The following is a 288,358-nucleotide window of genomic DNA, read 5'->3' on the forward strand; positions in this document are numbered from 1 at the left end:
CCTGCAAACAGCCTTAGCTGAGATCCCAGCCAATAGCATCTACCACCAAATTTGTGAAAACATCTTGATATCACTATCAACCAATTAAAAATATTATGTGAACCCCAAATGTGGGTCACAGATGTAACTTTAAATTTTCTAGCAGCCACATTAAAATCAATTTATGTAAATATATTTAACCCAACATATCCAAAATATAAATATATACATTTATATAAATAAATTTGACATGTAATCAATCATTTAAAAATTGAGATATCAGTTTCTCTTTGTCATACTAAGTCTTTGAAATCTGGTATATGTTTTACAGTTACAGCACTTCTCAATTCAGACTAGCCTCTTTTCAGCTGCTCAATAGCCACTTCAGGCTACTGTGCTGTGGCTGCTTCAGATTATTCCACCAACTGTCAATTCCCAGCAGAGACACAATCATAGGGTTATAAAGTTGTTCCTGCTATACTCTTTCTAAATTCTTTCCCCTGCACACATACACACACACACCATGCAGAATGTGGGATCTTAATTCCCCAACCAGGGATAAAATCGTACATTGGAAGGCAGAGTCTTAATCACTGGACCACTGGGAAACGACCTTTCTGAGTTCTTGATCCACAAAATCTATGGGCCTAACAAAATGATAACTAAGTTTGGGGTTGTTTATTATGCATCAATAGTAACTAGGATACCAGGCTATGAAAATCCTATAAACATTTCCCTACTTGGCTGTTTTTTCCATCTCTTTCCAGGATTTTATTACAAACAATGCTATGATGAGCAATACAATCTCTTTAAGCTAATTTAATTATTTCCTTAAATAGTTTGAGAGTGGTTTTTCTGGGTCAATGAGAATATATATTTAGTAGACTTTCATTCATATTATGAAACTGGTATCCAAAGATTAACCAGTTTTCACACTAACAATAATGCACATATGCCCAACTGTGCTGCTTCTGATTTATTTTGGCCCTTTTCTAGGTTCTTGAGTTGAATGTTTAGTTCCTTTCTTTTCTATTCCTCTATAATATTGCTTTATTTTACATTTTAAACTACCAGTGATATATTTTTATTGTAAAAGATCCAAGTAATGTGTAAACTATATAAAAGGGGTACCATTATTGAACGATTTGGCTTTTTTTTCCCCACTTAATGTCTTAGACGTCTTTCCCTGTCGGTTCATAAAGTTTTACTCATTAAATGTTAATTGATTAATTAAACGACTGCATGACAGCCCAAAGAATGTATGTGCTGTATTTCAAACATTGCCCTGGTGATAAGATACTTCAGTGACTTCAACTTTTCATTACTATAATTATCTAAAGACCATTTTACTATTTATAGAATTTTAGAAATAGAAATGTTAGGTCAAAGAGTAAAAGCTTTTTAAAAGTTGGTGGATATAGCAAAATCTATGCTTCTCACCATCACACTGTTAATTCAGAATTCTTTCGACATGTTAAGTGTGCCTGTTTTCTTGCACCTTCAAAAGCACCAAAGGGACTTCCCTGGTGGAGAATCTGCCTTCCAATGAGGGTTCAATCCCTGGCTGGGAAACTGAGTCCACATGCCATGGGGCTACTGAGGCCATGCCTCAACTAGAGAGCCCACGTGCTGCAAATTACAGAGCCCATGCACTCTGGAGCCCGTGGGCCACAACTAGAGAGAGAAAACCTGCACTCCACAACTAGAGAGAAGCCCACACGCCACAATGGAAGATCCCACATGCTACAACAAAGACCCGACACAGCCAAAAAAAAAATTTTTTTAAAGAAGCACCAAATATCTTATTAATTTTTGCCCAAAAGGCAAAAAAAAATGTGATCATTTTAATTCACATCTCTCTAAAGCTGGTCATCTCTTTTTAAATTTGACCATTTGGGGACTGTTTTTGACAACTGTACAATCATACCCCACACAACTTCTCCCCTGAGGTTTTTATATTTTTCTTATGGATTTTTAAGAACTCTTTAGATATTCTAAGTATTATTTGTTACATACAATGGTAGTAATATTGTCTCCAAGTCTGGTTCTTTGCATTTTAACACTGTGAAGCCACTGGTCATACAAAATTTTTTAATATTTATGTGTTTTTTATGGCTTCTGAAGTTTCTAATTTAGAAAGACAACTATGTTAAATGATAGAAGACACATGAATGTATGCTTGATTAAATATTTCAAACAACACAGCCAAAGTCAAAATTTCACTTCATCAAATCAATATCACAGTCTTCTCAAAGATAACAACTGTTTTGGCCTTTATTTTTCCAGATCTCTTTCTCTATATATATATGTGTGTGTGTGTGTGTGTGCACGTGCGTGAGCGCACGCATGTGCATGCATGTATATATTAACAAGAAATAGCTTCATTTTTTAAAATATAAATAAGACCATAATATATAAAAGCAACTTCTTTTTAAAGTTTATTTACAACATTTTGTTACTTTCAGGTGTACAACAATGTGATTCAGTCATCATATAAATACATGTTCTTCTTCAGATTCTTTTCCATTATAAGTTATTACAAGATATTGAATATAGTTCACTGTGCTGTACAGTAGGTCCTTGTTGTTTATCTATTTTATATATAGTAGTGTGTACCTGCTAATCCCAAATTCCCAATTTATTTCCCCCCCATCCCCACCTCAGCTATCCCCTTTGGTAACCATAGGTTTGTTTTCTATGCCTGTGAGTCTGTTTCTGTTTTGCAAATAAGTTCATTTGTATCATTCTTTTAGATTCCACAAATAAGTGATATCATATATTTGTCTTTCTCTTACTTCACTAAATATGATAATCTCTAGGTCCATCCATGTTGCTGTAAATGGTATTATTTCATTCTTTTTTATGGCTGGGTAATATTCCATCATATATATGTGTATCTATATACCACCTCTTCTTTATCCATTCATCTGTCAGTGGACACAAGTGGCTTCCATGTCTTGGCTATTGTAAATAATGCTGCAATGAACATTAGGGTGCATGTATCTTTTTAAATTAGGGACTGCTGGATCATATGGTATCTGTTTTTAGTTTTTAAGGAGCCTCCATACTGCTCTCCATAGTGACTGTATCAATTTACCTTCCCACCAACAGTGTAGGAGGGTTCCCTTTTCTCCACACCCTCTCTAGCATTTATTGTAGACTTCTTGATCATGGCCACTCTGACCGGTGTGAGGAGATACCTCATTGCAGTTTTGATTTGCATTTCTCTAATAATTAGCAATCCTGAGCATCTTTTCATGTGCCTATTGGACATCTGAATGTCTTCTCTGGAGAAATGTCTATTTAGGTTTTCTGCCCATTTTTTGATTGGGATTTCATTTTTATTCTTTTTAATTGAGCTGTATGAGCTGTTTGTATATTATGGAAATTAAGCCCTTCTCAGTCACATTGTTTGCAAATATTTTCTCCTGGTCCACAGGTTGTCTTTTTGTTTCATTTATGGTTTCCTTTGCTATGCAAAGTTTGATTAGGTCCCATTTGTTTGTTTTTGCTTTTATTTCTTTTTCCTCAGGAGACTGACCTAAGAAAACACTGCTATGACTTATGTCAGAGAATGTTTTGCCTATGCTCTCTTCTAGGAGTTATATGGTGCCTTACATTTAAGTCTTTAAGCCATTTTGAATTTATTTTTGTGTATGGTGTGAGGGCATGTTCTAACTTCATTGATTTATTACATGCAGCTGTCCAGCTTTCCCAACACCACTTGCTGAAGAGACTGTCTTTTCTCCATTGTATATTCTCACCTCCTTTGTCGAAGATTAATTGCCCATAGGTGTTTGGGTTTATTTCTGGACTCTCTATTCTGTTCCATTGAGCTATGTGTCTGTTTTTGTACCAATACAATGCTGTTTTGATTACTGTAGCTTTGTAGTATTGTCTGAAGTCTGGGAGGGTTAGGCCTCTAGCTTTGTTCTTTTTTCTCAGGATTGCTTTCACAATTCTGGGTCTTTTGTGGTTCCCTGTAAATTTTAGGATTATCTGTTCTAGCTCTGTGAAAAATGTCATGGGTAATTTGATAGAGATCACATTAAATCTGTAGATTGCTTTGGGTAGTATGGCCATTTTTACAATATTAATTCTTTGTAATTTGCCTTTTTACCTTATCAAGGTATCAAGGAGATATATCTATGGTTGTATATAGAGCTCTACCTCATTCTTTTCACTTGCTACATAGTAGCATTTAGGTTCTTGCTACATTTAAGTTCTTCAAATATATCGCTAGTACAAACCATACTACAATGAACATCCTCACAAATGAGAAGTTTTCCAGAATAGAGGATCACAGAATATATTCATTAGGTTTATAATTTATTGAATGTCTCCTCCTTGATGGTCAAAAAGGAATAAACTATCTCTGCATGATTTACCAAACTAACTACATTTGATGGCTCTTTCTTTGTTATGAATTTTCTTATGTTGTTTGAGGCTTGAATTCTGAGGAAAAGCCTTCCCACATTCATTACATTCATAAGGTTTTTCTCCTGTATGGATTTTCTGATGTTCAGCAAGGCCAGAGCTATGCCTGAAGGATTTCCCACATTTCTTACAGCAATAGGGCATTTCTCCAGTAAGAATTCTCTGATGTTCAGTAAGGGCTGAGCTCTTGCTAAAGGCTTTCCCACGGTCATTACATTGATGTAATGGGGTTTATTGATGGGGTTTATTTCCACTATGAGTTTTCTGATGTCCAGCAAAGGATGAGCTATACCTGAAAGATTTTCCACATTTACTACAGAGATAAGGTTTCTCTCCAAGGTTTCTCTCCTGTATGCATTCTTTGATGACTAACATGACTTGAGCTTTTCCTAAATAAAGCATTTTCCACATTCATTACACTGATACTGTTTCTCACCAGTATGTATTCTCTGATGTTACAAGACAGCTGAGTTATCCCTGAAAGTTTTCCCACATTCATTACATTTAAATGGCTTCTCTCCACTATGTATTTTCACATAATGAGCAAGGCCTGAATTCTGAGCAAAGGCTTTCCCACAATCATTATATTTGTAGGGTTTCTAACCAGTATGAAGCCTCTGGTGACTTAAAAGAATAGAATTATTTCTGAAAATTTTCCACATTCATTGCGTTTATGGAGTTTCTCTCTAGAATGAATTTTCTGATGATTAACAAATGTTCACTGCTTCTTGAGGAAATTTCCCACATTTAACACATTTGAAACATTTCTTGCCTATGTAAATTTTATGATGATTTAAAAGAGATGAGCTGCTCGTAAAGGCTATCCCACATTCTTTACATTTATGGGGTTTCTCAGCAGTACGATTTCTCTGGTGGCTAATACAGGAGGAATTATATTTGAAGACTGTCCCACATTCCTTGCATTTATAGTGTGTCTTCTCTATGCAACTTCTGCCTTCCCAATCCAGGCCTCTTTCCATCATGACACTTTTTGTTTGTTCTCCCAATCAGATCTCTCAGAAGTATTTTGCTGTAGGGCTGACATCTTTGTTTCAAATATGTACTCCTGAACTGAAAAAAAATTTTTTAATTCAAATGTTCTCTATGTTGAAATACTGAAAATGAGAGCTGCACATGGATAAGAATAACATTCTATTCTATACAACTAAAGGTTATATAAAATTAATTCATACCACTTGTGATTCTTGCTAAGAAAAGATGGCAAGACTAAAGATGGGAGAAGTAAATAGGATCTAAGGAAACAGAAGTTATAAATATTGTGTTTAAAGAATGCAAGGAGCATCTAATAAGTTGGTAAGTTAGGAAGGTAACACAGGCAACACCAAAAAAGAAAAAAAGATAAAAATTTGAGGATAAACACAACTTTGGGGAGAAAACCAAGTATCACAAAGCAAGCCAGGATTACTAGGACAGACTCCTATAGGGAGGTACATTTGAGAACATTGTAATATAACACTGTACATCTCCAAGAATTTGAGAATAGCATTCCTCTGTGAGAATTTAGCACAGAACCAACATTTAATGGCTCAGAGATAAAGATATATACATACACACACATACACATATATTTATATTTTTATTTTTATATACATTTATATTTATTAGCCTGAAGAGAAATTCCATTCATCAGATACTAGAGCTAAGACTTATTTTTTAAATGCAAAATTGGAGGTGAAGTCTGGTAATAAACAGCCCAGATCCTTCAAATGGCCTTTGATGGGATATGTATTTAATGTGTAATGATTAAGCTAGAGAAAATTTCAAGGTTCTGATTGTAAAGGTAAATGGAAGCAAATCAGTCATATGAAGAGAAAGGCACTCTTATGGATTCATATTCTGTGACAAAGGTAACTTTGCAGAGCAGCGGTGAAAAGGAGACTACACTGGCATATTGGGGGGAGGGAGGAGTAAACATGAACCCTATCTCATACCATGCACAAAAATCAATTCTAACAGGATGGCAAATCTAAATGTAAAAGACAATCAATAAAGCTTCTAAAAGTTAACACAGAAGAGTATCTTTATAAACTGGAGGAAAGATTTATTAAACAGTACACAAAACACAATGACAAGAAAGGAAAAGATTAATAAAATAGAGCTCATTAAAATTAAAACCCCTATTCATCAAAAGGCCACTGTTAGTGAAAAGCAAACCACAGAGAGAAGGGCAATACAACACATATAATCAACAAAGAGGGTTTTTTTTAGTAGACACTCCATAAAAGATGACATATAATGGCCAATAAACATTTGAAATGTCCTCCTCCTCATTAGATATCAGGGATATGGATATTAAGACAAAATGAGGGACTTCCCTGGTAGCACAGTGGTTAAGAATCTGCCTGTCAATGCAGGGGACACGGGTTCAAGCCCGGGTCTGGGAAGATCTCACATGCTGTGAAGCAACTAAGCCCGTGCACCACAACTACTAAGCCTGCACTCTAGAGCCTGCGAGCCACAACTACTGAAGCCTGCACACCTAGAGCCCATACTCTGCAACAAGAGAAGCCACCGCAATGAGAAGCCCACACACCACAACAAAAAGTAGCCCCCGCTCTCTGCAACTAGAGAAAGCCCACACGCAGCAACAAAGACCCAACACAGCCATAAATAAATAAATAAATAAAAGTAAAATAAAATTCTAAAAAAAAAAGAAAGACACTATGAGATACACGATACACCCGAAGAACAATTAACTTCAAAGGACTGACAATATTAAGTGTTGACAAGGATACGGAACAATGAGTACTCTCACACACTGATGATGGAAATATAAATAGGTACAAAACTTTGAAAAACTATTTGGCATTATGTACTAAAGCTGAATATATGCATATACTATAAACTAGAAATCCCACCCCAAAAGAAATGTATCCACGTATGAACCAAGCAATAACATATATGAAACGTTCATACCATTTGTAATTCTCAAAAGCTAGAAACATCCCAAATATCCATCCAAAATATGAGATAATGAAATACTCTATTGCAGTAGTTTTAAAAGCCTGGTCTCCAGATCAGTAACAACAGCATCAACATCACCTAAGAACTTGTAGAGATTTTCAGTCCACATTTCAGACCTAATGAATAAAAAGTGCTGAGGGTGGGGCCTAGCAATTATGTTTAAACATGCATTCTAATGATCCACAGGAAGGACAATGCATGAAAATGAATGAATCTCACAAAATGTTATGCATAAAAAGCCACATCAAAAAAATATATAGTTCCATTCATATAAAGTTAAAAAAACAGGCCAAAATAAATACAGTGTTAGTTCAGGAGGAGGAGGAGAGTGTGGCTAATGATTGGAAGGGATCAGGTATGATTTAGTAGAGTACTGCCAGTGTTCTCTTTCTTGAGCTGAGTGCAGGTTACATGAATATTCATTTCAAAAATACCAATTTAGACCATATATATATAAAATCTACTCTTCTATATATGTGTTAAATTTTAAAAAGGTTTTAAGAAAGAAAAAGGAAGGTTAGCTTACGACTCTCTTAATATTTTGATCAGAGAAATCAAAATGCTAACTGCAAAATATCTAAAAAATTATGACAATAAAAACTACAATACAACCAAAACACTGCACAAACAGAAATTTACAGCTTTAAATATTTATATTACATAAATAAGAAGAAAAATCAATGAATTAATTAATTAATCAACTATAAAAGGTTAGAAAAAGTAAATAAGCCTAAGGGAAAAAAAAGAAAAAGGAGTTAAAGATTAAAAAACAGAAAACAGTAACACTAGTAAATACATCTAAGAGTCTATAAAAAGTAAAACAAGCTAATGAAGGAAGGAAAATGGAAAAAAAACAAATAAATGATGTAAATCATAAGAAAGTAACCATGAATATATAGGATAAAAGTAACCGTAAATGTAAAGGATATATGTAGAATCATAAAAGTCTACTTTGTTCAATACTATGCAGATAAATTTGAGAACTTTAATTACTGGATATTTTTTAGGAAAATGTAAATTACCAAAACTGTTTCAAGAGAGAGCAAAAATCTAGTTGGCCAAGTTACCATATAAGAGAGAATACTGCTAAAGAATTACCCCCCAATTCCTCTCCCCTGCTCTCTACCACAAAAAACAAGTTAAAAAAAAAAAAAAGAAAAACAAAAAAAACACCCAAACCTTCAGGGAACCAGTTATCATGTGAATTAAATTATAACAAAGAATGAAAATAGGAAGGATCAAAAATTTTCACAAAAATTATTACAAAATTTAAATCAAAACTCAATGAAAATGGCCCAATGAAAAAGAAAAATATAAACAAATTTCTTGTAAGTACCAATGCAAAAACTTAAATAAAACATTAGCAAAGAGTATCATCTACTGACATGTTAAAAGAATAATGTAATATGCCATGACCAAGTGGGGCTCTACTAAGAATGCCAAGTCATTAAGAGAATTAAGAATAAAATGTACCATATTAACAACGAAAAGGGAAAAGACAGATGTCATCTCCATATATGTTGAAAAGGCATTTGATAAAATTCAATACCTATGCTGAATTTAAAAGAACAAAAATTTCTTAATAAAAGACATGGATTAAATACTTCCTTGTATAATAACATATATCTATCCCAACCCAATACCAAAATTTAAACAGAAAAATTAAAGAATAAGGAAGACTGAGTTACTACTGTTACTCTGTAAAGAATCTACACAAGCATTTAGGGGGGAAATGTTCAACATAGTAAAAACAAATGGAATTACTGAAAAGCATTAAAACACACACACACACACACACACACACACACACACACAATTCCAGTTATAAAATAAGTCATGGCAATGTAATGTACAGCATGGCAACTCTAGTTAATAACACTGTGGTGCATATCTGTAAGTTGCTAAGACAGTAAACCTAACAACTTCTCATCACAAGAAAAATAATTTTTGTAACTATGTATGGTGACAGACGTTAACTAGACATATTATGGTGATCCTTTCCCAATATATACAAATATTAAATCATTACATTGTACACCTGAAACTAATATAATGTTATATGTCTATTATATTTCAATTTTAAAAAAGAATAGCTTAGAGGTCTTAAGGAAAAAAAAAAACAGTTTAAGCAAGATTATGCATCACTGGTATTTTCCATGAAACACAATTATAAAAGTTTCCCTGAAGATGATATAGGAAAAATGACAATTCACGTTTTAAAAGAAGGATACACATTTTAGGTGAGAGAAATATCCATGTTTAAAGATTCAGAAATGAACGATGACATGGAGAAAGTGACACACATAAATTTATGCAAAGTATACACAGAAAAAAATGAGAACCAAGAGCAAATGATAACAGAGAAAAGAAATAAAAGAAGACCAGAGGGAAAGGGAAGAAAGTGCTTCCCTATCAGTTTCTTTGCCAAAAATAGTAATCACCTGATAGTCAGGAAAATATGCTTATAACTGGAATCTGCCACTGCCCCACTGTATGATCAGGGATATGGATATTAAAACTAGAAAGGGTTAAATAGCCATTCGTCTAGCTAACCATAGGAGAATTTGGAAGACAGTGAGAATGGACAGAAGGTAGAAAAAGTGTAGCCTGACAAGTGCCTGAAAATGGGGAGGGAAACAACACATAAAGAGACTGATTTCAGGGTGTGAAGTCAGAGGCCGGAGGCCCTTGTGAAAGGAGCAGGAGTAGAAAGAATGAGAAAAATGGCAAGTCATTTGACATGAGGATGACACTAAAAAGAGGCAACTAGTGTCAACTGCCACAGCCCTTCTGCATGGACGTGGACTCTCTAAGATGAGCCTTCTGACCAAGAACTCCCTCCTCACTGTTCTGTGTGCTGAGCTCCAGACTCACTCACCTGTATAGGTACCTGATGGAACCCCTTATACTTCCATCCGTGGCTCTTCCATCCAACTGGGTTATTAGCTTGGGTTTGGAAGAGAGAAGCCCTGTTCACAGAGAAAGAAAAGGAACATGACTGTGGTTATGAGCACAAGGAGTTATCCCAAATCTCAGTCTCAACTTGGGGGTCTACACAGAGCATGGATATGTCAGGAAGGCCTAGAGGGTGGTATCAAGGACATCCAAATCACAGTCACAGAAATGAAGGAGTGGAAGTCAATTAGAAAACCAGGCCTCTTTGAGGACAGGAAACTCCTGTTGTTGGTGGCAGATGAATGGTGACATGCAAAATTTAGAGAACTGGGCTAGACTGCACACAAAGCTGCCCATCTTAAACTCTGTATGGCTCTGACCTTTCTGAGTGAAAGGAGCATGAACTCCAGCCTCTAAGCCCATGGTAAAAACAAACAAACAAACAAAAACCTCCCATTTTAAGAGTTTAAATACCCCCAAATCATTAACCCTGTGAAAATGCACAGTTGCCCAGCAGACCAATTTTGAGTTAAAGAGAAAAAAATCCTTACCCACAAACACCAGATTCCCATAGTTCTCCAGTATCACATCCCTGTACAGGGCCCGCTGAGCAGCATCCGGGTGTCTCCCTTCAATCTGGGTAAAGGCCACAGCCACATCCCCAAATGTCAGTGATCCCTGCAAAATCAAACCCAATTCCGTTCACCCAGGAACCGTTGACTCCCTTGCCCCTGAGGTAGGGAGCCAGGAAGGCCTCACTGGAGAAGGAAGGCAAGACATTCAAAGTCAGCTTCTGATAGCTCAGATTGTTTATGAGGAGAAAAGTGGGACACAGTTAACGAAAGGACCAACGAGGAACGTATATGACATCCTTGGAAAGCAGACTTGTTTCAGAGGAACGAAATATTAAAAGATAAGAGGCTGCAAAGTGAAGTGATTCGTGACCCCTCATACTTCAATCACACTGCCCTCCTCGTGTTCTTCCAATATGCCTACCATGCTCGTTCCTCCAGGCCTGGTGTTTGCTCATCCCTCACTTAGTAGGGATGAAGTGAAATTGCTTAAATGTCACTTCGTCAGAAAGTTCTTCTTTAATCTTCTCCCATCTTCTACTACTTTCTATCCCATGATCCACTTTATTTTTTTTTTTCCACAGGGTTTCTCACTGCCAGGCAGGAGAGGTTTAGATTTATGGTCAGTACACTCTATAATGAGAGCTCCAGGAGGGCAGGGACCACTTGGGTCACTGCTATCTCCCCAGCCTAAAACACTGCCTGACACATGGGCATGTTCAAGGATGTGTCATTCAACAAATGAATAGAAACACTGAAAGACATGCAAAATGATACCGGCTTTATCCCAGAATTTACAGCGATAAATATGTATCTGTTAATTGCCATTCATAGCAATAACAACCTAATATGTACCAGGCACAGTGCTGAGCCCTAAAACATACAACATCTCTGTATTTCCACTAGAAGTGTATAAAGTGTAAGGAACGGCACCAAGAAACGGAGGAGAGCTTAAGCAAGCTTAATTTGGGACCGCTCCCGGGCGAGGCTCACTGGTCCGAGAGAAAGAGGCCAGAGAAGTCATGCCCGGGCGAGGGTTTGGGCAGAATTTATAGAGGAAGAAGGGAAAGGGGTGTGGTGAATCCGGGAGGGCACAGGTTATTCCTTATTTGGTGGTCTCTTCAGGTATCGTGGCAATATCTGGTGCCGGTTGCATCAGTCTTGGGACCGTTAGTTCCGCCTCGAAAGGCGGGAAGACTGGGCTGGGTGGAAAGTTCCCAGGTCAGTTCCTGGAACTGGGTGGTCCGGGAAGTTTCGGTCTGATGCAACCTGTGAGTCTGATTGCGTTCCCCTGCCTCAGGCCACTTGGCCTTACATAAAGTATATCTATTTTACAGCTAAGAATACTAAGGCTCAGAGAGTTGAAAGAACTTGCTCAAGGTCACAGGCTGGTTGAGTACACAATATTAAAAAGGAGCTATAAAAAGTGGTAATGAAACTATGGAGCAAACTAGAAGAAACAGCTACGGCATATTAAAAGGAAAAAATGGGTAAGCCTAAAAAATACACATGCAAAGGTGTTTCAAATGAAATAATTTGATTCACTAGGGTGATAGGAATATGGGTAATCTTTAATTTTTAAAAATTTTTGTTACTCTTAGTTTGCATAATAAATACTCAACTATTTACTACTTCCTTCAAAATGTTCATTACCTCCTGTCAACTTCTCAAAGTCCTTCAAAACCCAGTTTTCTCCAGGATTAAGGCAAATTCCAACCTGGCATTCTAGACACTGAACGTTTCCAACTTTCTCTGGGGCTAGCTCATTCATGGTTCAGAGGTAACAGCTTCACTCATGTTGCAGCGCCTTCCCCTAGTCACCCCAAACTCTCCAAATATGCAAATTTCATTTATTCTTCAGTAAGAACCGTAATGGTCACCACCACTACCACCATCCCACCCTAAAGACTCCTCTGACCCCTGAAGGTCAAGAGAGCACTACCATGGCTGTGTCATGTGTATCATTCATGATTAACGTAAAGCCTGTTACGTCTTTTTATGCTACGTGTCTGTTTTTCCATTATCTCTGAGTTAGCAATGTCTTTGAGGTAACAGCTGTACCTTATTACAAAGTATGTTTCACTTTCTAGCACTCTAGAAAGCATGGGTACCAACAATCTATTTGGTGAATGACTCTGTAATGGGTAGAGAGAAGGACATGAAGGGATGACAGTGGGGAGAGGGGCCCCGTCTCTGTAGAGCTACACCACTCCAGGATTGGCTCAGGCGGCTTGGTCCATACACTGGTCAGAGCATTTTCCAAGCAAGAGGCATAAACCCAACTTCATTTTGAAACAACAGAGATTTCTCAGGAAAAGGAAAAATCAAACTTACCTGGATCTGGGTTCTTGGTAGTCTTGCGGCCGTCTGTCCCCTGAACTGTTCTCCCAGGCAAGGACAAAGAATCTTCACAACGCCAACCTGGGAAAAAGAAAGGAAATATGAGGAAGTCCCTCCATGTTTGGTACTAGCTAGAACTCGCTCTCTGCACACTGAACGAGAACAGTCCGCCACCCTCCCTAGTCCCCACAAAGGTCGAGAGGTGAAGATGCTTAAGCTCAGGAAGAAAGGGCACGGAACGCCTGCCTGGAGTCCGGCCTTGCAGCAAGCTCTAGGCCAAGCTCTGACTGTGAGTCAGTCAGGCACCTTCGCCAAAACATGCGGAAAGTCTCGTCGGAGACTCAATCCCTGGGTCTCAGCGCAAGCCTTTAAACCTTCTGGGACAGCACGGCTCCTGGGGTTGGGGCCCCGCTCACATCTGCCCGCCCCTCCTAGCCCGCTCTTTCCTCAACTTGCCCCTCGGGGAAAGGAGGAGCTCACCAGGTCTTTGTGCCCCAGTCCGGCGGCAGCCGTTCACGACCTATCTGGGAGGGTTGGGCCAGAAAGCTGCGCACGCTGAGGAGCCGTGACCACCCTCACTGTAGTCACTGAAGAGACACAGGTGCAAGCCGAGCACGCCGGTGCCGCGCTCTACTCAAACGGAGGCGGGCGGGACCGGAAACGGAAGTGACCGCGGAGGCCTCTGGGAAATGTAGTCTTGGATCCAGTCCGGTGTCTTAGGTTCTTCATTCTATATGCGCACGTTGGCATCACCTGGAGAGACCGAAAAATTAATTGCGCCTTGGTCCCAACTCCACAGAATTTGCGTTAATGCTCTGGGTGTGGTCCTGGCATCGGACCACACCCAGAGCTCCCAAACGATTTTAATATTCAGCCAAGATTGGCACCCACTGCTAGAAACTGATTTGGATCTGAAAAACATGTTTTAGGTTACTTTGGGGAGCTATTTATGGTTTGTTCATTTGTTTGTTTCCAAGTAATCCTGTTTTACAAAGAAAAAGCATGTTAGAAAAGTATAGCACCCAGAACATGAAAAATTAGTTTCTCACCATTAACTGACACAGAAGATGGAACAAGATTGAATCAGTTTTAACAAATGTATTATTAAAAAATTCTACTTATGGGCTTCCCTGGTGGCGCAGTGGTTGAGAGTCTGCCTGCCGATGCAGGGTACACGGGTTCGTGCCCCGGTCCGCGAAGATCCCATATGCCGCAGAGCGGCTGGGCCCGTGAGCCATGGCCGCTGAGCCTGCGCGTCCGGAGCCTGTGCTCCGCAACGGGAGAGGCAACAACAGTGAGAGGCCCGCGTACCGCAAAAAAAAAAAAAAAAAAAAAAAAAAATTCTACTTATAAAATCCAGCAGTTTGACAGCTTAGGAAGGAAAAATATATCTTTCATTCAATTAGGACTTTTCATTTAAAAGAAAATTCCTCTGAATGGAGCATTTATTCACCAACATAACAATGATTAACCAATGCCCCAGTATGTGCCACTCACTTTTCTAGATGCTAAGGATAAAGCAGTTGTCAAGGACTCCCTCCTTCACCAAACTTTAGTCAGGATCCTGCGAATCCTCTTCTCCTCTAGACCTTGTCTTTGGCCTGCTGAATCCAATTTTAGTAAAGAATCCTGTGAAGCCAGTTCATCAAGAATTCTCCCACCCTTGGTATCTAATCAAGTTCCTTTCTACCTCCCCTTGATACCTAACCAATTTCTTAGTAATTTTCCATTTACTCCCTCACCCTGCCAGTTGGCTATAAATCCCCACTTGTCCCTGTTGTACTGGGGTAAGTTCAAGCTCTCTCTCTACTGCAGTAGGCTTGAATAAAGTCTTCTTTGCAGGTTTCAACAAGTGTCAGAATAATTTCTCTTTAACACAGTGAAAAAATAATGTTCCTCCCCTCAAAGACCTTACATTCAAATAGGGGGCAGGAAGAGAGAGATTAAACAAAAGTAAGGTAAGGAGATGGGAGGAGGATTCTTATTCAATACAGAGCTGTATGAACTGCCCTCTTTGATAAGAGATCATACAAGCAGAGTCCGAAGGAAGTAAGGTAACAAGAAGGAGTGTATCTGTGGGAAGTCTGGTCCAGGCAGAGGAAACAGTAGATGCAAAGCCACTACAGAGAGCGTGCTTGGTTTATCTGAGGAACAGAAACAGGTCAATGAGGTTGGAATACTAAAGACAGAAGAAAAAACCAGATCATGTTTGTGATGACTAATTTCATGTGTCACCTTGACTGAGCTAAGGGATGCCCAGATAGCTTATAAAATATTATTTCTGGGCCCACCTATGAGGGTGTTTCTAGAAGAGATTAATATATGAATGGTGAACTGAGTAAAGCAGACTGCTCTCCTCAATGTGGGTGGGCAACATCCAATCTACTGAGAGTCTGAATAGAATTTAAAAAGCAGAAGAAGGGAGATTGGTCTCTCCACTTGAGCTAAGACATCTATCTTCTCCTGCCCTCAGACCTTCAAATTTGGTCTCTCCACTTGAGCTAAGACATCCATCTTCTCCTGCCCTCAGACCTTCAGATGCTGGGACTTACATCAGCATATCATTCCTCCCTTCTCAGGCCTTCGGCCTCCAACTGGGAGTTATGCCATTGGCTCCCCTAATTCTCAGGCCATCAGATACAGACTGAACCACACCACTGGCTTTCCTAGTTCTCCAGCCTGCAGACATCAGATCATTGGACTTCTAAGTCTCCATAACCACAGGAGCCAATTAATTAATTAAATACACACAGTATTCATTCTGTTTCTCTAGAGAACTCTGCTTAATACAATGTTGGTCCTTTCAGTCCGCTATAAAGACACTGGCTCTTATTTCAACTGAAATAAGAAGCCATCAGAATGTGGAGAAATCAGAATCCTCACTGGTTGTTAGTAGGATCATAAAATAGTGCAGTCACTTTGGAAAATGCCTGGCAGTTCCTCAAAATGATAAATATGGAGTTACCATATCACTCCACGATTCCATTCCTAGATACCTAACAAAGAACAATGAAAATATACATCCACACAAAAATTTGTATATAAGTGTACATAGCAGTGTTATTCATTAGAGCTAAAACTGGAAACAACACAAATGTACAACAACCGGTGAATGGATAAATAAAATATGGTATATCCAAACAATGGAATAATATTTGGCAATAAAGTTAATGAAGTACCGATACATGCTACATAATCAATGAACTTTGAAAATATAATCCTAAGTGAAAGAAGACAGTCACAAAATATAACATACTGTATGATTTGACTTATCTGAAATGTCCAAAATGTCAAATTCCATAGAGACAAAAATAGATAAATGGTTGCTAGCAGATGGAGGAAAGGAGGAATGGAGAGATACTATTGCTGGGTATGGAGCTTCTTTGGGGAGTAATGAAATGTTGTAAAATTAGATAGTAATTATATTAGTTTCCTAGGGCTGCTGTAACAAAGTGCCACAAACTTAAACAATGGAAATTAATTTTGTCACACTTTTGGAGGCCAGAAGTACAAAACCAACGTGTCAGCAGGGTTGGTTCCTCCTCAGACTTTGGGTAGAAGCCTTCCTTGACTCTTCCTAGGTTCTGGCGGTTGCCATCAATCCTTGGCTTACATTCTCCCTGTGTGTCTCTGTCTTTATGTGGTACTTCCTCTTATAAGGACAGCTAGTTATATTGGATTAGAGCCCAACCTAACAACCTCATCTTAACTTGATTACATCTGCAACAACCCGATTTCAAATAAGGTCACATTTTGGAGTACTGGGGGTTAGAACATCAAGGTATGAAGGCGGGTGGGAACACAATTCAACTCATAAAATTTAGCTTTGTGTTTTGTTCCTTAATGTTTTGCCTTTAATACTCTGTAATGTATTCTTTACAGTTCACATCTTATGAGATAGTATCTAAGTTTGTCTCAAATGGATAGATAACTTTTCAGCACCATTCATTGAAAAGTCTTTTTGTTCCTCCACTAAATTGAAATGCCATCATTATCTTATGTCACACTGTACAGTCTCCTAAACAAAAGTTGTGGGGATTTCTTAACCTATGCTGTTTTCTAGAAGCAAAGGGCTCAGATAAAGTTCAACACTCTTACTATTAATAAGGAGTGGTTAAATATATTATAGTAAATCCATATGACAAAATACTAGGCAACCATTAAAAATATCAACATAGGGCTTCCCTGGTGGTGCAGCGGTTGAGAGTCCGCCTGCCGATGCAGGGGACGCGGGTTCGTGCCCCGGTCCGGGAAGATCCCACGTGCCGCGGAGCGGCTGGGCCCGTGAGCCATGGCCTGCGCACAGCAACGAAGACCCAATGCAGCCAAAAATAAATAAATAAATTTATATATTTTTTAAAAATCTACAAACAATAAATGCTGGAGAGGGTGTGGAGCAAAGGGAACCCTCCTGCACTGTTGGTGAGAATGTAAATTGATACAGCCACTATGGGAAACAGTATGGATGTTCCTTAAAAAACTAAAAATACAACTACCATATAACCCAACAATCCCACTACTGGGCATATACCCAGAGAAAACCATAATTCAAAAAACCACATGCACCCCAATATGCATAGCAACACTATTTATAGTAGCCAGGACATGGAAGCAACCTAAATGTCCGTCAACAGAGGAATGGATAAAGATGTGGTACATATATATGATGGAATATTACTCAGCCATAAAAAGGAATGAAATTGGGTCATTTGTAAAGACATGGATGGACCTAGAGAGTATCATACAGAGTGAAGTCAGAAAGAGAAAAGCAAATATCATATAATAACGCATATACTGGACTCTAGAAAAATGGTATAGATGATCTTATCTGCAAAGCAGAAATAGAGACACAGACATAGAGAACAAATGTATGGATACCAAGGGGAAAGGGGTGGGGCAGGAGGAATTGGGAGACTGGGATTGACACATATACATTATTGATACTATGTATAAAATAGACAACTGATGGGAACATACTATATAGCACAGGGAGCTCTACCTAATGCACTGTGGTGACCTAAATGGGAGGCAAGTCCAAAAGGGAGGGGATTTCTGTATGTGTATGGCTGATTCATTTTGTTGTGCAGTGGAGGCTAACACAACATTGTAAAGCAACCATACTCCAACAGAAATTAATTTTAAAAAGTTTAAAATCTTTTTTAATTTAAAAATTAAATAAAAATAAATTTCAAAATATACACAACATAGAATAATACAACAAGCTTCTAGGTATCCATAACCCAGATTCAACAAATATCAAGATTATGCCCATTTTCTTCTTTTTTTATTTTTTTAAAATTTTATTTATTTTATTTTTGGCTGCTTTGGGTCTTTGTTGCTGCACACGGGCTTTCTCTAGTTGCAGCAAGCGGGGGCTACTCTTTGTTGTGGTGTGAGGGCTTCTCATTGCGGCGGCTTCTCTTGTTGCAGAACACGGCTCTAGGTGCATGGGCTTCAGTAGTTGTGGCATGCGGGCTCAGTAGTTGTGGCTCACAGGCTCTAGAGTGCAGGCTCAGTAGTTGTGGCACACGGGCTTAGCTGCTCTGCAGCATGTGGGATCTTCCCAGACCAGGGATCTAACCCGTTCCCCTGCATTTGCAGGCGGATTCTTAACCACTGAGCCACCAGGGAAGTCCCGTGCCCATTTTCTTTTATCTATCAATCTCCCCTCCCTTTTGGTATTCTGGATTTTTTTTTTTTTTTTGGACATGCCACGCAGCACATGGGATCTTAGTTCCCCAACTAGGGATCGAAGCCGCACCCCCTGCAGTGGAAGTGCAGAGTCTTAACCACTGGACCGCTGGTGAAGTCCTGGTTTTCTGGCTTATTTAATAATGAGGTATATACCTGACTCGGGGCATTTTATTTTATTTTATTTTTTACATTGTACCATTGTCACACTGTAAAAAAATAAATACTTTGAGAGACTGAATATGCAAATGGACAACAGCAAGACCACATAAAAAACAATCTGCAGGGCTTCCCTGGTGGCGCAGTGGTTGAGAGTCCGCCTGCCGACGCAGGGGACGCGGGTTCGTGCCCCGGTCCAGGAGGATCCCACATGCCACGGAGCGGCTGGGCCTGTGAGCCATGGCCGCTGAGCCTGTGCTCCGCAACGGGAGAGGCCACAACAGTGAGAGGCCCGCGTACCGGAAGAAAAAAAAAAAAAAAAAACAATCTGCAGCAACCAGCCCAGAAAACCAACCCATTACGTACAGTAACTAGCCCACGAAATCAGCCTGCTGTAAGTCAGACTTGTAAGAAGTCAGGTCACCATCTCTAGCACAATCAGTCCAGGAAACCAAACTATCCATCACCCCCCAAAATGTCTGGTCTTGATTAATAACTTTGAGTATCCCTAATTTTTGTGCCCACTTCCAACTTAGGACCAACCAGAGAAAAGCAAATATACCCCCCAACCAATCACATAAGACGCCCTCTTGTAGTCAGCCCCCTCTAGTTTCCTTTCGCCAACAACCTGCAAACAGGGTGTACCTGAAGCCATTTCCCTCTTTTCCACTCTAAAGCCTTCCGACTCAGCTGCCTGCCTTTGAGTCTCTGCCAAAATGCAAATCATGGTGGCTGACTCCCTTGCCATTAGCTCCCTTGCCATTAGCAAGCTCTGAATAAACAGCCTTTGTTTATTCTCATTTGGTTGGTCATTTTCCCCACAAATTCTTTAATATCTAATATCCAGCCCATATTCAAATCTCCCTAAGTGCCTCACACATTTTTCTACCTGGTTTGTTTGAATCAGATAGGGGAGCACTTCAGGTTGGCCCTGGGTCCTTATGACATGATAGTAGTCATCTTTCACACTTCCTCACTCTCTGGAAGACAAGCTGTCTCAGGATAAAGCTATGCTTTGCCATGAAACAGCCATTTCTCCAGAGAGCCCTGGCTTCTTCAGTTTCCTGCAGTTTTGTGGATTCGTCCACAAACCGGAGCTTGTGGAGGAGCTTGTGGAACCTTAGCCATGTTTCAACAGTGTTCTCAGCTTCTTGCTGATGGTTCCACGCAGAATGGGAAGCTAGGCTATTTGTTGGCAGTTTTGAGGTTCTGGGTTCCACGACCCTCACTATCTCAGCACAGCTGCTGAAGCCTAGTGGTGGTTTGACCTGACCCATTCTGGAATTTGAGGGGAGACCCTGACTCTGGCTTTGTTAAAGATATTGTCCAGTGGGATGTTTCTCTGCTATACTGGTGACTCAGCCCATTTTTATGAGTGACTTGAGGAGATTCAAAAACTCTGCTGCCAGCAACATGGATGAACCCAGAGATTATCATACTAGGTGAAGTAAGTCAGAAAGACAAATACCATACGGTATCACTTACATGTGGAATCTAAAATATAACACACATGAACATATCTACAAAGCAAAAACAGACTCACAGACATAGAGAACAGATTCGTGTTTGCCAAGGGGGATGCAGGGTGGGGGAGGGATGGATTGGGAGTTTGGGGTTAGCAGATGCAAACTATTATATATAGAATGGAAAAACAACAAGGCCCTACTGTATAGCACAGGGAACTATATTCAGTATCCTGTGATAAACCATAATAGAAAAGAATATGAAAAAGAATATATATATATATGTTTACATATGTATAACTGAATCACTTTGCTGTACAGCAGAAATTAACAAAACTTTGTAAATTAACTATACTTCAATAAAATAAGATTTTAAAAAACTCTGCTGCCATAAGGATCTTTCCCTACTCCCCATTTTTTGTTGTTGTTGTTTTTGTTTGTTTGTTTTAGCAGATGAGGAAGGTTTAGAGAGGCTAAAAAATGTAGCCTCAGTTTGCTCACATGCAAAACAGTTAATAATCTCTGCTTGCTTACTTCCCAGGGCTGTTGTGAGAATTAACCGAGATAACGGAAATGAAAAGTCAGAGATTCGAGGAGAGGGACGCCGCAGACAGCAAGCGCAAGGGCAGACACACCTGGAGCAGGTGCAAAACATCCTCCGTGGTGCCTCGGTCTCCAAGGGCATGCCCCTGATGACCGCTGCCACCCGAACGTCAATAATGAGAATGGTACAGCTAACTTATACTGCCCAGCACGGTGATAAGCACCATTCACACATTATTCTATGCAGTCCTCACCACAGCCTGAAAGGGGAGAGTATCGTAAGCCTCAAAGGGGAAAGGATTGTAAGCCTCATTTTATGGAGGAGGAATTCAGGGCTTAGTGACTGAAACACTTGTTCACAAGGGTGCAGTTTTCTGTTGGCAGAACCTGTATTTAAACCCAGACTGTCTCATCCACAGCCCCTGCCTTTAGCTGCTCTGCTTTGGCTTCTGAAATGGAGAAGGTGGGAGTTTTCACTGAAGATGATGGAAAGACAGAGGACAGAGGACAGGATGAGCCAGAAGGGGCTGGTTAGGACTCTCCCTGTTGAAAGGTTTTGGGCAGCTAGCTGCAGAGCCTCTTTCTCTGAGGCAGGTGACTGAGTTGAAGGCAGGGCTTAGCACATCTTTTGGGTTAGCCTACAAGAGATCAATTACCCACTTAGAGTCTTTCAAGGAGTTCTTGGAAGCATACCCCTCCTCTAGGGTTGCCAGATAAAATGCAGCATGCCCAGTAACATCTGAATTTCAGAGAAACATTGCAGGGGACACATATTTTCTTAAAAACTATTCATTGTTTATCTGAAATTCAAATTTAGCTGGGCATACTGTATTTTCATTTGCTCAATCTGGCAACCCAACCCTCTTCACTCCATACAGATCTTTGTTTTAAAGCATCTCTATTATCCTAATACAACATCTAAAAAGCCACAATTTTTTGGTTTAAAGATTTCTAGATCTTTAGGGATATCCTACGATACATTTAACCTTGGATTGAGGGGACAACCTTTAAGTTGTTATCTACTCATTAGAGTGCTTAGTTGGCTATACCCAACATCTTTCAGAAAGTCAACATGTGGAGTGTGGATAAAGGTGAGAAGCGCAGCAACAGCACACAATAAGGGAGAAGGGGATGGGGGAGAAGAGAGGATTCATAACACTGAAAACCACTGAAACCCTCCTCATCCCCAGTGCTAGTGGAGCCCTGCAGAGAAACATCATTTCATGTGACAAGGTAGAAAGAATATACTCGCTGAGTGGTTTTGAATGAGTAAGTGCAGGAATGATGCTGAGTTGCTCCTAGCAGCATGTGAACTATAATGATGAGTTTCTACAGCCCTGAGGCCATCTTTCCTGAAGTCCTAGCAGGGCAGCACCAAGAGCCCTTCATTACTGGGCAAGATTAACTTCCCTCCTCCCTCCCCTCCTGCTTGCCTGGGTGCACCTGAACAATTCTCTTCTTTTCTCTGGGCCTCAATCCTCCGTCTGAAAAGTGAAGACAACTGGATGAGACCCTGCTTATCACCCTCTCCATTTCCATGGCTTTTGAGGACATTTTGGCAACAGTATGGGTAATAGAGCTGGAGACATTCTTAGAACTCACAGAGATCTGGAAGGAGGGAGCTGTGTGCCCCTGCTCCAGTCAGAAGCCAGCCTGGTTGCAGAAAGGGCTCAGATCTACATAGGAGCCCTGGACTCCCTTTTCCAGCTCCAACTATGGTTTCTCCAGCTTTCCTAGAAGTCCACTATGGCCAGAATTGCATCTGCCACCAACCAGCTTGGTCAGGTGCATTTCTGTGTCAGAGTGATCCCTAGTAGGCTGGACTGGGAGGCAGCGCCCAAGGGGGCCAACAGAAACTCCTTTCCTCATCTCTAACCTGACCTGTTCCAATTGTGATTACCTTGAAAAGATGAAGAGACAGATGTGCTATAGTGAAAGTGACCCCAGTTCAATGCCCAAGGTGCTGAGTTTGGATCCTGGCTCTGCCATTTACCAGAAGCAGGATCTTAGGCAAGTCACTGCCTCTCTCTCTCATTTTAAGAATAGTGAGGAAGAACCCTACTCCACAGTACTGTGGCAAGGATGAACTTTGGGCCATGAGCCCAGAGCAGGTCATCCAGGAGGAAATGGAAGTGCTTCCACCTTTCTTTCTGTGTGTCTCCCAAGGGCTCCCCAGATAAGACCTAAAGACTCAGGTGCTCCCTGACTAGTGTGCCACCAGATCCCAAGACCTTAACATGTAGAAGATGTAGGCCCCAAACGAAGACCTCCCAGGTTTTTATAGAATGAAAATTGATAATAGAGAAGAGAGATAGGAATGCCCTGATGTGTGAGAAAGGGGATAAGATTCAGGGTACAAATGGAGAGTTTTCTTAAATAGAAACTGGGGCTGTTCATTCAGAATAGAAAGTAGAGCATACAGACTCCATTGGAGAGAGGTGGGCAGATGAGCTTGTGTAAAGGTATAAAAGCTCTCTTTTCTCATAGAAAGCAAAAGTCATCAGCTGTGAGCGAGATGGAAGGAGTTGCTGGAGGCTTGAAGAAACAGGAGAAACTGTGAGATAGTCATTTAGGAGAATGGATGGACTAAGAAAATGTAATAGGGTAGTTGGGCAGCATTAAGGGCCCACTTGACCTTAGCAGTCATAAATTGAAAGTGAGACCAATCATCAGAGCCATGCGTTTTTCTCAGGCCACATCTGCTACACAGGTACAGGTGTGGAACAGGCAGGGAGTTGGATTCAACTAGATTTGGTGTGTGATCAGGAGAATAAAACCAAGTAAGTTAGGGTCAAGAGACTGATCATAATGATAGGCCACTACCTCTAAACTGGGTGAGGTGGGAAGCGAGAACATGAAGGGGTGAGAGTCAGAGCAAGAGTGATAGAATCAATGGATGGAGAAGCAGTAGGTCCTGGCGAGACAGTTTGTGTTCCCCAGACAAAAGGCAGAGGAGCCTCAGAGATATGTCTTAAGCCCCCCAAAAATGTCCATGTCCCAATCCCCAGAAACTGAATATTACCTTATAGGGCAAAAGGAACTTTGCAAATGTGATTAAAATAAAGGTCATGATGTTGAGAGATTATCTTGGATTAACCAGGTGGGCCTGATGTAATTGCATTAGTCCTTAATAGAGGGACACAGGAAAAGTCAGTGCCAGAAAAGGTAATGTGATGAGGGAAGCAGAGATTGGAGTCATGGGCTTTGAAGATGGAGGAAGAGGCCACAAGCCAAGGAATACAGGTTGTGAACGTACCTTGGAAAAGGCAAGGAAACAAATCCTCCTCTAGAGCCTCAAAAAGGAACCAGCGGTGCCCACATCTTGACTTTAGCCCAGTGAAACTGATTTCAGACTTCTGATCTCCAGAACTGTAAGGGAATAAATTTGTGTTTGTTGTATGTCACTAAGTTTGTGGTAATTTATTACAGTAGCAGTTGGAAACTAATACACCAAGAAGGGGAAAGATACAGAGGAGAGGTCTAGGTAACAGCTCTTTCACCCCCAGGATAAATCTGCAGGGAAAGTATTCTGGAAAGACCTAGTGGCCCTGTGTTACTCAGTGAAGGGTGAATGCAAAAGCCACTGGGGAGAATTTTGGTGCCACTCCCTTAAGGGCATTAGCAACTAAAAGGGTTTCGGTGAGCAAGGTTTCTATGTAAATCAGTGATACACAGTACTATCAAATTTTAAAAAGCAAACTGCAGGCCTGTATACACACAGCATGACCCCGTTTTTGTTTAAAAAGTGTATCCGTTTGTATAAACAGTTATGTCTGTGTATGTTTAAGAAACAGTTCTGACTGCTGAGTGTCACAGGACTGAGTCCCTCATCTCCTCAGTCTTTGTTTCAATATCCCCTGTTTAAAACTGCAAGGCAACGACTTCCCTCGCGGCGCAGTGGTTAAGAATCCACCTGCCAATGCAGGGGACACGGGTTCCAGCCCTGGTCCAGGAAGATCCCACATGCTGTGGAGCAACTAGCCCATGTGCCACAACTACTGAGCCAGCGAGCCACAACTACTAAGCCTGCGTGCCACAACTACTGAAGCTCGCGTGCCTAGAGCCCGTGTTCTGCAACAAGAGAAGCCACCGCAATGAGAAGCCCACGCACCACAACAAAGAGTAGCCCCTGCTCACGGGAACTACAGAAAGCCCGCGGGCAGCAACGAAGACCCAACACAGCCAAAAAGAAATAAAAATAAAATTGCAAAGCATATCCCAACCTACACACCCCAGCACCATCACCCTCAATGCCCTGACCCAACTCCACTTTTTCCATAACACATAACCTTATAACACACTATACCTTTTATCATAATTACGTATTGCTCTAGTGGGAAATGCCACTAGAATTTAACATCCACAGTGATTTTTTTTGTTTAAGTGTCTTGAACAGTTCTTGGAACATAGCAGGACCTCAAATAATGTTTGCCAAATGAACTTCAGAGGTGAGAAGGGGACACTCATTCCAGAATATTTTTTAAGGTAATGCGAAATTACGCGTGATATTTACGTTTTTTTCCCCCAGGAGCACTTTACCTAAACGAAAAACATTTTAATAGGCATTTCTAATATAATTCTTACGCGTTTGCAATAAAAACCAGGAGAACAACCTGACGGACCTAGTCGCAGGCCTCACAAACTGTGAAAAGCACTCGGCGTTGGACGGAACCCTACCCTTGGGCTCAGCGCCTCGCGAAGCCTCAGGGTCAACGCCGGAAGTGGGCGCGGCCCACCCGCTGCTTTCTGGGACTTGTAGTTCGGGGCTGTAGGCGGCGGAGCGGGGCCGTATAGCGAATCCTGTGCTTCCAGGTGTCGGATTCCACGTGGGAGGTGAGGGCTGTATGGCCGCTCGCGCAATCCGCGCGGCCTGCAGAGAAGCGTCTGGCTGTCGAGTTGTGGGAGTGCCGCGAGGGAGGCGCTGGGCCAAAGGGGCCCGGAAGCCTGGCGGGCGGCCGGGGGAGGGCGCGCATCTTGGCGGAGGTGCGAGCACGGGTGGCACGTGTGTCCGCTTGCCGCGGCCGCCGCAGCGTTCGCCAGTTCTGGCCGCGGTCACCTGAGACCAGGCGGCCCCTAGCGCTAAGCCGGCCGCGGCTCCGAGAGGCTCTCCTCTCGCCTGCCTGAGCTCCGGCCTTGGCCGGCCTGGGAGCTTCGCAGTTGGCCACACCGGCCTTTTCCGCGCTGGTGACTGGCCTTATTCGAAGGAGGATTTCGGTGGACGTTAGGGGACCGAGAGGGGCTCCTGTGAGAGACCGAAGTTTCCGTCCCCACAGGCCTGTCCTCGCTGAAAAGAGATTGCGTCAGAGCCCCCGCACCCCAGAAACGAGTCAGGCCTTCAGGCGTCTCGGGCAGCCGAAATCTCTGCCGAGAGGCGACACACACATCCTACCGGAGAGCTCCTACTGCCCTAACTAGAGCGTTAGGGCAAAAATCGCAAAGCCTGGGGAAACGGGCACATCTTAGAGCTGCTGGGGCCAGTGGGATTTTCTTGCCCCCATGGGTTTGCGGGGGAGGCTTGGCCTGTTTGGTCCAAAGCCTAGTGGAGAGATGCGAGGGAGGCGCAGCTTGGAAAGACAGGAAAGGCACCCCAGGAGAGGGTGTGTGAAGGTAGCAGGAGCTGATTAACTTTTTTCCTACAGTCTTGCTGGACTGCTTAGTCTATGTCCTGCAAGGTGGACTTGATTTTCATGGTTTTTTCGCTTTCTCTAACTCTATTTTTCCAGGAATCTATCCTTCTTGAGAGGAGGAAATGACCAAGTTCCAGGTGAGTTGGGGTTTCTCTTTTATGAGAATGTAAATAACCTTTCTTGGGAAGGACATCAGCATTAATTGAGTGCGTATCTGGCGTCAGGTCCTGTCTTGGTTGTGTGGTTTTTTTATTTATTGTCGGACTTCAGCGTGAGACTTACATTATTTTATAAATATGGGTGTAGGAACATTAAGATACTAAGAGCATATAGCTATCATATGATGTCACTAGAGTCTGCACAGATAATCTGCTGACTTTAAATTCCACCTCAGTTTTCAGTGTACCACTCTGCTTCCATGAATTTGGCCCACTCCCCAGAGCACTGGGCTATGCTCTTTTATTGAAAGACTCCACACAGCATCTTTGTCTGGTCCTGTCTCTCAAAGCATGCCTTTTCCTGCCAGGCATTTCACGCACATTGAAAGTCATTCAAAGCTGTTACATGCTCAGTCCGGTGCCAAGTGGTCTCAGGAAAACAAATAGAATTATAAACTACGGTGCTGGGCTTCCCTGGTGGCGCAGTGGTTGAGAGTCCGCCTGCCGATGCAGGGGACACGGGTTCGTGCCCCGGTCCAGGAAGATCCCACATGCCGCGGAGCCTGTGCGTCCGGAGCCTGTGCTCCGCAACGGGAGAGGCCACAACAGTGAGAGGCCCGCGTACCGATAAAAAAAAAAACAAAAAACTACGGTGCTTTTCTTCATGAGCAGGTGATGTATATGAAAAAAGGTATGCACATTACCAATAATCATTTATTAAACCTGAATGAGTTAAAGACATGAGAAAATTTGTTACGTAACAACACCGTAATTACCATATCACTCCCAGAAATGCTCCTCAACCAGGCTGTGCATCAGAATTATCTGTGTTCTTTTAAGAATTAAAGGTTCCTAGGCACCATTCCCCTAGACCTACTAAAAGGAGAATTTCACTTTTTTATCCCTTTGACCTTTTGTACATCCAAAGATTTATTGCATTTATTGTGAAATACTTCTCTACATGCTTGGCAAAAACAATCCTCACATCCATAGGAAAACAGCATGAGCTCTTATAAAAACTGGTTTGTTTAGAGGACAGTAAGCTGCTTCAAGGTACTGAAAGCGTGACATCTCTGTGCCTTGAAAATAACTGAGAACGTCAGCAAAGATTGACATAAGTAAAACCCTGTGCTCTTTTTATTTTCCTTCTCTTCTTTCTCTTCCCTAATGAAGATTATTCATGGTGATGAAGTTGGGGATTGCTAGTATAGTGAAATTTTGAGATTCTGGCATATGTTAATAATTTTTTGAATTTAAAGAAAGGACTTCATTTCCACCAGTACTTACTGTTTTCTGTGTACCAGGAGTTGTCTTTGAGTCTGCTGAAAGGCAGGACTCCCATTTAACGCCCCCTCTCCCTCTGTGACCTTGGATAAGTCACTTCACAGTTATGAACCTTAGTTTTCTCATCTTTAAAATGAGAGTGCTGAGTTTGATGATCTCAAGTTTTATTTCATTATTTAAATTGAATGTGAATTTATAAATATTTACCATTTAGATTTTGAGTCAGTTGTGCTAGTTGCTGAGGATTTAAAGGTTAGTTGAGTGTTGCCTCTATCCCTGAGAATCTATCTTATAGCCAATTTGGGAGACATTTAATAGCTATAGTAGAGGTATATGCAAGATACTGTGAGATCTTTGAGAAGGAGACATTTAACATATCCTTATGCTTCAGAAAGGAGGTTGTTGATTGTCCTGAAACTGAAATGGATGGGACTATGGGAGAAATATAAGTCAGGGCAGGAGCAACATGTAAAGGGCTCTTCTAGACTAGAGCATGACATTCGGATGACTACAGGTAATCCAGGGTGATGACAGCTCCTGCCCATCACTGCCTTCTGGATCACTGTTTCCTGCCCCTAAGTAAATTGTTGGATCTAGCAGGGGTGGGCTCTGGAAAGGAAGTGCTAAGCTATGTGATACATGCAGTTTCGAGGAGTTTGACATTTACATTAGTACAGAAACTACTATCCTGTAGCCTTATACTTTGGTTGGCCTTCAGGATACTGAGTCCATTCTCCCACAGGAAGCACAAGTTCCACCTTGGAGTGACTGAATAGCTCCACTGGTACCTGGGGAGATTATTCATTATTCAGATTCTTTCATTTTCAACTTTGTCTTGCTTTAGCAAGACCACTGTTTCCTCTTTTTCCTTTCCCCTGACACACTGAGTCCTCTAATTTGGTCCACTTTCATACCATTTCTCATCTTGGAATTTTCAGCCTACTACAAAGTTGGTAGTCCATCAACATATCCTTTCTGTTTTCAACATGGAATTCTCCCTACCACTTTATCTGTGGGATCTTAAAAAATTAATAACTCTTGACTGTCCGATCCTTGGATTGAAACATGACAAAACTTGTATTTTGAAGATTTGGTAAAGAGTTATTGTGGCCTAGCTAAGAAATGAGGGCCTTTCCTAGAATAGTAGGAGCAGAGATAAGAAGAAGTAACATGCTGGAGGGAGATTTAGGAGATAGAATTGACAAGAAGTGGTTTGATTATGGTCAAGGTAGGAAGGGAGTCTTAGACATCTCAGATGACAAGGCGGAAGATGGATTAAAAAATAGAAGAAAGATCATTGATGGACTTGAATCTCAGAAGGGAAGGAAGGATTCCATCTAGAATGTGTAAGGAGAGGTTAGCCATGGACAGAAAGAAACCTGTTGTCTCTGAAAAGAAAAAGTCCAAAAGAGGGGTAGCTAATCTGCTGATACCCCCCAGCCGTGTTTTCCTAACAGGTGTGTTTACGCCTCTAAGGCCACAGCCTCTGCTTCTGCTGCTTCTTTGTCCCACCTTTGCACAGGGCCTTGCAGCCTTCTCTAGTCCAACCTCATCCCTCTTCCTCAGACACAGTGGAGACTGTGACCTTTAGAGGAGAGCCTGGGAGGAAACAGCTGCTTCTCCTTTGTTGACTAGTGGGGTAGAGTCGCTCCTGCCGGGGGACCTGGTTGTCCTCAGTTTCCTGAGGAGGGTGTGGGTGGTGCCCCTTCAGGCTGAGGCTTATGGTGTCAGCACTTCTGAAGGTTACTGGGTACTCCCCTGGCCCCAAGTTGAACCGCTGCTTTCGGCTTCACTGGCTCTCAGTTGTTTTGTGTATATTCCATCCTCTGCTTTTCAGAGTGTGGCCTGCAGACTGGTGCCAGGCAACAAACTTGTTACCAGTCTATAAAGATATAAGGACAGGGCTTCCCTGGTGGCGCAGTGGTTGAGGGCCGATGCAGGGGACATGGGTTCGTGCCCCAGTCCGGGAAGATCCCACATGCCGCGGAGCGGCTGGGCCCGTGAGCCATGGCCGCTGAGCTTGCGCGTCCGGAGCCTGTGCTCCGCAACGCGAGAGGCCACAACAGTGAGAGGCCCACATACTGCAAAAAAAAAAAAAAAGATATAAGGACAGAAATTGAGAGTTTTTTTAAATTTTATATCTGTTGAATCTAATTTTAAAAATTGGCATTGGTATTTTATATGTCTGCATTATTTTCTAGTAACTTTTTAGAAAATGTATTTTAAAAAATATGTCTGTGACATGTTAGAAAAATCTGAAAAGAAACTGGTCCTTCACCAGAGGTAGTTCAAGAAGTGTTGCTCCATCAATAGAACTTTGGAGGGAACCAGACTCACTGTGAGGTTAACTAAATAAGTACTTGGACTCTTTTTACATGCCAGGCCCTGCTTGAGGCCTTGGGGATGCAGCCATGAACAAATCAGGCAGCCTCTGTTCTTGGGGAACTTAGTAGGGAGAGACAGACTGTAAACAAGAAAGAAAATGTATAGATTAGAAAATGAGATAAGGCATAAGTACAAAGATAATAAAACAGGGAGAAGTGATGGTTACTGGATGCTCCCATGGATTAGTCAGTCAAGGAAATGCTTCTCTGAGGTGGCAGCGGTTCGACTGAGATCTGAATGATGTAGAGAAAGAACATTCTGGGCAGAGGGGATAGCCAGTGCAAAGGCCATAAGTGGGATGAGTTTGATGTGGTCACAGGGGCCAGGTGACTTGTGAGGGAGGAGGGACTCAGGCTGAGATTGGAGAATTGACAGGACCCCAGTCTGCAAGGCCTTGCAGGCCAAGATGAAGAGCCTGGATTTTACTTGGTGTCCATGGAAACGCCTTTGGGGAGTTTCATGCCTTGAGTGGTATGTGTTTTGAAAGATCACCCAGGCTGCTGTGTGGAAAATCCGTCACATGGGGGAGCAAGAGATACAAATTTAGGAGGTTAGTGCAGGTGGAGAGTTAATGAAGGCTGGGACTTGTAATGATAACAGTGCAAGGTGAAAAGAAATGGGTAGCTTCAGATATGTTTCAGAGGCAGAGTTGAGAGGACTTGGTGATGGATAAAATATGAGGAAGTGAGAAGAGAATCAAAATGACTTCCAGGATTTTGGCTTGAGCAATTGGGTGTGTCGTGTGGCTCTTTACTAAAATGGGGACAACAAGGGAAGACCAGATACTGATGGAGATTGTTGGGAGCAAGAATTCTATTTGGGGCTTGGTGAGTCTTAAGTGCCTTTTAGCCATCCAAGTGTAGATGTAGGTGGGAAATTGGAGCCTGGAGTTGAGGAGAAAGGTTAGGGCTAGAGGTATATGGGAATACCTAAGGAGAATATTTTTTGGTTGTGTGTAAATGTGCTATTTTTATTTCTTCCAGGAATGGTCAACCACTTAGTTTAGAAGAAGAAAGGACATATGATTTATATGACTAGGGAAAAAATTGAGATCAGAAGTGTACTTTGGCTGAGAGGAAAAAAGAGGAAGGATCAAAGGATGGTGATCTTGATGAAGCAGATGTCATGGAGGAGGAAAAGGAGAAAAAATAGGAAGATGTTTTTAAGGTGTGAATTTTGAGATATTAATATTTCAAAAGAACAGTGGTCCAACTAGTGAAATGGCCCTAATTATGGTTGTTGAGGCAGAGATCATTGGCATTAAAGAGATTAAGAGGGACTTCCCTGGTGGCACCGTGGTTAAGAATCTGCCTGCCGATGCAGGGCACATGGGTTCGAGCCCTGGTCCGGGAAGATCCCACATGCCACGGAGCAGCTGGGCCTGTGAGCCATGGCCACTGAGCCTGCGCTCTAGAGCCTGTGAGCCACAACTACTGAAGCCTGCGTGCCTAGAGCCCATGCTCTGCAACAAGAGAAGCCACCGCAGTGAGAAGCCCGCACACTGCAATGAAGAGAAGCCCCCGCTCGTTGCAACTAGAGAAAGCCTGCCTGCAGCAACGAAGACCCAATGCAGCCAAAAAAAAAAAAAGAGAGAGAGAGAGATTAAGAAATGTGAGGTTAGCGTGTTGGGTAATTTGTTCTCATGAGTGTTGAGGTTGTCAGGATAACAGTAGGAATGGGGCAGAAAGGCCAACTCAGCAGTGACCATGATATGACACTGATAAGGAGAGATTCAGTAGTTGGATAGCTTGAGCTTGGGTGAGTTGTGGGCAGGAGGGGAAGTATTGGGAAGGAAGTAGCAAAGAAGATGAGAAAGGAAAGGTTTTCCATCCAAACTTGGATCACCCCAATCCTTGAACTGCACACTTCCTCTGTACCCTTCTCCCCTCTTCCAGTGCTCCCAGCCTCACCTTCCTTCTGGGGCATTTGTGCAGATGGTTGTCAGTTGAGGAGGAATGTGCTTAATCTTTTAGGAACCAGTAACCTTCAAGGATGTCTCTGTGGATTTCACCGAGGAGGAGTGGGGTTGCTGGACCCTGCTCAGAGGAAGCTGCACACAGCTGTGATGCTGGAAAACTACAGTCACTTGGTCTCAGTGGGTAAGAACATGAACCTGGACACCAGTGCACTGCAGTCTCTGTTTCTTCAATTTCAAATATCATTTGGGCTTGGGCCCCGGGAGCTGTAATTCAGGAATCAGTTTCCTAATTTCTTTTTGGCAGAAAAGGATGTTTCTGATTATTCTAAGCAGCTAAAGAACTTTACTTGGTAAGAATTGGAGAACGGTAACCTTACTGAGTTGTCCAAGAAACCATACCTGGTGCATCACTTATAAGCCAGAGTTTGGGACTGAATTTTTTTTTTTTTTTTTTCCCCACACAGTCACCCAATCCCTGTGTGTTTCTCAGATGTGCTCTCTCAGTTGGAGCAAGTTGAAGATCATCATACAATGGAGAATTCTCCATGCCCATTACCTTTAGTTCCTGGTGTAAAGCCTCTAAACTCCCCACCTGGCTTTCAAGGCCCTTCATGCCCTACTTTTACCTATAGAGGATTATTCTCTGCTGCCCCAATGTCACCCTCCTTTCCAGCTAAGCCTGTTTCCCTGAGGTCCTCTATGCTTCCTTGTTCTGGGACCTTTGATTACCATGCTCTGGTTTCTGGTTACTTTTGTCCATTAAGATTTTATTTGAACTCCATTACCTGTGTGAAATCTTTGACTACCCCTCCCTTTCGACCTCCTTCTTTTCTCAGAACTTTCAATTTATATCTCACACAGCCTCAGACCTGATTATTTTATATGCTTTTATTTTAACCATTGGATCTGCAAGTCTGATTTATTTTCTTGTTTCCAGCCAGGTTTCTGGAGGGAAAGCAACGTATCTAATACTTCTGCTGCTTTATGTACATAGTCAAGATTTAAAAATTGACTGCTGTAGAGCTTAGCAGCAAAGAAATATGTCTTACAGTCTTGTAAAAGAGACATTATGGTAAACACAGTATGTTACTATAAATAAATTCAATAAGTCCTATGAAGCACAGAGAATTATGCTCTGAGAGAATGAAGGCATGGGATGGGGCAAGGGTGAAGTATGTATTGTTGAGAGTTTCAAGGCAAGCTTCTGAAGTGATATTTAAACTGAGTTCCAAAGGATTAATGGGCATTAAACAGGTGACTGGGTAGGGGAAGAATATTCCAGGCAAGAGAATAGTGTGAGGGAAGACCCGAAGACCTAAAAGAAGGAGTGTGGCTAGAATACGGGGAGCATCTGGGAAGAATAGAGTGTGGCCTGGCTCATTCATGGCATTAAAGGCATGGGTAAAAAATGTGAATTTGTGTTGAGTTCAGTGAGAAGCCATTAGAACAATGAAATGGTATGAACTGATTTACCCAGGATCACTGGGACTGCTTTATAGACTGGTTTGCAGAGAGGCAAAAGTGAAGTAGGATCTATGCTTACAGTTTCAAGCTCTGCTCTAGGTTTTCCTTTTTCTTTGATATAAAATTGAACATAGTTTTCCAACATTTTTTTATGCAAGTAAGATATAAAAATCACAAAATTCAAAGAACACAGATGAAGATTATGAAGTAAAATCACTAATAATAGCTTGTGTATCCACTTTTTCTGTGTTCTCCATGTATGCATTTTACAAATACGTGTTAAAATTTTATGAGGTTATACTGTATGTATTTTTCAACTGGGCGTTTTACATCATATGTCTTAGAGATCTTTGTTACATCATATTAACTCCCTGTAAAAGGACCCCTTTTCTCATTACATCAGCATTGTCTTCTACTATTACATACTCATTCTTGATAATATTTAAATATTTTAAAAAACAGTTATCACAAGATTTCACTACTGCTTATAAAACCTACCATTAATACAGTTCCTCCTCCACTGATTTTCATAGACCTGTCATTTCTGCAGCTGTTCCCAAGTATTGTACAGCAGGGATGTTGAAGCAGTGTCCTTTGGCCATTTAATAACTTCAGCCCACTCCCTGATTTAACTGCTCCAAACTGCACAGCTTTTCTCAGTGTTATTTTTTTCCTTTTTCTTTTTGCCACTACTTTTAAACTTTGCAAACTGTGCACAAAAAGTAATACATTCACCTAGGTAAAACAAATCCTATTGAAAGGCTTATAATACAAACCAGTCTCCCTGCTCTGCTGCTCTTCATGCCACAGAATGGCTTCTCAAAGCACTCAGTTTGAATCCTTTCACTTGTTCTTTATGGTGTTTGCCTTCATATTTACAAATATGCTCATGCAGCTACTTATTTTCCTTTTTTTAAAGAATAAATGCATTCACATGGTTAAGAAAAGAAGCACTAAAATATGCACAATGTTACTTGCAGTTATGCCTAAAAAAGCCAGGAAAAAATGTACACTGAGGATTTTGGACAAGCTGGAGAAGGGCAGAAAACAAATTATACATGAGTAGCAAAGAAAAGATTTGCAAATGTACTAAATGTTTTTAAATGATTAAAGTTATACTATAAAAACAAATTAAAGGGTGCACAGTGAAAACTTTCTTTCATGTCCCTGACTCCACTCTACCCAGGTTCTGGTCATTTGCTGTCACAAACTGTCTGCAGTGACTAAATCTTGAGCAAGTATCACTTCACAGCTGTGCCAGGAAATCTGAAGAATAAAACCCCCAAGCTGGACTGCTGAGTGCATGCATTTGTGACTTTGATACATAACTGTTAAAATGTCCTTCTGGGGGGGAGGGTGATACCAATTTACACTTACAAGCTGTGTCACCACGCTTTGGGTTTTTTCCAGTGTTAACAGGTAGAAAATGGCACCTCATTATAGTTTTAATTTGAGTTTATTATATTATGGTATACTGCAATTTTTTTCAGTTTATCAATATTTGATATTTTGCATTGACTTCTTTATGTCATAGATGAAGATTTAGCTCTTTTACATTATTTCTCCCAACATGCCCATCTTTCCAACAATTTGTCAGTCGCATCAGTGATTAATGCTTAGTTGCTTTGACTTCATAATTCTTGTTCCTGCAGAGTCAAATAGTATAATATGATTACAGTTCCTTTTTGTTTGTTTGTTTTTTCCCTTTCCTAAAACTAATACTTGCTTTTTAAAATATATTTTATTTGGGGTTTTTTCCTTTCCATTCTGTTTTACAGAGTTTTGGTTGATTTGGTTAAGTATTGTTTTCTTTTATATATCAACGATTGATTCATCTTGTCTGTTTTCTTGACTTCTTTGCTCACTGCTATTTATTGTATATCATCTTATTGTTAAAGTAATTTAAAAATTTTTTGCTACAGTACATTGCTGAATAATTGTTTCAGTAATTGTTTAAATCCTTTCTTATCTGACAAAGTGTCTATTCCTCCCACTGAAATGTTTGATTGGCTGGGTATAGAATGGAATGCTAATTTCACAATCACTTTACCTCAAAATTAGAAGATATTGCTCAGTTGACTTGAGGTATACAATATTGCTGTTTAGTAGTTCATTGTCAATATAATTCTCATTTATATTTGCACATAACCTGGCTTTTCTGTCTGGATGCTTTTAGCATTTTCTGGGTTTGTTTGGGGTTTTTTTCCTTGACGTCCTGAGGTTTCACATTTAGTGACCTCTGAATCTTGAATTCTAGAAAACATTTTTTTCCTGTTCTTTGATCATTTCTTTCCCTTCATTCTACCTCCACTATATTCATCGAACTCCTACAAGATGGGCTTTTAACTTTTATCTTTGCATCTGTCTACCCTTTACTCTTCATTCCAGGAGTACCCCTCAATCTTCCACCTTAGCCAGATGTTCATTTTGCTCTTCAGCCCATCTAGATTGCAGGCCTTAGAATCAGACTGCCTGACACCTGGTAGCTATGACACAAGTTACTTGATCATTTCAACCTTGGTTTCTTCTGGTGTAGAATGGGTGTCCTAATAGTTCCTCTCACATAAGATCATGCAACCAGTATCTGAGTGCTTCAAATGAGCATAGTAGATCTTAAATATTATGATTATCATCTTTTTCAATCCTTTCATTAATTTAGAAGAATTCTGATTATTCTTCATAGCAATGTGTTTATATTTTATTTTATTAGATTGTCCCTTTTTTTTTTTCATGTTTTTTTGCAGTACGCGGGCCTCTCACTGTTGTGGCCTCTCCCGTTGTGGAGCACAGGCTCCAGACGTGCAGGCTCAGCAGCCATGGCCTACAGGCCCAGCCGCTCTGCAGCATTCCCAGACCGGGGCACGAACCCGTGTCCCCTGCATCGGCAGGCGGACTCTCAACCACTGCGCCACCAGGGAAGCCCGATTGTCCCATTTTTTTTAGATGTGATATCCCCTCAGATTTCTCTGGGATTTTAATGATGAACCTTTTAAATTCTATTTCCTCTGTTTGTTGAGTTTGTGTCTCTCTTTATTGATGTTAGTTTTCTACATTTTTTTTTTGTCTCCTTGTTTTCTCAATTGTCTTTTTCCCCCCCTCCCCAAAAGCCTTATGTTCGCAGTATGATACTGGAGTGTACATCCTCAGCTGATGCTCAACCCTTTTTGATGCATGCGTGTTCTACTTACAGGGGACACCTCTGCTGACTGGGCTTGGGATGGATCTAATAAGAATCCAGATGGTGAGTGATGTAGACCCTTTTTTTTTGAGGTTACCTGTTCAGGCCAGTAAGTTATCTGGGACGTGCCCTGCTTCAGTCTCCAGCTCTGGGGTGTCCTCCTTGTCGGAAATTTCACTTCACAGGTTTTCTTGAGGCTTTATCCTGGGTACATGTGGAGTCAGTTGTTTCTTTTTGTACCTCAATCCTGTCATTGTACAGGTTTGGCATTACTTCTGCTTCCCTCTTCAGCCCAAATAATACTATTAGGAGTCCTTGTTTGGCGGACAATTTATTTTGTTTTTGAAGCTTTATACGAGGCCGCTACCCTTAGCCTCCCAGTATTTCATTTCTTGTGGGGAAGAGGGTCATTGGGAGAGTGGTGCTGCAGCAACTAGTTGAGCCATTAGAAGTGCTTAACATGATTTGATAAACCTCTTTCCAGAATAAACCTCTCTTACTTCATAATTGTTGATTCTGAGCTTGGAATTTCTAGGACTTCTTGAGAATTTCGCCTACTTCTTTAGGAGGCTTTTTCTGTACATAATTTGAGCTGTGCATTTGTTTTTTTCCTACTTTCTCCATTAGACCTCATCCATCTGCTCTTTATCACTAGGAGGTCCCCAGCATTCTAGTGATGACAACCTTTCTTTTTTTCCCAAGACTATTGTGGTTTTGTTTTTGGTTTTTTGTCATTTCAGTGTAATGTGAGGATCTTCACGCTAATTGTTTTGAGTAACATACATACCACAGATCTTCCTTGACTTACAATGGGGTTACATTCCCATAATCCCATTGTAAATTGCAAATAGTGTTAAGTCAAAAATGCATTTAATACACCTAATCTACCAAACACCATAGCTTAGCCTAACCTACCTTAATCATGCTCAGAACACTTAAATTAGCCTACAGTTGGGCAAAATCATCTAACACAAAGCCTATTTTATAATAGTGTTGAATATCTCCTGAAGTTTATTGCATACTATACTGAAAATGAAAAACAGAATGGTTATAGGCATATTACTTGGAGCTGTGGCTGCTGCCATTGCCCAGCATCATGAGAGAGTATTGTCCAGCATATTGCTAGCCCAGGAAAAGATCAAAATTCAAAGTACTGTTTCTACTAAATGCACATCGCTTTCACACCACCATAAAGTCGAAAAATCCTAAGTCAAGCCATCGTAAGTCAGGGACCATCTACAGTAAGTCTAAAATCTGTATTCCTAGCACAGTTCTCTCCCAGGAGTTCCAGACCCATGTATCTCACTGCTTACTGAACAGTGCAAGAATGTTCCACCAACACCACAAATTAAACAAGTCAGGTTCTGAGTTTGTTATCTGTCACCCTTCCCCACTCCAGCCTTGGAGATTGATTCCCTATGTTATGGTATAGTACCCCCATACCTAAGTCACTCAAGGAACTTGAGGATCATGCTTGGTGCCTCCTTTCCCTTTTGAGTTTAATCAGTCATCATGTGATTTAGAATGAATCTCTCCCTTTCTCTCCGTAACTATCCTCCTTATCACTTTTCTTCTGATTCACTACAGCAGCGCTCTCTCTCTCTCTCTCTCTCTCTGCCTTAAAGTCTTGCTCATTTTTGATGGTGTTTATAATCAAAGTCAGTCGTTTCATTCCCAGTTGTAATCCTTTAATAGCTTTACATCTCGGAGGAGTCTCTGAGTACACACCAAGCCCTTTGAACATGTCATATTGTCTCTCCGCATTTCACTTTATTTTTTTCCTTACATTTGCTCCCAGAAATCTTCCCCAAGGTTTGAGCTGAATGCCCCTACTCTGTGCTCCCGTGACTGGCTGCGCATGCATCTATGGTAGCACTTACATGTTATTATTGTTGACCTATTTGTTCTTCTTCCCAGTAGGCTCTAGTGTGTCAAGCAAAAGGATTTCTATTTTATTCTTTGTATCCCCAGCACCTATTAGATTACCAATTAAATGCAAATTTAATTAAAATAAAATGAAGTAAAGTGAAATGAAATGTGGCAAGGATGTGGGATCCATAGCCATCTGCAGGGCTGGGGTATGAATACTTTCATTGGCTTTACTTAAAAGCAGAGACAAGATTTCTGTCTTGTGTACCCACGCCCTCTCCCTTCCTGACATTAACCCAAAGGGCATGACTATACGGACAAGACTGAACTTTTTGCTAGCTACCTTAGGCACTGCAGTTCTGAAATCTTGAAATCTACCCTTTGTCTGTTATCATTGAATTCTCTTTGTTCCCTAGGAGACTTGAATGAAAATTCTGTGGAGAATCAACAGAAAGGACTTAGGTTATCTCTTGCCTGAATAGCTTTCCTCCTGGCAAATATTGGAAGAGATGTCCAGTACAATAACTGGGAGTCAGGATTAAATTGTGAATCTTCAGTGTACAGGAACCCTGAACTAGATGTTCCCCCTTGTCAAAAGTGGGGAGAAGCATCTTCTCATATTTCCAAAAACAAAAGCAGTTTGGTGACTCTTCAGAGTGATGATTTAAAAAACATGGAAAGTGAAGAATATTTGTCTTTGAAAGTCCCAAGCCAAATGGCCACACAGGACTCAGCGACGTTCTGTAAGAATGAGCCCCAAGATCCTCAGGAAAGCAAAAGTCTGTTTGTAACTGAAGAAAGCACTGAGAGGAAAATCTCAGAGAGCAAAAGTCCTCCCATCGACCATTGTTCAGAGAACCTTCAAAATAAACTTGTGTCTGATGTAAAAGAAGTGGTCTCGCCCTCATTCAGAGGTGAGACAATATGCCACATTGGCCAGTCAAAAGAATCCTTGGATCCCTTTGACTGTAAACACAAGGACATTTGTGGTTGGAAGTCATGGGTGATCAGTCGTAGTCATCAGAGAGCTCATACAGAGGAGAAGCCCTGCACCCATTATGACTGTGGGAAAATACGTACCACCAGCCCAGGTGGTCACCCAGGTGAGAAAATCCACACTGCTGAGAAACTATACAGATGTAGTCAGTGTGGTAGGGACTTCAGTGAGCGCTCAGAGCTAGTCCTTCATCAGAGGGACCACACAGAAGAAAAGCCCTACAGATGTGATCAGTGCGGGAAGGGCTTCACAAGAAGCTCAAGTCTCCTTATCCACCGCGAAGTCCATGCAGATGAGAAGCCTTATAAGTGCGACAAGTGTGGGAAGGGCTTCACGAGGAGTTCAAGTCTGCTCATTCATCACTCAGTCCACACAGGCGAGAAGCCTTACAAATGTGACAAGTGCGGGAAGGGCTTTACTCAGAGCTCCAAACTGCACATCCACCAGCGAGTGCACACTGGAGAGAAGCCCTATGAGTGCGGGGAGTGTGGTATGAGCTTCAGTCAGCGCTCCAACCTGCACATCCACCAGCGCATCCATACGGGGGAGAGGCCCTACAAGTGTGGAGAGTGTGGGAAGGGCTTCAGTCAGAGTTCAAACCTTCACATCCACCGATGCTCACACACGGGGGAGAAGCCTTACCAGTGCTATGAGTGTGGGAAGGGCTTCAGCCAGAGCTCAGACCTCCGCATCCACCTCAGAGTCCACACGGGGGAGAAGCCCTATCACTGCGGCAAGTGTGGGAAGGGATTCAGCCAGAGCTCCAAACTCCTCATCCACCAGAGAGTCCACACTGGAGAGAAGCCCTACGAGTGCAGCAAGTGTGGGAAGGGCTTCAGCCAGAGCTCCAACCTCCACATCCACCAGCGGGTCCACAGGAAAGATCCCCATTAAATGAGGTCTTCAATCGCATGCTTGTACTCTAAAGACTTAAATATTTTTAACATCACTCTTAGTTTTATATTCTCAGGATATAGTAAGAGTTATTCCGATAACTTCCCTCACTGGAAAATCATTTAAAGTATTTAACTACCAAGCACTTTGTTATGCTACACAGTGAATTGATTGCCCTTGTTCCTCAGATGGGTAGAGTGAAAATGTCTATACTGTGCTGTTCAGTCAGTGTTACTAGAACTACATACCCTACCCAGCATTTTTAAGTGCAAGAACCTTATATTTCTCCAAGCAGAACATGTTTCCTTTGTTCACATTCTCTGAGAAATTGGAACTTTGGCTTCTCTTCAAATCACATGCCTTGTGTTTTCCTATTTCCTTCCAGCCCTGAGTAGCCCTCTCTAAATTCTGGTTATACAATGTTAGTTTTAGGTTGAGGGGGTGGTTGGAGGTATAATGGGCATGGAAATCTGTTATTGCACACACGTACTACAGCCTGTGGCCTCACAAGAACGTGGAGAAGAGCTACTCGTGCAGTACACCCCACACACTACAGGATGTGGGAGCCCTCCCCCTCCTCCCCATAAGGCAACTGCTCAGGAACGTAAGTAGTTCTTTTTCCTGGGTGCAGCTAGTCTGTTGGGGTGCTTCCAGGTCTTGCCATCTCAAATGACACCCCCACCAAATTAAAGCCAAGTAGGGTACCTACACCATGTTGAAACATGTTAAATGAAGTTGAAATATATTTAAATGTATTTAATTTGTCTCTCAACACTGAACCTCTCTTATTTCCTTAAATTTCTTCACCATCCATGTTCTGAACCAAACAAAGGAGTCAGGAGAGAGAGTTCTGATATTTTTCTCTTCAGACTCAACTTGTTTTAATATTTGATATACCCCCAAAAAGTCATTTGTTTTTGCAGCATTGTTATTGAACCAGACTGGGGTTTGCTTGCCCATGCACAATAAAGCCAATCTACTTACACTGGGTTGTGAAGGAAGTGCACCATTTACTACAGGGCACCAAACAAGGGGTCCAAGCAGCTAGTGCTCAAAAGGCCTAAACTCCCTGATGGCTTTCAGGGAAAGATTTTAAAAGGGTGAGGAAGGGGGGACTGGGGTGCATGATCAGCTCGTGGACATTCTTCTGATTGGTTGGTGGTGAGTTAATCGAGAGTCAACATTGTCAACCTTCTGTTTCCATCCTGTCTGGGGTCTAATTGCTTGTGGGCAGCATACAGTTAACTTCTTCCACCTGGTGGCAGATTCAGTATCTGCAAAACAGCTCAAAGGACATTGCGCAGAATATTATCTATAGCCCTCCAGGAGGAACTATAGGTCCTTGACTTTATTTAATGGCTATTGTTATTTTGTCTTGCTTGACTGTTTTCCTTTCTTTCTGCATTTTCTCACTTCTCTGATTAAATTTACTCTTTGGAACTCTGGGAAGGCTTGGAGAGTATGTTTGGGATGACCAGGCTTAAAATATGCACAACTAATTCACTTGGGGTGTGGAGCTAGGACACCGCAAAGGGTTAAGCTAAAACAAGAAGTTAAGAAGCTTGTGCAACAGTTGAGAGAAACGTGATTGGAAATACATAACTAGAGTGGAAGTTACTATACAATGGACTCCTAATTGCAGCCCTGATTTTCTAAACAATGACTGATGATTCCCCAAGCAGTGCTCAGGAGGCTGCCCAGTCACCTATATTTCAGTTATCCACCAATGACTAATATCCATACATGAAAAATGGTGGGGGGGATATGGATGCAATATTTATTACCTTGAGAAGGTGGGGTTGTAACTGGTTTATCCTCATCAAAGGCAACCTGAAGCAGTTAACTGGACATAGATAACAGGGAAGTGACATGTTAACTTAGGGGAAATGTAGTTAATCTCAAAGAAGGAATGGAGGAGGGCCACAGATTGAGACTTGCCTTCCTTCAAGAGACAGTCCCAGAATATTTGACTCCAACTCAGAGCAGCCCACATGGAATGGTTAGGGTGGTGACCCAGCATCTGCCCTTTGGCATTGTGTAATACACTCACTTGTTTGGATACCGTAAGATGGCATCACAAGTGATGTGATTCTGCTTCAGTGACCTCTAGAATGATGAATGCCTCCCAGTTTCTCCTGCCCTCATAAGATTATATCTGAGCATCTATTCTGGATTTGACTCGTTTATCATATATGTCTTCTAATTGGCTGATGTATATAATCTATCTGGGACTTGGAGTCAAATAAGATCACAAGAATCCATGTGCACTGAGACCAGAGGGTAGATTTGAAGTCCAAGTTTCAAACGCGTATAAATTAGCCTGTTTTTCCAAGTCTCCTTTTATACGTACCTTAAGTTATCAATGTTTTTAATTATGGTTAGCTTTTACTGTTCTCTTTTAAGCATTACCTTCCTTAATACAACTGAAGTGTGATCAGAGTCCTTGGGAAGCATTTCACTGATTGTAGTAAGGCAGTCTGGGGGAAAAAATTAGTTAGAAAAAGAGACTTTTGCATGAAAATGCAGGAAGAACAACAGGGGATGTGTCACATTTCATCAGATCTTAAAGATGCCAATGGATTGACAAGAGAAAACAGTTTGTTAATTTTTAAGACACACACACCCCAGTTGCAGAGATGTGAACATGAAAAAAAAAGGATATGTTGCAAAATGGTTCCTTTTCAGAATTCAAGGGTTGCCCTAGGATTGATCCTTTACCAGTACTTGACTTGAACAAAGAGCTTTGGAAATTCAGTAATTGTATTCAATTGATAATTCTAACACTAACTTAGCAAAGAATCTAGGTTACAGATTACTTGTTGAGTACTTGAGACAAGATTTTACAATTCTTAAAATTCTTACCGGGCTTCCCTGGTGGCGCAGTGGTTGAGAGTCCGCCTGCCAATGCAGGGGACATGGGTTCGTGCCCCAGTCCGGGGGGATCCCACATGCCATGGAGCGGCTGGGCCCGTGTGAGCCATGGCCGCTAAGCCTGTGCGTCCGGAGCCTGTGCTATGCAACGGGAGAGGCCACAACAGTGAGAGGCCCACGTACCGCAAAAAAACATGAAAAAATAAAAATTCTTACCTATTCGGTAGGTGCTATTTACTTTCTGTGTGGATCATTTAAGATCTTAAGGTCAAAATACTGGTGAATATGTGATCACTACTTGTAGTCACACTTCTAAATTATAACCTTTTAAATTCTTCCTGTCTCATCCCCCACCATGATAGCCAGAGTTAGGGGATAAAATATGGACGTTCACTTTTGCAGCTCCACGACCTTTCTCACTGTACTTTCATTGAAAAGAAAGGCACATAACAGCATGGAGGGCAAGGCTGAACCATAGGTAATGAGGACCAGGAAAAGTCCAAAGCAACATGCCCGAAGTAGTTGCAAGAGTAAAACTGACATTGAGTTGGTACCTGAGAGCAGGTGATACCAACAAGTAGGTTCAAGAGGTAGAGCTGGGAAAAGCTAAGACATAGGGAGTGTGTTGCAACTGATCGGCAGGGGCTATGAAAATCATTCAGGGTTTAGTCAGTTAAGCAAAATGCTTAAGGGGAAAGGACTAGAAAGTGTGCTTTTGTTAAACATCTCTCTGGACAGCATTAAAATCCTAGAAAGTTTTTACGTTTATAATACCACAGCAATAAAGGGAACAAATGAAAAACCACCAGTAAATAGGAGGTCTCAATAAAAATTTGAAATATGGAAGGAGGACAGCTACTGTATCAGAGCAGAAGCAGAGACCATTTATACTACCTGCATTAAGGACAAGAAGGAACCAGCTTGGCTCCAGACTCAGAAATGCTTAATACTGTGGAGGACAGGAGTGAGACATGAAGGGAAAGCAGTGAAATTAGTGGCCAGTCGTATACAGGACATTCCCCTCATTCCATACACACTTGCCCTCCTCCACAACCCCTGTGCATTGTCAACCAGGGACTTACCCTCCAGCAAGAGATGGGAAATTTCTTCTCTGTAGAAATGGCCCTGTTGAATGACCCCTAGAGACCTGTATTTTGACTTTTGTGAATCCAACAGCAAAGCAGTTATCTTCTAGCTCCAATACATTTATAACAGGGCTTCAAAATTCATGAAATAAAAACATGAAATAGCTGTAGGCAGTTTATCAATTATAGTTAGATATTTCAACACTCTCAGGTAATTGATAGCACAAATGGACAGAAAATGACTATCAACTAACTCAACATTTATAGAATACTCCAACAATACTCCAATAATACACATTCTTTTCAAGTGCACATAATACAGGCTATAAAACAAGTTTCAAACGATTTAAAAGAATGGAAATCATACAAGGTATATTCTAGCACTAGAACAGAATTAAATTAGAAATCGCTAACATAAAGATACCTGAAGAGTCACCAAACATTTGGAAATTAATGGCTCCTAAATGTGCCATGGGGTAAAGAGGAGGTAACAGTGAAAATCTGAAAATATTTTGAACTGAATGAATATATAAAACTTTGTGGGATGCAGCTAAAGCAGCATGGAATTTTATTAATAATTATGTCAATAAATTCAGCAACTTAGTTGAAATAGAAAAAGTCCTTGAAAGGTACAACTACCCAAGTTCACTCAAGAAGAAAGAGAAAACCTGAATAGCCCTATTTAAACGATTTGTAGCTGACCACTTTCCCACAAAAACAAGTACAGGCCAGATGGCACAAGTGAATTCTACCAAACATTTACGGAAGACCTAGTAACAACTGTACACCAACTCTTCTAGGAATAAACATTTTCCAACTTATTTTACGAGTCAACATTACCCACATACCAAAGCCAGACAAAGACATCACAAGAAAAGAAAATCATAGATCAATAACTCTCATGAACATAGATGCAAAAATTCTTTTAAAAAATAGCAAATTGAAACTTCTAATCTATAAAAGATGGTAATGCATCGTGCCCAAATAGGATTTATCCTAGAAATGCAAGGTTGCCTTAGCATTCAAAATCAATGTATTTCATTATATTAATATACTAAAAAAGAAAAACCATATCTTTATAATGTAGAAAAAGCATTTGAAAAAATTCAACACATTCATGATTTAAAACTGTCAATTAGGAATTAAAGGAATCACCCTCAATCTAATAAAGGGCATTTATGGAAGAACATATATCTGACATCATATTTTATGGTGAAATAAAGAGCGGTTTCCTCCTAAGACTGGGAACAAGGCAAAGATGTCTACTCACCACTTGTAGTCAACGTTGTCCCAGATGTTTAGCCTGTGCAACAAGGCAATAAAAAGAAAAGACCCCCACCCTCCGCGCACCTTGTGCTGCCGTCCCAGTGTTACCAAATCAGGTCTGGATGCTTGCTGCTCAGAAATCAATACTCAAGAGACAAATGTTGGTAGAAAGGAAAGTTGCTTTTAATCAGAATGCTGGGGAGATGGTGGACTCCCCAAAAACCACCTCCCAAGATTCTGCTCAGCCATGAGAAGTTCTTAAAGGGAAAAGGTAAGTAATCTCAGTTAATCCTTGAGATAGGAGGTCAGAGGCATCGCCATCCCCCACTGCATGCAGGCTTGTCATGCAGGCTTGTTGACTTCTTATGATCTTTCTTTCAGTACTGTCTTGTTCACACAGTTCGTTCGCAAGATTACTGAAGGGGAAGCTAGGGAAGAGATCGGGTCATGTGTTAATTACTTATTCATTTCTACTTCTTTGATCTATGGAAAGAACCAACAGATTAGGCAAGGTATTATGTGATCAATAGGGCCAGAGATGAGTAGAGCATGGGGGCACCTGGTTTAAGGTTAGTGACAAGACAAAAGCGGCCTCCGGCAGAGAGCTCTCTCCAGCAAAGAGCTTTTTCCTGCCAAAAGCTGCTTACAAACCCCCACTTGTCAGAACATCATTCCATTTTTATTGGATTATGGTCGAAGGTCTGTCTTCTGTAACTTCATGCTGACATAGGGCACCATATTCTTAGAGTGGAAGATGTCGACATGGGTCTGTAGTATGTCTTTACTGACAATTGTAGTTGACCATTTACATATACGGGCAGAACAAGCTACAATTATTTTGATGCCCACAAAGATACAGATTATTATGAGCAACAGTGTTAATCCCGTTCTCTTAAGGCCAAGTTCTTGAAATTGTGCTAGCCATAGATCTAGTACTTTTTTGTAAATAAGAGGCAGGGGATATGGAGGGGCCTTTGTCCTTGGCAGGGGGATAGGGGTGGGTGCAGGGTTCTGCTCAGTTCCACCAGTGCGTGCTGCACACCGGCAGGAGCTAGGTTTGAGGCAACTAGGCTGCGCCTGAGGTTCTGGGCAAGCAGACAGGGCCATGGCCTTGCTGGCTCCAAAAGGGGCACAGAGACCTAGACACAGGAAGGGAGAATGCATGAGTCAGTGGAGACAGAGATTGGAGTTATGCAGCTGTAAGCCAAGGAACACCAAGGATGGAGAGCCACCACCAGAAGCTGAGAGAAAGGCATGGAAGAGATTCTCCCCGTGAGCCTTCAGAGACTGCATGGCCCTGCTGACATCTTGATTTCAGACTTCTAATCACCAAAACTGGAAGAATAATTCCTATTATTTTAACCCACCCAGTTCGTGGTACTTTGTTACTGCAGCCCTGGAAAACGAATATACAGACCTTCAAAAGTGGCCCTGAGACAACTGACTTTTCCATTTGCAAAAAAAAAATGAAAGTAGATCACTAATTTATACCATTAAAAAAAAATTCCAGGGTTTCCCTGGTGACGCAGTGGTTGAGAGTCCACCTGCCGATGCAGGGGACATGGGTTCGTGCCCCGATTCAGGAAGATCCCACATGCCGCGGAGCGGCTGGGCCCGTGAGCCATGGCCGATGAGCCTGCGCGTCCGGAGCCTGTGCTCTGCAACGGGAGAGGCCACAACAGTGAGAGGCCCGCGTACCGCCAAAAAAAAAAAAAAAAAAAATCCAGACAGATTTAAAAATATAAACATGAAAAGCAAAACTTCAGTCTTTTGGAAGAATATCTTTGCAACCTCAGTCTAGAAAAGAATTTCTTAAACAAAGAGCAAAAAGACCTAAGAAAAGATTGTTATATTTGCATCAAAACTTAAAACTTCTATACAGTATAATATAGCATAAATAAAATTAAAAGATAAGCCACAGTCTAGGAGAAAGTATCTGTAACCTAATGTAGTCAACAAATAAATATACAAGTTATATAAACAAATCCTGGAAATGAAAGAACAGATGATCCAATTAAATACATATATATCTCCAAGCTCATGGTATTGTTGCCTGTATTTCAATTATCTGAATGCTGCAGCATATGTTATTTTTCTATCTCTAAAATATAGAGACTCTTTTGAAAAACATAATTATAATACCAGAGAAACTAATAACCCCTGAATATCATGAAATATCTGTGGTCATAGATAACACAGTCAACAGATGCCACAGCCAATGGTGGATACATAAACCTACACATGTGATAAAATTGCACAGAACTAAATATACCTACACATAAATGAGTACAAATAAAATTGAGAAATTCTGAACTAATTGGTGGATTATATCAATAATGTAATTATCCTGGCTGATATTTGTACTATATTTTTACAAGATGTTACCATTGGGGGAAACTGGGTACAGGGTACATGAGGTCTCTCTGTATTACTTCTTACAACTGCATCTTACAATCTACAATTATCTCAATAAAAATTTCAATTAAAACAAAAAATTACATAGGTATTAAGTATGGGACAACTTATACACTTCATATTCATATTAAAATTATGAAATAAAAACTTTATGAGTTATTAAGCAAATATACATATACTTCCTACTACAATGCTGCATTCCAATAAGCAAACCTATCATGAAAAGTTTCTCTACATAGCATACTTATATTCTGCAAAAGGCCTCCTTTTTAAACTTTTTTTGACACTGTAACATCTTCAAAATATTAATAAAGTTATCAAATATTAATTATTTGTTACTCAATGAAATGTCACTTCTAGGCAAAAGATTTCTCATATATCCTGGGTCCCCCACCTCAGTCCCAGGTTGTTTCTGCTATGCAATGAGTCCAACAAGAGGGTGAAGGTTTCAGGATGTTGACAGGGGTTTCTTCTTAGTGCTCTCTGCTGTTTACTGAAATCGAGATGCAGGTGAAATGTTCCATTACACCTGTACTGTTTCTCCCTAGTGTGTTCTCTGATGTGTTGTGAGGAATGACTCTGGTAGAAGGTTTTCCCACATTGGTTACATTCATAGGGTTTCTGCCCTGTGTGGGTTCTGTGATGTACTGTGAGGGATGACTTACGGTAGAAAGTTTTCCCACACTCATTACATTTATAAGGCTTCTCTCCTGTGTGTGTTCTCTGATGTTCCCTCAGTTTCGACTTCACAGAGAAGAATTTTCCACATTTGTGACATCCATAGGGTTTCTCTCCTGTGTGAGTCCTCTGATGATTAATGAAGTTTGGCTTCTGGGAGAAATTCCTTACATTCATAGGGTTTCTCCCCGGTATGTATTCCCTTAGGTACTGTGAGGGCTGACCTATCACTGAAGGCTTCCTGACATTCATTACACTCATAGGGTTTCTCCCCTCTGTGTGTTCGCCGATGTACATGGAGATTTGACTTCTCACAGAAATTTTTTCCACATTCATTACATTCATAGGGTTTCTCCCCTGTGTGTGTTTTCTGATGTACTGCGAGGCCTGACCTATACCCAAAGGTTTTCCCACATTTGGTGCATTCATAGCATTTCTCCCCTCTGTGTATCCTCTGATGTAGGATGAGAAATGACTTATGGCTGAAGGTTTTCCCACATTCACTACATTCATAGAGTTCTTCTCTTACATCTGTTTTCTGATATGTAGGAAGCTTTGGCTTCTTGTAAAATGCAGTACCACACTGATTAATTTTATAGACTTCTTTCCCTATATGTGTTTCTTGATGCTGCAAGAAATTTGGGTTCTTGCAGAATACTTCCCAATCTTCATAACAGTTAAAGGTTTTCTCTCCTTTATAAATTCGCTGAAGGAGTGACTTCTTTCTGAAACTATTCACTTTCAATACACTCACAGTATCTCTTCCCCATGATAACTCCATAGTGCTTATTTAAAGTTGACTTCTCACCAACAGACCACCTCCCACAATCATTCAATTCATAGTGATTCTCCCTTGTATGAGTTCCCTGATGAACAGTGAATGTTGGTCTATCAGAAAAGGCTTTGACATGTTCATTACCTCCATAGGGCTTCTTCCATGAGCTTGCTCTCTTATGGGTAATGAAAGTTGCCCCCTCATTGAAGGCTTTCCCACATTCACTATATTCAGAAGAAAGCTTCAGAGTTTGAGTATCTTGATGCTGAAATATGTCCTTATTTTGACTAATGGCTTTTCCAGTTCTATCATATTCTAAAGATTTCTCTCTAGAATGACCTGTGCTTTGTACAGAGGAGTAATTTCCCATGTGTATTAAACTCATAAGGCTGCCTTACAAAGGAGTGTCTATTACTAATGATTAATTCTGAAAGAGAATACAAATTCATTCCCTATGAGTCATATTTACCAGGTATTTTTCTTGATAAAATAGAGTTTGTACACAGAGAAAATGCTTTTCCTAATACACTATTTCTCTCTTTAGTCAGTGTTTTGTTGTTGACAAAATCAACTTTCCACCAATGCTGGTCTTCCTTTTCCTGGCTCTTCTCCATCAGGTCAACTATGCAGAAGTATAGAAATGAAAATAATTTGCCATAGTTTATACATGTTAATATATTTCTTATGAAGAGAAGACATATTCATATGTCTTATTCTAGCCCAGTCATTTGCTATGAAAGTAATCTCAAGGGCATACTGCCTTGCTCCTCTAGGTTTGAAAAATAAATAAATAACTTGCAGTAGTGAAAAATGGGGAATCTGGCAACAAAATGCAATAATTTGACACTTCAAAAACGTTTATTGTGGTGATCATTTTGCAATATATACAAATATCAAATCATTACATTGTACACTTGACACTAAAATGTTGTATGCCAATTATACCTCAATTTGTTTTAACTGTGACATTCAAAAATAGAGAATTTGAAATAAACACAAACAATAAATTTAAAATGTTTGAATGACTGCTTAATCTTGGGGTGGGGAACTTCACAGGTTAATAGAATCAGCCCAACAACTCAACAAATATTAAGTAGAATCACAAGGAAAATTAATAGACAATGATGGTAAGGGGAGATATCAAGGAACAATTAGACTCGGAACAATTAAATCAGGGCCTAGTCATTATCAAAGCAAGAGCCTCACTAATGTACATGCTTACAACCTCATCCTCCTCTTTTCTATTCCACATAACACCACCAAATTAAATTTCAGAAAGTACTCATTTTCATTAGAGTTAAAAGGAAAGCTATTGCCTAGGCTATATTTGCATTCTCATGGGGATTCACAATGAATAGTAGTGCCTAAATGAAGTATACATTCAGGCTATTCTTACAACAGGATCAGAGGCACATCTTTATTCATCTAGCATATCATCTAAAACTTACAGTCTGGGGACTTCCCTGGTGGTGCAGTGGCTAAGAATCTGCCTGCCAATGCAGGGGACACAGGTTTCAGCCCTGGTCCTGGAAGATACCACATGCTGCAGAGCAACTAAGCCTGTGCGCCACAACTACTGAGCCTACGCTCTAGAGCCTGCAAGCCACAACTACTGAAGCCTGTGTGCCGCAACTACTGAAGCCCACGTGCCTAGAGCCTGTGCTCCGCAACAAGAGAAGCCACCACAATGAGAAGGCCGTGTGCCACAACGAAGAGTAGCCCCCACTCACCACACCTAGAGAAAGCCCGCGTGCAGCAACGAAGACCCAATGCAGCCAAAAATAAATTAAATAAATAAATAAAATTTATTTTTAAAAAAACTTACAGTCTGAATTTCACTTATACAATCAATTATCCACTGTTATTAGAGTCTAGAGTACTTTTCCCTATCTCTTTACACTCATCTTCTGATTTGTCTAATAATTGTGGAAAGTATTCTTATGTCAATTTTCTGCCCTTTGCAATTAAAGGCAGAAAATAAAAATTCTAAATTCTCAACTATATTCAATGAAATCTAAAGAAAGAAGGAAAGAACAAATAAGGGGCACTTCCCTGGCGGTGCAGCGGTTAAGAATCCACCTGTCAATGCAGGGGACATGGGTTCGATCCCTGGTCCGGGAAGATCCCACGTGCCATGGAGCAACTAAGCCCATGCGCCACAACTACTGAGCCCACAAGCCACAACTACTGAAGCCTGCATGCCTAGAGCCCATGCTCTGCAACAAGAGAAGCCCGCGCACCTGCTAGCTGCGACTAGAGAAAGCCCACATGTAGCAACAAAGACCCAACGCAGCCAAAAAATAAATAAACAAAAATTTAAAAAGAAACAACAAATAAGGTCTCCAGATTTCTTTCATCCCTTCATTACAGCTGAAGCAATACTTCAGAGAACTGAATAAGAAAATTGAAGGATGATATAATGGTGAGGATTTACTTCACTATTGCATTATCCTTCCAAGAATTTCCATCATTCATTTTCTTATATTTTAGTGTATTTTAGCACTATTGAACATAACTGATGAGCAATGTTGGAATAATTGCTAGGGGGATGAAGTAGCAAAACATTTCAAAATACTTTAAAATAAGATCACAACAATCCCATATTTCTTAGATTTATAAATGGGACCAAGTCACCCATGTGGAAACTGCAAGATAAAATGAGTTTTATTCCATTTAAAAATATAAGTAAATTTTCTCTTTGTTCATTCAAGTTAAAATTTTATTTTAATTCATAAGAAATTATGAAAGTCATAAAACAACAACCCTTGCAAATAATTAGAACTGCTTCAAAAAGAAATTCAAAAAAAAAATTGGGTACACTGGATCCCTAATGGTATACCAAGGGTTAATATTCTATTTTGTTTAATATTTGAAGTATATCACTATTCCTTTCTACATTCCAATAATGGAATACAGTCCATTATTTCTTTTTATATTTCATATGTACTTTTCAAACACCATATACCTGTATTTGTAAAAAATCCAAATTGACAATATCTGTCTTTTAACAAGAGGGTTTAGTCCTTTTGAATGTATTGTAATTACTAAAATATCTAGGTTGGTTTCCTTCATTTCACTTACAGTTTCCACTTATTCTAATTTTTATTTGCTTTTCCCCTCTCTTTCATTGTTCTTTTTTGGTCTGATCTAATATATATATTTTTTTTCTTTTCTATTTTCTTACCTTCAAAAGTTTAGAAGTTATACATTACTTTCTTCTAGCATTTACTCATTAAATTTTACCATTCATATTTAACTCAACAACACTTCTAAAAAATAAAAGGATTTTAGAACACCAATCTGGTCAACTGATAAATTATTTACATGCTACTGTTTTTCAATATTTTATTTTTGTTGTTTTTATACTCAACAGAACATTGCTACTACAGATCTTCCTTGCCTTACAATGAGGTTATGTCCCCATAAACCTATTGTAACTTGGCAATATCAAAAGTCAAAAATGCATATAATACCCCTAATCTACTGAACATCATAGCTTAGATTAGCCTACGTTAAACGTGCCCAGAACATTTACATTAGCCTAGAGTTGGGCAAAATCATCTAATGCAAAGCCTATTTTATAATACCGTTGAATATCTCATGCAGTTCACTGAATACTGTACTAACAGTTGTATGGGTACAGGATGGTTGTAAGGTTGTTAATCCTCGTGGTCATGTGGCTGACTGGAAGCTACGGCTCACTGCTGCTACCCAGCATCACAAGAGAGTATCTTACCACCACATATCGCTGGCCCAGGGAAAAGATCAAAATTCAAAGTACAATTTCCAGTGAATGGGTATTGCTTTTGAACCAATGAAGTCAAAAATTCATGAGTTGAATCACTGTAATTTGGGGATCATCTGTAATTTATACAGATAATATTTGTATAAACGTACCCATATCTTTACTTGTTTCCTCCCAGAACTGCTTCTCTTCAAGTTCCCCTGTCTGAGTTAAAGGTACTACCAGACATCTAGTGCCTCAGGAAAAAAAACCTTTCAGTTTTTCTCTTGATTATTCTTTTTCTCATACCCATAATCCAATCTAACAACAAATCCTGTTTTGGCTACAACTTCAAAATACATCAAGAATCCAATCATGTCACTTTACTTTCTATTTCCAAGCCGGTATTAAGGCACCACAATCCCTCACATGGAGAACTGCTAACTGCTCTCCTTGACTTTACTCATCCCTCCTCCCCACCCCCTCTGTCAACATTTCCACTGTAGAGCAGCCAGGGGTATACATGAAGCAAATCAGAACATGTGCTCCTTTGCTCAAAACCTTCCAATGACTCCATCTCAATTAGAATTAAGGAGCTTTCGGGACTTCCCTGGTGGTCCAGTGGTAAAGAATCCACCTTCCAATGCAGGGGATGCGGGTTCAATCCCTGGTCAGGGAACTAAGATCCCACATGCCGTGGGGCAACATGCCACAATGTGCCCACGTACCACAACTACTGAGCTCACGCACCTCAACTAGAGCCTGCGTGCTGCAAACTACAGAGCCCATGCACTCTGGAACCTGCGCGCCACAACTACAGAGGCCATGCGTCCTGGAGCCTGCAAGCCACAACTAGAGAAGAGAAAACCCACCGCCACAACTAGAGAGAGGCCTGTGCACAACAACAAAGAGCCCACACACCACAATGAAAGATCCCACGCGCCTCAATGAAGATCCTGCGTGCCACAAATAAGACCTGATGCAGCAAAAAAATAATAATAATTAAATAAATAAATAATAAATAAATCTTTAAAAAAAAAGAATTAAGGAGCTTTTGATAGCCAGTAAAGCCAAATACTGGCACCAACTACCTCTCTGATATCATCTCTAACTCTCTGATCTCTCTTCATCCTGGCAAATGCTATCCTGTTCTGCAGACACTAAACACTCTGGCCTCAAGTTCATGGCACAGGGTATACCATCTGGCTGGAATATTCAAAATCCACTGGCCCCCTCCATTCAGATCTGTGTTCATTGTAATATTGATCTTAAAGAGGCTCTTCCCTGATCACTTTCATAAAGAGCACCACATTTCATTCTCTTTTGCCACTAAAATGCAGTCATTATATTGTTAGCAGTTGCAACCCCAGCACACAGACAAACCTGGCATATGGTAGATGTCAAATTAATACTTAGTGAATTAATACATAATATATGATTAAAAGACGACAAATGAAATTGATGTAGAAAGAACAACAAATATTTAAAATGAGAGAGGCAAGGATTGGATTTTTGGAAGAAAACCCAAAAAGAAACCATTTAGCTCTTATCCGCCAGGGTGATATATGCATCTGAGGCACGAAGGCCAATTATTCTTGGTCACTTCCAAAGTTCTATTAACTCTAAAAAAAATTTCCTAAAAAATCTCAAACATGCCAACATCTGAACTAACTCCTTGGGATCCAGTTTCTCCCAGGTTACAGTAACGTCTATGCTAACTCACCTGGGTGGCTCTGACTTTGGGACTCTTCCTCTAACATCCATGGCTCTTCTCCTTGCTCCAATTTGAAAATCACCTCTGGTTTGGTAACACAATACCTTGTGAATGGAAAATGACACAGGACTTGGACCAGGTGGCCTGAGGTTCAGGACCTTTAAAGGAGGACAAAGTTAGCCTGCACGAAAATAAATCCACTGGAACATTTCACTGGGGAAGAGAACACAAGTGTTCTTTGTAGTGCCCAAAAGGGATCATCTTTGACTCCTGAATTTCAAATCTATAAATTATTAATCTCTACAAAGAAACCACCTATATCAGCAGCTAAAAAGGAAACAAATATTGTTTGGAGTTACAAATTATACAATCCCTACCCACTGAGATGAGGTGGCTATAGTTCTCCAGCATCATGTCCCTGTCCAGGGTCCTCTGAGCAGGGTCCAGGTGCTGCCACTCCTCCTGAGTGAAGCCCATAGTCACATCCTCAAATGACACTGGCCCCTGAAACAGCACATCTGTGTTCAATCTACAGTGACCAGAACTGGATAGCATGCAATATGTTGGGGATCTAACACCTGGTCATGTTCACAATTAATAGTTCAAGAGAAAATGCAATGTAGGATCCCTTCTCTCAGTACTATATGTTGTGGGAAAATGAGGAATCATGGTATAAGGTCTTGCCAGTGTATTAATTTCTTAATTCATACAAAGAGCATAGGAGTTCCTGCCAGTGTTCCAGGAACTGTCCCAATTTCTGGGAATACAAAGAAAAATAAAAGGTTAATCCTGCTCTCAAGGAGTTTATAATCAGGTCAGAAAACATATTTAAACATAAATATCTGCAACAAATTTTACAGAAGCAACGATAAAAAGTCTCTGAAAGGTAAATGGGCAGTTGCAAAGGGGGAAGAAATGTTAAGTTTTATTTTGTATTATCAGGTTGAGTTTTATTGAGGAGTAAAGTATTAAGTCTTGACACATGAATCACATATTCTTTATAAATATGGGCCAACGACACAAAAAAAGGCATGGAAGCATTAAAAAATACTTGATAAATTTGAAAACACATGGCTCAAAAAAGAAAAAGAATACTTGATAAGTTAATGGAACTATACAGTAGGAGAAAAGGGTTTGAGATGTATTAAGATAAAGCCTCACAGACATAATTAGGAGCAAGATTATAAGCAAGATTACAAGTTATTGTGGATATGTCCTCCAGCCTAAGGGTTTCAAAACATTTGATCATTTACCCCTTAATTAAAGTTTGAGCACTCATCCAGCATGGCTGTTTATATCTTTATATGTACATGAAATCTCATTCTTATTTTTAAAACACAAATATCTGAACATCAATATGCTAATAATTCCTTCCCACATTCCAATAGCTTTTCTTGGGTACTCCCTGGGGCAGTGTTCTCAAAGTGTGGTCCATAAGTCAACAACATCAGCATCAGCTGGGAACTTGTTAGAAATGCAAAATTCTCAAGCCCCATTCCAGACCTACTATGATAGCCAGTGTCCAAGATGGTCATCACCTCCTCCCTCAATGCCCTTGTACAATCCTCTCCCACATTAAATAGGGCTGACCTTTGTAACCAATAGAATGTTGCAGAAATAACAGAGTATGACCAATGAGGCCAAGTCACAGAAGGACACTGCTGCTTCCACTTTGTTCCTTCATGGATCACTTTCTCTGGGTAAAGCCAGTGGCCATATCATGAGGACACTCAAGCAGCCCTATGGAGAAGTCTACATGGGGAAAAAATGAGGCCTCCTGTCAAACATCAATACTAATTTGCTAGCCATGTGAGTGAGCCATCACAGAAGCAAATCCTCCAGCCCCAGTCAAGACTTCAGATGGCTGCAGCCTCATGAGACCCCTACGTGAGACAATAAGTGTTTCTTGTTGCCTTTAAGCTGCGAAATATTGCGGTGCTTTCTTATGCAGCATTAGATTAAGGCATCTACAGAAACAGATACTCTGGGCATGGGACTTAGTGAACAGTGTTTTAATAAGCCCTCTAGGTATGAGACACCAAAGCTGAAAAACCAGTGATCTAGGGAAGTCAAAAACAAGGACACTAAAGGAATTTGAAGGCTCTGGCGCCTACAGCTACAACAAACATTAAAAACAGCCCAACTCCTAGCCAGACTAACACAAATCCTCAGACTAAAAATTTATTTACCTCAGTTCTATCACCAGATACATGTCCAGCTCTCAAAAAACAATTGCAATACATACCAAAAAGTAATAAAAAACATACGAAGAAGAGACAAAGTAATAATCAGAACCAGACTCAGATACAACCCAAATGTTGGAATTATCAGACAGGGAGTGTAAAATAATGATAATTAACATGTTAAAGAGTTGAATGAAAAAAATTAGACAACATTCAAGTATAAATGAGTCATATAAACAGAGAAATAGAAATTCTAGAAAAAAATCTAAAGTAAATGCTCCAAGTCAAAACCACAGTAATAGAAACAAGGAATGCCTCTGATGGACTCATCACACAACAGGCCAAGGAAAGAACCAGTGAACTTGAAAATAGGTCAACAAAAACTTCACAGACTGAAATGTGAAAAGAAAACGAATGAAAAAAACAGAACATCCAAGAACTGTGGCACAACATTAAAAGGCATAATATATGCATAATTAGAATACCAGAAGAAGAAGGAACAGAGCACAAGAAATACCTGAGTAGTAATAACCAAACATTCCAAAATTAATGACAAATCCAGGAAACTCAGAGAATATCAAGCAAGATAAATGTCCCCAAAACCACATCTCAACCTGTCTTACTCAAACTGCAGAAAACCAAATACAAAAGATCTTGAAAAAAGCAAAGAAGGGGTGGGGGTGGTATTGGGCCCCAGGGGTTGGTGGAATGTGAACCTTACCTACAAAGGAACAACGGTAAGAATTACAACCGACTTCTCAGAATCCAAGCCAGAATCCAATGCAAGCAAGGAGAGAATGGAGTGAAATATCTAAAGTGTTGAAGGAAGAAAACCACCAACCCAGAATTAATGAAAAGACACACTGAGGCATACATTTATATAATTCTGAATGACAAGGATAAACTCTTAAGAGCTTCTAGATGAAAGAACAGCTGACTCGCAAAGTAAAGAAAAGCATCCTAGCTTCGGACTTCTCCTCTGCAGGGGTGAAAGCAAAAAGACAATGAGATTATGAGAAAAGAATTTCAATCCAGGAATATTATACATAAATAAATAGTCTTTCATATGACAGGCCCAAAACCAGATGTGTTCAAATGAGCAGGCCCTCGAGGAATAAATCACCCCTGTAATCTCTGCAGAGAAAACACTAAGGAGGTACTAACAAGCTGCCAAGCAAGTCTCAAGCAAGGGGAAGGAGTGAGAAACAATAGACCTTGTTATTGAAACATGGTTACAACTAGATGGATAATATTAACATGATTTGAAATGTATAACATAATATTAAAGAAGACCTCCTGAAACAGAAGAGACTCTCCGTAAGAACAGAGCCAGTAATATACTGATAAATTATTAAAATGGGGCTTCCCTGGTGGCGCAGTGGTTGAGAGTCCGCCTGCCAATGCAGGGGACACGGGTTCATGCCCCAGTCCGGGAGGATCCCACATGCCGCGGAGCGGCTAGGCCCATGAGCCATGGCCCCTGAGCCTGCGCGTCCGGAGCGTGTGCTCCGCAACAGGAGAGGCCACAACAGTGAGAGGCCCGTGTACCGTAAAAAAAAAAAAAAAATTATTAAAATGGAGCCTGGGTGTGGGGAGGAGTAATGGGTGGATTAAAACTTTCGAAGGTCATCTAAGAGGGGCTGGAGGAAGAGAAGTAGCAATCATTACACCATGGAGCAGCAGAAGAGCAACAAAGTAATCTTATATGTTAGTAGATATGGCTCAGTTATAATATTTAGGTGTGGGTTAGTAGCTATGAGAACTAAAAATCAGAAAACTACCAAATTAACAGAGAAGAAAAATGAAGCAATGACAAATTTGAATATACCAGAAAAAGTAAAGATTCTAAAGAAGTATAATAGTATAAATTATGATATATATTGCATTATGTTATACTCAAAAATAATATGTAGTAAACTAAGACAGATATATAAAACCAAATATACGAATTATCACAGAAAATGGGAATGGATATATTTCTTATGCAAGACTAACATGCCATATTAGTCTTAAAAAAAAACCCAAATGTTGCCATTTGTTGTTTACAAAAAATAACTCTAAAACAAAGTGATAAAGAATGGTTAGAAAAGAAGGAATGGACAAAATACTACAAGAAAATGCAAATAAAAGGAAGCAAGCATGGTCTTATTCATATCAGATTAAGCAGAATTTGCAGCCTTAAACTTCAGTGGGGCAAAGGCAGATACGATGTAATGATAAATGGTAAAAATTAATCAAGGTTTAAGTCAAATCTGTATATGTCCAAATAGATAAAAGAAAAACTGCTACAGTTACAAGATAATTTGGTTAAAGAAAACAAACCACAATCACGGTAAGAGGCAATATATCTCTATCAACAAGAAAGGACTATCAAATGGAGTTTGTTGAACTCACATGTTCAGGTAATTACTAATGATAGTTAAAATTCAGTTACTTAGAAAAATGTCTTTCATACAATATTTTAAATACATACTATCTCATACTCAGGACAAACCTATAACATAGATACTATTTTTCCCATTTAACAGATAAGAAAATTGAGGCAGAAAGAGGTTACCCAACTTCCCAAGGTCACCCTAAATTTGAACTAGGTCATCTGAAAATAAAGCACCACTTATAATCGTTATGTTATGCTGTGCTTTCAGAGACAATATTGCTAAACCCTACAAATCAGAGGTTTTACAAGCTACTTTGTCTGATTATGACCTATAAAACCAAAATTTTAAAAACTCACTAAAAAGTCATTAACTCATAAAATAAGACATTCTCCAAATTAAAAACTTTAGATCAAAGAAAAGTAACCAACATCCAAATTACTACTGTCCTAGAAAGAAACAAAGGGGGAAATTCATTACATGAAAACTTAAGACCTAAAACTAAAGCTGTCACAGAGAAAAATTGTCTTTAACTTATTTTTTAAATAAAGACTGAAAATAATTATGAACTTTGTTTAGCTAAAAGAAATATGAAAAATAAAAAACAAATCAAAAAAGTATGAAAAAATAAGGATAAAATCTTAAGTGAATAAAATTAAAATAAAGCCAAAATAAATGAGGAAGACTAAATTAAACCAAAAGCATTTTTTTTCAGTATGTCTCATACATAAAATGGGCAAAACTGGGGTTGGGGGGGAAGAAAACTAACATAAAACTTTAAGACAATTTAATTTAGCAAACAATTTTTTTGGTTGTTGTGCCTAAAAATTTTTACAAGGGGGGAGGAAATATACCTGATATAATGTTTTGGGGGTTTTGTTTGTTTGTTTGTTTTTTAGAAGATGTTGGGGGTAGGAGTTTATTAATTAATTTATTTATTTTTGCTGTGTTGGGTCTTCGTTTCTGTGCGAGGGCTTTCTCTAGTTGTGGCAAGCGGGGGCCACTCTTCATCGCGGTGCGCGGGCCTCTCACTATCGCGGCCTCTTGTTGCGGAGCACAGGCTCCAGACGCGCAGGCTCAGTAATTGTGGCTCACGGGCCCAGTTGCTCTGCGGCATGTGGGATCTTCCCAGACCAGGGCTCGAACCCGTGTCCCCTGCATTAGCAGGCAGATTCTCAACCACTGTGCCACCAGGGAAGCCCCGGATATAATGTTTTTAATTCAAAAGGGGAAAAAGGTATGTTCAAAATAAAAACTATAAAGGGATATTACTTTTTATTACAAACCTCCTCTAATCAAAAGAAAAATACATCAGTGACAAGAAAAAGTCCCAGAATTGAGTCAAATATATGTACAATGCCTACTTGTAAAAAAAAAAATTACACCTCACACTATATAAAAATATATATTTGAATGAATAAGTATAAAACACAAAACAAAAGACAAGGAAGCACCCAAGTAATAACATATTAAGTCTGTTACAAAAAGGCAGAAAATCTTAGATTGGATTAAAAAGATTGAGCTACATGGTGCTTACAAAGGAAACACCTAAAACAAAACGGCACATGAAAGTTCATTCATTCATTCACTTAGCAACTTTTCAATACTTATTATGCACTTAGACTACAACAGTGAAAAACAATGATGTCCCCCTCCAGTCTTCAGGAGAGTTATATTCGTTCAGGAAGGCAAAAACAGACAATAAACAGCATAGTAATAATGAAACTATAGTGTTGGATGAGAAGTGTTTTGGAAGAGTGTGTTGGAGCAGTGCCTTAATACACAATACATAGTGTATTAAGGTAAGGGGGATGGGAACGCTGGGGGTTAGTGTAGCAATTTTAAGGTGGAAGTTTGTGTAGAGTAAAGCAAAATGTGAGAAACCCTTGGTGTGATTGTGCTTTGCCCTGGGACAAAAAGCACCTGCTCCCAGCTGGGGATAACAGATGACAAACTGGGAAGAAGCAAATACAACTTACATCATGTAATAAAAAATAATTTCCCTAATATAAAGAAATTAAATCTATAATTTAAAAACTTTCCATAAAGAAAATCCAGGCTCTATATAAATTCACTGGTGAATTTTTACAAACAACTAAGTAATAAATAATACCAATCTTCAACAAACACTTCCAGGGAATAAACAATGAGGAAATACTTAACATGTTTCTTTGAGGCCATATACAATTGATACAAAACATGACAAAAACATTATAAAAAAGGTAAATAAAAGTCTCTCTCATGAAGAAAGACAAAAATCCTAAACAACTTATCATGAAATACATTCAAAGATGACAGAATATCAAGACCAAGTGGGAATTTTTCCTGGAAAAATAGGCTGGTTTAACACTTGAAAATCGAAACATTAATAGAATTACATCAATCAATATGTTAATATCAATCCATTAAAAGAATAAAGGAAAAAACCATACAATCAACTCAATAATTAAATTCAACACCATTGGATGATAAAAACTTTCAGCAAACTACGAGTAGAATGAAACTTCTACCAAAAATGTTACAGCAAGTATCATCCTAAATGATAAAATATCGAAACGCTTCCCTTGAGACTGGGATGAAAACAAGTATGTACTATTCTATTCCATGGTAGCTCCTAGCCACAGCAATAAAGAAAAAGAAATTAAAGTTTTTAAATGGGACAAAAAGTAAGAAATATCCATATAACATAATTGTGTGGAAGGAAACTTCAAAATAATCTACAGATAAAATATTAGAGTTAATAAATGGTAAGGTCACTGAAAACAAGATCAATATACAAAAATTGACTATATATACTAGCAACGCCAAAATAGGGAGAAAAATTTTCAACTACCTAAGAATAAATCTAACAAAAGAAGTAAAACATGTACACATGGAAATTATCAAACATTCCTGAGAAAAGTTAAAGGAGACCTAAGTAAATGAAGAGAAATGCCATGTTCATGAGTTGAAAATTCAAGTCAATATTAATATAACCTAACTCCCAAATCAATCTATAGATCCAATGCAATACCAAATTCCAGCAGATTCCCAGGGAAGGGTGGGAAGGGGGGCAGGGCGTTGACAAGATGATTTTAAAGTTTATACAGAAATACAAAGAACTGGGACCTCCCTGGGGGCGCAGTGGATAAGACTCTGTGCTCCCAGTGCCAGGGGCTTGGGTTCATTCCCTGGTCAGGGAACTAGATCCCACATGCATGCTGCAACTAAGAGTTCGCATGCCACAACTAAGGAGCCCATGTGCCACAATTAAGGAGGTGGCGAGCCGCAACTAAGGAGCCCGCCTGCCACAACTAAGACCCAGTGCAACCAAATTAATTAATTAATTAATTAAAGAAAAAAAAAGAAATACAAAGGACTTAAAGTAGTTATGGTAAATCTTGAAGAACAAGAGTGGACAACTTATATCCACAGATATGAATACTTTTTATAACGCTAAAATAATAAGGCAGGGCAGTACTGGCATAGGGTAGACAAAGAGGCAACTGCAACAGAAATAAGAATCCAAAAAGAGATACACACATATGGTCACCTGATTTCTAACAGACACCACTGCAATTCTGTGGGGAAAGGAAGGTCTTTTCAATAAATGGTACTGTGGGAACTGACTAGCCATAGCTCAAAAAAAGACATGTATATGTATCTAACAATTCAAAATAGATCATAGGCTTAAATGTGAAAGCTAAAACAATTCTAATTTTTAGATGAGAATATAAGAGAATTCCTTTATGACTTCGGGATGGGCAAAAATTTTTTTAAACAGGACACAAAGAGCACTAACCATTAAAGAAAATATTGATAAACTGGACTTAATTAAAATTCAGAACAAGTCTCAAACTTAAAGAAGATATCTGTAGTACACATATCTGACAAAGGACTCATATCTAGAAATATAAACATCCAAGTTAATACAGCACAGAAAAACTATCAAAACAAATACACGCTTTAAAGAAAAAGATATCAAAATGGTTAGAAAACATGAAAAGATCCTCAGCATGATCAGCAATCTGAGAAATGCAAATTAAAACCACAATGAGATACCATTACACTCACCCACCAAATACTAAAAAAGAAAAAAGAAAAAGAAAACCTCACAAACAATACCAAATGCTAACAAGGCGATGGCACAAGAGAACCTCTCACATACCGCTGGCGGGAGTATCAAGCAGTACAACTACTTTGTAAAATCCGTTTGGCTGAATCTATCAAGGTTAAACATACGTATGCATGCTATGACCCATCAATTCCACTCCTAGGTTTCTATCCCTCAGATTCAAGTGCACATGTGTACAAAAGCCAGAACTGTAAACAACCCAAATATCCTTTCAGAACACAATAGATAAACTGGTACATTCATACCATGGGAAAAAAACCAAACTACTGCTACACATGGATGACCTCAAACATAATGTTGAGTAAAAGTCAGACGTAACAGATTATATATTACATGACTCTATTTGTATGAAGTTTAAAATGAGACAAAACTAATATATGATAACAGAAGTCAAAATAATAATTACCTTTGAATGAGTGGGCAAGTACAGTCTTGGAAAGAAAAGAAGACTTCTGCGGTACAGAAAATGGCCTTTATCTTGAGCTGGGTGATAGCTATCCAGCTGTAGCACGTATGAAAAATTCATCAAGTTGTACCCCGAGGATTTGTGTGCACTTTATTTCAATTTCAAAAAAAGAAAGAAATATTAACAACTTGAATGTAACAAGATTTGATCACTGACTGGATATGCGGGTAGCAGGTAAAGGACAGCACTTAGAAATAGATACTGGGTTTTTCACCGGGATGATGGACTGGCTGGTGATAACATTTGATGGGAAATAAAGGAGAAAGTTGGGGGAGCTGTTAATAACAACTTTCCTTTTGGATTGTAGAGTATGACGGGCCTTTAGAAGAGCTATACAGAGATGTCCAGCAGAGAGTTGGCCATTTGGGTCTAAGGTAGGGGAGAGGTCTGGGCTGGAGAGCCAGAAAAGCATCCCAGCAAATGATGCATCCCCAGACAGGAAAACAGATCACTCAGCAAGACCAGGAGAGTGAGGACAATAAGGGACCAATAATGGACACCTTGGGAGAAGCAGTAATAAGAGGCAAGAAGAGGAAGAAGACTCCATTGAGAAAAGAAATCACCACAGAGGAAGAGACCAGAAACCAATCAACACTTTCTAGAAGGGACTGAACATGAGTGTCAACTGGATAGAATGCTCAATTAAGGCAAATACTATAAGATCAACGACATTTGTCATAATAAGGTCACCGGTGTTCCTTACCAGACAGATCCAACAAGTGATGCAGTTTGAAACGTAAAAGGGCACTGGGAAAGCGTGTGCCAGAAAATACAACTTTAATCTATCTGCTGCACAATCTATACATAATATTACAGAGATTATCTGAAGGTGACATAATCCATTCTTTCTTGCAGATATCCCTGGTTCTATGCCCGGATCAAGCGGGACCATGAGGAAGAGGTCTACAAGACCACGGTGAGAAGCCCCTGGAAACCTCAATTGACTGAGTTCTCCTTTGGCACAAAGTGTCCTGCTTCCCCTGAGGAGCAATTACAAGCAGCTGGCTGCACCCATTTCCCATAGTCACTGAAAGATTACTTACTATGATACCTACAGTAAGACTAGGAAAGGAACATTTTCTTTAGAATTCTTAATGCCTCATGAGGAATTCACATGATGATTTCTTTAAGGGCCAATGCAAATCATGTAACAAAGAACATCTGCATTTTTTCTATGACTATCAGAAAAATCAGACAAATTCGGTCAATGATAGCACAGAATAGTCTAGTAATAGCATATAACCTGCATATAACTGCATAGTACTTCATCCTGATACTGATGTGTTCCTATTATCCCTGAAGTTGACTTTCATCTATTTCTATATTTCCATTCTAACCTACTAACCCTAAAAAGTCTCATGTAAGACACTGTAAACAAAGGAGGGAAAAAATAAACAAACCACCTGAGATCTGTTCATTTTCTGTGGATCGAGGAAACACGTAGTGAACTACAAAGTTGGGCTGGAGGAAGAAAGAATAGATCACAAGAGATCTGATCTGCCTTGCATCTCCTGGATTCTCCTACCTATAAGCTCCACACACTAGCAGGATAAAATGTCCTCCTGTAGAACGTCTTTTGGTCCTGAACTACCTTGGCAGTAGATTCTCAGTCTTTTAATAGAAACTGGGTTTGACTTAACTATGTAGGAAAATCTGACTATTGGCTAGGTTGCTACGAATGGGATGACCTGGTCATTCATCCTCTTGGGCTCAGTGGTTTTCATCTTTCATCCTAGGCAGAAGCAAGTAGTCCAGGAAGCTCTTTCCTTCACTACTTCCTGTGTCTGTGAAGTCAGGATGGAGGAAGCATCCACGTCTCTCAATGTCACGGGTGATAAAGGGCATAGGGTGAGGCCCCCTCAGGCACTGGAAAGAATAGAGAATCTGAAAGAAGTCAAAGGCTGTTAGGAAGGTCTGAGATAAGTTTTCTTAGTGGTAGGTGGTATTTCTCTCCCCCAGACTATATAATTTACTGGGCAGACTTGCCCCTTGCCTTAGCCCAGCTCCCTCTCCTGAAACCTGGCTCACACCTCAGGTTCTCACAGTCTGACGGGTGGCTTGCAGAGCACAAGGATCACATGGTGCATGGTGCAAGCGGCTGTGCAAATCTAGGGTCTGCTCTTTCTTGGCCTTGATCCTCCTCTGTTCTGCAGCCCTGGTGGAAGGTCTCCACTCATATGAGCCATCTTCCAGGTGGGATTCCTCTTTACCTCACAAGATCGGCTTTGTTCCTAGGAATCAGGACCTGAGCCTAAGGGACAAAATCATTTTAGTTGGAACCTATATGAGCGCCCCAAATCTTGGAACACCCTGTGCCCCCAAATCTTGGGTAGGTCCTTCAGTAAACTCAAATCAGAACCATTGAAAACACACAGGCTGGACAGTTCATACCAGCCCCAGAACTAACCACTATGAACTATGATCCCAGACCCCCGAAGAGACACCAAGAATCCCAGAAATACAAGTGCCCCATGAGAAAAGAGTCCACGTTATACTTGACAGCGATGTCCTTTGGCTCAGTGCAGGGACGGGCACAACGTTTAGGCAGAATTGTTTTTTTAGCGAGGAAGCAGATGTGGATGTGCCTCCTCCGCCGGCTCTGCGGTCTTGAGGCACTCGCTAGCCACTCTGAGTCAGTTTCCGGGCCTAATACAGTGGGAGGGCGAGGAGTCCCTGCCGTCCTCACCCAGTGCGCTGCGGCCTCAGAACAGTGGCTGCCAACACTACGGCGCCCTCTCTGGGGACCCGCAGGCACGGGTAAGCGTACAAGGACCGGACGCGAACAAGCCACTGCAGCAGCTGCCGCTGGCCGGGATAGGGGCCTGAACCCCGCCCCTCCCTCAAGCTCTGCCGCCTTTTGCACCGGCCAAGCGCCAACCGCGCTCCAGTGCCCGCCGCACCCCGACTGAAGCTGCGCGCAGGGCGGCGCATGCGCCAGAGGGCCTGTCGACCCCGAAGGTGTTACCCCCGACAGGCCTCGCGGCTGGAGCCCCGCCCCGGAGCTGGGGGTGGGACCTGAGCCACTTTGATCGCAGCCTGGGAGCCGGTGTGAGGCTGTTGCTGTGCTAGCCCAGACGCTGACGCGGGTGGAAGAGAAGACCAGAGAAGAGACCCGCAGTGCAAACTTTGAAAACAAACCTGGTGGTAGCAGGGCTTCTCCCAGGAAGGCACAGCAGCCCAGTGCTGGTGGCATTGGCGGTAGTAGTAATCATGATAAAGTGTGATGATGCCAGCTTCTCAAAATTACTTGTGAGAAATGGAATATTGCCTGCCATGTCAGTAAACAAAGGATGTCATAGTCATCAACGGTCATAGTCATCAACGATTGCAGCCACCTCCGAGGGTGAGCCGGTGAGCCCTGAGGGAACTTAGAAAGGAAACAATACCTGCCATCTACCAGCCATCGGATTGCAGCCACTCCCCACAGTGAGACCTGAGGAAACTCGAAAACACAGGATACTGGCCCCAGATCGCTGAGGTGCGTATCAAAGGAATGGTTTCAGTGAGCCCAGACTCTTGCATCTTCCCATACGTAGAAAAGCGCTAAATTCCTTGAGATACCTAGTTTTTTAAATTATTACTATTATTAACGATAATCTTTTGTTCCGACTACCTGCCCTTTGTTGCAAAACTCCTATATATCCTGGCTTGCCCCTCGCCTCCTCAGAGCAGTTTTCTCAGGGTTACTTGAGATGCTGCCTCTCCGGCTTGAAGTCCTAAGAATGTCAGCCTCATAAAACATAACTCTCAACTTTTAGGTTGTGCATTCTTTTTCAGTTGACACTTGCAATACACAAAATTGTTAGATGAGTAAAAATACAAACTGAAAAAAACAGGTTATCACACACAGCCTCATCTACCTTAGATAACATACACAACTATTTAACGTTTTACACAAATGGGATATTCAAGCAATATTTCAGTAAACGATATAAACATTTTCTTGGTCAATATATTTCCCAGTTCTTCCTTATCAAAAATTTGAAACAAATAGAAAATTTGAAAGATTCAGTGAGCAGACATATCTAGAGTCAATAGCTGATTCTGCCATATTTGCTTTATCTAGATGTCTTTACTTGTGATGAAACTTCAGCCCTGAGTGTGTCATCATGTATCTTCTAAGAGTAAGGACATTCTCCTATGTAATCACAATACCATTATCACACCTATAAAATTTAACCATAAAAAGCATCTAATATTCAAGTCCATGGACTTCCCTGGTGGCACAGTGGTTAAGAATCTGCCTGCCAATGCAAGGGACACGAGCCCTGGTTTGGGAAGATCCACATGCCGTGGAGCAACTAAGCCCGTGAGCCACAACTACTGAAGCCTGCGCACCCTAGAGCCTGTGCACCACAACTACTGAGCCCATGTGCTGCAACTACTGAGCAAACATGCCACAACTACTGAAGGCCACGCACCTAGAGCCCGTGCTCTGCAACAAGAGAAGCCACCACAACGAGAAGCCCGTGCACCACAATGAAGAGTAGACCCTGCTCGCCACAACTAGAGAAAGCCTGCACGCAGCAATAAAGACCCAATGCAGGAAAAAAAAAAAAAAGCATCTTTGTTTTACTCTCGCTGTCTTTAGGATTCTCTAACTTTCAACATTTCAATTATGATGTCTTGGTGTGGATCTCTTTGGATTCATCTTGTTTGGGACTCTGTAATTCCTGTACCTGGACATTTTTTCCTTCTTCAGGTTTGGGAAGTTTTCAGCCATAATTTCATCAAATATATTTTCAACCTCTTTCTCTTCTCCTTCTGCAACCCCTATAATGTGAATGTTTGTATTCTTGATGTCCCAGAGGTCTCTTGAAATATCATTTTAAAAAGTTTTTCTTTTTGCTGTTCTGATTTGATTTCCCGTATTCTATCTTCCAGATTGCTTATGCATTATTCTTTATCACTTAATCTGCTGTTAATTCCTTCTAATGTATTTTTGTTTCAGTTATTCTTCAGTTCTGACTGGTTCTTTTTCATGTTTCATAGTTCTTTGAATTTCTCACTGTGTTCCTCTATTCTTTTCCCAAGTTTTTTTTGTGTGTGTTTTCTGTTTCGTGTGTGTGTGTTTTATTGTTGTTTTTTGTTTTACTATTGCTTTGAACTCTTTATCAGGTAAATTATGTTTCATTCCCCCCCCCGGGGGTTTCTTCCCCCCCTGTTCATTTGAAATATATAACTCTGTCTTCTCATTTTGACTTTCCCTATTTGTCTCTATGAAATTAGGTGAAACTGTTACCTATTATGGTCTTGTAGGCATGTCCTGTGGGAGCCTCCTTATGCAGTCTGTGTTAGCCCAGTGGCTTTGGTGGGAGCAGTCTTCTCCTGGGGTGTGCTGATGGCAGCTGCTTTGATGGGAGGTATGGCTAGTGTCCAAGGGAACAGAGCTGGAGTCAGATGTGAGCTGGGACTTGTCCCAGGCTCAGTGGTGGTTGTCACCCTATTGGGAAGTGGGACCAAGTCCACGGGGCTTGAGCAGGAGCCCTAAGGAAGTTAAGTTTCTTCCTGGCATGATGGCAGTCTCTGCCTTGGTTATGGGTGGTGTTGGGGCTGAGGGGTTGGAACAGCACTTCTGAGCTGGCTTTGCTTTTTCTCCAGTGCACGCACACACACGTGATGGCAATGGCAGGCTCCACCTTGGTCAGAGGTGGGGTCAGGGCCCAAGGGGTTGGAACCCCACCTCTAGGCTGGCTTGCTCTTTCCCTAGTACATTCGCACACGTGCAATTGTGGTGGCAGTCTTTGCTTTGGTCAGAGGTGAGGTTGCGGCCAAGGTGCTGTAGTTTCACTTCTGAGCTGGCTATCCTTTTTTCCCAGTGCATACATGTGTGTTGGCAATGGCAGTCTCCACCTTAATGGGGAATGGTGCCAGTTCAGGCAGGACTGGAGTGGCATCCTGGTGCAGAATGGAGTGTACCCTGGGGTGTCCTGGCAGGCTGGCCAGAGCACCAGACAGTTTTCAATCTGCTGGTCTGTGCTGGGACTGGGAGCAAATCTGTGTGTGCTCTTCAAGAGTGGAGTCTCAGTTTCTTACAGCCCTCCAGTAAGCCCCAGTGGTTTTCAAACCAACTAAGAGGGCTGTCTTCCTAGTGCCAGACCCCAGGACTGGGATGCTTCATATGGGGTGTGAATTCCTTGCTCCTTAGAAACGATCCCAAGCCTGTGACATCCCAATCTTCTGGATCACCAGCTACGGATGCGGATCCTGGCTAGGATGCTTCTCCTCCCTACCAGACTCTGTGTACAACAGCCTTGGTTGTACAAGAGCTGTTCTGCTAGTCTTCAGGTCTCCTTCGCGAAGAATTGCTCTATACATAGTTGTATTTTTGATGTGTTCATTGGGCTAGGTGAGTTCAAGGTCTTCCTACTCCATCTTGATCCCACCCTGTCTCCAGATCAAACAGATAATTTAAATAGAATCTTAGAGTTGGGTATAACCAATCAACTTTTTAATGTGAAGGCTGATGGTTGGTAGTCTCTATAGTAAAAAGTCACTGTGTCAGAACTGTATAATTGACCCTGAACATAATGGATTTGAACTCTGTGAGTCTAACTTATATGCAGATTTTTTTCAACAGTAAATACTACAGTACTACATAATCAATGGTTGGTTGAATCCACAGATGCAGAACTGCGTATGTAGAGGAACCGTGTATACAGAGGGCCAACTATAAGTTATACATGGATTTTTGACCACATCCCTAACTCCTGCACTGTTCAAAGGTCAACTATACTGCCTTCCTTATTCTCCTCTTATACATGACTTGTGGGGGTGGAGAAATGAAATTGGATAAATCTTAAATTAATACGGGCAAAAAAGTAAATTCAATTATTTTCTTGCACATCACATGTAAATCAGACACCATTATGTAACGATGATTTAAATGACATTAGGGTGTTTTGGGGTTTTTTTGGCAGTACGCAGGCCTCTCACTGTTGTGGCCTCTCCCGTTGCGGAGCACAGGCTCTGGACACGCAGGCTCAGCAGCCATGGCTCATGGGCCCAGCCACTCCGCAGCATGTGGGATCTTACCGGACCGGGGCACGAACCCGCGTCCCCTGCGTCGGCAGGCGGACTCTCAACCACTGTGCCACCAGGGAAGCCCTAGGGTGATTTTTAAATGTTTAGCTTATTTAAAATTCTTGTTTAGGGTCAATTTTAAGTATGTAGCTTCTTAGCCAGTAAAAAAAAAATTTTTTTAAGTATTTTTTAATGTGCTAGAAAATAGTTTCATGTTTCATGTATTTTCCATTAAATATAATCAATGATTTAATCAATTACCAAAAGTACTTTATTTGTGAACAATGTGAGAGACTGATACTAGCTTTGTATAGTTTTACTTTCTGTTTGGAAAGTTTTACAAATTCAAAGTAATAAATATGTTCATTTCTTATTCTTCCCAAAGGTTCAATTTTTTAAAAAGTATTTAAAAAAAAAAGTATTACTGCTTTAAAATTTCAAAACATACAGTCTGTGCTTATAACATTTTCAAATTTGTCTGTAAGAGGTTGGAGCTTTGAAAAGAAGGGAGAGGGGCTGTGAGGAGAGGAAAGTTAAGAGAGTATTCTTGAGAGAATTCTTATAGTAAAAAGATTGATAAAATTAAGAGAAATAATGGACACTTATTACTTAACTATATAAGAACTTCTTGCTGCTTTAGCACAAGCTGGTGGTGATTAATTTTAGGTACAGTAAATGTCAGAAAAATCAATAAAGTTTTCTAGTTACTTTAACTCTACTTGTAGTAATATCATTTTAATTCAGAATTTTAAATATACACATTCATAGCCAACTATTTAAAAAAAGAAAGTGGGATTTCCAAAAAAGGAGTTAGCCAAAAGCAACAGCAAAATTACATGATTACAGTAGGCTGAATCTGCACATAATATCCCTTAAACATCAGAAAGTAAAATAATTACACACATACCCATCATCAATTTATTTCAAAAAATTTAATACTGGTACTCTAATGAACAAAAGTATAAACATCTCTTTATGACCAACTGCTCAGAAAAGCATAAACACTGCTTTCATTTCCTCAGCATCTTTTCCCTGGCACTATTCTTTAGCTCTTACAGCACTTACTTTGTTGGGTCAATTTAAGAAAAGTCTAAAAAGTAAGGTGTTATATGACTGGTCACTGGTTATTGATATAAGCTCTTATTCTTTATAACAATAGAATATTTGTGTATATTGTTAAACTGGATGGCATTTGATATATGGCATGCCAGTCTTCAACAGGTACTGAAGTTTATTAAGAAAGGTGTGAAATCAGATTATTCTAATATTTAAAGTATTAATGATGACATTCTTTTAGAAACAAAAACAAATAAAATGATATCATAAAATGGTTTTGCTCTAGCTCCTTTCACCGTTTCATAATTTTCTTCCCTATATTAAGATGTAAATATTTAAGAACTTACCAGACACTGAACTTCCCAGTATATGCGGGAAGGTAAGATTTGAATGTGTTTGGTATAAAATGTTACAGGTAAATGCTAAAAGAGCTCAGAAAGTAATTGCAAAGATGTGTTTTATACTACACTTGTCCTGCAGGTGTTTACATAACTAATTTCTCTACCTCACCCATTCTATAATATTCATTACAAACACTGACTCCTATCTGCTCCCTAGGCTCATCTGACGCACAGAACACAGTAAATTATTTGAGTGATTATTTTCTCCATTCTCCTGAGGATGATACAAAATCAGTACCATTCTAGATGCCATAGGGAATTAGGGCTTAATTCTCTCCTGGAAACCTAATTGAGAAAAGCCTGTGATAGACACTAGCACACGTCCTTTTCTTCCCTAACCCTTACTCCCCAAAATACTCTAGCCTCAGACCCAAGGTGCCTATCTACCTAATGGCAGACTTTGTCCTGTATTCCTATCCACAGGGGAAAGTTGTCTGAATACACTCAGCTTCATATATTTAAATCTTAGGCTTCTCTTAAGCTATATTTTTCTCTACAGTCCCTACCTTTGCCAAATTCGGTATGTAAAAAGTCATTTTTTCATGACTTTTAACTTATTTTCTATCCACAAACTACAAAAATCTTCATTTGTTTCTGGAGATCTAGAATACACAATTTTTTGGCATAATATTTTGTATAATATAAATTTTGAATTATCTTATTCTTGTGAACTGATGATGACAGAATATTTTGCTCAAAAAGCTGGTGAGGATTTTGAAAACCTTTGCTTGACTCTCCTAAGAGGATAAACAAATGCTAAAGGATGGTAAGGTTTATATGCTAACTGGAAAATTCTTAAGGATTATTTTACTGAGCCATAGCAAATAATTTAAGAGCATCTCATTCCACACTGTACGGGTCAGTCTTTGCAGGCTATCCATCTCTGTAACAACTAGTCAACTCTGTCACTGTTGCACAAAAGCAGCCATAAACAATGAGTATGGCTGTGTTCCAATAAAACATTATTTATGGACACTGAACTTCATATTAATTTTCATGTGCCTTGAAATATTCTTTTTTTTTAACCATTTAAAATTGTAAACACAATTCTTACCTCACAAGGCCATGAAAAGCAGGCAGTGGGCTGGATTTCACCAACAGGCCAGAGCTGGGTCCCGTACATAGGTTTTTGTATGTTATGCAAAATGTTTAAAAATTACAGGCTCCAAATCTAGAGACAGGAGACTTATGTTTTTTAGATCTCTCATTTTAAAACTTATACCAAATAAGTTCTCTACTTTCTGGATAAATATAATCATATAAGAGAAAAAATAATTCAGAATACAAATTCCTACTTTAAAAAAACAAAGAAAAAAAAAAACCCCAGAAAGCTGTAAAATGAATGTCTCACCTTAAAACATATAATTAGGAAACACTTAAATTTTTACTCTATGCAATATAAAACAATATGCATAGATATGGTATATAATTTTTTAGTTTTTAATTTAGGAAAAAAGATAATGAGGAAAAGGTTTATAAATTTCTCTATCCCTTTTATAAAAGTTGCAACTGACACCAGAAATCTCTTGCATGTACAACCATCAACTCTGACTACAATATGAATTATACCTAGGATTTGGAATTTGCCAACATGAGTTCTGGATGCTCTATTAAAAACGAACAATTATATCACAGAACATTATGGGTTCTACAAACGTTGAGACACTTTTGAAAAGGAAACTCCTGCCTCCATAATATAAGGAAACAAGAATATTCTTTCCATAGTCATAGAGTATAAAAAAACTTCACAGTCTGATTTACCTTTATCAAAGGTAAAATGATTCACGGTTACATTTCATGGATTATTTTGATGCTCAGTGGTTCCTAAACACAAAATACATTCCGCATGAACTCTTATCTGTTTGGGTTTTCCAAAGCAAGACACCAATACAAAATGTATTGAATTGGCTGGCAGAAGTCAACGGGCTAAAGAAAAGAAATTAAATATAAATGTTTACCAACTTTTATCCATTTTAATTTTACAACAGCTTTGGGTATTGAGACCTAATTGGTTTCTTGTGTCTATCCATTATGAACATAATTCAATCTTCTATTTTAATACTTCTCAGGGTCACTATTTTGCTGTGTATTTCACTGACCGTCGTACAAGATCATCTCGTCCAACTTCAACCATTTGTTCTTCCCAAGATTTCATTTCGTTATAATAACGAACTTTATCATCTTTAGCAAGTTGAATATATACCTGAGAAAAAGTATAATCGTTAAAATGATTTCTTTAGAGGAATCTTTGCAATTAATTTCTGGAATGCCTTCCTATATATACTCTAGAAATTACCTTACTATTCTACATGTATAAGGGGGGATTGGAAACGAATGTTTTCATGAGATAAAAATTAGATGAAAAAGGTAAGAGATAAAGATTTTAAATATTAATGAAGTTGTTACAATTTCAGGGCTTGGAGTATGGAAAAGGAACAGGGGCCAGGTGTGACCACCACTGGATACAGTGACACTAAGTTATGAGTGACACTGTTTTAAATACCAATTTTATTTGCAGTAAAAAACTACGAGGGGGCTTCCCTGGTGGCACAGTGGTTAAGAATCCACCTGCCAATGCAGGGGACAAGGGTTCGATCCCTGGTCCGGGAAGATCCCACATGCTGCGGAGCAACTAAGCCTGTGTGCCACAACTACTGAGCCTGCACTCTAAAGCCCACGAGCCACAACTACTGAGCCCATGGGCCACAACTACTGAAGCCCATGCCCTAGAGCCCCTGCTCTGCAACGAGAGGCCACCGCAATGAGACACCCGCGCACTGCAACAGAGAGTAGCCCCTACTCGCCGCAACTAGAGAAAGCCTGCACAGCAACGAAGACCCAACACAGCCAAAAATAAATAAATTTAAAAAAAAAAAAAACCTACCAGGGACTTCCCTGGTGGCGCAGTGGTTAAGAACCCGCCTGCCAATGCAGGGGACACAGGTTTGAGCCGTGGGCCAGGAAGATCCCACATGCCATGGAGCAACTAAGCCCATGCGCCACAACTACTGAGTCTGTGCTCTAGAGCCCATGAGCCGTAACTACTGAGCCTATGCACCACAACTACTGAAGCCCACGTGCCTAGAGCCCGTGCTCTGCAACGAGAAGCCACCGCAATGAGACACCTGCGCACTGCAACAGAGAGTAGCCCCTGCTCGCCACAACTAGTGAAAGCCCACGAGCAGCAACGAAGACCCAATGCAGCCTCAATTTATGTATGTATGTATGTGTGTATTTATTTATTTATTTCTATATAAATAAATAAAAGAATCTGCCTTCCAATGCAGGGGACATGGGTTCAATCCGTGGTCAGGGAACTAAGATCCCACATGCCTACGTGCCACAACTAGAGAGAAGCCAGCGCGCCACAAGTAGAGAGAAGCCTGTGCACTGCAATGAAGAGCCCATGCTGCAACAAAAGGTCCTGTGTGCCACAACGCAGCCAAAAATAACAAATAAATATTTTTAAAAATAAAATAAAATGAAGCCAATTAAAAAAAAATCTACCAAAAGAGAAAAGCCAAATTGGTTCCAAGAATATGAAAATAATTTAAAAATACTTTGTGTAATATAACATTGTTTTCACATGAATCAAGCCTTGCTCTAACATATTCTCATAGATATTCTAACTAGACACTTGAGACTAAAACCATACTACTTACTTGCTTTTGAGAACTAGAGAGATTTTTCCAGCTTTCATTTATAGTTTTCAGCTTTACCTGTAAAACAACATATTTTTAAGTACCAGATATAGGGATTTCAATGATTAAAGAAAAATGTTTTTTTATTATTCATTCCAATAACAAACACTCAGATATCAAGAATCACAAAGATTCATCAATTCTTAACATTTTTTCTAAGTAAAAATTATTAAACTGTTAAAATGTACAAATATTAATGGTATGAAGGTATTTAAAAAGGTATCTTTTTAAAATCTGAGATATAATTGACATATAACATTAGTTTCAGGTGTACAACATAACGATTAGGTTTTTGTGTATATTGCAGAATGATCAGAGTAAGTCTAGTTAACATCCATCACCTTACATGGTTACAAATTTTTGTGTGTGATGAGAACTTTTAGGATCTACTCTCTTAGCAACTTTTAAATATGCAGTACAGTATTTACTACAGTCACCATACTGTACCTTACATTGCCAGGACTTATTTATTTATAACTGGAAGTTTGTACCTTTTGATCTCCTTCACCCATTTTGACCCCCATCCCCACCTGCCAACTCTAGCAAACACCAATCTGTTATCTGTGTCTATGAGCTCTTTTTATAAGATTCCACATATAAATGAGATTATACGTTGTCTTTCTCTGATTTTTTTTCACTTAGCATAATACTCTCAAGGACCATTCATGTTTTCACAGATGGCAAGACTCCCTTATTTATGATGGCTGAATAATATTCTACTGCATATACACATTTTCTTTATCCATTCATCCATCAATGGACACTTAGATTGCTTCCATGTCTTGGCTACTGTAAATAACACTTCAGTGAACATGGGGGTGTATGTATCTTTTTGAGTTACTGTTTTAGCACAAGGGTTCCCGTTTTACCGCATCCTTATCAACACTTGTTATTTCCTGGGTTTTTTTGATAATAGCCATTCTAACAGCTATGAGCTGATATCTCATTGTAGTTCTGATTTACATTTCCCTGTTAGTGATGTTGAGCACCTTTTCAGGTACTGTTAGCCATCTCTATGTCTTTCTTTGGAAAAATATCTATTCAGATCCTTTGCCCTTTTTTTTTTTTTTTGGTACACGGGCCTCTCACTGCTGTGGCCTCTCCCGTTGAGGAGCACAGGCTCTGGACACGCAGGCTCAGCGGCCATGGCTCACGGGCCCAGCTGCTCCGCAGCATGTGGGATCCTCCCAGACCAGGGCACGAACCCGTGTCCCCTGCATCGGCAGGCGGACTCTCAACCACTGCGCTACCCGGGAAGCCCCTTTGCCCATTTTTAATCAGTTTTTTGTTGTTTTTTTTTTTTTGCTGAGTTGTATGAATTCTTTAAATCATTTGCAAATATCTTCTCCCATTTGGTAGGATGACTTTTCATTTTGTTGATGGTTGCTTTTCCTGTGCAGATATTTATCTTTTTGGATTCAGAAACATTAATATTCAAGTATAAACTACATTCTGTCATAGACTAACTTCAAAGACTAAGTGTTTTATTTCCTCTCTGTAGCTTAAAGTTTTCTTCTAAAATTTGTGCCAACATGTTTAGGTGTAGTCATAGGAAAAATACAACACCAGTTCTTATTCTACTTAGTTGAACTTAACTATGTGACTTGGAAAGTCATATTACCTCCCTTAGGCTTGGTTCTTCATCTATAAAATTAAAGGGATGCAGGGATCCCATAGCGGGAGGAGAGGCAGAGAGGAGAGTGAGTATGCTTCACACAGCTTGTGCTGCTGCTACCAGAGAGCAAAGACTGAAGGGAAAAATGGGTGGGTGGAGAATAAGAGGCAGAGAAGAGACAGAGGGATAGGAGAAGGAGAATGTGAGGGAAAGAGGGATATGGTTTGAAAAGTACCTGTTTAAAGCTAGGAGAATATCATTAGTGATTTTAAGGAGAAGTAGAGTTAAAACAATGAACTTTACTATTCTGACCAGAACTTTGACTGAATTTTATTTTCCTATTAAGAAAAAATGAGGTACCAGATAGTATCCGAGCCTATGTTTTGAATATTTTAAACTTACCTTTATAAACACATTTAGTATATTCAGGGACGGTTACTAAATAACTGTTCTCTTAGCTTTGGAAAGAATTGCTTTAATGTTCTCAATTCTTTCATAACATATCTTTTTCCTTATATTTAATCCATAGGGACTTCCCTGGTGACACAGTGGTTAAGAATCCGCCTGCCAATGCAGGAGACACGGGTTTGATCCCTGCTCCGGGAAGATCCCAAATGCCGCAGAGCAACTAAGCCCATGCTCCACTACTGAAGCCCGTGCGCCTAGAGCCTGTGCTCACAAGAGAAGTCACTGCAATGAGAAACCAGCACACTGCAACAAAGAGTAACCCCCACTCGCCACATCTAGAGAAAGCCCGTGTGCAGCAACGAAGACCCAACATAGCCAAAAATAAATAATAAATAAATTCAAAAAATATATTTAATCCATAAAGTTTCACACTCAATGCATTAAACAATAATTTATGAAGTTGCATGAATAATCTTTCACCTAAAAAAATAAATCATGAAAAAAATTAAAGGGATGGAAAGACATTTACTTTTGTTGCTTCCTAAAACCCCATTAAATGAGCCCTTCCACCATGTGAGGACACAGTGAGAGGTGCCAGCTATGAACCAGAAAAGGGCCCTCACCGTGATGGTGCCTTGATCTTGGATTTCCTAACCTCCAGAACTGTAAGCAATAAATTTCTGTGGTTTATTTAGTTTTTAAAATTAAACTAAAATTTCTTAAGGCATAAAAGCCACATGGACAAAGACAACAGGAGAGGGCAGTACCAACACAGCATTTTGGAAGATGAAAAGCAGGTGGAGAAATGATACCTAAACCCAAAAAAGTAAAAGGCAAATTGATTTACAATGCAGAATTCTCAAGTAGCTCAGGAATTTGGCAGCACCAGACAGGTATAAAATAGAGGTGAAGGTCAGGCTAAAACATGAGATCGACTGAAAGTCTGTTTAAAAAAGAGGTTAAATCCCCACCATGGGCAGATTCTATGATATTCATCCTCTTAAAAGGGTAAAATAGTTACTCTGTGGATGCCCAGTACAGTTGGGGCAATGGTAACATGCTGAAAACAGGGAGATTAAGTGAAAATGTATATCCCAGAAAGAAATGCAAAAAAGGCCAAGAGAAAACAATACAGAAAAGCTAAGAAAACTAGAGGACCAGTTCAGAAGATGCATAAACAAATAATAAGAGTTCCAGAGAGTCAGAACAAAGAAAAAAGAGAAGGGGAGAAAAAAGAAAACAGATCACAGTCAAAAGACCAACAGTCAAAACGGCTTTATACTTCTCGAAAGCAATTTAAAAAGCTACCAGAGAAAGGAGCAATATTTTTAAATTTTTCAAAGAACATGATTTCCTAGAATTCTATGTCAAGTCAAACTATCAAACAAATGTAGACATTTTTAGACATGCAAGAACTCAAAAAATTAATCTCCCATGTACTCTTACTGGGGGAGATGCTGTAATAGAATCAGTAAACCAAGAAAGACAACAGAAGAAGCAAAAGCACCACAAGGATGATGATGAAGATCCAGGATGTCAGCTATGCACTAAGCATAGAAGGCAACAACCAAACTGGAACAAATCAGAGGTTCTGGATTGAAACTGACAGAATATTTAATGCATCTAAATGTACTCAAAGCTAGTGAATATTGAAGAATTTGGGTGGAATTATGGATAGTACATAAAAAACTAAGCAAATACAAAAACAGGACACGGGGCTTCCTTGGTGGCACAGTGGTTGAGAGTCCGCCTGCCAATGCAGGGGACACGGATTCGTGCCCCGGTCTGGGAAGATCCCACATGCCACGGAGCGGCTGGGCCCGTGAGCCATGGCTGCTGAGCCTGCACGTCCGGAGCCTGTGCTCCGCAACGGGAGAGCCCACAACAGTGAGAGGCCCGCGTACCACCAAAAAAAGACAATCAATTTCAGGGAAAGTTTTGCAAGAAAGGAAAAATAATCATAGCAAATGGAACACCTCAGCTATGAATATGGTTTACATTATCATAATAATGTTAAGTACTCTATATTGATCTAAACAAAATTATGGTAACTATATTGGGGGTAGGATGATGGAAATGTGAACAGCGGAATAAGAAAGAGTTAAATGTTCATCAAATAGTGAGAGGTAATGCCTAAAATATATGTAATGCTTAGAATTTTTTTAAAAAATCAGGAAGTAACAATACAGAACATTATTTAGAGATATGGAGGTAAATACCACAAGAATCGACTAAAACAGAATGTATTAGTCGTAAGGAGTAAGGAATAGACATAGTAGAGTAAGGAATACGACAGCACGGTAAAACTAGTATCTTTCATAACAAGTCTTATTTTGATTCTTTAAACTATATGGATGTATTTTTTACATGAATAAAAATGATATAATTGAGTTAATTTTAATTTCCAGGGATAAGGCCCAGCCATGAAGCTTCTGAAGTGATTCCAAGATGCAGTCAGAGTTGAGAACCACTGATTCAGGATTCTCAAGCATATAACCTTCTTATACTAATAAGAAGACTATCAATAAATCCAAGGTAAGTTAGTGACTGAGCAAATTTCAACTAAAAAAATAAATAGACTTGCTTTTTTAGTAATGCATGGCCATGGAAACTAAATTTAAAATTCCAAGGGGAGTAAATCAGTAAAAGTATATAGCCAGGAAAAAGTACATCACATATATACATTATTTAATCATATGTTCAACAGGATTTGTAAAATGATCTAAGTAACCCAAAGAGGCAGAGTGGCAAAAAACCTTCATCTCAGATTGACAAGAATTAGGAATCTGAACCGACTTCTCTTACCATGGCTTATTATAAAAGGAAAAATACAATTGTCAATTTGGAGCCTCTAAGAAGGAAATAAATGCAACACTAAGCCACAGCAGGAACGACAAGCTTTTTTTTTTCCTGCACATTCATATGACATTCACATGTGTAATACATTCCTGTGGGCAAAACTAAAATTTTATTAAAGGATGTAACATGAAGCCATAGGTTACACTCAAATCCCAGTACAAAATATTACACCTCAACCCTACTTTCCCAGTGACTGTAACACAGTTAAGAACTGCTGGATAAGAAGTCTCCAGAACTTTAACAACCCTATAAAGCTGAAAATTTTATGTTTTTTGAATTTTAAAAGTTGACTCTCTCTATATATATATATATACAGGCAACTACATATTCAAATTACTTGTATGTGGTAATAAAAAGGATTCTTCTTTAAAAGAGATACAAGAAAGAGGGCCTTATTTGTATATAGTATTTGTTTATAGTAATTTACCACTTTTCTTCACCATTTGACATGTGGCACCCCTAAAATTTCCTGTCTAGGTATTTTAAAAATTAGAATAAACAAAAATTTTTAAAATAAACACAGTTCTGTTTTACCTGTGATGTACCATCCTTAGTTTCCTGAAAACGTTCAGCTATAAAAATATTATAAGCTGAGCGAGGTCTTTTCGGTTTTCCAAGCATCGTTAACTCCTAAGTAATAAAAATGGAAGAGTGAGATAGTTTTAACCTCTGTGAGACTTAATTTCACCTACAGAAAAACTTTATTCACTACTATGCATTACAGAATGTTCTATAAAGTGAACATTATGATTCTTATATAAAGTATGTGATTGTTCCCTCTTGGGGTCAGAATTTTTATAGTAATGTTTTGAAAATTCTAATAGATTTTGTGAGTTATGTTTCATACAAAAACATTTCCTTTACGTATTATTTTCATGGTCTCCATGAACTGAATAACTGAGCACATATGTACAAAATCTTTTTGTACACCACCATCTCCTTGGCCAAAGCACTACATGTCTCCACCACAACTCAAGAACATTAGAGTATCTGTTTAATAATCTCTCATTTCATTTCCTTCCCTGCATGTCTCTCAACCTTTAACCCTCAACAGATATGTTAATTTCAATTCTTTTTACTAGGTATCAAAAGGGGTCAGGGGGATGCATTATCTAATGAAAGATATTGCATCATCTTAACTTATTTAGTTGCTGAATTTGATAGTAATTTGTACAATGATGGAGCTTTTAATGGCAATTTGGTTACAGTCAATAACAAACCCAACTTTCATTCATAAGTAAAAGTAGGGCTTCTCTGATTTACATGTAGAGATCACTTTCTTGGCCCTGAACCTCTCAGTCAGAAAACTAGGCATTTTACAACTTAACTATGCATTTCCCCTTTTGTTTCTAGAGCTACTGCTAGGGATTTCTCTCCTAGGTGCTTCACCTGCAACTTCCTGATTCCCACACGTCTCACCTACTCTCTAACTAGTTGGAACTGGGAATCTAATGGAAAGAAAAATTCCAACAGAGAGAAAGAAAACACTCAGACTTCAGGTTTCCAATTCCACACGTAAGGAGTTTGGAAGTCACCACTCCATCCTAGCAAGTATAAAGCTGAACAGACTGGAAAATCAACAACTCCTCTTGGATGCACAGAAGAGAGGACACATGGCAAACTGCTGCCCCCAAGATTGAAGAGACAGACAGAGGGGTGAACACAGGGAGTCGAGGCTTACCGAAGCAGAGACTCAGGAATGGAAACCAGTGCCGGGGAGGAAACTGAACTGCAGTTAACAAACTGCTGGAGGCTCCATGCGGACAACTCTGAGAGTTACCCAGTCATAGGAAGGACCTCACATTGTGAGGTTTATCCCCAGGAACTTGACCAGATTCCAACAGTAAATATCAAGAAAAATCCCCTCTTGCTTTCAGCAGGATGAGAGGAAAAGGAAACATTTTGAAATGCCTGAGCATTTTATTATTCTTAAAAAGGCCTGCCCTCAGGGGAAACTAGTTAATCAGAACCTAACCTGCTGGTATACTATCAGAGCCTAACTGACTTCAATGAAAGGAAATACCTGACTACAGCTTATTCTAGCCATCCTGCACCACCTACAAAGGGGAGAAAAAACTGAGAAACACTTGTGAACTTCACAGTGCCAAGGCATAGGCTCATTAAAAGACCAAGACCTAATCACAGGACTGTAGAATGCTTCCCTTGTCCCCATGCCTCACCACAGTACTAAGGCCTATATACAGCATTTCTTTTTACCCAGCACATCATGTCCAGCTATCAAGAAAAAATTTCAAGGCATACTAAAAGGCAAAAAACCTAATTTGAGGAGACAAAGCAATCCTCAGAACTAGACATGGCAGGGATGCCGTAATTATCAGACCAGAATTTTAAAACAACTGTGATTAATATGCTAAGGATTCTATTCAGCTTGCAAGAACAGATGGGCATTGTAAGCAGAGATGGAAATCATAAGAACCAAAAAGAAGTGCTAGAGGGACTTCCCTGGTGGCGCAGTGGTTAAGAATCCACCTGCCAATGCAGGAGACACGGGTTCGATCCCTGGTCCGGGAAGATCCCAAATGCTGCGGAGCAACTAAGCCCGTGAGCCACAACTACTGAGCCTGCGCTCTAGAGCCGCGTGCCACAACTACTGAAGCCCACGCACCTAGAGCCTGTGCTCTGCAACAAGAGAAGCCACCACAGCGAGAAGCCCACGCACCACAACGAAGAGTAGCCCCCCACTCGCCACAACTAGAGAAAGCCTGTGCACAGCAACGAAGACCCAACCCAACCAAAACTAAATAAATAAATAAATAAAATAAGTGCACAATCATTTAAAAAAAAAAAAAAGAAGTGCCAGAGATAAAAAACACTAACAGAGGGAATTCCCTGGCAGTCCAGTGGTTAGGACTCTGAGCTTCCAATTCAGGGGGCACGGGTTTGATCCCTGGTCAGGGGGCAAGCTGCATGGCGCAGCCAAAAAAAAAAAAAAAGGATCCTTGAAAACCCAAAAGCAAAGAGAACAAAGACTGAAAAGAAAACATAACAGAATATCCAACAACCATGGGACAACTACAATAGGTATAACACACATGTAATGGGAATATGAGGAGAACAGAGAAAGGAACAGAAGAAATATTTGACTAGGAAACCCCTTATATCTGCCCAATCCTCATTTCTGGTCCTCCCCACTCTAAATACTGGTTTGGGTGCATTAAGGAGAAAGGGAGAACAAAAAAGGGAGAGTAAACCCTAGTTCTCAATCCTCCAAATACCATCCCTATGCGGAGGCTGTTATTTCTCACTCTTAGTATCTTTTCTGGCTTCCTTTTACTAATTGGATCAGCAGTCTCAGATTACTATCATTGACATGAAATTGGGTGAGTCCTCAACCCGAGTGCTAGGAGGGCTTAAGACATTAGGGTTAGGGAGAAAGATCCTAGCACCTCACATTAAAGGCTAGAATCTACTTTTCCAGAGAAATAGTTTTAACTCTGATGACCCTTTTCTATTGTATATGTACTGGACCAGCAAGTTCTCCACCTCACACCTAATACTACAGAAAGATGTAGTCTAACTATCAAACAGTGGAATTTATAATGGGTTAATACCTTAAGCTGGAAACCACTAATTTTGAAACATGTGGGGGTTTTTTTAATGAGGAAAAACAGGATTTCATCCTAAAGGTACTTCTTATTTGATTAGATACAATAGGCACTTTTTAAAAATTGTTGAGTTAATTCAGTCTATTCAGCAATATTCAGAATAAAATTCACCATTACCTATAGAACAATTCAAATCAGTAGGTTATTCTAGACAAGACCCAGAAGCAAGATTCTTGCTATTCCTGATTTGGCTGTTTCACAACTCTGTTCCTACAGCTTTCATGCCAGTCCTAACTATATATCTTAAATTCAGATGCATCCAGAAGTAGCAAAAAGGGTTTCCAAAACAGACTCAAAGGCAAGTGGTTCTAGTGGCAGAAGGGAACTATCCTATTTTTTCCTAACTAGAGTACACTTGATGACATTCTACCATATCATCAAAATAAGACAAAAACACCTATACTCATAGATATATATATTTGTTATTTGCCAAAGGAAAAGAATATTTCAATGATACTCACTCTCTTTTTTATTAACGCTTTCTTTTTTAAACGTTTCTGCATGATTTCTTTTTCCAAAGATACCAGCTGACTTGGAGTTAGTTGTTCTTTAATTCTGTTTATCTCTTCTTTGTATGCCTGCCAGTCTGTTCTGTAAGCATCTTCGTACATCTATAAATAGAAAGCTCATATAAGAAGTCAATAGTTGACTAATTAAACATAGCACACCTGTCAGAGAAAGACAACTGCATGACTTCAGGTAAAGACAGACTTAACCACCAAGTGAAAAATGTGCTCTTGGATCACATTTATAAGTCACGTATTTTTCACATACATGATTACTGAGGTGAGAGTCCAGTAATTAGCCTTCAACTTCAAATTGCTGCCAACCCTTCATTGCCACTCCCATACATCCATATTCTCATCATTTATGTGGATCAGAACGTATAAAGTTCCTTTGTAGATAATGGATGTTAAAAAAAAAAACTCTGGGTCATCTGGTTCCTTAAAGGACATGACAGTTGTTCTTCACTACAGAATAACTGGTCAGCAATGTTGAAAACTTATATGCTTACCTTTTTCTCTGCCTCAGGAAGTTCCCTCCATAGCTCAGCGATTTTTTTAATTAGTTCTGAATTTTTCGCATCTATGAAATGAAATAAAGTAAAACTTGATGTCACAATTCTATGTCTCAGGATCAATTTCTAAAGACTTCCAGGAAAGCATAATCCATTAGCTCTAAAATTAAGTATTTTTACAGATACCTCTATACCACACAACTTAATACAATGATTTAGCTTTTTTCTAACCAACTAATTTAAATACGATAAATAATTTAATATTTTCTAACATTGTTAAAGTCTGTTATCTAATAATTAGGGATTATCACTTACCACCAAAATGGTCTTCAGAAATTGATTACTAGTTTAAGTCATTGCATAATCAGTGTCTACAAGCTTTTTACTTCACATTTCAATCAAAACATTTTTCATTTTTTCCAAGTCTTTCAGGAATTATCAAGTTCATTAAACCTGACTAAACAACAAAATATAGTCTTGATTCATGTAACACCACCTTGTATATCAATTACAGAAATACCATTTGCAAACAAACTAAATTATACTAAAACCAATTCATTATTCCCCATTGCCTTCCTCATCTTAACTGGAATGACAGGGTAAAAATGATTTAACAAACCACTTGTTAGTTTCAACTCCTACATTTTAAAAGATGTGAGTACTGAAGCATGTCTCTTAAACCAGTTCTTTACAAGGTAAGACTATTAACAGCTCATTTGATTTTCACAAGTGCCCTGTGATGTACTGCATGTGAAAAGGCTTTAGAAATCATAAGCAAAGGTCAGCAATTACTAATTTAGTCATTATCTTTACACTGTAGCCTAAATAAAGACCCACACCCTTTCTAGGGAGTCAACAAACCTCCTAACTGGAAATCTTTCAGGAACTCAAGAACTGACTTTCAGTGAAAAAGCTCCTGAAATTAACAATAATTTGTGTAGAGCTTTAAAGTTTACATAACATGTCCACATAAGTTATTTCATTGCAACTTTATAAATAATTCCCAGTGGCAGAAGCAGGAGCTAAGCAAAAGGTAAAATGATTCATCAATGGTCCTCTGGGCCAATGGCAAAAAGGCCCAAAATTCAGCTTTTTCATCCTCTTCCCTGGGTGCTTTCCACTCTGCATGCTATTTTAAAAATAACTTTCACTAGTTCTCAATTACATTTAAAGCATTTTTATTTGGTAAAAAATATGTTATACCTCCTATTTTACAGAACATCAAACAGAATGGTTATGTTTCTGCATTCACTGGATGCTTTGGTAGAGAAATTCAAGTTTCCAATTTAACTGCTTAGTGGCCTTTTTATTACATCAAAGAAGAGTATATAGCCCAAACTCCTCACCTGGGTTCTGAGCTTTAAATATGGGTAGCTGTTCTTTAGAAAATCGAACGTATGAAGTCATAGGTTTCTTTGGATAACCAATGAAGTTAGATGAAAACCATCTTGGTACATTCGCAAAACTACATACAAATAAAAAGAAAATAACCATTGTTAAGCATTTAAGTGCCCATATTCGTAAGGATCTGAACACAGATGCCAAACAAGATGTCATCAAGATGCTATATATCTGACACCTTCGACAAGAAATATAATGACATTTAAAATCCTGTCCTATCCAGAGGCAAAAGCTTGCAAAACTTAAATCTCAAAGCCCTTACCTCCTAGGAAGGTAAGACAGTGGAGGAAAGCGTGTACACTCCAGCTCCTGGGCCCCGCCTCCTTAATGCCTAGATGAAGGCAGCAGACTCTTGGAGCGACTTCATAGGAGACGCCGAACCGGGTGCTCCAAGGTTAGACAATAAAAAGGGGCGGGGAGGAGGGGAAAGGTAGCCGGAAGCAAGGCACGGGGTACTGATGCAGTAAGGCCTGGTCTCAAAGCCACCATCCCCGTGGCAAGGTCGAGGTCTGAATCACAGGGCCAACTCGGCCCTGACTTTTTAGGAGGGGCAGAAGGCGGAGAAAAGCGTCTACATTCCAACCCCAGGGGGTCCTGAGCCCTGCCGCCTCCGGAGGCGCAGGCGAGCAGTCCTACCTGAGAGGAGAGCGCAGTCGACTGCCACATCCCGCGCAGAGGTCCGCTCCTGACTTTCCCAGAGCACTCAGCACGCCCCACACGCCCCGGAGAAGCGCCATTGCATCCGCAGACGAAGCACTGACCAGGCCCCAGTCTCGAACAGCGCCCGGGCACAATAAAACAACTCCAACAAGGACGACTTGAAACCGCGAGCGAACCCCTAAACTTGCTATCACGCCCGCCACTCGCAAGGCACTATGGGACGTCGGTTAACATCCGGTTTCGATGGGGGCGGGGCAAGGAAGAAGGCGCGGGCGCCGTAGTGTGTTCCTTGGTGGGCGGGACTACGAAGAAGTAGGAGGAACTCGGGGGCGGAGAAGGGAAACCGGCGCACGGCTCAGCAGTTCCACTAGGGGACACTGCTGAGTCGCCTCTGCCCCCATCCGCAGCCCGCCCTCCACAGCCAGTTCAGCCGCTGGCCCAGGAGGCTGATGGAGGCACGGTGGTGGCCTCACCCGGACACTTGTACTGGCTGGCCTGTGACGACGGGAAGGACTAGTACGTAACAGACAATTTTACCACAGTGTAGCTGTGCCGCCCACGCTTCTTTGAGGTCAGGTTGCTGGGTGCTACGCGCCCAGCAGAGTCCCTCATTTCAAGCAGGAGCTGGAGCTCAGAGTCCAAAATTACTGCCGAGGAGGGGGGTGGGGCATGGTTGCAAACCTTAAAATGCAGATTCCCAGGCCTTGCAGCAGAGCCAGATTCATTATGTCTGTGTGGGTCCCAGGTTCCTCAAGGTTTAACAAGTTCTAATGCCAGTGGTAATGGGACCACATTAAAGCAATACCGATCCGGACCATCACCCCATCCAGTGTCACTACCGCTGTCGCCGTCTTCAAGCTTGACATCCAACCCCTGCTTAATTTGTGTGGAGGAGACTTTGGCTAGTTAGTTGTCCGGAGACTAGAGTTCTAGCCTCAGCATTAACGTCTTGATCCGGGAATGTCGCATCCCCTCTCTAGGATTTAATTCCCCCACTGCAGCTGAGGACGCTGGACTACGTCAGCGTTTTCCCACCCAAAGCCCTAAGAACGTGTGACAAGTATGCCTTGCGATTTTTTTCTTTTTTTTATACATTTATTTATTTTATTTATTTACTTTTGGCTGTGTTGGGTCTTCTTTGCTGCATGTGGGCTTTCTCTAGTGGTGAGCGGGGGTTACTCTTCGTTGCGGTGCGCGTGCTTCTCATTGCGGTGGCTTCTCGTTGCGAAGCACAGGCCCTAGAGCGCGTGGGCTTCAGTAGTTGTGGCACGCGGGCTCAGTGGTTGTGGCTCATGGCCTCTGGAGAGCAGGCTCAGTAGTTGTGACTCACGGGCTTAGTTGCTCCACGGCATGTGGGGTCTTCCTGGACCAGGGCTCGAACCTGTGTCCCCTGAATTGGCAGGCAGATTCTTAACCACTGTGCCACCAGGGAAGTCCTGCCTTGAGATATTGATAGATGTGCTGTACAACCATTTTCCATGTGGACAATGGCATGAAGAAGATTGGGAAGACCTAAACTAAAGCTATGGAAGGGTCCTTCTAGCTCTCACGTTCCATTTATTTCAAAGATAGCCACCTCCTGAAACAGCCTTTCCTCTGTTGGATAGCTTTGTTAGAAAATTCTTACCAGTGTAATATTGAGCTGAGAGTCTGTAGCTTTGAAACATTGATCCTTCGGTGCCATAGAAAATTAAGCCCACTTCTTCTTTTAAGTGGTAAGCAACTATCACCACTTCCTTTTCACAGATTCTCAGGATTGAAAGGGACCTTCCAGGTCATCTGTTCAAACCTCTCACCCTGTCATGGAAGAAACAGGGCTGGGTTTTATTGTTTGTTTTTTTCTGAGTACATACTATGTACAAGGCACCAAACAAAAATAGACACAGCATTCTCCCCACCTGCAGTGAAAACTAGTGGCAGAGGCAAAGAAAGGAAGAGTTGCAGTACAGTGTCAAGATAGAGGTAAGTATAGGCTAGAATTCCTTATAATTACATTTTAGCTAATTTCTGAAATAATTTTTCTTTATATTTTTCTAGAGTGTTTTTATTCTTTCAGATGTTTGATATAAAGTTAAACTTCTTTTGGATATTTAAAAAGCTTTTTGTTGTTTTAAAGTGTCATTTTCATAAATCTTGCTATAAAGTTCTTATAAATCTGATCTATAACATTTCTGTTTTCATCAGATTCCAATATTCTTTAAAACTCATATACATTGCAGTGATAATTTTATTCCAAACTCAGCATTTACACAGAAAATATAATTCTACCTACTTACTCACACTGTCTTTGAACAAAAAGGCATATGGCTTCATGTATATTTACTTTATAAAACTTGAAGACTTTTCCAGGGCTCTGTCCCTTTATTTTGTTTTAAAATTTCATCTGCTCCCAGTGTTTCAGTCCCAACTGACTTCAACTATCAGTTACATCCTCATAGTTCCCGATTTCATATTGAATCCAGATCTCTCCTTTTACTCTCACATCTATTGGGTTGGCCAAACAGTTCATTCGAGGTTTTCTGTAGCCGTAAAATTTTACAGCAAACCCGAACGAACTTTTTGGCCAACCCCAATATATAGCCACTGGCATCTTTACCATCATGTTTCACAGATACCTCAGTTTTCCCTGAACAGAATTCACTATCTGTCCCCTATCTTGAACTCCTTCTCTTGGTAAGAGGCACCAGTATCCCATTGGAATCATGGAAGCCGATAACTTGATAAACTATTATATAATCTCCCTCATTCACACTCCTCACCCATCAACCAACTAATGATAAGTATTGCTGATTCTATTTCATTAGCCCCTCTAGTAAGTATTTCCTCCTCGTCCATCACATTGCTATAGCTTTTGATCAGGCCAGTAGTGTGTTGGTAAATCAGCTTTCTGAAAAGAGAGCCCTAATTTGTAGTTTTTGCTGAGATCTATGGTGTAAATAAATACTCGCATGGCTGATTTCAAACCACCAACTGAATGTCACTGAACCTGAAGTTGGGAAGAGATATATATAATTGGCTTTTTAAGCCAGTACCAGTCAGCTCCTGTATGCCACTGGTTCACAACGGCTCTGCTATCTTTTCCCAAAATCTTACAGTAGTTTTCCTACTTTCTTTCTCTCTTTTTGTTTTTTTGGCTGCGTTGTGCAGCCTGTGGGATCTTAGTTCCCAGACCAGGGATTCAACCCATGGCCCCTGCAGTGGAAGCACGGACTCTTAACCAGTGGACTGCCAGGAAAGTCCCCAGTTTGCCGACTTTCAGTCTTACTTCCCTCCAAACCATATTTCACACTGTCACCAGGTCAGTCCTTCTAAAAGGCAAATCCCATTCATTCATTTGTTCATGGAGTATGAATGGAGCAGCAGCTCTGTGCCAGGCAGGCAATGATCACATTTCTGTACTTGAAATCTTCAATGGCTCATGATTACCCACAGAATCAAGTTTAAATTCTCATATATGGCATGCAAGTCCTCCATGAACTGGCCTCTCTCCTCCCTCTAAAGCTTCATTCCTCCCTTCACCTTTGCTTGAAATAGTTTATTATTTAAATATCCATTTCTTGTCTGTTAATAAATACATCAAAGCACTTCAATTTGGCTCTGAGTTTACCATTGCATTTTGTGTGATATGCCAAAGTTATGGAAATTACTGGATAAGCATACAGACTTAGAAGTTAGACAGATCTAAGTTCAAATCCTGTGCTTGTTATTACCTGTGTGACCTTGCTAAATGACAATCTCACTGTCCCAGAGTTTTCCCCTCTGTGAAATGGGAACAGTGATAGTTGATTCTTAGGATTGTTATGAAGATTAAATTAGAGAGTGTATAAAAAGTTCTTACTACAGTCCCTGGCACAGAGTAAAAGCTCAATAAATAATAGCTATCTTTTTTTTTTGGCCATGCCACGTGGCGTGTGGGATCTAGTTCCCTGACCAGGGATGGAACCTGTGCCTCCTGCATTGGGAGCACAGAGTCTTAACCACTAGACTGCCAGGGAAGTCCCAACAGTGGTTATCATTATCCTTACATTATTCATAACACTTATTATTAGCTTCTAAATAATTATAGATGTAGTATGGATTGTATCCAAACAAAAAAGTCATATTTGCATCACAGCCCTGTCTTTTATTTTGTCATTTCCTCTCCCGATTAAATAACATATGAATTATATACCAGCATTGCTCCTCTCTTCCTATTGAACTTTTAACATTTCTTAATTATTAGTGGTGTTTTGAGCATAAATACTATGGTAGGTGATGAAAAATTAAAACAACACACACTTAGGTTGGAATTGTTCTTTAATGTTTTCAGAACATCTTTATATAACTGTATTTGATTATATGATTCACAAATTGAAGAAGTAGACAGAGCAAGTATTATCATGATCATGGTTCCCAATTTACAAATGAGAGAAATTAAGTTCAGAAAGCCCATGTCACAATGTTACAACAGTTAATAAGATGTGGAAATGAACACCTGGTCTTCCAATTCATTGTCTTGCACTTTTCCCATTATATCAGACTATCCTTCAGACTCAGTCAACACATCACATCATTCCAGCCCCAAATATCTTCCTTGGATCTTCTAGACTATGTGAACTCATATTATTTATTTGTGACATATCATATAGCCCTCTGGTTGTTAATCTTTTATTATGTGTACATATTTTTTTCCTCAATAGATGGTAAGCTATACTTGAGGACAAGACTAAGTCTTATGCTTCTTTCTGTCCCCTATAATACTAGCATAGTACATAGAGCATGACAAATGGATGGAGGGAGGGAGAGAAAGAGAGAGAGGGAGATTAAAAAATGTAAAAAGATTAGTTTTGCACAAATAAGTTATATACAAATTTGGCACCACAGAATACAGCAGCTAGCTGTTAGAAGTGTCATTTGCCAATAGGAGGGACAGTTATGTGTGTAGATGGGAGCAATGTAAAATTTGGGAACATATGTATGAAAGCAATGATCATGGTTTATTGATATTGCACACTAGTAAAGCTGAAAGTAGCACCAATAAATAGCAGCAGCAGCAGTCAGAGACCACGATAATTCCCTGGTGAATAAGAGTTAGATCCATAGTTATCACTTGAAGAAAAAAATATTCCTAAGAGAAAGCAGTCTTGCTTTTGTAATTATAGTGGACAAATAATCCAGCTACAATAGGAACAATCACCTAGTAGGTTTAGCATGAGGAATAGACGTAATTCTGAACTCATAAGTAAAATATATTTCTGGAAATAAGGTTATACTATAAACACCACATCTAAAGACAGAGTACTCATCAGCAATTGAACAGCACTGGGATAGGCTTTGGAAATGGCACAAAAAGGGTAAGACATCGCTCCTGTTTCAACAAGTTTACACTTTGGGGAAATACAGTATAAACACACACAAGTTATAAAAGTATAACAATTCTTTGCAGCAATATAAGAAAAAATTATAATCTGAATATCTCCTAGCTTTCCTGTAAATCAAGATTTTAATAAAGTATGTGAAGAAAACTACATGGATAATTTTTTCCTTCAAACCATTTTCATTCACTTAGGGTCTATTATCCCCTCACAGCAGTTTGCCTTTTAAAACAGTACACATGCCGTGCAGTGCAGCCAAAACATAAAAAACAAAACAAAAACAAACAAACCCCAACAGTGTACAAAATGATGGAAAGGAGAGAAAAATTCTAAAGAAAGATCTATTGCATGTTAATAGTTCCCAGATATCTAAATTAGTTTATGAATTACTTCTCAATTAGAACAAGGTATGCAACCTTAATTATTAAGAGGGTATCAGAGGGGCTTCCCTGGTGGCACAGTGGTTGAGAGTCCGCCTGCCGATGCAGGGGACACAGGTTCGTGCCCCGGTTCGGGAAGATCACACATGCCGCGGAGCGGCTGGGCCCATGAGCCATGGCTGCTGAGCCTGCGCGTCCGCAGCCCGTGCTCCACAACGCGAGAGGCCACAACAGTGAGAGGGCCGCATACCGCGAAAAAAAAAAAAAGAGGGTATCAGAGTTATTTTTAGCCATTGTTATAGCAGTATTATGCAAAATAAATATAGGTTTTCTATTTTAAAGCTGATTCTATGAGTCAGCAGGAGGAAGGACAAGTAAAATGGATAACTATAATTTTATGCAAATTATAAAACCCAAATTCATATTGCTGGATATTCCTGAAAGCCAAATTAAAGAGTGGAAGAAATTCAGAATGATTATATTGAGGGAATAATGCTATTAATAAACAAGATAACCTACATTGTCTGCCCTCACATTGTAAAACACTGGATCAATACAAATGGTAATAATTATAATTTATCACTCAACTACATGGCAAGCATGTTAATATATTTTGCTTCTAATCCTTTCATAAATCCTACAAAGTGGAATTATTTGTATTGTACAGGTATGAAAACTGGTATTCAGAGAGAGATATATAGGAAGGATTATCTTCCTTGTTGCATCTTGTTAAAAATTTCCACCTATGAATCCACAGTTTGCAGCTCTGAAATTATATTTGACTCTATGTAAGTGTAATATAGGCAATTCAGTCATGAAGTTGCCATAGTTTTTTTGTTTTTGTTTCTGCCTGCACTGTTCAGCTTGCAGGATCTTAATTCCCTGACCAGGGATCGAACCTGTGCGGCCCTGCAGCATAAGCGTGGAGTCCTAACCACTGGACCGCCAGGGAATTCCCAGTTTGTTTTTTTTAATATTCCCTTACATTTTATTGTTTCTTTTCTATCCTTGTAACGACTCCTTCTTGGGACTTCCCTCATGGTCCAGTGGTTAAGAAAGACTCCACACTACCGATGCAGGGGGCCTAGGTTCGATGCCTGGTCGGGGAACTACATCCCACATGCCGCAACTTAAGAGTTCAAATGCCACAACTGAAAGATCCCACATGCCGCAATGAAGATCCCACATGCTGCAACAAAGACCCGGCGCAGCCAAATAAATAAATATTTTTTAAAAAACAGTTAAAAAAGACTCTTTCTTGACTTAACTAATTTGTGGGTTGCTAAAAATAACATCTGAAGTTCCTTTATTTCCTCATTCATTCAGTCATTCAGGCTTGAATTTTTTAAAACTATACACACACATATGCATGTGTGTGCATGCATAAAAAGTGTGCAAAATAATACACACAAAATTGGGTTTAATGGTGATTATACCTTAGTATTGCAGGAATGAGTAGATGGTACTCAATTTTTACTTTATATAGACCTGTATTGTTTTACATTTTTTTCCAAAATACAACGGTAATATTTATCATTTTAAATATATTTAAAAAAAGACTCCATTCCTAGTAGAAGCCAGTACTATGCTAGATACTGCAATAAGTTCTAAAAATACAAAGGTGACTAAGGCATGATCCATCTGTTTAAATCTGCTGGGAGAGTAGGGAATGGTTTCATAGAGTAGGTGACATTTGAACTGTTTTTTTCAAGTGAGGAAGGGTGGAGGTGCTTTCCAGAAAAGGGAAACAGTATGTGCAAGTCACAGATATGCATGAGGGCATGGTGTCCTTAAGAAGACAAAATATATGTGAAAAGGAGTAGTATGAGACAAGTCTAAAGAAGTTGGGTGGCATTAGGTTGTGAAGGGCTGTGTGTAATATGCTAAGGAGTTTGTTAGCAAAAGATGGACAAATAACTTTTTAGGCAGCTTAAACTCATTTTTAGAAAAACCTCTTTGGTAGGAGCACTGAGAGTGATGGAAGTGAGGAGACTGTAAAGAAGGAGGTAAATTAGGAGGTTATTGCTATGATTCAGGAAAGAGGTTGAGATTCTGAACTAAGATTCTGCCATGGCTCATATGCCAAAGGCATTTCTAGTACAATCAGCAGGATTTCATTCACAGGTGGAAGCCAATAATGATTCCGAGGATTCTAGTATGAGAAATTATTCCAATTCCAATTCTACACTCTGCTAAATAAATAGCCCCAAACGCATGCTTTTATTACATCATTTTGTTGATTAAAAACTTACACTGATCTGGAACCTAGAAAAATGGTACAGATGAACCGGTTTGCAGGGCAGAAATAGAGACACAGATGTAGAGAACAAACGTATGGACACCAAGGGGGGAAAGTGGCGGGGGCTGGTGGTGTGATGAATTGGGAGATTGGGATTGACACACATACACTAATATTTATAAAATAGATAACTAATAAGAACCTGCTGTATAAAATAATAAAATAGAATTTTTAAAAAAAACACTGATTTCTTACAGGCCATCAAATCAAGTTTTCACATCTAATTAATCTGCCTTCTCCACCTAATCTTTTCTCTCAATTGCACATAGACCAAGGCCATTTTCACTTATTTTTACTTTATTATCTTTGGTTTCTCTTACTTGAATGATTTTTACTTTATTATCTTTGGTTTCTCTTACTTCCCCACTTAAATATGCCATTTAAAATCCTAAGTATCATCTGAGGCCCAGTTCATTCATTTATTTATTCAATAAATATTTGAGCTCTTGTGGACCAGATACTGTACTAGGTCCCAGGGAGTCAAAAATAATAAACACTAAGGATCTCATGGTTAGTGATACTGATAATACAGCATGGTAAGGGCACTTATAAAGGGTGAGGACACTCCACACTGGGGTAAAGTGATGTCAGCACTATGGCTGAATAAGTTGACCCTTGCTTGTGCCCTACCCCCAACAAAAATTTGGCATCTATCCATGGACAGAAGTGCCTTTGTGAGAGCTGTGAGCATCTCTGCCAAGGGATCTGGGAGGAATCTTGCCCACCTGTGCGTTGGGTAACACATACAGAACGTGGTCCTGGTCCTGGCTGTGGACCGTGCAGTGGCCCATGAACTGGCTCCAGCCCCTCATAGCCACAGCCCAGGAACTCCTGCAAAACACTGTCTTAGACAATCACTTATGGATGAAAGAGCCATTGTGGAAGTCCAGGTTTCCAGCAGCGAACTTCCTGGACAATGTTGAAGAAAAAAAAAAAAAAAAAAAAAAATACAAGTTTGGATACATCGGAGAAGGTAAAAGAAATAGTTTGACTTTACTGCATCAACCCTCTCCCAAAGACAGCACAGCTTAGGGCCAAAAGAGATCCTCTGAGCCTGTGATATCTCTAACAAGGGCAAGTGAGAGTGTGTGAGTGACCACCTGGCCTCCGCAACTGTGGGGAACACAGAAAGGAGCTCATTTCTCTCTCAGCGCATCCATAATACTGAATCATGAACTTCAGGACTGGGGAGTGGGAAGAGGCTGGGATAGAATTCTTGAAGGGCATTAATGGGACACGGCTCACACTATGTTGTGGACTCCATCAAGAAACCAGAGCTGCTGGGGACACATCACCCATGGTCCCCCCATCTGGTCCATCTCAGAAGAAATGGAAAAGCTGATCCTAAAATGCGTTTTGAATCACGAGGGATGTGAATAGTCAGAACAATATTGTAAAAGAACAAAGTTGGAAAATCCACACTTCTTGATTTCGAAAGTTACTATGCAGCTACAGTCATCAATGTAGTGTGGTGTTAGCATAAGGCATACAGGTCATTAGAACAGAATTCAGAGACCATAAAAAACCTCTAGGGTCAGTTGATTTTCGACAAGGGCACAGAGACCTTTTCAAGGGGAAAGAACAGTCTTTTCAACGAATAGTGCAGGCCTGATTTTTAGAAGGGCTTACCAGGTTGGCCTTCAGCTGGCATCAAGGAATACGGCTTTTAAAACTTTCCCTATGTGATATAAGGTTCTATCTGCTATGCTAGCCTGACTAGACTTTTTAAATAAACAATGTGATTTCAGTGAACACCTGCTTACCTTCTGGGAGCCTGGAGTTTTGGTGGGCAAAGGGTGCCTACATGGTTTAGCCCCTATTAAAACCCCTGAACTTTGCATTTCAAACAGGCTTCCCTGGGCAGAAACACTGTGCCTGTGTTACTGCATTTCACTGTTGGAGGGAGAGTGAGCTCTGTGTGGCCCCTTCAGAGAAAGCTTCATGGTTTCCTTCATGATCTGTCTTTTCCCCTTACTGAGGGAGCTGTATATCTTTGCTGTGTCGCTATAATAAATCTTAGCTGTGAGTGTGAACATATGCTTAGTCTGGTGACTTCTATTGACACACTGAATGTGTGGGTGGTCACTGGACCACCTAAACGGGTGTATCAGGAGTGCTTACACAAGTGGTGTCACAACTGTTCCCCACAATATGTATATTAAGTTTACAATAAAATCTTACATGCAACTCAGTGATCTTTTGCACTAAAAAGATTTTAACAAAAGCAAGCAAATGATATGAGGAAGCATAGCTCAGAACATGTGCCATCATAATAAAAGCAACTTCCTCCTGGGGTAAGAAAGGCACATTCCTCCCTCTACAACAGTAGAACCTAAGAGAGCGCTAAGTTTTTTAAAAAAATGTATCTTATAAAAATGCCTCCAAGTGCTAGAACTTTTAGGTGAATATTCCCTCTTCCTATTAGTTCAGTTCATTTACAATTTAAAACCACATTCTAACATATATAACAGGATAATGAGAGCAGAAATTTAAATGTAACATGATACAAATAAGTGATAAAACACTATTGTGTTACAAATTATTTCTATTACCCAAAATGTCAGCTGTCTACAAATTTTCAGTTATCACTACTACTGAAAAAACTCCTGGTCAAAGTGTATCAATATACAGTTTAGGAGTTTGCAGATGTCAGTACAAAAAAAAAAATTTTTTTTAGAAATGACTAGTTATCTATACAGATGAATTTTTACAAGTGAAATTAGATGAATCTCTACCTGCTGCCCTGTTTGTAAAACACAACTGTCAGAACAGGCAAAGAGAAGCACTGTAAAAAATTAGAACTTTCACAAATAATATGCATTACATTTTAGGGCTATTAAACTGCAATTAAACTTCTGCTTTAAAGAAAATTTTTGGCATAGTTTACATTGATAGAGTGCTAGAAGTAAACTTTTAAAATTCATGTTTGTTATTTTATTATATTAATAACCACAAAAGATTTAAACAAACTAAAAAGATAAGTGCTGTATCTTAACAGACCAAAGTCAACAATTTGAATACACTGAAGCTATATGGCCGTGGCTAGAGTATTAATCACATTTTCCATGGCTAGTCCTAATAAAAATGAGTAACAGGACCAATGATTCTACTACAGAACTCAAATTTTAAAACATAGGACTGGACTCTGAATCCAGTTCAAAATGACTACCAACAAAGAGACAGGATATAAATAGCTTCACCAAGAATCTCTCTTAATCCGAGAGGAAAATTCATTTCCCCAATCTTTCCACCTTAAAAATACAGAACTGAGAGAGCAGGATTCTGTGAAACATCAATGACTGGAATCATGTACAAAGAAGATAAACATATCATTGTGATAAAATAATGAGAAATGAAAAACTACATGTGGTATTGTTTTCATTAAGTTTTAAAAAAAATTACTCTTTTTATTTTGGGCTGCATTGGGTCTTCGTTGCTGCGCATGGACTTTCCCTAGTTGCAGCGAGCAGGGGCTACTCTTCATTGCGGTGCGCGGGCTTCTCATTGCGGTGGCTTCTCTTGTTGCGAAGCATGGGCTCTAGGCGCGCGGGCTTCAGTAGTTGTAGCACGTGGGCTCAGTAGTTGTGGCTTGCAGGCTCTAGAGCGCAGGCTCAGTAGTTGTGGTGCACGGGCTTAGTTGCTCCACGGCATGTGGGATCTTCCCGGACCAGGGCTTGAACCCGTGTCCCCTGCATTGGCAGGTGGATGCTTAACCACTGCACCACCAGGGAAGCCCCAAAAGTTACTCTGAATATTAACTCTTAGGGTTGCCCTGGTGCTTTGTGTTTGTGTTTCTCACCTAATACCTTTTGATCCTTTGAAATTGCTTAACTGACAAAGTAAATTTAAAATTTTCCCTAACAGAGTTCATGGAGGGGTGGGGGTATAACGTAAAGCAAAAATGAATAATTGTATATGATTTACATATGCATGTGTAAAGCTTGTTCAGGAATTAGAGATAGTTGGGGGGATGAGCGTGAGGTTACCCCTTACAGCCTGTATCATGGATTTATTGTATGTGGCAGTTACAAGTGCTCAGAATCCAAGACTACAAGAGGTAGGATCGTAAAACTCCAAAAGACTTTCCATTTTCCTCACTCCCAGGAGGTCCTTAAATTAATGGTTGATCTATGGAGGAAGGTCCTTGGCTTCGGATTTACAGTTAGGTAACTGATGTACCCTTTGTTGGAATTAAACAAAACAACAAACCCAAAATACTGATCTGGCTGATCATTATGCCATTGCTGAACTTCTAAGATTTTTAAATTAATTATGAGAACTTGTGCTCACTCCTCAAGAGAGTGGTTGTACAATTCAGATGTAAGCAAAGGCAAACAGAGTTAGAGTGTTAGGCAAGTTTCAAAACTTTAATACAGAAAAAAAAAAGACATTTCCAAAAATAAATGCCACACAAAAGTTTTTTAAAAAGTGAAAGATATTCAAGAAACAAAACCCTTTATTATCAAAATATACTAAATACTTAAATCTAATGATGTTGAGTGTTCAAATTCTGGGCCAATGTAGCTTATAATAACATAGTAGTATTCTTCATGATATGGCTGTTTCAAGACATCACTTAATATAGTTACTTTTTAAACCTATATTTTCTTAAACATCCATTTCACAATTCATTTATTTTACATTCATTTATAAAAACACATTTTTTAACAATGGGTTATTTTGTGCTTTATAATAATGAACCATGGTAAAATACTTAAGTGATTTACATTGTTTGCTAATGACTACACCCATCACAGATTTTTGTACACTTATACAGCTACTGAAATAATCAGAAGAGCTACAACTCTTCTTAAAAATGACACTCAAGTTTGGTAAGCATGCTAATAATTAGAGACATTTTTTTTCCAAGTTAAAACATTAGAACTTTCTAGCTTTCTTTAAAATCTGCAAAGATAACCTGCTCATTTAAATCATTTTAACTGACAATTTATAAAACAGAGGGAAAGTGTCATTTTAGAATTTTCTGTATAACTTCTACGGTAAAAAATGGATGTCCTCTTTCAAACTGTGATGGCATTAAAATTCTATTTTAGAAATTCTAGATTTTAAAGTGTTAAGAAATACAACGTCAGTTATATCTAGAGGGGCATTTTAATGAATTAACCTAATTATTCTTCAGGTCTATAAAGACTTTTCTTCAATGTAGGTGACACTGTCTTACATTCATCTCAGTACCTTAGAAAATAATTCATTTTAGATGTGATCCAAGACAAATGCCAACATATCCTAAATTCTTTTCAATAACAAGGGACCAGTGTATATCATCCTCTAGATTGACAATTTAGTAAACAGATATCTATACAAACCTAAAGCAATAAAATTTATATAATTAATGGTGATTAGTGCCAAGTACAACAGACTTCATTCTTACAATTTGGAATTAATTTCCATGCAAAATTTTATATAGAGTATTGATCCTTACTTATAAAGTAATTTTTTATCTTTTTAAGTAATCAAGACAAATAGTAGAAAAAGCATTTTATTTAAATGGAAAAAGCTACATTAAGATCTGTAAAAGGTGTCAATATAATATTGCCTATACAGAAAAAAATTCTGATGTGAATAGCAACAAATAAAAGTTACACGTCTTCCTACTTAGCAGTGCAATTAATTCACATTGTAATAAAGTTAAGTCAAGTATAACAAAATCAAAACAAGTGTTTCTCCATAATCAGTATACTGAGAATTACAGTGTAAAGATCATTTCAGGTTTAAGGAATCTGCAATCAATCTACAGAATACCCTAAGACAAGGGAGACGGACAGTTAATTCATTTCATTATCAGCTGTTGGGTTTTTTCAATACTGTTCACAGGAAAAAAGTAACGAGTTGACATACATGTAAATAGAATATATTTAGTCTATACAGTAAAAAAATACAAATTATAAAGTGAGCTAACGAAGAATGAAATCTGAATACAGATTTATATAACTGACGACATCTTAGACAACACATACAGTATTCTTCATGTAAAAACATCTAGTTTCAGCAAAAAATAATTTGGTTGCTTTTCAGATGCATTGTAGATCTTGTAAGCTGAAGATGCAGATGTCCAAGTATCTTAAAAACCATAATAAATGTCTTTCTCAATGCATACAAAATGATAAATGCTCTCATCACAGTCTCAAGAATATTTTTGGAAGTTTGTTTTGTCTTGCTTCAGAAATACATTTAAAATGGGTAAAAATCAAAGGATTTCATGGTACAATGAAACAGTAAACGGTGCTCGATTTACTGCTAATGTTGAAAAAAACCTAGATTTTACAGTACTCTGGTATATATGAAAATTTTTTTGATTTTACATTGCATATTTCTGAGTCCATTCTCTTGCGTGTCTGTTGTATCTGTAGACATACAAAAGGGATATAGTAAAAACATACAAATTAAATCTTTTAGAAGATCTGTCTATGTAAAACTGTATACCTTTTTTATGCTTAACTGCAATAATCATACATACACCAATTATTGGGTCAATGTGACTTAGGTTCATGCATAAATAAAACAGAAAACATGAGCGATTTTTTAAACTAATGGATCTCTTTACAACCTATATGAAAACGTACCTAAGTTATACACAACGAAATAAAGAAATCAATTTCTAATACAAATCTGTAAATGACAACCCTGAATGGTCATTATCTGTAAAATGCAAATGAATCAATGGTGCCAGCAAGATGTAGCACCTTGAAAATTAGGTCAGTTTAGGGGTAGTTAAGGATAACTTTTCCTGGGAGAAGGTAAGGAATATGATATTCAGTAATTTCCAATTATCAACTTTTTAAATTGTAAATTTACTGCTTAGAATTATAGATAGTTTGATAGTTACTATCAAAAAACATGCATACTATGTAAATGCAGAACAAGTACTATTAAATAGTAAAGGATGAAACAACAAGTGGGAAGGGATGAGATTTTTTTGTAAAAGGAATTAATAGAATTTAAAATTAATAGAATTTAAAATAAATTTAATTTAATTTTTAAATTAATAGAATTTAAAAAGAAAGGTTTACTCCACTGGATAAACAAACTTAACATAAACACAATAAGCATAACTAAATGTACTTCAATACATTGATAATACTTATGTTTTGGCAGACTACATAGAAATGCACCCAAATAGAAACTAATATAAGCAAACACTTACTTTTCTTTGTCTGATTTATAGATTTGTGCAATATCTGGTACTAAGGGGTCATCTGGATTAGGGTCACAAAGCAGAGAACATATGGACAATAAAACTAGATTTAAAAGAGAACATCATATTAAGTAATGATCTTTCTACTTTATATGAATTACACATGTGAAAATAATTTTACTGAACAGACAATAAACTTACAAAGAAAAAACAAAATGAACACATTAAATTACATTTGAGATTAATTTTGGTTGGCAGCAAATATCTTTAATTTTTTAAATTACAAAATTACCATACAGTGTATATAATACAAAATTATTATCACTTTTGCAATTTTAAATTCTATTTGAATTTCTGTTTATTTTAAAAATGTGAACCTCCAAAGTAGCTATTAACTTTTAAACTCAAGAGTTCTCTACAAAAATATTTTTTAGGTAACACACATATACCCCGGATGGTACATAGTTGGAAAAATATTAGAATAGCATCCTAACTTTAGATGTTTCTTAGAGATATTTTTTTACTTTAATAAGAAAACTGTCCACTTTTATTCTACTTTAATGCAGAAAATCTGTGTCCTAAACAGTTCAAGGTAAAGCAATCAAATTACAGTTAACAGTTCAAACCGCTTTGGGAGGTGAAGCTCATGCACTGTTTTACTTGGGCTTAGAGCTAAAGAAGGAATATCTGTAAGATTATTTTCAGTGAATTTTTTTAATTCCATGTACATTATTTGTGGCAAATGCATTTAAAAATAATAGGCATGGGCTTCCCTGGTGGTGCAGTGGTTGGGAGTCCGCCTGCCGATGCAGGGGACGCGGGTTCGTGCCCCGGTCCGGGAGGATCCCACATGCTGCGGAGCGGCTGGGCCCGTGAGCCATGGCCGCTGGGCCTGCATGTCCGGAGCCTGTGCTCCGCGGCGGTAGAGGCCGCAACAGTGAGGGGCTCTCGTACCGCAAAAAAAAAAAAAAAAAAAAAAAAAAAAGGCACAGCTATCATTACATAACTTGTATATTTTTAAATATAAATGAAAATTGATAAATTATAGTAGTTGTTTCTTGCATGTTGTATCAAAATACTAATGCAAATAGCTACACTTAAAAAAATAAACAACTAAGTGTCTGAAAAAGAAGGAAACAAGGACTCTGGTTCCTCATTTGTCTGCTTCCATGCCACCACTTCTGAGGGGATACATGGTATCTTTGGAACAACATTCCATCTTCACCTTCCTCTACTATGTTCCTTTATCTTTTCCTACTCTTACAAATCCAAAGGTGAATTTATAAGGAAGGCAGAGTTGATTTTTTTTTGTTTGTTTTAAAGAAGACGTTGGGGGTCGGAGTTTATTAATTAATTAATTAATTTTTGCTGTGTTGGGCTTTCGTTTCTGTGCGAGGACTTTCTCTAGTTGTGGCAAGCGGGGGCCACTTGTCATCGCGGTGCGCGGGCCTCTCACTATCGCGGCCTCTCTTGTTGCGGAGCACAGGCTCCAGACGCGCAGGCTCAGTAGTTGTGGCTCACGGGCCTAGTTGCTCCGCGGCATGTGGGATCCTCCCAGACCAGGGCTCGAACCCGTGTCCAGGCAGATTCTCAACCACTGCGCCACCAGGGAAGCCCCAGAGTTGATTTTTAATGACTTGGAAAGGGGGTGCTACGGGCTAACAAAAACTAATATTTCATTCATCTTTTTAATCTTTCATCTGCCCAATGGAATTTCAAGCCTGTATATTAAACCAACTGGGTAAGCTACCTGGGCTCACACCTCCAGAAAGTTTCCAAACTAAACTCATGATAAAAAGCGAAATAAGACATTTAAAATATTAAAAAGTGAAAAATGTACAAATAAAGAAAATATAAGCTACTTTATAAAATAGGCAAGAGGGAAGTTCCTCATCTCCCCACTCCTGCTGCCAAGAGCCCTGTGCCCTGATTTCACTATTATGCACACAAATCAAATGTTTTCAGATAAGGAAAATGATAACAATATATAACATTCATTTGAATGCTTACTATGTGCTAGTTGCATAGTAACCATATGTGGTAATACTATTATAATCCCCATTTGACATATAAGGAAACTGAGGCTGTTTGAAACTGTTCTTAAAGGACAGTTTCTAGAAGCTAACAAAACTATTTTTTATAAAAAGCAACCAATGGCAGAAGGTAAGTATTCAACATCTGGCAGTCTGCGCTCTCTAAGTATTTAGCTGCATATGCTAAATGAATTTCATTTTGTGATCCTATTCCAGGAAACAGAATATTAATTTGAAAAACCCTATGACACAATATCTTTCCTATATCTAGTGTGTAACAGTTATAGTATGTGAAAGGTTTTTAAAAGAACACTAGAATCTACATGAACATTTTACAGGGATATGTTAGATCAGAAAAATTGCCATTCATGAATAACTAACCGATCTGAAGGGCTGTTACTTATCTAATACTTGAAATAATCATGGCTATGGACACTGCTTCCTCTAAACCTTATCAATTTTTAAAACAAGCTATATATTCAGGTAGCATTTATTAAAAAAATTTTTTTTAATGACCATGGATTCCTCCCCCAAATCCTTCAAAAGAAACAGTTTTCTTAAATTTTATAAAAAGGGAAAACTACCAAGTTACTTTCAGGGGTAGATGGTTCTAACTCAAAACAATAACTCAGGCTCTTTTCTGTTAGAGAAACAAGACAAAATTAAGAGGCTGGCAAAGCAAATAACATTAGCTAATGAAACAAACGGCTTCAGATGCCCTATATACACATCTCATAATTTAGCAAAGAATAATGCTATGCAACTGTGAAAGTTGAGAATCTGCGTGGATTATGTATCAGTCCTTACAATGATGCTACTATTTGAAGTTTAGACTAACATGCTATATATACTACATTACTCTAAAGTGTGAAATATGTCTTTCCTTTTTTTGGCCACACCATGCAGCTTGTGGGATCTTAGTTCCCCGACAAGGGATTGAAGCTGGGCCCTCGGCAGGGAAAGCGTGGAGTCCTAATTACTGGACTTTCAGGGAATTCCTGTCTTTCATTTTAAATAATTTACTTTATCTGCCAATCTGACATTTCCTCTGAGATGAAGTAAAGGAGATGTAAAGCTTTACTCATCATGTCAACAAATAATTCCATTTAATGAATGGGACATCTGGTCCTAAAATCTTATTTTTACTTCTGTGTCTCTCTCTCTGTCCCTGTCTCTTTCTTTTTAAAGATAAAGCCCAAACTAAAGGGGTGAAATGTCAACAGTCTTATCCCCAAATTCCTAGTTCTAACATTTTAAATTTCTCTCATTTCATCATTTAGATCTGTCCATCAACCCCCCCAAGCAAGAGTAATATAAAAGCTACGAAAGCAAAGCAAAAGCAAAGCAGAAGAAAACACAATAGATTGGTTTTTTTAAACTTTGGTCCCTAAGATATTTCTGCTGTATTTTTCCTGTCTCACTGTTATCAACTGTTGTAAATCTGATAAATGAAATTACCTTTTGATACAGTCAGAGCTGGTGACCATTGTGACCTCAGGATATCAAGACAAATACTTCCATTACTGTTTATGTTTGGATGGTAAATTTTTGTTGTGAAAGCAATCTAAACATAAAACAAAACAAAACAAAACTGTGACAATCCATGAACTATGAAAGCAAACAGAACCAATTTGCTCTAGGGTAAAATGTCCTCAATTTTATGTGATCTTAGAGGAGAGATGTATTCAACACAAATTGGATGAGCATCTACTTTATGTGCACGTGGCTTTAGCTACTGATAATGTGAAAGCAAAGTCAGTTTTCTGCTCTCCCCAACCCCAAGGAATTGAGGAGTATTTTGGAAAGTGTGATAAATAATATAATATAATAGGTGATATGACTGGTTGAGTAGCACCTGAAGTAATTAACCATGGCTTTCATCAACCCTCAAAGCAATCCTTTTCTTAATTTGATTATCAATTGATACCTGGATCTAGAAATAGGCTGCTGACCTTACTCCAGAGGAAAGTTGAGGGGCCCCAGCTTATTACCTGCCCTAACAAATCCACCAAGAATTCTAATCTTCCATGAGAGTTGTTACATCGTTTCATATGTAATGTTAATTAGGTGTTTTTAAAAATCTAAAGTAAATATTTCCTCAGTGACAGAATTTGTTAATGATTTTCTCCCTCATTGACACCCCCATCATTTGTTGGCTTCCTCTTTAGATTTAAGCTAAATTTAATAAGAATGTGTTTTAATCTTTCCTACACTAAACAAAAGGACTATGTCTTTTTACTTTTGTATTCCCCAATGCAACAGAACATGGTAGGTGCTCAATAAATGTTTGTTGAATACTTAAAAACTGAGAAAGAAGGGTCAACCTAGGAAAGATAATCCCCTGAATGGAAGAGTCTAACTCTTGACCATAAAAACTTCCCAAACTACACATATCTAATGCAGAGGGAAAGACAGGTAGGGAAGCTAATTTCTAGCCTAACAGATACTGCCTTCTGTTTACAGACATAATACAATATTTGAGTAAGAAAGCATTTTAGATTCATTGATTTTACCGAACAGTTTGAACATGCTAACCTACCCACAGTCTTTTCATGAAAATATCTCTGGATAGAGAGTAAAACCCCTGACACAGGAGTCACGTCAATCATAAAAATAAAAATACCTTTGGTGGTTTAAAAGGATAGTCTGTCGGAAAATGTACAGTGAGAAAGAAGACTCCACCTTGATATGCGCTATCAGGCTGAAATTACAAAATCATCACATCAGTGTTTTGATTACTATATTTATTATTAGTAACCCAAGATGATTCCCTCCAAATATACCAGTTTGAAAAAAATACCATCATTTTGTCATAAGTTCAAATCATTTACCTTAAAAACAGGTTTCTCTTTGCAGGCATGAAGGAGGACTTTCCAACAATCATGCCAACATCATAGTTTAAAACAAAACAAAAATAGGACACACACAGTGGAGTGGTGTGACTTGCCCAAACAAATCTGTTCATGAGTATAGACTGTTAAAGATCAGTAAACAGTAAACACACAAGACTGCTGTGAGAAAAGAATAATTTTCTGTAGCAGTAATCAGTATAAAAGAAAAGGGTTGAGGCTAGTGTTTTTCTTCTTAATTATAAAACTTAAGTTCTCACGATCCTTTAAGGGGCAAGAATAGAGATGAACTGAAAGGACCAACTTATGAAAAGAAAAGGCTAAGTGACACTGTTACATAATTTAGACCTCAAATCTTCACTTAGTAGCAGTTTACAAAACAACGTGGGAAATGCAAAAAAGCCCCAAACAAAACTAGATAAATTCAGTTTCATAGAATTATCTAATTAGGAATGAACTTTACAAGAGGAATTTAAGTTTGGCCATATCTCTTTATAGCAATTAGGAAATACTTATAATGTTACAAGCAAGAAAAAAAAAAGGATGATTAAAAAAAAGGAAAAGGGGGAAAAAAGTAGCAAAAATACCTGAAATTCTATTTTAATTCATTTATATTTAATTAAAAGTATCATGTATATTAACATTTTGGTAATAATAGCAAGGCTATCATTACTTCCTCCTTAAGTTTCTACATATACATTAGAGGACTGTACCGTATAATTATTCTTACTATACACATAGTTTAATTCCAGTTCATCAAAAATTATAAGGAATGTAGAAAATGTAAGTTAATTACAATCAACAGATATGGTCTTCTTAGATGTTCAAATTATATTATTGAGTGGCATATTTACATTACTACAATAAAGAGGGTATGAATAACATAATTGTAACCATTTGCTACATGTGATTCACCTGAGAAATATTTGTGATGGGCTATAATTCAAATGGTAAGGGTAAGACTCGATATTATTTTGAAGGTTCTTGGTAAGCAATGAAAATCAAATAACTAGATTCTTATTAAAAGTTGTTAAATAAATATGTTGCACTTCACCCTTTAAAAAACTAACTTAATAAAACAATTTAGTAATTTAAGACACTTACTCAGGACTCCTGCTCTGAAAATTCAATAACTGTTTTATTTTTTAAAAGCTAAGCATGAGGCCATATGATTAAAAACACTATGGCTGGGCTTCCCTGGTGGTACAGTGGTTGAGAGTCCACCTGCTGATGCAGGGGACACGGGTTCGTGCCCTGGTCCGGGAAGATCCCACATGCCGCGGAGCGGCTGGGCCCGTGAGCCATGGCTGCTGAGCCTGCGCGTCTGGAGCCTGTGCTCCGCAATGGGAGAGGCCACAACAGTGAGAGGCCCGCGTACCGCAAAAAACAAAACAAAACAAAAAACAACACTATGGCTTACTAGATAAAGATCTTTCAAGGGAGGGAGGAGAGAATGATGTCAACGGAAACATGTTACTAATGCAGTCTTTACTCAGAAAGTAGATTTGAGCTATCAGTGCCCATTCTTATGCAATCAGATTTTTGCCCACAGAAAGAAAAGTCATAACTGCTTCTCAGGTGTAGAAAGAAATAATCTTAACAAAGGTAATAAGTATGAAGAGAAGCCAGTCATAGAATAGCAGGTAATTCTGAGTTCAGGACAATGCAACAAAAGAGGCAAATTCATGATGTGGCAACAATAGAGCCATTGCAATATTTTATCTGTTCCTCTCACACACAGGAACAGTGATGAAACTTATTGCAAATTGATACTTGTTACTTGTAGGAATTCCATTATTGGGTTAATTAGACTTATTTCTAACCTACTAAAATGTTGATGTGAGAGTAATTACACTTAGTTCTGAACAACTGACTTTCTGTGTTTAAAAAAAGATAAACACGCAGCCTGGTTGCAAATTGTGGGTGATTCATTATTATGCATAATGATCAAGGATTTGGCAAAGTGTTGTAAATGTGTTCCTAGCAAGTATTTGCCACCAGGGCTCTAGAAAATCATCATAAATCCTTTACTCATATTTTGCTTTCTGAGAGATTCAGAGTACAAGAAAGTTCAACCCTAGCCAAAAACATCTGATAAAAGGTGAAATGCCAAGAATGAAGGATGGCTGAGGGGATTAATTTCACACAAATGAATCATACTTACAGGCCCCATAATAGTTGCTTGCCAGTGGAACACTGAAACAAACAAAGGAGTTTTGGAGTCATTAACAAGTGTTCAAACCTGTATTATTAATGGTAGCAAAATCCTAGCAAGAGAGCAAAGCTTACAGTCATCTCCCACAGGTCCAGCGGAACAGTGAGCAGGTGGGTCGCGCTGTAGATCACTCAATTCCTGAAACAAAGCAAAAATACTTAAGGTTAATTCTTTTCCAGTGAAACAAGCATAATAATCCATGAAGACACAAACTACTCATTTAAAAATCATTTTAGGCAGTTCTATTCACAATATGGACACGTAAAATATATTGTCACTGATGGGTAGAAGAATATGGAATGAGGCAGTAAATTCCTTCATGAGATAGCTCCAAACCCTGAAAAAATTAAATGGATTAAAAAATTGTTTTTCTTTAGCATCTCTAAGACAAACTATTTTTGAGTATCTATTATATGCAGGGTAACTTATGTAAATGCTAGGTGTATAATATATAAAAAACAGATCCTACTTCAACCAGTTTATAATCTAATTTGGGAGAGTGAAGGCTCACAGAGAGATGGATATTTAAGGAACAACATGAAGGTTAAATGGAAAGAAAGGAGAGCAGTTGGGCCATATTTTTAAAGGCTAGCACATTGATTCATATGCTCTTTTCTGCTCTCAAGGAAGCAAAGGAAGGATCATGGAAATGGCACAGCTTTAGTTGGCCAGTCCTAGGCTGGCATTCCAATCCTACCATAACTAGCTCTATGACTTTGGGGAAATAATTTACCTTCAGTTGGGAAGGAAATGATCACCACCAACTATGAAAGGTGTAAATTCAATATAAAAGACTATATATTAGAACTGAAGAACCTAATTTAGTTATGAAGATAAGGGAATGTCTTTGAGAAAGTGACATTTCAGCTGAAATCAAAAGGATGAGTGGGAGTCAGTTTTGGGAAAAATGAGTAACGTGAGGCAGAGTGGCATAAGATGAGGATGAAAGAGTAGGCAGAGGCCAGGCAGAAAAGTGAGAACAATACACACCATATTAAGGATCGGGGGTTTTATACCAAGTGCATTGGGAGGGGTTTTAAGACGTAGCATAATCTGATTTAAAAGATGGCTCTGACTGGTCTATGTATTGAATGGATCAAAGATGGGAAAGAGGAGAAGCTACCAGATTAGTTATTACAGGCTATAACAGGCGCTTGGACTGGAGAAGCAGCAGATAAAAGAGGATGGATCTGGGATATTGTGAAAGGCCTACTTATCACAGGATTGACGATGAATTACATGTACAGAGGAAGGAGAAAGGTCACGAATATATATGTTGAAGACTAGCAGCAGCTAATATTTACTCGATGTTTTACCATCTTAATAATCCTGAGAGGTAGGTGTTATTATGCTTCCCATTTTACAAATGAAGAATAAAGGTGACACGCTTCACTGTGTACTCACGGAACTAGTATAGGGTGGAACTGGTATTCAAACCCTGGCAGTGGAACTTCTAGCTTTTTAGCTTCTACAGGTGTAGATACCATTTACTGAGATGTGGGAATATACTAGAAGACATGTTGATTTGGAAAGTAGATACACTGAATCTGTGATCCTTGTGAAATCAAAGGAAAATTTATTCAACATACAGGGCTAGAGCTTAAAAGAGGATTAGAACAGAAATCAGAAAAATCACTGTATATACCTGTTATTTAAAAACTGTGGGACTGATGTAAACATTTTCATGGGAACACATGTAAACAAATATTGCACTCATCAAATCTAAGATGCCATCAATGGTAAATCACATCCTTATTTTATGTACCAATAATTAAGGAGAAACACTGTCAATTAATTTTAAGACACCAACAATTATAAGACGCGTCCAGATTTTAGAAATGTTAAAATGAAAAAGATGTACACCTTAAAATCATTGCAATCAGTTCAGTGTCCTAATAGAGACAAACAAGGAGTAGGGAAAGGCTTTCCTAAGAAAGTGATATATGAGCTAAGTAACCAAGCCAAGTGCAAACTCAAGTCTCCTTCCAAGTCTTCTGGCCTTTTCCAGTATACCTCAGTACTTTCATTTTTGTTTTTGTTGATTTTTCCCCACAGTTCTTGCTGTCCTTCTCTTCCTGACAAGAATTAACTAAACAGTTAGCAGCTTCTTTGGTCCTGGTATAGTTAAACAATAAAGAGGAAGATTTCAGTGACAGTGGTTAAAAAGCAGGGCTTTGGGGCTTCCCTGGTGGCACAGTGGTTGAGAGTCCGCCTGCCGATGCAGGGGACATGGGTTCGTGCCCCGGTCCGGGAAGATCCCACATGCCGCGGAGCGGCTGGGCCCGTGAGCCATGGCCGCTGAGCCTGCGCATCTGGAGCCTGTGCTCCGCAACGGGAGACGCCACAACAGTGAGAGGCCCGCGTACCACAAAAAACAAACAAACAAACAAAAAAAGCAAGGCTTTGAAGCTCAAGTCCAGGTGCCATCACTCATCTGCCTGATGATCTTGGGCAAAACTCTTTTTTTCTTCCTCTATAAGCCTTAGTTTTCTTTAATGCAAAGTGATATTATGACTTGCATCCACAGTTTCTATGACAAACAAGTAAAATGATACATATGAAGCATACAGCAGTCTCTGGCACATAGTAGGCATTCAAATAAATGTAAAGTTAATACAGGATTCATAACAACTATCCAATTCTCTAGTAGCTGAATACAATTACTGAACCAGTTTAAATGACTGGGGGAAGAGCAGTTCCCAAGTCATAGCCCCATTTTTATTTATTTATTTATTTGTTTGTTTGTTTATTTATTTCCTCACCAGGTGGCTTGTGGGGTCTTAGTTCCCCCACCAAGGATCGAACCTGGGTCCCCTGCAGTGGAAGCACAGAGTCCTAACCACTGGACCACCAGGGAATTCCCCATAGCCCCATTTTAGAATAACTGTGCTTTACTTAACTGTTTTCTAATTCGGTCTTTTAGGAGATTGCTTTTGAAAAGATTCATCATGTTGAGTTTTCCAAAGATTAGTGTAAATGGGTAAATTGAACTTCTTGGCCCTTATTTTATTTTATTTTTATTTTTTTAAGAGATAATTTTTAAAAATTTTTATTTATTTATTTTGGCTGTGCTGGGTCTTCGTTGTGGCATATGGGCTTTTCTAGTTGTGGCGTGTGGACCTCTCTAGTTGCAGCATGCAGGCTTAGTCGTGGTATGTGGGATCTTAGTTCCCCGACCAGGAATCGAACCCGGGTCCCCTGCATTGGGAGCACGGAGTCTTAACCACTGGACTACCAGGGAAGTCCCTCTTGGCCCTTACTTTAACTAGAGAACTAGTTAATAAGAAAATGATAGTCTCCTATGAAACAGAAACAGAATCACGGACATAGAGAACAGATTGGTGGTTGCCAAGGGGGAGGGAGTTGGGGGAGGGGTGGAGTGAGAGGTTGGGGTTAGCAGATGCAAGCATTTTTAAAAAAAATTTATTTAATTAATTTATTTATTTTTGGCTGCATTGGGTCTTCGTTGCTGTGCGCAGGCTTTCTTTAGTTGCAGAGAGCGGGGGCTACTCTTCATTGCAGTGCACGGGCTTCTCATTGCAGTGGCTTCTCTTGTTGTGCAGCATGGGCTCTAGGCACGCAGGCTTCAGTAGTTGTAGCGTGCAGGCTCAGTAGCTGTGGTTCGTGGGCTCTAGAGCGCAGGCTCCGTAGTTGTGGCGCACGGGCTTAGTTGCTCCACGGCACATGGGATCTTCCCGGACCAGGGCTCAAACCCATGTCCCCTGCATTGGCAGGTGGATTCTTAACCACTGCACCACCAGGGAAGCCCCAGGTGTAAGCTTTTATATATAGAATGGATAAACAACAAGGTCCTACTGTATAGCACTGAGAACTATATTCAGGATCCTATGATAAACCATAATGGAAAAGAATATATAAGAATGTGTGTGTAGGGACTTCCCTGGTGGCACAGTGGTTGGGAATCCACCTGCCAGTGCAGGGGACATGGGTTCGATCCCTTGTCGGGAGGATCCCACATGCCACGGAGCAACTAAGCCCGTGCACCACAACTACTGAGCCTGCGCTCTTGAGCCCATGAGCTCCAACTACTGAGCCCACGTGCTGCAGCTACTGAAGCCCACCCGCCTAGAGCCTGTGCTCCACAACAGGAGAGGCCACCGCAGTGAGAAGCCCACGCATAGCAACGAAGAGTAGCCCCCACTCACCACAACTAGAGAAAGCCCGTGCGCAGCAATGAAGACCCAACACAGCCATAAATAAATAAATTTTTAAAAATGTGTGTATATATATCTATATATACATATATATATGTATAACTGAATCACTTTGTTGTATAGCAGTAATTAACACAACATTGTAAATCAACTACACTTCAATTAAATATAATTTAAGAAAAAGAAAATAATCTCTAATTGTGGTTAAAAAACTGTAATGATTTGCATGTATATATTTTACGGAGTAATGTATATGCGAGTAAATCATACATAAATACATACAAATGTATTTTGTTTACTAATAAAAAAAACCCAAACCATGTTTTACATGGAATAGCCCTGAATTGTGTTCAAATTTCAAATGTCAGACTGTTCTTTCAAATCCCTTCAAAATAGTATAGAAAAATATTCACTATCATGTTCTTATATTTCTGCGCCCTGATTTTACCTCTTGATAGAAGTTAGACCTAAGGATGAGAAAGATAAAATCTAACAACTGAACTGCAAAGGCCAGGTTCTTTTTTAAAAATTAATTAATTAATTTTATTATTATTATTTTTTTGGCTGCGTGGGTCTTAGCTGTGGTATGCAGGATCTTTGTTGCAGTATGCGAGATCTTTCGTTGTGGCACGCGGGGCTTCTCTCTAGTTTTCACGTGTGGGTTTTCTCTCTCTAGTTGTGGTGCGTGGGCTCCAGATCATGTGGGCTCTGTAGTTTTGTGGCACACAGGCTCTCAAGTTGAAGCACACGGGCTCAGTAGTTGTGGCGCATGGGCTTAGTTGCCCCGCGGCATGTGGGATCTTAGTTCCCCCACCAGGGATCGAACTCATGTTCCCTACATTGGAAGGGAGATTCCTTTTTTTTTTTTTTTTTTAATTAATTATTTTTTAATTTTTTGCTGCACTGGGTCTTCGTTGCTGCTCAAGGGCTTTCTCTAGTTGCAGCAAGCGGGGGCTACTCTTTGTTGCAGTGCACAGGCTTCTCATTGGCGTGGCTTCTCTGGTTGCAGAGCACAGGCTCTAGGAGCGGGGGCTTCAGTAGTTGTGGCACGCGGGCTCAGCAGTTGTGGCTCGCGGGCTCTAGAGCGCAGGCTCAGTAGTTGTGGCGCACAGGCTTAGTTGCTCCGCGGCATGCGGGATCTTCCTGGACCAGGGCTCGAACCCATGTCCCCTGTATTGGCAGGTGGATTCTTAACCACAGTGCCACCAAGGAAGCCCGGAAGGTGGATTCTTTACCACTGGACCACCAGGGAAGTCCCAAGGCCAGGTTCTTTTTTTTTTTTTTCTGAGGATTACAGTTGCCTTTACTTTGCCATTTATCACTTTCAATACTTTATTACTTGTTTTAGAGTGAACATACATTATATATTATACATTATACATATACATCATAATCAGAATTCAAAAGCTTTAATTTTTAAAAGGAAGGCAGGTGGGTAGAAAAAGTGAAGAGCTGGGAGCACAGAGCTGGACGTGCTAGGCTCCGTGCCTGGGTCCTGGGCAGTGAACTCACGCAGCCTTTCTCCTTTTCTCAGGACCATGTTCTCTGTGAAGCCAAGGCCACGTTCTTGTCTATTTAAAGCTCACTTATAGGAAAGAGGCAGCTGATGGTACATCAAACATTCTTAATAGTCACATCAATCATTAAATTACTACTAATACTGACACAGGTGCTTTGGTGAGGAAACTTACGCCTCCTAGACTTTTTTAGGAGGGTCTAAATTTCTAATGTTATTTTTATCAAAATATGTGTCTGCTGCTATATTTAAGATGGATAACCAACAAGGACCTACTGTATAGCACAGGGAACTCTGCTCAATGTTATGTGGCAGCCTGCATGGCAGTTTGGTGGAGAAATGTATACATGTATATGTATGGCTGAGTCGCTTTGCTGTGTACCTGAAACTATCACAACATTGATAATCGCCAAACCCCAATATAAAATAAAAAGTAAAAAAAAATATGTCTGGAAATATGCCCTATTACACTGTTTGGAAATACGCAACTGAAACTATGGTGCATATGCACAGACAGAATGACCAACAGAAAACAAAAGGCACAATACACACCCTCCCCTGCCTACAAAAATAGAGACTTTAAATTTGAAAAATGAAAAATTCTGAGTTGTGCTAAGGAGGTGAAAATATAAAACAAACAAAAACTATAACCAAACAAATCAAAACCCCACCTTTTTGCTCTTAGTCTATTCAGAAGCCAATATGCTTTTAGACAAACACAAGAAATCAAAGACCACTTATACTTTTCCCTTTTGATTTAATTTACACAAAGTTTTTCAGAAATCACCCAATTACCTGATTTATGCTTTCTCTACCATAACTGGCATTCTTATTTATCTACTTCTAGCATCACAGCCACATATGGAGTACTAAAAATAATTTAATGATTCTTATGTTATTTCAAAAGGAAATGCTAGGATCAGTAATCTCTTCCTTTGCTCTTCTCTCCACTCTTTAAGAATTAACACTGAATTATACAAGTTGCTCAAGTCCATAGGATCCTCATAAGATCCAATTTATCCCATGCTGATTAACAGTTAAAGGTCTCAAAGACAAAGCATTTAAAACCATTCATTTTTTTCCACATCTTTATTGGAGTATAATTGCTTCACAATGTTGTGTTAGTTTCTGTTGTACAAAAAAGTGAATCAGCTATATGGATACATATATCCCCATATCCCCTCCCTCTTGAGCCTCCCTCCCACCCTCCCTATCCCACCCCTCTAGGTTATCACAAGGCATCAAATTGATCTCCCTGTGCTCTGCAGCAGCTTCCCGCTAGCATTCCATTTTACATTTGGTAGTGTATGTATGTCAATGCTACTCTCTCTCTTCGTCCCAGGCTTCCCCTTCCCCCTGTGTGTCCTCAAGTCCATTCTCTTTGTCTGCGTCTTTATTCCTGCGCTGCCACTAGGTTCATCAGTACCGTTTTTTTAGATTCCATATATATGCGTTAGCATATGGTATTTGTTTTTCTCTTTCTAAAACCATTCATTTTTAATTATTGTGTGTGTGTGTGTTACAAAAGCAAAACAAAGCAAAACAGTGCTTTGTAGGGAAAAACAAGAGAGAGCAATGAATAAATAGTCAAACATCCATAAGGCGATTACCCAAACCAAACCACTGTCACCGTATTAGAATACCTCCATCCATGGCTTTGGCGGGAAATAAGCATGTCACTTGCTGTTGGAGGGAGTGTTAGTTGAGACAGAACCTTTTGGAGGGAAATTTGGCAATAATTGTGAAAGTGGAAAATGCATATGATCTCTGATGCAGGAATTTCACCTCCTAGTAATAATCATCCAAACAGACAAAGATATATATATATATATATATATATATATATATAAGGATGTTTAGTGAGGCATTCTGTGTAATTATGAAAGACTGAGGATAACCTAAAGGCCCATCAATAAGGGAATGGTTCTATGACATAACCATACTATGATACTACAGCCACTAAAAAGAATGAGATATGTATATGTTGACATCAAAGAACGTTGTATAAAAATAATATAGTTTTTGGGCTTCCCTGGTGGCGCAGTGGTTGAGGGTCTGCCTGCCGATGCAGGGGACACAGGTTCGTGCCCCGGTCTGGGGGGATCCCATGTGCCGCGGAGCGGCTGGGCCCGTGGGCCATGGCCGCTGGGCCTGCGCGTCCGGAGCCTGTGCTCCGCGATGGGAGAGGCCACAGCAGTGAGAGGCCCACGTACCGCAAAAAAAAAAAAAAATAATATATATATATATATATATATATATAGTTTTTGAGTGAAAAATATATGTGGCAAAAGTATGCTCAAGAGATCCCATAATACTATACATGCATAGAAAATAAAAAGAATACACACCAAACTATTAACAGTAGTTATATCTGGCAGTGGGCCGTCACTTTTTATTTATGTCTTTTACATTGTTTCAATTTTTTTGTTTTTTTTTTTGCGGTACGCGGGCCTCTCACTGTTGTGGCCTCTCCAGTTGCGGAGCACAGGCTCCGGACGCGCAGGCTCACCGGCCATGGCTCACGGGCCCAGCTGCTCCGCGGCATGTGGGATCTTCCCGGACCGGGGCACGAACCCATGTCCCCTGCATCGGCAGGCGGACTCTCAACCACTGCGCCACCAGGGAAGCCCTGTTTCAATTTTTTACAATAATTTTTTCAACTTTTTAAAGAAAAAATAATGGTTTTACTCAGGTTCTTATGCATTTTAAGAGAGATGAAATGACACTGTTTTTTCCCCACTACATATATTATAAGCATCTTCTCTCTTTTTTATTAAAAATTTTTGCAAGACAAGGAAAGACTGAGAAACTGTCACAGATTAGAGGATATATATATACATATATACACTAAGGAGACACAACAACTAAATCCAATGTGGGATCCCAGATTGGATCCCTGGACAGCAAAAGAACAGTGGAAAAACTGGTAAAATCTGAATTAGGTCTGTAGTTTAGCTTACAGTACTGTATCACTGTTACTTTCCTCATTTTGATAACTGTACAATGGTTATATATATTGTAAAAATTAGGGGAAATTAGGTGAAGGATATATGAGACCTTTCTGTACTATTTTTTGCAAATTTTCTGTAAGACTAAAATTATTTCAGAATAAAAAATAATGTAGAACTTTTTTTTACATATTCCAAAACTTAATTCACTATTTTCCTTCCCAAGCTTGCTTCTTTTTCTGTGTTCCCTATATTTATTAATGGGATTATTAGTCTCCTAGTCACCACGCTCATTTTGACTCCCGTTTCTCTAGTTCATCTTGTCAGAGGAAGAGTATAATATATTCTACCTTAATACCTATTACATTACCTCAAAAATCTATTACAGTTCAACTATAATTGCTTCCCAATACTCTATGAATTACTTGCATAACAATCTTCTAAAAGCACAGCTCGGTTTATTTCATTTTTCTGCTTAGAAGATGTCAGTGACTCCCCATTGCTTATTAAAGACCAAACTCAACCAACTCTTTTCATTATCTAGTCCTAACCCTACACTTTCAATTGGGTTCCCCTTCACAAACATCCCCAGTAATTCTCCAAAGAATGCCCTTGGGTTTTCTAAAACACTTTCAGGAGGTCTGTGAGGTCAAAATTAATTTCGTAATAAAACTAAGATATTTGCCTTTTTCACTCTCAATTATCTCATGGGTATACAGTGTTTTCCAGTTTAAGAATATTTGATACTGTAACAGATTGAATGCATGAGCAGATGTGAGAATTCAACTGTCATTTATAAGCCTGACTATAATGAGATCTGAACACGTATAAAGCAATGACACTCTACTTTTGTTTTGGAATATACAGTTATCTTTAATAAAAATTTTATTATTTTAATATGCAATGGGTTTATTGTTATTTTTAAATTACTAAATAATTTTAAATTTCTGTTTTAAGTTCTCATATGGTAAATATTAATACATATAGCCTATACAAACAAAAGCTCTTTGAGGCACTCAATACTTTTAATATAAGGGGGTCCCGAGACCAAAAAGTTTGAGAACCACTTAGTCAGGTCTAGCCTGCATACTTGTTCCCTGTATATGACTAAAGTTTTCTGACCTTCATAATTTTCCTTCTCTAAAAACAACCTTCCTTCTAACTCCCTGTGCCCAAATTTTATCCATTCTCCTTAACAGTGGCTGTCTTCTCAATGACCACTTTAAAAATATGAGTTTTGGAGTCAGACCTGGCCTTGCTACTGACCCTTACTAGCTATGTGACCTTGGGCAACTCACTTAACCTCTTGCTCAAATGCCTCATATGGGGACATCACTGGAAGAGCTATACTGAGAATTAAATGAAAACACATAAGTGAAGTAACTAGCTTAATACCTGGCCTATAAAATAGATGCTCAAGAAATTCTAATTTCCTCCTTCCCTTTCCTCTTCTCCCAGAATATTATTTTAAAACTAAGACTTTTTTGCATTTTATTCATGAATTCCTCCACAATACTTAGAACAATGCCTTTCATATAAGGTGCTTGATATTGTTTGAGTTAAACAATATAATTTAAGGAATCGCTTGATACAACCCCTATGGAGAAGAGTACGGAGGTTCCTTAAAAAACTAAAAATAGAACTACCATATGATCCAGCAATCCCATTCCTGGGCATACATCCACAGAAAACCATAATTCAAAAAGAGTCATGTACCACAATGTTCATTGCAGCTCTATTTACAATAGCCAGGACATGGAAGCAACCTAAATGTCCATGAACAGACAAATGGATAAAGATGTGGTATATATATACAATGGAATATTACTCGGCCATAAGAAGGGATGAAATTGTGCCATTTGCAGAGATGTGGATGGACCTAGAGACTGTCATACAGAGTGAAGTAAGTCAGAAAGAGAAAAACAAATATCCTATATTAATGCACATATGTGGAATCTAGAAAAATGGTACAGATGAACTTACTTGCAAAACAGAGACAAAGGTGTAGAGAACAAACATATGAATACCAAGGGGAGAAGGCAGGGTGGGATGGATTGGGAGATTGGGATTGACATATATACACTACTATGTATGAAATAGATAACTAATAAGAACCAACTATACAGCACAGGGAACTCTACTCAGTGCTCTATGGTGACCTAAATGGGAAGGAAATCCAACAAAGAGGGGATATATGTATACGTATAGCTGATTCACTTTGCTGTACAGCAGAAACTAACACAACATTGTAAAGCAACTGTATTCCAATTAAAAAAAAAAAAAGGAAGAGCGTGATCAGCAGAGCATAGATACCTCAAATTTCTATTTTTTAGAAATGCAGGGGCTTCCCTGGTGGCACAGTGGTTGAGAATCCGCCTGCCCATGCGGGGGACACGGGTTCGAGCTCTGGTCTGGGAAGATCCCACATGCCGCGGAGCAACTAAGCCCGTGCGCCACAACTACTGAGTCTGCGCTCTAGAGCTTGCGAGCCACAACTACTGAGCCTGTGCACCATAACTAATGAAGCCCATACACCACAACGAACAGTAGCTCTGGCTCGCCGCAACTAGAGAAAGCCCACGCGCAGCAATGAAGACCAGTGCAGCCAAAAATAAATAAATAAAATAAATTTATTTTTAAAAATGTAAATGATTAGATTTGGCAATAGAATCAGAATTAATCACTCCCCTATGTAGATATGCGGACTGCATATAATAAAAAAAATCTTAATAACAAGTGTTGAGAGAATAGTGCAGGTCACTTAAAAAAGACTGGGGTGGCCTTTTAAATAACATATAATAACATCTAGAAATGAACCTCAAAAGAATATTAATCATTAAGGTATCAAAAACGCATGCCACTGCCACAACTATTTTCAATTTACAGAATGTATGATATTCTAGCAAAGTGTCCAAAGCCACACAAAATTCTTGTGAGTCTTTTTTGTTTTGGTTCTTCTGATTTAGAAGACCGCAAAACTCTAAATATGCCATCCTTATTGTTTATTTAAGATGCTGCTGACCTACTTTCAGAACGTAGCTTTGGGCTGCTTTTCCAAGAGGAGTTAGGGGTTTGTGCTGAGCTGACCTAGTCTCAAAGTTAAGCTGTCTTCCAAACACTGGCAATCCTTGGTGACAGAGCTACGCATACTCAGAGCTGCACTCTGTGGCATGGACTGAGTTTTTTTTTCTTACTTGTTCCAAGCTCAATTTAACCAGCTGAACTAATTATAGCAGGAGTTTGTTTATTAAGCACTTCCACATCCTTTCTAATAGGGATCATGACTCTGATTTTATACTCTCGTCCCAACTCCAATGTTTTAAACATTTATTTTTAATGGTATAAGATTATGATAGTAATAAAAATCCTCACAAGTCACTAGTCAGGCACATTTGTTGATGATTGAACTGGGGCATGAAATTCAAGGAGAACTCATTTGTGGAAAAAAGTAACTTTATAAGATATATTGGGTTGGCCAAAAAGTTCGTTCGGTTAGTGAATACATTGTTCAATGAAGTTCTTCATGAAAATGAAAAACGTGCCTTTTATTTTTACTTAAAACTGAATGGACTTTTTGGCCAACCCAACAGTTTAGAAGATATAGGTTACAAGTAGTTGTGCCTCCAAGAAAATACATATAAGAGTAGCTACGAGCCTCAAGGGTCACCTTCTGAATGTGTTCATTAAAGTTTAGATCACTCAAGGGAGCCCTAGAAAGAAAGTTTCTCCTAGGACAGAAGTATGATCTAGGAAGGAACTGGTATAAAATATCTTGACTGACACAAACTACTTTCTTTCTTTTTTGTTAAATTAATAAACTACTTTCTAAATAAAAAATAAACTCAAATATGAAACATTAAAAGGTTGTAAGAGCTGGGAAATTCTGAAAAGCCGCATGGATTGCCTCAGAGTTTCTTTCTTACTCCACCCCTTTAAACTTGTGGCGCACCACAGTAATCGAACACAAATAACCCTCATTTTACAAACGAGGATTGCTGGAGCATAGTAAAAGATCATGTTTTATTTACTTATTTTAATTAATGAATTTATTCATTTATTTTTAGCTGCATCAGGTCTTCATTGCTGGGCGCATGTGGGCTTTCTCTAGGTGCGGAGAGTGGGGGCTACTCTTCATTGGGGTGCGCGGGCTTCTCATTGCAGTGGCTTCTCTTGTTGTGGAGCACGAGCTCTAGGCACGCGGGCTTCAGTAGTTGTGGCACACGGGCTCATTAGTTGTGGCTTGCAGGCTCTAGAGCGCACGCTCAGTAGTTGTGGCGCACGGGCTTAGCTGCTCCACGGCATGTGGGATCTTCCCGGACCAGGGCTCGAACCCGTGTCCCCTGCATTGGCAGGCTGATTCTTAACCACTGTGCTACCAGGGAAGTCCCAAGATCATGTTTTTGTTTTTGTTATAATTTGCCAGTTATTACAAGCAGCACTCAGGGCTGCTGCATTTGCCCCACAGGCCATGTGTGCCAACTCCAAGGGGCGCCATTCACATAGATTTCAATGTGAGTGGTGCTCCCTGGGGCTCTACAAAGCTCCATTACAGAAAGCTGCACATTTTAAAAATGGACAGCATATCCTTTAAACCCAATTTAGGATATTATCACTGTTTTGAATAAACAAATAGCACTTCTGATGTAGAAGCAAAAGTGATGGTGTTTGACATCTGAGTGGTACCATGAGCACTTATTTTAACTTCATCAATGTGCTGAAAATGGAAAGAAAATGGCAAACTTGGAATTCAAAAATTAAAAGTGAACACAGTGACATTCTAGTGGAGGGAAAAGGAAAAATTTTTTCAATAGGTGGTGCTAGGTCAACTGGGTATCCATATAGAAAAAGAAAAAAAAGGGACTTCCCTGGTGGTGCAGGGTATCCAAATGGCCAACAAGCACATGGGAAGGGCCGCAGCTTCATTAGTCATCAAGGAAATGCAAATTAAAACCAAAATACAATGTCATTACAACCTCCAAAGGTGAAAATTAAAAAAGAAGAAAAGTACAAATGTTGACAAAGATGTGAAGCTACTGGAACTCTCATATGTCACTGGTGGAAGGGGAAAAATCTGACAGTAATCATTAAAGGTGAACATGACCCGGCAATTCAACTGCCAGTTACACAGAGAGAAATCATATAATGTAAAAGATGGCTATCAAATAATGAGACTAGTTATAACTCCATATATGAAAAGAACTCGTTATAGTAAACACGCTGTGTGTATACATGTATTTTGTGTATCTTTCAATTTCATTTCCAGTGGCTTTTTAAATTGAAAATTGAAATACACAGTTTTAACTTCTGTCTTCTTTTAAACAAAGTAAGCTTAAAACAAACCAATCTTATACTTAAACATAGACCATGCAATAAATATCATCAATATGGTGAAAGTATGCCCCCAGATAGTCTGTATCAATGAAGCAGTTTTCTATTCCAATCTGACACTCATAAAAATACTAATTAAATTTCAAAATAAAAATACAGGATACAATAATGAAAGGCAGATTATAAGATATTGTCCCTATCTAGATAGTGTCCCTAGACTGGCACTATGAGTCCACAAAAACATGTACTTAAGGAATTTATATAGCCTTACATGGCTAAGCACCTCTAGTCTTGTTCAGATTTCTATATCGAACTAGACACAAAGAAAAGTACTGAGAGGCCTGAAACTGAATTTTAAACTGGCACAGATGGCATGTTTATAACATCCCCACAATATGCTGAGTGTTCTCCATAAAACCAAGCTAGACAGTCCCTGCCTCTAGGGGACTTAAAATCTAAAAGTAGATGAGGCAGCCTAATTCAAAGAAAGTAAACAAATAAAAGGAAACAAAGAAGGGAATGTAAGAGCAGAGAGGCCTGCATTAATCTCTCAGCTCCCCGAAGGGTAACAGGCCAATCTGAACAGCGGAGAAGGAAAGCTAACAAGTCAGTTTCCTTATTTACCATCATACTTAATATGACACTATGCAGTAAATATTCTCTAAAAAATTGTGCTGACCAGACTGAAAATGCTTTGTTGTTCTCTAGTTTCAACATTCAGAAAGTCTAAATCTCCATAATAGATGTAATATATACCCCACTGGGTATGTGCAAAGGACATTAAACAGCCCATGCATAGTGACTGATTTACAGTCCAAAATCGAAATTACTGAATCCAAAGCACATGAAAGCATTATTTCAAAAATCCTGGCTCAACAGGCAATTAATTAATGTGACACAACCATCTTTATATCAACACTTCTAAAACAAGACAGTGATTCTTACTGGATTGCATTTTTTACGTTGTCTCTAAAGGGATATATGAGCTATAATTGGTTTGTCTGTAAATAAACACTTCATGGGCTTGTAATTCAGACTCTGATCTCCTTATCCAGTTGACTAGAGCTATTTCAATAGGGAGATGTCAAACAATTCTCAGAAATGTCTCTGAATACAGAACCCCTCTAAACCCTTGAATTAAAATATCTTTATTTTAAACTGTGAAGATTCTTTCCTGAAGACTTCAAAATGCTGATGACATCCAATTAATTAAGTTATAGGAACCAAATTCACTTCAATAAACTGGTCCTGGCTGCTTCGCTGTCTCTTTGGATCAGGTATCTCTGGCAAAGGCTGTTTATTAAAAATAATGATGATAATGCAGCCAAATTCCACACAGAAGGAAGATGATGAAGAAAGCAATGACACTATTGACTTTGCCACATCAAAGTAATATTTATTAAATTTGAACTATAAAGAGCACAATTTAGAATAAATGTTTGAGGTCAGGTTAGGGACATTATCTACCCAATATCTCAGATCTGAAACCACTTTCCCCCATGCTCTCTAGAGCAGCCATAATATGACTTTCAATTTCCCAAAATGCTACCTTGCCTGTAATTTAAAACATGGCTTCCTTTTAAAGGGAAGACTCAACAACCTCCCTTTATATGTAATATTTCCATCATAGGAATTACATAAATAAAAATATATTTTAGACAAATCCAAGGTATCTCAGTAAAAAATTGTATTTGAATCTACTTTATGAAGTATTATGGTAAAAATGCACTTATTCCAGGAACCCAAACTCTAAACCTTGAGATCACCATGATTCCTTCTTCCCTTCATGCCCCATCGTCTATACGAATCAGTACCAAGTTGTTTAGATTCTCCTTTAGTCCAGATCCTCCCACTGAAAGGGTTCTAGAAGGAGGCCCATCCTATAGAAAAACTGAGGTCCAAAGGGCAGAAGAGTTGGAGAAAAGCCAGAGGAGAGACATTTCAGGATAAGAAGCCAAAGGTTTGAACCAGGGAGACACTATTAAAGAACTGGTCAGTAGATGGAGGGGTCTGAAGAGACTGCCCAGATTACTGAGCCTTAGAGATTTGACTTGAAAGGCCAATCAGGGGGAGGTACAGTGGGTCAGACCAATTCAAGAAGGCCAGGTGGTACAAACACCCACAATTTTCCTCACATACCCCCTTTTCCAAATGCCCTCTGCCACCAGGCTGGCTCAGACCCTCCTGGACCTCATTTGAACAAGTGTAATGCTGTCTTAACTAACCTGCTGTCCTCCTACTTCTCTACCAACACACTTTGGTCAAAATCATCTTCTTGAAGTACCATGTCAAACCCTTTCAATGTTTTTCCATTAGCCTTAATAGAAGATTTATAAATCCTTAAAATGGTTTCCAGGATCTGACTGCTCTCTAGCCCCACACTTTCCCCCAACATTCTCTGCACCAGTCACAGTGACTTTCAATTCCCCAAAATGCTGTCTTGTCTCTAGTTTCAAACATGACTTCCTTTTAGATAGAAGACTCCTAATCACCACCCCCCTCAACTTTCACTTTCATGTCTCATCTTAAACATCATTTCCTTAGGGCGGCTTTCCTTGAACCCTCCAAAGGGTCCCTGCTATATTCCCATGGCACTCTTGTACTTCCCTTTTCGTGATGTACTACAAATCTATAACTACAAACAGTAAAGAATCTTGTGTTCTATGAGGGCAAGAATGTATACCTAGCAATAGGATTAAGAATGTTTCTTCTTTACTCAAAAATCTTCAATGGCATCCCCCAACTCCTGCATTAACTACACATTTGTCAGCATGAGTCTTCAAGGCCCTCCACAGTATGAACCTTTATGGTCTAATATTTTCTGAATGCTTCCCAAAAGCATGATTATCTGTTCCCTTCCAAATAAGCCATGTACTTTCCAGTGCCTTCATTTCTGTAGCTTCCTCTATGGACCTAGCTTCCCTGTCTTAAAAAATGCTATTCTTCCAAATATGCCATTCTTCCAAACCTATATCCAATTCCACCTTTTCCGTACAATTTTTCCTAATTTCCCCCAAATAAATTTGGCCTCTCCCACCTTTGACTCCCCTCCTGCTCAAATGTTGTATTTTCCTTATGGTACTTTCCTAAGTCTACCTAGTTGTTATGGTACATCTCATATCCTTACTAGTTTAAAATTTCTTAGATAATGTTGGTTATACCTTGCTTTTCCATATATCTCCTTATCACATTTTGTATATGCCTTATATACATAAGGTGCTCTATAAGTGCATTAACTTGAATCTAAGAAATCTACTACATGTAAAGCAGTTGTGTAAGGCAGCTGTCTAAATATGTGGATAAAATAATCTTTTAAGCACAAAAGATACCTTTGAAACAGATGGATGCTAAATGGAATTAGAAAAGCACATTATGTTACCCATACAAAAAAAGAAATACATCTTATTTGCATCTCAAATAAATGCTCTTTAATCAAAAAGTAATATATCTTTAGAGACTCATTCATCTTATATTATACATTAAGATGCCCACATTTATTTCAATTCTGACAATTTAAAATAAATATAATTTTAGCTCAAGTTTCATGCAGCAGTAGAGCACAGTGTCACTGCTCAATATTTATTTTTGTGACCATTTTTGCTGTTTGCTGGACAAAAGGAAAACAGCAAATAACATTATTTAGATGTGCTTAAAATTGTAAGTCAGAAAAGACCACAGAAGTTATCTAGTTCAACTAATTATATTTCTAGATAAAGAAAATAAAGACTATGAGTTTCTTGGCCAAGGTCACAAAGCCAAAGCCAGGACACAGGCTCAGACCATCTGACTTCCACTCCAGCACTCCTCCCACTCCAAAACAATACTCACCTCAAGGCTGTAATAACTAGAGCACATTATTTTCAGTTGACATTGGAGCCAACAATACTCCAGTACTGAATGAAGGACATTTGCACATTTTCAGTCATGCTCAAGAGAAACAAAAGTGTGACAAATGAAGAAATGAAAAGGAATTCTTATTATCTTTTCCCAGGAGCCTTCTTTCTTATAAATGGTTAGAAATGAACACTACTTCACAAGCTTTGAGAGGGTCTGTGTTCAAAGACACTCTGAAAGGCGAGAAAAACATGATAGGACATTACATACATAATAGAGTTTTGACACACGATGGAACATGCAACACAACATTTTAAATGCTACATTATCAAAAGTTACTATTTATTTCATAGTAACCAAGAAAGATGGTGCTTCAGGGAAAAAGAAAAAAGGTAGCAGCCTATTTCTCAAAACCCACTTAAAACACAAACCTATCTACCAATATGTACCAAATATTTACCTTCTTACAGTTCTATCCCTAATAACTGGCACATAGTAGGTACTTAATAAGTATCTTCATAATAAAGTAATTAATCTCTCTTAGTATCACCCGGTACTATTCTTGAATACTGCAGTTGTACATCAGTGACTATAAAATGCTGCTACTTGTAGCAGAAAACAATGAGCACTGACAGTTTGTATCAAACAGAAACGTTTTAAGACTAGAACATTTTACAATGTGTGTGAATCTATATCTGTGTATGTGTGCTTGTATGTATGTATATAGGTTCATTTGTTTTCTCTCTATATACATATGTACACATATATGTATATGACATGTATTTTTGACAATAGTGATTTTACCTAAAGATCTTATGCTATGGGACAGTGATTTTCAAACTTTCCTTACAGCAAGTCATAATAAGAAAAACAATATATACCACAACCTAGTACACATAACACATACACGCACAGGAATACATATACATAACTAAAACAAAGATTTCATGAAACAACACCATTACTATACCCAAAGCACTAATGTTTTCTATTCCATTTTTTAAAATGCAGTTTGTGTCCCCCTAAACTGATTTTGTCACCCCTGCTCTGAAAGCTCATAAAAGTGCGAGAAGACACTAAAACATTGGCAAGGTGTAAATGTCTTAGTTTGGCATTCATTACTTAAACATAGCCTAGGCTGTACAGACACCAAACGGACACTGGCAAAATGAAGACTAGAAATTATTGAACACTGTTCATTGAAAAACTATGCTGAAAACCGGAAGGACGTTATCATTGTGTAAGTAAAACATAGAGACCACATTCTGGGCCATAAAACAAGCCTCAAAAATTTTAAAGGAGTCAATAACAGATATTCTGATCACAATGGAATTAAATTAGAAATCAATAACAGAAAGCTCTGTAAAATCCCAATTATTTAGGAAATAAATAATATATTTTTAAATAACTCAAGAATCGAAAAAGAAAACAAAAGGGAAATTAGAAAATCTTTTTAACTAAATGAAGATGAAAATACAACACATCAAAACTTGGGGGAAGCAAAAACACCAGCAAGAGTTTTACTAGTTTATGGGACTTCCCTGGTGGCGCAGTGGTTAAGAATCCACCTACCAATGTAGGGAACACAGGTTCAAGCCCTGGTCCAGGAAGATACCACATGCCGCGGAGCAACTAAGCCCGTGTGCCACAACTACTGAGCCCGTGTGCTGCAACTACTGAAGCCCGCGTGCTCTAGGGTCCGGTGCCGCAACAAGAGAAGCCACCGCAATAAGAAGCCTGTGCACCGCAATGAAGAGTAGTCCCAGCTCGCCGCAACTAGAAAAAGCCCACACACAGCAATGAAGACCCAACTCAGCCAATAATTAATTTATTTATTCAAAAAAATAGTTCAATCAACATACATTAAAAAAAATAAATTAAAAAAAAGAGTTTTACTGGTTTAGAGAAGAACAATGAGCCCAGGCCACCAAGTCTGCTGGGTTACCTCTAGAGCAATCCAAACTACTCACAAAAGGAGGGTGGCCACCTGGAGTGAGAACCATCAGGTTAATTTTACTGCGAATGAAGTTTAAGGTAAACAAACCCCCCACCTCACCCCAGTTAGAAAGGCTTTCCTAAATCTGAAAGAAGACTAGGAATCTAATGCTGTCAGTGAAGGAGAAGAGCCATGCAAACAGGATAATATGAATACAGAACAGTGGGGGAAATATCCAGAAAGAGGAAAGACAGGAAGCTGCAGAGCATGGTGTGATCCAACGGGCAGTGCTAGATGGAGTTTTTCAGGATGGTTTCCTCCCCATACTACGGATAACTCCTGGAACATAGGAGCCTCTTACTACTGTCTAATGTATGTAACTGAACCTTCACAGATTCATCCCAAGACCAAATTAAATGCAGAAAAAACCCCTCAGCTTCTCAGAGGCCATCTAGATCAAAGCAGGCCAGAATCAGAACCTGTTTGGCCTTCATTTGTTCTGAGGTGGTCTGCGGACCCCTCCAATCCTGAAACCCTGCAAATCTGGGTTATATTATATATTCCAGTATTTTTTAATCCAGCACACAGGGTTAAGAGGAGAGAGAACAAGTATCTCAATACTTAATTTTTTAATTACACATAGCATCAGTTTACCCACTTTTTAAAAAAGGGGTGCGGGGAGCTAATACATTACAGAGAACCATTAACTCAGTTTGATGCAAAGTATTAGGCTGATCATTTTGATTAGCGGTGCTCATTAAATACATTTCCTACATGTATTTCAGGGAACTAAAATGAATAAGGATGCTATTCTGCTTTGCTGGAAGCGATCCCACATCCTGCTAGGTTTGGTTTTTATAACATGTGCCTGGCTTCCTAAAGCAGGCATAAACAGCCTTATTAGATCTATGCTATTTATTTCCACAGAGGAGAAACCTCAGAACTTTTAAACTAGGATAGGTTATCTAATCTTTTTACACCTTTGTTGTGATAAAGGAAGAAAAATATATGATCTTGGTGGCAAAAGGAAGATTGAATTTAATTACAAAGATTTAAAAGCAGAAAAATGCATACAGTGGCTTTTTAGAAAAAGAACACTTTCTTCCTTTCATCTCAAGGCAAACCATTTATCTACCAAGAAGCATGAATAGTGTGTTCTTTTTAAAATGTTTTTAGAAGTCATATCCTTTTTTACTGAAGGAACCTGGAGTCTTAGACTTAATCTTGTAATCTGAAAGTCTTTCTAATATATCTGTGTAATCTGAACTGTTGACTACTATTCAAAGCCATTATAGGAACTAAATAGCTAGATCAATTCGTAAACCATTTTCTCAAATGAAAACCTCACAATGAAATGATACTTTTGACAGAACATTTATGAATTACACCAATTTTTCTAAATCCTTTTGGAGGAGAAACATTTTAAGTGATGGAATAAAGATGAACAAAGTTACATTATTCTTTTACCATGTTAACCGGTCTAGTGCACATTACCTCAGAGCAAAAACTTACAATGCATAATCAACAAGCTGAGTGATGGATCAGTGAAAATGATTAAATATGCCAAGGTCTTAATTATAATACATTACATTTGTACAGAATATTCCAGTTTGCAAAACACTTACATCCATAAACTCATTTGACTCTATGTCCTTCAGTTTAAGTACAACAGATAGAAGATGTGAGTCTACCTGGATATACTGAAATAGTTAAAAGCAGGGACTCTGGAGCCAACTGTCTGGTTTGGACTCTTAGTGCTGCCACTTACAATTACAAAATGTGATTCTGAGTACATTACTCAACATCTTTATGCCTTAGTTTTATCATCTGTAAAATGGGGATAATAATCGTTTCTACCTCTTGGGCCCACTAATGATTAAATCAATTAATATATGTCAAGCACTTAATACAGTATCTAGCACAGAGGAACCATTATATATTATACATGCTGGTTGTACTTATCAGCAGCTGTATGGATAGGGAAACAAGCTGGTAAGTCACAGAGCCAGGAACAGAAACCAGAGCTTCTTCTCCCATCTGATGCTCCATCCACAAAGGGCTGCGTTTTTTTTTCTGTTTGTTTTTTTGAAGTATCCTAAGGTTTTCTACACTGACATAAAATAGTTTAATGCGGAAGTGTACAAAACAAAAAATTCAACAGTTCAGAATACTTATAAAGTATTTTAATTTATATATACATTTTAAGTTAAATTGACTATTAAAAATACAAATATTCCATTTTGGCAGCAGAACTATATACTGAGGAATAGTCATCTGTGTTGCTATATTTGCAAAACAAAACTCAAATCTAGAGGGAAATATACTAAGATGATAACTGTTAGAATTTCCTTTCTTTTTTTTTCCCTTTCTGGTTTTCAAGACATTCAGTATTGTGATATAACATTTATAATTAAAAAAAATTATTTCCAGGGACTTCCCTGATGGCGCAGTGGTTAAGAATCTGTCTGCCAACACAGGGGACATGGGTTCGAGCCCTGGTCCGGGAAGATCCCACATGCCACGGAGCAACTAAGCCCGTGCACCACAACTATTGAGCCTGCACTCTAGAGCCTGCGAGCCACGACTACTTAAGCCCATGCGCCTAGAGCCTGTGCTCCACAACAAGAGAAGCCACCACAATGAGAAGGCCACGCGCCCAACAAAGAGTAGCCCCCGCTCGCCGCAACTAGAGAAAGCCCACGCGCAGCAATGAAGACCCAATGCAGCCAAAAAATAATTATTTTAAAAAATGATTTCCAAAAAAAGTTTACCAAGGTATGAAAATAGTATTCATAGAATAAACACTTCAAAATTAATTCTAGAAAATAATAAATGTCCAGCTGAAAAACTGCCCTCTTTTTTCAGACATGTTTTAGGGGATCCTTCCTCAGACTTTGTTCAAATTTTTTCCCTTTAGTGATTCAGGTGACTGTGACAACATCTTCCATTGTGTCTAAAAATAAGGCATGGGTGTGTAAATTTATGAGCCGAAATGCAAAACTGGCACTGGATGTCTAAATCAGAGTATTAAATCATTTAGCATACTCTAGCATAAAAATATATTTTGAGCACTCATATCCACATGCTTTGTATATTCATACAATTTTAATTCAACTATCTTTAATCTTTTCAGATGAAGTGAAGTTATGAACTTTTAAAAACATGCCAAATCACTTCTTAAGATATTAACCTGGACAAAGCACTCCACTCCAAACCTCAAGCTCCTTCTCTAATAAGGAGAGTAGACTAGAATGTCAGTCAGTGGTTCACAACCTTCTTTCCACCCCAGCGCATCTGTGGGATTCAACATCTCTCCATTTACAGCAGTGGGGACAGTCTGAAAATGTCCCACAGGTGATTCTGATACACTACCTTATAACAGGAGTCCCCAGCCCCCAGGGGCTGGATACCGGTCCATGGCCTGTTAGGAACCGGGCCGCACAGCAGGAGGTGAGCAGTGGGCCAGCGAGCGAAGCTTCATCTGCGGCTCCCCATCGCTCGCATTACAGCCTGAACCATCCCCCCCATCGCTCGCATTACCACCCCCATGGAAAAAATGTCTTCCACGAAACCGGTCCCTGGTGCCAAAAAAGTTGGGGACCACTGCCTGTAAGCTATTCCCCTGCCCTCCACCCCACTCCACTCCTGCAGAGTTCTTTAAGGTTCTGCACAGTTCTAAAGCTTGCCACTGTGGGTACACGAAAATCACAACCCAATGACCTGGAAGGTACCTGACAGTGTTACTTTATTACATTTTAAAAGAAAGGCCGAAAGTTAATTATGCGTATTCTTTTGTTGAAGCATGCAAGATTCAAAAAGAATCTGTAAACTGATGATATCAAAGACAGCTTTGTAACTTAACTGAATATGGCAAACAGCACAGCTCCCCTGGAATTTGCTTCTAGTCAAGGAGGTAGGTAAAGAAAGAGGAAAAGTGGGGAATCAAATTAAATGCCTCTTGAAGTTGAAAGAATGGCTGGAAAAGAGATTTGTACAAGTTAACTTTTCTGATAACAGAGAAGAAAAGCCAAAGACTGATATGCAGAGATGAGATATTATGTGATCCCAAATTTTTCTTTTTTTTTTTTTACAGACAACTCTGTTATAAACTAATAATAACCAATAGCTACTAAAAATATGATTTTCATATATGCCATATTATAAATATAAGCCAAATATATTGGCTTAGCATGGTGATTGATAATTGCCCAGTATATTTACAAAGAGTGTCAATTTTCTTTGAATGCTTACTTACTGTGGACAAATTCTACGCTATTTAAAAGCTACTGGATGTGCGAAGCCTTGTGAAAAATTCTCACAACTAGGGAAGAAGGAAATGGAATCTTAAGACTTCCTTGCAAAAATGTGTTTACCTCAAATGTGAGCCAACATTACATCATCATTAATAAGTACACAAGACATGGCAAAGATGCTGAGTGTGGCTTCAAAATGAGAATTATCTACATGAAAAAAATTTGTAATTGCATTATCTTCAAATCAGAAAACACATTAATCAATAAATGCTGATGATTAGCTATGTGTTTTGTAGTGAGAGGAACCTTAAAAGGCACAAAAAAATAACAGTATTTCACAGATTTAGTATTTGACCTCTCCCCCACCCCCGGCAAACTGGCTGGGTCTGAAAGTTGCTGTCCTCTGTACCAGAAGATGACACCAAGGGTAACTGAGAATACAATGTATACATCTCTATCACTGCTCTGTGGATTCATGCCTGAAAAAGTTGACACAAATTTTTGGCAGGATTTCTTTTGAAATTCTTTGTAAAACATGCTGTCCACTGTTGGCTTAACTTGCTGAACGCACTACCCATTAAAAAAAACAAATTCTCAGTGTTCTCCACATGAACCATAACAGTAAAAACCTAAAACTTGTGTCAGTGAACAGACGTGATAACCCAAAAAGAAATAAAAGTGAAGAGAAAGAAAATGCCCCAACCTCAGTTTTGTAAGATGTTCACATTAGAGACTGTAGCAATAAACATTATGCAAGAGAAGATAATTCCTAACACTGAGTTGGGATGGATAAATATTTGTTTAATGAACATACACATTTCTTCCTCATTCTATAGCCATGTGTCAAAGCATCAAACAATTTAATTTGTGGCAGTTTCTGTTGTGTCACAAACTTTACATATAAGTTTATCACGAGGGGAAAAAAAACCTGCTTGGCTTGACTCACGATGAATCACAGCCAAGAGGTCATCTTGTTGTGTATCAGCAACTATGTTTTCACTACAGCTATGTGACCTAAAGTGGCAGCAGGAGAGGCACCAAAATAGAAGAGGCAGGAGGTTTCTCCTGGTTTCTCGGCCCCAAAAGAGCTTTTCCACCCCATTCGGGCATCTGAGCAACAGCCAACCGCAGAGGAGAGAAAGAACAAACCCAACAGCTCCGCGGAGGAAGGCTGCAGGCCCAGGCCCTCCCGGGAACCCGGGGAGGCAAGCACATAAAGAGGACGGGCTTAAGAAACAGCGTGGAGAAAGCAGCATGACAAGGGCCAAAACTAGCCGGGTGTAGGGCAAAATCCAGCAGTGACCGAGCAGCACAGACTGCGGGAAGGTCTGGAGACCAAGGAGGCTCTCCAGCCCGGGCTCGGGGCTCAGCTCCGGCGCGAGCGCACAGCGGGCCCCCTGCCTCCAACAAACCTCCAGCACACGGGACCTACCGCGGCTCCCACCTCACCTGTCGGGTGCCCGCTGGCCCCGCCGGCGTCTCTGGCCCCCGGTCCCCGCCCCGGCCCATCCTCCCTTCACGTTCCCTCGCGGCGCGTCTCTAGGGGCCACCGCCGGGGTCAGCGTGGGCAGGGGGCCGAAGCCCGCCCCGCCGCCCCAGGCCTGGCCCCGGCACTCACTTTCTGAATCCGCTTCAGCGCCATGGGTCAGGGAGGGCGGCTGGGATACCGGCCGGCTGGGGGCGGCTGCGGGGCTCGGGGGCGTGGGGTCGTCGCGGGCCCGGCTCGCCGGCTCCTCAGCTGGCTCAGCCGGGTGAATCCCCAGCTCGCCGCTCTCTGGCTCGCTCCGGGTGCCGGTGCCTGTTCGTAGTGCGCCCGCGAGCGAGTGTGCGCGAGTATGCGGGCGGGGACGCCGGCGAGACTCTTTTGTTTCCGCTTTTGCTTCTGGGAAGGAGCCTGCGCCCGCCCCGCCCCGCCGGGCACACTGGGAAGTGTAGTTTCTGCGCCCTGCTCGGCCGCCGCCCCGGGCCGGGCTGGTTACTCACCGCTGACCTCGACACACAGCGTGGGCTCAGAGCTGCCGGCTCTGGAGTTGGTCCCTGCAATTGGATTTTGATCAAGGTACTGAACCTGGAGTTCCCAGTCTGTAAAATGAGGATAACAAATTAGCTCGAAAAACACGTACCGGATGCGAATATGTGCTACAGCTCGTCTTGTTATTTTTACCTTTACAGATTTCACTGTTCTCAAATATATAAATTGCCTAAATTTCTCACACATGCACAGACTCATTCCAGTTATGACGCCTTACTTACCTCCTTAGTTTCTGTTTCAAAAGGCGCCTCTTCTGTCCGACGCTGATCTCGCATGCCTGCTCCTCCTTGGAACTGTGAATTCTGAGCTTCGTCCTCACTCTTGTCTCCTTTTCCGTTGGCAGTACAATACCTGCTCAATCCACATAGTCTACTCGCACTCCTCACTCCCCCAATTCTTATGAACTTGTGTCCCCTTAAAACTTGCCTTCTGCTTTCAGCAGCAGAATTCGGTTTTCACCAAAGTTGAGCTTCTAATTCCCGAATCCAATTCATTCCTTTTCCTCTGTGATGTTTTTGACCCATTTGATTGCTGGCTACCCTTTCGCTTTTCAAAACGCTCACCGCCTCCCGCTTCCGGAGCAGCAGGGTGGTTGGCTCTTCTACTTCTCTGACTTACTCTTTTCTGTTACCAGCTCCTCTTCTCAAGAGTTAGAGTGCCCTGGAGTTCCAACCCCTGATCTCTCACCATCACTATCTTCCTAGAAAATAGACTTCGTGTCCTCCCATGTCCTGGGAGGCCACCCAGCATGGCTGGAGGAGCTTGGGCTTCGTAGATTGACCCCCTATCCTGGAGTGGAATCCCAACTCTGACCCCTACCACTGTGTGACCGTGTAGCTACATAAACTCTCTAAGCCTCAGTTTCCTCATGTCCAAAGCGATAATAATCTCTAGATATGTTATTGTAAGAATTCACTGATATTAATGTAATGTGCCAAACACAGTACCTAATATGCTAAAAGTGCTGTATAACAATTATTTCCTTATTTGTTTTTATCTATATGATGATGCCTTTAAAATCTGTCTTTCCAACCAAACCGTCACCCCAGTTTCAGCCTTTTATGTCCAAAAGTCTACTGGACATGTGCACCTTCCTCCCCTGTGGCCAGGAATCAGAATGTGTTACCAGGTGAGGGCTGGAGGAAAGCTTTTCAGGAAGTCCAGAACAATAGCTACCATAGCATTCTAAAGGCTTACAAAGAGCAAGGAGCAAAAATCCATTCATGTAACTTAAAAGAAAATGTCTAGGGAAATAGGATGGTGAAAGAATGGTAGAAATAATTAATGGAATCTGAAACTTAATTTAGAAGCCTGTCATTCCCCCTCCCCGCCCTCCCACCCAAAATAAACATAAAAACTAAAACTGGTCTGGAGCCTGGCTACTCTCTTACTTTCCTTTCCCTGAGGTCTCGCTTCTCTCTGCACGCTGGCCTGCCCTCCTTTTTCCAGCTCCCGCCTTAACTTCTCTTGTACAAGGCATGAGCTCCCACCACCCTTAGCCCACTTTTTGACACTCTTCAAGCAACTGCTCCTGCTGCTAAATGGCCAAGCCTTTTGGTACTCCCTATTTATCTCCCTAAAAGGAAGAATTCCATTGACACAACTCATCTTTTTACTCCAGGCTATACATTTTCAGCTAGTGAGCAAAGTATATGTAGATTGACTTGGGTTAGTTGGCCACCCATGGTCAAATCAGCTGTGGGAAGTTTGAAGTACTGTGGGGCAAAGAGGTTTCTGAAACACACCAGCAAGGTCATATCATCCTGTAGAGAGGTGTATTGGGGCTAGCTTGATGCACCATCTTTGTGCTCCAGAAAGTTGGGCCCTACCCCAAACATTGCTCTTCCTTTTTATAGGGCAAGCATGAGAGTGTCCTTGTAAATAGGGGAGAAATAGTCTGAGCTTGGGCATCAGCTGTTTTGGGGAGTTGCATTCCCAAGCTGATAGCATTTGGATAGTATCATGTAGGAAGTGAGGCCATGCTCAGCTGCTCCCACTACGGGGAAGCACTAGTTGCAGGTAGCTCATTACTAGCTCATTACCAGGAAGCCCAGAAAAAAACCTCCAGGGTCATTAAGTGGACAGTCCTGATAGGACAGTCCATCATCACTCCATAGATAACAAAAACACACACTTACGCAGAGGCTACAATCAGGGCAATTTCATTCAAAAGGCCCGGACACTGGCATTAATTTCTCCCTCTTGCAGGTTATCCTACATACTGCTAAAAGACGCAGTAGTCAAATCACTCCATTGCTTAAAAACCTCTATTGGTTTGTATCATGGAAGCCCAATGCCTCAGCTTACTGCAAAATACCCATCCCAATTTGTCCCTAAATGCCTCCTTTCCGACTTTAGCTCACACATTATAGTTAATTAATGTCACGTGTCTTTGCACAATGCATTCTCTCTGCATAGAACGACCTCCCACCCTGCACCTGACAAACCCAACTCAAATGATACAGACTTTGTGAGAGGGATTGCGCTTCTTTCAGAAACTCATATTTGAGGATATGGAGCAGCCATTCTCAGCACTTGGAATACAGAATGGTCGCTGGATGATGTTAATCAGGAAAAAGAATGGTCCAGGGGAAGAAGTTCAATTAAGTAATTAAGACATTTGGAGAAGTCTCTGGAGAGGTTCGCTGACCAAGTAAAAGAGGTGACTGAAGAGCTTCTTGGGACCAGGTGGAGTGTGCTGAGTCTTTGACAGACTCAAAGCAACTATCTGGGCAGTTTATGAAGACCCTGGAGAAACTGACACACTGATCTGGCCAGAAATTTTCAGAGTAGAGTGAAAAGGAAGGGTTCGATGAAAAGATTCAGGCATTCCTGGTGAGTGTGGCATGATGGAGCAGGGCATGTGTCAGGACTCTGGAGTCTGTAGTCGCTGAACTTGGCCCTGGCTGAGTGAGGTGAGCAGAGAGGCCACCCTGCTAGGAATACCACCACCAGCTCTGCTCTCTCTGGAACAGAAGTTACCTGTTTCTCAGGTACTGCTGGGAACAGTCGCTGATAGCCAGTTTTGCTTCTCTTCCACCTGTTCTCTATATAAACATGTTTGTCTTTGCAACTATAAGAGCTCCTTTTGGTTTTCTCTTTGTGCCTCTTTGTGGCTGTGCTGTCAAAAGCCTTTGTAGAGGGCCTCCCCACTCAAATGCTCCCAGTTCTTTTGAGCTGTGGGTGCTTTTTGGGGCTGATGAGAGCTCTCATTTGTCCTGGGACAGTTCTGGGCATATAGGCCACCACGGTCTTCAGATACAGGAGGGCCTTTTCCCCTTTGATTCTACTGTCCCATAACTGTAAAACCAGAATCACCAGGAGTCAAAACCCAGTCAGGAGAGTTGGGACGGCTCAGAACAGGTGTTTGGCACACATGTAGTTCAAGCATTCTTCCTTTTAAAGTATTTCCAGAATAGCTGTCTGGCTTGTTGGCTCACAGATTCTAACCTTACCCCCTCCCCCACTAACTCTGTTCAGCTACCCGCCAGAAGATTCAAGGGGACCATTCCCAGGCTGGGGCCTGTGTGTGAAGCATGAATTTCCTTGTCCCCATGTAAATCTCCATAGGGTTAGAACCCAGTGTTGAGGTAGCTTCTGCTTGAAACTAGGCCAGAACCATGGTTTAAGAAGGGCACAGAGCAGACAGCCTCAAAGGTTGTGCAACCAACCATAAACTTTTCAGGAGGTACTTCCTTTAAGGGCGTTTTCTGTTATGTGTACCCTTCTAGGACCTACATTTCCTTCAAAAGTGTTTCTGTCTATTTTGTAGCCTATTTTTTAAACGGTTAATTAAAACCAATTTCGAGCACTGAACAGCAAGCAGAATGTTTGAACATTTTTTGGTTTCTGTTTGTTTGATGAGGTATGAGAAGGAAACGCCTTCTGTGGTTCCAGTCATAATCTATTTTAATAAAATTTTGAGCAGCCCTGGCGTATTAGGTAGGACTCTCCAGAGAAACAGAACCAATAGGGTATACAGTACATAGATATGTAGGAGGAGATTATTATGAGGATTGGCTTACATGGTTACGGAGGCTGAAATATGCCATGATATGGCGCCTGCAAGCTGGAGAACCAGGAAAGCCAGTGGTGACATTCAGTCCAAGTCCGAAGGTCTGAAAACTAGGGAAGCCTATGATGTAACTTCCAGTCTGAGGCCAAAGGCCTGAGAAAGAGGAGGGAAAGAGGGGGCTGCTGGTGTAAGTCCTGGAGTCTCAAGGCCCCCAAACCCGGGGCTCCTGTGTCCTCCTATGTGCAAGGGCAGGAGAAAATGGATATCCAAGCTCAAGAAGAGAGGGAGAGAATTTACCCTTCCCCAGCCTTTTCATTCTATTTGGGCCCTCAACGGATTGGATGACACCCACCCACATTGGGGAGGGTGGATCTTCTTTACTCAGTCTAGTGGTCACTGCCACACACACACCCAGCTATCTGGGCCTCCATTAGCCCAGTCAAGCGGACACCTAAAATTAACCACACCTGGGTAGCTAGAACTCTTCTTAAACAGAGCAACTGAGTCATCTCATTCTTTAGCACAGTGCCCAGCAGACGTCCAGTCTGAGGCAGAGTGGTGTTTCACTGAAGTCCCAGAAGTTTGGACTGGGATTGTGGAAGGTAGGACAAGAAGGGGGTGAGGGCAGATGAGTGGTTGAGGCTCTAGGCCTGGCGCCTCTCACCCCCAAAAGTAATTGGAGCAATTCAGTATGTATCTGTTTTTCTAAACTGTCTTGAGTGGACTTGGGTAAGTTTCCTCACATAAAAGTTGGTTTAATAACACCTCATATAATGAAATGAGGTAATGCACGTGATGCGCTTAGCACAGTGAGGGGATCATGGTGCTTTTCAGAAAAATGTTATCTGCTATTGTTTGGATTCTACTTTAGAGTTTGTTAGAAGAATGGTTTCTAGTACTTGAAAATCACTCACTTGGCCCTCATTTAGAAAATGTTTTGATAAGTTATATAAATATACATGAATTCGTTTGTATAAATTTTTTTAAAAGAAGTAACAATGACAATACAGCAGTCTCCCCTCATGTTTTCTTCTCTAAAATGAAAAAAAAAAAATCTCTGTAAGAAAATGTCACTAATCAACTCGGTTCAAACTTTTAATGTAAAAAAGATTACATCAGGGACTTCCCTGGTGGTCCAGCAGCTAACTCCCAATGCAGGGGGCCCCGGTTCGATCCCTGGTCAGGGAACTAGATCCCACATGCTGCAACTAAAAAGATCCCGGGTGCCGCAACTAAGAGCTGGTGCAGCCAAGTAAGTAAGTAAATAAATAAATATTAAAAAAAAAAAAAAGATTAAGGCAGTGATAGTCCTAGAGCAGAAAGCTATATATAGAGAGAATTTTATTCCCTGATTAGATGTGTTCTATTCTTTTGCAGAGTTCTTCCTTCTCAGATCTCTCTTTTTTTTTCTTTTTTCTCAATTCCATTTAACAGTTTTCTCCTATGCCAGGAAATCTCTTGCTTCTCCACAAGTATGTTCAGAAACTTAGTTCCTTCATTCTTTGATATGACTTGTCATATTAGGCTATGATATAAATATTCTGGATGGAGCCTTTCAACTCCACCCCCATGCTTCATTGCTCTGAGAATTTTTGCTCTATTTTACAACAGTTGCACATTTTCCATTTGATATTACCACATAATAGTAAAGACTATTCTTTAGAGGCAATAAATGACTACCCAGCTCTGTAAATTCTCTAAGTAATCCAGGACAGTATATGACAATTTACTGAGAAAGAGGGATGTTAGTAATTTTGCTCCCCAGTTTAAACAATATTAAGCATGTTAATGCTTTAAAAGTTGTTGAACAAGTCTACATGATACAGCCTTTCAACAAACAAACTCATTCCCAAGTGCCATGAATCATGGCTGGATGTGCTTTTCTGCAAAGCCTAGCAGGATCTAATTATGGGCAGTAAATGCAGAGCCGACTGCATAATCAATTTAAAGCTGCAAGGACTCCAAAAATCAATCTGTCCAAGAAGACCATATATATACATATATATATGTATATATGTGTATGTATATATATATATATATATGTGTATATATATGTATATATATACTTCTGCCCTGTGAAAGGCAGGAAGGAGATTACTTCTGACTGCCAAGGGGAGTTTGGTGGTTGGGCTCACCCTGGGCAAAACTGGATAAAGTGTGTGTTCCTAATTCCTTTCTGTACTTCTTTCTCCTTTTCAGAAACTTTCCTCCACAATATACTTCTCCTATCTTCCTTCCTCTTTCATTCTCTTTTTCCTTCCCTCCCCTGCACCTAGGACTGCAAGAGAGACTTTGCTTAACCCTAAGGTTGATAAATGTAGCACTCCTTAGCCTTTAAAAATCCATGCCTTCTGGACATATACAGACTGCCAAATGTAAAATAGATAGCTAGTGGGAAGCAGCCACATAGCACAGGGAGATCAGCTCGGTGCTTTGTGACCACCTAGAGGGGTGGGATAGGGAAGGTGGGAGGGAGACACAAGAGGGAGGAGATATGGGGATATATGTATATGTATAGCTGATTCACTTTGTTATACAGCAGAAACTAACACACCATTGTAAAGCAATTATACTCCAATAAAGGTGTTAAAAAAAAAAAAATCCATGCCTTCAACCTTAAAAAAGAAGGAAATCCTGACACATGGAAGAATCTTGAGGACATTATGCTAAGTGAAATAAGCCAGTCACAAAAAGAGAAATACTATGTGATTCCACTTATATGATGTATCAATTTCATAGAAACAGAAAGTAGAATAGTGGTTTCCAGGCGATAGGGAGCCTAAGCAGGGGGAATGGGGAGTTGTTGTTTAACGTAGTGGTCCCCAAACTTTTTGGCACCAGGGACTGGTTTTGTGGAAGACAAGTTTTCCACAGACGGTGGGAAGGGACGGGGGATGGTTCAGGCTGTAATGCGAGCGATGGGGAGTGATGGGGAGCGGCAGATGAAGCTTCGCTCCCTTGCCCGCCGCTCACCTCCTGCTGTTCGCCCAGTTCCTAACAGGCCGAGGACCAGGTTGGGGACACCTGGTTTAATGAGTATAGAGCACAATGATGTGAATATACTTAACACTACTGAACTGTACTCTTAGAAATAGTTAAGATGATAAGTTTTATGTGTTTTTTTTAACCACAATTTTTTCAAAAGTCTTATTAAAAAGACAGGTGTTGGAGATGGTGGGGACAAACTGGAACTCTTATACAGTGCTGGTGGGAACGTAAAATGGTACAGCCACTTTGGAAAAATATATTGGCAGTTTCTTAACAAAGGCATAAACTTTACCATATGACCCAGCAATTTCATACTTAAGAATCTACCCAGGAGAAATAAAACATATGTCCAAAAAGGTGTGTACATAAAAGCATTATTCATAATGGCCCAAAAAATGGACACAGTTCAAATGTCTATCAACTAGTGAATAGATAAACTAAGTGTGGTAGATTCATACAATGGAATATTATTAGGCAATAAAAAGGAACAAACTACTGACACATGCTACAAAATGGCTAAACGTCAGAAACATTATGTGAAGTGAAAAAAGCCATATGCAAAGATCTACATATTGCATGATTCCATTCATATGAAATTTCCAACAAAGGTAAATTTATAAAGACCAAAGAAAGCAGATCAGTGGTTGCCTAGGCTGTGGAGTGCAAGTGGAGATGAACTGTCAATAAGCACAAAGGAACTTTTGGGGGTGAAAGTAATGTTCTAAAACTGGGTGGTGGTGATGGTTGTACTCAGTAAATTCACTAAAAATCACTGAGATGTACATTTTATTTTATTTTTTAATTTTTAAAAGTATTTATTTATTTATTTGGCTGCACCGGGTCTTAGTTGTGGCAGGCAGGCTCCTTAGTTGCAGCTCGAGAGCTCCTTGGTTGTGGCATGTGAACTCTTAGTTGCGGCATGCGTGTGGGAACTAGTTCCCTGACCAGGGATTGAACCAGGCCCCCTGCATTGGGAGCAAGGAGTCTTATCCACTGCGCCACCAGGGAAGTCCCTGAAATGTACATTTTAAATTGGTGAATTATATAGTATATAAAGTATACCTCAATAAGATAAATATTAAAGATAAAAATTATAAACAACAGCATGCCCTGCATCTGGGGAGCCATCTTGGATGTAGATCCTGCAGCCCATTCAAGCTGCAGGGCAAGTGTTTCCTGGAGCAGAGATGACCTGTCTCAGTGAGCTCTGCCCAACATGAAGGTCTGTGAGCAAGATAAAGCCCCACACATACACAAACCCATGTCCCAACAAAAAAATAATATTTCATCTTCCCACAGATTCTAACCTGCCTACTTTCTTGAAGGAAAGAAGTCTATCATGGGGACTTCCCTGGTGGTCCTGTGGCTAAGACTCTGCGCTCCCAATGCAGGGGATCTGGGTTCAATCCCTGGTCAGGGAAATGTATCCCACGTGCCACAACTAAGACCCGGCACAGGCAAATAAATAAATATTAAAAAATAAAAAGTCTGTCATGGAAGAATTCCCACCAGTGAACTGCACTTTACACACAATCACCTTTCATCCTCCTAACAACCCTAGGAGATAGACTAGTATACACAGAATATAAAACAGCACAGATTGTCAGATATCCCAATCATAAACATTAAAATACAAAAAAGTCTGCCTCTCAGTTAAGGACATACTTATTAGCCCCATTTTACATATATAGAAACTGAGATTTAAAGAGAAAAAATTATTTCATGAGGTCGCATAACCTGTAAGTAACAGAGCAAATAGCCATGCTGTTAGCCGTGGCACTTCACTGCCTTCCACTGCACTATAATATGCTTTTTCTAAATGTATATGTTCCCCCAACAAATAACCACCCTGTCTTGAGAACAGTTGATTTCTCAGAGGATGGGATTTGGCATTCACTCTGCCAACCCTTCTATTACAGACAGAGCAGGTGGGTGACTCACCTCTGGGAGCCAGTCCCTTTTGCACACTTTTCTCTCTGTCTTTTATGTGTGAGAGAACTCCATCCACTGTTGTCCTGAAGAAAAGGGACACACTCTATCATTAGATGATCAGGAAATGCAAGAAATGAGGAGAGATTGAAAATGAGGGAGCAATCCACCTTGTAATACTTAAAAGTAAAAGGAGTTCAGCTGCCTGGGAAATAGTGAAGACAAAACACATTTGACCAGGAGAAAAAGTGTGAGACTTTGGGCAGAGGCCCTTTGTTTGCTAGGAGATAACTGTGCTGTTTTGATGCTTGCCTGTTGGGAAATGGGAGAGGGCTATTGTGTAGAAACGGGAAAGAGAGCCACAGTGTCTGGGTTTTGACAAAAACATCCCATAAAGGTGCACTTACTTAGGTGTCTGCTATTTGGTTAATTTCTTAAGTCTCCCCAGCCCACCACTCTAGTGGGGGATAGGAAAAAACTGAGTCACATCTTAACATTAACATCCCACCCACCTCAAAACAAAACAAACGTTTGGTGTCTGGATTGAAGTTTCTTTTGCCTTTGCAAGAAAAGGAGGTGGAATTAGCGTGAATGTAGGTGTTGTAGCTACACAGATGCTGCAGCCTTCATACCTTAAAAAAGAAAATCACCTTATTCTGCTGGTGTTAAAAAGTCTCAGAAAACTGACAGGTTTAAGAACATTAAGCCTCTTGGAATAATTTTCAGATATTTCTTAACACGGAATGCTGGGGAGGGGGAAAAGGAGGGAGAGAGAGTGTGTGGGAGAGAGAGACAGAGGAACTACATGACAGAAAATTCATTATCAGAGGCAGAGAAACTGCAAAGTCATCCCTGAATGTCATTTAATGCTAGATTCCACAATCCCCTGGATTACTGTGTGGTTTAGCATTTGGGCAGCCATAGTACAGCTGCCCCGTGTTTAGAGCCTAAAGGAGTAAAATTTAATGACAATTACATTACATAGAATTATAAACACATGAATTAATTGATCCAGTGGCATGCCAAGGGAGCTGTTCACCCTGGGCACAGACTATGTGGGGCTCATTGTAGAGAATTTAAGAATAATACAAAACTGCCAGCAATTCTAAACAATGTCATTGATAAAATTCTCCTACCCTCAAAAATCATTCATTGATGTAAGTTCTAAACTATCACTGCAGTTCCTCTTGAGTTTTTAAAAACATCTTTATGGTGATATAATCCACCTACCATAAAATTCACCTATTTATATAATTCAATAATTTTTAGTATATTCACATAATTGTGCAGCCATCACCACAATCTGAGTTTAGAACATTTTCATCACTTGTTGGGTTTTAGTAATGCATATGTAAGATTCTGATTAGCACATTTTTATTACTAATTCTTTAATAGCTTTGCATACTACATGGAAGTTAATTTGGAGAATTTCCAATTATACTGTTGGCTTCTGACCCAGTGGAATTTAGCTACATGGATTCATTTTGAAAATAAGTTCATAATGATCAAGAATTGTTTTAGGTCATTGGGCAGTTTTTGCCTCCAACGCTTGTAATTTACATATTCTTACATTTAAACTGTAGGTTCAAAATGAACAATGATGGATGTAAGTATGTTTCTTTTTATCTTTTTTCTGGTATGAAATTCTTAGATGAAGTTAATCAGATATGAAAATATTTGTAAACAGCAAGAATCAGACTTGAATATCTGATGAAAAAACACTAAGCTTTGAAATTGCTCCCTGAAGATCTGTGCATAGAAATTAAGAAGGCTATACAACAACAAAATGTAAAGAAATGGGACATTTACATTAAAAAAAGAATAAAAGTTCAAAGAATGCCAAGAGAAACAATGAAAGATTCTGTTCTTACATTGCTAGAAAAAAATAAGTCAATGTTTCAATGACAAGCACTGGACACCCATTTTAAAGTAATGGATCAAAAAAATGCCAATATTTACTATTTTTCTGTCATTTCCTCAGATTTTTTTTTTATAAGATGCAAAACTTTGGAAGTTTTTACTAAAATACAGAAAAAGTAATCTCTGGTAAAGATAACATTTTAATAGAAAATTTTTGATTGTGGAGACATTTGAAAGCCTCTAGAATCATTCCTGAAGACAAAGACTTGAAGCATATTGCAATTTCTGGAATTTCTTGTTAAATCTGATTTTTATGACTCTTCCAAATTTATCCTCATGTTTAAGACTTTCCCTAACTCTTTGTGTGTCTGTTTCTTTGTGTGAAAGAAACTTTTCCAAGTTAAAATTATTAAAACATGTTGTTTGCTCTGAAGATAGATCCACAAATCTATTGAATGTGAAGATACGAAGGAGGTCCAATTTGATGAAGTCATTGACAAATTTTTCTAAGCCAGCGCCCCAAAACAGAAGATGTAATGTTATTCATTTCTGTCACAGACAAATATGTAGGTATGTTTCCTTTCTTTCAAGAAATACATTAAAGTAATTGAAAAGCTAGATGCTTTTTTTTCTTTATTTTATTGAAATATTTAAATTTTAATTTTTACCAGCATGCTTATACATATGAAGTTAAATAAAGGAAAATTTTCTCCCCTCTGCATTCTTTTCTGGCCATTATTATTATTTATTCCCTTTTACAATATTACTGAAGCTAATTTTGTCGTGTAACATAGAAGGTGTTTAAAAGCAACAATAATAAAATGATTTGCTCTGGATGTCAGATAAGCAACATATTTGATCACTATATTGATCATCTTTGAAAATTACTTTTTTAAAAAAAATTTATTTATTTTATTTATTTATTTTTGGGTGCGTTGGGTCTTCGTTGCTGCGCGCAGGCTTTCTCTAGTTGCGGTGAGCGGGGGCTACTCTTTGTTGCGGTGCGCAGGCCTCTTATTGCAGTGGCTTCTCTTGTTGAGGAGCACGGGCTCTAGGTGCATGGGCTTCAGTAGTTGCAGCATGCAGGCTCAGTAGTTGTGGCACACAGGTTTAGTTGCGCCACCGCATGTGGGATCTACCCAGACCAGGGCTCGAACCTGTGTCCCCTGCATTGGCAGGCGGATTCTTTTTTTTTTTTTTTTTTTGTGGTACGCGGGCCTCTCACTGTTGTGGCCTCTCCTGTTGCGGAGCACAGGCTCCGGACGCGCAGGCTCAGCGGCCATGGCTCACGGGCCCAGCCGCTCCGTGGCATGTGGGATCTTCCCGGACCGGGGCACGAACCCGTGTCCCCTACATCGGCAGGTGGACTCTCAACCACTGCGCCACCAGGGAAGGCCCTGGTTTCTTTTTTTTTTTAAACCTATGCTATCATAAATAAAGATATACTAATGACTTCCTGCAAACTACTCGGTTAGAACCTGGCGGGGCATGACTCACATCTGGTACTCAGATGTGTCAGATGCTAGGACAGGCAGTTTCGCATGTGTTGTTTGAATCAATCAGCCCAACTCCCTGTGGTAGGTTTTATTATTTTCATTTTACAGGTGAGGTTTAGAGAGGTTTAGCAAAGTAAACAAAGTTACATAGTAACATGTGGTTTCTAACTAGTGGATTTGAATCCAGGTCTACCTCAAATGAGAGGCATTGTGCTGCAGACGTTTACAGCCTAACTGGGAATTCAGAACCCATAAATGAAGATAAAAAGATAAAATAATATAAATAATCTATGCCAAGTGCCCATAAAGACCTGACCAAGACCTTTATTGGGTCAAAAAATGGAGCCATCATTAGGGGGTCTCGCAGTTGAGAAGGCTTTATGGGGAAAAGATTGAGCAGGGCCTGGAAGGGAGTATTTATATACAGAACTATAAAAGAAAGAGGAATCTGCATGAGGAAATGTGAAAAGCTGAAAAGCTGGGTCTCTTCCTTGCCTGTCAGGATTCTAAGTGACGACTTTAATTGATTTAGAGGGACCTGCTTACAGAAGAAAGTTCACATCCTTTTACTTTACCTGTATAACTGAGGCAAAATCCTACCAACCATTTCCAGTCATCTTCAAGTTTGGGCTTGGATTTCAGAAGCTCATGCCACTATATTCAATGTAACAAATATTTCAAGCATAGTAGCCATGGATAAAGCTTTGCACTGATTTTTCTTGTAACTTTATGATTTTTAGTTATATGTATATGCATATCCACACAGATATACACCCACACAAATATACATTTTCACACAAAAGATAGTTATGGATAAAGCATATACATACTCTTCTGCACCCTTTTTTTTTTAACTTAACATATATTGTAGAGTTTCATATCAGTACATAAAGATCTGCCTTCTTTCTTTCTTTTTTTTTTTTTTTCTTTTTTTTTTTTTGTGGTACGCGGGCCTCTCACTGTTGTGGCCTCTCCCGTTGCGGAGCAACAGGCTCCGGACGCACAGGCTCAGCGGCCATGGCTCACGGGCACAGCCGCTCCGCGGCATGTGGGATCTTCCCGGACCGGGGCACGAGCCCGTGTCCTCTGCATCGGCAGGTGGACTCTCAACCACTGCGCCACCAGGGAAGCCCTGCCTTATTTCTTTTAATGGCAGCACTTTCTTTCATTGTCTGAATCCTATCGTCTTTAACCCTTAGGTTGTTTCTTTTGGTTTGCCATTACAAGCAGTGCATCATATAACAACTTTAAAACTATATCCTTTGCTTAAGTGTAAGTAAATCTAGGATAAATTCCTAGAAGTAGAGTTTCTGGATCAAATTGTATATGAATTTTTAATTTTTAAAAATAGTGACAAAGTCTCCTTCATAGAGGTTGGCATTAATAGTTTTTAACTTATCTGCAACCAAATTATTTTCTTGTAGAAACAAAAGATTGATCCATTAATGCTTTGTGCTGTCTGCTGGGTCCACCAAAGCAGCCTACCATGAAAGTGCATTCAATTCATTTCAGCCCATATTGCTGGAGCCTGTGCTGTGTGCAATGCATAACTTAAAACAATGAGCAAGAGAAAGGACTGAGGGGGAGAAATGGGGACATATTGCAAATACTAGAGAAGAAAAACAATGTTCCTGCACCAAAACACCCACTTTCACACGGTGGAAAGTACAGAGGAATCTTGAAAGAAGAGGCCTTTTGTGTTTTTTCCAAGGCCCCTCTCAAAGCCGTGAGAAATCTGGGACAGGCAAGGTTGCGGTCTTGGCTGTCCCAGTCTTCAGACAGGCAGGTGACTCCAGCAACAGAGGTCAAGCTTGGGTAAGTACACTGAGAAAATGAACACAATCAAGGTGATCAGCTAAGAAAAAGTTTGGTGGCTGGCAATGGAGAGGAGAGAGAGGATTTTGGAGGAGAACCAGTGAGGAAGAAGGGCTTCTTGGGGGGCAGTGAGGAAAGCTCGTGGGGAGAAGGGCAGTTTAGGGGCCAGGAAAGGGGAAGCAGGTTATACAGGAAAACGTAGGGGGACAGGGTTTGTTGAAAAAGGTTCATTATAATCTCTTTCCCGTCATTATCTCTCAAGTTTTGTCTGTTGAAAACCACTTCAGTGGGTCCCTACCAACCTAGACTCAAGACCTCTCTGTCTTCAGAGCATCTGGTGTCTTGGCTTCTTCTTCTCGCCTCTTTCCTTCTCTGCACCAAATGGTTAGTGCAAACCTAGCCAGATAGTTACCTCATTTGTAAATCGGAATTCTTATTCCTGAACCCATGACCCTCCCCAACAGACAGGATACATAATGTAGTGGGAATCGATCATTTTTTTAAAAGCTTTTTGTTGGAGTATAGTTGATTTATGAATCTATCATCTGAATGCAGGCTAGAGTTTGCTTTGCTGATAAAACTCTGAGCTCTTTCTACTTCCAGCTCCTTCATCATGTCCTCCAAGAAAAGATCGCTTTATATATCAAACCCAAGAAGAAAATACAGATGACATGCTAGTTGGAAGCAAAAGCCCAGTAACTTTATAAAGTTATGGACTGGAAGTTTGGAAAAGATGTTAAAGGGTCACTTGGTCCCATACTTCAACAACTATAGGAATTCCCAGACCAATGATCTGTAATGACATGAAACTCTAGTAAGTTTGGAAAAAGATCAGCTCCTGGCGTCGTTTTATCAGTAACACTTCTCCCTTTTTTTTTTTTAAACTATGTGATGTCTTTTTTTTTTTTTAATATAAATTTATTTTTTGCTGTGTTGGGTCTTTGTTGCTGCATGTCAGCTTCCTCTAGTTGCCGTGAGTGGGGGCCACTCTTCGTTGTGGTGCACGGGCTTCTCATTGCGGTGGCTTTTCTTGTTGCGGAGCACAGGTTCTAGGGGCGCGGGCTTTAGGAGTTGTGGCTCATGGGCTACAGAGCGCAGGCTCAGTAGTTGTAGCGCATGGGCTTAGTTTCTCCGCGGCATATGGGATCTTCCCGGAGCAGGGGTTGAACCCGTGTCTCCTGCATTGGCAGGCAAGTCCTTAACCACTACGCCACCAGGGAAGTCCAACACTTCTTTTTATAGTGAGCTTAAAATTGTTTTCCTTGTACTATTCACCCACTGATCCAACTGTAACATCCATAGTTATATGAAATAAATTTAACTTCTCACTCCTCTGAATGTTTATGGTACTTATTGTCGATGTTGTTTCTCTAGGACTTATTATAATTTAAGATATTTAATATAGTAATTAATCAGTGAACACCAACTGCTGCTCTACAATGTAACAGGCACTTGCCTACATTCTGGTATTATTTCAATGAATAGGACGAATCTGGAAGAGACATATATAAGAGACATATAAACAGATAATAATAAATAATTGTTAAGTGCTATCTCTATTAAAGGTTTGAACAAAACACTATGGAACCACAAAGGAGGGAATAATAGAACATATGGATGGGGTACCATGAAAAAACAACAAAGTTCATCATTAAATAAATATTTGATCTAGGTTTTGAAGGATGATTATGAATTTGGCAGGTGAAGAAATGGGGAAATAATTTTAGGAGGTGTTGGTTTCAGGGATATCTTTTGGGCTTTTTTTTTTTTTTTTGGCTGCACCGCCTGGCTTGCAAGATCTTAGTTCCCCGACCAGGAATTGCATGCCCTCGGAAGTGAAAGCGCAAAGTCCTAACCACTGGACCACCAGGGAATTCCCTCTTTTGGGCTTATAGAGAGCAAATTAGAGTCTGGAGACCGAAAATTCCTTTCTCCCTGCGGTGCACAGACCTTAAGATGGTCTGCAATGATCCCTAACTCCTGGTATTGATGCATTTGTGTAATCCCTTCCCCTTTATTGCGGGTGGGGCCTGTGACTTGCTTCTAACCAATAGAATACTGCAAAGATGACAGCATGTCACTTCTGCAGTTATATGAGGTATAATGCCCATCTCGATAGCATGATGAAGCAAAGGCCGTGTTGGGGAGGCCTACGTAGCAAGGAACTGAGAGTGGCCTTTGGCCAGCAACCAGCCAGGAACTGAAGACAGCAACTGCGACAGCAAGAAACTGAAGATCTCTGTCCAACAGGCCATAAGGAACTGATTTCTGCTAACGACCATCTGCGTTTGAAGCAGATCCTTGCCCAGTCAAACCTTGAGATGAGACCAAAGCCAGGCCAATACCTTGACTTCGGCCTCATGGGACCCTGAAATAAAGAGTCCTGACCCACAGAAGCTGTGCGATAATAAATGTGTGTTGTTTTAAGCTGCTAAATTTCTGATAATACTGTTATGCAGCTATAGATAAGAGATAACCTTATGCATTTTCTCTTGCTGTTCCTTTTTTTCCTCTTCATTACCTTCTTTGTTTTAAAATACCTCCCCTTGGGCTTCCCTGGTGGCGCAGTGGCTGGGAGTCCGCCTGCTGAGGCGGGGGACGTGGGTTCGTGCCCCGGTCTGGGAGGATCCCACATGCCGCTGGGCGGCTGGGCCCGTGAGCCATGGCCACTGGGCCTGCGCGTCTGGAGTCTGTGCTCCACAGTGGAAGAGGCCACAACTGTGAGAGGCCCGCGTACCGCAAAAAAAAAAAAAACAAAAATAAAGTACCTCCTTTCTTCACTCTCTTCTCTCTGTTTTAGAGAACTAAGCTGACTTTTCTGCCAGTCTTAGTCCAGAATGCTCTCTCTCTTCTTTAAATACAGCAAGTAATAACTTTAGCATGCATCTTTGTCTAGGATTGAGTGAAAAATGGAATTGTGTGGGAACACTTGGATTTGTGGAGTCAGAGAGACTTGGGTTTGAATCCTGACCTCTCTACTTAACAGCTACGTGAATTGAGGCATATTATTTAACCTCTCTGAGCTTCACTTACAGTAAAATGGGTATAAAAATAATGAACCAGGGTGGAAGATTTTAATTTTAGGAATTTCCTTGTAGCCAAGCTGCTTCTTCTAAGGGCACCTCTAAATACTGTGTACTCAGCTGAGCAGTGGCAGCATCAGTAGCTAATGGTTCTCTCTAGCAATGCCAGCTAGTGTTAACTAGCGTCAAATATGAAAGGAGTCCTGATTGTAGAGGAGTCCTTCACTCTCATATCATCTGGGAAAAATACCATTAGATATTAAATTTAAAGTCCTGGTTAGGTCTTATAAGAAAATCTACTTATTTATTTGGGGATGGGGAAGACTTTACATATTTCATTTAATCTATTAAAGGGAGATTTCAATTTTGCTTTTATTTCACTTTTATAATTCTTTAAATAGAGACTTGACCCCATTTTAAGCAGGCTCTGATAGAACACACACCATTCATTTAAAGAGTATTTCTAGTGTCTATTTTGGGCAAAATGCATTTTATAAAATTCCCCTGTCCTAGAAATAGAAAATATTTTATAGAGGAAAGTAGCTAAATAAATTAGGGAAAAAGAAACCATTCCTTATATTATTTAAAAAGAGAAGAGAAAACAGAAGTAGGCTACTCCCAACAGATACAGGAGATGTAAGGACACTTTATTTTTTTGAATTTTTGAATTTTATTTTATTTTTTATACAGCTGGCTCTTATTAGTTATCCATTTTATACATATCAGTGTATATATGTCAATCCCAATCTCCCAATTCATCATACCACCCCCCCACCACCACTTTCCCCCCTTGGTGTCCATACATTTTCTCTCTACATCTGTGTCTCTATTTCTGCCCTGCAAACCAGTTCATCTGTACCATTTTTCTAGGTTCCACATATATGCGTTAATATACGATATTTGTTTTTCTCTTTCTGACTTACTTCACTCTGTATGACAGTCTCTAGATCTAATGGAATATTACTCAGCCGTAAAAAGGAATGAAATTGGGTCATTTGAAAGGACACTTTATAGGCCAGGTGTCCAGCATATTCAAGTCTGCACCCCAGGGCTTGGCAGTCCTGCCTAGTTGAGAGAACTTCTGCCTAGTTGAGAGAAACTGAAGAATAAAAGGCCTCATGAAGAGAATAAGGCAGAAATGAGAGGACAGGAAGGAAAGGGACTGGGAGGAACACCTTCTTCGAGAAACTTCACCCTCCTTTTTTTATTCAACTCTTCTCAAGAGCTGCACAAGCTGATCCAAGGCCTCTAAGAAACAGGATGAAGCCTACATGCTGAGCATTTCTCAAATAAAAGATCCCAGGCTGGGGGCTTCCCTGGTGGTGCAGTGGTTGAGAATCTGCCTGCTAATGCAGGGGACATGGGTTCGAGCCCTGGTCTGGGAGGATCCCACATGCCACGAAGCAACTAGGCCCGTGAGCCATAAGTACGGAGCCTGAGCATCTTGGAGCCTGTGCTCCGCAACAAGAGAGGCCGCGATAGTGAGAGGCCCGCGCACTGCGATGAAGAGTGGCCCCCGCTCACCGCAACTAGAGAAAGCTCTCACACAGAAACGAAGACCCAACACAGCAAAAATAAAAAATAAATAAATGAGGCAGAAGGAAATAACTGCCCTTTAAAACAGATTTTGAAAGGATTCTTCTACTTATAAAAAAAAAAAAAAAAGATCGCAGGGCTGGTGTCAACAGTTCCTAGGGTGTTTGTTAGTCTAATGAAGTTTATCTTGAGAAGACAGGCTCAGTGGAGGTAAGTGTAGGGAAAAAGTAAGTAATAGCTACTTCTACATAGTAAGTACAAAAGGGAGGGGAAAAAAGAAGTTTATCCAATAGGAGAGGGTGTAACAAAGTTTAGGAAAGGATGCAAATGCGAAAGTAGAAATAGTAGAGACTTTTTTCTGGTCATTAATTCCTTTGGACTGTAATGTTGGAACAGGATTGTGGAGGCCATTTCATTGCTGGGTCTTAGGGAACTGGGTGGAAGAGGAGTTTGGGAGAACATATAGGAAAGCTGGGGCAGCACTTGGGGGTCTCCTCTGGGCACTGGCCATTTGCCAACTGGTTCAGAGGAATTTCAATATTTTAACATCTGGAATGCCCATCCTGGTGCTTCCTGGCCTGAACATCAGCCCTGCCAGTGTCCCCGCCCAGGAGCCCCCTCAGGTTCTTACTATAGTTTCCTGGGATCAGTGGGGCCAGTAGCTCAGCCATTGGGCCAAATGCCCCTCTTCAGTTTTCTTCTCTTGTTTTGAGCTGCCTGAAAAGAAGTACTGAAACGCTGTATTACTTTTCCTTCCAAAGAACAACAACAACAACACACACAGGTTTTAAAGGAAATCCACTGTATGATAAATCTTGATCCACAGTTTCACAGTTTGCTCATCCCATAAAAAAGTTTCACAAGGAAAAAATAAAACATAAAGTGATAAAAAAAAAAATTTCACAAGGACCATCCCAAAGTTAGAAACTCCAGAAGCAAAGACATACCATGCATAAGAGAGGAAAACAACCAGTGCTCCTTTAGGAGCACAGACTCAACATAGACAAGAGCATGGACGTCACCCAACTCCATGGAATAGAATCCCTCCACCACCTCCCAAAGTATCCTCCACAGTCCTCCATTTGAAACCCTCTATCACTATGTATAATTTGTGTATCCCTGACTCCAGTATTGTCACTGGGCTTGGTGCCATCCTGCTGTTACCTTCAGTGCCCGCAGGAGAGTTGCTTCCACTGGGTACTTGTCATATGCAGTGAGCCCTGCTACTTCTGCTTTCACTAGACCTCCCAAAAGGAACCACCGATATCTTGGATCCCTACAGCACTTGAGTGGCACTGTGTTCTCCGCAGCCCTCAGTGTCCTAATGCTGCACTGTGTGTTGTGCAAGAGAGTATGCAATATCCCTATCTGTCTTGTCCAAAGTGATCAGACATGGTCTCAGTTCCCAGCTCTAGGAACATTCTGCATGACCAATCTCTCCATATTGTCCAAAAACCACTCTCCCTTGGCTGACTCTGGGCTCTGGAAGACGGATGGAGTACCTAAAAGAAGGCTAGCCTTGGGAAGTTCCTGGCTGTCCAGTGGTTAGGACTCACTGCCAGGGCCCAGGGTTCAATCCCTGGTGGGGAACCAAGATCCTGCAAGCCAAATAAAAAAAAAGCTAGCCTTTTGCGTGGTTAAAACTAGCCTCCTGCCAGCATAGCTCCAATGTGCTGAAAGGATGTCTGTCTCCTTCTTGGCCTTGAGTTGCATTACCAAGGCTCCTGTCTGTTTTCACAACCTTAGTACATACCAGGAGTCATAAAAGAAATATGAGAAAAAAATTTGACCATCCATGGGAATTCCCTGGTGGCACAGTGGTTAAGAATCTGCCTGCCAATGCAGGGGGGGACACGGTTTGATCCCTGGTCTGGGAAGATCCCACATGCCGCGGAGCAACTAAGCCCGTATGCCACAACTACTGAGCCCTCCATGCCACAACTACTGAAGCCCGTGCACTGCAACTACTGAAGCCCACATGCCTAGAGCCCGTGCTCCACAACAAAAAGAAGCCACTGCAATGAGAAGCCCATGCACCGCCATGAAGAGTAGCTCTTACTCACCACAGTTAGAGAAAGCCTGCGTGCAGCAACGAAGACCCAGTGCAGCCAAAATAAAAATTAAAATTAAAAAATTAAAAATAAAGTATTTAAAAGAAAGAGTATACTAAAAAAAAAATTAGCCCACCCATGCCCTGCACCACTATGTCTCCTAGAATTTTAAAGAAACTGTACTTTCTGTTTATATTTACAGAATTTCACTCCCTCTCTCTTTCCCTCTCTTCACCACCAGTTTTCCCCAGCAACCCTTGGTCATGAGCCCATGCAGAGAGTGGAGACTTGGCTCAATGAAGAATGTGAGTAGAAGCATCATGTGTTACTTAAAATCTTTCCTTCCTAGTGATGACTAAGGCTTTAGTTAAGCTTGTCTGCTTCTCTCTTTAAATTATGACTTTTTTTTTCTTTTTGGCTGCACCACATGGCATGTGGGGTCTTAGTTCCCCGACTAGGGATCGAACCCACTCCCCCTGCATTGGAAATGCGAATTCTTAACCACTGGACCACCAGGGAAGTCCCAAATTATGACATATTTTAAGCATACAGAAAATACCAAAATTATATAAAAGATCCACAGTCCTATTCCCACCACCCAGATATAATGAATGTTTATATTTTGTGGTGTTTAAATTACAGGTAAAGTTAAAGACATTTCATTCCCCTACTTCTTTCTGAAGAGGTAGCTCCTCTGCTGAAGTTTTGTGTGACCCCAGTGCATGCGTTTATAACTTTATTAGACATTTATGAACACATAGCTATGTATAATATTTGTTATATAATATTAGGTATACAATTCATGTGTCTATAGATATTAAAATATTAGCTATATTGGTTTGGGTCTTCAAGTTGTACATTAATGGTATAACACTATGTTACTTCTTTTCTTTGCTCAACAAAGATATTTTTAAGTTTTATTCATTTTCTTACATATAGAGCTTAAGTAATTTTAATTGCTGTATTTTAGAAATAAATATATCACAATTTATCCATTAGCTCATGTCAGTGGACATTTAGATTGTTTCAGTTTTTTACTATTACTAATCATGTATCACTGAGAGTTTTTGCTCTATGGATCTTAAAACTGAGTAAAAGTTTTTCTGGGTTAAATTCCAAAAGTGAAATTGCTGGATAATGGTATATGCATCTTCAACTTGACTCAATATTTCCAAATTGACTGATTTACAAGCTGGTGGTGCCAACATACACTCCCTCATTCTCTCCTAACATTTAGTATTATCAGTCTTTTCTGATAATCTGATAAATGTCAACTTATTTTAAAATCTGCACTACCCTAATTACTCAAGAGGTTGAACATCTTTTACCTAATTATTGATCATATGGGTGTCCTTGTCTGTGAATTGGCTTTTCACATCTTTTGCCAATTTTTCAATCTTTTCTTTCTTTATGAATTTGTAGAAATTCTTTATATATTCTGGATACTACATGGGTTGTCTTTTGTGAAACAGAAATTTTAAAATATCTGTGTAATCAAATATCTGTGTGATCTATGTAATCAGATCTTCCCCTTCAGAGTTTGTGCTCTTGGGGTCTTGTTTCAGAAATCTCTATCTCAACATCACTAAAATAGGCTGCTGTATTTTTTTCTAAACAATTTAAAGTTTGCGTTTTGTATTTGGTTTTTAATTTACCTGGACTTTTGGTACAGAATGATACTGAAATCCAGTCTTATCTTTCTCCATGTGGTTAGGCAACTTCTGTCACCTGCCCATCTATACGCGGCTCTGGTGTGGGTTATCTATTCTTTTTCTGGTATTCTTGTCTCACACTAAACCATGCTGTTTTGATTACTCTAGCTTCATGAGTTTTGCTTTCCTGCCCCTTTCTTATTTGCCTTGAAAACTATGTTGCCTATTCTTTACTTTTTCATATGAATTTTTGGATCAGCCTATCAAAGTCCATGAAAAACCCCGTAGGGATTTCAACTGTAATTGCATTAAATGTAAAGATTAGTTTGAGGGAGAAATTGATATTGTTGAGATGGCAATTCTTACCATTCTTGATCATGCTGTAGTCCCAGTTTACTTAGGTCTTATGTGTTCTTCACTGAAATTGGTTTACTTTTTTCCCATAAAGATCTTTGCATCTTTCATGAAATTTATTTCTTGGCATTTTTGTAATTATTTGTTGCTAGTTTATAAGAATATAATCGATTTTGGTATCCAGATTTTGTACTTAGCAACATTAATGATCTTAAATGTGCTAACTGTAACAAGATTTTCATGTCCACAATGTTTAGGGCACCATGAGTACCCCAAAGTCAAGACTAATTATAAAGTCACAGTTGAGACTGAAAGTTACAAAGTGACATCTAGAATTGTGTTTGTCCTTTTTAGTCCTTTTGTCTCTTTTTTAAGTATCTTAGTCTCTTCCCTCTCTCCCCTCCTCTCCTCGCACACTGACTTGGACTTCCAGTGACTTGTCTGAACGTAGTTTTAAGTCTAGTTCAGACTCTGAACTAGACTTAAACAAGGTTCAGAAGAGAAAACAGTTGTCCTTTCCCACCAGTTTTGGTAAAATCAAAATTAATGGTTTAATCATTATAACCAGATAAATATTATTCACAGCAGAGCCACACATAACTTTTTCTCTTCTTGTATCACATGTACTTGTCTTAGAGTTTATAATGCATCTGTTAACTCCCAAATGATTTCTCTGTTGTTGGTTTGGCCTTGTGATCATTGGCTATTGGTTCATATTTAAGAGGAGGTACTGAAAGGCTGGCTTCAGCCTCTGAGTGTATAAGCAGGGTTTGTTGACCCATGGGTATTACTTTAAGATTATTTATTTAGTTACAATTGTCAGTATTTTCTCTCAATTATTCTACTGAGCTGGGGTGGTGCTATGAAACAGATGTTTGTGTCCACCCCTACCCTCCAATTCACATGCTGGAGCCCTAAAGTGATGGCATTTGGAGATGGGGCCTTTGGGAGGTAATTCATTCATGAGGATGGAGACATAACGGGATGAGTGTCCTTATAAGAAGAGGAAGAGAGTCCTGTCTTTTGGCTCTCTACCATATGTAGATACAACAAGGAGATGTTTATCTGCAAACCAGGAAATGGGTTCTCACCAGATCTGCCGAGCACCTTGATCTTGATCTTAGCCTCCAGTACTGTGGAAAATAAATGATTGTTATTTAAGCCGCCCAGTCTATGGTTATTCTTGTTATAGCACCCCAAGCTGAATAAGGTGGGGAGGGGATATGTAAAGGAGTTATAAGCAACGCATCAGGAAAAGGGGTTGCAGGTCTCCCCATTAATATACAGATTTCAACTTAACTCTTCTGTTTTTAACCCAGCCCCTTGCCAAGTCTAGGATCCTGGAGTCCAGTGCCACTCATGACAACCTCTCAGAGTAAATCTCAAGTCATCTTTCAGAGAGTTGGGGGAGGAGAAAAGGAACAGTCACCTGCCCATAAGAGCCTTGCAGGGAATTTGGTGAGGGGTGTCTATAGCTTCCTAGTCAGATGTTTAATATACCCTCTTGTTTTTAGTGTCATACCCCTTCTCCCTGTTCACAGTCACCCCAATTCCTGAATCTCTGTAGAATTCTATTTTCTTCTCAATATTTTTACTGTGAGATTAAAAAGCATTTTTTTTTTGTTAATACAAAAAGTTGACAAATAACATCATACACATCTGTTCAAACATTACCCCTACCCCCAGTTTCTTGTTTGTCTTTTGATCTTATTGGGTGTTTGTCATGCAAAGTTTTTTTGTTTTTTAAAATGAAGTAAAAAATGATGGCTCTGTGTTTTGTGTTACAAAAGTCTTTCCCACTTCATGAATGAAAAAAATATTGTCCTGTCTTTTATTCCAGAACTTTGTAGTCTCTCACCATCTTTACATTTTGGAGGAGGATTAGCCATTAATGTAAGATTTCAGATAGTGGCAAGTATCCAAAATGATTCTTTCTTCCCAGCTGGCTATTTAGTTGTTTCAGCGTAATCCTTTGAATTACTTATCCTGTTGATGACGATTAGAAATAGAACTTTTAAATTCTTATTTGACTTAATGTCATTTCTAAGCTTCTATTCTTTTCAAAGATTTTGTGTGTGTGTGTGTGTGTGTGTGTAAATGCATGCTCCATTATCACACCATTTCAGTTATTACTGTAGTTTAATAATAGGTTTAACTATCTGAGGTTGCTAATTTGGGGTTTAATAATAGGTTTTGCAATCCTCCTACAGCAATCTTGAGAATGTCTCAGTAAATGCTCAGGTCAAAAGCCCTGCAGTAATCCTTTCTCTTTTTCTTCCATGCTATATTCAGTCCATCAGCAAATCTGATTTATTCTATCTTCAAAATATATCCTGAATCTGACCAATTCACTACCATTCTGTCCTACATGAAGCCGCCATCATTTCTCTCATCTGGGTTCTTGCAGTAGCCTCCCAAATGGTTTCCATGTTTCTGTGCTTGGTGTCCCTGCAGTTAGTCTCCATACAGAAGCCTGTGTTATATGTAAATCAGATGTCAGCCTCCTGCTCAAAAACCTGCAGTACCATCTGGTCTTACTCAGAGTAAAGACAAATACTCACAAAGCTCTGACCTCATCACCTCCCACTCCCTCTCAGCTCCAGCCCCAGGGGCCTCCTTGCTATTCTCCAAACACATAAACAAAAAACACTCAGCGTAATTTACTCCAGGTCTTTACAATTGCTGTTCCACCACCCATAACTTACTTCCCTCAGATGTCCATTTATGTTGGCGGCAGAGAGGGAAGAAAGGGAGAAAGAAGTGCAAATATGCTCGTGTCATAATTCTTGAATAGGTAGTAGTTAGACACTATCTAAAGAAATAGAGGAGAAAGTCTATTTCATAATAAATGTAACTAAAATAAAAATATGAACTTCCCAAAACTGTCAGATGAAAAACACATACCAACACAAAACAAGCGTAGAGCATGTAGTGACGATTTTTTTTTTTTTAAAAAACTAAAAATAAGAAAGAAATCATTTAAAAATGATAGAACTAAGAATCATCTAACTATTCTATCCATAGATGGAAATATGTTAAGACCTATCGATTATCTATTATTGACATGTATACACTGATGTGTATAAAACTGATTACTAATAAGAACCTGCAGTATAAAAACAAACAAACAAACAAACAAAAAAAACCCAACTAATACTAAACTTTCTTTGGGTTATTTGTATGGAAATACATTAATATAAATGTTTCAGACATTACATGAAATTTCTAAAAATCTTATATGTTCTGGTATAATGTTATAAGTCATAATTCTAGTTATTACTTTAAAATGTATATCTCAGAAATAACTAAATTACCTTGTCATTTGCATTATTATGGACTTTCATCAAATCTTTAACCGTGGTCATTTTTAAGTCTTCTGTCATTTACAGATAGTTCTGCGTGTACTCTGATGCTTTTGCAAATATGTTCCTATAAAAGGGTTTCATCTTCAAGGAATTCATGGAAAAGACTCTGACAAGTACAGGTTTCTGGTCACTGACTATACTGCTGAACTGAATGAATAAGCATTTTCAGAACTCTAATGGAAAACTGATGAATTCATAAAAGTGTTAACAAAAGATCAAGATGAAAAAAAGAATTAATTACATGGGACTGAGTGAACTGATGAGGATGATTATAATTTTTGTGACTTTCTGTTTGAATAAAAGAAAAAATCACACAAGGACTCGGAGGCAAAAAATATACAAACCAATATTCACTGCAAAGTAAAGGAGATGTTACAGTAGAGGCTTACTGGACTGAATGTCAATATTATGACATAGTGTGAGGGTGTTTCATGTTTGGTAATTGCAGTCACTGTTGCTTTTGTTGTGGTCATGCATTTACAATGTTTGGTGTCAGTTTATTTATCTCTTGTAAAAATAAAATACAGAAAAAAAAAAGATTCCGGTTGAATTATAAAAGAAAGAACATTCTGTACTTCTCTGTGTATATTCTGCACATAGAGAAAGTACTAAATTAAAATTACTCAGAAACTTTGTAAAGAAAATGATGAACAGAGATATTCTAGGAAAATACAAATAAAGTAGGGGTTCTGATATTAATATCAGATGAGATTAAATTCTGGAAAACAATTACAAAGGTGACACTTTATAGGGTGTGCAATATACAATTACGTTCTTACAGATAGTTATGCCCAACTTATATGTACAATTTGACCAAAATTGTTGGAAATTGCAGGTGAGGGTGGGGGGTGGTACCAGTGGCAGAGAATCCAGAGGCCCCTGTATTGCTCTCTATGGCCTTGAATCATCGTTTAAGTACCACCTTCACTTTTTAGGACATATCCAAATACTGCCTGTAGTTATTTACCTTATGTTTTTCTTTAAAGTGACACATTCCTTAACTGAAATAAGATTATAATGGTAAACTTTTTTTATATTTTAAAAACATTTTTACAATATAAAAAATGGTAAATGTGAATGTCTTATAAAACAGGAAGCTATTCCTCAGCTCTGAGAATGTATTTCTATTTTACCAAATTATTTAAATGAAGCCAAAAAATCTACCTTATTATATAAAATCTGATTTTTCAATGTTAGCTTAAAGGGACAAACGAAACATGCCTGTGACTCTTTTGGCTGTGGGTCTACCAGTTCTTTGTGTTAATAGGTGCTGGGGACACACAAAAGGAATCCTCCTCCCGGACTCCTCCCTCCAATATCAGCCAATGGCTCCTACAACTCAGTGCCCTCTCCCTCTTCTCCCTTTATCCTCAGCCACTGATAACACCACTTATGACTTATCTGGACTGTAAACTCCTTAAGAGCAAAGATTATGTCCTAGCATCCCTCTCTCCTTCCCCTTACCTACCAGAGTTTCTGGTACTTACCAGGGGTCCATGCATTTATTTGTTTGTTCACTCATTCAACAAATGTTAGGTAGCAGGGAAACAGAAAAGACTTCATAGCATAAGTGAAAAGGCTTATAATAAGTGTAGTAAGGACTCAGACAGAAAATATGCAGAGTTCTGTGGGCTGCAAAGAAGGGGCAACTAATCCTAACCGAGGGAGTAGGGACGGCTCCCAGAGGATGCAATATCTGTCTGAATTGATTCTTGGAGAAGTTGTATTTATTAAAAAAAAAAAAAAAAGTGTGGGGAGGCATTCCAAGAAGAGAAACCAGCTTGGTATGGGATCTAAGTTAGATTGGAATAGCTGATTTCTAGAGCATGAGTTGGGAATGTTGAATGATGGTGCCGGAGGGAGGTCAGGCTTGGTCACGAAGAACTACATTGAATCCTTAACTTCCTACACTGGCACACTACACACCCTAACACCTCTTCACTTTTTTTTCAGTGGGTTTCCCCCAACGGCAGTCTATAATTTCTTACTTCTTCTTCTTCCCTTTTCTTTTTTAAAAACAAACTCTTAAGCATTTCAGTATGACTCAGTTTATCTTTTTTTAAAAAAACTTTTATTGAAGTATAGTTGATTTACAATGTTGTGTTTAATTTCTTACTTCTTATTTCCTGACTGGCAACATCTCATTTATCCTTCATGTGCCAGTTTTTCTGGAAAGATGATCTCAACCTCTCTGTAACCCTTAAGAATGGAATTTGAATTGACTGAACTACTGTACTCTGCGTATACTTTTATTTTAGTTGTAATTATTTTGTTTTATAGGTATTGTTATTAGTTTTCCAACTAGGCTGGAATCGTTTTAAAGTCAAGGGCCACGTTTAAGTACATGTTTGTATTCAAAGCACCTGTTAAGATATTCATATTTGTTCCTGGAGTGACTAAACGTCAGCATATTAGTGTTTGGGGAGTGCAAAAGGAAAAGGAGATTGTGCTTGACTTCTCAGAGGAAATAGTATTTGTTGGACGTTGAGTATAAGTAATGTTATACACAAAAAAGAGTGAGGGAGGGCATATCATGCAAGTGGAATAGCAGTAGTGAAGATGTGATTTCTTATTAAATCATTTGGGTTAAAATGATTGCCCAAGTGATTAGTGGGGATAAAGAAAATGTGATGGCATTTGCATAGGAGGAAGGTTGTAATAAAATTCCATTTAACACTGAACTTTTCTTCTATTGCTTTACCTGTGTCCAGACATTTTTGAGGTGGCGAGGCTATTTGTTTATTTGTGCTAGTGCTGTTGAACAGATGACTATGACAGGTCTTTTATCCCTTAGTGTGTGGTTTTTTTTTTTTTTTTTTCGGCACGTGGGCCTTTCACTGCTGTGGCCTCTCCCATTGCGGGGCACAGGCTCCGGACACGCAGGCTCAGTGGCCATGGCTCACGGGCCCAGCCGCTCTGCTGCATGTGGGATTTTCCCGGACCGGGACACGAACCCGTGTCCCCTGCATCGGCAGGCGGACACTCAACCACTGCGCCACCAGGGAAGCCCTTGGTGTGTGTATTTTAAGACTCAGTTCGTGTTTGGCTTTCTCACACAGTCTTTTCCAACTACTGAAACCCAAGGGGCTCCTTCATCCTTTCTGAATTCCTCTGGACTTTTTGCTGGTACATCTTCCACAAAGGCATGATTATTTCTTTTGCAATTGCACACCTTATATTTTGACTTTTATCTGTAAAGTGACTTTTTGACTTGCAGCTGATACATATAAAACATAAAATATTTACCACATATATAAATACAGACAGAGAGAGCTGACTCTTCATTTTACCCTCCCAGAGAATGATGAGTATATTGAATCCTTCTTACCAAGAAGGAAAAAAAAAAATCTCATTACTCTTTGGAACATTAGAAGATTAAGGCTAGAGAAATGTGGTTCACTTGAGAATTGTATTATTTTAAATGTTTCCTATCATTTGAGATGTGTTTGAAGGCAATAGGAGATTAGAAAATTTTTTTGATATTACACATGGACTTTCATGAAGCCCTTCCTCTGCAAGTGTGCATTTTTCTGTGCCTACTGATAAAGAACAGTCTCAGATCCACTTGCTTTGATCTGCTTATTATTTGGAGTTTGATTCTGCCCTTAGGGTTTACATTCTCCTCTTTTTTTCTTAGGACACTAATAAGAACTTAGCTGGATGAAACGGCTTCTTTGATATCCAGTGGTACACTCCCATTAGTCAACCGTACTGCAGTTTTTCTAATCTTGATTAAATGTTAATGAGAAACTTTTGCAAAAGAGACTTTGCTCCACTGTACCTAGTACCTTGCCATAGAAATGTGTGGCCAGGACGCCCCCAGGTGGTCATAGTAACAAGTACATGGGAATCTTCAGAACTTTGCATTTCTCCCTAGGCTTTTTCATCCTTTGGAGCAGATATTAATAGAAGAGGCTAAAGGACAAAAGGGGAAGGAGAAAAATGTAGGAATGTTTGGGTTACTAATCTCAGCTTAAATTTCCAATCTCATTATCTTTGTGTGGTGTGTTTATTGCTTCTGTTTTTTTTTCTAGTTTCTTGTTCTGGATGTTGATCAAAGTGTGTAACAATCCAAGCAGCCTTACACTCAAAACTAACTATGCAACTTCCCTGGTGGCACAGTGGTTAAGAATCTGCCACAACTACTGAGCCTGTGCTCTAGAGCCCGCAAGCCACAACTACTGAAGCCCGTGTGCCCTAGAGCCTGTGCACCGCAACTACTGAAGCCTGCGTGCTCTAGGGCCGCAACAAGAGAAGCCACCGCAATGAGAAGTCTGTGCACTGCAACGAAGACTAGCCCCCGCTTTGAGGCTAGTACCCTCAACTAGAGAAAGCCCGTGTGCAGTAACGAAGACCCAACACAGCCGAAATAAATAACATAAAAATAAAAAACAAGACAAAACAAAAAAACGAACTATGGTTGGTTGACGATAGTTCCGACCAAACAATAGTTTTTGATCAAGAAAAGGTTTCTTTGAATTGAAATGGTCATGGTAGATGCAATAGTAATGATTCCTACAGCATTCTGATACACTGTTAAACAGCTGGACAATAATGGATAATAATGAGTAATTGAGTATACCTACCAGCTGTTGGGCATGGTGTAAAGTGCTTCACATGCATTTCATCTTCACAAAGGCCCTCAGAGATAGTCAGTCCTATTATCCCTGTTTCATAGAGGCTTAAATAGGTTAAGTGGTCTGATCAAGTTCACACAGTAGAAAAGGCAGAGGGCTTATGAAAGGAGCAAGGCCCTGTGGGGCAAGACTCCAGCCTCCATGACTTTCCCTGAGTTCCAAAGGGTGGATTCGAAGAGTTGCTAATCAAGGGAGGAGCAGACAAGAGACCACATAAGGCAAGATTAAAGGGACCAGAGAAACTCATCAAGATTAGGAGAATGGCCACCCAAGAAGAGATTTAAGGAGTGAAGGCCCTGCTCACACCCTAATCTTGTCAGAGACCCCACCCTTGAACGACTGTTAAAAACCCACATCAAACCCTCTGGGGTTTTCAGCACAGAAGTACAGAGAAGCTGAGCTTTCGGTAACACTTAGCTCTTTGCTTTGTTAGGGACTTTCCAGCATGCTCATTGATGGGCAGTGAATACTGAGAATGATTTTGGCATAAATGCCCACTTAACCTTCCTCTTCAAAATTACTTTGTAGTGTAGCTTAATTTAATACATCACTATTTCTACTGAGATCATGAAACATTTCTGTACAGATCAGGTGTTTATTCATTAGGCAGTGACAATACATAACACCATTGATTTGACTTCTTGGCTTTGCTGGTGAAGTGATTAAGGTTGAATACAAGATCTTTTAAATTTTGGCTCAAGCAATAGGGCCGGCCTCTTTTACTAGGGTTTAATCCTGACTTTGTCCTTTCACCTGATGAGTCAGGGATGACAACTGGATTTCATATTGCACATTAAAAGCCAGAAAAAAAAATACTATTGAGATCGTGCCACAGGAAGGTACACTGCAGATAACAAGCAGTAGAACCAGTCAGGGCCATCTCAGAGAAGATCACAAGGTGGATCACTCCCAGCCTTGAACCTTGCTGGCCCTTCTTCCCCTTCAAACATTTACTCATCCTTCAGCTCTTGTCCTGACCTCTGGTTCTGGATTTTTGCCGCTTGTGCTCTTACACTTATCTCCCTCATATCTCTAGTCATGTTAATAATGGCCTGATTACTTGTCTGTAACATCAACCTTCCCCCATACTAAGAGTTGGGGGGTCGATAAACTCCATAAGGGCAGGAATTGTTTCAGTTTCTTACTAACAGCCTGGCAAACGTAGGTGCTTAATAATTATTTGTAGAAATCGCTGTAGAAAGATGTTGCAATTTTAAAACTGCTTTTTTTCCCCTCATGCAGAAAAATAGGAGACCTTTTTAGAAAATTGTCTTGGGGATGTTAACAAAGTAAGTTTGCCAATGTTGAGCCATTTCTCTGTGTTATTTATGTAGAAGATAATTCTGAATACTTTCCTATACTACTTTCAGCAGCGGACATAATTTTAGGGTAAGGAAGTCATGTGTGAGATGATACCGCAATAGATTTTTTTTTTTTTTTGGCTGCGTTGGGTCTTCATTGCTGTTTGCGCAGGCTTTCTCTAGTTGAGGTGAGTGGGGGGCTATTCTTCATTGCAGTGCGCGGGCTTCGTTCTCACTGTGGTGGCTTCTCTTGTGGAGCACGGGCTCTAGGTGTGCAAGCTTCAGTAGTTGCAGCACGCGGGCTCAGTAGTTGTGGTTTGCAGGCTCTAGAGTGCGGGCTCAGTAGTTGTGGCGCACGGACTTAGTTGCTCCATAGCATGTGGGATCTTCCCCGACCAGGGCTCGAACCCGTGTCCCCTGCATTGGCAGGCAGATTCTTAACCACTGGGCCACCAGGGAAGTCCCACAATAGATGCTTAAATCCATTATCTCTAACCCTCTCAGGTAGGTATAACCCCCTTTTACATGTTTAAAAAAAATAATAAAAGGGGCTGTATTAGTCAGGGATTTCCAGAGTGATAGATCTATATCTATATATGTATATAGATGTAAAGGGTGAGTCAGCAAGTTGGAGATGATCTAGGAGATCCGATGGTATAGTTCCAGTCCAAAGGCTGGCAGGCTTGAGACCCAGGAAAAGCAGATGCTTCACTTTAAAGGCAGTTAGGCAGAGAGAATTCTCTCTTCCTCTTGAAAGGGTCAGCCTTTTTATTCTATTCAGGCCTTCACCTGATTGGATGAGGCCTACTCACATTAGGAAAAACAATCTGTTTTACTTAGTTTATCAATATAAATGTTACTCTCATCCAAAAACACCCAGAATCATGTTTGACCAAAATCTGGGCACTCTGAGTCAAGTTGACTCATAAAATTAACCACCACAGATATCCACAGAAAATTACTTCTTCAAGTGGCAAAGCAGGGATTTAAACCTAAGTCTGATTTACAAGCCCCTGACTGTTGCCACCAGAGAGGTAATAAATGCAGTTAGAAGCACTTCCAGGTTGATAAACCTTTGGTCTTTTTCATAACAGCTTTCTCTTTTCCCAAAGCAATGTCCACAGGTTTTAAATATCCCAAGTGCCACATTTCCCCCCAGTTATGAAGCATCACGTGCACACCGGCTTCAAACAAACTGATCTGGATAGCAGTATTTGCTCGTTGGTTTTTATACTAGAAGTTTAGGCACAGAAGTTGATTAAATAATAGTCAATCTGGTCAGGATAAGTAATTCAGTAAATTTTCCTAATAGGCATGATCAAAAGTCTGTAATACTGGATATAGAGGAGCAAATTTAAAAAAAGATAATCAGGATTTGGAAGCAGAACAAGACAGAAATATTGACTTTTTGACAATACTTTTGTATCCTTTTAAAATTACATAAAAAACTTATTAATTAAAACAAGTATTTATTGAGCACCTGGTACGTACTTGTAACTGTTTGGGGTACTGGGCATATTGTAATGATCAAAATTTGAAACATTTTCTTTCTCAGAGCTAAAAAAAAAAGCAAGTCATGTAGCATTACCAATGTCTTGGCAAATCAGATGCCCAAAACACAAGAGAGTCACAGAACTAAAAACAAAACTTGCCAGTGACCAGACTTCTGGGGTATAAATAAAGGTTCCTTAGGGTCAGGGACTTTAGTGCATACACTGGATGGCACTGTTAAATTAAGAAATGTAATTTATGATTTAATATTCTCATTACCAGAGAGTCTACGCTAGGTGGCGTTCAGGGTCAGGATAGAAGCAGTAACCAGCAATGGAAAGTCAATATTGTTTCAGTGTCTGTGCTAAAAGCAGCTTCCTGGTGGGTCCTGAGAAACAGTATTAACTGAGAAAGGGATGAGGTTGCTTTAAGTGATGATCACAATGCTCTTCCCTGGAAGGGCCGCAGAGGTGAAGAGATAAAGAAAAGGTTCATGTGATGGCTACAGAGCACACTGCAAGTTGGAGAGATAAAGGCTGACCAATTCTAAAAGTGTAAAATCGTGATATTAAGGGGAACACAGCCTTACTGTCTAGATCAAGGAGTGGTAGTCCATATCAAGAAAGTTTAGGATAAAGGATTGCTGTGCAGTGATGGAGTACATAAATGGAACCCTACCTTTCATAGTTGGGAGATTTTGAAATAAATTTAACAGATTTAGCTAAGTTTAATTGTTGATACAGCCATAAGAAACATCATCTCTCATGTCTATCTTGTATATGGTGTGAGATGAGCCACTGCCTAACCCAATAATGAAAATGTTGATAGGCAGTATTACCAGCAGAAAAACAACTTATCCTATAGTAAAGAGCATGTGGGCAATGTTCAAAATTATTTTAAATGTAAAATAAAGCTGGAAATCTATAAAACTCTGATACTTACAAATGAAAACAACTTTTGAAATAGCACTTGAAGCAGGTCTTGACAGAAATTGACTTCTGCTCATCTGTAAGTGACAGGCTGGAAGAACTAGAAAGAAATAGACTATCCTCAGAGACACAGGTACTACTGCAAGTGAAGAACATCCAGTTTATACAATGCCTAGCTGACAACATTCTCAGCTTGGTACTCTTCAGTGCCATGTTTGAGGTCGCACTTTTTTTTTTCTTACGGTACGGGGTCCTCTCACTGTTGTGGCCTCTCCCGTTGCGGAGCACAGGCTCTGGACGCGCAGGCTCAGCGGCCATGACTCACAGGCCTAGCCGCTCTGCGGCATGTGGGATCTTCCCGGACCGGGGCACGAACCCTTGTCCCCTGCATCGGCAGGCGGACTCTCAACCACTGCGCCACCAGGGAAGCCCCGCACTGCCTTTTTTGTTGTTCAGAGACCTTAGGGCTAACACCATATCAATACCCTTAATTTATAATCTGAATGATATTCACCCATTTACTGATTAAAATTTTATTTCTAGTCTTTCCCCTTGGGCATGATTCCTGTTAACTTCAGCTCATATATGCAATTTTTTTGTTTATGAAATACTTCTTAGGTCCATAAAAAATACTTTTCTCAGAAAACGCAGATGTGCAGTTAACAATCATCTTGTGCAAATCTCAGTGTCGTGTATTTTATTTAATCCTTTAAAATCATGAGTTATGAAGGGATTGGGATGGATTGGCATTATTCTTAGTTTGGATCATGACGGTAAATTGAATGAAAATAAAACCACTCTTTTACATTAATAACTTTGCATGAAGCCTCAATGCATTGTGTTAACAGTCATATATGAAAAATTTCAAATATACAAACTAAATATCAAAATCAATAAAACTGTACTGTTTTAACACCTTTATAAAATAATTACTAAGTCCCAGAACTTTAGATTAAAACCTTGGCTTTAGATAAAAACGTGGTTACAGATTTTTAGATTTCATGGAGCAGTTAAAAAAAAAAAAAGTGGGGGCCAATATAGGGCTGCCAACTTTTTATTTTGCCAAGAATATTGAAAGCAACTAATACTACTATCAACGCCATTTCATAAAAGGATACCTCAATACCACAAAAGTTGGTATAATCATGTAATAAAAATTAAATTCAAGTTGATGACCTTCTGTCAACTTTTTTTTTTTTCCTTTAGGGATGCTGAAATTTTAGTCTTGGCTTAGAATTGGGGAACAATGCCTAAAATGCCATTTTGTCCAACCATTTCAATTAAAAGGCTAAGAGGTGAGTGTGTTTCCCTGACATCAGTTAGTGTTAAAATCAGGGAGGAAAAGTAGAGCTTCTGACAACAGTAGAATAAAACACTGTCACAGATACCCAAGTATTGAACACGTGGCTAATTAGGAACCTTAACCAACGTTTATCTTAAAACAAAATCATTCATAACTAATACAAAATCAAATAAACCCACCTACTCTGTAGAAAGACTTGGTATACATGATTGCACCTGTTACAATTTGTCAAGGAAAACAACCCCAAGTCATAAACTATCATAATATAACCCATGTCATAAATGATATAATCCAAACTGTGAGCTTTGAATTCTCCAACATGTTGTGTTCTCAATTACATCGTCTATAATAAATGCTTAATAAATGTCTGCATGAACAGGAGTATATCACTCTAAACTTGTCACTGCAAAACAAGTTTCTTCATGACATTAGAAACTTCTCAACCTGGCACAAAATCTTACTGAAGAAATCACTGAAACATAAATGATACAGAGAAAAAAAAGATGGTGATGGTGTTGGGGAGCCCCACTTGCCTGATCTCTATCAAATGAAAAAGCAATTAGAAGATTTAGGGTATTTAAGAGAGAACAGTAATTGTACACAATGATTTTTGTGTAAAAACAGCTCACATTAACTTAACCACACCTACTTTACTTTTTAGGTTAACTAATAACATGAAAAGGTTTTCATATCCTAAAGGAATTCTAGTTCAAAAGCATGTAATAGAATTTTAACATGACCATGCGACTACATTTATCTAATTATTCTGGACTATCAAAATGCTACACTAGATCTGCATTTCACAATAAGGTGACCATTTCCAATTTTACCATAATCATAGTCACCCACTTACACCATTGAAAGTACTTTTGAGAATTGGCACTAGTTTGTTTTTTTCTCCCACTAGCTATAAAAATGCATGACTCATAATAATTTCAAATTCAAAATTAAGAATACAGCTTAGTGTGTTCAAAGGATGTCCCCCCTCCCTTTTTTTTTTGGCTGCACCACGTGGCTCATGGGATCCTAGTTCCCCCACCAGGGAGGGAAGCCGGGACCCTGGCATTGAGTGTGGAGTCCCAACCACTGGGTAACTGGGCAATTCCCTCAAAGGATGTCCTTTTATCTGTAACTTTGGGAGTTCATAGATGTATTTTTCTTTAAAACAATTAACCTTTAAAAGCATGATGCTCTCTATTGCTGACCCAATCATACTTATTTGAAAAAGGAGGAAGAGGCATGAAAAAATTCATCCTGAGAATCTTATAGGTAGAATCAGGGTTTGTAGTACTTGAGATTTTGTGCTTAGGATGTGCCTTAAAGACAAGTTCAACTAAGTCATGTGGACTACTTAAAAACTGGTACACACAATTTTGGGATCAACTTTACTATAATACACAAAACCATACATTAAAAAAAATCAATGATCATACTTAATATAGGAACGCTGATGTTTTAGTTGCACTGATTCCTGTTACTTCCAAAGTAATTCTGGATCCTACCAAGTAGAAACATGATGGACTACTACTGAGAATTCAAGTGTCTGCAAAGAAATGATGAGAATGTTTACCTGTTACCTTTGTCAATATCAAATTATGTCTGCTACATTACGTACATATTTTTCCTTCTAACCCATGAAATCCAAAAACCTAATTTCTCTTAAAAAATATATTAACTACTCCTGGGCTTCCCTGGTGGCGCAGTGGTTGAGGGTCCGCCTGACGATGCGGGGGACACGGGTTCATGCCCCGGTCCGGGGGAATCCCACATGCCGCGGAGCGGCTGGGACCGTGGGCCATGGCCACCGGGCCTGCGCGTCCGGAGCCTGTGCTCTGCGGCAGGAGAGGCCACAGCAGTGAGGGACCCGCGTACCGCAAAAAAAAAAAAAAAAAATTAAAAAAAAAATATTAACTACTCCTGTCTTAACTTTTATTGCTCCTAATTATTTTCAGTTTTCATATTTTTTCTGAATCAGCAATGAAATGCAATGTTTCTGGTCTGAAGAAAGTTTCTTTGAAGAATATGACATAAACACTTGTCTTCAAATTTTTGCTTTTAAGATTATACAGTTTAAAAGAGGATGTAATTCTTATTTTTCTCCCCCAGTTTCTTTACTAGAATTAATCATGTGCCTGATTATCAAGAATGAGGAAATAAAAACCTTCCCATGCCTCTGATCTACCCTCATGACTACTATTTCTGTCAAGGATTTGTGGCTCTGCATACAGGAGACTTGATATTATGTGTTCCAATTCCTTCAGTGTCCCCAATTCAAGTGTTTGCCACTCCTTGGCTAGAATTCTGGAACATTGTTACATTTTAAGACATCCTTCATGACAACTTTAAACCTCATATCATTTTGATCTAAATTTCCACTACTGGTTTCTTTAATGCATCAATTAAATATCCATGAAGATGAATACAAAGAAGTTACTGTCCCTTTATTATTGACCTGGCCCACTTATAATTAAGCAGAATTAACATTCAAAGTTCATTTTGATTGAAAACACAGAAGCTGTATTTTCTCAGTGTCATTACCACGTTCAAGAAGAAAACCAAGGTCATAAAAGATTTTTCCTAGATTGTTATTAAGAGATTAACGTAGTTTAATCACACCCAATTTACTTTCTAGGTTAACTAAGTAATATTAAATGGTGATAATTTTTCTTTGAAATTTACAAGTACAATCTGCACAGACATGATTTTGAGAATAATTTAATACGTTAACTTCGCCATACAACTATATTGTAATGTCATATTTAAATGTAAAGAAACGGATCCTTACAAGACCAAAGTAACCCACAGTCCATGAGACTGGATTTTCCTTTTTCCTTTTTTTTTTGTTTCAACAAATGTGCACCACGATGGTTCAACAAGTAAGGCAAATGCCGTGAATATGAAAGCTGTAGTTTGCAATATACCACATCTAGAACCCAGGGGAGGTGAATTAGACACAGTGGTACTCATTCTAATTAAATGATCAGGAAACATCATGACAAGTTGGTCTGCAGCATCAAAAGTGTCCATTTAAGTGTCTTTTTTCTTAATGATCAGAGGTCCCACGTTGTCTCCAGTTTCTTCATTGTGTTTTGTGTGAGAGCCATCACAGAGTGGGAACTAGGAAGAGAAAGAATGTGAAATGTCTAATTGCAAAATCAGTATTACGTTTGGCAGAGTGGGGGTGATGCTTAATTCACATATGACATGATAACTCAATAGATTTTTCTTGGCTACCTTTTACAGGTTTTCTTAATGAACATATGTAAAGTGTACACACTAAGGAGGAGGAAGAAATTGACTTGTGGATAATACACAGATCATTAATTGAATTTCCATTTGTGACGTTTGATTGTGGATGTGGAAAACCTTTTCCATGTTTATGTACTAGTTATATTTCCTTTCTAGTGAACTACATCCACGGCCTATCTATTGGTAAGAGCCTAAGTTCATTTGTTTAAAATCAATCTGTTCATTATCCTTTTGCTGATCATCTTTGCAGCAATTTTTTACCCAACGCTTTTTATTTTGCTTATTTGTTCATATCCTTAATTTCTCTTCTTTCATACAAATAAGTATTTCTCTTTTTATCATCCTTCATGGAGACTTCTTTCTCCTGGAGATGTGATAAATTTCCATTCCTTTCCAAGATTTCACATTTTAGAAAACACAGACATTTTGGTGTCCAGTTGAAGGAAAAGGGACAAAAACTAAATATTTAACACAGTGTTTCCCAGAGTGAGCTCTGCAAATTAAGAAGTCCTGCAAAATATTCTGATTTAACTTCATTCTGTGTTTAAAAAAACATATACAGTTAAGTCACAACATATTATTATTTTAAAGAGGTTCTGCTATAAAAAACACTATTTTAACCCCAAATTTCCCAAGCTGATTGGACTATGGACACTTTCACTTTGATACCCATTATCATGGCGTTCTACAGAGCGCAATTTGCAAAATTCTGTTCTAAGATCCTGTTGCTTCAATATTATTAGAGGTGATTGCTTCCCAAATTGTTATACCTTTATTCATAAATTTATCAAAATTAATTCTACATATAAAAATGCTTATTTATAGGTTCTACATTATCATATTCATCCTTCATATTATCATATTCATAATGGGATAATGACTGTGTTTAAAATTGGCTTCAATATTTGGTAGGGCTGGTTTTCCTTCACATTACTCTTCTTTGTTAAAACTTTCCTATTTATTCTTTACCTAACTTTATTAAACTTTACCTATTTATTCCTCCAGATAAACTTGAGAATTTTTTGGCCACGTCCTATTTTATTCCTCTTGTGTTTTTCATCCTCAGGTCTCATACATTTTCTAATAAGATCATTTCTGCCTTATATGTTTTATGGTTATTATAATTAGGTATATGTTTTCATACCTGACTACTCTTGATATATATTATATATATAAATATATGTGTGTGTCTGTGTATATATCACTGTTTTTTGCAAGTATGTCCTTCCTACTGTTAAATGATAAAAATAAGAATGCAACAATGTTTAGGTGTCTCCTCAGGATTTTACAATTATCAGTATATTATTTTGTTTTTCCTTCTATATTATACCTTTCATTTTTTATTTCATGTCAAATGATGATAGCGAGCATCTTTGTTTTATTTTTGATATCTGGAATGTACCTGCACTTTAGAATCTAGCTTCACTGTTTAGTATAAGGTACACTGTTGCACTAACTGAGCCTATTTAGAAGAGTAAAGTAACAGGAGTCCTGGCCTGAAGAGTAAAATCACCCATTACTCCATTAAGGAAGTATAATTTTCAATACCTGAAACTAGACAATGATGGTATATAATATTAAACTTTGATGAGACTTGTCTATTCTAAGATTAAAATAATATAGAGTTGATGTTAAAGAAATTCAATTTTAATTTTACGATCTGCATATAATTCTGGGAGGTGGTAAATTAGTTAAAAACTACAGAAAAACTCAAGGTATCATCACATCTTATATTTCCAAGTATAAATTCTATCTTGGGGTGCCAATATAAATTCAGTGTATATAAAAGTTACATTATTTCTGTCAATAAAATATGGTACAGTATATTCATATTAAAAACAAGTCCGTGCAACAAAAACATGACCCCAAGCTTTCAGTGTTTTCTTGGCATGGATGAGGAAACAGCCCATAAAATATCAAACTGAAATGTATCCCACAGCAAAGAACAGCATTTCAAAGTGACATATGTTTAATAAACAAACACAGATGATTTTACAGTGAGAATAAAAGTTTACATTGTAAAAAAACTCCATTTTTATAAATAGCACACACAAAACACGTCACTGTATGGTTTTATGCCCACAGGTTATAAAATACATTTCTGAAAATTGAAATATTCATAAAGTAAAAAGTCTCAAATAATTTACTAAAATAGCATATTTAACTTTTATTTTTTCAAGATTTTTTTATGTGCACCATTTTTAAAGTCTTCATTGAATTTTTTATTATATTGCTTCTGTTTTGGGGGTTTTTTTTGGTTTTTTGGCCGCAAGGCATGTGGGATCTTAGCTTGCTGGCCAGGGATCGAACCCGCACCCCCTGCATTGGAAGGCTTAACCACTGGACCACCAGGGAAGTCCCTTTTATTTTTATTTTAGTCTCACATTGAAAATACTAGAAAACTAATATATTTTCTCAATTATTTTTCTCCATATATAAAGAACAGGAGAGAAATCTATAGAGAAATATACAAAAGATAAGAAAGCCATACATCTAAAATGAGGATATAATTTTGTAATAATCTGGTTCTGCCTAAAAATGGAAATTCACATGTTTCATCATGGTCTTGAAAGTAAACAAGTAAAAAATAAATACTTCTTTAGAGCTTCCCTGGGGGCGCAGTGGTTAAGAATCCGCCTGCCATTGCAGGGGACACGGGTTTAAGCCCTGGTCTGGGAAGATCCCACATGCCGCGGTGCAGCTAAGCCTGTGCACCACAACTACTGAGCCTGTGCTCTAGAGCCCGCGAGCCACAGCTACTGAGCCCACGTGCCACAACTACTGAAGCCTGTGCGCCTAGAACCCGTGCTCCGCAACTAGAGAAGCCACCGCACCACAATGAAGAGTGGCTCCCGCTCGCCGCAACTAGAGAGAGCCCACGCGCAGCAACTAAGACCCAATGCAGCCAAAAACAAATAAATAAAATATATAAATTTTAAAAAAGGATTAAAAGAAAAAAACAATCTAAAAAATATTTCTTTAAAAAGTAGTGAGTGGGGGGAGGGATACATTGGGATATTGGGATTGACATATACACACTACTGTATATAAAATAGATAACTAGTAAGGACCTACGAGTATAGCACAGGGAACTCTACTCAGTACTCTGTAATGACCTATATGGGAAAAGAATCTAAAAAAGAGTGGGTATATGTATATGTGTAACTGATTCACTTGCTATACACCTGAAACTAACACAACATTGTAAATCAACTATACTCCAATAAAAGTTAAAAAAAAAAAGTAGTGAATAAGGAGATCCTGGCTATTTGTTAATAAACTTTCATGCTTCTTTAAAGTACATAAAGCTTTGTATGCCTTTAAAATGTAAACTCCGTATTCAAAATGATTCTGCTCAGAGGCACAGATATCTTTTAATAGTACTTCCTATATCACTTAACAATAGTCAGAATAATCTCCCAAACTTCATGTGAAGATTAGGCATTTTCATATTTATCCATTAGATATGTCTCATTTTAAGTTAATGAAAAGACTAAACATTTTTTTCAACCAAGAGCCAAAATGAGTTATTTCAAGATAGGATTAGCAATTTCTTAAGAATACATTGTATGTGTTAGTAGAATGTATTTATTAAAATTAATTCATGATTCTGATATACAGTATAAATGAATGAATGGTAATTACTTGGCATTAAAATTCAAATGGTAAATTACATAACAATATTTGTGTTTTTCCAGAAAGTGCCTTGTTTCATTTTTGACCTTTCTATACAGGAGAAAAAAAACATGTGGTGGATATATACTTTCAAACGTAATCTAGGAAGTATAGCAGTTTTTGTATTAAATATCAATATAATGAAAATGTGAATTTTATTAACTCATCAAAAATTTTAAATGTGTTAAAAATGTCAAGTAAAGAGCTGAAATTACAAAAAACACAAAGGGTATATTTAATTCAGCTCATGTATCAATACTTAAAAATAAAAGAATCAGAAAATTGATGAGAAAAAAGTTTAGCTCCAGATGATTCTAACATTTGTTCTAAGATGTTAACCTTTGTTTATTAACAAATCCTGGAGAAAAGTTTGTGAATTAAATTGGTTGAATTTCCTGTATGTCCAGAAAATATACTATCATATTTGTTAATCCAATTAGAAAACTACGAATCCCAAATACCTTTAAAACTAGAGAAGAGAGGGTGTGGAGAAGAGGTGGAAATAAATGTTTAGGGGTAAAAAACACTAGAGATCCTTGCTCTCTACTTGGAAAGCTAGCAACCTTGTCAGGGTCTTCATAAAAAACACAAAACTTGTTTCTTTTTAATGGTCCCACATCTCAAGTTACGATGTTTCTGTTTTTAGGGTGATTCAAGATGGAAATAAATAACTGTTCATCCTTGACTTACCTCTTTTACTTGCAAAAATTAAAAAAAAAATTTTGAAGCTTCCTTTGCCAAACTTTGTATTTTTAATTAGAGTTTGGATTATATTTTCCAAGGAAGTTGCCTGGGGCCATTTGGCTCATTAATATAAACTGCTCTGAGAAACAAGCTTGCTTTGGTTGAGAAAGAAAATAAAAGCAATGAGATCTTTGAGACTAAACAAGAGAATATGACATTTTACACCATTCTTATATACTTACTTTAGTAAGACCTATGATAGTAGATATAGTAGGAAAATATGTAAAAAAAATTAAGATTTTACAAGACTGTCTTTTTTTTTTTAATTTAAATTTTATTTTTTTGGCTGCGTTGGGTCTTCGCTGTTGCGCGTGGGCTTTCTCTAGTCACGGCGAGCCCGTGCTGCTCTTCATTGTGGTGCGCGGGCTTCTCATTGCAGTGGCTTCTCTTGTTGTGGAGCACGGGCTCTAGGCACACGGGCTTCAGTAGTTGTGGCACATAGGCTCAGTAGTTGTGGCTCACGGGCTCTGGAGTGCAGACTCAGTAGTTGTGGCGCACGGGCTCAGTGGCTCCGCGGCATGTGGGATCTTCCCGGCCCAGGGCTCGAACCCGTGTCCCCTGCATTGGCAGGTGGATTCTTAACCACTGCGCCACCAAGGAAGCCCTACAAGACTGTCTTTATGTGGATTGGGCAAGCAATGTAACCAACGATCAGAATATTGTTTCTATGAAGAATTGGAGTCAGTGCCACTCTTTTTTTTTTGGCCCCACTGTGCCGCTTATGGGATCTTAGTTCCCAAACCAGGGATCGAACCCACACCCCCTGCATTGGAAGCGTGAAGTCTTAACCACTGGACAGCCAGGGAAGTCCCATTTCTAACCATTAATAGGGTGGAGACTTTCCATAACTCATACACACACACCCACACTCCCACACACACCCACCAAAAACAAACCCACCACTAATAAAAAAACCCAACTCAAATCCGGAAGTTGTAAAGGAAAGAAAATTATTCTACACAGTTACATTTCATTTCAATTTCAGTTGAGCTCCTGGCATGAACTGGCTCACCTTTCCTCTCTTTCTTGATTATCCTTAGTCTGCCTTCTCCTGCTGTCCTTGTTCAAATCTCTCCTGCCTCCCCAATGACCACCATACAACTCAGCAAACGCCATAATCTACCTGAGGTGAGTGGGGGGTGGGAATCTAGTAAGACCATGTTGCACACTCTTCCCTCTGACATCAATGTTCCCTCACCTTGTTTCGAAAGTAAGACTATCTCTCTTTTTTCTAAGGCTGAGTCCGAAATCTGTGCTCGTACTCTCCTTTCCTTCCACCCCTCTCAACACACCACTGTCTCAAATAGTATCTTTCCCTGTGGTTGCTTTAATCATTTCCTTTGTATTGGTTCCTTTCCTTCTCACTTCACTTAGGGACAACCCTTGTGTGAAATACTATGAAACAGTCCAGTTTCTGAAACAGCAGAGGGCACACCAATCGGGGGGAAGAGAGGAGGAACGAAGTGTGTTAAAAACATGTAATTTCTGCACTTGACTAAGAGATCTGATTCATTAGGTCTGAGAAAACTGCTCAAAATGTTAGAAACACACAACAGGTTACTCGTGACTGTACCTTAAGAATGAATTAGAGGGGGGAGGGACAAAATGAAGAGTATGGGATCATCAGATACAAACGACTACACATAAAATAGATAAACAACAGGATTTACTGTATAGCACAGAGTATTATATCCAATAGCTCTTAATAACCTATATTGGAATATAATCGGCAAAAAAAGCCCTCCAAAACTGAATCACTATGCTGTACACCTGAAACTTACACAGTATTGTAAATCAACAATACTTCAATTAAAAAAAATGAATTAAAACTGAATTAGTTTATATAATATATAACTTTTTTTTTTTAGATAGGAGTTTAAATTTTGTTGTATTAGAAACACAACTGGTGTATGAGGAAAAAACTACTGAACATAAACTCCATATAGCCATAGCCATCTAATCAAAGGTATCAAGTCTTCTGTGGACAGGCATGTAAGTGTGTGACTTGGCACCTGCGTGACAACCTTAGGAACCTCAGGAATGTGGGGAGATTCCAAAGATGCCTGGAGAATAAGAACATCCACTAATTTGAATGCTATTCAAAGTGAACTTTGAATCGCCTCATGTGGGAATAAAAAGTGCCCAAGATTCAGGGAAAATTCAGAACTGACAAATCAAAGATGCAAAGAGGATTAATAATGGTATGAAAAGATAAGCTTAAAAAGAAAGAAGACATTGAGAAAATTGAAAATAAAATGACTGGTCTCGCATTCCTTTCCTTAAAGTCTACCTAAGGGAAACTCTAAATAGTATGATGAAAGAATAATCCTGGAACGTTCTGTTGACTTATAAAGTCTAATAAACTTTTAAACCACTAGCTTGGCCTGTGTCCATTTGTGATTCTTCCTGAAATACTTGAGATCTTAGTCCATAAAAGTCCACATTCGCTTTATTGACCCTTTACCCTCTGGAAACACCCAACCAAAGCAAACGCCCTTTACTTGGCTTCAAAGCTAAGCTTCAGCGTTCACTCAAGCAGTCATCATATTTTTTTCTTTCCATTCACTGTCATATTTACCAAAATTTTGCCATATATTTAGACTTCTGGTATTTCTTTAGTAGTAATTCATACTGTAATCCATTTGGACACAGCTTCTATTCTAATTATTCTGTGAAAATGACACCAAAAGGTCAGTTGCCTAATAGTTTAACCCCACAGTCTTAGTATAATAGTCTATTCACCTCCTGGTCTTTTGCACAAGCCGATGTTCACAATCAAACCTTCTTTGAAACTTTTCCCTTTTCCACCGTGAAGCCACGATATTCTTAAGTTTTCTTCTAACTCTGGGACCCATTTCATCTCCTTTTTTGGCTCTTCTCTTTACAAAATGCAGAAAATTCTCCAAGATTTCATACTTAGCCCTTGATTTTTATCTGTACCAAGGATCTGCTGCATTCCTACCCTCGACTCATCAGTTTTGCTGATCGCTATCTCCAACCCTGATGTCTCAGCTTTAGTCCCACATTTCAGACTGTCTGCTGTACATTTCCATTCAAATGTCACCTCAATGTCACTCTTTGAAATTGAACTCCTCATTGGTGTCCTGGAAAATGAGCCATTCACCCCGAGTTCCTTATTTCCGTTGATGGCACCACCTCTTCTAACCCTACGATCCTATCTTAAGCAAGATACTTCCATGAGCTTTAGTCTTCCTCCCACAATCTTTCACACAAATCAGTCATTGCATTTGGCTGATCCTTGCCTCAAAATGGTTCATGTATCTGTTCATGCTTCTCCATTCCCACGGCCAGCACTCCGGTGTAAGTATAACTTTATGTCTGAAATCCCTGACAAGAAGCTCCCCCATGTTGGGAGGCACAAATTCCTCACGCTGGTACTCAAGACTCTCCTCAATTTGGACTTATTCCTGCGGGGAGGGAGGTGCAAGGACCAGACTAGATTCCTCATCGATCCCACTTTCACTCATGAGTCCTTTCCCACAGATTCTGAGAAAGAGTCCCCAATACTTGCTAGTGTATTCCAATGCCACCAATCTTTCCAGGGGCAATTTAACTCCCATGTATATATCACTATGCCTTCCCAGAAAATTCTAGCCCACAGTGCAACAAGCTCTTCCGTTTATTTAAAGCATTCGTATTGCATCTACTACACACATCTATGATACCTGCTGTTTTACTATTTAACTGTTCTCAAGCATGTATATAAGTAATAGAAATTAAATGAACTACTTAAGATCACTGACTAAAGAACTATTACAACTCTGGACTTAGAAATGCCTTAATTTCTAAAGGTATTACTGTTTTTTTTTTTTTTCGGTACGCGGGCCTCTCTCACTGTTGTGGCCTCTCCCGCTGCGGAGCACAGGCTCTGGACGCGCAGGCTCAGCGGCCATGGCTCACGGACCCAGCTGCTCCGCGGCATGTGGGATCCTCCCGGACCGGGGCACGAACCTCTGTCCCCTGCATCGGCAGGCGGACTCTCAACCACTGCGCCACCAGGGAAGCCCCTAAAGGTATTACTTTTTATATTTTGGTGAGCAACAAGAGAATGAAACCTATTATAGGTGTTAATTTTTAAAAAACAAACCAGATCTAGTCTACAGAATATTATTGAGGATTATTTTCTAGCAACTCCACTAGTACTTATAAACAATCCCACACTCCAAATGAACAGTGCTCTTCTTAAGGAACAATTTCTGTAATGTGACTATTAGTTTTTGGTTCATATTCCATATGTTCATCAAGCAGTTTTCAGACACAATGACATAAGCTAAGCACTCTATCACCACTGGATTATACAGTATCAATTGTATCCGGAGAAGGGGGTTAGAGTAATATGCTTTCCGTTACCTGGTATGTGACTTCTTCCTCATCTGTGATATGTGATTTGTGATAATGGCTTTCCACTGTGGGAAGAGGTCCCTGACATAACATGCTTTCAGAAATAGATACGTCATTTTTATTGTCTATTTTCTTAGGCCTTATAGTGTCATCTTTAGTAAAATCCATTTTATTTAAATGTTAATAGTGGCAGTATACACAGTATTTCACCATATTTCTCTAAATATACCAGAAATTCTGGAGTTATTCAATATATGAAGCTTTTCAAGATGACCTTAGGAGAGCATTTTACCATCTTCAGATCACCAGCTGTCATCGCTATCTAAAAGCTGCAGGTATCACAGAGATAATTCCAGACGGAACTTGATAAAATGCAATTCTCACAAAAGAAAATAAAGATACAAAAACATCCTGTGTTGGATATTTAAATATAGGAGCTGCAGCTTAAAAAAAGCTTAGGATACAGGGTCAATACATATGTACCAGGTAAGAAATTTTCAGGGGTAATTTTCCAAAAGTTTCTCTTGATATTTCTAAAACTTGTGCTAGAATCTAGGAGCTTGAAATCTCAAGGGAAAAAAAATGACCTCTTCTGTTTCTCTTTGTATTTAGGCTGCATACTCCTTTTCCTGGGATACTGAATGCTAACACCCACTTGGGGAGGAAATTCTAAGCGTAAATAAAGGGATTTTTGTCTCTTCTTTGGCCAAGAATGTGGTTATATTTGCCTAACTCGACGAGGGTATGATGCAATTTCACTGCATGGTGGTTATACATTTTAGTAAATATATTCCTGAAGAGTACACAGAAAACAGAGAAAAACAGAATCCATAAAAAAAAGGAAGCAAAGGAGAAGGGATATCTTGATATTTGATGGTACCAGTGTGACAGAATAGTTTAAACGAAATGTTGCATTAAAGACGGCACTGGCATAAAGGACTTGTTTCTCTTACCTTCTTGGACCTCCAACAACGGCAGTACACAGCTTTATCTCCCAAATCCTCCATGTCAAAAGCATGTACTACCTTGGGGTTGTCTTTCTGGATGTGAGGGTTTACCATAGATTTGTTGCGATGATCTTTGACATAAAATCTTTTGTAAGCTAGATAACCAACTGCAGCTGTCCCAGCAGCAATGGTAACCGCTGCAATCCATTCAACTAGAGCAGGGAAGGAAAACAGGAATGATTATCAAAACCAAAATCTATACTAATAATCTAACACGAACGTTCAGGAAATCCAGTTTTTGAGTACTAAGCATCCTGACAGTCAAAGCTGTTTAACATTAAAAAAATGATCAGAACACACTGGTGAAGTAGTCCCTTGTTAAAACCTTCCCCAGCCCTTACTGAGGCAATTGTGTATTTTCTATTCAGTATTGTTAGCTAAGTTAAGATAGAAGAGGGAAACTTAAAAATTATTTTATAATTGGAGAAGAAACAAAGTTTAGTAATCTTTTTAAAGTGTTCATAAATAGATTTAAAATAACCTGTGAGCCTGCAGATACCTATTGCTTTATAAAAAAGATACATATAAAAGTTCAGATTACTAATAAGACCATAAAAATTCAGATTACAAACAAGACCCTCCTCATCCCTCTAAAAATCAGGAGGTGATTATGTTAACAAAATGACTCATCAGAGTTCTTTTTTTTTTTCTTTTTGGCCACACCTGAAGCATGCAGGATCTTAGTTCCCTGACGAGGGATTGAACCTGTGGCCCCTGCAGTGGAAGAGTGGGGTCTTAACCACTGGACCACCAGGGAAGTCCCAGAGTTCATTTAAATAGTAGGTCCTTTAGTCATTTAAAAATGCATAACCACAAACAGAACTGGTATCCAAAGAAAAAGAAAGGACAAATAAAACAAAACCAACCCTTAATATTAAACATTCAGAGGAATATATCCACCAGCATTCTGGGCTTCAAGTCATTCAAAAGCTTTGTTTTTGTTTTTGTTTTTTAATTTCAAAGTGTCTCATTAAAATAAAACTCAGAAGGTACTAATTTTATAGAAAACATAATATAATTAGTTAGATTCTCCTTTAATAAATTCTAAATTTCCATTATCCACCAGTGGATGATCTGAATTCCCTACAAACTTCATTTTAAATTTAATGACATTTTTCTGCGCAATTATTTGCTTGACTAATAGGCCATCTATTTATTCTGTTCACGTAGCTTTTCAAGGATCCCTTAGAAATCCAAGCACTTAACAACTACCCCAGTTCCAGAGAATTCTGGAGAGGAGAGAGTTCTGCATAGTCTGGTTAGCCTCAGCCTCAGAGGAGAGTTGTCTATTCCCAGCATGGAGTGGGCTGCAGGAAGAAGTTGAACAGGGGTCAGGATAAACACACTGGACTGCGTCCCAGCATTTCCTAAGTCAGATCTTCACAGTGTTTGAAATAAGTTCCCAGACTATCAAATAAAGCCCTAGAGAGACAAGTACAAAAAACACATTCCAAGACCAAATAAAAACATATAATGAATAATTAACTGTACGGCTTACTTGCACTACTTAGTCAAATTTCTTATTGTACTAATGTGATTAATCATTGAACCTAATAGTTCCTTACATAAAATTGGAGTTCATTCTTACAAAACTCTAATGGAAAGGAACAACCACTCTCACACTTAGTTCCTTTTATCTCCGTCTTCTCTTCCAGCTTATTTAATAATTTAGTTTTCATCAAGTGTTCCTAATTAGCATGTTCCTTGGATTCTATTTTCAACCACAGTTATTTTTCTCTATGAAAAAATTTAGTTTGTTTTCCTGCCCACACAACAGTTCTATTCCTCCCTGCTATATAAAATAAACATTAACTTTATGCCCTTCCCAGATACTGTATGACTGAGAAAAGTTAATAAGTCATTTGATAGCTTCAAACCTTTGGCTTCATTGAAAGATACTTTAAACTACACACCTTGTGTAGATTTGCCCTGAATTTTTAACTTTTTATTTATTATTTTTTAAAATTTGTTTTACTATGAATGTCATCATTTTTTCTCATTGGTAAAGGATACTTTCTTTTCTTTCTTTTTTTTTTTTTTTGGCTGTGCTGCACAGCTTGTAGGATCTTATTTCCCCAACTAGGGATTGAACAGGAGCCCACGGCAGTGAAAGCTCCAGTCCTGGAGCTGGAGTCCTAACCACTGGACCACCAGGGAATTCCCTGCCTTGAATTTTAGTGCTGCTTCATGGTATCATTCTGTGGCAACTCCAAGCAGGGCTGAAACTTTACTGATTTCTAGCTTGATTCATGATCTTCCTTTCTGATGCATTTTTTACCATGGAAGTCCCTTGAGAAAATGTCAGGAATTATAGCAATCTACTTCTTAGCTAATGGAAAGCCACTCTGAATAGTTATGTACCTATCACAAAATGGGCTGAAATACTGCTTTGCATATATATATTCAATTATGTTTGCTGAATGTTAAATCCTTAGTATAAACTTAAAAGAGGGAAATATCCCAAAAGACTGAAATAATACAATTCCCTAAATGCTGTTGATCTTAGTTACACCTTAGTTTTTTTTTTTTTTTTTTGCAGTGCGCGGGCCTCTCACTGTTGTGGCCTCTCCCGTTGCGGAGCACAGGTTCCGGACGCGCAGGCTCAGCGGCCATGGCTCACGGGCCCAACCACTCCGTGGCATGTGGGATCTTCCCGGACCGGGGCACGAACCCGTATCCCCTGCATCGTCAGGCAGACTCTCAACCACCGCGCCACCAGGGAAGCCCTACACCTTACTTTTGAGGTGAAGTTTGAAGTAATCTCTACCAGATTTGTTTTAATGATGCCTACATATTACATAAAGGCCTGAGATCCAAAGAACAACTACAATTGGTTAGGATTAATTGGTCTCATGATATAAAAAAAGAATCCTATAGGAATTTCTACCTGAAGCTTATGATAGGCCAGAAGAATCTTTCTCAGCCATCAAAACATCCTTCTATTCTCCTTTCTCATTACTACCAACTGAATCCATATGGTGACTTTTTAAAAACCTTTACTTCCCTTGGATTTTTTTGATGGTGGAAGAAATGACAGAATAACTGACACAGAGGGAACTACCTCTAGATATTACCCAAGAGTGGCTGCCCTGTGGGGAATCAAAACATGCACTCTGTGACCCTACCCGCTAAGGAGGGTCACTGATGAACCTTTATAAATGTCATAGCACCATATGTGTGCTAGGAAATGGCTTTGCATTTGCTTCAATGAGTTTTTTAGACTCACAGAGCCAGATAAGGTCTTAAGAAAACAATTTCCATCCCTCCCCCATTCCCAAATTCTAATTCTCTAACCTCATTAGAGACAAATGTAAAAGTTCCCAGAGTAAGAAAAATGTTGCTGTTTTATCATTTCATTACTGTAGCCTGAATCAGTCTTTTCTGGCAAAAAGCTATGGATACCACTGGCAACTCTAGGGAAAAGAAAGAAAAGGAAACTATATGGAGATAGACAAGAATGATGATGGATTCAAAAGTCAACAATTACAATAGAAAAAGAATTGAAAACCCAAGACAGTAAACAAACAATAAAACCCAAGTAACATTTAGTTCTTGATAGTGTACATGCCTATTAAGAAGAGACACCATCTCAGGTTGAACAAGGGTCTATATCAAGACCCAATTTCTAAAGATATTTCAATTGGCACCTTTCAAACATTCTTTCAAAGCTGGTGTCCAGAAATATCCTAAGCCTTATTTTTGCCTCTTCTACTTTATCCTTACTTCCCTTTTCTGTACACCTCTCTCAAGGTATAGTGTTCCTATAGTTAGATCAAACCCCTGCCTTGCTTAACAATGCTCTCTATCTGTACAAATACCATGAATACATCAATATAAAGAAAATACAAAAAATACATTTCTAAATAATCCCTCCCTTTCTTACTCTTCCCCTGGCAATCTTTGTATAATCTTTGGTTTTCTCTCTTAGGATTATTCAGAGATAGAGAAAACATCAACTTGTTCCCAACTCCCACACCCATATTTATAACTCATTTCTTTACTGTGGGAAATCATTTTGCTTTAACCTAAGACAGAAATCTCACCCTGCTTCTTTTCCTTTAGCCCCTTTGGTAGCCCCAAACTGTCCTCTCCTACCCAGTATCAACTGCCATAGAATCAGAATGTTCCTTCCACCTCAGGAGGGGGGCAGGGGAGCTGTGTTTAAATCTTTGCCTCCCTTAGGTCCCCCTCAGATTGGTAGGTTGTGCCTGGTAATGTTTTTCTCTCAAGGCCTGGTGCACAGGCAGTGTTCAATGTTAGTTAAGTAAAAAGAAATAATAGATTCCTAATCTGAATTTGCAACCCCCTCTGTCCATCCTACTATCACATTGCTCTTACATCAAATGACTTCTCTTTGGCCTCATCTTAACCTACTGTACCAAACTGTGGAATTTCAATACTTCCTGAGATTAGAAATAAAACTTCATTATGGAACCCTTCAGACGTACACGGAAAATACTGTAATGACCTCCCATTTACCCTCACCCAGCTCCAACAAGTATCAACTCACTGCCAATCTTGTTTCATCTACAGCCCCTATTATTTTTTGTTCATAACCCATAGGAGCTAACTCCTTTATTCACAGTATGATCTGCACATTCCTTCTCAGATAAAAACAAACCCTTGAATAGTTACTTTAAATGACTCAATAAATTTATTGAACCCAAACAGTATTTTTATATGTTTAAGTTAAATGGATTGGAAAATTATGAGTTAGTTTCAACAAAAGAGACAACGATATAACAGTCAGAGAATAAGAACTTATGAAATTTAGTTTTGGTTACAAGCATTGTAGTGCTCAGGGTTTGGGAAGTACAATAAAGCACAGGCAGATAGACTAATGCCTATTTTGTAACTGGAGGGTAAAGCAAAATATGAAGAAAAAAGTGACTTGAGGGGACAGCAGGAAGAAGGAAGGCCTTTAAAAATATTTGGTTTAGTTGGCTTTTTTTTTAAAATGAGGGTGAATTATGAGTGACTTTGGGCTGAAGAGAAGAAAATCCCTGTGAGTGAGAGGACAGAAGAATTAAGAGCAATTGGTATCATTACTGAGGCAAGAGCTTAAGGAAGCAGGAGAAAATGGCATCTGGATGATATAGAGAGAACAGCCTCAGATAATCTCTTCCTTGCAAATAGAAGGGAAGGGATTAAGGATGAGAGCAGAGTCAATGAGTCTTGGAGGTATTAAGGAGCAAGAAGTTTAGTAAACTTCCTAGAGGTCATCTATTGGGTATGAGGAGGGGTCATTAGAGAATGGGGACTCTGTAGCAGTGAAAGGCACTTAATGTTTCTTAATGTTTATTACAGTTTCTAAAACTGTAATAAATATTTGGTATCACATAAAAATAAGTTTGGTATAAGTATGTCAATTATACCTCAATAGGGAAAAAAGAAGTTTGGTAATATCGACCAAATGGGCATCAAAAGCCATCTCGCTGACTGGGATCTTCGGATTACCATTCCAATCACTCATCCTCAATGCCTTTCCCAGATTCATGTCCTGACCTGATCTCCATTCATTTTATTTCTAACCCACCCATTATTTTTTTCCTGAACATAAACAAGAATTCTGCATGCACATACACACCCTTTTATTTTTTATTTAACATATATAGTGCTTACCATTGCCAAATACCATTATATAATATACACACAAATTATAAAAAAAACATATAATTCACTTACTTAACTGAGAAAAGTCATGGTCATCTTCCCCCAAATCAAAAGATCTAAATTGATTTTCAATCTATAGGAATGAACAGGTTTGGTTTAAACACTGAGAGTAGAACAATTTGAGATCTAAACATTACAAAACAGATATTCCGTCCCTACCTTGCCACATCACTATATCTGAGGAAGAAAGCACTGGTAGAAGTGATTTACAAAGGCTTTGGGGTCCCTGCCCATTGTCCTCACAACAGTCCTTATGCTTTTAGGTGAAATAAAAAGTAGTTACTTTTTTGGCTTCCCTCGTGGCTCAGTGGTTAAGAATCCGCCTGACAATGCAGGGGACACGGGTTCGAGCCCTGGTCTGGGAAGATCCCACATGCTGTGGAGCAACTAAGACCATGTACCACAACTACCGAGCCTGCGATCTAGAGCCCATGAGCCACAACTACTGAGCCCGCGTGCTACAACTACTGAAGCCCGCGCACCTAGAGCCCGTGCTCTGCAACAAGAGAAGCCACTGCAATGAGAAGCCCATGCACGGCAGTGAAGAATAGCCCCTGGTCGCTGCGACTAGAAGAAAGCCCGCATGCAGCAACAAAGACCCAACACAGCCGGAAAAAAGTAGTTCTCATAACAAAGTTGAGTACCTAAAGTTTAAGCTAATAACCCAATTGACGAAGCAATTTCCTATCCCTTAGAAAATGGCAAAATAATGGGAAAGTCACCTTTGGATTCCCATATAATTAGGTCAAAAAAATAACAAACTTGTCTTGATTACAAGAAAGATTAGCTTATAGTCTTAAGAGTCTTAGGGTTCACCTATTTCACATTTCAATAGTATGCTACCTAAATAGAGTTTAGTGCCCAATTATACAAAATGACTTCACATTAAAAAAAAACACTTTGGAATCTTTTGTCCCATATCACACAAGTGCAAACTGTCTTCCTATAAGATTATCAGTGGCTCAAGTCACATGAATATCTTATTTTACACAATTGTCTTATTCCTCAGAAAATTTTTTTTTTTACAATAAAAATCACTCCCTATTTTAAATGTACGAAGGTGCCTCTATTTAAAGGAGTCTAAAGATGAGTATCCTTTGAAATACGTTTTGCAAATAATCACCTCCTATATACCGCATTAGTAACTTAAAAATGTCATGGGTTATCACCCTCACTCTGACAGATAACTTTTCGCAACAAGTGGAATTCTCCAATTTATAGAATCTATTACAAAATTAGGGCCAAGTTAGTAGGGACCTTTTACAGAACCTGGCACTCCAGATGCTCAATATTTACTAAATGAATTAAGTAGACTATTTTAAATTAATTTCTGGACAATCTACCTTTACCTAACTACTGTTACAGGTAACCAAACCTTGAGGGTGGTATTTTATACCTGGGCAGAGATCACAGGTATCCCGTAGCGGTACAAACTATTATATTAACAATTATACTACCACCAAGAATTGTTATAAAGTGAAGCTCTAGAAAGTCTCTTAATTTTAATCGGACCTTCTGTGAAGTAACATTTCCAAACGCTAGGTACTAGCACAAGGGAAGCAAGGCTGAGAAAGGTGAAGGCTCAATGAGCTCAGTTTTCAATCCTCTCTCCTGGACTACTGCCACCGAGGTCCAGATGCCAGAGGCATTAAAAACAAAAAACAACAACAACAAAAAACCCTGGGAAAACTGAAGACCTCGGATTGGGTGCCTTCCCTTTAAAAAATGTGCAAAACTAAGCTGTGATTAGTCATGCATCGCTTGAGGGCTGCAGGAAATCTACGTTCTCACTCCACGGTAATTTAAATGTGGAGAAGGGGGAAGAGGGTTTTTGTTTTTTGTTTTCACCTTTCCTTTTTTTTCCAGGCCCTGTGACACAACAGAAAGGAGTCTCAGGGAAGAACAAGAAAAGCTAGCAGCGCAGCGGTATAGTTAGGGGACTACCCAGACCTGGGTAGATGCCTGCATGGCCCCCACGCCACTTTTGCCCCGGGATCATACCCTGACCTGGCCCCCTTGCCCCGTGTGTCCGCAGGTCCGCGGAGCGCTTGCCCTTCTCCATCTCAAGGTTACGAGACTGGCGGGAACGCAGGGCAGCCGTAATAGCCCGAAGAGGTGCCGAGGGAGCTGCAACCGGTGCGCAGGCCGCCAACCTCACCCGCTCCCATGCCCCACTTCACCTCGTACGCTGGAAGTCATACTCATGGCGCCGTCGCTTGCAAGAATGTACACAAGACACTGAGCACAGACCGGCTCGAGCGGACAGCGGGAGTCAAGGTACAACAGACGTCTGTCCTAAGGGCGAACTGCAGGCTGCGACCGCGCAGGCGCCGCGATAGGCCGTAAGCACGTGTGTATTAAGCAGCCGGGCTGATGCTGAGCATGCGCGAAGCTGCGTTCCGGGCCTTTAGGAAGTCCTGAATCCGGATTTTGACAGCCGTAAGAGGTGGGAGGAGGAAAAGACCAAGAGAGGTAGCAACTGAGTTTGCGCAATCCTGAGGGCCTCGGTCCTGGAGCCCAGCGGACGGGCCTTTGGAATAAGGAATCCGGACCAGGTTTTACGTCTCTCCCAGGTGTGCGGATTTATGGGGGCAGGGGGTGTGTGCTGATATAACACTTGCCATAATCAGATATCTAAGGTTTTACCAAAAATTTTCTTGCTTAGTCTGGTACCTGCAAGGCCAGGTTCAGTTTTCACTTGAAATGCCGGACACAGGAACCAACTGTGGTGTCCCATCCCAGAATCTCCCCCTCGCTCCCAGCGTGCATCCCTTTTCTCAGCCTTCCACCCAATTCTCCTTGATCACCTTGGAACTTGCGCTAAGGGTCGAGTGGGAGAGAGATAAAAACGGCTCATTTCTTAAAAAAAAATGTGCTCACTTTAAAAAAATTAAGATTATTCCCTATCTTCTACAGTCTGAAATCAGTGTCGGTTTCAAATTTTTTTAATTAGCTGTTTAGTGGCAGCAATTTGGGGAGGGAGGATAGGATTACTTGAGGGATGTTTTGGAGGTGCGTCTTCTAAGAAGCTGCCTGTTTTTACTCCTGTTGTATCTGTGCAGGGTGGGAGTTGGAGGAGGGAGGTGATTGCAGTTAAAGGGTGGTCTTCCAAGCCTCCCTGGGCACCGCTACTGCCTCCCAACTCTCCTAACGCGTGACTGACTGCCCCTCACAACTGGGAGCCCCTGATGTCTTTGAGCTTAACTCCGGGAAGCGCTGAAGCGCGCACTGAATGAAGGCACACCAGCCCTGGCAGAACCGTAAGGCCAACCGGGTGGGAATGAGAAGAGTCGCGAGCTTGCTCGCCTCATCCAGGTCGCCTTCCGCTCGCCCCGGCAGCGCCGAGCGCGCGCCCTGCCGCGGGGGTCCCGTCTGGCGGCCTCTGGGCATGCTCAGTAGCGGCGGCGGCCGCGGGTCGCGCAGTAGGAAGCTCGCGGCTGAGGCGGCGGTGCCGGCGGCGCTGACGCGCGCGCGGCAGCTAAGGGGACTGGAGGACGGCGGGAGGGGGCGGGGGCACGGGAGGTGGGGCCGTCGTCGCCGTCAAGGCCCCAGGGAGCGCGGGGCGCCACCGCCGACGCCGCTCATCCGCTGGGGTCAGTCTCCTGGGCTGCGCCCGGGTCGGCGGCTGCGGCGGCTGAGCAACGGGAGCCGAGAGGCGCGCTCCGCCGAGAGTTGGGCAGGGCGAGCCCGCGCCTTCGCGGCGTCATGGGCCCCCTCCTTGGGCCACAGAGGGCACCAGCCGCAGGAACCCCCGGGCCTCCTCGCGGCCGAGCCTGAGCGACCCCCGGATTCTCCGGCGTCCCCTCCCTCCGCCTTATTTTCTTCCCTGCTCTCGCTGCTGCTGCCGCTTCAGCTCTCCGTTATGGCAACGGAGCCGCCATCCCCTCTCCGGCTTGAGGCGCCCGGCCCCCCAGAAATGCGGACCCCACCGGCGGGCGAGACCTCCCGCGAGGGCACCCTGAAGCCGGCGGGCGGCAGGCTCCGCTTCCTCAACGGCTGCGTGCCCCTCTCGCATCAGGTGGCCGGGCACATGTACGGGAAGGACAAAGTGGGTAAGTGGGGGTGGCGCGGAGCTCGCCGCACCCCTTCCGCCTTCGCGAGCCCCGGGCCGGCCGAGGTAGCCTGGGGCTCGCTGGCCGTGCCGGACGCCCCTCCGGGCGTGTACGCCGCACCCCCGGTCTCTTCCGCTTTCCCCCAGAGCCTCGCGACCCGTGCAGCAGGGGCTCGAAAAGTGGGACGATTTCTGGGGTGTGGGGCGTCAGACGGGCAGCAGGAGGTGGCGGGGAGAGGAGTGTCTGGTCTCCCCAGGGAGGGTGGGTATTGATTGAAAACGGCTTTCGTTGTTAGTGAAAATAAGGAACTTCGTTTTTACTGGACGGGGAAGTAAATTCTCCCCTGAGCACAAGGTCTGTTTATTATAGGCGGGCAGCTAGTATTGCAAAAGAAAAGGAATGAAATGCATATGATGCTAATCTAGTGCTTCTCTTTTGGGTGCAGCTGCATAGCTGGAGGGGACGAAACAAGTGTTTTTTGTTTTTTGTTTTAGAATGTTTGTTTGCTTGGGTTTTGGTTTTGGTTTTGGAAGCTTGTCCTGGTTTATCCGGGATCTCTCTCCGCGCCCCCTTGAGAGGTTTTTCTGATATCTCCTGGATTTCTCCGGGAGGCGTGGTTTCAGGAATGCTGAAACTCGGATTCACGGTAGGAAATACACCCTGCTATTGTATTAGGGTGGTACACAGATAAGACAATCAGTTATTCTTGGTCATCTTTATAAGATTGTGTCATGGCCTGTGTAGTACATTTTTTGAGTCACGGCGTTTAAAGCACAATCCAGGGCCTTTTTATTCTCTTGGTGATGTAAAAGTTCGGTTTAGAAACTGGAATTCACCTAGCTTACACTGGTTCTTAGGCCATGATTACTTGGAGAATCAGATGGAGGCGTATGTGAGTAATGCAGATCTTAGACCTGACAATTTGGTTTGTGCTGGTAAGATGATTCCGGTTTAGGCTGGTAAGATAATACTGACATTTTTAGGCGAGGTAATTGAAGCCAAGGCTGGTTAAGTGACAAGCCTAAAGTCACAAAGCTACTGTGTGTAGAATCTGGAAACCAAGGGTTCTGCTTTAGAGCACTTTTTTTCCCACCGTGTATTGTGCTTGTAGAAAACCACTCAAACAAGGATTTCTGAAAATGGATGAGATTGAATGTATGTTATTTCCCAAAGAACATTTCCCACTACTTTGATCTTTACCTACTCCTTTTCTCTTTTTCAAAATTAGGGGTTAATGATGTGTCAGTTGCGTGCCTTTTTCCCCATTAAATTGTTAGTTAACTTGTTCCTTGAAGTTAGCTCTCTCTATATATTGATACATAATTTGTCTTTTTCTGAACTATTTGAGAGTAGGTTGTATATATCATGCCCCTTTACACGAGTAATACCTCAGTGAGTATCTCCTAAGAATGTACTTTAGTGTGTATTTCTGTAACCACAGCACATTTATCAAATATGGAAAGTTTAACCATGATACAATGCTTTAATCTGTAGTCCATATTCTGCTTTTGTCAACTCTTTCAATAATGTCTTTTATCGTATTTGTTTTTTTCGGCATAGGAACTAGTCCAGGACCATTTGTTGCATTTAGTTGTCATGTCTCTTGGAATTCTTTAATTTGTAAGTTTCTCAGCCTTTCTTTTTTTTTAATGATATTATCAAATTTGAAGACTACAGGCTAGTTATTTTATAAAATATTGTTTAATTTGGATTTCTGATGGGTTCTTATGATGAGATTCAGGTGATACATTTCTGGCTGGAACATTATAAAAGTCTGTCCTTCTTAGGGTATCACGTCTAAAGTCCACAATGTCTATCTGCCCATTATTAGTGATATTAACTTGATCATCTGGTCCAAGTGTGGTCTGGCTTCTCTAGTACATAGTTAATATTTTCCACCTTGCAATAATAAGCTGTCTATGGAGAGATGCTTTAAGATCATGCAGATATTGGGGTCCTCATATTTTACCCCTAGATTAGACATCTATTGATGATTCTTGCCTGAAGCAGCCTTTACTCTGATAGTTGAAAAATTGTGATTTTTCCAATTCTACCACTCCCTCTATTTTAACAGTCAGCATTCTGTTGTAAGAAATAGCCCTCAGATAGGAAGAAAAAAAAAAAGCCTTCCACTCACAGATACAGAGAACAAACTAATGGTTACTAGAGGGGAGGGGCAGTGGGAGGAGCAAAATAGGTGAAGGGGATTAAGAGGTACAAACTATGAGGTATAAAATAAGTTACACGGATGTAATGTACAACACAGGGAATATAGTCAATATTTTATTTATTGAAGTATAGTTGACTTTGTAAGAAAAGGAAAAAAAAAGAGATAGCCCTCCATTACTACTATGCATATGTGTTCTTTTTTTTATTTTTTTGCGGTACGCAGGCTTCTCACTGTTGTGGCCTCTCTCGTTGCGGAGCACAGGCTCCGGACGCGCAGGCTCAGCGGCCATGGCTCACGGGCCCAGCCGCTCTGCGGCATGTGGGATCTTCCCGGACCTGGGCACGAAACCGTGTCCCCTGCATCCGCAGGCGGACTCTCAACCACTGCTCCACCAGGGACGCCCATGTGTTCTTTTTTATGATCACTTTGGAGTCGTGGATTCTTATTTTATAAAGTGTCATAACCCATTATAGAACTTGTTTATTTTGTTGTCCAAATTGTCCTAGATTTGGCCAATTGGGAGCACCTCCTTCTTTTCTGTCACAAGTTATTTTTGCCTTATCTCGTGCCTTCCCTTCCCAGCTCTGGAACCAGCCATTTTCTCTAAGGAGCCCTCGTTCATTTTTAGTGGGAAATGGTATTTAGAAACCAAGATCTGGGTGCAGGTTTCCTCATTGCCACTAGGGTGTCATTGCTTCCAGGTCTTTTCAATACAGGTAACTAAAAAGTATGTATAAATATTTTAGAAGTCATAAGTACATACTGATACTTCCAGTTTCATTCCAACTCCACAGAGTTTTTTTCCTTTTCCTGATTCTAAATTTGTTTCCTGTTTGCCTCAGTGAGAAACTGGCTCCCAGCAATATTAATTTTTTTTCTTAATCCTATAATCTTCAGGATTTCTATACCCATACTACTCTAGAAAACAAACCTAGAATAAAGAGTGCAAGATGAGATTCCCTTTTACTGAAGGTATGTGGTTGGAAACTCTTCAAAAGTTATTTGGATTAGAATTTTTTTTGTGTGTGTGGTTATTTTTACCCCCCTCTTCTCAATGGTAATATTATTCATTCGAAATACAGTTGGATTCATTTGTTTCTGTTTAAATTCAGTTCCCTTCCTTCAGTGATATATCAATATTTTTGAATGGTTATAAAATTACTATGCTTCCAAAAGTCAGAACTTTACAAAAAGGTATATCAGAAGTGTTACTCTATTCCTTATCACTCCATCCCATTTCTCAGCATCCCTTGTAGTTAACCAATTTCATTGTTTTCTGATTTATTGTTTCTGAGTTTCTTGTTGCAGAAATAAGCAGATCTCTGTAAGTTTTCTCATTTTCCCTTCTTTCTGACACAAAAAATGATATGCTGTATATACTGTTTTGGACGTTGCTTTTTAAACTTAACAATATCTCCTAGAAATCAGTATTATCAGTTCATAGAGTGCTTCCTCATTGTCTTTTTACAGCTCATTTGTACTGTATTGTGCATATTCCCCAGTTATTTCAATTTCTTGAATTTCCTTTTGGACTTTTGTTTCACTGATTTGTTTATCCTAGCAATAATACCTCATTGTCTTAATTTAAGCTGCTGTATAATAAGTCTTGATGTATGGTAGAATAAACATCCCACTTTCTTTTTCAAGATTATCTTGATTTCTGGCCCTTTGCATTTCTGTATAGATTTTAAATCAACTAGTCATTTTCCCCAAGAAACCTGATAAGATTTTGTGTCTGCTTTGAATCTATAGATTGCTTTGATGAGATTTGATTTCTTTATAATCCTGAGTCTTCCAGTATTTGAATATGGTCTATCTCTCCATTTATTTAGTCCTTCTTTAATTCTCTTAGACATAGTTTTCAGTGTAAAGGTCTTACACTAGATTTTCCCTAGGTATTTGATGCTACTGTAAATCATCCTTCCTTTTTAAAGAATGTGTGTGTGTGGGAACATTTCAAACTTAGAAAAGTTGCAAGTATAGTACAATGAACTGAATGAATGAATGAATATATTACCATTCATCTAGATTTACCTATTATTAATGTTTTGCCACATTTGCTTTATTACTCTCTGCATATGGTAATGATTTTGCAGAACCATTTTAAAAAAAATTGGAGGCATCATGACCCCTTTCCTCTAAATAATTGCGTATCTTCTAAAAATAAGAATATTTTCTTACATAACCATGGTAAAATTATCAATTCCAGAATATTTCCATTTGGCTTTTGCCATTATTCCTATAGTATTCTTTATAGCAATTTTCCCCTAATATTCTTTATAACAGTTTTTCCCCTTCTAAGGCTATATACATTACATTTAGTTGTTATGAGCCTTTAGTTGCCTGTCATATGGAGCAGTTTTTAAATTTTTCTTTATGTTTCATAACTATGAAATATTTGAAGAGTATAGGCATATGGCTTTTTAGAATATTCTTTAAGTTTGTCTAATTATTTCCTCATGCTTAGAATCAGATGAATGTATTTTTGGTAAGAATACTTATGAATTATGTTGTTTTCTTGAAGCATCATATCATAAATCACAGGATGTCAGTTGCATTGCTGGTGATATATTGGGATGGCCAAAAAGTTCCTTTGGTTTTTAAGGAAAAATAAAAGACACATTATTCATTTTCACCAAGAACTTTATTGAGCATTGTATTCACCATATTCTTCTAATAACCTTCCGCCATTTTTCAGGCTTCATAATTCCATCTTCCCAAGACTTTTTATCTTTTTGAGCAAAGAACTGTTCCAGGTGCCTTTTACAGCCTTCCAGGGAATTGAAATTTTTCCTATTAAGAGAATTTTGTAAAGAACGAAATAAATGGAAATCCAAAGATGCAATGTCTGGTGAATACGGCGGATGAATCAGAACTTCCCAGCCAAGCTGTAACAGTTTTTGCCTGGTCATCAAAGAAACATGCGGTTTTGCATTATCCTGATGGAAGATTATGTGTTTTCTGTTGACTAATTCCAGATGCTTTTCATCGAGTGCTGCTTTCAGTTGGTCTAATTGGGAGCAGTACTTCTTGTGATTAATCGTTTGGTTTTCCGTAAGGAGCTCATAATAGAGGACTCCCTTCCAATCCCACCATATACACAACATCACCTTCTTTGGATAAAGACCAGCCTTTGGTGTGGTTGGTGGTGCTTCATTTTGCTTGCCCCACAGTCTCTTCAGTTACACATTATTGTACAGTATCCATGTTTCATCACCCGTAACAATTTGTTTTAAAAGCAGAACGTTTTCGTTATGTTTAAGTAGAGAATCGCATGTGGAAAGAAGGTTTTTTTTCTGCTTAATTTATGTGGAATCCAAACATCAAAGCGATTAACATAACCAAGCTGGCGCAAATGATTTTCAACCCTTGATTTGTATATTTTGAGTATGTCGGCTATCTACCACGTGGTATAACGTCGATTGTTCTCAATTAATGTCTCGATTTGATTAATCACCATCAATTTCAACTGGTCTACCCGACCGTGGAGCATCGCCCAGCGAGAAATCGCCATCATGAAACTTTGTAAACCACTTTTGGCACGTTTGATCAGTGACAGAACCTTCTCCATACACTGCACAAATCTATTTTTGCATTTCAGTTGCGTTTTTACCTTTCTTGGAATAATAAAGCATAATATGCCAAAAATGTTGCTTTTTTTCTTCCATCTTCAATATTAAAATGGCTACACAAAAATTCACCAATTTTGATAAGTTTTTTTTTAATCCATGCTGATATGACAGCTGTCACAATATAATCTAACAAAATTGTTTCGAATGAAGTTAAAGACAACTGAGCGCTACTAGAGTCAGCTTACGGAAAAAACCAAACGAATCTTTTGGCCAACCCAATAACTGATCACCTGATTAAATGATATTGCCAGATTTTTCCACCGTGAAGTTTTATTTTTCCTATTGTAAGTAAATAATTTGAGAGGAATATTTTGAGACTGTTAAAATATCACGTTTCTCGTCAAAGTTTTCATCAAATGTTGTAAGCACCCATTGATGATATTTGACCAACTCACTAATTACTGTTAGTTGGAAAATGGTAATGTTCTAACTCTCTTATTCCTGCTACATGTTGTCATTCTTCTTCTTCTTTTTTTTTTTTGGCCGCACAGCATGGCAGGCAGGATCTTAGTTCCAGGACAGGGATCAAACCTGTGCCCCCTGCAGTGGAAGCGCAGAGTCTTAACCACTGGGCTGCCAGGGAAGCCGCTATTTTGATTTTTGGTTTTTTTGGCATTCTTCTATAAGGAATATAGATTTCCCTCCTCTGTCTCTATCTCTCTCTCTTTCTTTAATTAGTAGGATGGAGTAATGGATTTTTCAAACTTCAGTGAATGGGTCTTAATCCATTATTGTTGCTACTTATTTTGATGCTCAGTTGTCCCAGATTTCGGCAGTGGGAGCTTCTTCAAGCTGGCTCCTGTGCCTTTTTTTTTTTTTTTTAATATTTATTTATTTTGGCTGTCTTATCCACTGAATCACCAGGAAAGTCCCTCCTGTGCCTTTTTAACATTTCCATATTTTCTTTTAAAGCATTTTCTCACGTTGTGGCGTAAAAAGATGTCCCATGTTCATCTTGTACTTTCCCTGTCCCAGTCCTAGAATGAACCACTATTTTCTTCAAGAACCTAGTTCCTTTGGGGGTAAATGGTATTTAAAAACCAGGATCTGGGCAACAGGTGTATTCTTTGCTCCTTTAGTGTGGTTGCTGTTTGTCCTTTCAGCAGACTAGATTAAGAAATAAATAATTTCATATTCTTAAAAATTAGAGTTCAGGGCTTCCCTCGTGGCACAGTGGTTGAGAGTCCGCCTGCTGATGCAGGGGACACGGGTTCGTGACCCGGTCCGGGAAGATCCCACATGCCGCGGAGCGGCTGGGCCTGTGAACCATGGCCGCTGAGCCTGCGCGTCCGGAGCCTGTGCTCCACAACGGGAGAGGCCACAACAGTGAGAGGCCTGCGTACTGCAAAAAAAAAAAAAAAAAAGAGTTCATATTCATACCTGTAATTAAAATTTAATATCTCAGTGTTCTTTACCTCCCCCTGTTCTGTATTCATATCTCCCTTTTTTCTCACAGAGAACTCTGTCTCCCCAGACATCAGTATATTTACTCATTTTGGAATATTTATTTATTATTATTTTTTAAAAGTTATTATTATTTATCTTTCTTTTTGGCTGTGGCGGGTGGGCTTCTTTCTAGTTGTGGCGTGTGGGTTTTCTCTCTCTGGTTGTGGCACGCGGGCTCCAGAGCACGGGGGCTCTGTAGTTGTGGCTCGAGGGCTTAGTTGCCCCACGGCATGTGGGATCTTAGTTCCCCGAACAGGGATCGAACCCGCATCCCCTGCATTGGAAGGCAGATTCTTTACCACTGGACCACCGAAGTCCCCTGAAGTGTACTATTTTTTGTTTTGTTTTGTTTTGTTTTGTTTTGCTCCACATAGAGTATAAGTCCTTCCCTCTGTTTAGGGTGAGGGGCTGATAAATCATATTCCCCCTTGAATTTAATTGAGCGGGTGTGGACTGCAGTCTTAGATTCAGTTCACCTGGTATTGGTTCAGCCTTCCAAGATGCTTCCTTTCTTATCATGACTGTCTTTTGGCTGTGAGGTATTTGGCTGCAGTATAAGGTACTATTGGTTTACTTTTAGATCCTGGAATTCATTCACTGGGAGAATGCCTGGTATTACTATCTTCTACTCCATGTCTGCTTTCTCTGAAAACTTGGAGTGGGTGTTTTGCAGAGTGAGTAGTGTGGGAGAATTGCTGGACCAAGCAATCTATTTTTGTGTTAGGACTATTGTCTCTAATCCATCCTGCTACCCCCCACTGTTGTCTACAGTCTGGCTGATTTCTGCTTGCCTGCTAAAATATTTGTCTAATGGCAGGTTTACCTGTCTCTAGATGAGGTGTCTTCCCCAAGATAGGGAAGCTTCATGATTCTCTTCTCACTTATGAATGCTCCATTCCGCCCCCCGACAACCACAGTTTAGTTCATCAAGGAGTTTTTACGTCTACCATTCTTCATTAGCCTATTGAAAATGTCTGTTTCCATGGGAGTGAAGACCTTTCTTGTTCTACATCCCAGCCTCTGGGAATAGAATTTCTCTTTAGTAACTTTTAGCTCTATTAGACTGCTCCTTGAAGCCCCAAAAACCTCTACCAACCAATCTTATCCATATGAATTAATGTTTACCTTCCTTCTAGTCTTTAACTAGGACTTAAAACAAATAAACTTGATTAGTGTTTCTCTTAAGTTGGTACTTTCTGCCTCTGTTGATTAAACTCTGCATTTTTGTCATGATTAAAAATTCCTGGCATTGCCAAAAGAAATAGAAACTTAAGTGGCGTATTTTACCAAAATTGTAAATAGATTTATTTGAGCTATGTTGTGTTCTAACTAGTGTGATTTTATGAAATCTCAATATATGAAAATTTAAGATTTTAACATATAAACTTGGGAATGAATCTTCATGGCATAGTGACAGGGGCAGTGCTAGTATATATATATGTGATGACTTTAGAAAAAGTTTTTCCCTTTGAGTGGACATATTATAAAAAGGTACCTCTTCCTGCTCCAGGCTTGGCCCCTGATTTCAGCCCCCACTTTTCCCATTGCCTAGGTGCGCTCATGCTATCTGTATAGCTGTACACAGTGCATCTGAATCAGGAAAAAATTTTAGTTGCTTTCTTATAACAGATGAGAGAAACAAAAAAATTACAAAGTAGGAAATTCATATAGAACCATTGTTAACATTTTTTTGTTTGCTTAATAAAAGTGGGATCAATTTATGCTACTGCTTTTAACTTGCTTCTTATTTAACTATAAATTAACATCTCCTGGAAAGTCTATCACTGAAGAATTTCTGTAAAAATTTACATGTGTTCATTTATTAGAAAGTCTGAGGGGGCTACAAGGGAAACAGTGGTTGGAGACAATAAAACCAAGCTGTTTAGAATTTGTGTTCTGGTGCTTTGCACATAACAAGCACTGAAATGTTAAAATTTCTGAAATAAGTGTAAGGAATCCCTTAAATTTATGAAAGTGGTTTATCTGTAACTTTAGGAACAAATCTACGATGCAAGATACGCTATTATTTAAACCATTTTAAAATATGTGACTTTTGTTCTGTAGGTATACTGCAACATCCAGATGGCACAGTTTTGAAACAGTTGCAGCCACCTCCAAGGGGTCCAAGAGAGCTGGAATTCTATAATATGGTAAGTGAGGTAAGATTTGTTTCGTTGTATTCAAAGTGTTTTTCATAGCCTTCTGGTGATGACTCAGTAAAAAATACATTTGACAACATGTCTTAGTATACTGTGTATGTGACTGAAACAAAAGCTTCAAGAAATACAGTGCTTATCTTTACCGATGCACTCTTGTATTTTCTATTCTACTTCATTTTTTAAAGATTTGATCTACTAAATTGATTTCAATTGATGGGTTGTGACCTACATTTTGAAAAACGCTTAGCTGAGAGACTGTATTTCTCAGAAGTGCTGAGTTTAAATAGGTGTTTTTTTACTACAGGATTTCTTAGAGCCTTGAATGTGCTAAAGTGTGCTGTGCAACTCCAAAGGAGGGTAAGGGTGAAGGGGGGCACTTAACATCTAATTAACCATATTACTAGGAGTACTTTTTAAAAAACTTATTTATTTATTTACCATCTTTATTGGAGTATAATTGCTTTACAGTGGTGTGCTAGGAGTATTTTTCAGAACATTCACAGTGTTTTGCAACTGCCACCTCTGTCTAGTTACAGAACATTTTTATCACATGAAAGAAAACCCTGTACCCATTAAGCCATGATGCCCTATTCCTCCCTCCCCATAATCCCTGCCAACCACCAATCTGCTTTCTATGGACTTAACTATTCAGGGTATTTCGTATAATTAGAGTTTCACAATATGTGACTTTTTGTGTCTAGCCTCTTTTGTTGAGCATGTTTTTAAGTTTTGTGGTATGCATTAGTACTCTGTTCCTTTTTATGGCTGAGTAATACTCCATTATACTTAGATACCACATTTTGTTTATCCATTCACCCATTGAAGAACATTTGGATTGTTTCCATCCTTTGGCTTTTGTAGATAGTGCTTTTATGAACATTTATGTATAAGTATTTGTTCGAGTACCTGTTTCCAGTTATTTTAGATATATACCCAGGAGTGGAATTGCTGGGTCATATAGTAATTCTACACTTAACTACTTGAGGAACTGTCGGAAGTGTTTCCCAAAGTGGCTGCACTATTTTACATTTTTACCACTAATGTATGAGGGTTCCAGTTACTCCATATCCTCACCAACACATGTTAGTTATTATTATTATTTTTTTAATGGGCATTCAAGTGAGTGTGAAGTGTTAATCTTACTGTGGTTTGTTTTGATTTTCATTTCCCTAATGGCTAATGATGTTGAACATCTTTTCATGTACTTATTGACCATGTGTGTATCTTCTCTGGAGTAACGTCTAGTTAGATCTTTTGCTCATTTTTTCATTGGGTTGTCTTTACCTTTTTTCCATGTTTTAGATACAAATCCTGTATCAGATATGTGATTTGTAAATATTTTCTCCTGTTCTTTGGGTTGTCTTTTCACTTTGTTAGTGTCCTTCGAAGCATAGACTTTGTGTCATATTTAAGGTCATGAAGGTTTACGCTTATATTTTCTTCTAAGAATTTTATAACTATAGCTCTTAAATTTAGTGCAAGTAAAAAAAGATGCAAACCAAAACAAAAAACAAGTACTGCTATAATGCTTTACCACCATTAGCTCATTTAACAACAACCTGTGAGTTAGGTACTATTTTTATCCTCATTTTTTACTAAGGCATAATTAGTTTAAATAATTTGACCAAGATCATTCAAACAGTTAATGATGGCCCCTGGATTTGAACATAGGCAGCCTTATCTCTAGAATATGCTTTTAACTGCTAACACTGCTTCTTTTTTGGGGAAAGTATTTTATATTTACTCTGCAAAAGTCTTGCACATAATTTGTTGGATTTATTCTAGGTACCTTATTTTTTGTTTCTATTGTAAATAGTATTTTTTTGAATTAAGTTTTCCAATGATTGCTAATACACAAGAATGAAATAGATATTTGTATAGTGTTCTTATATATAGTAATCTTGCTGAAATCTTTTTGTTTTTTGCCTGCACCGCGAGGCATGTGGGATCTTAGTTCCCCGACCAGGGATCAAACCCGCATGCATCCCTTGCAGTCAGGGACTTTAGTTCAGTGCTTAATTGAAGCAATGGTGGGGGCATCTTCCTCTCATTTAGTAGAAGTGCTTCTAACATTTCCCCTTTAAAGTATGACTTTCAATCTAAGTTTTTGAGAGGTACTTCTCCCCAGGTTAAGGAAATTGCTTTCTTTGTGAGTCAAGATTCTGTCAAGGAACAAATGGTGCACTCTGTCAATTTAATAAAAGAACTGTAGTCAGAGTTTAAGGCCACCTGCAAGAGATAATGCCATACCATCCCTGGGCCTAATCGGCAAGGAGAGGGAGTGGTTGCTGGAACTCTGGGAGGGTAACTTTATGAGAAGACTTGAACTGATAAGGAGGGAACTAGAGAAGTAAATAAGCTGACCTCAAGTCTTCTCCTACCCTCCAGTCTCTTGTACCAGGAAGAGACAATGGCAAGAGGGCAAGGAACCCCCCCTTGATGCAGTCGATTCATATGAGCTTCTTGGGGAAGGAGAAGAAGATACGTAACATCCTTCCTATTTTTATTTCAAGAAACAATTCAAAATACGAATGGGTATTGAATATTTTTCAGCTGCCTTTCTGTATCTGTTGAAAAGGTCATATGAATTTCCTCTTTTAATCTGTTAATGTGGTAAATGCCATAATAGATTTCTAACATTACACTACCTTTCATTTTTGAAATAAAACCTACTTGGACATGTCTTTTTAAATTTGTTTTTTAATAATATGCATTACTGGATTTTGTTTGCTAGTGTTTTATTTAAGATTTTTTCCAGCTATACTCATAAGTGAGATTGGACTATTATTTCTTCACATATTGTCCTTGTCTGGTTTTGATATCAAGTTTCTTTTAGCGTCATAAAATGAGTTGAGAAGCATTTCTTTCTCTATTTTGTGGAAGAATTTGTATCAGATAAGGATTTTGTTCCTTAAAGGCTTGATAAAACTTAACCTATGAATTCATCCGAGTGGCCTGTTGTCTTTTTCTTCCTTTCCTCCTTTCCATCCATCTTTTTTTCTCTCATTCTTTGCTTGGAAGGGATGTGTGTGTGTATATATTTAAACATCTTTATTGGAGTATAATTGCTTTACAATATTGTGTTAGTTTCTGCTGTATAACAAAGTGAATCAGCTATATGTATACATATATCCCCATATCCCCTCCCTCTTGCATCTCCCTCCCACCCTCCCTATCCCACCCCTCTAGGTGGTCACAAAGCACTGAGCTGATCTCCCTGTGCCATGCTGCTGCTTCGATCTACTTTACATTTGGTAGTGCATATATGTCAGTGCTACTCTCTCACTTAGTCCCAGCCTACCCTTCCCCAAGGGATGTATTTTTAAACTAATGATTCAGTTTCTTAAATGTCTTGATTTTTTCTTTGTTAATGTGATAGTAAAATACAGATTATAGTTTGTTTTATATAATTACCCACCCAGCAGAGTTCTTCATAGTATTTTTTAAAATGCTATGCTAGTTTAGTTATGACTCCCTTTTAATTCCTGATATTGTTTATTTGCTGTTTTTCTCTTTTTCTCTATCAGCTTGACCAAAACGTTCTTTATTTACTCTCCTTGTTTCAGTATAGTAGCTCTATCCTCATCTATGACAAGTCCTTAAGTTCAGATATCCTTTGGTTCAAGCCTTCAGAGTGGACCTCTATGAGCCCAACATCACTGCTCAGCTTAGCACTTTGGGTTTCCTCTTTATTTTAGATCCCTATGAAATTCCTTTTTAACCTTGGGAGCTCAGTTATGCGTTTAAGAAAATATTTGTTATATTTTATCCTACATTTCTAGGTAGAAAGCTTTTTAGGTTATCTTGCTTGGCATATTGCAGTAAATACCAGTCTTACTACTTTAAAAAAATATTTAAAGTAAGAAGAGAAAGTTTACCTTTCTACTCTTCCAGTTTTTATCTTTTCACTTATAAATATATCATAGACTTCTTTAGGTAAGTACATAGAGATATACTTGGTTCCTCCATCTTGTTGTTAGGTCATCATGAACACTCTGTGCCCTCACTCTCATTGTGCCAGGAACAGAGGGATGATAAGGTACACTCTGCTCTTAATTACCTTGGCCCATAAGTGACTAATATCACTTATGCTCATATTTCAATAGGGGAACCTGGGAAATACAATGTATCATGTGGATATTTGGTGAGTTTCTGCCATACTTGAGTTTATTCTGTAGAATTATGTTGTATGTAACTACTTGACATAAATGTGGTGTGACACATAGAATTCTGATACTGAGATTTCATGAGCATTTTACATGAGTAAACTTAAGTGGTTTTGGATAATTAGGTAGACCTTATTTGACAAGAGTTAATGGGATAAGATGTCTTACAAGTTGTTTTTAAAACAAAAATATTTTCTCTCCTTTTCTAGGAAAAAAGTTAAGAATCTAGTTCCAGGATATCTGGATATTTCTAGTCTTTTCTAGAATTATTACTGGTTATAAATCAAAGAATTAAATGAGCAATAGTAGTTAGACTTGGGTTTCCCTGGTGGCGCAGTGGTTGAGAGTCTGCCTGCCGATGCAGGGGACACGGGTTCGTGCCCTGGTCCGGGAAGATCCCACATGCCACGGAGTGGTTGGGCCCGTGAGCCATGGCCGCTGAGCCTACGCATCCGGAGCCTTTGCTCTGCAGCGGGAGAGGCCACAACAGTGAGAGGCCCGCGTACCGCAAAAAAACACAAAAAACCCCACAAAATAATAGTTAGACTTGCAGTGAGTTAAACGATATTTTTTTTTTAGATAAAATCACAATTTCCTTACAGATATAAAACAAATACATGGTAAAGATTTTGCTAAACTCATCATTTAATGAGGGAACTAGGCAGATTTAAAACTGGTTCAAAAGAGAAGTCAAAGAAGCACAAATTTATATGGCTTAAAGGGAAGGTGGAATGAGTGTACATAAGAACACTGTAAACTCTTCCCTTTCAGGGGGTTTGGAGGGAAGTCATTTGACCCTCCTCTAGGCCAGAATTTATTTTCATGTCTGTGGGCAAGAATTCTTTTGCATTTGCTAAGAATTATCTATAACTTACTTTGTTGTAAAATAGTTCAAGGACAGTGAAAGGCTAGAATTACATAACCAAGAAGAATGTGCTCTAAACAGTACATGGTTTTTCATTGAAGACACATAGTAATCTTTTTTTTTCCCCCAGATTTACTTCCAGTTAAAACTCATACCAGATAAATTATGATTCAACAGTAGTGTGTTATTTGAGAAATGTGTGGGGCAATTATAAATAAAGCATTATAAGAAACTAACATGCAAATATTATATTTCTGTTTGTTTCAGGTTTATGCTGCTGATTGTACTGATGGTGTTCTTTTAGAGCTACGAAAATATTTGCCAAAATATTACGGTATCTGGTCACCTCCCACTGCACCAAATGGTAATCTTTTCTTTAAAATCCATCTTTCAGTCTTAATTCATGAGAGTTGCTTTTTAAAAGGCTTAAATAAGATTAAGCCTAATATATAAAAACAATATATCCATTTTTCTTACTACTTTTTCTCTTCTTCATGAAAGAAAACTTATTAATATTTTTGCTGCTCATAACCAGTTTCTTAGCATATACAAATTAATGACCGATCTCTTATAATTGAATGAAAATATATATACTAGTATTTAATACTGTATTAATTTACAGATGTTCTTTTTTCTGAACTTTTTATTTTTTTAAATTATTTATTTATTTATTTTATTTATTTTTGGCTGCATTGGGTCTTTGTTGCTGTACGCGGGCTTTCTCTAGTTGCGGCGAGCGGGGGCTACTCTTCGTTGCAGTGCACGGGTTTCTCATTGCGGTGGCCTCTCTTGTTGCGGAGCACTGGCTCTAGGCGCACGGGCTTCATTAGTTGTGGCACGCAGGCTCAGTAGTTGTGGCTCGCGAGCTCTAGAGCGCAGGGTCAGTAGTTGTGGTGCACGGGCTTAGTTGCTCCGTGGCATGTGGGATCTTCCCCGACCAGGGCTTGAACCCGTGTCCCCTGCATTGGCAGGCGGATTCTTAATGGCTGCGCCACCAGGGAAGCCCCTCCTGAACATATTGAGCAATTTCTTTTCCCATTTTGAAAAAAAGAAAATCAAGAAAAATATTTTCTTTGTGTACCTTCCTCCCTATCTTCTGTATCACTCCTTCATCCCCCACCTGCATGCTTTAAATAGCAGTCTTTTAAAAAATACTGGTAAGTTTCATAGTTAGAGGACAAAATGATCTATGTAAGGGCATAGCATTTCTTTCTTAATATTAGTTAATACTTGAAGCAGTATTTGCCACATCAAGGCCTTTGACAGCAGACAGAATTCAGTTAAACTGGTAGCATGACTGCTAACGATTGAAGAAGATTCATGAATGAGGGAAGAGTTTCAAACTTGACTGAGTTTAAGAATAACCCATAGGCTTGTTAAAATGCAAATTAATAGGCTCAATTCCCAGACATTTTGATTATGCAGATCTGTGCTGGAGTTTAGTGATATGCTTGTTAAATAAAAGCTTCAAGTTTTCTTGATGTAGATAGTGCTTGAACCACATTTTGAGAACAGGAAGAGAAGGGGGCTCCTTCTCTCCTTCTCTGAACAGTTTCAGCTTGTTCTTTTCCTCGGTTCTTTGTCTCCCTTCTACTCATTCACTACTTTTGCGAAGTTTCATTAATAGGGAATCATGGTATCTCCCTGTGAGTATCCTCAGATAATAGTAAATCAGTGGTTCCCCAGGGTATTTAGGATTCTTCTGTGTGTCAGTTGTATGGGGGGGGTGAGCTTTGCTTTGCTCTCCTTCCCTCTTCTCCTGTCCCCTCCTCTCCCTGCCCCTCTCCCCTTCTTTCCCTTTACTTTCCTTTTCTTTTTTCTTTTCTCCCTCCCTGCCTCTTTCTTTCCCCTTCCCTTCCTTTCCCTTATCTAATCTAGCCTCGGGATAGTTAAATGCTCAGTTTAAAAAATTATTTAGAAGGGGTAGAGGGAATTCCCTGGCGGTCCAGTGGTTAGGATTCCCCGCTTCCACTGCAGGAGGCATGGGTTCAATCTCTGGTTGGGGAGCTAAGATACCACATGCTGTGCAGTGCAGCCAAACCAAAAAATAAAAAAAATAAAAAATAAGGGGTAGAATAACTGAGCAAACAGCATCATTATTTTGAAAAGTAGAGTATACTGAAAGAATTTGGGTAAGAGAAGAAATATTTTAATTGAAAGTAACATTTTATAGTTTAGGATTACTGGCACATGATTTAAAAATCAAAGACTTACTAACAATCAACAGCCTTTTTGGTCTTCAATACCAAATAATCTTGAGGGACATCTCTGCTAATGTATTGTAGAGCAGTAACTTTGAAGTCAGAAGACTTGGCTTCTACATTGGTTATTTCCAAACTTTGTGAACTTTACTAACTCATTAACCTTTTGAGCTCCACATTTCTTCTATAAATGGAAAATAATATCACATAGAGTTGTGAAGATCACGTTATGTGAGAATGCTTTGTAAACTCTAATTTTAATATAAATGGAGATATTGGTGCTACTGAGATGAAAAGATGAGATGAGGAAAATGAGAAAAGAGAGGAGAAAATGTCAATAGAAGTATACATATTTAGAGTGGTCCTGTAATACCACCAATTGTCTCAGGGAATTTCCTATTCCTTTCCAATTAAAAAAAAATTTTAATTAATTAATTTATTTATTTTTTGCGGTACGCGGGCCTCTCACTGCTGTGGCCTCTCCCGTTGTGGAGCACAGGCTCCAGACGCGCAGGCTCAGCGGCCATAGCTCACGGGTGCAGCCGCTCTGTGGCATGTGGGATTCTCCCGGACCGGGGCACGAACCTGTATCCTCTGCATTGGCAGGCGGACTCTCAACCACTGCGCCACCAGGGAAGCCCATTTTAATTTATTTTTAAAAATAAAAACAAACAATTTTTTTTTGGCTGCGCCTCGTGGCTTGGGGGAGTTCCCCGACCAGAGATTGAACTGGGCCATAGCAGTGAAAGCGCCGAGTTCTAACCACTGGACCACCAGGGAACTCCCTTTCCAATTTTTTTAAATTTAGTTACTTTTAGCTGCATTGGGTCTTCGTTGCTGTGAGCAGTCTTTCTCTAGTTGCGGCGAGCGGGAGCTACTCTTTGTTGTGGCGCGCGGGCTTCTCATTGTGGTGGCTTCTCTCGTTGCAGAGCACGGGCTCTAGGCGTGCAGGCTTCAGTAATTGTGGCTTGAGGGCTCTAGAGTGCAGGCTCAGTAGTGGTGGCGTACAGGCTTAGTTGCTCCGCGGCCTGTGGGATCTTCCCAGCTCAGGGCTCGAACCCATGTAGGGTTCCCTACATGGGCAGGCGAATTCTTAACCACTGCACCACCAGGGAAGTCCCATTTCCAGTTTTTTAGCTATGGAAGGAGTTAGATAAAACTGTTGCACCATACAGATTGTTCAGCTTTGATTCTGCTAGAGAGTTCATGGAATCATCTTTCTGTTTTTATCATTTTGATTGTAAATGAAATAAATATAAGATAGGAAACTCTGACATCTTTAGCCCACGGGATCATGAAAACAAATATTTTCTTAAATTTTAGTAGAAAACTAGTTTGTATTACTGAACTTTACATAGTATTAAATTAATGACATAATTTATTTCTTGACTTTTTTTTCCCTCTTTTTATTTGAGCACCTTTTCTTATGTGCTCAAGGTAGAGTTTTATACAGCTTTGTATAATTCTTATAATCCAAAGTTGTAAGATGTAGAAAGTACTGCCAGTTTGCTCAGCAAATTATTGTCACTTAAGAGAAGCATAAGGATGTGCTGACCAATAGGGTTTTTTTCTTTTAAATTTTTTATGGCAGTTTTATTGAGATATAATTTATGTACCATAAAACTCACCCATTTAAAGCATACAGTTCAGTAGTTTTTTGTTATAGAGTTATATAGTCATCACCATTAGCAAACCTTAGAACATGACCAGTGGGTTTTGTTTTTGTTTTTTAAGGTAAAACATTTGTTAGTAATTACATTTGAAGATTTGGAGCTATTTATACATATTCAATCTCATTTTACTTGTGTGTAAGTACATAGATGCCTAGTACATGTACTATCAAAAGCCTTTTATTGATAGTTATTTGGAGGAATGGAAAAGTGTATCTTCAAGTAGGTTTGAGCAAATTGAGAGTTCTGTAATGTAATCTCCAGTCTCATTGATTGGTAGGTTTCTGGATCTAGCTACTAGTCAAGTTTCAGGAAGCATGGACTGAAATTAGCTGTTCCCTTTATCCCACATTTGGAGGCTCAAGGTCTCTTCTATTTATAATTCCTTTTACTTTCAGCTTCCGTTACTCTTAGAAATAGCTGAAGATTGATGTGAAAAACAGAAATTTGGCTTCATAGATGGGCAGGGATTCACCACCAGGCCTTTTCTCCTTTTTGGGGGGTTCAGAAATGAAGATGGTAGCCAGTACCTAGATATGGTGGGGAAGAATGTGATGAAACTTGGAACCCATATTCTAATGATTTATACAATCAATAATATTCATTAAGGGGATCTGAATAAGTCTTCCTTGAACTCTCTAAATGTGTTCACCCTTGTCTTTCCTTTAAAAGAACAGGTTATCTCATCTTGACTGTTTAGTTTTTTGTAGGTCTTTCAATTTTTCCACAGTATTTCAGAGATTTTTATTTTTTTCTCCTTTGATGCTGGGGAATTTTCTGCCTTTTTTTTTTCTTAGAGTGTCGGACTATATTCCATCAGTAGAATTTTTTTTATGCTTAATGTATTAGAAAACAATGTAAGTATTTAATTTATATTAATATTTAAGATAATTATATTTAATCGCATATATTTAAATAGAAAATATATTTTAAAATAGAAAAGCTTTTTCATTCATAGTAACCTTGTGTAATCTTATACATACTATCATCAACAGCATGAAATATATAAATATTTTGAGCATGTTAACTATGCCATTGGTATAGCCACTGAGAAGTCTTACTTAATAGTCTGCTTATAACAGCATGAAGTGGTGTATTTTAGAATACCTGGTAGTTATTTTCATGATTTTTACCTCAAAAAATTAAGGAACTATGGAAATTCTATATATATTTTCCATAAATTAATATGTAAATAACAGATGTATCCCTTATGGCCACAGCCCGTTAAACTAAACTATACTTCTAGTCAGTGTGACCTCTTGTAATGAGATCCATGTATTTGTGAAAAATAGATGTCCTATTATTTATTATACAAATACCAAGACTAAGCTTAATAGAATATCTTTTAGCTCCGAGGTTCACAAATGCCAGTCCTTAGACCTCTGACAGACTGGCTTCATCAGAATCTGTTGTCCTAAATAGAGCTTTTAAGAATTTAAAAAAGTAAATGTAGTTATTTTGCTATTTTTATGATTTATACACACATGCATGTATATGTGTATATATGAAAAAATCAGCTCTCTTCATTTTTTAGTATTCAAAAATCTGTCTCTACTTACAAGTTACATCATATCAAATAGTCATAATTATTTTCCAAACATCATATTAATATAGTTTAATTTATTTATTTGACCTTGGTTACAATGAACCTAAACTATTCCAGATAGAACATTATCTTATTCTTAGTCCATCAGATTTTGGTGACGGAGTTTTAGAACATTTTCTGCATACCTAAAGATTGAAAAATATTGTTCCACTATATCCAGAGGGGCTTAGCTGAAAGTGTCCTTTGTTATCCAGTCTGTAGCATTGCCTTATAAATGAGCCTCCCCTGTTGTAAAATGCCTTTGGTCATTTAAGCTATTAAGTCTTGAGATTGACCTACTTTGAGTTGAACTGTCTTCTACTGAAATAATTTGCTAATAGCATTTTTTCAGAGGGAATTAGTATTCAGATTAATTTCTAGTGATAATACCCTGTAAAAAAAAATATCAGCTTATATCTCAGTGCTCAGGTCATGCCTCTTTTCCTATTTACCTATTTTATTCAAAAGCAGTTGTGGCAAGCTGTTAGATATATAACATCATATTCTGTTTTTAAAACTGCATCTCTAAAGTAGATTTTGATTTTTTTTTTAATAACTTGGAAAGAGAAACGAGAATCTCAAAATCTTTTCACTTAAAAAAAATCAAGGCCAGAGAACTAAAAGAATACACTAAACCAACTCTCAGTAGGCCTTAATTTAATGATTATTAACTTAACGCTAATAATCAATAATTTAGCAGTTATTTGGTAATTCCAATCATATAAAACATATCAAGAACCTGAAAGTAAGATAGTGACAAACATTTGCCTAGTCAAAATAAATGTCAAATAAAATCGATGATACTTAAGCCTGTTTACTGAAGGAATGTCTCAACTTATTACAGGATCAGGAAGGCCAAACCCAGAGTTCCCCTGGGCAGTAAGAATGAGAAGGGCAAACATTGATTCTTTCAGCAAACATTTATTGTATTCCCACTATAAAGAAAGTTTGCATTTGTATTTTTCTCCTTCGCAAGAGAAGGAAAAAATAGGGATTTTATATGCAGTTTGCAAAGTCTCTACTCTAGCTTCTGACGTTTCTTATTACAACAAACAGGTTATTTTTTGTTTTTAATCACTACCAAATTGGCAAGTAGAAAATAATAACCCTACACTGAACTATAGATGCTGTGATAGCTAGGTTTACACACTATCTTTATACTCCCATACATAGTCTCACCTCAGTAAGGCTTTTAGGGTTTCTTGAGTTATGGAAATTAATGATGATAAATTTGTGAATGCTAATGATTTACTATATTAGGATCTAATTAGTCTTTTCTGATACTTGAAATATAAGCCTAGTTACTGAAATTTTTATATAACTTTAGGGAGAGGATGGATTTGTTTCCTTCTCTTGCTCAAGGTAGCTGAAATTGGGAAGAGAGAATCTGAAGGGGCCTGTCCTGCGCAACATCCTTTCTCTTCTTCTCATCCCCTCCTGTGGTTATCTTTTAAAGCACAGAAATGGGTGGGTTCCAGTTTCTTGATCAGGATATTCCTACTTGTCTCATTACCTTCACTGTCGGCAGGTTCATGTGTGTGTCCAGACCTTTTACTTTCTCTTACCCTGTTGAAGATGTCCATTTGTTAGAAACTTTCTTAAAATGTGACATGCTCCTTCTTGTTTCTGCCAGTGCTGGTCTCTTAGGCTGCAGTTCCTTTTTTGTCACTTGACTTCACCTAGTTCTACAAGGTTATAATCCTCCCACTCGCCATTTTCCTTTCACCAAGAGATAAAATTTTTAAAAATAAATTTATTTACTTAAATTTTATTTACTTTAAAGAAGTAAAACCTTGTTACTTTGATAAAAAGAAAATATAATCTCTTCTGTCTTTGAGGAAAAGTTTTTACGAGAAGTGCTTCGTATTACATTCGTAACTGAAAATTACGATCTCATTCAGAACTTTATTTGGGAAGACTCATTCACCCAGGAAGTGGGGGAAGAATTTCTTTCCTTACTTCTGTCCCTCAGTGCACCTGGACTCTTATTCAAGCTAAAACTATAAGGTCAGCTACCGTGTGTGATAACTGGGATGTTTATTTTTTTACTCGAATCTCCATTTATAATAGTTTTCTGAGGGAAGATGTATACAGGATGCCAAAGTTATTTACAAATGAACTTTTGAGGATTTCTTGTGTTCTAAAAAGCAGGATATTTGTTTTTCCTTTGGGACTAGTAAGACTAGAACGTATATTTGGCAGTGACCATCATTTGGATTGATTTACCTTTCTTAACCTATACCTGTTGTGTCCTCTGTGGAAAGGATTTATTCCTATTACTAATTTTAAATGAAGACTTAAAATTATTAAAATACTGATATCTGCTGAGGCATATGTGATATAAACTATATTCAAAAGGAGAATGTATTCTGGGACAGCTTTAAAATAATCTCATTGCCTTTTTAATGTCCTTGGAAGCCTTATATCTAATTCATACCTTTTGTTTATGGTTGAATATTATTTATTCCATCTCCTGCAAGAGTTTCTCTGTGACATTTATACCTGTTATAAATTTGTTGGTCAGTCTTTTTTTTTTTCTCTCTCTCTTCAGGTGGAGTAATAATAATTGTTGACTCTGGACTTGTTTTAACTTTTTTCTCAGTTTTAAGATTTCCTCATTTTTGTTTTTCCTTGAGTAGTAATATATTTTCCTATTACTAATTAGAGTTTTTCTTTAATAACAGATTTATACCTAAAACTGGAAGATGTGACCCATAAATTTAATAAGCCCTGTATAATGGATGTAAAGATAGGGCGGAAAAGCTATGATCCTTTTGCTTCATCTGAGAAGATTCAGCAACAGGTCAGCAAGTACCCATTAATGGAAGAGATTGGGTTCTTGGTGCTTGGCATGAGGGTAAGAGTGATTTTTAGTGTAATACACACGTTTCTTGTTACATGTTCTTCCCTTGAAAATTATAGATGTCACATATATTTTGGTATTAGGTTATCCATAACTCCCCAGTGTGGGCAGAGATTTTTACCTCTTCTGTTCACTGGTATGTGGGCAGTGTCAGGAATTATTCTGATATACAGAACATGATTAATAAGTAAATGAATAGCTTAACCTCAAGGCTCTGACTCTGATAATTTTGTATTAAAGAAGTCTTAAGTTTAGGTGCAAAATAAGTAACATGATAAGTGAATGTGATATTATTTATGATTTTCCACGAGAAAAGTGCTAAGTTTATATATTCAGTAATTTTTCTGTATATTTAAAACAGAAAAGTGAAATTAAACATTAGCTTATTGTTTCAGACTGTGATTTAAAGCTGTTATTTTCTTTGCTCATGTTTCTCTGGATTGGCAATTTGAGTTGGGCTCAGGTGGTCAGTTCTTCTGATCTCATCCAGGTTCCCTCTTGTGGCTGCACTCATCTGATGGCTCAGCTGGGGCTTGGTGGTCTAAATAACCTCACTCTTATGTCTACAAGTTGATACTAACTGTTGGCTGAGCCTTTTCCCATGAGGTTCCTCATCTTCCAGAAGGCTAAGTGGAGCTTCTTCGTGTGCTACATTCCAGGAAGGCAAGAGTGAGAGCTACAAGAGCTGTTAAAATCTAGGTTAGGAAGTCACTTTCTGTCATTTCTATGGAGTTTTATAGGTCAAAGTACATCATAGGTCCAGTCTATATTGATAGGGAGAAGAAGACCCCACTTCTGATGGTGGGAATAGGGAAGTCAAAATACAAATGGCAGTGTGCACAAGGATGTTGAGGCCATCTTCACAAACAATATGCCACAGTTGAGAATGTGGAATAAAATCCTGTAAATAAATGGTATGCCTAGATGTCTGGAGGTAAAATTTGTATATATGATAAATTATTGCTTCTATAAAAACATAATGGGTCATTTTGAAATTTATCATGTAAGATGATATACAGTCTTCCTTTTGAGTTTTAAACAGGAGAGTTAATAGGAAGCATTATAAATGAATTGTTACTGTGATAGTTAAAACAGCACAGTTGAATTTGGTAGTCTGTAAATAAAACCAAAGAAATTATTGACACAGTTATTTCATTTTAGAAAACTCTAATTAAATGTGGGTATATAGTAAAGGGGAAAAGGGTAGTGGAATAATGGTAAAACAAACATGGAATAAACATCTCAAAGGAATCTGACTGGGTAGTTATTTAAACCTTTACTGTTTTCAAATCTCTCACCCTCCTGCTTTCCTTCTCTTTTAGCAGATAACTTTTCCTTCTGCTTCAGAAAAAATAAGCCATCACACAGGATTTCCTTTAATTTCCTGCTAACAGATGTACATACCTAACCTGCAAGTGCTTTCATTTCCTCCTTATTCCTTCCTGTTACGTTGAAGAATTTTCCATCTTCCTAAGGACAGCCCTTCCCTATGTCCTCTGGATCTCATTGTCTCCCACCTCTTCAGGAGCCTAATACTGTTGATTCTCTCTTGTCCTTTTTATATCTTCAACTTCTGTCTTCCTTTATTCTTTTTTCCTTTTGTTTTAAATATGTTCAAATCACTCTCAAAAAAAAAAAATCAAAACCCATCTTTATCCTGTTCTGCTCTCCAGCAATGGATTTAAATTGTTTCGCCTTTGCACCCAAACTAGTTACATTTGTTTCTCTTGCCTTACTTCCCACTCAGTATTCTTCAACCCATTCCAGTCTGGCTTCGACTTCATCATGCCACTAGATTGGCGTCTCATGAAGTTCCCTAATGACGTCTCTATGTCACTAAATCCAAATGGCATTTTTCATTACTCGCCTTACTTCACTTTGAAAAGCAGCCTTCAACACTGACTAGGTCCTCCTTGAAACATTCCTTTTTGTGTCCATAACACTACACCCTCCCTTGTTTTTTTCCTAAGACCACTTTGCAGTCTTCTTTGCCAGCTCATTTCTTTCTGTTTGTTCTTTAAATATTGAGGGATTCCGCTTAGTTCCATTTTACTGCCTCCCTCTCTTTTTTATTTCTTCCTAGGTAGTGTCCTTTGTTCTCATTGGTTCAGTTTCACTTACACTGATAACTCCCAAACATATATTTTCAGTTTCTGGTTTTTCTTTGATCTCCTAATCTATATAGCTAACAGCCTATTAGACATTTTACTTGGATAACTTAAAGACATCTAGGACTAATATGTAAAAAACTGACATAGATCTGTCTTGCAAAATAACAGCCATAACAGTAGCAGCAAACCTGTTATTCTCTGTCTCAGTAAATGGCATCACCATACGTCCAGTTTTACGAGTGAGAAACCTCACAGTACCATCACCTCTCAGAGCCATCCATCGATCCTGTTGATCTTAATTCCCAAGCACCTGAGTCCCATTGTCAGAATTATTCCTCTCTAGACTAGTATCTTTACTGAACTCTCAATTTCAGTTTTGCTCTTTTCCAGTCTGTTCTCCAAACATTGCAAAATATATATCTATTTGTGACATTCCCCAGCTTAAAAACTCTTCAGTGGATTTCCATTGACTTTAAGATTTGATTTTGCTCTACTGTGTTGTGTCATTTCCCCAGACAAATGAGGTTCCTCTGTTTATATTTTTTAATAACATTTTTATTGAGATATAATTTATATACCATTCAATTCACTCATTTAAGGTATACAATTGATTGGTTTTAGTATATTCATAGAGTTGGGCAGCCATCATCATATTCAATTGTAGAACGTTTTCATCACCCCAAAAGAAATGCCGTACCTATTAGAAGTCACTCCTCATTTCCTTCCAACTTCCAACCCCCTAGCCATAGACAATTCTAATCTACTTTCTGATTCTATAGCTTTGCCTCTTCTGGACGTTTCATATAAATGGAATCATGTAATACAATAGCTGGTCTTTTGTGACTGGCTTCTTTCAATAACGTTTTCAGAGTTTGTCTGTGTTAGCATAAATCAGTATTTTATTCCTTTTTATGGTTGTATGGATATACCACATTTTGTTTCTCCATTTGTTCGTTGGTCAACTTTGGGTTGTTTCTACTTTTGGGCTATTATTAATAATGCTATCATGAACATTCATATACAAGTCGTTATGTTTTTATTTGGGGGGGTAGTTCCTGAATTTGAAATTGGTGGGTGCTATGATTAAGTTTAACTTTTTCAGAAACTGTCAAAGTGTTTTTCCAAAGTTCCTGCACCATTTTACATTTCTACCAGTGATATATAGGAGTTCCAGTTTCTCCACATCCTCACCCAAAACCCAAACCTTGTTACTGTCTCTTTCTCTCTTTTTCTTTTTTTAACTATAAGCCATCCTAGTGGATGTGAAGTGGTATCTCATTGTGGTTTTTATTTGCATTTCCCTAATGGCTCATGGTATTGAGCCTCGTTTCATGTGCTGTTGACCATGTGTATATCTTCTTTGGAGAAATGTCTATTCCAATCCTTTGCCCATTTTTAATTTGGGTTTTTTCTGTGGATTGTTTTTCCACTTTCTTTATAATGGCTTTGGAGTATAAAAGTTTAAATTTTTGAAGTCTAATTTTTTTTTTGTCTTTTGTTACTTGTGCTTTTGGTGTCATAGTTAAGAAACCATTGCCTAAACTAAAGTCATGAAGATTTACTCCTATTTTTCTTCTATAGTTTTAACTCTTACATTGAGATGTGTGTACATTTTAAGTTAGTTTTTTGGGTGTGGTTTGAGGAAGGAGTCAAACTTCTTCTTTTGCATATGGATATTCAGTTGTCCTAGCACCATTTATTGAAAAGACCATTCTCTCCCCCACTGGATGCTCTTGACACCCTTGTTGAAAATAAACTGACCATAAATGTAAGAGTTTATTTCTGGACTCTTAGTTCTCTTTTGTTGATCCATATTGTCTATCTTTATGCCAGAACCACACTGTCTTTTTTTCCCCAGCTTTATTGAGGTATAATTGACATAAAGATATTTAAAGTAAACATTGTGGTGATTTGATATGCATACACATCGTGAAAGGATTCACTCATCTAGTTAATTAACATATCCACCACCTCACATATTTATCTTTTATTTGTGTGTGTGAGAACATTTAAGTTCTAAGTTCTACCCTCTTAGCAAATTTCAGTTACGCAATACAGTGTTATCAATTTAGTCACCATGTTTTACATTAGACCCTCAGACTTTATTCATCTTACAACTGAGTGATGAATACCAACCTCTTCCTGTTTCCCCCACCTCCTCCCAGACCTTAGTAACCACTTTCTACTCTCTCTTTCTATAAGTTTGGTTTGTTTTTTTGGATTCCATGTATAAGTGATGCTGTGCAGTATTTGTCTTTCTCTGTCTGGCTTATTTCACTTAGCGTAATGCCCTTAAGGTCCATCTATGTTGTTGCAAATGGCAGGATTGCCTTCTTTTTCATGACTGAATAATATTACATTGTTTATTTACAGGCGTACCTTGGAGGTATTGTGGGTTCAGCTCCAGACCACTGCAATAAAGCAGATATCACAATAAAACAAGTCACAAGAATTTTTTGGTTTCCCAATGCATATAAAAGTTATGTTTACACTATACTGTAATCTTTTAAGTATGCAATAGCATTATGTCTAAACAAACAATGGACATACCTTAATTTAAAAATACTTTATTGCTAAAAAAGTGCCAAAACAATTATAATGGTAACATCAAAATTCACTGATCACATAACATAACAATATAATAATAATGAAAAAGTTTGAAATATTGCGAGAATTACCAGATGTGACACAGAGACATGAACTGAGCAAATGCTGTTGGAAAAATGGTGCTGATAGACTTGTTCAATGGAGGCTTGCCATAAACCTTCAATTTGTGAAAAACACAGTATCTGTGAAGTGCAGTAAAACGAGGTATGTGTGTACACACCACGTCTTTATCCATTCATTCATTGATGTGCACTTAGGTTGTTTCCATATCTTGGCTATTGTGAATAATGCTGCAATGAACAGGGAGTGCATATAGCACCACGATATCCTATTTCCTTTTTCTTGGGTGTATACCCAGAAGTAGAATTGCTGGATCATAATGGTAGTTCTATTTTTAAGTTTTTGAGGAGCTTTCATACTGTTTTCCATAGTGGCTACACCAGTTTACATTCCTACCAATAGTACTCAAGTGTTGCCTTTTCTCTATATTCTCACCAACACTTGTTATTTGTTGTCTTTTTGATGATAACCATTCTAACAGGTGTGAAGTGTATCTTGTGATTTTGATTTGCATTTCCCTGATGATTAGTGATGTTGAGCACCTTCTGATGTTCCTGTTGGCTATTTGAATGTTGTCTTTGGCAAAATATCTATCCAGTTCCTCTGTCCATTTTTGAATCAAAAAATTGTCCCATCAAATTGTCTGACTTCTTTATATATTTGGAATATTAACGCCTTATCAGATGTGTGATTTGCAGATATTTTCTCAGAACCACACTGTCTTTTTTTTTTTTTTTTTTTTTTTTAATTGGCTGTGCCGTGCAGCTTGCAGGATCTTAGTTCCCTGACCAGGTGTTGAACCCAGGCCCACGGCAGTGAAAGCACTTAGTCCTAACCACTGGACCGCCGAGGAACTCCCAAGAACTACACTGTCTTGATTAGTGTAGCTTTGGAGTAAGTTTTGAAACTAGGAATTGTTAGACTTCCAACTTCGTTCTTCTTTTCCAAGATTGTTTTGGCTGTTCTGGGTCCCTTCAACTTCCATGCGAATTTTAGAATCAACTCGTCATTTCTGCAAAGAAGTGTTGGCTGGGATTTTGGTGTAAGGAATAGTTTTGGATCTGTAGATCAATTTGGGTTCCCCTATTTTTGTTTTCATGGCTTCCTTTATATAGTAGTTAGCAGTTTATAATTACATATTGTTTACTTATCTGAGAAAGGATATGATTGAAGTGTGAAATAATAAATGAGAATGTGAATATAAATTTAATTATGTTATTCTAGAATGTTAAAATTGGGAGACATACCTTGAATTTAGTAGGAGTTATGTTAGGATTTTTTTCAAATAGTTATTTCTTTAGTAGGTGGTAAATTCATTAAACTTTTTAATCACAGTGGGTTTGTAGACTAATAATAAAGATAGACTTGAATAATTTTAGAATGAATGTTCCAAATTTAAAAAATTCTCCTTCAAGACAGTCCTGCCTTTAAATTAAAAAAAAAAAAACCAAACCAAAAACAACCCTTAATATAACTGAATAGACTGAAATTTATCAAATATATCAGTTTTAACATACTTTTCTGTTATGTTTAACCAGTAGTAGGAAGAGGTTTGGTGGGTAGAAGAACATGCCAATTTAGGAATTCCTTATTTTTAAATGACTGTCAGCAATTATACTGTTATTTCCTTGATCCCAAGATGGTGTAGATGATAAGACTCACTTTGATTTAATAAGATTTATTAAGATATGTGTAACAAAAGAGATAGAAACTGAATAGGAACTATAAGAACAAGGGAGTCACAAAAAGAGGAGTATAGAGTGCCTTTGGAAAAGGTGGTATTTTGAACTGGCAACGGGGAAAATAATAGGTAGAAAACCAAGAAGCAGAGCATATTGTGAAATAGGAGTTTATGTAAGGTGACTAGAGCATACTATATGTAGGAAGGTGGGGTGTATTTTAGCTTAGAGTATCAAACTTGAGAGAAGTTAATATATCAGCAGCTTGCTTTGGGACTTCCTGGCTTTTTGACATAGCATCCTTTTGGGTTAACTATTTGAATGGTTGTTTAATTTTCCAGTTTTGTATTGACTCGGAAAACACATGCTATATAACTGTAGGGGTTTATTATATTTATTAACCACAGGTAATTGAAATACAGTTTGTAGAAAGTTACCTGAAATTTCTTTAAAACTTGTGATTCAAGGGCTTCCCTGGTGGCGCAGTGGTTGCGAGTCCACCTGCCGATGCAGGGGACAGGGGTTCGTGCCCCGGTCCGGGAAGATCCCACATGCCGCGGAGCGGCTGGGCCCGTGAGCCATGGCCGCTGAGCCTGCGCGCCCAGAGCCTGTGCTCCGCAATGGGAGAGGCCACAACAGGGAGAGGCCCGCGTACTGCAAAAAAAAAACAAAAACAAAAATAAAACTTGTGATTCAAGATTTTAGATGATTTAATTTTGGATGTTCCAGTATATTTTTGGCGATAACTTAAATTTTTGACAAAGAAATATTTGCACTTGAGAAGTCACGTTTCTTAATCACTGATTCCTAATTACTGGGTGAAAAGATTCTTCTCTTTTGATCTTTAGTTATCACATTGTCTAAAAATCGGACTCTTTTTTTGTATACCTTTTTTTCCTCTGTAATAGTGGATAACAGTGACCCTTCAAATTTCTTTTTTCCATTAGTAGGATTTGAGTTAATAGGAAATGTGTTTTGCTAAAGATATTTGAATTGGTTTGCTTCTGACATGAGTTCCTGTAAAATAAGCAACTCATATGATCCAGGAAGTGCTGGAGCTTTTTTTTGCTTGTTATTCTGTCCTACTCATGTCTTCCAGCTTACCATTCCGTTAAAAATATTTTCAAGGTGGTACTGTAACTTTTTCTTTTTTTTTTTGTGGTACGCGGGCCTCTCACTGTTGTGGCCTCTCCCGTTGCGGAGCACAGGCTCCGGATGCACAGGCTCAGCGGCCGTGGCTCACGGGACCAGCCGCTCCGCGGCAGGTGGGATCTTCCCAGACCTGGGCACGAACCCACGTCCCCTGCATCGGCAGGCAGACTCTAAACCACTGCGCCACCAGGGAAGCCCTGTAACTTTTGATTTACAGATATCTTTGTGATTGACCAAGACTGGACTGGTAGAGACTGAAGAAATTCTCAGACCTCTTTATATTCTAGCTTTAACTAGTAAAGTAGAAGTAAATAGAGATGCCTGAAATTAATACAGCATTGTAAATCAACTATACTTCAATAAAAAAATAAATGAATAAATAAAAATAAGTAAATAGAGGAAGAGAGAATATCAATAAAGGAGTCCCACTGAAACTAATTAGCTTTAGTCTATTTGTGAAATTTAGATTTTTCATATGTGAAATCTAACTTAGCTCAGAAAATACATCCCTGAATAGTAGAATGGTGACAATTTTGAGAATCCTCTTTTTTGGTACATTTCCTAGGTTTTAGTTTACATGACCGGGTATTTGAAAATTCTTCTCACTTGTTTTTTGTGTCTATTTAATATATTTCCTCAGATTATTAATTTCTCAATTTCATCCTTTTTTATTGCAACATAAATGATATATAACATTGTCTTTGTTTGAGTTGTACAACATATTGATTTGTTACATTTGTATATAGCCATATGATTGCCACATAGCATTAGTTAATACCTGTCACTTTGAAAATCCTCTTTTACACATATTTCTGTGCATAGAGAACATGAGTATATTTTTTTAAACACATTTTGGTTATGATTAACTGTTCTTATAAAAATAGTTTTTCTTGTAGTCAAATGTAATTTTGGTATTTATGAAATGCTGTTTTCTATTCATAGTAACACTTTGTTCAAGATAAATTATCTTTCTTTAATAGGCTGTAAGTGGGTGTAACACGGTTCTAATTTAACTTTTTTTTAATCCAAAATGTGTTTATTGGGATGGTTTCCCATTCATCTTGATTCCAGGGGCTTTTAGTGCTGCTTCCATCTGAAAGAGCACCCTTCTGTAAGCCTTGCTTTTCCTCCTGTAGGCTGGCAGAGGATGGTAGAGCAGCCAACACACAAAACTACTGTTTGTGCATGGCTAAAGACGGTGGTGATTTTATAGCATCCTGGGCATTTCACATCCATGAAATAGAATTGGGGCTCTGCATCAGGCGCTTCTTCTTGTGTTTCCTCTTCTCCTCTTCTGGAGAGGGATGAAGGAGATCCTTTGCGAGAGGCATGTTCTCGTGGGGAGGTCGTCACCGTCGGAAAGTGAATAAAGTGAAGCAGACTGAAAGTTATAAAATATCAGTTTCTAAAGCAGTGTATTCTTTTTCTTCTTTTTTTAAAATATTTATTTATTTATTTGGCTTTGCCGGGTCTTAGTTGTGGCACACATGGGATCTTTAGTTGTGGCATGTGGGATCTAATTCCCTGACCAGGGATCAAATTCGGGTCCCCTGCATGGGAGTACGTGGACCAGCGGGGAAGTCCCTAAAGCAATGTATTCTTAATGCTTCTTAAAAATATTTAATTAGGGCTTCCCTGGTGGCACAGTGGTTGTGAGTCCGCCTGCTGATGCAGGGGACACGGGTTCATGCCCCGGTCTGGGAGGATCCCACATGCCGCGGAGCGGCTGGGCCCGTGAGCCATGGCCACTGAGGCTGCGCATCCGGAGCCTGTGCTCCGCAACGGGAGAGGCCACAACAGTGAGAGGCCCACGTACCTCAAAAAAAACAAAAACAAAACAAAACAAAAACAAACAAAAAAATATTTAATTAAAATTTGATGAGCTACATTGTTATATGGCTCAAACTCCAAAAAGTATAGAAATATATACAGTGAGAAGTCACTTTGCACACAGGATACTATATTATAGTGATTTTTTTCTCCAGTGTATCCTTCCAGAAGTATTTTAAACATATACAAGTAAATGCTGCATATATGTATTCCTTTATTGCAAAACCTACCTACTTTGAACACTGTTCTGTATCTTGCCTTTTTTTTTTTGTTTAACATATCATGAAGATTTTTCCATAGTGGCACAGTATTATAGTTTAACCATTTTACTCTGATGGATCCTTTGACTTGTTTCCAGTCTTTTGCTCTTACAAGTAATGTTACAAATGACTAACCGGAGATCTACCTCATTCCACCAGTGTGCTAGGGTATTTATGGGATAAGCTCCTAGAGGGGAATTGCTGAGCTTGTATGCGTTTATAATTGTGGTAGATATTGGCAGTCTGCCTGATATCTAGAGCAGTGGTTTTGAACCAGGGGCAGTTTTATTCCCCAGGGAGTCATTTGGCAGTGTCTGGAGGCATTTTTGGTTGCCACAATTTTGGGGTAGGCTGTGTTCCTGGTATGTTTGAGAGCTGTTTGATTTCAGTGAACTCTTCAGATATGTTGTTCATTTTCCCATAAGAGTAAACATGCCCTTTGTTCATCATATAAATTTCAAATACCTTTTCTCTGTTTGTCTTTCAATTTCTGAATGGCAAAAACACTATGAACATTTTAAAAAACATATTGTATGTGGTAGAAATTTTTGAGTTTTAGTTGGAAATGCCTTCCCTAGTTATCAGTTATTCAAGGATTCTTCTTTCTTGGGGTGGGGAGGCATTTTATTTTGCTCATTTTGATCTTTGATGTATTTGGAATTTATCCTGGTATAAGTTATAAATACAACCTGTTTTTTCCAGATCACTAGTTAATCATACTAACACCATTTAATAATAATCCATCTTTTTCTACTGGTTTAAAATACCATTATCACATACAAGCTTCTCATGTTTTTGATTTTAAAGTACGTTTTAATGGAATTACTATCGCAAAGAGATATCTGCACTCCTGTGTTCATTGCAGCAATATTCACGATAGCCAAGATATCGGAACAACCTAAGTGTTTGTCTACAGATAAATGGATAAAGAAGATGTGCCTCTTTAAACAATGGAATATCATTCAGCCATGAGAAAGAAGGAAATATGAATGAAACCAGAGGGCATTGTGCTAAAGGCAATAAGCCAGCCAAAGAAAGACAGATACTGTGTGGTAGCACTTATACGTGGAGTCAAAAAAAGAAACCCAAAAGACAAAGCTGATCTCATAGAAACAGAATAGAATGGGGGTTTCCAGGGATTTAGGGAAGGGGGAAATGGGGAGATGTAGGTCAGAGGGTACAAACTTTCAGTTATAAGATGAATAAGTTCTGAGGAACTAATGTATAGCATGGTAACTATAGTTAATAATACGATATTGTATACTCGAAATTGGCTGAGAGTAGGTTTTAAGCATTCTCACTGCATACATACACTAAAAATGAGTTAACTGTATGAGGTGATGCATGTGTTTATTTTCTTGATCTTAGTAATCATTCCACAATGTATATGTATACCAAATAATCACATTGTATACTTTAAGTATATACAATTATACTTGTAATTTATTCCTCAGTAAAGTTAGAAAAAGTATAAATAAAATATGTTTTAATATCTAGTAGGATGGCAAGGTTAGTCCCTCCTTACTGATCTTATTTGGATTTTCCTTAGCAATTCTTGATTTTCTATATGAACTTTAAAATTAGCTTATATGATTAAAATAATTGTTGGTGTTTTATTATAATCTGATTTTACTTCTAGATTAATTATATCTTTTATGATGTTGAATCTTCCTTTCTGAGAACATGGGTATGTGTTTATGTGTATATCTTAGGGGTGTTTTAAAGACGTCTTTATATAGATCTTAGGCTTTTTTAGTTTATTCCTATGTTTTATTTCTTTTTTATTTGATTTGTAAGTAGGGTCTTCCATTACATTTTCTAGCCAGTTGTTTGTATATATGAAAGCTTATTTTCTGTTTACTAATTTGTACTGTCACCATTTCAAGTTTTTATTGTTTTTGTTAGTTTTTAAATTGATTTTCCAATATACAACCATTATCTACAAAGAGTAATATTTTTGTTGCCGCCTTTTCAAATTATTATGCCTCTTATTTCTTTCTCTTATCTATTTGCATTTGCTAGAAACTCCAGAACAATATTAGGTAATAATGATGATAAAACACATTGTGGTAAAGTACTTTTTGTGGAAGTTTCTTGTATTTTAGGACAGATGCTTCCTTATTTCTACTTTAAACTTGAGGCTAACTTTTGGTGGATTGAGATGGATGATTCTTTTCATATTGGAAGTACTCATCTGTGTTTTTAAAGAGTTTTCATTGATAGTGTATGTAAATTTGCTAAATTCCTTTTCAGCATGATAAGACAATATGTTTTTTTTTTTCATCTTAACGCCATTAGAATGAATTATATGAGTAGATCTTCCCATCTTTAACCATCCTTGCATTGCTGGGATTCCGTCCACTGCTCCTCACTCCCAGCCCTGGGTCAAGGAGTATTAGTATTTAATATTCAGTGCTTTTTTCTGACAGGTTTATCATGTTCATTCTGATAGCTATGAGACACAAAACCAGCACTATGGAAGAAGCTTAACAAAAGAAACTCTAAAGGATGGTAAGGATTGAAAAACCATACTTTACTGCTTTTATTACTACACAGTTATCAAAATAATTCTAAAGTGATTTCAGTTTTAATTCTCCTTTGGTATAATGATTCAGTTCACAATAAAGTCTTAACATATATGCTTCTAAAATATTTATGGCCAAGATATTATAAAAGCAGTGATAGCACAGATTTCCAGAAATAATATTCCTTTAAAGTTTATTATTAGCTCTATCCAAGATGGGGCAGAACTTAAGAGTGATGTAAATAGTTTGAAGAATTTTTATTTTATGTATACAAAATAATCATCTATAGTGTGCCCTTAACAATTAGTATTTGCCTTGGTATACTTAACCAATAGCAAGCTAATATTCAGATTGGCTGTTGTTTTTGGCCATGCTGTACAGATTGTGGGATCTTATTTCCCTGACCAGGAATCAAACCCATGTCCCCTGCAGTGGAAGCATGGAGCCCTAACCACTGGATTGCCAGGGAAATCCCCAGACTGGCTCTTTATTAAAATATTTCTCAGGCTAATATGACTATTTTTTAGCAGTTTCTGTCCCGAAGTAGGGGAACAGCAAAATTTAATTACATGTATCCATAAATTCCCCAATATGATAAAATATGCATAAATAATTTTATAAGGGGCCTAATCTGATAGGTTAAAACATGTAAACGTCTCAATTTTGAATAACATACTCAACTTGGAGTAGTACTAGTCCCCAAAGTGAGCTCAACTTTTGTGAAAAGACTGATTTAATAAATATTTTCGAGAACATAAATTAAGTACAGTTATGGTTTGGTATTTTGGTAACGGGCTGTTGACATCATTAAAAATGGTTATGATTTGACTCAAGGTTCTAGATTAGTTCTTGAATGTGATTCTAACAAATATGTAATCTTACTGTAAAATTCCTCATAGCAAATGAAGCAAATCTTGGAATCCTGTTCCTTAAGAGAATGTGTAGAGAGAGCACTAAACTAGCAGTCTACCTGTAGTAAATTTTTTGTCTAAATAAGGTATTTCATGTTACATATGTGTCATTTATATGTTTTCTAGCAAGAACATCTTCACCAGGAATTAAGTTGAGCTCCAAGACTTTGTGTTTGACTAGAATTCTTATCTGTTCACTTAATTGCAGGGGCTGATGGGAGAAAATTAAAGAATTGTATCTAAGATGAGATTACTTCCCAAGTGATAGTTATTTCATAATTTCAATATAATGCTAGTATTTTCCTTTTTATAGGAGTCTCCCGTTTTTTTCATAATGGATTCTGCTTAAGAAAAGATGCTATTGCTGCCAGTATTCAGAAGATTGAGAATATTCTGCAGTGGTTTAAAAGCCAGAAGCAGCTTAACTTTTATGCAAGTTCATTACTGTTTGTTTATGAAGGTTCATCTCAGCCAACTACTGCAAAATTGAATGACAGAACTTTAGCAGAAAAGTTTTTGTCCAAAGGACAGCTCTCAGACACAGATGTACTAGAGTACAATAATAACTTTCATGTGTTAAGTTCCACAGCGAATGGAAAAATAGAGGCTTCAGTGGGCAAAAGCTTGTCCAAAATGTATGCTCGCCACAGAAAAATGTATTCAAAAAAGCATCACAGTCAGACTTCGTTGAAAGTTGAAAATATAGAGCAAGACAATGGGTGGAAAAGCATGTCACAGGAACATTTAAATGGAAACGTACTTTCCCAACTGGAAAAAGTCTTCTACCATCTTCCCACTGGTTGTCAAGAGATTGCGGAAGTAGAAGTGCGAATGATAGACTTTGCTCATGTGTTCCCTAGCAACACAGTAGATGAGGGATATGTTTATGGGCTAAAGCATTTAATTACTGTACTGCAGAGTATTTTAGACAATTGAATCCTTTGCTGCAATCTTTTAAAGGGGTGGGGCAATCATAATGAAGAGCAGCAGTTAATAACTGCACTTGTAATGCTGTGTAAAAAATTTGTATTGTGAGTCTACATTTTATTTGTCTTTATACTTTTGGTAGAAGGGTTAACTTTTTTATAATCTTACTCAGGAAAACTAATTATTTGTTCTTTAGAAAACTATAAACAATAAAGAAACTTAGGAATGTTAAGCAGGGAATGTGGTGGTACGTGGCTTAAACATCTATTTGGCTTAAGCAAAATGCAAACCATTATTCAGTCATTACGAGTTTAGTTAGCTTTCTGTAGCCAATTTATTGTGAAATCTCTGTCCACCCATCCTTGACAATGAGCCATATCTAAACTCATTACATTATTAGAACACTTTCAAAAATCTAGAAAGCACAGGTTGATATCCTTAGTATTGCTATGTATGAAGTTATTAAAACTGGAGAAAATTCTACAGAAATAAGTACTGTTTCGGTTTTATATTAAAAGTTCAGACCAGCATATCAAAAGGTGCTTCTTAGAAGTAAAATGGTTTAGAATCATTGTATTCCAAAAGCAGATTTTCACTTTAATTTCCATTTATATACATATTTCAAAATACTTCTTGAAAAAGATCATTGAAATGGACAACAACAACAACAAAAATCTTGACATTAAGGGCACTAAGAATTAGTCTTGCCAAGGTTAGGGAAGAGAGAAGTTATTTGCAAGGAACAAAATGTTTTTCTTTTAAAATCTTTATGGGAAAATTGGAATTTTACTACATTGTGACAAGTATTATAAACCATATAATACCTTTTACTGCAGCTTCAAAAAGGTGGATGATTGAAGCTCTTCTTATTTCTCCTTTAAATAACTTTTGAGAGTTTTTTTCTTTTACAATTCATGTATTTATGTGTCCCCATTTAGTTAAGCAGTGGTATGAATATATGTTGCTAAAAAGTGTTTCTCAGAATTCTAATAAGCAGTGAAGGACAACATCCAGTATTGTGAGTGTTATCAAAAATACTGTGTCTATATTAGTACGTCATACAGAGTTTGGTACATGTCTAAATTCATGCTTCTGTTTCATTCTTACTTAAAACAGTTGTATATCATATTCAAGAGAGAAATTATAATTTAACTTCATGGAAGGGGGGGCAGTACTATTTTTCTTGGAAAAATTAGATTTGTAAGTATTATCTCTGTTTCACATCCACCCCTTTTAAAAAATAACTAGTTATTTGTTATTGGAAACATTCAGAACTTTGAAATTAAATTTGCAAATATGTTAAATGTTTATGTTTTCATTACTTGCACTTTGATTCACTAATAAAACATCTAAGTAGTTAACAGTTTTGCCATATTCCTGGAAATTGTTTTAGACTTGTGAACTGTTAGACTGTTTTCCCCCCAAAATTGCAAATTAAACTTTTAAATTCAAGGGCCTTTTTTTAGTGTGAAGGAAAGTATCACAATTTTATGTTTATCTCACCTTCCCAACCCTCTCTGAGTGTACTTTTGCAAGTACCTGAGCACAAAAAAAAGTAACAAATGCCCTATGGATTCTGTGCTTAGTAAATTTATTAGGCCTGAATACCTTTAAAATTCATATGCATTTGTTTTAGCAAAATTTGATTATTTAAAATGTTTTATTTAGAGTCAGTGTAGGTATTTTCCATAAGGACTTCATATTTTTCTCTGCTGCCTAAATGGGGATGAAGTTCAAGTTCATAGTTAATAGAAATTTTTTAGTTTTACTTTTTTTGTCCCACAGTGTAGACTTTTGTTGTTGTTGTTATTTGGATAGTGGTTCAATAAATCTTAAGCTCATATAATTTAAACACTATTTTGAATCTTAACAAAACAAGAGACTTTTTTTTTTTGTATGGGGTGGTATCAACCTATATGTACAATGAATTTAATAAATTTAATTATTATCAGATTTTTTGTGCATTTTAGTTCAATAAAGTGTGAATCAGTTCCACATTTTCTTTATCCATATTTGGAAATTTAGTTTTGTATAATCAGTGTCTTACCTTTTTGATACAATAGATAATGTTTTGTTTTAATAAAACAAGAAACACTTTTATCTTTTGTTCTTCAGGGAAGGGATTCACATTTAATTCTGTTTGTTTACATTTTTTTTCACTGTTATACAATGCCCATTTTATGTTACTTTATAAGTAAGCTTACATGTAACAACAAGTATCTATTTGTGTTATCTACATGTGACTATTTTACTGTCTAGTCCAGTCATTTAACATTATGCTAAAATTTACCACTGTGGGGATGAATGATCACTATTCACCAAGCATATTTAAACATTTAAATGTTCAAGAAATAATAATAAGGATATAGTTTGGGTTAATAGGATTCCGTAGTTTTTTCCCCCTAGGAAATATAAATGATTTTAGTGTATTTCTTATGGAATGCACTCATGAAAAGGACTTTAAGAAATTGTGGATAGTGAATAATACATTTCTCTAATAAAAATTTAAATTGTACAATAGTTTTATAATAAAGTATTTACATTAATTGATATTTTAATATGGATGAAGTTACATAGATTCAAATAAATTAAAATTGATAATAAATGCTAAATATTTTATCTGAATAGTTTTTCAAGAAACAGTTGTGAAAATGTGTGTATTAAATGACTGTAACATGGAGCATGTGGTATTTTCAACTCAGTATTCGTTATTTGTTTTATGTGTCTGGAAATTGTACTTACTATGCCTCTTTACACTACAATTTGCTGTTGTGGGACTTTAGATTGTGTTCAACTGAATAAGATCTTTTTTTATGATTTTAATTGAGTATAATTTACTATTTTATGATTTCCAAGATGATGTTCTTCATATCTCTATACCGTATACACATCAAATTAATAATGTAACTTGAGCAGATAGAATTAATTTTCAGAGATATCGCAGTTGCCATTTTCTTGTTTCATGCAACTGGAAACATATTTGTTTCTAGGACTTGGAATATTAAAGATGATGTAGGATGAAAGAAAATGGTAGAACAATGAAAGAATTTTATTTGTGAAATTACAGAAATTTTGTCCACTATTTTAAAGCATTGTCATCAGTTTAGTACCATTTGCTCTTAGTAGTTTGGCATTTGATACTTTAAAACTTGATTTGCTTTAAAAATTGTTTACAATGCTTTGTAATAATCTTCCTTATCCAGTGCCTTTAACCTTGATTTGATATATTTGTAGCCTTGGTTATCCTTCCATTATATCCTGTAATGTCTTCATAGCCTAGACTTCAATTAAAAAAAGTCAATTTGGTCATGTAAAGAGGTTGCAATTGTCTATTAATGCTTTAGGAAAACAAGTCATGTTGTGTATGGAGGCCAGGCATCTTAGTTCATTCAGAAATATAAATGTGACATTTTTAACCCCTGAATATATAATTGCGATGCAAAGCCCTTACATTTCCAGCATTCTCTCTAGATGGGGGTGGGTTGGGGGCTAAATTAAAATAGAGATATGGAGAAATGCTTATTTAAAGATAATAAAGTTAACTAGCATTCAACTTTGTGTAAAGATAAGGTAATAATTGAGTTGAGGTGAAGCAACTAACAATATGTTAAAGAGGTTAAAAATAATACTTTGCAGCATTGTAACCTCTATTTGACATTTGAGTTCAGGTAATAATTATAGATAGCATTAGAAGGCCTTAATTTTTCACTTTTGCTGGTAAAGGTACGTTTACTTTGTTCATGTAGAATAGTGTTTTAACATAACATTACTGTGAAAAACATTCCATTACATATTCACAAGCAAATTACTGCACATTTAAAAAATTGTACTTTACAATTTACTGCAAATATTTTAGGGCTCAATCTTCAAATCATTTGTATTTTAAATTTGGCAATGAATATGAAATTACTTTTTTGACTTATAGAATGATTGTATTGTTACTTAAAATGCTCGTTAATATTTTAAGAAGGTTGGAGTCTCCATGTTTCTGGAGTTAATATTTAAATTCTTATTACTTATTTTGATAGTGTTTAGTAAGAGGAAATAGTACTCATGCGATTAAACAAATTAGAATATACTGTAAAGAGTATTTTTAATTGTTAAATTTGTCATCACTGAGGTTAAATTTTGGCCTGGTATTCACTTACAATATATATTAACACGTTTAATTATGAAGTGAAATAGTCTTGAGTATGATGTATGATGCACCTGCATATAAATGGATATGGTGTGCACAAAGACACTTTACTGTGGGAATTGAACTGGAAGATATATGAAAGCATGTGAAATTGCACCTAAAATTGTGTGTTATTAGTGACTATGCTAAATTTATTGTACTTGATGAATGAATGTATTTAGTCAAAGTTACTTTGGTTTAAATGTCTAAACAATGTCTTTTTTAAAAATGTGTTTGTAATTTGTACTATTGATGGGGGGGTTCTTGGACTGCAGGGGTTGTTGTCAATGTGTGATTTGTGTTTTTATTTTATAGAATCATCTAATGTGATATACCGATTTTTATATAAGTGATATTTAGATAATTCTAATTACTGTATATTTGACAGCCTATTAAAATGTTTTGCATTGGAGCTTTTTTCATTAATTGTAGTATGCTAACAAAGTCACAGTAGTTTGAAAATAACTTGTTCATTCAACAAATATTTGAGTACATGTTATATACCAAAAACTATAGGGATCATTAGAGATTCAAAGATGATTAAGGCGGGATGTTAATGGAAAGAAGCATATGCATTGGAAATGAAAAAAGTATGTAAACTATTTTGTTTGAATATTTATTTTTTCTATCATAGTCTAAAATCTTTGGAATCAATCTAGTAGGAGAAGTAGACTATAGGAGAAACAAGTTGACTTGGCTGTGAAAATATATACTATAATTTAAAAACACCAGGAATAGGTAAGATATTTTTGTTTGTATTTTACATGAATCAGTTACTTAATTAGTGACCAAGTTTTTTTTTTTTCCCATTCATTAATTAAAAAGAAAGAGCACAGTCCAATACCTACCTATGCCTTATCAGGCAGTGTATTTGGCCTTTGGAGATTTTAAAAAGTTGAATAAGGGATCTAGTACTTGTCCTCAAGATATGTGCTGTCTGGTAGAAGAAAACCATGTAAATGTGGGAAAAATGTTATTGGGGCTATGTTGTATACTTACCAATAGCCAACAGGGATGGAGAGGGGAATCAGTTTTGAATAGCATGTAAGGGGGTGAACAATTCACAGACTCACAGCAGTTGTGAGTCAGAGCTCTCAGAGGTGGTATGGCGTTACTCTTTTACGCTGCTGCTGTGAACTTTGGGGAGGAGCAGTTCTGTGTGAAGTACACTCCCTCAGTATCCACAGGGGATTAGTTCCAGGGGCCCCCACCTATACCAAAATCCATGGGTGCTCAAGTCCCTCATATAAAATAGTACAGTCAGCAGTCCATATCCATGGGTTTCAAATCTGCAGATACAGAGGGCCTACTGTATATTTATCTAAAAACTGTATATAAGTGGACTCACCCAGTTGAAACCCTTGTTGTTCAAGGGTCAACTATAGTTTCTTCCTTTTTAAGACAGGCTGCCTAAGGAAGAAAAAAAAAAAAAAAGACTGGCTGCCTAACTGCTGAAAATAACAGGGGATCCCGTTGCCATAGTCTCCAAGTTAGGGCTAAGTATAGGAACTAAATAAAACCTGAAATGAAATAATAAGTGAAAATAATAGTATAATTAAGAGTGAAAGTAATCACTTGGGGGTCTTGTTAAAAATGCAGATTCTGATTCTGCAGGCTTGTGAGGGGTCTATGATGCTCGTGGTTCATGGACCACACTTTGAATAGCAAGGTTTTCTAAAAGATTTTTTGGGGGGTGGAGTGTGTAGTGGAACTTGGATTACTTTGATCCAAGGAACAGAGCTGTTTGAAAGCCAGGAGAGTGCTGAGAAAGAAGTGGGTTTACAGTGTGCGAAAATACAGCCAGCAACGGTTCAAGGTAATATGGCCATTCTCAATTGGAAGAAAAGTTCATTAGCTATGTGAGACAGACCATTAAACCTTCCTTTGGTAACAGGTGTTAAGAATTCTGTAATAATAGACTTGTCATTTTCTATTACTTGTATGTGAATGTTGACTGCTTTGCCAACTGAAGGAAACATTTCTGCATATGCTTGTTAATTATGTTGTACTTGCCATCTAACAACATTCTAGAGTTGCTTTAGGCATAAATGACATGATTGGTTTAGATACTCTGAAATATTTTTAAGTCAGATCTGTGTGTTTCTAAGAGAAGTTAGTTTAAATTGTTATTAAGTTAATATAATTTGACAAACTACTTTGGGATGGGCACAAAAAAGGTGATGAATGTGGAAGCACCATGTGGACACATGTTAGTCTATGGAAGAATAAAGAGTATCACATACATTTTGAAGAATATAAACTTAAGTTAAATGTATAGGCTTAATTTACAGCTTATAATTCAAATATCCTTGTTTTTTTAAACTTGTAAAGAAACCATAATATCTTAACTTTTAGTTTTCATCAGTCTTAACTTCCATTTTTCACTCCCTAGTATGGTTGACCCTAATCCATCTAGGTTATGCTTGAGGCAGAGAGGACAGTCTAAGTTATGGTAGCCTGACCACTCTGTCAGCAATTATTTCTGCATAACACCTCAAAATGTAAGTGGCTTAAACAGTCAACCATTCTTTATTATTTGTATGGATTTGCGAGTCAGTTGAGTTTTTCTGGGGATCTTGGCTGGACTTAGGTTTCTATCGATAAAATCAGCTGGCAGGTCACCTGAGTGGAGGCTAGTGAGGATGGGTTGTGAGCTAGTCTAGTCAGGCTAGCTTAGGTATTTTCTCTTAATGGTAGTAGGGGTCCAAGAGAAGATGCTGAAACATGCTAACAGGTTTCAAGCTTGTTTGAGTCAAGGTTGCTACTATTGCCAAATCCTGAGTCAGTGTGGGAGGATACTACAGAAGGACGTGATGCTGGGAGGCCACAATGCAATCAATAGCATACTCCAATCTCAGGCCAGCTCACACAGGGCACCAGGAGACTGAGTCTTAACATATCATGGTCCATGGTTTCATCAGGAAGCAATATTGAATCAAGTTAGACAATGGATATTTAATTCTGGTGATGAAATCAGGCAGAAGGGCAAGGAGCATATGCAAATTTTAAAATCTCTTTTCTTGTTCCTTTTTTTTTGATTTCATTGAAGCTTCCACCCATGACCTCCCCTAGGTAGAACCCACTGGGCAGTTTCACAGTGTTGCCATCCTCAATTTATATATATATTTTTTAAATTTGATTTGATTTTATTTATTTTTATACATCAGGTTCTTATTAGTTATCTGTTTTATACATATTAGTGTATGTATGTCAATCCCAATCTCCCAATTCACCCCCCCCCACTGCTTTCTCCCCTTGGTATCCACACGTTTGTTCTCTACATCTGTGTCTCCACTTCTGCCATGCAAACTAGTTCATCTGTACCATTTTTCTAGATTTCACATATATGCATTAATATACGATATTTGTTTTTCTCTTTCTAACTTCACTCTCTAGGTATGACAGTTTCTAGGTCCATCCACGTCTCTACAAATGACCCAATTTCGTTCCTTTTTATGGCTGAGTAATATTCCATTGTATATGTGTACCACATCTTCTTTATCCATTCATCTGTCAATGGGCATTTAGGTTGCTTCCATGACCTGGCTATTGTAAATAGTGCTGCAATGAACATGGGGGTGCATGTGTCTTTTTGAATTATGGTTTTCTCAGGGTATATACCCAGTAGTGGGATTGCTGGGTCATAGGGTAATTCTATTTTTAGTTTTTTAAGGAACTTCCATACTGTTCTCCATAGTGGCTGTATCAATTTACATTTCCACCAACAGTGCAAGAGGGTTCCCTTTTCTCCACACCCTCTCCAGCATTTGTTGTTTGTAGATTTTCTGATGACATCCTCAATTTATATTACTATGTTGTTATAATTTGGGGAGTGGTTTGGTATCCTCAGCAATCTTGTCTTATTCATGAGTTTCCTTGGTAATAGCTTGAATGTCAGTTGATTTTCTTCCAATTGTGTGCAAACTCTTCTGTTTCTATGCAAAAATAATGCAAAAAAGTACTTTCTATTACATATTATAGACACCAGTTCACCAGTTGATATTAAAACTATTTTTTAAAATTGAACTAGTAGTTCTGGTTCAGTTTTTAGGTACAGAGGCTGTTTAATTCTAAAATAGTATTTGAACTTGAATGTGCTGTTTTATTGTCTGTTTAGCTGGACTTTAGTTTCCCTAAGTCAGAATTTCACATCAATTCATTAATTGTCATTTTCTCCCTACTGTTTTTTTTTCCTGTTATTATGTAATATAACAGCAAGGGTGAAAATTCTTAGAATGAATGTCTGTTTACTTCCCTATTTCCCTTTCCTGTGCATTTCCTATTCATTTTCCCTGGAGGAGATACCATATGGTTCTTACCCTTTAAATTTGTTCTGAATATATTTCTTGGAGAAAATAAAATTAATGCCTTTTTAAAAGAATGACACATTAGTGTCATTCTTAACATATCTAAAGCAGTCAGTGGGTTTATCCCTAATTTCTAGTTTCTAGGTCTATGATAATTCTGTATAACCTTAAGTGGGATGATTAATCAGACTTGTGCTCAGTAACTACGCAAATATATGCTATGTAGCGTTTCCTAGCTGTTTAATTTTTATTTTTTATAGCTTTTGTAGAGACCTTGCTTTTACAAAGGGTTCAAGTATCTCACTCTTTGAAATATGATTTTTATATTACACCATAAATAGCAGATAACATATCAGAAGCTTCCACACAACAAATCTACAAATAACTTCAAGTATCACAATGTTCTTAAACTATTTACAGTAATTCTTCCAAAAGGCTTTGTAAAGTTTCTTTCATTTACAGAAGAAGATATTGAAGGTACATGGCAACTGTTTTTGTTCCCCCACATCTAAATAAGTTTAGGCCAGGAGGTACTACGTGTTCTGTAGTCATTTCCAGAATCATTGTTATTTCTGCCTCTTTCCTTGAACAAAACAGAAAAAATATCTATAATCAAATCAAATGCTGAAAATATCATCCAAATTCAAAATGTGGGTTTATGGGCTCTTACTCTTTTTTTTAAATTGAAATATGATTGACATACAACATTATATTAGTTTTAGGTGTATAGCATAATGATTTGTATACGCATATATTTTGAAGTGATCATCACAATAAGTTTAGTTAGTATCCCTCACCACACATAATTACACAATTATTTTCTGTGTATGACGAGAACTTTTTATGATCTACTCTCAGGCAATACTTATTTCAAATATCCAGTGCATATAGTATTATCAACTATAGTTGCCATGCTGTACATTACATCCCCATGAATGACTTATTTTATGACTGGAAGTTTGTACTTTTTGACCCCCTTCAGCCATTTTGTGCCCCTGACCCACCACCTCTGACAATCACCAATCTGTTCTCTGTGTCTATGAGGTCTCTCTTTTTTTTTTTTTAATTCCACATATAAGTAAGATCAGGTGGTATTTGTTTTCTCTGTCTGACTTATTTCACTCAGCGTAATGCCTTCAAGGTCCATTCTGGGCAACATGCAGATACTCTGCATGTTGAAGATGTTGAAAGCCAGAACTAAATATTGGATCATTTCTATTTGAGACTACTACATAACACAGGAAAAGAGTTTAAATATATACTTAATTACATTGGTTCAGATTATAGAAATGAATTAAAAATTTTAACTTGTAGCTAAGCAGAGAGCTTTCTTATGAATATACAAAGTATATGAATGCTCTCAAGATATTCCATGTATAGAAATGTTTATTTTCGCTTTTTTTTCCTTTTTACCATTTTATTGAGGTATAATTCAAGCCGTTTTAGTAAATTTGTGATTTAAATTTGTGAGCCATCACTACAATCCAGTTTTAGAACTTTTTAATCGCCCCTCAGATTTCCCTCAAGCTCATTGGACTCTTTTCACTGTTCTTAATGAGACAGAGGAAACACACACACACACCATCTTAAAGGGAAAAGAAAAAATCACCAAGTACCACCTAGTGGTGTGTAAGTAGATAGCAAGTTGTTATTCGAGTTCTTGAAATCCTCAGATTCACGTTTCCTTGTTTTCTTCTATGGGATCACTAAATCAGCTAAAAATATTTATGGTTTATAATTTAAAGTCATCTTAAAAATTTCTACGATTATCTAAAACCCTTACTAGATAAATTTTTTAAAGTTTAATTTAAAAAATTAATGACATTTCTTTCTTCAAATGAGAGTTTAATTGGAGCCTCAATATGTTTAGCTGATAAATGCTTAACAAGTTTGATTGAAGCAGGGATGGGGGGCCACTTGTTCCCCCACTTGCTGAAATTAACTTTATAAAGAAAAGACTGGAGAAATACACAAAAAATAGAAAGAATGGTTACCTTTGGGTATTGGAAAATGAGTGAATTTTTCCTTTTGGTTTTATTTTTCTCTTGAGTATGTATTTATAATTGAAAAACTTTATTTTTAAAGGTGAACATCGAATTTCAAAATATTGCAAAAATGTTCAGCAAAATCCATGAAAGATAGTAATTTTCCATGACTATCCCCCATCTGGATTCTTCCCTCTTGGTGGCAGTAAGTACATCACTCATAGCATAAGATTGAAGGCAGTGGCTAACTGAAGGGGCTCCTGCCCCAGCCTCACAGTCTGACTCTGTCGCTGGGGATTCCACCTGTTACCTGACTTCATTGGTGCTCGATGTCCCAAGGTTAATTAAATGCTGATCTACAGTGTAACATTCATATGGTGAAATGCACGTAATTCTGATAGCATTCCTAGAAAACAGTGCTTTAGTCCAGAAAAATTATTCAGAGAAACAATTTCAATTAGAGACATCAAATTGAATAATAATAATGAATACCTAATATAGATTCCAGTTCTGACTCTGATTCTTACTATCTGTGTGGCCTTGGGCAAGCCACTTGACCTCCGTTTGTTGAATTTATTTCTCATCTATAAGCTGGAGATAATAACCTACCTTATAGGGTTCTTAAGGTATTAGGTGAAATAATACATGTATACCATATATTAAGAACACAATAAATGTTAGATATTGTTACTATTATTTTACTATTAGTATTATTTTCTTAGAGTGGTGTGTGAGAGATCTGGCTTAACCTGTGACTGTAGAGGAAATCTGATCACAGCAGTCCCATAGGTGTAGATAGAAAACTGAAAGTATGGCAAGGTAGGATTCAGGTGCTGTCCTTGGTTCTGAAACCACCATCACTTAGCACGGCACGATTGTTGTGAAACCTTAGGATACTGGTGATTCCTAAGTGAAGGGAAATGTACACATACACACACATGGAGAGAGAGAGGGAGAGGATGAGGGAGAGCAGAGCATAGCTCCCGAGAATTTACCAGGATGTTTGGTGGGAAAAAGTGCTTGATGTTTTCAAATTACATTGCTTGCTATCATCAAGACAGAAACAAACAAACAAATCCCTTGCTTTTGGCAGAGAGCTTTGGGCGTGTATCTGGGGGAAGTTTATATATTTCTTCCCTCATTGCTGTATTTCCTTATCACAGTAGCTAATCACCTTGAGATTAGTATCTAATCACTAAGCTGCAAGTTCCCCGAGGGCAGGGACTGGGTCTTGTGCACCCTTGTGAGGACAAAGAATAATGCCTGTTTCTTAGCTCGAGCTGCTTTAACAAAATATGGTAAACCAACTGGCTTAAACAAAAAGAATTTACTTCTCACAGCTCTGGAGGCTAGAACTGTGAGATCATGGTGTCAGCATGGTTGGCCTTCCTGCTGTGTCCTGATATGGTAGAAAAAGAGAGAGAGGGACAGAGGGAGATTTCTTATAATGGCACAAATCCCATCCCACCTACCCTTATGACCTCATCTAACCCTAATTACCTCCCAAAGGCCCCATCTCCAAACACCATCATATTGAGGATTAGAGCTTCAAAATATGAATTTTGGGGACAAAAACATTCAGTCCATAACAGCCCGGAAAGTGGGAAGCACACAGTGCCTGTCATACTGAAGGCCCTCAAGAAACTGTAGTTATATATAAAAGGGAAGCTGCAACCTGGGCCTTAGTGTTTTGGTTTCACTGTATAATTCTTTTCCGTGTTACAGATCACGTAAGATGAACTGGGTAGTAGCACATACAATTTTGTCATTGTCTTTCCTTAGCCACATGCACCTGCTTAGCATAGAAGATGTTCAGATTGACTGTGCTGGGAGAGGCGGCGGGGGGGGGGCTGGAGATGTGAAACACATCAGGATGGAGCCTTAGTGCCGGAAAAGGCCCTAGCTACACTCAGCGGAACATTGTTGGTTGGAGCCTATATGGACTGCATTCTAAAGGTAGTTTAATGTAGCCTGCAGTTGTAGCTAAGACTTACATAGCAGTTATTATGTGCCAGCTCTTCTAAGCACTTACATATGTTGACTCATTTTAATTATCACAAAAACCCTAAGGTATTAAAAGTATTATTATTGCAATTTGACAGATGAGGAAACTGAGGCAAAAATATGTAAAGGACCTTGACTAAGGTCACACAGTGAGTGCCACAGGGGAGGTTTGAATTCAGGCAGTCTAGCACTAGTGCCTGTGCTCATAACCACCATGATATAGTATCTTCCCTGAAATTTAAGCAACATACTAAGATTACACCTTTTCCTCTTGGGTTCAGTCCCTCGGCATATACTCATCTTCTTACTGTTAATATTCAAAGACTGTGAGGAGTGGTGGGAGGAAAGACTGGGGACGGGCATTGAGAAGTGACTTCCTTTGGCAAAGGGATTCACTCATGTAAAGGAATTACAGTGTCTTTAAGAAGGTGGGGGCCAGCCTCATCAGGCAGGGGCAGAGAGGCTGGTTCAATTATCTGAGAAGGTTCATTTGGGGGTGGGATGTTGGAGGCTTAGAGTAGTCCAAATCTTCTAAAACCTGCCATATATGCTTAGTCAGATTCTTGGTATCCCACTCCTTTATGACCAATGCTATAACTGCCACGTAAGAAATCATGAAACTGTCAACTCAGCAACCTGAAGGAGTTTGGTTCCCAGCTATCTTCTCAGCCTTGGTTCTAAGTAATAACAGTCTCTAGTTGATCCTGGTCCAAAGAATTTAAGGATTTGAACTTCTCTTTGTTTAAACTTTCTGGTTTTGTTAGAAGCATCCACCCCACAATTTTGGATTCCTCATGGTCTTCATACTATTCTATGGCCAGAGAGCAGTTCAGTTCAGTTCCTCTAAACCTCCCTCAAAAGTCAATTCATTCCAGGTGATACCAAGAATTAGTTTAATTAGGTGATTCACCACAGCATGCTATGAGTTGCTAAAGTTTCATTTCTAAGCATTAACATGGTTTTCACTGCCTTCAGGCCAAATAACTAATGCCAGATTTTCCCATTTCCCTGAGGGTCTATTGCCTGCAACTAGCTCCTGATGTAATATATTAGGAAACTAACCCATCTGGATTAGTTTCCTAAGGCTGCTGGAACTGGGTGGCTTAAAAAAACAGATATTTACTCTTTCACAGTTCTGGAGGCTAGAAGTCTGAAATCAAGGTGTTTGGCAGGGCCATGCTCCTACTAAAGGCTCATGGAACCCTTCCTTGCCCTTTTCCAGGTTCTGGTAGTTGCTGGGCCACAGCATTCTTTGGCTTGTAGCTGTGTGACTCCAATCTCTGCCCCTTTCTTCACATGGCTTTTCCTGCCTATGTATGTCTGTGTCTCTGTGTCTCCAAATTTCCCTCTCCTTATAAGGACAGGAGTCATTGGATTTAGGGCCCACCATAATCCATATGACCTCATTTTAACTTGATTAATTCTGCAAAGAACCTATTTCCAAGTAAGGTCACATATACAGGTACTAGGAGTTAGGACTTGAAACTCTGTCTCTGTCTCTCTCTGTCTCTCTGGGTCTCTCAGCTGTTTAATGGTTTAACGTTTACTTTTAAATCAAATTATACATTCACAGTGTATGAAAAAACCTACAGTTTTTTCCACCTGTGTAGGGAAAAACTCAGTTCTTCCCTACTGTGTCTCTTTTTTCCTGTGTTTCTTTCCTCTGTGTCTGCACTTCACGTCTAGTCACCAAAGGTGTGGAAGAAACACACATTGCTTGTTGGTGTGGGGAAATGTGTTTTCCTCACGCCAACAAGCAACTATTGGATACCAACAGAATGCCCAAGAATTCAGCTCAATTCTGACACTATCTACCTAGAGATAGTATTAGATTTCATAGGTTAAGGGCTCAGTCCCACAAGGATGAATGTTCCTCCCCACCTGCCTTCAGATGCTTCTGACCAACCAGCTATAGGCTGGAGGCTCCAATGACTCCCTCCTTGAGTTCAATTAATTTGCTAGAGCAGCTTACAGAACTCAGGGAAATGCTTATTACATACATTTACCAGTTTACGAAATGATATGGTAAAGGATATAGATGAACATCCAGATGGAAGAGATGCATAGGGCAAGGTATGTGGGAAGTGGCATGGAGCTTCCATGCTCTCTCAGAGCACCTACACATGCTCCCAGCCTGGAAGTTCTCTGAACCCCTGCTATTGGGACGTTATGGCAGTTTCCTTACATTGGCATGATCAATTATTAATTCCACTCCCAGCTGCTCTCCTCTCTGGAGCTTGTGGGGCGGGGCCAAAAAATCCCAAGCTTCTAATCATGGTTTAGTCTTTCTGGTGACCAGCCCCCACTGAGGACCCCACCCAGAGTCACATCCTTAAGACAAGAGATGCTCCTAGTGTTCTTATCACTTAGGAAATTAAAGAGTTTTACTAGCTCTGTGCCAGGAACTGGGGGCTAGACCAATATATATATTTTCTATAATCTCACACACATAAAGTGCTAAATCATTCTGGAAATCTCACTTTTTTAAAAAGCCCTTGTATACCCTCCATACCATTTCTTTTTCTCACAGAAAACCCTTTGGTCACAGAAAGCTGCTTTAAAAATTTTTTTAGTTTTCATTTCCTGAACACTGCTTGTGTTTCAGCTCCGGAAGTCTTGCCCTCTTTGTGAGGCCTGATGAGCATTCCTTTTTGTGGGACATAATTCAGCTCACAACACCGTCTTTGCCCAACATTGGCGTTTATAGCTCCTCTTAATCATTTTCCATTTTTGCATATCTTGTACCTGCACGTTCCTGCCAAACCTCTCCCAAGACTTGACTTCTGAAGTAGGCGTGAGGACCAGTGATGGGAAATGCCTCTGCGCAAACACATTTCAGAACTCAGGACACAGGAAAATGTATGTGTCATGTAAAAGAAGCTGATTTCCACTGGCTACAATTAGATCCATGCCTAGGGTATCACGAATTCCTTACCTGGTACTGGGCACTGACTGGTAGGCAGCTAGTGGTACCCCCAGTAAAGAGACAGTGGTGCCACTTCCTACATTCTTCTCCATTTTATGTACTTTTTTGGAACAAATGTAAATGTTAGATGGATTTTAGTTGTGTATCTACATTTCTTTGAGTGATATGGGAGACAGCAGAGAAGAGATAAAATAAAAAGTGGTATTTCATCCGCGTTCAGTCAATGGAGTGAGATCTTTGGTTCTGCTGAACTTTGATGTAATTACAGTGATCTTGAACTCTAGAACTGGCACCTTGCTTTGTATCACAACCCTCCATCTCTTGGTTTTTACTTTTCTCCCCATTCATTCTTATTTTCCTGCTTGCTTCTATCATGAGCCATAGGTGCCAATAGGTCTCTTGAGTCTTTCTGTGTGTGACAGAATCTTAAGATTTTGCCTTGAAGCTTGGAACCTAAAATGTTTCTATGTAAAGAAATTAGGCTTTTATAAATTGATAAGCCTTGGCTATCTTTATTCTTGGGAAATAACTGGAAGGGGTTGGTGAGAAGAAATTATGGCTTTTCAAATTAATTGGGAGGAGTCAGTTATTCCAAAGAAAATATTCTGCTCTGTATTCAATTAAACAACTAACTGATCTGTCAAATGCCCATTCATTTAACAGAGATACAAAAGAGATATTAAAAGTTCTTGTCATATTCAGACTATACTACAAAGCTACAGTAATCAAGACAGTATGGTACTGGCACAAAAACAGAAATATAGATCAATGGAACAGGATAGAAAGCCCAGAGATAAACCCATGCATATATGGTCACCTTATCTTTGATAAAGGAGTCAAGAATATACAATGGAGAAAAGACAGCCTCTTCAGTAAGTGGTGCTGGGAAAACTGGACAGCTACATGTAAAAGAATGAAATTAGAACACTCTCTAACATCATACAAAAATATAAACTCAAAATGGATTAAAGACCTAAGTGTAAGGCCAGACACTATAAAACTCTTAGAGGAAAACATAGGCAGAACACTCTATGACATACATCCCAGCAAGATCCTTTTTGACCCACCTCCTAGAGAAATGGAAATAAAAACAAAAATAAACAAATGGGACCTAATGAAACTTCAAAGCTTTTGCACAGCAAAGGAAACCATAAACAAGACGAAAAGACGGTCCTCAGAATGGAAGAAAATATTTGCAAATGAAGCAACTGACAAAGGATTAATCTCCAAAATTTATAAGCAGCTCATGCAGCTCAATGTCAAAAAAACAAACAACCCAATCCAAAAATGGGCAGAAGACCTAAATAGACATTTCTCCAAAGAAGATATACAGGTTGCCAACAAACACATGAAAGGATGCTCAACATCACTAATCATTAGAGAAATGCAAATCAAAACTACAATGAGGTATCACCTCACACCAGTAAGAATGGCCATCATCAAAAAATCTACAAACAATAAATGCTGGAGAGGGTGTGGAGAAAAGGGAACCCTCTTGCACTGTTGGTGGGAATGTAAATTGATACAGCCACTATAGAGAACAGTATGGAGGTTCCTTAAAAACTACAAATAGAACTACTATACAACCCAGCAATCCCACTACCGGGCATATACCCTGAGAAAACCATAATTCAAAAAGAGTCATGTACCACAATGTTCATTGCAGCTCTATTTACAATAGCCAGGACATGGAAGCAACCTAAATGTCCATCAACAGATGAATGGCTAAAGAAGATGTGGCACATATATACCATGGAATATTACTCAGCCATAAAAAGAAACGAAATTGAGTTATTTGTAGTGAGGTGGATGGACCTAGAGTCTGTTATACACAGTGAAGTAAGTCAGAAAGAGAAAAACAAATACCGTATGCTAACACATACATATAGAATCTAAAAAAAAAAAAAAAGGTTCTGAAGAACTTAGGGGCAGGACAGGAATAAAGACACAGATGTAGAGAATGGACTTGAGGACACAGGAAGGGGGAAAGGTAAGCTGGGATGAAGTGAGAGAGTGACATGGACATATATACACTACCAAATGTAAAATAGATAGCTAGTGGGAAGCAGCCGCACAGCACAGGGAGATCAGCTCGATGCTTTGTGACCACCTAGAGGGGTGGGATAGGGATGGTGGGAGGGAGATGCAAGAGGGAGGAGATATGGGGATATTTGTATATGTATAGCTGATACACTTTGTTATACAGCAGAAACTAACACAACATTGTAAAGCAATTATACTCCAATAAAGATGTTAAAAAATTAGCATGCAAGGAGTTTTATACTTTTTTTTTCAGGGTGAAAAGACTTGAAAAGATAAAAACATTAGTGAATTATGGAATATCATAAACAGAAATGCAAAATAGCCTGATTTTAACTATATGTAGTTGACTGCCATCAATCCCCAGGGTTTGAACTATCTGTCAGTTCCACTTTATAAGACCACAGATAGCATTAATTCAAACATTCCATGAAAGGCACATGCTTAAAAACTCCAAGTGATTAAATACTGGACTAAAAAAAGTTAAGAGTTTCCTAGAGGAAACTCTATACTTCTTTTTCTTTCTAAAGCCACTTTTGGCATGTTTTTGAAATCCAAATCTGAGTAGCAAAGACTATTTTACAACTAAATGAATTATCTGACACCATCACAAGGGAGCTGGATCCCTCATCGAAGTCCAAGAGTTAAAAACAATTTCACTTAAGCGTGTTACCTGTGACAGAGCATGCCAGCTCTCTACTCAGTATCCATTCTCTGATCCTTCAACAGTAATAGAAACCCCAGTTAACATGTTGGTACATGGAAATCTTACAATAAAGTATACGTATCCCAGACCTTCAGAAAGCTCTGAGGTGTCATGTGTAGTCATGTGACAAAGTTCTGGTCTGTGGATTGTGAGTTGTGGTCATGTGTGCATCTTTCAGGCCATGTGCTTTTATTTATTTTTAAAATTTTGGCATTATTCTGGTTTAATTAAATAAGATAATTTGGCAATCATTAATGAAGTTATCAACTTTCTACATCATCACCATACTTGGAGGAGTAGCATAATTCTAGAAACTATCACATAATTTTATTAAATTTCACAAGTGTTTTCTGTATTTATACTTTGAAAATGTTGTTTAAAAATGTGGTCTTCTTACTCTACTATGTGCATACAAAAATCTGCTGTCCTATTTGATTTTTATTTCTCATAAAAATGAAACTGAATTGTGTAAGCTACTATGTTTTCTTTCTTTTTTTCCCCCTTGTTGGTTATTTATTTTAAATATAGCATTGTGTACATGTCAATCCCAAACTCCCTAACTATCCCTCTCCCACCACCCTTCTCCCCTGGTAACCATAAATTCGTTCTCTAAGTCTGTGAGTCTCTTTCTGTTTTGTAAATAAGTTCATTTGTATCTTTTTTTTTTAATTCCACATATAAGCGATATAATGCGATACTTCTCTTTCTTTGTCTGACTTACTTCACTCAGTATGACAATCTTTAGGGAAGGGATTTCCCGTGGACTATGCAGATGTGTGTAACAAACCAGCCTTGTATCTCATTGTTTTCATTTGCTTATCTCTGAATATTAATGAGGCTGAGAGTCTTTTTTCATACACTTATTAGTCATTCAAGCACAGCACTTAACTCAATGAATTGGAAAAGGGTAACTAAGCACGTCCGTAGAGGTAAGAAGAAAAGAAGTAATAAAGATTTCTATTTTTAGCCTTCTTAATTTCTGAGTGCATATAGAACAATCAATTTCCTTCTAAGTACTGCCTTAGCTATGTCAAACAATTTTTTACATGAGCGGTGTTTCGTTTGTATTCAGTTCTAAGTAGATCTTCATTTCCTTTGGGTGTTTTTTTTTTTTTTACCCCATGCGGTGCTTGGTCTTTTTATGTTATTTAGTTCCCAAACATTTGAAATGTCTTAATCGCTATATTTTTGTCATTAATTTCTAACTTTATTGCACTATGGTTGAAGTAGTCTGAATTGTATATTGACCATCTGGGATTTATTAAGATTATTTCAAAGGCCTAAAACGGTTTACTTTTATAAAGGTTGTGTGTGTGTCGAGAAAGTGTATATTGTTCATTGACTGTATGTATGTGTGTTTGCATGTGTGGGTGTGTGTGTGTATTCCAATATTTATTTTACACGTTTAATATATTTCATAAATCCAGTACAGTATTAATTGTTCATATCTTTGATATTGTCACTTATTCTTTTTTTTTTCGGTACGCAGGCCTCTCACTGTTGTGGCCTCTCCCGTCGCGGAGCACAGGCTCCGGACGCGCAGGCTCAGCGTCCATGGCTCACGGGCCCAGCCGCTCCACGGCACGTGGGATCTTCCCAGACCGGGGCACAAACCCGTGTCCCCTGCATCGGCAGGTGGACTCTCAACCACTGCGCCACCAGGGAAGCCCTGTCACTTATTCTTGTCTGCTTGTTATATCAGTTTCTGAGAGGATTATGTTATAAATCTATAACATAATTTTAGAATTATATCAATAGTTGTTCTTAGAATAATGCTTTTTGCAATTATTTTGATGAGCATCTTATGCTTATTCTGGTCTTTGTCAAACAATTACAGAAGTTGATTGTATTTATATCTTGGCTTGATTGGATTTTTTCAATTGTTTTGGCATTTGGAGTGCATTCTTATTTTGAGAGGGGAATTTTATTTTATTTATTATTTCTCTCTCTCCTGCTGTGCTCATCCACTCTTCTTTAATGGTTTTGCAACTGTAAAAAGAAGGGTGGAATTTCAACAAGAAGGAATGTTTTCAGGGAGTTTTACCCAGAGAGCCTAACATCATGAAAAGATTCAGCTGAAAATGTGGGGACCATGCAGAATGAATGAATAGTTATATTTAGCACTGGCAGTGTTGTGCACCTCTGGGAGGGGAGTCTGGAAATGGATGCTGGATCCATGACAGTGAGAATCTTTGAAACAAGGCTCTTCACTTTATTCGGCAGAATTTGTTCAGTTCTTAAGTACTCTGTTGTCTTGGCTTTGATTCTGATTTCTTAATAGTAGAACAAGGAAAAGATTTACTTAATATTATTCTCAATGTTGTCATGTGACTACTTGTGACATTATTTGAAGATCTGAAACGATAAACTCCCAATGGCTGAAAAATTATCTCATTATTATTCTCAAAACAATGTCTTCAGTGAATGTCTAAAGCTATATTTGATGTGCCTGAAGTCTCTGGCTGCCACAATTTGACTTTTATTATTATTTAGTATTCTTTTGGATCAATGATTTCCCAATTTGGCAGTGTTATCAGGAAACCAATTTGATTTATAGCTGCTTAGCTTTCCAGAAATACAAAGCGAAATACATCATACCCTTATTTTGTCTTATTAACACTTACTAGCTTGTATTGCACTATAAGTAATTATTTAAATCTGTGTGTTAAAAACTTATAGTTTTCCCCCAGTATTCATCGTTCTCATCCCCAATTTTTAAACCCCAATTTTTGGTTCTGTGCATGGTTACTCACAGATTTCCCAGCCTCCTTTGTAGCTAGATGTGGCCAAATGACTCTGTTCCACTCAATGGGATGTATCTAGAAGTAATGTTTAAAGGCAGAGTGCATCTGCCTTCTTTATACTTCCTTATATTTATTGGCCAGAAAAAGATGTAATAGCTGGAGCTGCAGTGTTTATCTTGGACAATGAGGTGACCTTTAGAATGGAAATCCTGCAGGGAGCAAAAACAAGATAATGAGCCTGATCTTTTACACCTTTGAGTGCTTTAACGGTTCTGATCTGACTACCATTGGGCTTCTTGAATATGAGAGAGAAATAAACTTCTATTTTTCTTTAAACAAAAATTTTGTTTAAGTCTGCTAAGTCTGGAAAGAAAGAGGCTCAGGGGTAGAAGTGGCAGAGGGTATATTAGAAATCAAATGAACTTTTAATAAGTTTTGTTAAAACTCATTAAAATATATAAAATAGGCATTATTAAATCCAGTTTACCTAAGAGAAGTTGTATAAATGGCCTGAGGATTCACAGTCCATGTAGCCAGGGCCAGGACCCAATCCCAGATTTGTCTCACTCCCAAAACTGTGACTTTTCCTTTCCACCAGTTTGCCTTCTTAAGGCTGACTTTATTTGGTGAGATCGGGCATGTTCACGGTGGTATGGCCATAGACAAGGCTTACTTTATTTGGAATAAAAACTCCTATAAAGCAAAGAGACTTACTTCCTCTTGAGTTTTGTCATATAAGTGTCATGCCATAGGGTAGAGATAAACACTTCTAGTGGCACAATGCGTAAGTGTAAAGTGAGGGTTATTGAGGAAGATTTAAAGAAGGTCAGCCCATCATGTGTAGGGTGCTTATTTTAGGTCCACCTGGATGCACTGTCGAAAGTGGTCCATGAGAATAATCCTGCCATGGTACCTCTTTGGATATAAATGGAGAATGCTGTGGTCAATGTTCGTGTCCCTCCAAAGTTCACAAGTTGAAAACCTAATGTCCAAGGTGATGGTATTAGGAGGTGAGGCTTTTGGGAGGCAGTTAGGTCCTAAGGGTTGAGTCCTTGTGACTGGGATTAGAGCCCTTATGAAAGAGGCTCCAGAGGGCTAGCTTGTCCCTTTCATCACGTGAAGACACAGTGAGAAGTCAGCAGTCTGCGACCTGGAAGAGGGCCCTCACCAGAACCCGACTGTGCTGGCACCTTGATCTCAGACAAACAGCCTTGAGAGCTGTGAGAAATATGTTTCTGTTGTTTATAAGCTACCCAAGCTGTGGTATTTTGTTATAGAAGCCTGAAAGGACTAAGAAAACAAGGGAAGGGAGCAGGAAACACTTGTCTGATCACATACAGTGAGAGTTTTCTGATGGTGAGAAGTGGCATTGTTGAAAAAAAGGGAGTGTCTCGAGCCCAGGTGTCAATAGTGTAGGGGGTTCACATGCAGGTGCCGGTAGGAGCTACTTACCTTGTAGGGCTTCAGCTGAGCCAGCTCCTTCCTGCTGAGTGAACTCTTTGGCAGACCACTCAAAGGGCGGGCAGTGATAAGGGGGACAGGAAGGGACCAGGTGTAGGTGGAGCCACCAGGGCCATCCAGCAGGTTTATGGTTTGTCTTTTTTCAGCAAGTGTGTAGTTTCCTGACATGACTATTTTATTTGAATGGATATGTTTGTTTGTTTGTTTTGGTCTCGTTCATTTTCATCTTATCTCCTCTTATTACTTTACTCCTTATTGCATATTTCTAGAGTGTGCCTCCAAATGGTAAGGGATGCAATTCTCTTTTGAAAATGAGCTGCTGGAGAGTATATCTTGGGCATATACTACCCAGGATTCTCAGTTTGCTGTCTATTTGAAAGAAAGTCTCCCAGGAGCTTCAACAGAGAAGACGAGTATTTCACAGTTATCTTGAGCATCTATGGTGATAATCACTAGCCAGAACATCCCAGGGTAACAGAAAGGTCCAAGGCTCTCTGATAGTATCGTATTTTCTCTATCTGCTCTTTTGAACCTAACCCAGAGACTGGAATAGAGGCAACGAGTCAGCTGTCTTGATGGACACACATGTTGTTTGTCTAAAGATAGAGGTTGCTGTTATTTTTAAAAAGGTCATCTAAGCCTTTGGGCAGCAGGCTTTTACCTGCTTCTTCTCTAACGACTCAACGACATCAGTTTCCAGTGGTGACTGTGGAGTGGAGCACTGTTACATTCTGTAACTCTGTGTGTTGCCTGTTCAAGAAGTGGCTGGAAATTTTCTGCGACTACAGCATGTAAAAGACAGCTCTGCTGTGGCGCCTTTTATAAAGAAAAGGATGGGGACTTCCCTGGTGGTGCAGTGGTTAAGAATCCACCTGCCAATACAGGGGACATGGGTTCGATCCCTGGTCTGGGAAGATCCCACATACCGTAGAGCAACTAAGCCTGTGTGCCACAACTACTGAGCCTGAGCTCTAGAGCCCATGCGCTGCAACTACTCAGCCCACGCGCCGCAACTACTGAAGCCCGCGCGCCTAGAGCCCATGCTCCGCAACAAGAGAAGCCACCACAGTGAGAAGCCCACGCACTGCAACGAAGAGCAGCCCCGCTCACCTCAACTAGAGAAAGCCCACGTGCAGCAAGAAGACCTAATACAGCCAAAAAAAAAAGAAAAAAGAAAAGGATGGGCCAAGCTGCTTCTGCCTTTTAATGGGGACCACAGAAAACAATACCAGGAGCAAAATGAGGGGAGGGTTCTAGAAGCAGATAGCTGGGAGATAAAAGGAAGTCAAGTGTGATCTGCTAATAGGCACAATTGCTCTTGATTCCATCATTTCTGGGCTGTGTGATTCTGCACAAATGACTGAACCTCCCTCTGCCTCATATCCATCTGAAAATGGGAATAATAATGATACCTTGTTGGTTTGCAACCTTGGGAGTTCCCTGGGTGAACTTTAAAACTGGTCCCCATACACGGAGGATAGGGGGAGACTGAAGAAAGAGGCTGACCCTTACAGATTGGTAGGTGGCAGGTTTAATAAGCAAGAAAACTTACATATGAGGCTTGTCTTGGGCAACCACAAGATGAGTAGAGCTCTGCACCTGCCCAACAGAATCTTAAAAGTTTTCTATAGAGGCCTTAAGGAGTTCAGTGATATAGACCATCCAGATGGTCTCTTAAGGCTGTGTCCTTGAATCTGCTGCTGGTGTGGGAATAGTAGGCAGAAGTACATTCCAGGGACGGGGAGGGGTGAGGAGCCTCCCACTGCTGGGGTCCAGCTGAAGGACCCACCTGCAGCCGCTTTGTCTCAGTGACCTCCTCCAGCACATCTACCCCATAAAACTGTTGGGGAAATGAGATGATTGAAACATATTTCTCGAGTGTCTGCTGTGTACAGGTATCAAAGTAAGCAATAAAAGTGTTCATTTTTGTTATATGATGATGATGACAATAATTATAATTATTAAGGACATCATGGGAGAGAATGGGCATTTTGGTGGCATCTGGCAGGGTATATCAGTCTGCATCCAATCAGGTGACAGAAACCACAAAATAATTTAAACAGGGCTGTATAATGTAAAGAATTACTAAATGTGGAGAAAAGAGTAACAGTAGGATAAAAGAAGATTTTATAGGGTACCTTAGGACTGAGGGGGAGTACACAGGAAAGACACACCTGGAAGAGGGTCTCACCCTTAAGGCGGGGGTCCACATTTTGTTGGAGAAGTTGTAGTTAGAGCCCATCGGATGGCAAAAAATTTTGCTGGTTTGCATGGGCCAGAGCTGGTCTGCATATTCTGGGCAAGCAGGAAACACCCCTGCAGGAACACGTTGGGGCACAGGAGGAGCTGCAGGGCTGGCACGCTGCTGTGCAGAAGCAGTGCGAGCGCCAGTGCAGGTTGCCGTCGGTGTTGAGAGGGTTCTGGGAAGGTGATTGCTAGGCTAGGCCGGGGCTGCAAGGTTGTCAAGGGACTGTGCATTCTGGGAAGCTTTTGCTCTCACACCAACACCACGACTGACCCTGCTGCAGTCACAGGAAACAGACCTCCTTACTTTTGGAATTTTCCTGCAGCGCCCTCTATTGAAAATGTTTAAAATTGCACTCACTGTTGAGGAGGAATGAGTAAGAAAATCCACCCCTTGTTGCGCAGAATGTGTTCGGGGGCGTTTACAGCTGAGAGGCACTAAGTTGATAAATGGCACACAGGTTTTCCTTGTAGCTCATAGTAAGTTCTCAATAAATATTAGCTTGATGCTTTGCCCCAAGCCAGCTGGATGAGCTAGTAGATATTTGACTTAGAAAGAGCACTGGCTTGAAAACCCGAAGACAGACGTGGAGTTTTAGTCCCCCCTGTAGCATTACTTTTGTAACCTTGAACAAGTCACTTATCTTCCCTAGGCCTTAGCTTCCTCATCTAGAAAACAAAAGGGGTGGACTAGATGCAGAGCCTCCAATCTCCACCTTTAAGATATAAAAATTTTAAAATACAATTCAAGCCCCTCGGCCTCCAGAACCAGGCAATCAAGGGGTGACTGGGTGGCAGCTGCAAAAACTAGGGCATGAGATATGTGTAGAAGCTCTCTCTGGGAGATGCTGGTGCTCAGGATCTCAGCAGAGGGAGAGCAGGAAAGTGCCATCCACCAACCTCGGTCCCCTGAGTCCCCCAGCAGGCCCCTGCCCCTCAGTCCAATGCTTTTAAAATAGCAAATGAGCCTCTTTCACAGGAAATCTGGGCACTTTTCAAAGAGCTGCTTCTGTGCTGAGCCCTAAGGTGAGTAAGTTGTGTGGGAGCCCGTGAAGAGCTGCTTCTCAGTTCTCCACAGCCCCGTGGTTCTTGTGGATGTGAGCCCCATTGGTTTTCAAAGCTAGATGTTTTGGGAGATTGTCTCTCAGGTGCAGGTCTTAAATGTGGGGTATGAACCTTTCCTTCCTCAGGGAGAAGCTCCAGGTTTCCAGTTCCCTTCTGATTGTGGTTCACCTCACAATGGATGTGGTTTATAACGAGATTGTGTCCCAGCCTCTCCTACACCTTCAGTGTGGTTTTTTCCCCCTTGTTTGACAGCTATTTTTAAAGTTTTTTTCCCAGTGTTTCCCAATTACAAGTGTTATTGGGAAGAGGTGAGTTCAGAATCTTCCTGTGTCACCATCTTGACGAGAACTCCTGAAATACAATGTAATTTAAATAGCACAGTTCCTTTAATGTTGCTGTGATATGATGGTATATCAATTGTCTTATCGAATGTCACCTTGCAATGGATGAGGATGCTGATTTATAGATATCCTTCAGTATCTGTGGGGCATTGGTTCCATGACCTCTGTGGATACCAAAAATCTGTGGATGCTTAAGTCCCTTATATAAAATGGTATAGTATTTGCATATAATCTACACATATTCTCCCCTAGACTTTAAATCACCTCCAGATTACTTATAATACCTAATACAACCTAAATGCTCTGTAAATGATTGTAAATACAATGTAAAAGCTATGTAAATAGTTGCTGGTGCGTGGCAAATTCAACTCTACCTTTTGGAACTTTCAAAAAAACTTTTTTTTTTCCAAATAGTTTTGATCCACAGGTTGGTTGAATCCATGGATGTGGAAACTGCAAACATGGAGGGCCAACTGTATTACCTTTAATATTTAACATTCCAAGGAGTTCCTTTCACATATAACACTGCTAGGATAGTTGTAATCTTATTTCTTGTGCTTATGGAATAAGAATTTTATTCTTTCCTTTTATCCTTTTTCACATGAGTCATGCAGAAAAAGCATAAGGATACAATATATTTTTTCTTGTCACCATCACTCAACTATTGGCTTTTTCTCTAGGAAGATGTAAGAAACAGCAAAAGTTATTTAGAAGGATTCCTTTTTTGACACTTTCATAAGAAAATAGCAAGTTAGTTAAATTTCTCTCCCTCTAGATGTGACTAAATGTTCCTTATGGTTTCCAGTCCATTTTTTGATTAAAAAGATATCAAAGAGGTAGTCAATTTCCTGCTATCTTATAAAGGCATCTAGCAATATATTTTTGTGCTAAAGTGGGAAAATCACACAGAGGAATAAATTTTTATTGCAAGAGGAATAAATTTTGAACTTGTTGGAAGGATTTAACTTTCAAATGTTTGAAATTATAGTGCAATATAGACCCAAAGGGTCCAAATGATATTTCTGCTGGTAAGATAAATCAATGATCTTTCATTCATATGACAAAATCAATATTCCTATAGATGAAGATACATTTTCTTTGCCAGTTAATGTGTTTTCTTTCCCTCACTCTTATGTGAACTTGAATGATTTCCAAGTATCTGATTAAATAATATCTTGCTTAGGATGTCATCTTGCTAGATAACTTAAGATTATCAATGCCTTTGATGTGAGGCATATTAAAAAATGACAGAATCGAATCTTTAGTGACCCTTGGTAAATATTCTATGTGTACATATAATGTACTGAGGTCACTTATTTCTGAATACTAGCTGCAAGGTGGACGATATATGATCGTTCTTAGTTAAAGAAAAGCACAGAAGAGCCCTGTTATAATTTTTCTCATTATTGGAAAGCATTTTATAGAGCACACATCAGGTGAATTCTTCAGAACTCAATACTACAGCTCTTTGTCACTAATTTGGATGAACTGGGTAGAAATTTCTATGTAAATTGAATACATTTGAAAAAAATTTGTAAATGAATTCAGTTGACTTTTTCCAAGTGCTTGCTGGCACTCAAAGCCTCCTAGAAGGCTTACTTTAATAAGTTCACAAAACCACCAGCTTAAGTATATTATGGTTACATTACACAGACACAGAAAGACACACACACACACACACACACAAAAGTGATAAACAGTGAGGTTTGTTAGAACCATGTTTCAGTTCTGACTAGGACTACATATCAACCAAATCAAGGGCACAGGACCATCTCCATGTTGTTCACTTAATTTTACTTTGTGTTTCCTTGTAGATGAGCCCTGCTGGTGAGTAGGAGGTTCATGGAAGAAAATGAGGATGAATGACAGCACATTCACTATGGTGGGAGAAACTCTGGATGACATATCAGTACTTTCCTTATCTTCTCCTACTAAAGAACAGCATATAGATGTTTATATGTAATGAGGCAAAAGTGTTTGCTTCTTAAGTGAATATTAATTTTTGCAAAAGAATTCTATAAAGTGTTTAAACACTTTTTATTTTTCAAGTTAAGAATCACTTTCCCATATGTACTATCAACATCATGGATTTTCTTCATAAACCCTTTCTTGCCATAGATAAGAAAATTTAAAAAACCAATCACTGTGTGAATTATAATCGATTTCAAGTTGGTAAAGTTAAGTTCGATGCATGCTGATTTTATGCCTGTTAGTTAAAGTCTGATGGAAGATAATTTGTAACAAAGCAGGAGCAGATTGGAGAAGATGCCCCTGCTTTGGCCTGCTTGGGAGACAGCAACAACCAGAGCCCAGAGGACAGGCTGTGCAAGAACAGTGATCTTCCCTCAACTTCCCCAATCCAGGCAGGTCATTCCTCTTCTCAGGTGGGAGCAAGTGAGGGGAAGAGGAACCAAGTGCTGACAGAAACTTTCCCCTTAACATTTAGGGGAAAATTCATGGTGGAAGTTCCCATTAAATGAGCCAGTGTAGGAACAAAGAGAAATAAAGAGAAGGGTTCCTCCTACTGTCTGGAGCAGAGGGTCTCAAACCTGGCTGACCATCAGAATCACTGGGAGTTTTAAAAAGTTGTACAATAAATTTGGGGGCCTCAGCAGAATCAGATTCAGATGCTCCAAGATGGAGCCGGGGAGTCTGTATTTTTGAAAATCTGAGCAGGAAGTTCTGATCATTAGTCAGGTCTTGAACTACTGACTTAAACCCTAGGAGCCCTCTTTTCCTAAAGCTTTTTCACAAGCCAGAAATACATTTTGTCTACTGGGGGAAAATATTCCAACACATATGAGTAAAAAAACCCAGTACAAGAAATTAAAACCATAGAAAATACTCACTGACTTAGATTGTCTTTAAAATTTTTGTTTTAAATTACCTGGCAAACTGTACATGTTTGCAAATGTTTTAAATGTTTGTAAATAACGTGGATGCATAATTACCAATATTGTCCAACCTGGTAGAAAGGAACTTCAATTATTAAGCAATGGTCATGTTGTGTAACCAGGAAAAGGACTGAGGTGGTGAGGCAATGATGTACACCATTGTTAGAGCCATGACAGCAAAGAATTAGACATTTCAATAATGTTTTTCTTTCCTCCTTCCTTCCTTCCTTTCTTCTTTCTCTCTCTCTCTCTCTTTTTTTTTTGGAAAAGTGAAGTTGTTCAGTTTCTGATTTAAGTTTAAATGGCATCACATTGAGATATTTCTCTTTTGTTTTTATTGGGCTGAGAATAAACTGTCAAGGAAGAACGTATAATATCGTGCTGCAGTGGACAGTGTAGTGCAGCATTTAAGAGCCCAGATTCTAGAGCCAGTTGCCCATTGCCTGGGTTCTTTAAAAACTGACATGCTTAAAAACTTTTTTCCCTAGTTCCTAGAGCCCACTGGCTTGTGATACCAAGGGTAAATGGAATGCAGGGATTCCCTGGATGTAGGGAGGACCCCTAGTTCTTCCAGTCTTATTGGCACAGGGTATCAACAGTTGACTCTCTCAATGGGGTGGTAATGTAGGTGAAGCACAGTGCCTGGTACATCATAAGGGCTTGATTGATGCCCATTAATTTCAGTGGTGCCTGGATAAATTCCCCTGATAACTGTTAGTCCTTTATTTGTTCCCAGAGGGTCATATATATTTTATCTTTAACCTGGAAGAGGGCAAAGAGGATTGACTGCATTGTGGAGGTGGAACCATGAGGAAGAAAGGGCTGGTTATCCCCATAGGTTCCTCTCTCTGAATCCATTGCCTGGTGATCCATCGCTACTCACATTAGCCATAGGACAGCTCTTACTCTGGCTGGGGAAAGGGCATTAAACCACATAAGGTACACCTGCATCTTTGCTTCAACAAGAGCTTTTACCCCTGCATGTAATAGCTATTCCTCAACACTTCCCTGTAAGTTCAGGTTTATTTTATTTAGTGTCTTTATCACCATCACCTGGGGAGATAGGGCTGTTTAGTCTGGCCCCAGGCATTTCCTAGGGACAGAACATTTTGATGTGAATTATATGTTGTGAAATGTAAATTTCAGCACCAAAATACTACAGTCCTCACTGTTAACTCGCTGTTACGCTCTTGTTGAAATTTAAATTACTGTAATTGGACAGACTACCTCCAGCCAATGAGGAGCAAAACTTCTCAAGGTTAAAGATGTGCATGTAGAAACCACCTGTCTGACTACAGAATCTGCTCTGCAAACATGTGTTGTTCCAACTGCCAGTTTTGTGGACCCAATTTAATGAGAATGAGGGTCAGGCAGACGGATCACTAATGTTTTGATTGATTTTCATAGTCTTCAGTGAGTGAGTGAGTAATGAGTGCAAGTTTTTGTGTTTTGATAGGTTTTACCCAGAAATAATACCTCCCACTATTACCCCCAAGCATTCCAGAATTGACCTTAGCTAAAGAAAGCAAAACTGAAGAAGGCCTGAGATAAAGCAGCTGCTTTTCTCTGAAGACTGACAAATGTTATGCTGACTTTGAACACTAGGTGGCAGACGTGCTCTTGTTAAGATTTGACGATTGTGTTTGGAGAGCGACTTTGTCCTGACAGGGACGATGCTCTTAATTAAATAGTCACCTCCTCACACACAAAGGCCACACAGGATGTTCCTATCGAAATAGACATCTCTTTTGCAATCCACGGGGACCATGTTTTTACATTATTGATGGCTTGGCTGGGGATGCTTTTTGAGACCTTTCGATTCATTTTAGTAATGGAATGGAGTCACGCAGACCTCAAACTCTCCTTCATCAGTGGTGAGTAGGAGGAGAAAAATGAAATCTGCTTTAAAACCTGGATGTCATGCTTAGTACTAAAAATCTTGGGGCTCTAGAAGAGGCTAACAGGACAGACAGTGGGACGTAATTTTCTCTCATGATTGTGGAGAAAGAAAAGTTTCATTGCATATCACAGAACTTCAGAGGCAGGATGGCCCTCAGTGATCATCTGATGACTAGAATCTCTTTGAGAGGGAGTCAACCCTGACTGTGACTGAAACTCACCTGGGTACTTTCAAAAAGTACAGGTGCCTGGATGCTAGAGATGGCATCCCTGGAGGTGGGATACAGGCCTGAGCATCTTCCATTTGAGAAGGTGCATGGGTGATTCTGGAGTGAAATCTCCACCCTGGAGTAACATTTGTAATTTTTTAAAAAAATTAATTAATTTGTTTATTTTTGTCTGCGTTGGGTCTTCACTGCTGCATACGGGGTTTCTCTAGTTGTGGTAAGCAGGGGCTACTCTTCCTTGTGGTGCACAGGCTTCTCTTTGTGGTGGCTTCTCTTGTTGCAGAGAACAGACTCTAGGCACACGGGCTTCAGTAGTTGTGGCACGTGGGCTCAGTAATTGTGGCTCTCAGGCTCTAGAGCGCAGATTCAGTAGTTGTGGCGCACGGGCTTAGTTGCTCCGCAGCATGTGGGATCGTCCTGGACCAAGGATCGAACCTGTGTCCCCTGCAAGCGGATTCTTAACCGCTGCACCACCAGGAACGTCCCAACATTTGTAATTTCTTAAGCATAAAGTAAACACATTCTCAGGATCAACTTACCAAGGTGACAGACCACAACAGTGGTTTCAGGAACACAGAAAAACCCAGGGGCCCCAAATCCATTCTCCCCTTTAACCTATAGGAGGTTTGAGTCTTCTCACTGGCTCCTCCTTTGTGTCTCTTAGGCTGAAGTGCAACAGTAATATGGGGTGTCATTCATCATCAGCCTTTAGCTTTATAGTTCTGAGTTGTTTATTTTATTATCAAAAGCAGTCAGTAAAGCACTGGGCATTAAGCAGTAAGTGATCAGAACTGAGAAAGGTTTAGGATTTTGCTGTCTTCTTGGGAAGGGCAGGCTTAGCTCTGGGGAGGCACAGAAATTCACTGGTCACCAGAGCATAGCTAGGCAGGAGAAGGATTCAGAGAAGTGGATTTGGAGGTTCCCCAAAGCAGACTTTGTATGTTTTCCAATTTTTGCAGTGCACTGTCCAGGCACACTGCTTCGTACGGAGGAGTCAAGGGTATGGTGTAATTCTTCCTTGGGCAGGAATGAAGCAGCTAAGTCCAGTGGTTTCGAAGGCATGTTTTAATCTCTGAGCTGTGATGGAGATGAGGTCAGAACTCCGTGGTCATGAGCACAGGGCTTCTCTCTGTGGACATCTTAGGGTTCAATAGAATTACTACTGAATCTATGTCTCTAAGACACCACAACGGTAGATTAAAAAGTACGACTGTTGTCCTTCAGCCAGAAGTATGAGAACATAATCGTTTATTGTTGTTCCTCTGGATCTGTTACTATAGTGTTATATAAGCACATCTTAAATAGTCAATTTGAGTCAGTTTTGTCAAAAACTAGTCAGTTCAGTGAAAAAAAAATCAGTTGAACATTTCATTTGGCATAAACATAGCATAAACCTAAAGTACAAAGGAATTTTGATTGATTGTAGCTTTCACTTTTAGCATTGGAATGGCATGGTAGTCAGTCTAGCCTTTAAAATACCTAGAAAGATGATCATGTATTATTCACTTTAAAATGGTTAATTTTAAGTTATATGAATTTCACTTAAATAAAACAGACACATACACACACACACACACACGATAACTAGAAAGAGCAACATTTCCCACTTGGGGAAAAAGTTTCTACTTATCAATTCTAAGTTAGCCATCTACCACATTAGTTTTTATTATAATCACTAGAGTTTTTCTCTGTATTGGTCTTTATTACACTCAGGGAAAGCAAATGTAAAATTCAGGTTATAGAATGAACTGTGTGCTAGAGACATTTGATAGTCTCTGGCTGTCCATGTGGTTAATCAATCTCAGAAATATGTGCTTTGGAAACTGATTTGCTTAGCCTTCCAATATTTATAGTCATCTTGTCCCAGTTCCTAATTAATGGGCAGGTTGTAGCACAGTAAAAAGAATCAGGATCTACCAGAGAGGCCTTCAGCCAGGGCAGCCTACACAAGCACTCAGAACAGCCCAAGCCTCTTACCTTTTGCATATGGCACCCAGGCAACACTCAGGGTTGGAGAGATGCGCCCTAGTGCCGCTTGTACCATGGATTCTAAAGTTCGGTGAACCCAGAAAGAAACATACATTTCCCAAACTGGTTATATATTTTTTTACAACAGACATTTTTTGAGATTGTAATTCTTTCTCAAGGGAAAAACATCTCATGAATATTTCTTTGGAATTTAGTGAAGTATTTATAACTTTAGCTCCGAGATGGAATTGTTGCAACTGTAAATATTTCTGACATTATGCCTTAAATGCTTCTCCTCTTCAAAGTCACAGGAAGCATGGTCCAGGGCTCACCATTCTCTTTGGAAAGAATAGTACACAGAGCTCACAGGAGTGCACTGGGATGATATGAAAAATTGACTTCTCACTCTACCAGGCTGAACTCTATTTAAAATCAGGGCGTCAATAGTCATATACAAGATGAACCAGATGCCTGAAGGATCCTCCTCTTAAAAAAATAACATAAAAGTGATTTACTTTATTCATGGAGAAAACAAATTTCTCTCCCCTTTTTGATTTTCAATGACTAATCAGTTATAAATAAATTAGATAATGTGAGTACTATCTATTTTCTCATGACTGATTGGATAAAAAGAGCTTTGCTTGGCTTTAGGCCTTCACAGTCAGACACCTTTGTTTAATGAAAGGTGCTTTCAATGATGAACTGACTGAAATACCGCCAGTGACAGAAAAGGTAGAGGTATTTGCATAGTGCCTCTGTGGCTTTGCCTGATAAATGTGAACCGCTTTATCTAGGTTTCCAATAAATAATTTGCCTGCATTGTAATGAAAATGATAATGGAGTATCCTGAATGCTATGCAAATGCCCTGTTCATCATGAATTGTCCAGGTAATTGCTGCAGTTTTTAGCATTGTGTGAACTGTAGCTATCAGACCAACAGGTGCTTTGCAAAACAGAAATTTGCTAATGTAATTTGCCTGGGAAGTTGGAAAGCTTATGATAAATAGTGAAAAGATCTCTCTCACTTAAATACCCCATAAATCATAAAGTACATTTAAGCCTGAGATTAATTTGAGCTTAGTTTCGAAGTGAGTTAGAAAGTTTCATATGTTTTGCATTATTTTATTAATTTCATATTGTTGCAAGTTGATGTTATATATACCAAAATCATCCTACAGATGTGTTCTGTTTAGCCTGCATGTTGTGGCCCCCCAAAGTTTCCATTTATTATCATCTTGTTTTTCTTATAGTAGAATAAAAAGGAAAATGCAATTATGTCTTAAGAATATTTTTCCATTAAAAGTAGAAAAGTAAAATCCAGACCGAGAAGGTCATGGCTTTCCTAGAAGGATCAAAGAATGATTGTGTGCGTGTATGTGTGTAACTGGAGAGTAGTCTATATGCAAAGGGGGTCTTTGTCAAAAGAGTAAACTTAAACCACCATTACATAACAAACCTTGGCTCTGTTTCATTTATTTATTTATTTATTATTGACTGTGTTGGGTCTTCTTCGCTGTGCGCGGGCTTTCTCTAGTTGTGGCGAGTGGGGGCTATTCTTTGTTGCGGTGCGCGGGCTTCTCATTGCGGTGGCTTCTCTTATTGCGGAGCATGGGCTGTAGGCGTGCAGGCTTCAGTAGTTGTGGCACGTGGACTCTAGAGTGCAGGCTCAGTAGTTGTGGCGCACGGGCTTAGTTGCTCCGCTGCATGTGGGATCTTCCCAGACCAGGGCTCGAACCCATGTCCCCTGCATTGGCAGGCGGGTTCTTAACCACTGCGCCACCAGGGAAGTCCCTGTTTCTTTTAACATTTTTCTACCTGGACCCTATAAGTCATTTTGGTTTGAGAACACTATTTTAAACAAGAATGGGGTTTTCTATTGATATTTTGTGCTTTTTTTCAAACTACATGGATTCTTTTGTTGTTTTATTTTGATTTGAGATATTGTTACCATTGCACAAAGAGGAAAGCCTGAAGGTATTAATCACAGTGGATTTTATGAACAGAGCATTTTTTTTTAAACATCTTTATTGGGGTATAATTGCTTTACAATGGTGTGTTAGTTTCTGCTTTATAACAAAGTGAATCAGTTATACATATACATATGTTCCCATATGTCTTCCCTCTTGCGTCTCCCTCCCTCCCACTCTCCCTATCCCACCCCTCCAGGCTGTCACAAAGCACCGAGCTAATATCCCTGTGCCTTGCGGCTGCTTCCCCCTAGCTATCTACCTTACTACGTTTGTTAGTGTGTATATGTCCATGACTCTCTCTCGCCCTGTCAAAGCTCACCCTTCCCCCTCCCCATATCCTCAAGTCCGTTCTCCAGTAGGTCTGCGTCTTTATTCCTGTCTTACCCCTAGGGTCTTCATGACATTTTTTTTCCCCTTAAATTCCATATATATGTGTTAGCATACAGTATTTGTCTTTTTCTTTCTGACTTACTTCACTCTGTATGACAGACTCTAGGTCTATCCATCTCATTACAAATAGCTCAATTTCATTTCTTTTTAAGGCTGAGTAATATTCCATTGTATATATGTGCCACATCTTCTTTATCCATTCATCAGATGATGGGCGCTTAGGTTGTTTCCATCTCCGGGCTATTGTAGATAGAGCTGCAATGAACATTTTGGTACATGACTCTTTTTGAATTTTGGTTTTCTCAGGGTATATGCCCAGTAGTGGGATTGCTGGGTCATATGGTAATTCTATTTGTAGTTTTTTAAGGAACCTCCATACTGTTCTCCATAGTGGCTGAACCAATTCACATTCCCACCAGCAGTGCAAGAGTGTTCCCTTTTCTCCACACCCTCTCCAGCATTTATTGTTTCTAGATTTTTTGATGATGGCCATTCTGACTGGTGTGAGATGATATCTCATTGTAGTTTTGATTTGCATTTCTCTAATGATTAATGATGTTGAGCATTCTTTCATGTGTTTGTTGGCATTCTGTATATCTTCTCTGGAGAAATGTCTATTTAGGTCTTCTGCCCATTTTTGGATTGGGTTGTTTGTTTTTTTGTTATTGAGCTGCATGAGCTGCTTGTAAATTTTGGAGATTAATCCTTTGTCAGTTGCTTCATTTGCAAATATTTTCTCCCATTCTGAGGGTTGTCTTTTGGTCTTGATTATGGTTTCCTTTGCTGTGCAAAAGCTTTGAAGTTTCATTATGTCCCATTTGTTTATTTTTGTTTTTATTTCCATTACTCTAGGAGGTGGGTCAGAAAGGATCTTGCTGTGATTTATGTCATAGAGTGTTCTGCCTATGTTTTCCTCTAAGAGTTTGATAGTTTCTGGCCTTACATTTAGGTCTTTAATCCATTTTGAGCTTATTTTTGTGTATGGTGTTAGGGAGTGATCTAATCTCATACTTTTACATGTACCTGTCCAGTTTTCCCAGCACCATTTATTGAAGAGGCTGTCCTTTCTCCACTGTACATTCCTGCCACCTTTATCAAAGATAAGGTGTCCATATGTGCGTGGGTTAATCTCTGGGCTTTCTACCCTGTTCCATTGATTTATCTTTCTGTTTTTGTGCCAGTACCATACTGTCTTGATCACTGTAGCTTTGTAGTATAGTCGGAAGTCAGGGAACCTGATTCCTCCAGCTCCTTTTTTCGTTCTCAAGATTGCTTTGGCTATTCGGGGTCTTTTGTGTTTCCATACAAATTGCGAAATTTTTTGTTCTATTTCTGTGAAAAATGCCAGTGGTAGTTTGATAGGGATTGCACTGAATCTGTAGATTGCTTTGGGTAGTAGAGTCATTTTCACAATGTTGATTCTTCCCATCCAAGAACATGGTATATCTCTCCATCTATTTGTATCATCTTTAATTTCTTTCATCAGTTTCTTATAATTTTCTGCATACAGGTCTTTTGTCTCCTTAGGTAGGTTTATTCCTAGATATTTTATTCTTTTTGTTGCAGTGGTAAATGGGAGTGTTTTCTTGATTTCACTTTCAGATTTTTCATCATTAGTATATAGGAATGCCAGAGATTTCTGTGCATTAATTTTGTATCCTGCTACTTTACCAAATTCATTGATTAGCTCTAGTAGTTTTCTGGTAGCATCTTTAGGATCCTCTATGTATAGTATCATGTCATCTGCAAACAGTGACAGCTTTACTTCTTCTTTTCTGATTTGGATTCCTTTTATTTCCTTTTCTTCTCTGATTGCTGTGGCTAAAACTTCCAAAACTATGTTGAATAAGAGTGGTGAGAGTGGGCAACCTTGTCTTGTTCCTGATCTTAGTGGAAATGCTTTCAGTTTTTCACCATTGAGGATGATGTTTGCTGTGGGCTTGTCATATATAGCCTTTATTATGTTGAGGAAAGTTCCCTCTATGCCTACTTTCTGCAGGGTTTTTATCATAAATGGGTGTTGAATTTTGTTGAAAGCTTTCTCTGCATCTATTGAGATAATCATATGGTTTTTCTCCTTCAATTTGTTAATATGGTTTATCACATTGATAGATTTGCGTATATTGAAGAATCCTTGCATTCCTGGGATAAACCCCACTTGATCATGGTGTATGATCCTTTTAATGTGCTGTTGGATTCTGTTTGCTAGTATTTTGTTGAGGATTTTTGCATCTATGTTCATCAGTGATATTGGCCTGTAGTTTTCTTTCTTTGTGACATCCTTGTCTGGTTTTGGTATCAGGGTGATGGTGACCTCGTAGAAGGAATTTGGGAGTGTTCCTCCCTCTGCTATATTTTGGAAGAGTTTGAGAAGGACAGGTGTTAGCGCGTCTCTAAACGTTTGATAGAATTCACCTGTGAAGCCATCTGGTCCTGGGCTTTTGTTTGTTGGAAGATTTTTAATCACAGTTTCAATTTCAGTGCTTGTGATTGGTCTGTTCATATTTTCTATTTCTTCCTGATTCAGTCTTGGCAGGTTGTGCATTTCTAAGAATTTGTCCATTTCTTCCAGATTGTCCATTTTATTGGCATAGAGTTGCTTGTAGTAATCTCTCATGATTTTTTTTATTTCTGCAGTGTCAGTTGTTACTTCTCCTTTTTCATTTCTAATTCTATTGATTTGAGTCTTCTCCCTTTTTTTCTTGATGAGTCTGGCTAGTGGTTTATCTATTTTGTTTATCTTCTCAAAGAACCAGCTTTTAGTTTTATTGATCTTTGCTATCGTTTCCTTCATTTCTTTTTCATTTATTTCTGATCTGATTTTTATGATTTCTTTCCTTCTGCTAGCTTTGGGGTTTTTTTGTTCTTCTTTCTCTAATTGCTTGAGGTGCAAGGTTAGGTTGTTTATTCGAGATGTTTCCTGCTTCTTAAGGTGGGCTTGTATTGCTATAAACTTCCCCCTTAGAACTGCTTTTGCTGCATCCCATAGGTTTTGGGTCGTTGTGTCTCCACTGTCATTTGTTTCTAGGTATTTTTTTATTTCCTCTTTGATTTCTTCAGTGATCACTTCATTATTAAGTAGTGTATTGTTTAGCCTCCATGTGTTTGTATTTTTTACAGATCTTTTCCTGTAATTGATATCTAGTCTCATGGCGTTGTGGTCAGAAAAGATACTTGATACAATTTCAATTTTCTTAAATTTACCAAGGCTTGATTTGTGACCCAAGATATGATCTATCCTGGAGAATGTTCCATGAGCACTTGAGAAAAATGTGTATTCTGTTGTTTTTGGATGGAGTGTCCTATAAATATCAATTAAGTCCATCTTGTTTAATGTATCATTTAAAGCTTGTGTTTCCTTATTTATTTTCATTTTGGATGATCTGTCCATGGGTGAAAGTGGGGTGTTAAAGTCCCCTACTATAAATGTGTTACTGTCGATCTCCCCTTTTATGGCTGTTAGTATTTGCCTTATGTATTGAGGTGCTCCTATGTTGGGTGCGTAAATATTTACAATTGTTATATCTTCTTCTTGGATCGATCCCTTGATCATTATGTAGTGTCCTTCTTTGTCTCTTTTAATAGTCCTTATTTTAAAGTCTATTTTGTCTGATATGAGAATTGCTACTCCAGCTTTCTTTTGGTTTCCATTTGCATGGAATATCTTTTTCCATCCCCTTACTTTCAGTCTGTATGTGTCTCTAGGTCTGAAGTGGGTCTCTTGTAGACAGCATATATAAGGGTCTTGTTTTTGTATCCATTCAGCCAATCTGTGTCTTTTGGTGGGAGCATTTAGTCCATTTACATTTAAGGTAATTATCGATATGTATGTTCCTATTCCCATTTTCTAAATTGTTTTGGGTTTGTTATTATAGGTCTTTTCCTTCTCTTGTGTTTCTTGTCTAGAGAAGTTCCTTTAGCATTTGTTGTAAAGCTGGTTTGGTGGTGCTGAACCCTCTCAGCTTTTGCTTGTCTGTAAAGGTTTTAATTTCTCCATCAAATCTGAATGAGATCCTTGCTGGGTAGAGTAGTCTTGGTTGCAGGTTTTTCTCCTTCATCACTTTCAGTATGTCCTGCCACTCACTTCTGGCTTGTAGGGTTTCTGCTGAGAGATCAGCTGTTAACCTTATGGGGATTCCCTTGTGTGTTATTTGTTGTTTTTCCCTTGCTGCTTTTAATATGCTTTCTTTGTATTTAATTTTTGACAGTTTGATTAATATGTGTCTTGGCGTATTTCTCCTTGTATTTATCCTGTATGGGACTCTCTGTGCTTCCTGGACTTGATTAACTATTTCCTTTCCCATATTAGGGAAGTTTTCAACTATAATCTCTTCAAATATTTTCTCAGTCCCCTTTCTTTTTCTCTTCTTCTTCTGGAACCCCTATAATTCGAATGTTGGTGCGTTTAATGTTGTCCCAGAGGTCTCTGAGACTGTCCTCAGTTCTTTTCATTCTTTTTTCTTTATTCTGCTCTGCAGTAGTTATTTCCACTACTTTATCTTCCAGGTCACTTATCCGTTCTTCTGCCTCAGTTATTCTGCTATTGATCCCATCTAGAGTATTTTTAATTTCATTTATTGCATTGTTCATCGTTGCTTGTTTCATCTTTATTTCTTCTAGGTCCTTGTTAACTGTTTCTTGCATTTTGTCCATTCTATTTCCAAGATTTCGGATCATCATTACTATCATTATTCTGAATTCTTTTTCAGGTAGACTGCCTATTTCCTCTTCATTTGTTAGGCCTGGTGCATTTTTATCTTGGTCCTTCATCTACTGTGTGTTTTTCTGTCTTCTCATTTTGCTTATCTTACTGTGTTTGGGGTCTCCTTTTTGCAGGCTGCAGGTTCGTAGTTCCCGTTGTTTTTGATGTCTGTCTCCAGTGGCTAAGGTTGTTTCAGTGGGTTGTGTAGGCTTCCTGGTGGAGGGGACTAGTGCCTGTGTTGTGGTGGATGAGGCTGGATCTTGTCTCTCTAGTGGGCAGGTTCACGTCTGGTGGTGTGTTTTGGGGTGTCTGTGGCCTTATTATGATTTTAGGCCGTCTCTCTGCTAATGGGTGGGGTTGTGTTCCTGTTTTGCTAGTTGTTTGGCATAGGTTGTCCAGCACTGTGGCTTGCTGGTCGTTGAGTGAAGCTGGGTGCTGGTGTTAAGATGGAGGTCTCTGGGAGATTTCCGCCATTTAATATTATGTGGAGCTGGGAGGTCTCTTGTTGACCAGTGACCTGAAGTTGGCTCTCCTACCTCAGAGGCAGAGCCCTGACTCCTGGCTGGAGCACCAAGAGCCTTTCATCCACACGGCTCAGAATAAAAGGGAGAAAAAGTAGAGAGAATTAGTAGAAGTATGAGGAAAGAAAGAAGGAAAGGAGGAAAGGAAGGAAGGAAGAAAGAAGCAAAGAAGGAAAGAAAGGAGGGAGGGAGGGAGGAAGGAAGGAAGGAGGGAAAGAAGGAAAAAAGACAGAAAGAAGATACAGTAAAAATAAAGTATAATATAGTTATTGAATTAAAAAATATTTAGAAAAGAAAAAAAAAGGGACGGATAGAACCTTAGGACAAATGTTGGAAGCAAAGCTATACAGAGAAAATCTTACACAGAAGCATACACATACACCCTCACAAAAAGAGGTAAAGGGGGAAAAATCATAAATCTTGCTCTCAGAGACCACCTCCTCAATTTGGGGTGATTCGTTGTCTAAAGGAGGGAAGGAACGAAGGAAAGAAAGAAAGAAAGAAGGTAAAGTATAATAAAGTTATTACAATTAAAATTAATTATTAAGAAAAAAAGTTTTAAAACCATGGACGGATAGAGCCCTAGGACAAATGGTGGAAGCAAGATTACACAGACAAGATCTCACACAGAAGCATACACGTACACATTCACAAAAAGAGGAAAAGGGAAAAAAATCATAGATCTCGCTCCTAAATTCCACCTCTTCAATTTGGGATCATTCCTTGTCTATTCAGGTATTCCACAGATGCAGGGTATATCAAGTTGATTGTGGAGCTTTAATCCGCTGCTTCTGAGGCTGCTGGGAGAGATTTCCCTTTCTCTTCTTTGTTCTCACAGCTCACAGGAGCTCAGCTTTGGATTTGGCCCTGCCTCTGCGGGTAGGTCGCTGGAGGGCGTCTGTTTTTGTGCTCAGACAGGACGGGGTTAAAGGAGCCGCTGATTTGGGGGCTCCGACTCACTCAGGCCGGGGGTGGGGGGGAGGGAGGGGCACTGCGTGCGGGGCGGGCCTGCGTCGGCAGAGGCCGGCGTGACGTTGCTCCAGCCTGAGGCCCGCCGTGCGTTCTCCCGGGGAAGTTGTCCCTGGATCCCGGGAACTTGGCAGTGGCGGGCTGCACAGGCTCCGCGGAAGAGGGGTGTGGAGAGTGACCTGTGCTCGCACACAGGCCCCTTGGTGGCAGCAGCAGCGTCTCCCGCCCGTCTCTGGGGTTCGCGCTTTTAGCCGCGGCTCGCGCCCGTCTCTGGGGTTCGCGCTTTTAGCCGTGGCTCGCGCCCGTCTCTGGAGTTCCTTTAAACAGCGCTCTTAAACCCCTCTCCTCGCGCACCAGGAAACAAAGAGGGAAGAAAAAGTCTCTTGCCTCTTCGGCAGGTGCAGACTTTTCCCCGGACTCCCTCCCGGCTAGCCGTGGTGCACTAATCCCTTCAGGCTATGTTCAAGCCGCCAACCCCAGCCCTCTCCCTGCGCTCCGTCTGAAACCGAAACCCGAGCCTCAGCTCGCAGCCCCGCCCGCCCCGGCGGGTGAGCAGACAAGCCTCTCGGGCTGGTGAGTGCCGGTCGGCACTGATCCTCTGTGCGGGAATCTCCCCGCTTTGCCCTCCGCACCCGTCGCTGTGCACTACTCCGCAGTCCCGAAGCTCCCCCCTCCGCCTCCCGCAGTCTCCGCCCGCGAAGGGGCTTCCTAGTGTGTGGAAACTTTTCCTCCTTCACAGCTCCCTCCCACTGGTGCAGGTGCCATCCTTATTCTTTTGTCTCTGTTTTTTCTTTTTTTCTTTTGCCCTACCCAGGTACGTGGGGAGTTTCTTGCCTTTTGGGAGGTCTGAGATCTTCTGCCAGCCTTCAGTAGGTGTTCTGTAGGAGTTGTTCCACGTGTAGATGTATTTCTGGTGTATCCGTGGGGAGGAAGGCGATCTCCGCGTCTTACTCTTCCGCCATCTTCGAGCCGTCCCCCTCATTCTTTTTTATGGCTAATATTCCATTGTATATATGTATCACGTCTTCTTTATCCATTCTTCTGTTGATGGACATTTAGGTTGCTTCCATATCTTTGCTATTGTAAACAGTGCTGCAATGAGCATTAGGGTGCATGTATCCTTTCAGACCATGTTTTTCTCTGGATGTGTGCCCAAGAGTGGGATTGCAGGGTCATATGGTAGTTCTATTTTTAGTTTTTTAAGGAACCTCCATACTGTTCTCCATAGTGACTGTATCAATTTACATTCCCACCAACAGTGCAAGAGGGTTCACTTTTCTTCACACCCTCTCCAGCATTTGCTGTTTGTGAATTTTTTGATGATAGCCATTTTGACTGGTGTGAGATGATATCTCATTGTAGTTTTTTTATCAAGCTATTTTAAATTATTTATTTATTTAGTATCATTATTTTTAGCTGTGTTGGGTCTTTGTATCTGTGCGCAGGTTTTCTCTAGTTGTGGCAAGTGGGGGCTACTCTTTGTTGTGGTGTGCAGGCTTCTCATTGTGGTGGCTTCTCTTTTACGGAGCAGGGGCTCTAGGTGTGTGGACTTCAGTAGTGGCACGCAGGCTCTAGAGTGCAGGCTCAGTAGTTGTGGTTTGTGGGCTCAGTAAGTGTGGCTCGCAGGCTTCAGTAGTTGTGGTGCATGAGCTTATTTGCTCTGCGGCATGTGGGATCTTTCTGGACCAGGGATTGAACCCATGTCCCCTGCATTGGCAGGCAGATTCTTTTTTTTTTTGCGGTACGCGGGCCTCTCACTGTTGTGGCCTCCCCCGTTGTGGAGCACAGGCTGCGGACACTCAGGCTCAGCGGCCATGGCCCACGGGCCCAGCTGCTCCATGGCATGTGGGATCCTCCCGGACCGGGGCACGAACCCGTGTCCCCTGCATCGGCAGGCGGACTATCAACCACTGCACCACCAGGGAAGCCCAGCAGGCAGATTCTTAACCACTGCACCACCAGGGAAGTCTCTCATTGTAGTTTTTATTAACATCTTTATTGGAGTATAATTGATTTACAATGGTGTGTTAGTTTCTGCTGTATAACAAAGTGAATCAGCTATACATATACATATATCCCCATATCTCCTCCCTCTTGCGTCTCCCTCCTACCCTCCCTAAACCACCCCGCTAGGTGGTCACAAAGCACTGAGCTGATCTCCCTGTGCTATGCAGCTGCTTCCCACTAGTTATCTATTTTACATTTGGTAGTGTATATATGTCCATGCCACTCTCTCACTTCGTCCCAACTTACCCTTCCCTCTCCCCGTGTCCTCAAGTCCATTCTCCATGTCTGTGTCTTTCTACCTGTCCTGCCCCTAAGTTCTTCAGAACCTTTTTTTTTTTTTAGATTCCATATATATGTGTTAGCATACGGTATTTTTTTCTCTCTTTCTGACTTCACTCTGTATGACAGTCTCTAGGTCCATCCACCTTACTAAAAATAATTCAATTTCGTTTCTTTTTATGGCTGAGTAATATTCCATTGTATATATGTGCCACATCTTCTTTATCCATTCATCTTTGAGGGACACTTAGGTTGCTTCCATGTCCTGCCTATTGTAAATAGAGCTGCAATGAACATTGTGGTACATGACTCTTTTTGAATTATGGTTTTCTCAGGGTATATGCCCGGTAGTGGGATTGCTTGGTCTTATGGTAGTTCTATTTTTATTTTTTAAGGAACCTCCATACTGTTCTCCATAGTGACTGTATCAATTTACATTCCCACCAACAGTGCAAGAGGGTTCCCTTTTCTCCACACCCTCTCCAGCATTTATTGTTTGTAGATTTTTTGATGATGGCCATTCTTACTGGTGTGAGGTGATACCTCATTGTAGTTTTGATTTGCATTTCTCTAATGATTAGTGACGTTGAGCATCCTTTCATGTGTTTGTTGGCAATCTGTATATCTTCTTTGGAGAAATGTCTAGGTCTTCTGCCCATTTTTGGATTGGGTTGTTTGTTTTTTGGATATTGGGTTGCATGAGGTGCTTATAAATTTTGGAGATTAATCCTTTGTCAATTGCTTCATTTGCAAATATTTTCTCCCATTCTGCGGGTTGTCTTTTCATCTTGTTTATGGTTTCCTTTGCTGTGCAAAAGCTTTGAACTTTCATTAGGTCCCATTTGTTTATTTTTGTTTTTATTTCCATTTCTCTAGGAGGTGGGTCAAAAAGGATCTTGCTGTGATTTATGTCATAAAGTGTTCTGCCTATGTTTTCTTCTAAAAAAAAGTGTCTGGCTTTACATTTAGGTCTTTAATCCATTTTGAGTTTATTTTTGTGTATGGTTTTAGGGAGTGTTCTAATTTCATTCTTTTACATGTAGCTGTCCAGTTTTCCCAGCACCACTTATTGAAGAAGCTGTCTTTTCTCCATTGTATTCTTGCCTCCTCTACCAAAAATCGTTATTGTAGTTTTGATTTGCATTTCTCTAATCATTAGCAATGTTGAACACCTTTTCATGTGCCTCTTGGCCATCCATATGTCTTCCTTGGAAAAATGTCTATTTAGGTCTTCTGCCTATTTTTTGACTGGATTTTTTTTTTTTTTTTTTTTTTTTTTTTTTGTGGTACACGGGCTTCTCATTGTTGTGGCCTCTCTCGTTGCGGAGCACAGCTCCGGACGCGCAGTCCCAGCAGCCATGGCTCACGGGCCCAGCCGCTCCGCGGCATGTGGGATCTTCCCGGACCGGGGCATGAACCTGTGTCCCCTGCATCGGCAGGCGGACTCTCAACCACTGTGCCACCAGGGAAGCCCTGGGTTGTTTGTTTTGATGATATTAAGCCTCATGAGCTGTTTGTAAATTTTGGAGACTATTGTCTTGTCAGTCACATCATTTGCATTTTCTTCCAGCCTGTGGGTGTGCTTTTTTTCCCTCTTCCTGTTTTCTCCAACTTTTCTGCCTCTTTAGTAAAAAGTGATCATCTCTTTAGTAAAAAGTGAACAATGTCTCAATTTATTATTATTTTGTCTTACTACTGCCTATTCCGTATCTAGCTGTCCAAGGTTCTGAAACACTGCTTGAGCATTGGTTCTTCTTTTTTGTTTTTGTTTGGTTTGTTTTTGGCTGCATTGGGTCTTCATTGCTGTGTGTGGGCTTTCTCTAGTTGTGGTGAGTGGCGGCTGCTCTTCGTTGTGGAGCACAGGCTCTAGGTGTGTGGGCTTCAGTAGTTGTTGCACGCGGGCTCAGTAGTTGTGGCTCATGGGCTCTAGAGCGCAGGCTCAGTAGTTGTGGTGCATGGGCTTCGTTGCTCTGTGGCATGTGGCACCTTCCTGGCCCAGGGATTGAACTCATGTCCCCTGCGTTGGCAGGCAGATTCTTAACCACTGCTCTACCAGGGAAGTCCCGAGCATTGGTTCTTAATTTTGGCTGAATATTGGAGTCCTCTGGGGAGCTTGAAGGAAAAAAAAAAACAAAAAACACCCTACCAACCTCATGCATGGGTCTCATCTCTACGGATTCTGGTTTAACTCATCTCACTATGAGGTTGTAATGTGTTAACGTGTGAACTAAGGTGAGAGCCACGTTTTTATGGCCATGTTGTTTCAGTCTGGTACTGCTGTTTAACTTCTCTGTGCATACTTTGATATTATTAGTTAAAATTTTTCTTCCTTGGTGAAGATAATTTGTGATTTTTGTCATAGTTCTAGGACAAACAGAACTTTATTTTTGTTTCATGATGCATAAATAGAAGTCTTGGTTGACTTATTACATTTCTGTCAGATATAAGCCTTTCCTCCTCTTGGAAATGTTTTTATGATACTTAAAAAAAATCATTCCTGATATTTCATGGAACAATATCATGATTATATAGAACCTAATTTCCAGCTCAAGTGTTGCTGAAGAGGGAAAAGGGAAAGGGAAAGAGCACAGTTGTAATTGGAGAGAAATGTGGCCTCTGCAATTTGTGAGAAATATCATGGGGTTAGAGGGTTGTATATGACCCAAAACCTTGGAATAAATACTATTCCGGTTTAATCATTCAAAGTCCCCAAAGGAATATATATTAATAAGATAAAATGGTGGAACCCAGGAGCATTCTTTTTTTTTTTTTTTTTTGCGGTACGCGGGCCTCTCACTGTTGTGGCCTCTCCCGTCGCGGAGCACAGGCTCCGGATGCACAGGCTCAGCATCCATGGCTCACGGGCCCAGCCGCTCCACGGCATGTGGGATCTTCCCGGACTGGGGCACAAACCCATGTCCCTTGCGTCGGCAGGCAGACTCTAAACCACCGCGCCACCAGGGAAGCCCTAGGAGCATTCTTTATTATACTCTGGCTCTGCCCCTTAACCCTGTTGTAGAACTTTAATGCTCTATATTGGGTCAAACAGAAAACATTTTTTTCCATGCCAAGGGTGGTTCTGAGATTTGGAACCAAAACAGGTTATGTGGTCTATTTCACTAGTTGTCCATTGGAGTGATCTGAGATTTAAAAAAAAAAAAAAAACAACACTGTTTTTTTGGTTCTCCTCTTTTCTGCCACCAGAGATACTGGCTGATTTGGTATAATATGTGGTTTGGCCAACAGAATTTAAAAAACCTAACAAGGTGAATTCTAATGTGTAGTCAAGGATAATAATCACTAATCTATTCTGCTTCCTTTTCATTAAGTGCACCCTGAGTCTCAGATCTTTCTGCTCCAACGGCAAAGGCCAGAGCATCCAGCAATGAATAAAAGAATAAGAAGCTCTAGAAGCTCTTAGGAAGAAGTCATCTCCAGACTCATCTTTTCTCACCAGTTGGGATGATATAGGTCTAAAAAGGGAGAAGGGTCCAAAATGAAGCAGAGATGGACAGATTTTCCCCCAGGACAGAGCAGGTCCTGTTCTTATCTTCCTTCTCCAGCTTCAAGGAATCAAGGAAATACAAGGAAAGAACATACATGTATGCACATGATCTTTAACTCCCTTGAAAGTGCACATTCAAGGACAGAGGTCAATCCAGAGACAAACTTTTCATCCCAGAGTAGAATGAGATGTGAAGGTCAGGAAAATATCAGGGTCCTGATCCCACTGAGATCACTGGCTCAGTCTCTGCCTCTGCACTTGTGGCCATGAGATGGGCAGCTTGGTCTTTCAAGGCTTTTATGAAGGCCTCTGACATTGCCCAAGGACCCTTTTTGAGGTTAGCTCCAGTACCACTCTGTACAATACCTGAGAAGTCACACTCTTTTTATTTTTGACTTTAATTTTGTTGAAATATGTTTTATTTGATCCTTGTCACGATGATAGTCCCTGGAGTCTTATCACTGGGGTTTCTGCTCCTAGAGTCACTAATTACTACCTGTGTTGACCTTAGTAAAATGCTTAGTCTTTCTGAACCTCAGTTTCATTGTCTTTAAAGTAATGGTACCTACTCCATAAGGTTGGGCTGAATAATAAATAATAAATACAAATACATAATAATTGAATAATAACTAAAATAAAAAAAATAATCTATAATCTTGGCACTCAGTACAGTGTCTAGCACACAGTTAAGTGCTCATTCAATGCTAGATGTTTCTCCTCCTCCCCTACTTCTCCAACCCAGTGACCAGACAGTGTTTTACTATTTGCCCCAGAGTAAAGTCCAGAGAAAAAAAATGATTATTATAAGAGCATCTAACATTTATTGAGCAATTATTATGGGCTAGGCACTTTTCAGGCATTGTTTAACTCAATTCTCACATTAACTTTCTGAGGTGGTTAGTATTATTATCTATCTCATTTTACAGTTGAGAAACCTGAGGATCAGAGACATCAAGTAATTTGCTAACACAACATGCTAATAAATGATGGATATAGGATTTAGCTATATAGGATATAGCTTTATAATACTATAACATAATTAACCTAAAGTTGAACAGTATGAATTTCTCTAGTAAGTCAATCCCTTGTTTCACCTGAGAAACTAGTATAATAAAATGCATCTCCTATCTTCTTGTTGCCATAAAAAGATTAAATTCCCTAAATATGTATAACAACCATTTTTTCTTGGTGGACTCATTTGCTGTAGGTGGTGGCCTATTTGGAATCTGGGTTTCTCCATAGCAGCTGCCTTCCTCTGAAACTGAGGTTGCTTCTTCAACACCGCCAAACATCTCAAAATTTGAGGTAATTTAATTCCAGCTTCCAAATGTGTCTTACAGTTTTGCAGTTCCAACAATACAGATAACACCTAAAATTGCAGCAACAAATATTCATGCTTCAGCCACTCTCAATCACAGCGGTAGTTTCCTTATATAGTAACATGTCCTCCAACAAAGTATGAGTTGGAAATGAACATATATTGTATTCTAGATGTACATTGTTGATATGAACCATAGACTAAAAGAGTCATATGGGAGAAGTTGATGGATAGAGTCAACAGGAGAGCAAAATACAGAGATTTCTTGTTTCCAGCATTGCCAGGTGGTGATCAATCTGTGCCAGTTTTCTAGAGTGGAGGCCACGTGAACTTACAACTCCATTGGGAGGAACCTCCCATCAGAATGTTAATTGTGACACAACAGCTCTTACACTCTGGGGGGAAATCCACCCCTGTTACAAATTGTCTTTTCTCCACAGGGGGCTCCTGTCTTTTTGCAAAATTTAGCAACCTGCTAGAGTGGCATTGCCATCCTCAGGTTTTTTCTGAAGTCTCCTTCTTCCTTTTGGTGTCCATTTTCTTGTTTAAAACTCCTAAATTTTCTTTCCATCTTCTTCTTGATTTCCTACTTCCTTGGGTTCCATTGTTGAATTTTAGTGAGTGTATTAGTCAGCTCAGGCTGCCATAAGAAGATACCATAGACTGGGTGTCCTAAACAACAGAAATTTATTTTCTCATAGTACTGGAGGCTTGAAGTCCTAGATCAAAGGGCTGGCAGATTCAGTTTCTGGTGAGAGCTCTCTTTTTGGCTTGCAGAGAGAGAGCTGCCTTCTTGCTATGTCCTTACATGGCCTTTCCTCTGTGTGCACGTGGAGAGAGAGAGAGAGAGAGCTCTCTGGTATCTCTTCTTCTAAGGACGCCAGTCTTATCCGATTAGGGCCCCACCCTTATGACCTCACTTCACTTTAATTACTTAAATGCTCTATCTCCAAATGTAGCTGCATTGGGGTTTAGGGCTTCAAGATATGAATTTTGGGGGGACAATTCAGCCTATGCAGTGTGGGTTTCTTTAGGGATTTAGCACTCATTCCCTCTTGCAGCAAGATACCCTACATTTATAACAGGCACACTCCTGAGAATAGTTCCATGATCTCTGTATTTTTTTGTCTAGCATGATTCTAAGTCTTTCTGGGCCTTGTACTGTTATTATGCCATAGTACCTTTTCATCTGGAATTCCTTAGGTCTGTGAGGATTTTATCATGAAGGAGGAGATCCCTTAAGATATTTCTGTTACTTTACTTTCTTCTCCTATTTTCTCTAGTTTAAGCACTACCCTTGTTGGTTTTGTGTGTGTGTGTGTGTGTGTGTGTGTGGTGGTGTTGGTGGGAGGGTTCCTTTTATGTACAACCCTGTTCATTTTTCCAAACCAGTTGCTTGAGATCACCTTGCTTTCTCTCAGTCCAAAATAAAGTGGAAGATTTAGTCAGACCTTCTTTGAGCCAATTCCACCTCTGCTCTCTTGAGCCCCTAGGAATAAAGTATATTTAAAGAGAAACCATGATCATGTATGCTTGAACTTCAATCCCTTTGGAAGCTCTACCTCTTAGAACTGTAGTCCAGGAACTTGACCAATCTATAACAATAATCCTTAGTCTTTGGGATGAAGTAAGAGGTACTTGAAGGGAATAGAAAGGAACCATGAACTCTCCCCAATTAAACCTCAGAGCACAACATAGATCCTGAGCCCATCCAACACTAAAAATTTAGGGATTCATGGGGAAGCTCAGTCAGGCACCTGCACTGCCACTTGGCAGTCTCTCTCTCTTCATAGTGCTTTACTTTGTAAGCATTTCTATCCCTGTATTTATATAAAAATCCCTTAACCCTAAATATAAAATGAGGCATGCCATTGCTGACGTGTTTGCCTTTGATTGTGGAGAAGTATCTCATGCAGGCAAGTTTTGTAGTGGTCAAGGACACAGACACTAGTTTCAAATTCTGCAACTGCAACTTATTAGTTGTGTGAACTTTGGTCCCGTTAATTAAATTCTCTAAGCCCCATTTCTCATCTGTAGAATGAGGATAATGCTAATACTGTGACTACCTAGTAGCATTATTGTAAGAATTAAATCAGATAATGTGTGTTAAACACCTAGCCCGGGATATAGCACATCGTGAACACAAAATGAATTGCAAATCACTCCCCTCCCTCTCCCCCATCATTGTCATAATCATGAATATCATCTCTGGAGGATGCAAGATGGTGGGAGGCAAAGAGGGTTTAAAGGAGCACAGTATGCGGACAAAGAGCGAGCCTACAAAAGATAGCAAATTATGTTGCTGCTGATAATAAATAATAGTAGTTACCATTTATTGAGTACTTTTAGTTACATATAATAGAGATTATATATATATATATATATATATATACATTATTCCCATTTAATTCTCATAACATGTTATTTCTTCATAGTGGAAATACAGCTCAGAGAAGTTAAACACGTTGCCAAGGACACACAGCAAGAAATGATTTAATGTGTATGTGCTTTCCACTTTTCAACCTTTATTTCCTTTCACCTGACTTCCATGTTTATGCTCTTTTTATTTGTCTATATCAATTTTTTTTTGTGGGGGGGAAAAGTAAGCAGAGGAGCAAATGAAGAAGAGAAGAGAGAGATGACACAGGAGGAGAGGAGAAGAAAGGAGGTAAAAAGGAAGCGAGCAGGTGAAATTAAAGGATGACAAAATGAACGGCTAGAAGAAGGCTGGTAGAAAGAAGGTTCATTTATGGGATTTCTTCAGTTTTCGTGTTTCTTGGCTGTGAATTCCTGGTTAGTGTGTTCTGGGTCACTGGCCAAATTTTACTGACACAATGAAGCCTGTGGAGTGCTAGAGCTAAACTGGCATCATGGTCCCTTCCTCTTCCTTGCCCTGTGGACTCTGTGGCTGCTGAGTTGGGCCCTGCAGAATGATTAGAAGTGTCATAATGAAATCAGGCTGACTGCTCACAAGCTTCTATTAACAGTGGAGCGGGATTGCCAAAGGAAGGAATTCAATGCCAGTGTGTATCATAGGGGATGAGGCGAGGGGATGCAGATCAACGCAAGACGGTTAACATCTAGTGAAAATGAATGACCCTGTAAATGGATTTTCAGGGAGAAGGGACAAGGCCAAAATATTACTTTTGAAGGATTTTATTTAAACAAACCAGAAGAGTCGACTATGTTCCTAGTACTGTGCTGAGTGTTTCCCATATCAATTGTTTCACATTTTCAAAGACCTCCCTCCACCCCCGCCCCCAAAGCAGGAAGTCTTATGCTGAAGGCAACAGAAATAAGTGGAGATGCCCAGGATGAAAGTTTCCCCTACCTTTCCTTCGTATCCCTCTGAGTTATCTCCTTGGATCCTTGAGGATATTGAGGATTCCCTTAGCATGGTGGGAAGCTCCTGCCCTTAGATAAATCCCAGAAGCTAGGGATGGTAAACTCTATTTTAGTTCATACATGTGGACCTAAAGTAAGTGCTTTACTAGAACGTGGTGCCACAGTTGGGGGACCTTGAACACTTTTACATTTTATTTATTGCCTGTATTTATTAATCAGTTATTGATCAGCCTTAGTATTTCCATGCAGGAATCCTTCCTTGTAGCTCTTGGGACTTGTATGTTCTTTAAAATTCCAGATCCTGAAGGAATTAAAGCTTAGCAATCAATATAGAGTTATTACTGGTTTGAAGGAATTCACTGAAGTCAAGTTAAAAGCAAGAACAGGAAACCTGACATGTGAAGTCGAAAGTTAAGTTTGACATTTCTGGGAGCTGGTACAGGAGCACATAGGAGGGAAGTGGTCATGATATAATCATTCAGTCTTAGAGCTGATGACATAACTGGGTGTTTGTGGCCTTGTCTGCTTTTCATAGTGAGTCATTTTTATAAATAAAAGAGATATTAATATTAATAAGTTTACATGCATTATATACTATGTGCAAATTATATGAGTGGTGTTCCAAGAAATAAGTTTTGTAGGTAAAATAGTTCTTAAATTGGCAGTTTTGACACATGATTTCTGGTAGTGCTGCTAATTTTTCTAGAAGATCTGAATTTCAGGCTATTAGAATATACCCAAAAATGTTTGCTGGTGTTTTCTGGTATCTAAAATTATAAACACCTTAACAGAAAAGATGTGTATATTTATGTGGAATACTCTGACATACAATCACAAATGATCTAAGATCTGTATTAGCAAAAGCAATATCAATTTCAATGTCAGACCCAAAATCAAAGCATGAATGAAAAGGAGCTTATCAGAAGCAACGTGTATGCTAACACTCAATAGAAAGCTGTTTTGGGATGCACTCTTCGACAATATCGATGTGCAATGAACAAAAACTTTTCTTTGAAATATTTGTTACAAAACAAAGATCAAGACGGTTGATAGGGCAATTAATGCCTTTTCTGCTTTGAAGTTTCCCTTTAAGAATAATATGTCTAAAATATCAAATGTTTGTGTACAGGGTTCAGAGAGTTTCCAGGTTGAACACATCCACGTACCAGGAGGGTGAGACACCCCAGCTCTGTGGAGGCGGAAGCTCCCGCGGTTGGGACCTTTTCACACCTTGCCCTGTGTACCTGATCTTCATCTGGCTGTTCATCTGTATTCTTCCTCATATCCTTTATTGTACAATAAACCGGTAAATGTAAGTAAGTGTCTCCTTGAGTTCTGTAGCCAGTTCTGTCAAATAATTGAATCCAAGGTAGAGGAGGTCATGGGAACCTTGGATTTGTAGCCAAGTGGAACAGAAACTGTGGGTAACCTGGGGGCTCACTACTTGTGATTGGCATCTGAAGTGGGTGGTAGTCCTGACTGAGCCTGTAACTGTGGGATCTTACGTTGTCTCCAGGTAGGTAACGTCAGAATTGAGTTAAACCGTAGGACACTCAGTTGGTGTCACAGAGAATTGCTTGGTGTGGGAAAACCCCCACACCACTGGTGTCAGAAGTGTTGTGTGGTAGTAATGGGAAGAGTAAAGGAGAAACACAGGAGAACTGAGTTTTTCCATTACACAGCTCCTCCCCAGGATCAGCCCTCTTTAATCCCGCAACCCACGCTCCAGAGATGAAGAACATATAATCTCATTGAGGTCTTGTTCAGAGGCGCGGATATTCTGTGCTTCCTCCAATGTTCCCTGTGTCTTTTCATGACCCCTGGCTCCTCAAGGCTCTCCACTTTTGCACCCATTCCAGAGGTTGGTACTCTGCTTATCCCCTGCCTATCTGTCCCCTCCTGGTGAAATGGGTTCTCTTCTCTTCGGCCTCTTATTTAAAGGGCCAAACTAATTTATACTAAAACATTAGCACAGTGGTTCCTAGCCCTGGCTGCAACATGAGAAACACCTGGGTAGCTTTTCAAATGTATCCACGCTGAGCTCTGTCCCAACCAATTAAATCATAATCTGTGACACCAAAAAATAAAAAAAAAATTCTATAAGCCTTTCAGGTGATTCTCATACGCAGTCAGGTAATGGCTCAGGTGGACCTGTATAGCACGTTTGAATATGAACTGAGGCTCTCAATGTCTAACTCCAAAGGAGGACGTTGGGTGGGACTTTCAGTCTTCAGGATAAGAATTTATAGGCTGAGGGAATGGGCTGGGCAGAGAATGGAGGCTTCCTTAACACACACCACTCAGGGCTTGATCAGGGAGGAGTGTGGTGGGGAAGCTGGAGCTTGACATCAACTGCTTTTTTCTCTGTAATGAGATGAAGAGAACAGGAGAGCGCAACTGGCCAAGTAAGGAATAAAAATTGCTGTGTTAGGGACACATTTTCTAGAGCCATTTCTGTCTTGTAGCACAATGCAGAGTTAGGTTGCATATATTGCACTTCCTTGTGTTCTCTGAATGTGTCTACATATATGTGTTTTTGTAAAAATAGATTGTTTGGATCTCACCCTTTGTCATAGCTAGGGAGGCTTCCAGAACAGCTCAGCTTCCTGAGTGCTTGACACACACGATTATTGTCTCATTTTAATTTGCAGCCATAACCAGCATCATTAATGAAATGAGTCTGTGAGGGTCTGGCTGACTCTTGTGAAAAACTGTCCCCCAGTAAGTGAAGACACATGCATAATAATTAGTGACCAGAGAGTCACCGCTTATGTCTCCTCTGGCATGTTCTTGTTTCTGCTAAAACTGCTATAATTATTTGTTTTATGTGCTTCTGTCCAACTTACTATTTTAAAAAAGTATCTACTTATTTATCATCTCTTCTACCAGGATGCAAGCTTCATGAAGATGGAAACATGTTTTTTTTCCCCGTTGTATCCCTAGCATCTAGCCTACTGCCAGAGCATGGTAGACACATTTTCCATGAATGAGTGGTTAAAGCATTGGCTCTGGAGCTGGTTTTCTTGTTCCTTCTACAAATCAAGAAAATCAGCTGCAGAAGTAAAATTGCTCAGCCATCCATTTTCGCTTATTCCTATTTAGTTAAGATAATTACATTTGCGTCATCTTTGTTTACTCCTCTGTAAAACTGCTTCCTTTGTCTCTCAGAAGGATTTTCTATCATGTCTCATTTTAACTGTACCTCTAAGAAGCCAAACTTTAACAACCTTCCCTTGTTTTATTTAGAGTTTTGTGAACCTTCCATGTTTAATTCATGCTGATGTTTTGTAGGCTGCTATCAGCCAAGAGCTGAAATCTAAAGTCCTGGAATAAGACATCCCTTAAAGAATATTATGACAGTCTAGCAGTGACCATGATGTTCACATACTGTGAAAGTAATTTCATACCTTATTCCCCATGCAGGTTTTCCAGTGTTATCTACATATTTGGATGAGACATAAAAATAGGATTACTTCTTCCCCTTTCCTCACTTCTTCAATTCTATGAAATTTTTCCATCAGAAATGAATCTCATTATAATGGAGACCCATGCCTCAGAGTACTTAGTGGCCTCTCCATCACTGACTGGATGCCTCACATTTTCTAAGACGGTGAGTTGTGATGCCATAAACCAAATCTCATGTGGCATATCCCATGCAATGTTCAGGGTGTCTGCTTTCTTATCCCTTGGATTTTCCTGGATGAATACTTAGTTAAAAATACATATATCACATTTTATTTCAATGTCTTGCCAGTAGAGTAGAGGAGCAAATTGTATCACCGAGGTTCTCTTCAATTTACCAATTGTTTTAATCAGGTTACCCTTTTGCTAATTGCTTTAATCCCAATACATTTTCAAAGAAGCTTGCCAACAGCTTGCTAGTTATTCTCCTAAGAATTGTTTGTACCTCTTCTAATTAATAGGAGGGAAAGTGGCTCAGTGAGGTTGTGACTGTTGATGGGGTGCAAACATTTCAAAGAGTAAACCAGAGCTTATAAATTGAGATGCCGTTCATTAGTGAGTTAGACTTTAGAAACAGTTTTATAATTCTATGAACCCTGGGATGAAATCAGCAGTTTCGTTTACTATGTGATGCTGTTTGATGGGGTGTTGAATATAAAAGATCAATACCTAGTAGGTGGGACCCTGACAGTTTATTTGGAAGAGGATTTAATACAGTTATATATCCTTCCTATAAATGACATTTATTGAATGCAAGTTAAAGCTACCTAACTGTGATCTAGGTCAGAGCTTTTAAAATTGGCATGAAATTGGAAACTGCTGATGAAATATTTGTAAATATCTCTTCTGAACTCTGCATTTAACCTATTCTTCAGGATAGAAGTTGTCATGAAGAGCTAAAGTCACTCTCTTGGGTCTCCTTATAAAATTGCTCATTTCTAAGTTCTGGAAATTGATAGTGGTAATGGTTGCACAACACTGTGAATGGACTTAATA

General features: G+C 39.1%; 7 protein-coding genes and 1 pseudogene across 19 annotated transcripts in view; 2 read left to right on the forward strand and 6 right to left on the reverse strand.

Moving 5' to 3' along the window:
• ZNF485 (zinc finger protein 485) overlaps positions 1-13,718 on the reverse strand; it is a gene marked incomplete at its 5' end in the record, with an annotated part of 16,164 nt that extends 2,446 nt beyond the window's left edge. Inside the window, 11 exon segments of the mRNA XM_030759286.2 lie at positions 1-4,752; positions 4,754-4,810; positions 4,812-5,068; positions 5,071-5,152; positions 5,154-5,425; positions 5,428-5,487; positions 10,280-10,329; positions 10,331-10,370; positions 10,848-10,974; positions 13,203-13,289; positions 13,689-13,718. The exon segment at positions 1-4,752 is cut by the window's left edge and continues 2,446 nt beyond it. Of these exon segments, the coding sequence (XP_030615146.2) occupies positions 4,372-4,752; positions 4,754-4,810; positions 4,812-5,068; positions 5,071-5,152; positions 5,154-5,425; positions 5,428-5,487; positions 10,280-10,329; positions 10,331-10,370; positions 10,848-10,974; positions 13,203-13,289; positions 13,689-13,718 (1,443 nt within the window).
• A 23,219-nt stretch (positions 13,719-36,937) lies between these two features.
• On the reverse strand, positions 36,938-60,846 carry LOC149747267 (uncharacterized). Its single transcript, XM_089897848.1, is given in 2 exon segments — positions 36,938-49,316; positions 49,318-60,846. Coding segments are annotated over 2 exon segments (1,086 nt in total). The 5' UTR covers positions 49,935-60,846; the 3' UTR covers positions 36,938-48,847.
• Positions 39,489-41,821, forward strand: ZNF239 (zinc finger protein 239). Its single transcript, XM_030764602.2, has one exon. It carries the CDS (start codon positions 39,621-39,623, stop codon positions 40,836-40,838), a length of 1,218 nt encoding a protein of 405 aa, XP_030620462.2. The 5' UTR covers positions 39,489-39,620; the 3' UTR covers positions 40,839-41,821.
• Positions 60,847-74,931: 14,085 nt separating the features above from the next.
• On the reverse strand, positions 74,932-88,576 carry TFAM (transcription factor A, mitochondrial). Its single transcript, XM_022569466.3, is given in 8 exon segments — positions 74,932-75,060; positions 75,062-75,187; positions 76,647-76,703; positions 82,102-82,197; positions 85,655-85,804; positions 86,209-86,279; positions 87,558-87,676; positions 88,249-88,576. Coding segments are annotated over 8 exon segments (741 nt in total). The 5' UTR covers positions 88,350-88,576; the 3' UTR covers positions 74,932-75,039.
• An 8,656-nt stretch (positions 88,577-97,232) lies between these two features.
• Positions 97,233-137,074, reverse strand: UBE2D1 (ubiquitin conjugating enzyme E2 D1). 8 transcript variants are annotated; one of them, XM_089897851.1, is made up of 7 exons: positions 136,802-137,039; positions 136,532-136,630; positions 110,633-110,696; positions 110,508-110,539; positions 108,118-108,195; positions 103,471-103,564; positions 100,652-102,670 (listed from the first exon to the last, which is right to left on the reverse strand). In XM_089897851.1, the coding sequence occupies exons 1-6, from the start codon at positions 136,853-136,855 to the stop codon at positions 103,511-103,513; spliced, it is 381 nt and encodes a 126-aa protein (XP_089753977.1). In that variant the 5' UTR covers positions 136,856-137,039; the 3' UTR covers positions 100,652-102,670; positions 103,471-103,510. The 8 variants fall into 8 exon arrangements, with proteins under 8 accessions (XP_089753982.1, XP_089753977.1, XP_089753975.1 ...); XM_089897849.1 differs by lacking the exon at positions 136,802-137,039 and adding an exon at positions 106,953-107,058 and having other exon boundaries at positions 136,532-136,607; XM_089897856.1 differs by lacking the exon at positions 108,118-108,195 and having other exon boundaries at positions 97,233-102,670; positions 136,802-137,074.
• Positions 137,075-175,024: 37,950 nt separating this feature from the next.
• CISD1 (CDGSH iron sulfur domain 1) lies at positions 175,025-193,556 on the reverse strand. Of its 2 annotated transcripts, none has more exons than XM_022569461.3 (3): positions 193,216-193,556; positions 185,309-185,514; positions 175,025-175,442 (listed from the first exon to the last, which is right to left on the reverse strand). In XM_022569461.3, exons 1-3 carry the CDS (start codon positions 193,238-193,240, stop codon positions 175,353-175,355), a joined length of 321 nt encoding a protein of 106 aa, XP_022425169.1. In that variant the 5' UTR covers positions 193,241-193,556; the 3' UTR covers positions 175,025-175,352. The 2 variants fall into 2 exon arrangements, with proteins under 2 accessions (XP_022425169.1, XP_089753983.1); XM_089897857.1 differs by lacking the exon at positions 193,216-193,556 and adding an exon at positions 186,575-186,734.
• A 999-nt stretch (positions 193,557-194,555) lies between these two features.
• IPMK (inositol polyphosphate multikinase) lies at positions 194,556-236,495 on the forward strand. 5 transcript variants are annotated; one of them, XM_022569460.3, is made up of 6 exons: positions 194,556-195,087; positions 204,400-204,494; positions 209,793-209,889; positions 217,666-217,784; positions 229,973-230,054; positions 231,293-236,495. In XM_022569460.3, the coding sequence occupies exons 1-6, from the start codon at positions 194,898-194,900 to the stop codon at positions 231,913-231,915; spliced, it is 1,206 nt and encodes a 401-aa protein (XP_022425168.1). In that variant the 5' UTR covers positions 194,556-194,897; the 3' UTR covers positions 231,916-236,495. The 5 variants fall into 5 exon arrangements, with proteins under 5 accessions (XP_022425168.1, XP_022425166.1, XP_022425167.1 ...); XM_022569458.3 differs by having other exon boundaries at positions 194,557-195,087; positions 217,666-217,838; XM_022569459.3 differs by having other exon boundaries at positions 194,558-195,087; positions 204,400-204,485; positions 217,666-217,838.
• LOC111172555 (small ribosomal subunit protein eS27-like pseudogene) lies at positions 226,468-226,821 on the reverse strand (annotated as a pseudogene).
• Positions 236,496-288,358: the final 51,863 nt, after the last annotated feature.

This window comes from Delphinapterus leucas, chromosome 16, assembly GCF_059928025.1.
Source record: "Delphinapterus leucas isolate spDelLeu-1000000601 "Yukka" chromosome 16, BTC_Dleu_Yukka2, whole genome shotgun sequence".
NCBI classification, from domain to species: domain Eukaryota; kingdom Metazoa; phylum Chordata; class Mammalia; order Artiodactyla; family Monodontidae; genus Delphinapterus; species Delphinapterus leucas.

Coding starts and splice junctions, on each gene's coding strand:
- CISD1 (XM_089897857.1), bottom strand. CDS start 186,614: ATGCAGAACTCTCTCCTCTCCAGAATTCTCTGGAACTGGG. Junction 185,515..186,574: donor CAGAATTCTCTGGAACTGGG/GTAGTTGTTAAG, acceptor TCCCTGCTCTAG/TTGAATGGATTGCAGCGGTT. Junction 175,443..185,308: donor GTTGTTGGAGGTCCAAGAAG/GTAAGAGAAACA, acceptor TTCTCTTCCTAG/TTCCCACTCTGTGATGGCTC.
- ZNF239 (XM_030764602.2), top strand. CDS start 39,621: ATGGAAAGTGAAGAATATTTGTCTTTGAAAGTCCCAAGCCAAATGGCC.
- UBE2D1 (XM_089897850.1), bottom strand. CDS start 110,759: ATGGATTATTATGCTTGTTTCACTGGAAAAGAATTAACCTTAAGTATT. Junction 110,540..110,632: donor TGGACCTGTGGGAGATGACT/GTAAGCTTTGCT, acceptor TGTTTGTTTCAG/TGTTCCACTGGCAAGCAACT. Junction 107,059..108,117: donor ATCCTTTTAAACCACCAAAG/GTATTTTTATTT, acceptor TTTTATGTTTAG/ATTGCTTTCACAACAAAAAT.
- IPMK (XM_022569458.3), top strand. CDS start 194,898: ATGGCAACGGAGCCGCCATCCCCTCTCCGGCTTGAGGCGCCCGGCCCC. Junction 204,495..209,792: donor TCTATAATATGGTAAGTGAG/GTAAGATTTGTT, acceptor TGTTTGTTTCAG/GTTTATGCTGCTGATTGTAC. Junction 217,839..229,972: donor TCTTGGTGCTTGGCATGAGG/GTAAGAGTGATT, acceptor TTTTTCTGACAG/GTTTATCATGTTCATTCTGA.